The sequence below is a fragment of the Sinohyriopsis cumingii genome, chromosome 15 (genome assembly GCF_028554795.1).
Source record: "Sinohyriopsis cumingii isolate HCF-2022 chromosome 15, ASM2855479v2, whole genome shotgun sequence".
Taxonomy (NCBI): Eukaryota; Metazoa; Mollusca; class Bivalvia; order Unionida; family Unionidae; genus Sinohyriopsis; species Sinohyriopsis cumingii.
Genome location: NC_142975.1, coordinates 114,981,024 through 115,269,381, shown reverse-complemented (window position 1 = coordinate 115,269,381; position 288,358 = coordinate 114,981,024). Strand labels below are relative to the sequence as shown.

The 288,358-nt window shown below is 36.0% G+C and overlaps 1 protein-coding gene and 2 long non-coding RNA genes across 5 annotated transcripts; 2 read left to right on the top strand and 1 right to left on the bottom strand.

Annotated features, from left to right (window-relative positions):
- The first annotated feature begins 33,679 nt into the window (after positions 1–33,679).
- LOC149782534 (uncharacterized) lies at positions 33,680–36,146 on the top strand. Its single transcript, XR_016414378.1, has 2 exons — positions 33,680–34,167; positions 34,762–36,146. It is a non-coding gene; the product is annotated as an uncharacterized LOC149782534 (long non-coding RNA).
- Positions 36,147–48,429: 12,283 nt separating this feature from the next.
- On the top strand, positions 48,430–58,775 carry LOC149782533 (uncharacterized). Of its 3 annotated transcripts, none has more exons than XR_016414376.1 (4): positions 48,430–48,893; positions 56,153–56,298; positions 56,948–57,067; positions 57,672–58,775. It is a non-coding gene; the product is annotated as an uncharacterized LOC149782533 (long non-coding RNA). The 3 variants fall into 3 exon arrangements; XR_016414377.1 differs by lacking the exon at positions 48,430–48,893 and adding an exon at positions 48,930–49,885; XR_016414375.1 differs by lacking the exon at positions 48,430–48,893 and adding an exon at positions 49,903–54,855.
- Positions 58,776–137,293: 78,518 nt separating this feature from the next.
- LOC149782532 (short transient receptor potential channel 7-like) lies at positions 137,294–278,354 on the bottom strand. The gene is made up of 15 exons (XM_089935153.1): positions 278,193–278,354; positions 217,778–217,936; positions 204,781–205,272; positions 202,237–202,410; positions 201,313–201,477; positions 200,741–201,008; positions 196,187–196,326; positions 172,486–172,582; positions 171,781–171,932; positions 153,773–153,921; positions 142,113–142,311; positions 141,350–141,571; positions 140,239–140,376; positions 139,389–139,455; positions 137,294–138,811 (listed from the first exon to the last, which is right to left on the bottom strand). Exons 1-15 carry the CDS (start codon positions 278,352–278,354, stop codon positions 138,531–138,533), a joined length of 2,865 nt encoding a protein of 954 aa, XP_089791279.1. The 3' UTR covers positions 137,294–138,530.
- Between the last annotated feature and the right edge of the window lie 10,004 nt (positions 278,355–288,358).

Sequence of the window (288,358 nt, the reverse complement as noted above, 5' to 3'; positions counted from 1 at the left end):
TATGGAAGTTGTTGTCAGAGAATAATTAGGCCGCTTCTGGTCTTAATGATAATAAGAATACATTCAATTCATAAGAGTGCAACGATCTTGACCATAAAACTGATTAATTAATAAAATAGTCATGTTTTTTTTAAATAGAAAATAAGCTCTAGCAGAGAATATACACATTGGCAAAGCAGGAAAATAATCATTCATTGGATTAAGAGGACGATATGTGACTGTTACGTTTTATGGTTGCCACGAATGGGGAAGATTCAGTTCAAAGATTATTTCTTTGCCCTATATATAACGAACATTGAAGAAAAAAATCGGTTATCTTCTTCATAAAGATGATGAAATAAACCGGATGGACTGTTCCAAATGATATTAATAAAGTCGGGATTTTTTATTTAAAATATGGCAAATTAATATAGTTATTAAATCTAGTTCGATGATGCGCAGAGGTTTATGTGAAACCTTTCTTTTTAGGGATTTTTAAATAAGTGGTGTGAAGTACTTTGACGTAATTTTTATTTAGATTCTTCCACATGTTAATTGTTCATGAAATAAAGAAACTCCTAACTGAAATTGTTTTATTATCTAAACATATGAAAGTAACATGTTTAAACCGCCATGATTCTTATTCTCATGTTATGAAACAAGTACATTAGATGATTAAAGAGGTGATAATCCAAGTTTAATTTTATAGAAGTCGATTAATTTGCTATGATTTCAACATTCCGCCACGAACGGCACTACCAACTACATTCTTCATACATGACTGTGCGACAATACCTTTCTGATACTTGTTATAATACCCGCTTTACGAAATGGATACATTCCATCTAGTCGGATTCTTCTTGAAGTTTCACTTAACACAATTACCAACACTAATCTAATAAAGGATACATCATTTTTAGATAGTTCTTCTGTCATGATGTATTTTAAGCTTCTAGGATCATACAGGTTGCATTCTTGCCTTGGGAAATATATTAGTAATGTGTTTCCCATATTTTCCATCTGAATTAAATTCAAGGCAAATAGTATGACTTATTTGGTGTTCAGTGGTTAATTCAAGTGTAAGTCAGGAAACCACATTATTGTCTCTAGATTCTTGAACGTATAGAAGACTTTCGGTTTTTGATAGATTAATTTTTACACAATAACATTCCCTCCATCCTGATATTCTTTGAAGAGTACTATTTAGATTATTTTTGTGCTGTCTTGACTATCTATATGACTAACATTTTTATAAGAAACATTTCAGATGTATCATTGATCCGTGAGTGGAATAAATATGGGTCTGAACTGATCCCTTGGGTACATCAGCTTGAATGGTTGTCCAGTCAGATGTATATCATTCACGTCAAGTTCAGAAGACGTGTACTCTGAAATAACTGATATATGTTGCCAAAGGTCCAACAAATCATAAACTGTCATATTATGAAATATTTATCCGAATATACCTTGCTCCAGTGAAAAACAAATTAAATTAAGTTCAATTTTTGATGAGAAAGATAAAATCTTGTCTTGACAAAGATTTAAGAGGTCTAACTTTGACGATAGTTTAAAGCCAGCTGTGATGCCTGAGAAAAGCTTTCTTACGTATGTCCTCAACGCGCTGTTTATTTGTACTATGAATGAATTTACTTCTTTACCTAGAAAACTTGTCACAGCTGGGAGCATTTGTGAGGTCTTCTTTGGTCGCACTCTTTTCACCTACATCAATGATTTGTCAGACTACCTGAATCAAACACCACACTAGATACAAGTACATACAAGGTTATTGACTTTTAATAATATTTGTACCAGAGACAACATCGTGTGTCCTTTCGATAAAAAAAAAATCAGGATTTACAAAATTTTCATGAGAATGACAAAAACTGATCATTCTATAATACACGAATGTCAATCTGGCCTGTAAATACAAAGATGCATAAGGTGATGATTAATAAAAGCTATAAAAATACTTAAATGATTAGGTACCAATGTCGTTATGGACTGACTTAAATGATTAGGTGCCAATGTTGTTATGGATTGACTTAAATGATTAGGTACCAGTGATGTTATGGATTGACTTTGATAATTAGGTACCAATGTCGTTATGTATTCACTTAAATGATTAGGTGCCAATGTTGTTATGGATTGACTTAAATCATTAGGTACCAATGTCGTTATGTATTGACTTAAATGATTAGATGCCAATGTTGTTATGGATTGACTTAAATGATTAGGTACCAATGTCGTTATGGATTGACTTAAATGATTAGGTGCCAATGTCGTTATGGATTGACTTAAATGATTACGTACCAATGTCGTTATGGATTGACTTAAATGATTAGGTGCCAATGTTGTTATGGATTGAATTAAATGATTAGGTGCCAATGTTGTTATGGATTGACTTAAATGATTAGGCACCAATGTTGTTATGGATTGATTTAAATGATTAGGCATCAATGTTGTTATGGATTGACTTAAATGATTAGGTGTCAATGTTGTTATGGATTGAGAAATGTATGGAAAAGGACAATAACACGATGGGTTATCCGCTAATATATCCGTCCTGTACTACAGGTAAGGTAATATGTACAATTTTAAAACGCTGACAAATACTTTAATGCCACTCTTTTTAAAATGTACCTGTGATTAACGCACATGCCTACATTTCATAATGTAGATTTGATTTCAACATTATTAAAATATATACAGAAAGCCTACTCCAGAATTAAATGTGATGGGCTCGTATTATATTACATCATAATTTCCCTTCACCAAGATAATGACGATTAATTAAGCCTGGTTGGAAACCCTTCGGATACATGTATTTGTAAGTAATGGATAAGTACCTTCATAAGAGGAAGAAAACAAACATTTTAAAATTATTTATTATTTATAGATTACAAAATACGAGAAAGTTCTCCACGAAACATTTACCGCTATAAGATCAAACCTTTCATGCATTTACAACAATTCACTTCACCGAATGGAAATCTATTATTGAGCTGTACAAAAACTGAATGGAAATCTGTTACTGAGCTGTACAAAAACTGAATGGAAATTGTTACTGAGCTGTACAAAAATTGAATGGAAATCTGTTTATCAGCTGTACAAAAACTGAATAGAAATCTGTTACTGAGCTGTACAAAATCTGAATGGAAATCTGTTATTGAGCTGTACAAAAATTGAATGGAAATCTGTTACTGAGCTGTACAAAATCTGAATGGAAATCTGTTACTGAGCTGTACAAAAACTGAATGGAAATCTGTTACTGAGCTGTACAAAATCTGAATGGAAATCTGTTACTGAGCTCTACAAAAATTGAATGGAAATCTGTTACTGAGCTGTACAAAATCTGAATGGAAATCTGTTACTGAGCTGTACAAAATCTGAATGGAAATCTGTTACTGAGCTGTACAAAAACTGAATGGAAATCTGTTACTGAGCTGTACAAAAACTGAATGGAAATCTGTTACTGAGCTGTACAAAAACTGAATGGAAATATCTTTATCAGCTGTACAAAAACTGAATGTGATTGTTCAAACCAAATCTTGGTGATCTGATTAAACAATTTCTAACACAAATTGAAGAAACTATGACCTATAATAAACCGTATTGTCACAAAAACACTCTTGCAGATACAGGGTAGTATTTATACGTTTATCCATATGCATTTTCACAGCAGAGATAAAACAGATTCTAACTGTACATGCAACAATGCCGGAAACAGTATTTGCTGTTGTTGTTGTTGTTGTAGGGTTTAACGCCATTTTTCAGCACACGATAGGCTATACATGGCGGCCAGTATTAATGGTGGAGGAAGAACCCGGGAAAACCCCGGAAAGAACCACCGACCCACGAGAAGCTACTGGCAAGCTTTCTCAAATACCCACACTGGCTGAATCCGCGCAGACAGAGGTGAGATGGCAGTGATCCGTAACGGACAGCGCTTTAGTCCACTCGGCCACTCGGAGCCCCCAGTATTTGCTTATATCACTCCTCATGCCATGTTCTAAAAGTTTCACATGTAACAATTCTGATTTTGTAAAATGACTTGGACTTCTGTATCTTTAAAGATGTAATATGTGATTTTCATTTTAGGTATTTCTCATAATCATGTAAAATATTATCATTTCAGAAATACTTCGTAAAATTTTGTTCTGATTTTGCACACTTGATCATTTGCGTCTCGGTCTTATTTTTTACGGTAAAGTTTTAATTTACGATGTATGTTCAGCATTCCCCATCGTCGGTATAGGTGCATGTCAAACATTGGTTCGACTGGCTTTCAGAAGTATGATTTACAGCCTATAAACAACCAAAGCTTCTCCATTTTTTATACTGGATGAAATAAGGCTTCAATTAACTTATCACACAAGATATGTACAAAGTGCGTGTTGTGTTTACTTAGATAAAGCCCCTACTAGCACACTAGAATATATCATAAAATAGTGAGTTATTTTCATCGACAATCTTTCTTTTTTTTTCTGTTTCGTCGAGTCTGATCCGTTTTACGCATTGTTTCACAAACGTACATGTTATGGAAATCAAAGACTGTTACGCTTGCTTGCCAACATGTGGGTATCAAATAACTGACAGCATATGTGCTTTAAATAGCGATGAAGGATCAAAGCATCGAAATGTCAAAGATTTGGTTAAAAAAACACATGACTTAGTTAAATAATGTAATATATCTAAATAATCTGCCTCACGTTTGCACGTTTTGGGGTTCGTTGACGTCAACTGCAATTGGAACCTTAAAAACTTATTGAATGAACTTTAATTAACATGTCTATTTATTTCTTTTTCTTGACACCTCCGTGCTATAGTCATAATTCACACACGCACACACATGCACACACACACACACACACACACACACACACGCGCATACACACGTGCACACACGCTCTACCATGTATCACAATTTAAACGATCAAAATTTAAATTCTGAATCTCATTGGAAAAGATGAGGCTGTAGGGCAGCATGAATTTGTTGCCATTATATACGCACAGCTACAATATGCTGAATCATGGATTTATTTATTACATACATACAACATTATTCGAATCAGTTGAAGAAAGTGAATGATGACGGTCATATAAATGAACCACATGACGTCCGGTATAGACAGGACAGTAGTCAAAGTCGCACTTTATATTACAGACGATCTATTTCATGAACTACAATTATCAACGGACTAGATAGTGAGCCATCGTAGATTCGGTAGTAAATCTCAATATCGTAATACCCTACCTTTTTCGAACGTAGGCGAATCATCGTATGCTAAAAGAGGATTGAGCTGTTTGCAGTAGACACGATAACAGTGCGCTCTGTCAGATCTAGATCATGCTCAGGTCATGAACAAAAAAGAGAGTTAAACCAAACGTGCAGTAAAGCTACCTCGCCATTGTGCAAGAAATACATTCTTGAAAAACAGCGTCAACCGTCGACTCCTTAAAGCTAGCATACGCTATTAACACTAGAGAGATTTTAAAGATTCGTTTCGAAACGTGAGAAAATAAAAATAACATTAAAGAAGTTTAAGAACGTCATTTTCACAATTATTTTGGCAACAATATTATTCACTGAAACTTTTCGGTCAATGTCCAGTGCAATATTATGCGACATAAATGCAGGATGCTTTAACGAAATACCGTTATTGGGTCAGATTCTCCTTTCGGCTGCTGCCGGTGCATTTGTCCAGCAGAATATGCACTTCCAAGGTACCGATTTCGTCGGACAATAAGTCTTATTGCTCTGGTCAGCATGAAGAATAATATGGGAAATGTCGTCATCAAAATGTTTTAGGAAAGGTGACGGTTACGAAAATTAGGGAAATTGATGGGTAAGCAGAATTATCATATGTATATTTGAAACGCTATTCTCAACAGAAATAATAACAAGGATGCGTAAGTTTGGATTTGAAAAAGTTAATAAGCATAGATTTTTATATGGCTTGTTCTCTCCGTTAAATATACATTGTCATAATCGTTAAGTATTTTTCTATATTGCACTCCTTCATATTGCAAGACAAGGGCGTCGAAAAAGAGTATGGTGTATGAGGAACTACTTTGATTGTAAACTAACAATGTACGTTCTTCTAGAAGATGCTTTATCTTTTGATTTATTACATTCGTTTGTGAATAAACAAAACAAACTCTTTCGGCCATTTGAACAAGAGATGATAACATTAAAGATGTGGACGGGTTCATTGAGTCACAAATGAAACTTTTGAACAAGCAAAAGAATGAACGTGATAATCACAATATCAACAGGAAACGCAAGTCACCCAGTAATTCTAAATACCAATCTGGTTATTTAAAGTTATTTAGAAGAACTATTCATAATTTTTCGCAAATATAATGCTTCAGACTATGCTTAGTGTTCTCTAGGTACATGAAAATAGCACAGAAAACCATACTGAGCCCAAGAGCTATCACATATCAAAAAGAGACATACAATTTTACAAGTAAGACAAAACATTAAATTCGAGAGAAAATGCGACTGAAGATTTTGGTAGGAAATTAGGAGCCTCAGAGCCAACATGCCAAAACGACAAAAATTATTATTTCCGCTGACTAAAAGAACTGCCAAACAACAGCTGCTTTACAATGTTCCCCGTGGAACTGTTTTGATACAATGTTAGGCTAGGGATAGAAGACAAACTCTCTATGATATAGGTCATAGCTGGCATCCCTCAAACAGCGAGCATGCAAGTGACATAAACATGTCTTTCTTTTTAGTTGGAAATAAGAATGTTTAAAAACATACTTACATTTATGAATCTTGAATTTCCTCAAAATGTACTTTCTTAGATCTGCCAATCTGAATGACGAGACCCATATCATCGAAAACAAGAAACACACCAATAGTGTACTGTTATTTCGACTACAATTCCAACATAAATTACATTCTCTTTACTGCAATGAATTGATACAATAAATCCAGTCCATATTAAGCAGAAAAGCATAATTGAGTTGGATCAACAGAAAAATAAAATTCAGCCATTCCTGACCGAACGCAAAAGTTCTATAAATGCACATTCATTAAATATGACTCCTGACCGCTCCGGTGGCCTGGTGGTTAGAGCGTCAGCCTTGGATGCGGGTGGTCGTGGATTTGCTCCCCGGCTGAGTCATACCAAAGACTTAAAAAAATGATACTAACAGCTGCCTCGCTTGGCGCTCAGCATTATCGGACTGGTGTCAGGATAATGTGACTGGGTGGGACATCATGCTACATGTCTGCAGCATGATGCCCAAGTGTTAGACATCGCTATTAACTGTCAAACTGCAGACATCGTAGCGATATGACTGAAAAAGTGTTAAAGCTACGTTAAAAATCAAAATCTCTCACACACACACAAAACATGACTCTAAATTTTAATTTTAAGTAGACCAAAGTATTTTCTTAAAAACTTTTTTCAAGCGAGCGGTGAAGTTCAAGGGTCGCTGGGCGGTGCTATGTGCTCATTAATATTGTTACTGTGTATTAAAAAAATTTACGGTTTCAGCTTATATTTTGAAATACAACATAAATTCAGTTACCTAGTTTCTTGTAGTATTTTCCTTTATTGTTAAACGTCAGGTTGAAAAACGAAATGGTTATATAATATAAAGGTTACTGCATTTGTATGGGAAATATGAATTCGTTTTTTGGGGGGAATAACATTTCACTCCCAAGGCCGTGCAATAGTACTCAGAATATCTCGTTCACATTTTCCCTTACAAATGCAGTAACCCATAATTATCAAGCGAAATAGATAATAAGAGTCTGAAGTGTTTACAATCTTATCAAATTCCAACTGATAAGCAATGTGATGGAATGTGCGATATTATGAAATTAAAACATTACAGAAAAAAGTAACCAAAGTCGAATAAATGTTACATTTCTGCGATAAATGTCTTTAAAGATATGAAAGATGATAAATGTTAAACATATTACTTTATAAAACATCAAACTTTCATTTCAAAATATAAAACTCATCATTCATAGTTTCCTTGATTTATTTATTTTGCATTGTCTATTCATGTCTGTCAAAAATGAGCGAGGCCTTTTCAGCCGTAGACAGTTTTTTTTATATGTTAATTTACTATGAAAAGAATGCTAAAATATTCTCTTCCATAAGCTAAACATCGCCAAATTATACAGTTATTTAATCAATACCTTAGTGGATCATATAAGCGATTCTCACAAGTAAACTGAGAAACATGTATATCTGCCGTAGGAGAATGAACACTTGTGGATGAATCATATCTAGTAAAACATGGTTAGGCAACATAGTTTCGCGGAAAGCAAATCGATCGTTTCGTAATTCAAGCGGCACTAAGAGGGAAACTATGGTGACTATTAAGTTTATTCTACAGATTTATGAAAATGACTGTCACGTCTGCTCAGCTATAGTTCGTAAGTCGTGTATAAGTTAAGGTATTATTACAATCCGTGGTTTGATGTCTGAACATCGCCGCAGGCTAGAGTTAATCGCTTATGAAAGGTTACTGTGACAAAAGAGAAGATCCGGCATCATGAATCCGCACAGGCGTTAGATCGAGCGACTTCCCACCTATATGTTATAGCTTAGTTCTAAGATGAGATGAACCTGCGAGGGACAGGGGCGTTTTCTAAATCCATTCCCACGTGAACAGACAGCGAGAAGGACATTGTCCGCTAAGATTGTTGGATCGAATCAAAGCGACACCCAATCAGAATTGTGATACAAATTTCGTTCAGAATTATAACTTCTAACTAGCAAGCGACAATTTAGTCTCGCCTAGAAAGATTGCTGAGCAATATAAGGTTACTCCGATGAAGCGACTCGTAACTTGGCGCTAAAACTTAGAGAGGAGATTCTAAGGAAGGACAAAGCTTCATAAAGAAGCTTTTTAGGGGACGTAACTTCCGGTTCAGTTAAGTCCCGAGTCTTTAAGAGAGGAGACGGAAGTGAGACTAGCAGAGCAGTCGGAGTCGACGAGTCTAGTTGGTGGAAAGAGTCGAGGTGGACGAAGAAATGGAGTCGAGGAGGAGAAAGTGCAGCAGAAGGAGGAGTATAGAGAAGTCAAGGAGGAGAAGGAATATGAGAGAAGAATTCACAGATGAGTAGAATAAAAGGACAGGTGGAAAGCTATCTCACACTAATAATCAAAGGATGCAATAGACTATCACAGGGTCGAGAAAAAGGAGAGTACTTGGGAAATTTGAAGCACTTGACTATTGAATTGTTAATAAATTGTTATTCGTTGAATTTCACTTTTTTTGTATATTCAGTCATTTAACCGTCGACATTGCTCGGTGCTTTAATCTATCTTTCACTAATTTAACTTCCAACCGAAATCGAGCCTGGGTGGTACTTCTCTAATAATTTAAAAAGAATATGGGGAGCAACCACCCCAACCATACACACCTACCACAGTGGCCGCATAGCAGCCCGTCACGCCATAATGACACCTGATTTTATATCCTTAATAAGTATTTTCAACGTATTTATCATCAGAAACGTTATAATAATCATGCGTTTGGTTGCTATTATTCAAAATCAGCAAATTAGTTTTTTCCAAGGTGTTCATTTTGTTATTTTTTTAAATTTATTCTCGAATGTAAACTTTAATCCAGTTTTATCGCATACAGACATTCTCGATCAGCCTATGTGCAATATACAGCTACCGATACTGAAAGTTGTACCCTCTTCTGTGAGATTAACCAACCTAAGTTGAGGAAAGCAATATGAACTTTAGGAAATCTCAGAACTTTGCATAAGCATCTTAATCCCTATATGGGTTCAAAAAGACCAAGTCGACGTGTCACAAAACTATAAATAAAAATATGTGCAGCAACTTTCGTGAATCATGAGAACAATTACTGAACCTGACAAATATGATCTCTTGTGATCTTATCAAAGAAAGACTATGATCATTTTTCAGCATTCCGGCCACTCCATGTCTTGCCCCTTCTCGAAAAGAATTCATGATGTCAAATATGTTTTTCTCGCAAATTGGGAACAATTTAAATCCAACTTATTTCCCCATACATAACACGTTTTTAACACATCAACAACTTTAGCTATACAAGTTCGTTTCAGTATCCAGTTCTATCAATTTCTTTCACAGAAAATGTTAATGATTAAAATACTTAAATAGTTCCGTCGAACCAGGTTGTTCCTGAATCGCACTCTCTCTCTCTCTCTCTCTCTCTCTCTCTCTCTCTCTCTCTCTCTCTCACACACACACTTACAGACACAGACACACACACACACACACACACACACACACACACACACACACACAATCTAGGTCTAGTTAAACGTTAGAATTTACTGATGATTAACCATATTATTCTTTTGACTCACGAAGCTATTTTTGTAATTTTTTTTTTTTTTTTTTTTGTAACAGTATGAAATATACCCGGTATTGACATTTGAAGCGAAATAGTCTCTATATATTAAACGCTGTTGACATACATGTATCAATATACTATTTTTCCTTCTTGTATTTATACTTTTACCTCAACTTTTTTGTAATGATTTGGAAATTACCTTCATTATATATATATATATATATATATATATATATATATATATATATATATATATATATATATATATATATATATATATATATATATATATATATATATATATATATATATAATTTAAGCAAATACAGATGCAAATCTGAAGTAATATTGACTCGAATTTTATATTTAAAATTAATATTATAGTTTATATGTCATCATGTGTACGTACATAACATTTATCCAGCCAGAAATGGAACTTGCACAATTAGCTTCGCTGTTTTTTGCTGTCTTACATTATTTAATTTTAGGCCTGGAGTCAAGCTCAAGACTTTTTTCAGTCTAACGTAACATGACACTAGGTATAGATTTGCAAATTCATTTTTTTTAACTTCATGCGTCGATATTGGCGTTTTGATTGAAAGTCCTTGAACATTAGGTTCTTCTCTGTCTGTCTGTCTCTTTCTCTTACTCACTCTCCGTTCACTGCGTTGAATTTAGAAAAATACCCAATTGCGCCTATTTCTTTCATCATAAGTGACCATATCGCTTAAACGCCACCTCTGTTTTGGAAAACATTCTACTTTTTAAGCAATTGTGCAACCTCTGTGCTAAAAGAAATACTGGTAAATGTCCCAGTAGCACCTCACGAGTAGAGAAAGAAATACTGGTAAATGTCCCAGTAGCACCTCACGAGTAGAGAAAGTAATACTGGTAAATGTCCCAGTAGCACCTAAAGAGTAGAGAAAGTAATTGTTTAGACCAGATATTTTATGCATACTAATGTGCTATTGTTTTGCAGTCTCAGTTGAAATGTCAATGCACTTGAAACATATGGTCTTTTCAACTCTGTATTAAATGTTAGTACAAAATCGAAGCCATGTCTTTCACAAGTTCATTGGGTCGAACATCGCATTGGTTTAATGGCACAGATTGATGTTGCATATATTGTTGTTTTCATTTTGAAATCGTGGTACTCCTATCCAAATGATATTTGCAAACCTCAAATGTTTCCCATTAAAATGCAAGTGAAATAGTTCATCGTCTGCAGCATATACGTTTCGTATGTCCAATTCACTCACTTGAAATGTACATTTTCAACAAAGAAAGCTTCAAGAATATCCAGACTTTGATAAAACTATGCAAAACATTGTGTAATTGAAATTGATCTTAATCTGGGGCAGTTCTATTTCATCGACTAGCACAATTAAATCTCTCAGAGAAACTACAACAATACACTGAATCACTTGTATTGAGAGTCTGATGTTTCATCATTAGTATTCAACTTTATACAAGCTGATAATCATCGCTAGTTAGGTTTGAATGCCCAGATGTCATGTTCATATAGTAACATCTCTCATACAACTGTGTTATGTCAGTACGAGTTATAATAACATCTCTCATACAACTGTGTTATGTCAGTACGAGTTATAATAACATCTCTCATACAACTGTGTTATGTCAGTACGAGTTATAATAACATCTCTCATACAACTGTGTTATGTCAGTACGAGTTATAATAACATCTCTCATACAACTGTGTTATGTCAGTACGAGTTATAATAACATCTCTCATACAGCTGTGTTATGTCAGTACGAGTTATAATAACATCTCTCATACAACTGTGTTATGTCAGTACGAGTTATAATAACATCTCTCATACAACCGTGTTATGTCAGTACGAGTTATAATATTTCCACATATTGAAAAGAGAAAACGAATCTTAACCTAATTGTAAATTGTCTCGATTTGCAGATTTGTCCTAGACCCATATGTTGACACTGAGGAAAACAAACATTTTGAAAAATACTTTAAAGACGTTCTAACGTTTTCACATGGTCAGCTTCCTTGCACCTTACTTTGAAACAAGCTACATTAATTAGTTTAATAGCCTGTATTGTAGCAGCGATTCAGTAATTTAGTGTAAATATACGTCACAGCACCTTGCATCACTTTTGGTGACTCATTACAACAAACACTAAGTAATATTTTCTGTCACCTGTGTTTTGAGGTCTGCAAGAAAACCACATCATATAAATTAAACCTGGCCCCGTATTCACAAAACGCCTCCAATCCACACTTACACCCAAATTGGAGTTTTTAATCCATTTGCGTACACTTCACCATTCATGCTACACGCATTTCCGTTCTTAACCAACAGTTGTTTACAACAGATTCAAGCTGTGTGTAAGATATTTGAAACTAAAAACAAGCAGGTGAAGGGCTATTATAGAATGAAACCACACAAGCTTCCTAATATAAGATTATTGTGCGCCGAATTTAGAAGATATATAATCCGGTACATGACACATTCAACGTAACTGACAAATTTTCGAATGTTATATTATGCATTTTATTGGCATTTCTTATAATTTTATATTTGACCGACCCATAAGGAGCTATGACACACTGACCACTAGATTGAATAGCGGAAAATTGTGTGTGTGTGTGTGTGTGTGTGTGATTTGGATTTGTAACGTGCCGCTGACAATGTAGCATGCTGTCCCACCCAGTTACATTATAATGACAGCAGGCCGACCAGTCCTAACACTAACCTCGTAATGCTGAGCGCATAACGAGTCAGTTGTAAGTAACATTTTTATTAGTGTTTGGTATCACTCGGCCGCCGTTAGAACCAGGGACCTCGCACATCCAAGGCGGCCGCTCTAACCACCAGGCCAGGCCACCGGAGCGGTCGCAGAAAGTTAAATTAAATTGATAATATATGACAGCATTAAAAATAGTTGAAGTAAATCAAGCTACTTCGAATGATTAACTGTTGAAATTAAACTATTGCTGTTATACGCTCTCAACACTTCCCACAGTGCGCAAAAAAGTTCAAGAGCACTTTCGCACGAGTCAAGCACACCTATGCTAGTTAAATCTTTTTACTGCAATGAACGGAGCAGAAAGAAATGATATGATTGAAGCCTTGAAAAGTCAGCAAGCGATGTGCAACGTAGAAATATTCGATACCATCATTATGAGGACAACTTATTGAGAAAGCACCTTGAAATTCAATGTCATGTTTACTTACTTCCAGGCTTTGATGGCTGTGGTCATACATTACATATTTTCACCAGCATGCTGAAACGAAATTGCATACAAAACATGTAAAGAAGTATGAAAGACATATTCAAAGCAGGATAGAAACAAAAATGTTTGTTACAAATCGGGAGAAATACAATGTTGTCTACGATCCTATTGATTTAAGCAAATGATAACGGACCACATACTATGATACTTCAACACCACTGAAATGTTACTACAGAAAATCTGTGGTACTGCCAAGTTAGAAATGACAAAGGGATATAATTCTTATTATCATGCTTGTGTTTCCATGATTTGCATTCCTTCTTTAATTTCACCATACCTTTTTCTATTCTTTAAAAATATAAAACAAACCAATAAGAAAATTCAAAAGTTGAAAACCCCAACTAAACAGCATATGTAATGGTGTCTAGTTTGCTTTAAAAAAAACCCCGCAAAATGGCTTTTATATTTGAAAATATATTCAGCAAAAGCGCATGTATATGAATATGCACATACTGTTTGTAAATAATGCCAAAGAGCACTGCACGATAGATTTAATTTTAATCTAAAACATATGCTGAAGTTTGAAAACATCTGCTTGCCAGAATGACACTAGTGAAGAGCTGAGTTTGTGCCAAATGAATCCATTGTAAATATCGTTACACAAATGGTTATGGCTTGTGCTTTTGTGCGTTTAACGCCATCGTTCAGCACATGGCATCCAGTATATATGGTAGAGAGAAAGCCGCAGGAATTACCACTGACTGAATGGAAGCTACCGACAAGCTATCTCTCAAAACCAAGTTTGGTCAAGCTCTGACTTGACCCACGCGGACTGAGATGAGATGTCAGTGGTCTGTAAAGTCGATCGCCTTAGGTCATTTTTGACACCCTGGACCCATGACACAAGTGGTAAAAAGTAAAGAACGGCTAAATGATGCAAATGTTTTAGGGTAAGTCAGCCACAACGACGCTATTAAAGTGCTGGTCCCAGTGTATGATTTGTAGAAAAAAAGCCACGTGAAACTAGCAACACAAACAGCCGGTAGGAAAAAGACCTTCGATTTGGACTGTGACTTTTGTAGTAGTTTAGTGTTTCCTTCCAGTGGACTATCCCTTGAGTCTTATGAACTGATGTGGGCATTTTGCATACATGTATGGTAGTGAAAATAGTATAGTAAAATGGACATTACAAATTTATTGACTAAAACAAAGTGCTGTAATTTAGTTATATAACACAAAATTCAGTATCTATCAAGCTTAGTCTGTAATAGTGATGATTGGCCTTAGGGTTAGATTAATTAATAGTTCATTTCAAAACGGAGAAAAGGCTGAAAAACATACCTTTTCACTAGAATAAGATGCAAGAAGATAATAGGTCAAACATATGATATCACGGGTCGTTTTTTGAAGATTTTTCAAACCAACGTTGATCAGGAAATAGGCGAATGCGAGAGATGGTTGCTTATTAGGATTACATGTTTAACATTACCGTATTCAAACATCAGTTGATTAAAGGAATCTCCTATTGATTTATCCGAATGTTCTTTTTATATTAAACATTATAAAACTTTAAAGCGCGAAAATGAGTATGATACATGGTTTGAAAGCAACGAATCTATTCTAAATATACCGGGAACAAATGTATATAGACCATCAACACACATTATGTAGAGATATATACACTGGTTGAAAACATGCACTGATCAAAACATGAGAATATATCAACAGTTGAACTTGAATATGATATATCTGATAACGGGCATGAACTAGTTGAAAACATATAAATTACAGAAGTTAGATTGACAGAAAAAGAAATGGATAAACATGTTGACATGTTAATGATATTTAGGGTCACTGCCGCCTGTCGCAATCCACGCATATGGTGGATAATATGGGATGACAGCGGGCAGAGACGTATGTCAGTACCCTCAAGGGTCCAGTAGACGAAAAACAAAACCTGTATTCTTGCTACTGTACTTGCAATGGAAGAGTGTTGTACTCAGATAGGCAAGCCTATAGTAGAGATTAAAACGAACACTGTCAGCTAATTGATTTCGATCGATTGCCAGTTCTATACATGAAGATTTTATGTTTTGTTTTTTACTCGACTTTAATTTCGGTTATTGTCTATGATTTTCCATTACTGCCAGCAATCTTAAGCTCAGTCGCACTGATTGTTTTATCCTCGATTGCTACCGAGTACATATTTACCAATCGTAATGAGCCTGGTCTGTGCAGCTGCAATCAATTCAGAATAGACGCATACTCGATATTGCAGGCTCATCTAAGTTAATTTTCTCGCACCACAAAAGACACATGTTACTATCGACATAGCTCCGACAGAAATACTGCTTGGTGCACCTAGGACAGTTGATGTGGTCGTGATTCCAGTCACAGCAAGGCAAATAGTTGTTGCGTGAGCAAGACCACAAATAGCATCAATAACGAAATTGGCGCGTTTTTTAATACAATAAACATAAATTTATCGGTAATCTCATTTCGCAATTGTTGTTCTGCTTCTATTAATGTTTTACTTCGGGAAGACTGGGGGTCTGTTCTTATATTGCCGATACCATCGCGCATTTTGATTGTATAACAGACAGACCATGTCCGGTCTGATCACGCGCAGACGCAATGCACACGTACTTCCAACCCAATTTTTACTTTCACTGGCACAACTGTCATGCAATTATGATAAAACCCTTTCCCTCGCGAATACTTAAATCTCCGGAGATTGTGCATTCTGGTTGTTTGGTACCCTGCTCTTACAAAACCTTCCAGATTACACCAGAACCTTTGACATCTAACAATCATAACGGTTACCGAACAAAATGGTTCTCATTTAATAACAGTCAATATAGTTTTTGCCTCAGCGGAGTCAACTTTTGGCGTAAAATATTCGTTGATGAACGTGACTGGGGTAGATACATCGGTAAATGGCATTTCACAATTTTAGAAACAATCCCGGAGAGGTTTTACATTTCTTGCTAACGTTTGGGTGTTTGCCTTTGCGACGATTCCAATCTGGATTCGAGTTGGTTGTGGTACATCAGGGTGACTCCAAATGGCACTTTCTACTTGACATTCAACAACATTATGTAACACTTTGGTAACACTTCTCTGAAGTACATAATCATCGACAAGGAAATTGATATCAAGGTTAGCATCCGCTGCGACTTGGTCCAACACCCTACTGGTAAACTCCGCATCTTCATCACCGCGGTTTGAATCCATTGCTTATGGATAATGATAACATCTAATATTAAACATAAACACCAAAGACGGTCCAGTACCCGTCAGGATGAACTTTGATCGAAATGAATATAATCATCGCTAACTAACAATGCTGATAATGCAGCTGTGTACAAATCTAAATTATCACTCGTCTGCGTATCAATAAATGAGAGTATTGGTACAAAACTAAGTCCAGGATATTGCGTATCATTTATAAACATTCCTATTCGATCTATTCAAAAAGAGAACCTAAACCAAATCGTCCTTTTGTTAAGCTTTTATCTTCAGTTGCTTTTTCTCATTCTTTGACTGATATTTCCGCAATTGCGCTCCAAAAGGTTATTACGCGTGGTGGTGCAGGTCCTCTAGCGATTTGATTAATTATACAGTTTATTGTTGCAATATTGCCACTATCGACATAGTCTTTCACAAACGCATCCGACACACCGCTGTTACAGATTCCACAGTTGTCAGTGAACTCAGCCATATTCTTTACCACAAAGTCGCCTTCTAACTCGACAATAATATCTTGCGTCAGATGTTTTCAGATTGCCAATGCGATTTTTAAAAATCACAAGGTCACCTGGATCGACCCCAACAACCTTGCTGGCAAACTCATTCAAAATAAGCTTAGTGGCAAATCGGCTAAGATTTATATCAGCGCCATGACGTCGAGCTGAGTAACGTCCATAAATGTTAATAGGCATTATTGTCTAATATCACACGTACTTTAATGTAAAATCGGTAAGTGTTTTCTGAGTTGGTGAACGCTCCAGCGCACGGAACGCTTCATTGACAAGATGAGCGCAGATGGGACCATCCAACAGTGCTTTTAATGGCATAGTCGAATCAAACAACTGTAGTTTAACATACATGGATAAATAATTAACAACTTCGCCTGGCGGTGTAAGTCCATACGTGTAAAACTAGAAACTCTCTTTAAGTGTTAACACGTATGCGACCCAACGAGAGCCAGGGCCTGTTGATGAATCCAAACTGGTGATGACAGTTTCACGTGTGCGTTTCACCATCGATGCAACTTAATCTGGCATAAAACCCCACGAACATGTTTGATAGAATTTTACCATCGCGAGTATATCAAAACTGGTCAACGGACGCTTTTTACTTCCATCAACTGCGTTATCTTCTGCTACCGGGTAATCGAGGACCTCTGTCCGAGGATATTCCATGACTCGTAATCAAACATCTCTTCCATTTTTCTACGGATACTAACCGCCTTTCTCACAGTCATTCCTGCCCCAAACGCTTCAGCTTTTTCAGCCCTGGAGACGCTGCATCCAACATTGCTGGAATCGATGCAAGGAATGGAACGATTATACCGATCTTTTGCATTTGTGTCACCTCTGACTTTCATAATTTTAATGTCACTTAGGCCTTTCTTTGCTTTGCCGCATTAATTTGAACGAGCAGTGTTTGGGTCAACATGACTTGGAGAATTGCCGGAGAATGTTTCAGTGTGACCCCACACTTGATTTTTTTTGTGTATGTTATTTTCGAAAGTTAATTTTCTGCAAGGCCGATCCTGACTTCATGATGGGATATTGTTAATAAAATATGTAACACGTTCTCGTTCAAGTCTAATGATCGTATTTTGTTTAAAACTGTAAAGTCTGTCTACGCGTTCTTTTGTAAGTTCTAATGCGTAATTATCACTTTGTTTGTTGATATCTTACTTAATGTAAAATACAATACGATCGATGGAAACTAGTGAGTTGACAACAATGTAGCTTTGTTGCATCGTTTAATTTATTCATTCAATTTCAAATTATATTTGTGTTATGGTTCTGAAATGCCAAAATTGTATCAACACCATTATCTGAGTAATTGTGTTTTCTGTTCAACAGAAAGGTCTCCTGCTTTCATGAAGATATTGTTTGCGATGTGCACAGAATAGATAGTGTATCGAAACACGGGAGAGCATGGATTTGAATTAACCATGTGTATGGGTGACAGCACACGCCAAACATATCAACCAGCTTAAATGTAACTAGTTTATTCGTGCTGTCATAAACAGTCTGATCTTATTGTACTCAGAGATAGTTATATTCATATTCATCTGACAGATGGCATTTTGAAATTAAACGCTCTCTCATGTCCTGTTGCAACTAGTGTGATAAGACGGAATACATTTTGTAACTCTCCCACCCCAAAAATGAAAAACAACAGGTTGTAGAGATCTGCAGGTACTTGTATGCAAGGAGATTGCCCTTAGTTATTCATTCTTTGCAACTGAAACGTTTCCATTGAAAATAGAGGCATGGAAGTTGACATGAACCATCACAAAGCACGTCTATATATTCAGAGATTGCTTTGCACTCTAGTACTGACAGAGTTAAAACAGTCCTTGTTATCATTATTTCATGACTAATTTGACATGTAAGAGAGCAAATATACTTAAAGTCCTTGACAACATAAGCTCAATTTAACTCAACAGACGCATTCAAAGTTTAACATGCTCATATGGATCAACAATTTCATTCTCAATTTCATAAGCGGCTAATAATTTATCGTTTCAACAGTTATATATTGACTTATTCTTATTTGGACACACTGTAATAATCTCATGTGAATCTTCAAGGTAAGTTAGTATTTTGTTTTGAATTTATATGGAGCCAGGATGGACATAAGGTTTTTTTCTTTCTACATCATATATTCAAGCAAATTGGATGCATAAAACAAATCAGCCTCCCTTTCAATACTGTGAAGACATTTCATATTTTATCCCCTTCTAATAATGACATTGTCCTCACCAAAAGCAAACAATTCAAATTGTATTAAACATATAATTGCAGATTTTTGTATTAAATATACAGGAAAGAATACATTTAACCCCTTTATAAAAACTAACAATACCTATTCTTTTATTAAAAATGTTCAGCACCGGTTCTTCTTTTTTTGAGCGATATTATTCTGCCCGGCTACATTTTCTTCCAAGCTGGAGTTTCTGAGATGACAGTTGGTTTGCGCTTCTAAAACATAAACAATTTTTTAAAGCATAATCCTCTACACAAGATAGAAAATGGCTATCACTATACATAATGTACTCCTAATCATATCCAAGTTTATCCATATTTTCATTTTTCATGTAAATGGGTTGTTCGTATGGGAGTCATTGATGACTTTGAGTCTCTCTCTCTCTGTCTCTCTGTCTGTCTGTCTCTCTCTCTCTCTATCTCTCCATTCTGCCTGTTTTCAGCTGATCCATTGGAATTTGCACATGTGATAGTATTTAAGTGAAAATCAAATTAAATTTAACAAAGAATGATAAGCAAAAAAGTGAAATACAAAGAGAATATACCGCCGTTGCCAGAAACGTCTTTAAATGCACTACACTATGTGTAGGCAAGAATTTGTAAATCCATACTGAAAAATCGTACAATTTCCTTTGATGACTTAAGGCACATCTGCGTTTTTCCTTCTTAAATGTAACACATACCGTCATGTGATTGACATGAACTGTCGGTAATAGATACCCAGCTCATCATCGCTTTAAGGTAAGGCATTTAATGTAACAATGTATCGCTAAAGGCTTTATTTGAAGTCAAGCAATTTATAAAAATGTATTTATGGATTTCTTCTTTGTGTTTTATTTATTCCTTGCGATGACTAGCTTGATTTATTTATAGCTGTATGTATGTATGTATGGATGGATAGACGGATATATCGGCTAAAAGAACCAGGATGGTGAGGCTATTATCCGTAGTGTGGCAGTGTAGCCATTTCAACCGACAGTGTATCTGTTTCATGGTGGGAATTGTTAAATATAGACATATAATTCTGGAGAAGGATGAGGAATTTTGACGTAAATTCTCAACTCCTGCCTAATGACCATTACGTTGGGTATGTATACAAGGACACATGATTGTGAACCATACTTATTTTTCATTGTATCATATGTTTGTGTGAACTATACTTTTGTTCGTTGTATCATATCGTTGTGGGGACCATACTTATTTTATTTTGCATCATACCGTTCAATGAATCGATTTCATATTGATTCATTTGTATCGTATGATTCTGTAAATCATATTCTTTTCATCGCGCCTATTGTGGATGTGAGAACCATACTCATGTTTTTGTTATACCTATGTGAATCGGTAAGGTTCAGTATAGTAGTCGTAACTTATATGTAGTGGGCGGGTCTGTGAGTCAATTTGCGAATGTGTTGTAGTGGACCTTGTTTTTGTTTCATAAGCTTTCATACCATCACAGTGTGTTGCGTTATCATTCAATCCAAGCATTCATTCGGTTTCAGTCTAGTTGCAGTTAAGGCTTTCACCTCCACTCTTCCTAGAGATACCTTGCATTCGTATCGCTCAGAGTTTAATTGATGTCGTTCCCACTTTTACGTACGGCTTCTATAAGTAGCAAGTGAAGTCTAGCTTCTTCGATGCTTGGTTCGTACTTGTTAGGATTAGCCATCAAAGGAAGCACGAAACTGCTTTAATTCATTCTGCGCCGTACATCTGCTCCATTCAACATATAATTTTCTTTTAACCACATGTCCAAATCTAAAAGACTCATCTCTAAACTGCATCAGATTTCAATGCCACGGAAGCACTCACATGAGTATTTTTGGTTTCTTTTCCGTACTTCAAAAGATTTTGTAGGTAAGATTGGTAAGGCTAAGTGTCAGTTCTGCTGCTGACTGGTTCAAGTACAAATCCACGTATCTGAACAACTGTTCTTCTTTTTAATTCTTTTTTAAAATGTCTATGATGGCTGAGGTAGTTTTGACATCTCTGCCTACCTTGTCCTTGCTATGGCATAGTGGAGGAACTAGAAATGCGAAAATAATTTGCAGGTGTGTCGCGGCGAACCCAGAAGGTCTTATGCAATGAGCAGCAAAACATTTCAACATGCTTTCATGAAGGCTTCTTAGGTTTTTGTTGGTCATTTAGTATATTTTAAACACATTGTTTTCCTTGCGTCAGAACAGCATCATTGTAAGCATGCAATCGTCGAGTTACCATTGGGTTTCAAGATGGGTGATAAAAATTGATTTGACATGTCTCCTAAACCATGTCCTTGTTGTCGTTCTTGGTACCCTGGATCCTTGTTGTCGTTCTTGGTACCCTGGATCCTTGTTGTCGTTCTTGGTACCCTGGATCCTTGTTGTCGTTCTTGGTACCCTGGATACATTTGTTTTATAACTTACTTGAGAATCATCTTTTCAAACATGTAGTCTTGCAGTGACTTCTCCTTTCGAGAATAGAATATTTGCATCCAAAATCCCCTTTAATGCTAATGCTAAAACACTGTCAAAATAGGATTTATTGACAAGAAGATAATGATTATGTACCCATTCTCCATCATCACAATCAGCTATGTTGGAAGCAACTTTGAATTGACTCTCAGCAATGGAGTAACTGTGTTTAAAACGACTTTATATTTGACGACGTCGAAATATACAGACATCAAATTCAGTACTTAGTTCATATCGGTCAGGTTTCAAAATTATTATTAGAATCGATCATTCTTGTGAATTTTTTTTTATTAGAAATGATGATTCTTGTGAATTTTTTTTTTACTGCGGCGCTCTTGAAAACATAATATTCCGACAGTAGCTTCGTATTACGGTCGAAATAATACATTTTTAAACGGTGTGAAAAGTCATGGTACTGTATTTTTATATTCATCGAGTTTTGTCCAATCTTTTGCCAATCCGGTCGCTCAACATTGCTGAAATTTCTTTAACAATGTGTTGAGCATGAAAATAAAAGCCTGGGGGAATTCTCATGTAATAGAGTTCAGCTGGTGATACGCTTGTGCTAAATTAGTAAATAAAACCATCCTTTTGTCTTTGTCCAAGTACCCAAGTGTTCTTTTACTTATTCCCTGAATATTTCGACAAGGAAAGTGGTTTGACCTTCAACCGTAATCCTTAACTTGAGTTGAATGAATGATTTCTGCAAAAGAAACTTCCCAACGAGCTTCCTGTTCCTATTGAATGGACTCAGATAATTTGAAACAACATAAGGTGACTGTCAATAAGTGATGTTAAATAACATAAAACATTTATTCATAGTTAGATGGATCTAGTTAAAGGTTTTCCAAATGTTCCAGAAGAGGACAGCGCATAGCACCGCCAGAGATGTAAGGCATTGGCAGTGAATCTACCGTTGATATTACTGTGAACATTTGTTTTTGTCTTTGTTGTACATTCATACTGACAATCGCTGCTCTGATGGCACAACAAAGATTTAGCAGAAAAGGGCTATTGGTTTTAGTAAAAGAGTTCACAAAATCACACCCACAAGGAATTGTTTTTGTAGTTATTTAACTCTGATAAGTAAAGGAAGGTAGCTGCTGTGTTTAATAGCGGGAATCAAAGTGAATATCTTTTCCGATCCAACGTTCACTTATTCATGTCGACGTTGCCTTATGCATGTCGTTTGATCGGGAAAGACATCGTAAACGTCTTCTTCCATGGTCACTCGTTGTTTCTTTAAACACGTTTCCATTCATGTCTTCAAATTTATAGACAGGAGCGTCACGCACACGCACTTTCGACATGAAACAATTCTGTCGTACAGTTAGATAAATAAACATTTTTCAAAAGTGTTCTTGACGAACAATATACTAATTAATACCCTCTGTCTCTTTCTCTCTCTCTCTCTCTCTCTCTCTCTCAATATGTCTGCCTCTCTCTTTTACGTAATGTTCATTCACTGTCTCTCCTTACCTTTCAGTGCTAATCCCCCTCGCAAAATCTCACTTGTTCTCATCCTGAAATAGTACCACAACCACTACTACTTCTACTGCTATTACTACTACTACTACTAATAATAATAATAACAATATGACTTATTTTCTGTATCATTGTCTTGAGAAGATCATAAAGACGTGGATCTTCTGTTTCACACATACACGTAAACACACACAAACTTGACCTTTCTGTAGAATATATATATATATATATATATATATATATATATATATATATATATATATATATATATATATATATATATATATATATATGTGTGTGTGTGTGTGTGTGTGTGTGTGTGTGTGTGTGTGTGTGTATATATATGTGTGTGTGTGTGTGTGTGTGTGTGTGTGTGGTCTAAGGTTGACACTACCCGGGTGGGAGTGGGAGACAAGCGCCCCAATCCACCAAAAATGCCCCATACGGCTTGCGTCTCTGATTGCCTCTGTCAACTAAAATCCAGATCCTGGCCTTCGCGAGTGGCTTAGATTTGAAGTCCGGCAGACCACGTTTTCCACTAACAGGAGAAGGGGTGAAGGCGGGCCACTGACGCCTTAAAACCTGTTGCTTCGGGTAAATGGGACTCGTAAACCTTGCATGGTAGCTCCGATTCCAAACCTCTGCTGACTTGTGGCTATACCCACTCATGGGAAAGGCTAAGTGAGTAAACCCCGACAGAAAATCCGGAGATGGAGTCCCTAAGGCGGTATGACATTGACTTCAACGTCATTCCGGCAACTCCTGCGACGCCGTTGGTGCCAAGCTGTATCGGCATTCGTCGTTCCCTTGGGCACACCAGCTGCGTGGAGAGGGGGGATCTGCTGCATGGGCAACAGCTGATTCTCCATACCACCCTGCCCAGGCTTCATAGCTCCACTAGAGAGGACACTCCAGCGTCGTCGTACGGCGTCGGCACAACACGAGAAGTATCAGTTTACCGGTTCTAAGTCAAAGCTCGATTGGCGTAGAGCGTGGCGCCAGGGGTTACTTCTGATGGTGGGAGAGATCACCAGGTCTCACTGGACAGCTACCGCCCGCCTCAAGCTGGGCAGCCCCCAGTCAGTAAGGTGCTGCCCGCCATGGCCTGCCTGCTTCACTGGGTGCGTTGAGCTTAGAGAACTATCTCGACAAGTGGGCCACAAAACTCCGCTCCAGGAAAGACTAAAAGAAGAAATAAGAAGACTCCAACTCTTCGTTTTGCAACATGGAACATCAGGACTATGTGTCCTGGATTGACCGCTGTCCTACAGCAGATCGACGATACACGGAAGACTGCCGTCATTGACAGAGAACTCTCCCGACTGAACATCGACATTGCCTGCCTCCAGGAGACCCGACTGGCTGACAGCAGCACCATCAGGGAAGCCAATTACACCTTCTTTTGGCAGGGGAAGCCCTTGGATGAACCTAGGCAGCATGGTGTAGGCTTTGCCGTAAAGAACACGCTAATCGCCTTCATTGAACCTCCATCAACAGGTACTGAGAGAATCCTTGCCCTCCGGCTGTGAACATCCTTAGGCCAGGTCAACATCTTCAGCGTGTACGCCCCAACCCTCTGCTCCACCCACGAGGAGAAAGACAAGTTTTATGAGGCTCTGGATCAGGCAATATCCAGTATCCCCAACAATGAAAGCCTTTACTTACTAGGAGACTTCAATGCTAGAGTGAGAACTGACCATGAGGCCTGGTCCACCTGTCTCGGCTTTTACGGAAGGGTCAAGATCAACGAGAATGGTCAGCGACTGCTGCAGATGTGCTGCTCCCAAAGCCTATGTGTGACCAACACTTTCTTCAAATGCAAGGAGATCCACCAGATGTCGTGGAGACACCCACGTTCACGCCACTGGCACCAGCTAGACATCGTCATCACCAGGCGTGTAGAACTGGCCAGTGTTCTCCTCACCCGCAGCTACCACAGTGCCGATTGCGACACGGACCATTCCCTCGTGGCCAGCAAGGTGCGAATATTACCCAAGAAGCTGCACCACACCAAGAAGAAGGGTCACCCACGCATCAACACCTGCTGTGCAAGCAACCTAGAGAAAACACAGCAGTTCATCAGCAAACTGAAGGAAGCCCTCACCAAAGTGACACCTGATGACACCATTGACTCCAAGAGGTCCCATATCCGTGACTCTTTGTACAATTCAGCCATCACAGCTTACGGGAAGAGGGAGCGAAAGAATGTCGACTGGTATGAGGCAAACTGGGAGGAGATGGAGCCCGTGACTGAGGCAAAGAGGAAGGCCCTCCTGGCATACAAGGCTACACCTAGCCCCAGAACACTACAAGCCCTCAGGATTGCAAGGAACAACGCCAAGAAGACCGCCCGCCGATGCGCCAACACCTACTGGCTGAACCTTTGCAACAGTATACAGACAGCTGCCGACACCGGCTATACAAGAGGAATGTATGAGGGTATCAAAAAGGCGACAGGCTCCCCCAGCTACAAGACCACCTCCCTCAAGTCCAAGACGGGCGAAGTCATTACAGACCAGGGGAAACAACTGCAGCGATGGGTTGAGAACTATCTCGAGCTATATGCAACCCAAAACAATGCCACTGGAACTGCCCTGGACACCATTCCAGACCTGCCTGTCATGGAAGAGCTAAACACACAGCCCACCCTGGAAGAGCTTGGAAAAGCCATCGATTGCCTTGCCTGTGAGAAGGCTCCTGGAAGCGATGGCATTCCGTCTGAAGTCCTCAAGAGCGGAAAACCAGCACTGCTCCAGTCCCTACACATACTCCTCTGCCTTTGCTGGGAACAGGGATACATCCCACAGGACAATATCGTCACTTTGTACAAAAACAAAGGAGACCGTAGCGACTGCAACAACTATCGGGGCATCTCCCTCCTCAGCATCGTCGGAAAGGCTTTCGCCCGTGTTGCCTTGGCGCGCTTGCAGATCCTAGCCTCCCGCGTCTACTCAGAGTCCCAGTGTGGATTTCGAGCCGGCAGGTCAACTGTAGGCATGATCTTCTCACTACGTCAGCTGCAGGAGAAGTGTCGCGAGCAGCAGATGCCCCTCTACATTGCCTTCATAGACCTGACGAAGGCGTTTGACCTGGTTAGTCGGAGTGGACTCTTCAGACTCCTGCAGAAGATCGGCTGCCCCCCACGTCTGCTTGCTGTCATCATGTCGTTCCACGAAAACATGCACAGCACAGTGTGCTTCAATGGCGCAACATCTGAAGCATTCCCAGTCATCAGCGGAGTCAAACAAGGCTGTGTCCTTGCGCCGACGCTCTTTGCCATCTTCTTCTCCATGCTTCTCCAGTACGCATTCACAGACTACAGCGAGGGAGTGTACATCCATACCAGGGCTGACGGCAAGCTGTTCAACATCGCCCGTCTCCGTGCTAAGAATAAAGTCACAGAGGTACTCATCCGTGAATTGTTCTTCGCCGACGATGCAGCCTTAACATCACACACGGAAGATGGACTTCAGCAGCTGGTATGCCGCCTCTCCCATGTTTGTAAGGAATTTGGACTGACCATCAGTTTGAAGAAAACGAACGTCATGGCGCAGGACGCAGACTCCCCTCCCTCTGTCACCATCGATGGGTACAACTTGGAAGTTGTCGAGAACTTCACATACCTCGGGTCTAACATCTCCAGCTCACTCTCCATTGATTCTGAGGTAAACGGCAGGATTGCCAAGGCAGCAGCAGTGATGGCCAGACTTAACCAGAGGGTCTAGAACAACCCCAACCTCACAGAGAAGACCAAACTGCGTGTCTACCAAGCCTGCATGCTCAGCTCACTTCTCTACAGCAGAGAAACATGGACCACCTATGCAAGACAGGAGAGGAAACTCAACAGCTTCCACCTGAGATGTCTGCGGCGCATTCTGCACATCCAGTGGCAGGACAAATTACCCGACGCAGAGGTTCTAGAACGTTCCAACATGGACAGCATGTTCTCCATTCTCAGCGATAGGCGCCTTCGCTGGCTTGGCCATGTCAAGAGAATGGACCCAGGCCGCATTCCCAAGGACCTGTTATATGGGGAGTTAGCAGAAGGTGCACGACCAACTGGACGACCACATCTGCGCTACAAAGATGTCTGCAAGAAGGATATGAAGACGGCAAACATCAATGTCAACGACTGGGAGAGCTGTGCAAACAACCGTTCCAGCTGGCGTCTAGCTGTCAGGCAGGGAGTTCAAACGCAGAGGAAGAGAGAAGAATAAAACAAGCTGAAAAGAGAGCTAGAAAGAAGGATAAACAAAAGCTTACTTTGGAGCTACGCCATCGTCTCCCGTAGACGGACGGATGCCAAGAGAAGATATATATATATATGACGTAATGTTAATTCCCGTACATACCCATGTAGTTTTCAATTGAAAACGGTCAATAACTGTCCTTAATTTAACATTCCCTTACATACATATTGTGCCCCCACCTGCATTGTAAATTTATCGGCAATTTTAACCTAGGATTTCCCAAACACAAATATAATGGCGCACATTGAGGTCAGCTATAAAAATGTTGCCATGTAACCCAATTTTAGGTCAACCACTTATGTCAATGATACCATTCTGATGTTCATGTGAAACCTATGGACAATTTTAATATATCATTCTCCGTACCTACCCATAGTGCCCACTATATGCTAATCTATGATGTAATGTTAATTCCTGTACGTATCTCAATAGCCACATAAAATTACTAATATATACTAAACTAAAATATTAAAGTATATATTATTCCGACTCTATGATATTGAAATAAAGTGTAATAGAAAAGTGCAATAAGAAACAGGCTTTGTAAAATTTTACAAATAATGTATTTCCCTAGAATAAAATGAAAACATGAAAAAGGAACTTGCTTTCTAACGAATTAAATCCCAAATATTCCTAGAATTACAGACACAAGTATAAATACTTAAAATTCTATATAAACTTTAGCAGAAATCCAATTAAAGCAATGATGAAGTGTTGATGTACCTGTGTTGGTCCGTGTAGTGGTGATATGTCACCAATCTTTTGTTGGATCATAATAATAAAATCCAAGAATATATCCTTATTCAAAATTTCACTAGAAAGTCAAGTCTCAATTTCTAAGAATGTTAGTTTTGAGGAACACTTTGTACTTCCAGTTAATAACTCATTTGAATAAATAAAACTCCAGCCCAACTGAACTATTGGACACAATATAAATACAATTGATTCCAATCAGATCTTAAAGCACGCTTAAATCATTTCCAGAAAAATAAGATTATATAGTCCTCTACTTGATCTCAGGTCACAATTAGCCGTTTCTAAAAGAACATATTACCTACTGGAACAAACATTCCAGAAGGTTGCAAACGTTTGTCAGATAGGATAGTTATACTAAAGAATATGGTAAACACAATGTCCGTGAGTCAGGCAAAGATAATAATCCTAATAGTGAACACATACACACATAAAATATTTGATATGTACTTAGGGGACGTCCATTAATTATGTCAACAATTTGTAGGCAATTCCCCTCCCCCCTTGTCAACAATTGTCAAACTTTCAATGTCCCCCTAATAAAATTTTACCCCACCCCCCCACAAACTAACGATATTTTATACGGCTGGCTTTTATACTAAAAATAGAATTATGGAAATTAAAAGGTCTACAAATAAATTTTAATACATTTTTTTACTTGTTTAACAGATTTCAAATTGACTATAACACTTTGAATTCATGAAAAAATCGAGAGTTTGTATTCTAGCTTCTATCATCTTCCCATGGGGAAGCCAAATGTTCCTCAATTGTTATAATGGGCATAGTGGCTGATTCATTAATTTCTTGTGGAACCGATACACTCGACAAGTCAACATCATCTTCATCTAACCATTCTGCGCTTAACATCTCTCCATGAGCAATAATTGCATCAGCTCTCTCTGTCTTTTGGCAGCCATTCGTATTGGCCGAATTCTTTGCGGTTCAGGAGCATGTGGTAATTGCCTAGGTCCAAGATCGCGTTGTCGGTGCTGTTGAACATGCTTCTTCAACATGACTTGTGAAGCAACATAGAGGTGACAGATTTTGCAGATCCGTTCAAGCAACGACAACTGAATGGAAGGACAATATAGATCATATGGAAGAATTTTGAATGCCTTTGCCGATCGAGGTAGCATGTTATCAACTTTCAAAGACTGATTGAAGAAAAGAGATGGAAATCTGTGCAAGTCGCTCTCAGATGCATCTGGTGCTTTAAGGCCTGTCTACAGTCTACATTGAATAAAAACAAAATATGATGATGCAAGACTATGACTTCCTTGGCAAAAGTTCAACCGGTTTAGGATTAAACTGGTGAGCTGTTGACGGGCGAGCGAGTGTTTGCCATGCCAAACACCGACTAATTTCCTATTTTTTGATTTATTAAATTTAGTGTAAAAAATAACATTGTTGACGTCAATTTATCTTGAACTCCCCCCTCCCCCATGTCAACAATTGTCAAACTTCTTCAAACCCCCTCCCCCCATTTTGTTGACATAATTAATCGACGACCCCTTAGTTGTTTACAGAACAAAAAAGCAATGACTCAGGTCAAGTAGTAAATGGACTTGATTTTGAACGACGTCCATCCTTATCTCCAGGTAGAAGAGGGACAGTATTCAGTTAATTTGTACGAAAACCTACGCAAACAACTCATTTTGACAGATATTTACGTGGAAAGTGTTTAAATGAGATCTTCAATTTAAAAAATAATAAATTAAACGACTGAGGCGTAACAAAAATAAAAACGTTAAATCTAAAGACACAGACGTACACATCATTTTACATAAGCAAATTTGCGACATGGACCTGTCGTGGAGCATAGCGCGAGGAGTAAGTTAAATAGTTAAATAATTATTTATATTATTGTATTCTTACGATTTGGAGGAATTCTCGTTGTTTCCTTCAAATGTATAATGTTCGTAACTAAAGGAAGATGTACATGCATATCAGTTACAATGTATAGACACGTTCTGTTGTGTACAGGTTCTCTTGTTGAATAAAATAATGAAATATGTATCTAGAACAGTCCTAATATTGTCATAGAAAAACACATCCGTTCATGTTACGTCACCTAGCTCATTACAATGAACTTGTGCGGTAGCTTGAAGTTACTTTTCCTTCGTTGTCAAAGATGGAAAAGTTAAACATTCACATAGTGTTATAGATTGGTACAGCGTCCACAAGGGATGAGAGGATCCTTCTATTGTTTTTGATAGGTATGATATTCATCCAGGTTTGCTAGAAAGAACTGCATCCATTGGGCAAATTTTCGTTTTAATCAACAAGTTTGTACTTTTTTAATACATTTCAGAAGCATAATTATGTTCGGTAAGGCGAAGGGTATACCCTTTTATTTTTAGGAAAGGTACGAGTATGGTCATGTTTATGAAATTACTAACTTTCACGAAATATCTTGCGAATATATGATTGGGAAATTATTTCATAATACACATAGTAATTGGATGAATGCTACTCCAAATAACATAAAATTACATTATTATTATTATTATTATTATTATTATTATTTTCTCACGTCTTCTGTGTCTTTGTTTCCTCTCTTATCTCCATTTCGTTGTTTAATACATGCATTGTTTCCTATCTTACCTACATTTCATTGTTTGATAAATGCATTATTATATATCATATTTCATGTATAACGTTCGTATTATACTAATATGAAATTAAATTGAAATATTTACTTATATGTTTGTGAAACCTTTTGTGCCTTCTCCCAAAAGAATTTGAATTTAATTTCACGCTAGTTCTCGACTAAACGTATATTGCTGCATGGTAAAAATGATCAAGCTCACAAATTAACATGTGTTTAATACTATGTCTTGCTTAATGCATTCATGCGCTGTGAATGTGTATGCTGTTGTTCTTGTTGTTGTAGCGTTTAACGCCATTTTCAGCACAGGATGAGCATACATGGCGGCTAGTATAAATGGTGGAGGAAAAACCCATGAAAACCCCGGAAAAAAACCAGCGACCCACGAGAAGCTACTGGCAAGCTTTCTCACATACCCACATTGGCCAAAACCGAGACTCAAACCCACGCAGACAGAGGTGAGATGGCAATGATCCGTAACGGTGAGCGCTTTAGACCATTCAGGCACTCGGGGCTTGTATGTATACAGTGATGCATTAAACTTTGATTATATCAGATCGATTAGGTATCATTATTGTTTTGTTCTGAACACATGTATCAGATAAAGACTGCACATTCTAAATTTGATAAATGGAATCCAGGTTTTGTCCGCCTATTTTCAACTTAGAATACAACTAAGGTAATGTGTACAATTTATAAACGTTTCGTCAATCGTTTAGTGTCACTCAATTCAAACTAAAGCTGAGGCTTAAAATCTATCTTTATCTTTAAATATTTAAAGCCACATGCAATATGTCAACATGAATAAAATCATACAACTGGAGATCCTTCACCAGAATTAGAATAGACTCGTGTTCTGTTACATCATCTAGTACAAGCATATAATACAAACATATAATATCCATTTAACCAGGCAAAAGAACCATGGGTCAAAACCCTTTTCGGTACACCTTCAGGTGTAGAAAAGAGAAAAATGCATTACATTAAAGATATACAATTTAGAAGGAAAACAAATGAATCCCTGAAATTGACATGGGTATAAAATAAGCCATCTTGTAAGTTTTGACGGTTGAGCAAGTGGTTCACGAAAAGAAGAAAAAGATACAGGATTAAGTATGTCTGATATATGTAGAAAATCATATTACAGACTGGAAATTGGTTTCTAAAAAGAATGAAAGTTTACATCTGTCTAAACCAAGACATGACGAACTTATGTAGCCCTTTCTCTTACAAAAGGGGATTATTATCAACCTGTCATAAGAATCATGTTCTAATCCACTTGAACGTATTAAAAAACAAACTACTATAATATCTCTTCTTAGGCCAGTTTCATTTTCTGATCCTTGCATGTTCATGGATATGGAGGGAGTGTGGATATTTTAAAATGAATGGATACGTCTCTTGATACATTATTGAAGGTTGTTAATCTTTTCAGCATACATATCAATACTCTTATTGAGAAAGAAAACCGGCATACGTACAGTTAAAATGAAAGATTAACAGATCATTGCACGCGAAATATATCTCAGTCAAAATGTTTAAATGTTCTTGAGAAGTATGGTTTTGAGTCCGTAAAAAAAAATAAAGTTTTCATAAATGTCATTTTAATGAAACAAGGCTTTGATAAATTTGATGCAAAATTTACGAACAAAACGCCTGTAGAGTGTTCCTTCTTAATTCAGGTGCATGTGTTCTTCTATCATTAGCACACTAAAATCTTAAAAGACAATGAATATCCTTTGAACCATCTTCATTGACAGACTATTTTGTCCGTTTCGACAGATGAGCCTGCATGTTTATTAGTACATATATGAATGGACATACAATTATGTCAATTTGTATGCCAAATGTCCATATCAAGTATTATACAGTATTAACAGACGGAGAAGGGAAAACGTCTGAAAATACAGAACATTTAGTATAAAAAAATATGTATGCATTATTTCAATAATAGAACATTGTTACGTCGTTATGTTTTGTTTTGTTTAAGACTTGTTACAGTCATTAGTTTATTTTTGATCTCGACTACTATTTGAAATTTAAATAGTTGGTTAACTAACTTTCCTTGATGTTTCATCGCTTTTTTTCCTTCACATCTTTACTAGACTTTGTCCAGGAATGCTCACACACCGTCCCCAATATCTCGATATTAGTATGATCCTGATGTACAACAAGAATTACAATGGGGAACGATATATGGGGACGGGCGCTATCGATGCAGCATGTTATGTCGTACACTTAATTTACTTCATTAAAGATGCACATAATATAACAAGTGATGATTTGGGCAACGTTACAAAAACGGGTGAATAATTAACCAGAGTACTTCTAGTGCCGAGAGTGCTTGCTGTCACATACTTTATTAAAAACGATCTAAATCATGACCTGAATATTGAACGTAATAAATACTGAGATATCAATTCAATAATAACAATTTTGTAATACCACACCTTTGTGAGAACGTACGCCCGATTACACAACGGGATTGGCAGCAGTGAGTAGCTTTCGGAAATTGTCGTTTTGACACACCCAGTTTGCATCATTCGAATTACAACTATAGTCCTCTATATAAAAGCGCGCTCCGCCCCATCATGTTTAGAAAACAGTAGACGAATAGAATTGCTTGACTAAACTCGTAGTATCAGCAGAAAGTGATATCGAGAAATCAAGTGTCAACTCTTCACTGTTTAAAGCTATCGTTAAATATTACGAGAAGATAAACTTTAAAGATTCATTTTACAAAGGGGCAAAATATGAAGAACTTTAATCTGATCAAAACAATTATTTGGACAATTATTTTGTTGGTCATCTTATCCGATGAAAATGTGCTGCCAATGGCTAGAGTATTGTTATGCGACAGAAATGTACGATGCTTAAATGGAGGACGGCTACTAGTTCCTGATTCTCCTTTCGGTTACTGCCGGTGCGTTTGTCCCCCAGAATTTGTAGGTCCAAGGTGCCAGTTCTCTCGGACAAGAAGGCTTAAACGTTTGGTCAGCATAAAAAATAATATGGAAAATGTTATCAAAATCCTTAAGGAAAGATGATGGTAACGAAAATTGATGAAGTCAATGGCTTGGAAAATAGGTAAGCCCGACTATCATTACTTTATAAACTATGTACCTTTTGAAATGGTGTCATTCGCAAAAAATGATACACAAAATTATATTTGAAACAAATTTAACAGGAATATATTCTTAAGAAATCTAGATACGTATCTTCTTAATTATTACAATAAATATAACTTTGTATTGATAAATAATGTGTTAGAATGTGTGACATTAGAAATGAAACATTTTAAAGAAAATAAAAAAAAATGATATATTAATCGAAAAAATTTGGCTTGTGTCATAGACAGAGTGTGTTTTACATTACAAACATCGAGCGTCTTTTCAGTGCATCAAACTGATCATTAGTTGATTATTCATTATTATCGTTGGCAGGGTATACAATTTATAAGATAGGTGAATTCGTCCTGGAATAGCACATGACTATTCGTGTCATATAAAATTTACTCAGTTGGGCGATTAGAGTTAAATCTGTGATTATTATTAATATATTTCTCATCAGAGGAAATTGTGTGTTTAGCTGTTGTCCTGCTGCAACACAGTGGGATTATTCATATTATATACAAATTTGTTATTGTATATTCTCAACTTTCATCCATTTATTTTCACTTAGAAGACTTCGATGCATTTACGTACTCTAGGAAGACTTTCCAGATCGGCAAGCCATGCTGTCTTCTAACTGTGGGATAAACCAACATTATTTGAAGAAAGCAACATAACTTTTGGAAAGGTACTGACTTTGTTTAAGGAAATGACCCCACATGGATTCAAAACAACCAAAAATAATGTCTCAAGAGAGAAACAGATATGTGGAGAACATTTTTAGGGATCACGAGTGCAATTAGAGAAACCTGCGACAAAGATCTATCGAGACTTCATATCAGTAAACTGTTATTATATTTCCACATTCAAGTCACTACGAATTTTGCCTATTTATGTACTTTATACTTACCACAACATATTTCTATTCACACATAGGAACACTGTATATCCACTATAATTCCTTAATGTAACATTCTAAGAACACGAACACGTCTTGACCTTTTAATATTGTTTACTAACACTTTGACTTGACAGTCCCATTCTACAATTTATAATTGTTTTACTTGGTTAAATCCTCGTTGGGAATAAACATTTAAAATTAATGCACAATAATTCGAGGGAACAATGTCTCCGAACAACGTGGATTGATATTCACGTATGTCATGGGAATTCATGGCATTTATTCATTTTGCCATTTTAAATTGTTTCTTATTTTTATAATCGATCGTTAGCAATGAATGTTCGCTTGAATGTTCAAATTAATTGTGTTCATGCATAGAAAAGACTTAATGATTGAGATATTAGCAAATTATTCACCGAATAGGCTTTTTCAAGACTCGCTCTATCTCTTTCTTTTTCTATTTCTGTCAATTTATATGTAAGTCTTTTTCTTACCCACACACGCGCGCACACACACTCTGAAGGTAAATCTTATGAATAAAGTTCTAATTTCAGTGATCATTAAGGTGATTATTGGTTTGGACTCATGCAGCTGTGATAACTAACTTTAGGGATTTATAGTCTGTAGCTATATTCATTGCTTGGATTCATTTTATATAAAATATATATTGTTCTTATTCATATTTGCTGTCCACGTAACGTTTAGTTATAGATTTTATGCAACAGATGCATCGTTTCTGTGATATTATGATGTTACTTTCGCTGTGTTATAATCATTCAATATATTCAATGAAAACTATTTAATCTGAATGATGTCATTGCTTTCCATCATGTAACCTTTATTTTCATTTATTTATTAGACCATTTACACAAGTTAGCAATAGTTTCCGTTCTCGGACAAACTCTGATATTTTGCACACGGATCACATTAATGTATTAAATAGCATGTTTTATTTTTTACGTATATCTACATCAAAAGTATTTGCATGGTTTGAATAATGTCCATCTTGATATATCGTTGAAGCCAATAAAGATGCAAGTCTCAAGTAATATTGACTCGGTTTTAGTTGTTAATGGGAATTCTTTAGTTTATAAATGATTAGAAATCGTTTCTGAGAGCGCCTAATTACCAAATCCCCCCCCAAAAAAGAAACACACATAGTCAGTCTGTATGTGATTTTATCCGTCTGGCGTAGTAGGAGTGCAGGTCTGTGGAACATTTATTTATAACTTTATGGATTTTTTTTGTCGTTGTAATTGAAAGTCTAGTATTTGTCCATCCATCCTCTTGTCCTCTGTTTATTTGCATATTGCACTGAAGGTACCTAGTCACACATGTTTTTTATCCTGAGTTATCATTTTTATGATCAAATAAATACATAGTTTGCTAAACACTGCACTCATACACATTGTCATAGTTCTCAAAGCTGAAAGAATACTCGAAAACGTCGCATTATCGCATCAAAAGCAGAAAATGTTTTTGCGTGAGGTTGGAAGGGATCGTGTATTTATGTGGGATCAATTGTTAGCCTCGATTGAAACGTTTATATATTTTCTCTACAGAACTGAACCTATATAATGCCCACTATCATTGACTCAGACATCGCAGTATTGTGGGACATAGCAAACATGTTTATACAGGGAAAGGATACGTTCATTCTTTGTTTAAAGTTTGCAAAATCAATAATTTATTTCCATCTCTTATGTCTGCCGTTGAAACTTCCCATTAAAATGTAAAATAATCAGCAAGATATATCTTTCAGTCAAGGATATGAAGGATGTGCTCACTTGACCTCCAGAAGTCATCTAGAATTTCCACATTTAATGACACATGGCTGCAAAATAGAATTATTCCAAAAGTTATACAAATACTTGTAAAATAAGCTGCGTCTTAATTCCGGTATAACTCTATTTTTTTTTTACAAACATACTTCAATCTAGCAAAAATTTCTTACAATTGATTGAATCACTTTATGAAATTGTGTTTTATTATTTTTATCGATTTTGCCATGTGTATGCGTCAGTACTGAACGTTATGTGAGTTGAAAAACAAAGTTGATTATATTTGCAAGCCAAAATATCCACATCAAATAATTTACAAGCCTCGTGCTAATAACATTTTGCTACATGATATATTACTTTAAAATGTAGTACATTTAATAGAACCTTAATATATTTTCCTTTCAAACAGTTTGCAGATTTCTTCAGTGGCAAAAAAAAACAACAACACGTTTTGCAGAGCTTTGATGAATTTATTGCCTTTTGAGGTGGTCGACCGTCATAATTGCATGTAAGTATGGTACTATAAGTGAGCCAACCTCCCAATAAAAACATCCGCATCCATCGTATAATATACTGCTATGTACCAGTGACACAGTAGAGTAGTGTAATATATGTCTAGGCATGAACAAATTCTAATGGACCTAGACGCACTTTTGTCTGTATGGCACACTTTGGCAAAACTAGGTAATATTGTTTATCAACCATATTTTAAACTATCAAAAACAAGATAAAAAGACTTATATCCAAAGCTAGATATCAATACAACGCTGAAGTACAAAAGCGAGAATAATGCACACGTATCCTGGGAGCACATGTCAAATGGAATGAACACAGGACTACCAACAATCCCACTATCGAAAGACTGATATTGTAATACTGAAACACACTGTGGTACTGAAAATCACTAACGATTAATCCCCATTGTTGTTTATAAAAGAATCTTAAAAATTGTATTCATGCATAAAAACTATCCAGATAAAAATATGTCTTTAAGTATAATCATAGCGTGATCTATAACATTAAAACATTTGCAGCCATAAAGAGCTGATCATTCTCATGCATACTGCATTCTTAAAGATACGATGTTTCTCATGCACATTGCATCCTTAGAGATCTGGTCATTATCATGCATACTGCATCCTTAAAGATCTGATCTTTGTCATGCACACTGCATCCTTAAAGATCTGATCTTTCTCATGCACACTGCATCCTTAAATATCATTCTCATGCATACTGCATCCGTAAACATCTGACCATTTTCATGCATACTGCATCCTTAAAGATCTGATCATTCCCATGCATACTGCATCCTTAAAGATCTGATATTTCTCATGCATACTGCATCCTTAAACATCTGATCATTCTCGTGCATAGTGCATCCTTAAACATCTGACCATTTTGATGCATGCTGCATCCTTAAAGATCGGATCATTCTCATGCATACTGCATCCTTAGAGATCTAATCATTCTCATGCATACTGCATCCTTAGAGATCTGGTCATTCTCATGCATACTGCATCCTTAAAGATCTGACCATTCTCATGCATACTGCATCCTTAAATATCATTCTCATGCATACTGCATCCTTAAACATCTGACCATTTTCATGCATACTGCATCCTTAAAGATCTGATCATTCTCATGCATAATGCATCCTTCAAGATCTAATCATTTTCATGCATACTGCATACTTAAAGATCTGATCATTCTCATGCATGATCGTTCTCATGCATACTGCATCCTTAAACATCTGATCATTCTCATGCACACTGCATCCTTAAACATCTGGTCTTTCTCATGCTTACTGCATCCTTAAAGATCATTCTCATGCATACTGCATTCTTAAAGATCTGGTCATTATTATATGCTCATTTTTTCCCCGTTAACTTTACATTGTCAGAATCGTGTAGTATTACCCGATACTGAACCCGCGCGCCAATACAGGTATAGCATTCACGTGCATAAAGGAACTACTTTCTATTGTAAACAAACACTGGACGCAGACGCCAGCACTTTTGATTTGTAAACAAATCATGTACACTCGCGTAAGAGGCGCTTTACGTTGTGGTTGTTTAAATTTGTTTCTGAATGAACCAAAACAGATGTTTCGTGGACTGCCACATACCAGCTGCTTTGGCACATTCCGCGTTGATACAATGTTTCCGATTTAGGCTAGCTACAGTATACAACAGACGCAACAAATTGTCCTTACAAATAACATACAAGTGACAAGTCATATACTGTCTTCTCTAGCTGGTGGTAAGAATGGCCAAAAAAAAAATATATACTTACAGTTTTACATCCTGAATTTCCTCAAAATGTACTTTCTTAGTTCTGCAAATCCGAATTACATGAGCCATGTCATAGGTTCTCAATCTTGATTACACATTCGAAATTGTACTGTAACTTCGATGATAAGTGCAATTACATCCTCCTTACTGCACTCAAAATGAAATAAGCATTAAATTCCATAGCGTCTTTTTGATAATTGCAATTAAAAGACTTCATATTTTCCCCACATTATGAGTTCAAACATTCAATGACAGAAACAGAAACACATTTGCAGATGTCAACACGCTTCTCCTTAGCTTATTCAATCCAATGTATTTCATGTGGAATTGTCACATACAAATCCAGTCCATAACCATGAAATTTCGTAGAATCGAAAAAATACCAAAATCTATTCATTCCAGGTTGTTGCAACGCACATGCGTTCACAATATGACTCCGAATTTCAATTTTAACAAGATACACCATCTTCTTTTGAAAGTTATGCCGAGCGCGCGACTAAGTTCATTTTTATCTGGGCGGAAGCATGTGCTCAGTAATAATGTTGTTGTTGTGTAAAAATGAATATGAGCTTGTGTATTTAGTTTGGAATGCGGCATACATTGTTTCGTGTAGTGTATTTTGTTGATATAATAAAGCATTAGGTAGAAATAAAAAAAAGTTAGGATCTAATAAAAAGGTTACTGCATTTGTATGGGAAAATATGAACTTGTCGGATGGAATTACTGAACTCCCAAGGTCGTGAAGTATCTCCATTCGAAAAACTCGTTCATATTTTCCGATGTAAATGCAGTAACCTATAATTCTCATGCATACTGCATTCTTAACGATCTGGTCATTCTGGTGCATACTGCATCCTTAAAGGTCTGATATTATCATGCATAATGCAACTTTAAATATCTGATCGTTCTCATGCATACTGCATCCATAAGTATCATTCTCATGCATACTGCATCCGTAAAGACTGATCATTCTAATGCATACTGCATCCTTTAAGATCTGACCATTCTCATGCATACTGCATCCTTAAAGATCTGATCAATCTCATGCATAATGCATCCTTAAATATCTGACCATTCTCATGCATACTTCATACTTAAATATCCTTAAATATCATTCCCATGCACACTGCATCCTTAAAGATTTGATCATTCCCATGCATAATGCATCCTTAAAGATATGATTATCCTTATGCATACTGCATCCTTAGTGATCTGGCCATTCGCATGCAGACTGCTTCCATAAATATCTGATAATTCTCATGCATACTGCATCCTTAAGACACTGAACATTATAATGCATACTGCATCAGTAAATGTCTGGTCATTTTTATGCTTACTGCATCCTTAAATATCTGACCATTATCATCCATGCTGCTTCATTAAACATCTGATCATTTTCATGCATACTGCATCCTTAAAGATCTGGTCATTCGCATGCATACTGCATGCATAAATCTCTGATCATTCTCATGCATATTGCATCCTTAAAATTCTGAACATTTTAATCCATACTGCATCCTTAAATATCTGATCAATTTCATGCATACTGCACCCTTAGCGATATGATCATTCTCATGCATACTGCAACCTCAAAGATTTGATCATTCTCATGCATACTGCATCCTTAAAGATCTGGTCATTCTCATGCATAGTGCATCCTAAAATATCTGATCATTCTGATGCATACTGTATCTTTAAAGATCTGACCATTCCCATGTATCATTCTCATCAACACTGCATCCTTACAGATGTTGTCATTCTCATGCATACTGTATTCCTAAGGATCTGATCAATCTCATGCATATTGCATAATTAAACATCTGATCGTTCCCATGCATACTGCATCCTTTAATATCTAATCAATCTCATGCATACTGCATCCTTAAAGATCTAATCATTCTCATGCATACTGCATTTATAAATATATAATCATTCTCATGCATACTGCATCCTTAAAGATCTGGTCTTTCTCATGCATACTGCATCCTTAAAGATCTAATCATTCTCATGCATACTGCATCCTTAAAGATCTGGTCTTTCTCATGCATACTGCATCCTTAAAGATCTAATCATTCTCATGCATACTGCATCCTTAAAGATCTGATTCTTCTCATGCATACTGCATCCTTAAACATCTCATCATTTTCATGTATACTGCATCCTTAAATATCTAACCATTCTTAGGCATACTAATACCTTAAAGATCTGAGCATTCTCATGCATACAGCATCCTTAAAAACCTGATCAATTTCATGCATACTGCATCCTTAAATATCATTGTCATGCATAATGCATCCTTAAGTATCTGCTCATTGTCGTGCATACTGCATCCTTAAACATCTGACCATTCTCATGCATACTGCATCGTTAAATATCATTCTCATGAATACCGCATCCTTAAAGATCTTATCATTTTCATGAACCCATCATTCTTTAAGATCTGGTCATTCTCATGTATACTGCATCCTTAAATATCTGATCATTCCATGCATACAGCATACCTAGAGACCCGATCATTCTCATGCATACTGCATCCTTAAAGATCTGATCATTCCATTCATACAGCATACCTAGAGACCCGATCATTCTCATGCATACTGCATCCTAAAATATCTGATCATTCTTTGCATACTGCATCCTTAAATATCATTCTTATGCCTACGGCATCCTTAAAGGTCTGGTCATTCTCATGCATACTGCATCTGTAAACATCTGATCATTCTCATGAATACTGCAGCCTTTAATATCTGATCATTCTCATGTATAATGCATCCTTAAACATCTGACCATTTTCATGCATACTGCATCCTTAAAGTACTTGTCATTCTCATACATTCTACATCCTTAAATATTTGATCATCATCATGCTTACTGCATCCTTAAAGATCTGATCATTCCCATGCATACTCCATCCTTAAATATGTAATTATTCTCATGCATATTACATCTTTAAAGATCTGATCATTCACATGCATATCGCATCCTTAACTACCATTCTCATCAACACTGCATCCCTACAGATCTGGTTATTCTTATGCATAATGCGTCTGTAAAGATCTGGTCATTCTCTTGCATACTGCATCCTTAAAGATCTGATCATTATCAGGTATACTGCATCATTAATTATCTGATCGTTCTCTTGCATACTGCATCCTTAAAGATCTGATCATTTTCATGCATATTCCATCCTAAAATATCTAATCAATCTCATGCATACTGCATCCTTAAAGATCTGATCGTTCTCATGCATACTGCATCCTTAAATATCTGATCAATTTCATGCCTACTGCATCCTTAAATATCATTCCCATGCATACTGCATCCCTAAAGATCTGATCATTATCATGCATACTGAATCCTTACAGATCCGATCAATCTCATGCATACTACATCCTTAAATATAAGATCTATCTCATGTATACTGCATCTTTGACGATCTGGTCATTCCCATGCATTCTGCATCCTTAAAATACGATCGTTCTCATGATTACTACATCCTTCAACTTTTTATCATTCTCATGCATGCTGCATCCTTAAATATCTAATCATTATCATGCATAATGCATCATTAAAGATCTGATCATTTTCATGCATACTCCATCATTAAATATCTAATCATTCTCATGCATATTGCATCTTTAAAGATCTAATCATTCCCATGCATATCACATCCATAAATATCATTCTCATCAGCACTGCATCCTTACAGATCTGGTTATTCTCATGCATAATGCGTCCGTAAAGATCTGGTCATTCTCTTGTATACTGCATCCGTAAAGATCTGATCATACCCATGCATACTGCATCCTTAAATATCTGATCAGTCTCATGCATTCGTCATCTTTAAAGATCTGATCATTCTTATGCACACTGCATCCTTACAGATCTGGTAATTCTCATGCACAATGCATATTTAAAGATCTGGTCATTCTAATACATAATGCATCCTTAAATACCTGTTCAATCTCATGCATACTGCATCCTTAAATATCTGATCATTATCATGCTTTCTGCTTTCTTGAAGATCTGATTATTATCATGCATATTGCATCCTTAAAGATCTGATCGTTCTCATGCATATCGCATCTTAAAAGATCTGATCATTCGCATGCATAATGCATCCTTAGTGATCTGATCATTCTCATGCATACTGCAACGTTAAAGATCTGATCATTTTTATACATACTGCATCCTTAAAGATCTGGTCATTCTCATGTATAGTGCACTTTAAAGATTTGATCATTCTCATGCATACTGCATCCTTAGCGATCTGATCATTCTCATGCATTCTGCATCGATAGTGACCTGATCATTCTCATGCATACTGCAACCTTAAAGATCTGGTCATTGTCATGCATATTGTATCTTTAAAGATCTAATCATTCTCATGCATACTGCATCTTTAGTGATCTGATCATTCGCATGCATTCTGCGTCCATAGTGATCGAATCATTCTCATGCATACTGCAACCTTAAACGTCTGATCATTTTCATGCATATTCCATCCTTAAAGATCTTATCATTCTCATTCATACTGCAACATTACAGATCTGATCATTCGCATGCATACTAAATCCTTAGTGATCTGATCATTCTCATGCATACTGCAACCTTAAAGATCTGATCATTTTCATGCATACGGCATTCTTAAAGATCTCGTCGATCGCATGCATACTGCATGTATAAATATCTGATCATTATCATGCATATTGCATTTTTATAGATCTGATCATTCGCATGCATAATGCATCCTTGGAGATCTGATCATTCTCATGCATACTGCAACCTTAAAGATCTGATCATTTTAATGCATATTGCATCCTTAAAGATCTGGTCATTCTCATGCATACTGCATCCTTAGATATCTGATCATTCTCATGCATACTGCATCTTTAAAGATCTGACCATTTTCATGCATACTGTATCCTTAAATATCATTCTCATGCACACTGCATCCTTAAAGATCTGGTCATTCTCATGCATAATGCATCCTTAAATATCTGATCTTTCTCATGCATACTGCATCTTTAAAGATCTGACCATTCTCATGCCTACTGTATCCTTAAATATCATTTTCATGCACACTGCATCCTTAAAGGTCTGGTCATTCTCATGCATACTGCATCCTTAAATATCTGATCTTTCTCATGCATGCTGCATCCTTAAACATCTGTTCGTTCTCATGCATGCTGCATCCTTAAAGATCTGATCGTTCTGATGCATACTGCATCCTTAAATATCTGATCTATTTCATGCATGCTGCATCCTTAAACATCTGATCGTTCTCCTGCATACTGCATCCTTAAATATCTGATCTATTTCATGCATGCTGCATCCTTAAATATCTGATCGTTCTCATGCATACTGCATCCTTAAACAGCTGATCGTTTTCTTGTATACTGCATCCTTCAAGATCTGATCGTTCTCATGTATACTGCATCCTTAAACATCTGATCGTCCTCCTGCATACTGCATCCTTAAAGATCTGATCGTTCTCATGCATCCTGCATCCTTAAACAGCTGATCGTCCTCATGTATACTGCATCCTTAAAGATCTGATCGTTCTCATGCATACTGCATCCTTAGTGATCTGATCATTCTCCTGCATACTGCATCCTTAAATATCTGATCGTTCTCATGCATACTGCATTATTAAACAGCTGATCGTTGTCATGCATACTGCATCCTTAAAGATCTGATCGTTCTCATGTATACTGCATCCTTAAATATTCGATCGTTCTCATGAATACTGCATCCTTAAATATCTAACCATTCTCATGCATACTGATACCTTAAAGATCTGATCATTTTCATGCATACTTCATCCTTAAATATCATTCTCATGCATAATGCATCCTGAAAGATCTGATCACTCCATGTTGAAAGTCTTTGATATGGTACAGACGATACTGAGTATGATATATTCGAACAGAAAATGTTAATTATGCTCATATGTTGCTTATATCTGGTGGATTGAAAACATATCCAGAAGAAAGCACGTGTCTTTAAATATGAACATACCGTGTCCATAACGCGGTAAGCCTATTCGCATCCTTAAATATTTGATCATTCCATGTTGAACGTCTTTAATATGCTATCGACGATAAGAAGTATTAAATATTCGAACACAAACACCTTAAAGCTGTTTAAATGACAGCAAAAGAAAATTGTTATCATGTTCATGTGCTACTTATATCTGGTGGAATGAAAACTTTCAATTATTTTGGCATGAATCATTTATTAATATAGGTGTCATCATAAATAAACTGTGGACAGTATCCCTTGTGATAATGTTTAATAAGTTTTTCTTATAATCCTACTTGATCCCTATAATCCTACTAAGGTAAATGTGGTAAATAAGTGCATGTGTCTCCTAAACAGTTGCTTCTCATTTTGTCCTCTCATTAAAACAGGAGGACGAAAGTATTCGCACATATAACGGAAGGTGAAAATACCTCTTACTTTATCAAAAATGTTTCAAACTAGACCTTCTATTTTTATGAACCAAACTGTTGTGTTGGATATCTTTCCCTTCCAATCTAGCGTTTTTTGAAATGACAGAGTTAGTCTGTAGTTATAAACTATGAACTATATCCAGTTCAATTATAATCCTGGAGAAAAAGACTAGAAACTCTGTTACTAGTATAGATTGTGTGTCGCTATTAAAACGCATTAAAATTTCAAAAGCATATGACTCTGCTCAGTCATTACAGAGTATAGTTCTTGCATGAGGTATAATTTAAATAATATTAAACATCATTCACAGTGAGTGAGATATGTTCTAAATTGTTTCTGTATTTAAGTACATCCCTAATAAACTTAAATTACACTTTGCACCTAATGTAGACTGCTCCAAATATTCGCTGTGAGGCCTCTGACCCACCAAGATCTTAGCAAAGTGGCACTGGGTTTTGAAAGTCGGTCTAAATAAAGTCAATGTATATATAAAAATATTGTGTACAAACTACTGTGTTATATCACACAGGTAGCAAACAACAGGCCTGTGGCCTATATTACACCACGCTAGTCGTTATGGAGAACCATTATGTGACTAGTAACATAATTTATATCATAATCCTTATAAATATCATGATGATACTGGCGCCTTTCAAATACTTATAGGTTACTGTATTTGTATGGGAAAATATAAACGAATTTTTCTGCAAAACACTGGACGATCTTGCAGAGTGCAGTATTTTACAGAAAAAATGAGTTCATATTTTCCATACAAATGCGTAACCTTTTTATTACTTTCTCATATACTTTAACAACCTAATGCTTAACAATAAACTACATTACAAGAAACAGTGTAATCGATTTTATGCTTCATTCCAAAATAAATTCACGACCTTAGATTCATGAATAAATAAAAACAGAATTTATGCATACATAGCTCCGGCTTAGCGACCTTTTAAATTAGTCGCACGCTCTGCAGCAGGTTAAAAAAGAATTGTCGTTTTGATCCACTTAAAATTAAAATTTAGAATCATATCGTGAAAGAATGCGCATGGATTTTGTTTCTATGTTGCTCCAACTCAGTTATGCTTTTCTTATTATGAGAGGCTGGATTTTTGGGTCAATTCATTGAATGGATTTCAATTGGAAATATAGGCTACTCGAAATTCCAGTACAGCTTCCGTTTGTATCAAGTTTTGCAGGACGTGTCGGTAGGATTTGAAGAAATAAGAAATTACAATTTGAGGAAGTTCAAGATGCATAAATGTAAGTATATTTATGACCATTCTTATAACCAGATAAAGAAAACGTGCTTATGCCCTGTCACTTGCAAGTCGATGTTGGAGGGACAACAACTATGATCTGTATCATACAGTGTGTCATCTCTCGTTGGCCTAACATTGTATCAAAGTAGTTAAACGGAGGAACATTTAATAGCAGCTGTTGTGCGACACTCCATTTACCCAGAAGAAATAATACTTTTTTGTCGTCTTGGATTATAGGCTTTGAGACTCTTAGCTTCCTACCAAAAATCTTCAGCTGCATTTTTTTCTTCTTCTCGAATCTATTTTTTGACAGACTTGTAAAATGGTACGTATGTGATGGATATGCGATAGCCCTTGATCTCACTATGCTTTTCTATGCTATATTTTTAGACCCTAGAGAGTACTCGTCATAGTCCTAACCATTCTATTTGATATTAATATTCTCCTAAATAGCTGTTTCAATGATCAGAACGGTATTATCAATTTTTGTGTCTCTCACGTTTGTTGTGACATTGCGATTATCAGGTTCATTTGTTTGCTTGTTTGAAAGTTTCGTTTCTGACTCGGTTATCTCGTCCACATGGTTAGCATTATCATCTATACTTTTAATCGGACAAAACAAGTGATTTAGTTCCTTAACAAACAAATTTAATGAACCAAAACCTAAAACGTCTACTACACGAGTGTGCATGGCTTGCTTACAAAATAGTTCCTCATACTTCTTTAGGCGCACGTGTCGCGCACGTGCGTGCAATATGATGGTGTTCAGTATCGTAAAATAATTCACGATTCCGATAATGTTGTTGTTGTTGTTGTAGGGTTGAACGCCATTTTTCAGCACACGATATGCTATACATGACGGTCAGTATTAATGGTGGAGGAAGAACCCGGGAAAACCCCAGAAAGAACCACCGACCCACGAGAAGGTTCCGATAATGTAAAGTTCATGGAGACAAAAATGAGTATATAATAATAAAACATAACTTATTGAAGTTAGAATTAGATTAAATTTAACAATCAAAGACATTTTAAAAAATAACGAACCGCCGTTCAAAATGGAATATTTAACTAAATTGCAATAGGCGTATTTATAACTGAAAAGTCATGTTGAAAAATTGTATAGTTATTGTTAACAGTACGGTACGTGGATGCGTAAGGCACGTTCCCGTTTTCCGTCTGGTATTTTACAAGTATCCAATCACACAATGTGAGCTGCATGAGCAACATGTGTTGGATAATGATATCACGCTGTTTTTACAGTAATGCATTTAATTAAATATAAGTATGAACTTTCCTCCAAAGTAAGACAAAAACATAATCGCGGTAAGGATCAAATAGAGGATAGCGATATGTTTTCAGTAGATACACAGGAATGTTTCACGAGTGAAGTGAAAACAATTAATTATCACATGTGGCGTAGCTTTCTATCATATTGTTCAAAACAAAAACATTCGATTTGAATGAATGAATGAATAATAATAATAATAATAATAATAATAATAATAATAATAATAATAATAACAATGAGGACTTTGTATAGCCCTAATCTTTAGAAGCTCTAAGCGCTTTACAACGTTAGACAACACTTATAAGATTAAGAACATATAATGATATGATTACAAAAACAAACATCATTAAATTAAAAAACATAAAAAACATACTGAGAATATTTCAGGTAGGAAACATTATTAGGTCTTTAAGTTTGTTCTTGCAGTCGAAATAAGTGAGTTTTGAGAGCACTCTTGAATGGTATCACTGTATCTTTGTGTCTAAGTTCAGTGGGCAATTCATTCCACATTGCTGGGCCCTGGTATGCGAAAGAACGCTGTCCACATGACTTTGTTTTCATGGTGGGAATAATGAGTATACGATTGTCAGAAGAGGAGCGTAAGTATCTTGCTGGTGTATACACATGGGTGAGGTCGGAAAGGAATGTTGGACTAGAGTCCGTCAATGATGTTCTCCGTTCTTGCCAATGCGATCGACAGCGCCTTACAACTTGGATAAACGTAAGTTCCTAAAATTTAGAACAATTTTAATGTTTGACAAATGTATCGTTTTCGTTTCATTTGTCAAATTTTGTATTTTTTCAAATAATTGTTATTCTGGTACATAAAATGATGAGATTTGTATGTTACCACATTTATTGCACGGATTAATACCGTTGGTGTGGATTAAGTCTAATGTAGAATTATTATAGGTTGCATCTAACAAAATTCAACAGCGTAATATCATTATATAACAGATTTTAATGATTATAGGTTTACTTGTACATATTTTTATTTCCTTATTTTGTTTATTTATACATTCAAACGTGAATTTTCGTGTGGTTGTGGCAAGCTTGCATTCAAGTTAGTAGTAGACGTTGTATCAATTTTCGATTGGCATTTAATTTAAGTTGACAATCAATACTGATTAACGCCCGATTTATCTGACATTTTAAAATATGATTGTCATGCGAGTTTAAATTGCTAATTAAAAATGTTAATCAGGATGGGTTTTTTGTCTTAAAAATGTGTACCGTTTGTGATAGAGTATTACATATATACAATGATGAATGGGTGACACATATCAACGGGTCAGTCACTGACAACTTCCATGAGTCTTGTAGGTAATATTTCAAGTCTGCTTGCTGCTGTTTGTAGTTCGTTTTATGCATTTTTGATGGCATCTCAGTGATTGCATAAATGGGCAATAGCAGTTCTACAGTCGACACAACAGCCTGATTGAGAGAGACAGAGAGAGAGAGAGAGACAGAGAGAGAGAGAGAGAGAGAGAGTGTGTGTGTGTGATTTGGATTTTTAACGTAGCTTTATCAATTTTTCAGTCATATCTCTACGATGTTTGCAGTGTGACAGTTTATAGTGATGTCTAGCACTGGGGCATCATGCCGCCGACATGTAGCATGATGCCCCACCCAGCACCCAGTCACAGTATCCTGACACCAGGCCGACCAGTCCTAACACTAACCTCTTAATGCTGAGCCAAAAGCGAGGCAGCTGTTAGTACCATTTTTTAAAGTCTTTGGTATAACTCGGCCGGGGATCGAACCCACGACTTCCCGCATCCGAGGCGGACGCTCTAACCACTAGGCCAACGGAGCGGTGCGAGAGAGAGGTGGAGGAAAAGGGAGCAGGAGAAATAGAAAACGAAAAATGAAATAAGCTTAGATATGGAAATAAGGTTTGAATAGGCCAGATATATTTCCTAAATGGGAAAAAAAATAGTTCAAAAATTATACCGCTGCTGTGGGGATAAAAGTGGTATCGCCTCTACGGCTTTTTCATTTTTCTTCTACTGATATATTTTAATTATCTCACTATAAAATATATCATAAATTAGTATTATCGTTTTAGCGGTCATGATGTGATTGATTATAATGGATCGGTACTGGAGATGAGTTATATCTCTGTCTTGTCGATATTCTCAAAGAAAACAATCGTTATACATTCGGGTCTAATTATAAGTTGTGTATTGGGTTGATAAATATTTATGCATCAAGATGCTTAGATAATAAATGAAATTATTACTCTTTAATAAAATTAATCAATACATATAAAATCTATTTTTAAGTGCATATAACGGAATACATAGCTGACAAACTTAAAGGCAGGAGTGGGAAAGAAGACATGATAAAGAATAATACAATTATGTATACATAAACAATGTTAATAAAAGTATTAATAATCATTAATAATCATCTAAGTATTACAGTCCTTTGCTAAAATTGCTTATCTGAAGAGTCCAAATGAATTTTTGACATCCTATCTAAAGACATTTTTAGTATTATACATGCTGCCCAAACCAACCATGCCATTTTTCTTTGGTTGCTGTAGGAGAATCATCTCCTATGTGCATTTTACTGCTGAAAATGATGTCCATATTAAGAACAGCATTCGATTCATACAGAGGCAAATATCATAATTCTGAAACTGCGCATAGTCAAAGAGAGATGTTGTAGTATTAAAGAACAAACGGCAAACCATAGGCTCAAGACAGGCACAAAAAGATAAATTAGTACAAACAAATTATCTTAAGCAGATTAAAAGCAACAGAAATTAAACTTAAAAAAAGGAGCGAATACTGATGTATGTAGACAAATAAACAAATAATTGTCAGTGAGATTGGGCACAATATAAATACCACTGAGTTGAGTTGCTCTTAGTATTAATTCAATCTTCTGGTACCATTTATGTTCTGAAGAAATGAGATGGTGTGAATTCATTGTTTTGTGGGTATCCGTTTTGGTGTGAATTCATTGTTTTGTGGGTATCCGTTTTGGTGTGAATTCATTGTTTTGTGGGTATCCGCTTTGGTGGATTTTTGGAAACGAAATTGCATTTTCCACTGCATTTACATTCTTGGATCGTGGACGGAGTATGCATGTTTCCAAATATAAAGCACTGTTCATTAGCCTATTTTTTACTACGTTAAAAGGCAGAAAAATGAAAAACTCAAGTAATTTAATAAATGTAGTGGGACATCCAGAGATAATACTGGATAATCCATAATTTATTTCCTTATATTTGTTTGTAAGCAGGAGATATTGTTTAAAACTTTCATTAAATGTCAATTATTATGCAAATAACACAATCCGTCCGTGAGAACCATTTAGTAGCTAATAGAAACCGGACTGTGATGATTTAGAAAAGCTCTCTGATGTGTGGTCACGTGATGTTTATTTTCGGCATAAATAAACCTCTCCCTTGATTCAAACACTTGTCAATAACATAAAATATTAGATCGTACTATTTTTACCTACATCACGTATGAATAAGACTTCGTCTATCATACATTCAACTACACTATAAATACACCTGTCGATTTAATGGAATACGTCAGTATGAGTATCACGCTGGCCTGAAAATGCAGCAGCTGTGCACACTGATCCTTTATTGTAATATTGATCATATAAACTGATCAAGCCCCAAAGTCATCCTTTACAAGAAAATGTGTGAAAATGAAGAATGAAAAATAAAATTTGACAATCAAATCCAGAGTTTACTGCTTAATTATTCCACTTACGACAGAAGCAATGTGATGTGTACGGTTTTTAAACGATTCCTAAGTGCATTATTATCGCTCTGTTCAAAGTATAGCTGCGGTTTAAGCCCATACTGTTCCTGAAAATGTCATAAATCGTCAAGCTACATGTAAACATAATTACAACACTTCTATACAGAGAGATCTCGCCAGATATAAACGGATTTTGTTGTTGTTGTATTGCATCATCTAGCCCCACCATGTACAATCGTCTTCTAAGTACCAACAGGGATTAGTTAGAATCTGGTTGTAAACCCTTCTGGACAAAATTACTGTCATAAGTAGTGGCAACGTGCTTCAACGTAAGGAAAAATATAATATGTTCTAAAATCCCAGCACGTGTTGAACGTAAATCATATAATTCTCTAGATAAGTTGACTGCGAAAGAATAGATCAATATAAGACTAAAGGTTTCCTTCATTTGCAAGAATTCACATTAATGATTGGAATGTTGGACTTGGTGGTTTTTAACATCATTATTTAGCACTGTAAAGGCTAAACATGGCGGCCAGTATGTTTGATGGTACAATAATAATAATAATAGTATAGCACCTAATCTTTAGAAGATCTAAGCGTTTTACAACATTAGACAACACCTATATCATAAAAACATATATCATGATATGATTACAAAGACAAACACCATGAAATTAGAAAACATAAAAAACATGCTGAAAATATTTAAAGTAGGAAATATTATTAGGTCTTTAAGTTTGTTCTTGCAGTCGAAATAAGTGCATTTTAAGAGATCTCTTGAATGGGATCACTGTGTCTTTGTGTCTAAGTTCAGTGGGCAATTCATTCCACATTGCTGGGCCCTGGTATGCAAAAGAACGCTGTCCATGTGACTTTATTTTCATAGTGGGAATACTGAGTATACGATTGTCAAAAGAGGAGCATAAGTATCTTGCTGGTGTGTACACATGGGTGAGGTCGGATAGGTTTGTTGGACTGGAGTCCGTCAGTGAAACGTAGCACAGAGAACAAATTTTGTATTTGATTCTGGATCGAATGGATAGCCAGTGTAGGGTACAGAGCAGTGGGGAGGTGTGTTCTGGTCGTGGTACTCTAAGCATGATCCGAGCAGCTGTGTTTTGAACTTTTTGAAGTATCTGGGGTAGATATTGAGATGAACCAGACAGAATTGAGTTACAATAGTCCAGTCTTGAAAGTACTAATGAACACACAAGTGTTTTAGTGGCATGAACTGAAAGATATTTGCGAATGAAGCTGATGCGTCTCAGCTGAAGATATGCAGCCTTGCATATGTTCATGACATGTTGGTGCAATGTGAGAGTACTGTCCAGAGTAACACCTAGGTTTTGTACTAATTGTGTGAATTTAATATTGGTGTTGCTGATATTTATTGTTTGAGGTAAAGGATGTGAATGAGTAAGTATTTGTGTTGTGATCAGAATGGCCTCAGTTTTATCATCATTCATCTGCAGCTTGTTATATGTCATCCATGATTTCACATCAGAAATGCACCTCTATACACCTTGGATGATAGCATCAGCTTCAGTTGGGTGGCTAGATTTGTATATTTGGGTGTCATCAGCGTACAATTGGTGAGACACTGGATGATGATCTATGACACTTGAGTGCGGCTGAGTGTATAGAATGAATAGAACATGTGCGAACACCACAACATAGATTAACTGGGCTGGAGTGTATTCTATTTGCAGACACAATCTGTATCCTGTTGACCAAGTAGGACTTGAACCACAGTAAGGCTGTATCATGAATGCCAAATACATGCTGACGGTAAAGTAATATAGCATAGTATATTGTGTCAAATGCTGCAGACAAATCAAGGAGGGTGAGGACTGTAATCTTTCCTCTATCCAAAGCAGAGAGAATGTCATTAACTACTTTTAGAAGAGTAGTTTCAGTACTGTAGCAATGGCGATATGCAGATTGTACATTGCTAAAAAGACTGTTTGAACTGAGATGAGATACAAGCTTGGATAGAACAACCTTTTCTAAGATTTTTGATATGAATGGGAGATTAGAAACTGGGCGGTAGTTCTTTAAATCGTTATGGTCTAGTGTTGGTTTCTTCAGCAGAGAATTTACAATGGCAGTTTTGAAAAATGATGGGAATTCCCCGGGTGAGAGAGGTATTAATAACATCAGTTAGTGAAGGCAATACTCAAGCAACAGTGATGTTGGAATTGGATCAAGTTTACATGACTTTGGTGCACTCTTCATCAGGTTTGTACGTACGAAATCCTGAGAGACAGGTTCAAATGCTGCTAATGGTTGGCACTCAAATTCTGTATCCCAACTGTATGATGACAACGAATCAATTGAAATTGTGGTGTCAAGTTTATTTTCTAATGGTTTGTACAATGACCCGGAAGACCCGGGGAAGCTTTTAGTAATTTTGTGTTTTACGGCATTGCAGTGTTTTACGGCATTGCAACGCATGTAGGCTATTTATTTCTAAGGCGATTTGAATAAAGTGTTACCCTACTGGCAATGACTGGTCGAATTGTAGGATTCGAATTCGTACCTTTTCCTTCGCAAGACGAGTAGGCTAACACCTCAGAAAGAATCACCGACCCATGGGAAGAAACTGGCACGTGCTCTCATATACCCAAGCTGGTCATACGGAGACTCGATCCCACGAGGACAGCGATGAGTTTTGAGTGGTATGTAAAACCGAGCGATCTTGAGCACGACGTGTCCCTGCAATTGGGTTCTAAATTCTACAGAAAAGGAAACTGATTGAAAAACATCGTCACACTTTGGATGAAAACAAATATTGCTATAAAAGGAGGCATATCTTACGTACAAAACACCTACTACTCATATTCGTACCCACAAGCATTTTAACAGTATATGATGCAATCGTTTCGTATGACCTTGTCAAATTTGCCAGAGGAGAGAAAATATCTACTAAACAACCTCAAGAACGTGGAGACGGTAGGAATATTTAACATCAGCATGATATGTTTTCTTATTTCATGTATATATAGGCTATGTCCTTTATCAACCTACCGATTAGTGATTTACTTTTTGTTCAAAAATGATACCTTTATTGGCAACGTTGAAGTATTATAAACAGAGCTTATAATTCATGTATTATTATCCTCTCGTTTGATATTAAGTTCATCCGTTGTTGAAAAGTGTTATAATTATTTCAAATTGTAAGCCATGAATCTATTTAGTTAGTTATTTATTGGCGTGGCTTTAATAAAGCATGACTGTGAATCCATGAACATCTATGCTCAATGAGACGAGGCTTTGATGACATTGTTGCATAAATTATGTACGAAATTCTTTAAAAATAATTTCCAGCTTACTAGTACATTTGAATCTGGCATTGCACCTCTGCAAATGTATTGACAAATTTGTATTGAGGTGCGTTTGGTACTGTGTTAATTTTATTAGTGTGTGTGTATATTTTGAAGTGGGTCATGTGAAGAATCATTGTAATGTATAGCAACTTATTGCCCCAGTACTAATTTATTGGGTAACACACACACACACAAACACACACACACACACACACACACAAACACACACACACATCAGAAGAAACCACATGAGGACCGTAGCATCAACAGGAGCAGTAGCCTAACATAGTTCTCGAAGTCACTTATGATACTACAGACGATATATTTAATGAACTCTACCTTTTCAATTGATATTTACTGAACCAATACCAATTCAGTAGTAAAACTGAATATCATAATACTTCACGTTTTGAGGGGAACGGAGGCGGAACCGCGTATGCAACAGTGGGATTGACAACTATGAATTGTAGTAGGTCTTTAATCCGTATAATCTAGAAACACCCAGTTTGCGTCATTCAAATTTCAGATAGGGTCGCCTATATATATATATATATATAACAAGGCACTTCGCTAGTCAGATTTAGAACACACATAGTACACGAATAGCATACATTTGTGGGGTCTACCTAAAGCAAAGATCGTCTACCGTTGTGGGAGAAACATATTCGTGATAACCAGCTCATCCGCTAGTATCAGAAGATACACATGCAAGAATAGTTTCCGACTTGGAGCAAATATGAAAAACTTTAATAGACAAAATAGAGTCTTTTTTACAGTTATTTTGGTGACTCTCTTAGTCAGTGAAATAACTCTGTCAATGCCAAGTGCATTACTATGCGATAGAAATGCACGATGCTTAAACGGAGGACGGTTATTACTTCCAGATTCTCCTTTCGGTTACTGTCGGTGCATTTGTTCTTCAGAATTTGCAGGTCCAAGGTGCCAGTTTTCTCGGACAAGAAGGCTTAAACGTCTGGCCACTATGAACAATCATGTAGAAAATGTAATCAAAATTCTTCGGGGAAGGTGATAGTTATGAAAATTAAAGCATTCGAATATCGGAAAATAGGTAAGTCCCGTTATCATCAATATTTCAAATATTTTTCTTTTCAAGCTATATCCTTCAAATGATAAAAAAGACAAGCATAATGTTGGATAGGGAACAACTTAATAGTCATGTAAACATGCAGATTCTTTAGGGATCAATGTTTCAATGAAATCTAATTAGTATTATTTACTAAAGAAGGTGTTATAATGTGCAACATTATCTAATGATAGTTTGAATGGAAACAATACCTACGTTAAAACATGGTCATGTTCTTGTTAGAAATTATGAAAATATATGAGATAATATATACAAATACCACGCTTCCAAATATCAATGGAGCATTAGAGTGAATTAGTGTGAATATACATGGTTCATTTATTTAATTTATTTTTGCAATTTCGAAACTCTTGTGAAGGAAGTATATATGTTCTCGAATGGTACATGACAAGGTGTATGCCATTTCACAATGTGTTATATTTTGCCCATATAAATTTGCCCTGCCTATTTTTTTCACTAAATACACGAACTAACACCGAGTTTTGTTTAGGTTTTTAAGATATCGCTTAGTATGGAAAGAAGACAAAACACGATTTACCACACATGGACAGAGGGCCCAGTCATATTGCCTTTTAATTAATAACTTACCGGAACTTATATGTTATTCTCACAGGTCAGCTCAGGAACCCAAATATCCACTGTAGAACAAAAAGAAACGGAATAAAGTTAATGAATCCTTTATTGTCGAGGATGGAGAAACGACGAAGACATGGAAGAGAGCGAAACTCCATCGGTAAGCACAAGTTGGCATATCACTTTGAGTCAATTCTGTTAAATTCGCGAATACAATGAAGATATTCGTTTGATGCGTGGTTTGCTACTACAAATTACTGCAAACATATTTCATTAAATACAACATTTTAATTTCAGAAACTTCGCGATATTGAGGAAAACGTAGGAGGAGGAGGAAATTTTATTTCTGAGTGTTTCAATAATTGCAATATTGAGAAAGATACTTATAAGTTAAGGACAATAACAAATGAAACTTCAAGACAGCATATGTTAATGTGTACTTTGTTTTATTAATCTCTATTTATCCACATTTTTTATGCACATGCCATATGACTAAAAAGAATTGCTACAACAAAGATACTTTAACAGCTCGTATCTGATTACGGTTAAGCTGTTTTTATTCGATAGACTAAAGAAAATGACATGGATGATTTTATATATCTGAAAAAGTATTTAAGAGGCTTTTATCATTATCAGATTATTAAATGATTTAATTTCTTTCTTGTTTTGTGGCTCAGTAGTGATACGCATATATAATGTCTATAGCCTGTTTATTTTCATTGATTGTCCTATTTTTAAACTTATAATGATTTTTTTCCATGCAGAGGACTACGATGACCTATTGTTGAACTGAATCGAGTCTTCCGAATACCCAGGAGAAAAAAACATCTCTCGTTGAAGAATGCAATATCAACTTTGGGACGGGACCAACTAGCTTGAGAATCGTTCGAAATATGAAGGTTCAAGAAAACCCAAGTGTCTCTACGATATAATTAAATCTGAAGAATGACGTTCCTGGCTCAGGAGAATAATTCAATAATCTGACGACGAAAAAATGTTGAAATCTCATGGTAGCAAAACTGTGCTTATTCTTTCGCTTGCCCATTCTCGAAATAGTTTTGCACGCAAAAGACAAGGGATAATATTTACCATATTGTTCTCTATGTAACGTTTAAAATATGTGGACACATTTTCACCCTTGTAATGATGGTCACTAACACTAAATAGCCCCATTGTACAGTTTTTACAGTTCATGCTACTTGTATAACTCTAGTTTCCCTTGTGAGGAAGTAAGACATGTATATAATTATGAGGCAAAATGATATGGAGTAACAATATGGATTGATTTTCACAAACGAGCATATTTGTATCCCTTCATTACGCTGTCTGGGGGACTATTTTCTTGAATTACTTACTTTGTCACTTGAAAATCTTTCTTATTTATCGTATACAATGCTTAGTCATACAATATGGTTTATTTTTCTTAATTAGTCGGGTCCTCGCATATAATAAAAATAATTATTAATTATTAAGATATTATGAATTTTAAGCCATACTAATTCATGTTCACTATTTCTCTCTCTCTCTCTCTCTCTCTCTCTCTCTCTGTGTGCAGATGAATTCTTTCCTTGGAATCAGTTTACGCGACTAGTGTATCATTCATCTTTATTTTTACTCATCATGTGTTTTTTTTTTGTTAAAGGGTTTATTTATGTAACCAATGCAAAGTTTTTATTATATTATGTTGTTAACTTTGATGCGTTTTGTTTCCTTAGTGTATTTCCGTGCATTCATTACATATATTTTAAAAAGCATACTATTATAAACATCTTTCATGTTAAACACTGTATACATTCATATGATAAATACTATTTAGGTTGGTACACATTTCTACCTCAATATCGTTTGAATAAAGATGCAAATCTCAAGTAATACTGGCCTCATTTTATTTTTAGCGGTAATATTTTAGGGTTTTTCTTATTCAAGATCTAGTTTGAGAGTATATGATATACCAAACTAAAATATAATTGCATAGCAGCCTTTGAGATTGCGAATTTCTTGCTGATCTTGCCTAAGAGATGTGCAAACTTAATAATTATAATACTTTTAAGACTATGTAAGAGCTTAGAGTTTGTGTCAGCCAATCAGAAAGAGCGAACGTTTTTAAACATCGCATTTGATTGGTTGTTGCTAAAAATTTAATCTCAATCTCAGTCTTAGAGTGTAATGATCTCAAGTTCTGTTCGTTATATAATAAGCTTTATCAGCTGGATATAGAGGGCACGTTGTACTGTTTACATACGGTACATAAAGACATCAAAGTTGCGTCAAATAAGAAGCATACAAGTCAGAGATTCTTTAAATTGCAAACCCTTGTGTAACGTAGGTATGTACGTTTTTTCTTTTATTTTCGTTAGGTATTTATTTAGGTAGGAAATGGTTTGGATGTTATCACATTCAGTGAGTTCTGAGCCATACATGTACATGTCTGAAGAAACAACACCCTTCTTATTAAATACAGATAATAATTTATACGAGGCTGTCAGGCACATGTTCTTTCTTTGACTGGCATTTTACGCATTCATTCTTACGATGTATGAAAAGATAATCTTATCTTACAACAATATCAGCTTGACATTTCAAGAGTCCAGACAGGAAAATAGAAGTGGCGATACACTTTTGTGTTCCGATTGGTCCCGCTTAAGTTTTTGGCTGTCCCCAAAGTTATGTCACTGAACCGTCCTCCATGACATCCATCGGCCACTCGTTTTTTTGTTTGTTTGAGTGGTTATTTGTTGTTGTGGTTTTTTTTTCTTCTTTTTCTTCTTCTTGTTGTTGTCTGTCAAACATTCCTTATGTTACAGTTCTTTTAAAACGTACTCAGGCAGTTGCAACCAAATTTGTCATAGATTATTTTGGCATTCATGTCTGTCAAGTTTGTACAAATAATGCCTAGCTGCCACCAAACTTGGCCGCTATTATTTTCTTTTAAAACATGAAATTTAAAACACATCTTTTCCAAAACCATTAAACAAACTAACCAATGTGACAAATGGCATTCTGGCAATGAAAGCGTTAGATGTGTGCAAATGATGAACTACCTTACAAATTTTCGCCGTCTCTGCAAGTAATAAGACCTTAAAGAATGTGTTTCCCAAACAGTGTAGCCCAAGTAAAAAAAAAAAAAAAAAAAAAAAAAAAAAGAACAAGGAGTACTGATAATAGAGCTTATATAGGTTCTATAATCGCCGTGGGATGATGTGGAAATCAAAATTAAGTTTATATTGGCAGTTTGATATTTAAATGTTCCAGCATCAAGATTCTCTAAAGGTTTGTATAAATAGATCTACTGATTGTAACGGAGACAACATACAAAAATGCAATGATTTTTCGTGCACGAATGCTTGACCAGGTAAGAATAAATTTGACAGAACATTCCAGTGTCAAGACTCGTCAGATTGTTTACTCTATTCGTCATCAAGTACATTCACCACTTCTGAAGTGGAACTGGCTTGACATGTTCTTCTATATAATGTAGATACAGATTTTTGGTCTACGTGGTTTTTACACAACTGTTACAACCAATTTTCCCGTTGGTGCTGCCGTTACTACAACTGGCACTACTACTAATGCAACAACTACTACTATCACCACTACTACAACTACTACTTGACCAAATTCTACTTATTATTAAAATCTGTAAATTCTCTTTTTTCTTTCCTTCTTCCTTTCCTTCTTTCCTTCCTTGCCTCTTTCTTTCCTTCCTTGCTTCTTTCTTTCCTTCTTTCCTTCCTTCCTTTCAAATCTCCGATTACTTGAAATTACAGTTATATTACTTGAATTTTAAATCAATGCAAAATTGCTGTATCAGTATTATTTACATTTTGTTGTGTCATTTTCCTAATCTATGCGAGCAATGATAATCAGGTTATATCTAGAAACTACCAACACAAAAAGATTAGGCTTATTAGGGATGATTACATTTTATAACATGGAAGTCAACACAAAAAGATTAGGCATATTAGGGATCATTACATTTTATAACATGGAAGTTATTATGAATGTTTTGTTCGTGGCAAAAGCTTTAAACACGTGTCCTAATGCAACTTGTTTCTTTCATCGCTTCATTGCTTGTGTGGCATTTGAGTCAATGGGTCACATTTTAAATGAAATGGTGCTAATGCTATGTTTGTATACCGCTGTTGTTATGCCTCACTCATTTGACTTATTATAATATTCGTCAAGACGATTTGTTTGGCAACGACCCATACATTTTTGTTTACAAGCCCAAGCTATTTAAACACAGGTATAGCTGGAAAGGAATAGAACTTAGGGTTAAATCAAATAAACTGTGTAATCCAATACAAACTAGAAAGCAAAGTATAATATACCAACATGAGCTGTGCTTATTAAGCGTGCCAGCACAAAAAAAGTATATCTATCTAAGCAAGCATAAGCAATGAATGACGTCTGAAAGTTAAAAATGTGCAAGTAAGCACGGAGCGATCTCTTCAATAATACCGATCATACAGGTCATGAAGGCGTTCAGTACTGAATATTTCAATAATAGGCGTCATATTTTAAAATTTGATTACACATACATTTAGATGGAAATTGCTATTTTTATTTGGATCCCCAAACAAAACTATATTCTTTTGGAAACTTATTATTTACAGGCGCCGAGAAATACAAAAGGTCAAATCAATCTTAAACTACGTGTGATCCAGTACAAACCAGATTGAATGTCGAGCACAGTGATGTCACAATGAAAACAGCACGCGCTGAAAACGAACTAATACTACATTGTTATTTGTTATAATAGATTCGACGTCCTCTCTTTTGACCCAGCTTAGAACCTGGCCCCCATTTTAAAAACCCTTTAAAGGCAATAATTTTCGTTTGAAATTTTTTTGAATGACGAATGACATTTATGTTGCAGAGCATTAAACAATCAGGATTGAATCGAACTTTATTAAATTTACATATATTTTCATCAATCTTGAATCACAATCTGAGGTTCGAGTCTTCAGAAAATGTTAAAGTTTTTTTTGTTGTTGTAAAATATTGAAATATACACAGTACGTAAAAGGTTAAATATGTTGTTTGTGATGTTTAGAAACAAGCATGGCAATAAAAGAATGGTTTGGTTGAACCTGATTTTTTTAATAAAAGAAATGATACAAACAATGAATATATTTCAATCAGTGGAAACAACAGCTACTCCAGTCGAGAGGAGGAAGATTAGGAGAGTGGCGGTTGCGAAAGTCAAATGTAATGTAAAGAAATTTTGCTTTATTAGTTATAACAAGCCAATATTACAGTGATGTGCACAGTGATGATTTCAATGTGAATTTAAAATAGGTATAAAATATACTTATGTGTCATGTGAGTGGGAAAGGGTACTTTATGCTTTTCATGTTAGTTGATCTCGACTTCTATTTCGAAATATTAAATAAGTAAATAAAGTTCAAATTTACGATGGGACGCTAGGAAATATGACGATGAAATAAATAAAGAATCGAACTAATGAAAGTGATTTGACTTTAGTTAATGAGTTAGAAATCTCTACCCTGGTCAGTTTGTTGTCGATGCAGGCAGAAAGATTGCCGTCCACTTGTTTATAGCCCATCTATCCCCTCATTACACTGTCTGGGGCATATTTTCTATCCCCTCATTACACTGTCTGGGGCATATTTTCTTGATTTATTAACTTGTGACCAAACAAATTCATTAAAATTGAGACGTTCAGATACCTCAATGTTTGAAAATGATACGACCTGTTTATTTGTTTATTACATGTTTAGCGACGTTAAAGTTTGATTTTTGTTCTGGTCTCAGCATCCCTAATGATAAATTGTAACTTAATGCTTCCAAAGGGAGCTATCATGTTTGCATCGATAAGTCATTCGTTAAGGGTCGTTAATTGGCACATTGATTCAAATTCAGAGGATAAATATTCAAAATAATCGACATTTTTGTGTTAATTATAGTATGACGGAGCAGTTTTACATAAAATAAGTGACGCTGTTTCACAGTAATTTTCTCCTATTGTCGGTCTATACACAAAAATAACCGTATCGTCAATGGTTTGTTGCTTTCTACGCCTGATTGCAACTATTGTTTAAATCTTGGTTTTGATTGGACGTGAGATGGAGACGAGTTTTTGACATTCACCACGCCCATTGTAAAGCAAAATACTCTTAAGTGACGGGCTGATGCAATCTTCCGCAATCCGCAGTATGTTACGGTTTTTGTTTATTTATTTACATACCTTGTTTTATGTTTCGATTCACATCGATTTTGATCTTGACAGACACTTGCTTGTGTCGCGTTCCAGCGTCAAATGTAGATTTCAATCACGTGAATGCCGAAGTGAATGTCACTGAGTTCGGGAAACCCTTTGAATTCCAAATGTTTCTCGTACTCAAAATTAATAAGGACAATACAAAATTTGCTAGAGTATTATTTAACTCGGACACCGCATGCATATTTCAATAGTTGTATGCTAATACTTTCAAGATGAAAGGTACTGGCTAGAATCGTAGGTTGCCGCAATACCAGATCCATAACAAATATCATAAGAGGTAATCCGCAAAATCAGAAAATGCCGTCTTATCATGAATCTTGCGAAAGAAACTGGAGGAAGAATATACAGAACTGTTGCTGCTGATTATGCTGATAATGCCGACAGAGGCGTCACTCGGGTTGGTGTCACCCAGTGCGGTAGCTCATGGTGTCACCCCCATGGTCCTCCTTCCGTAACAAACCATATAGAATCCTTAGTAATAGTCATTTGGCGTCACCCGGTGCAGTCCGCACCCCCGCATCCCCCTAGCGACGCCACTGCTGTGCCTGCTAGTCATGTATTTAACTATGATCGGTTATCCGCTTATGAAATCCGACTAGACCGAGCCGTGTGTGCTCTGTAAAATTTGCAATTTTTCATTTTGGTGTCACCCCTCTGAGATGGTGTCACCCGGTGCGGTCCGCACCCCCCACACCCCCCTAGCTACGCCACTGAATGCCGACGATCTACTTATCTGCTATCCCTCAACATCTCCACTCAACAAATTTCAACTTAGAATGTTTCAAAGGATAGAATCAAGGAACCAAATTTTGATTGTACCAACTGTAAACCATGATTTTCCGATTGATTTAACATAAGACATTGCTTTGAAAATTTTTTATCTTGTTTGTTTCTGTTAAAGTTTCTCCACGAATAGCATCTTGTTTATTTTTGCATGATTTATAAATATATGGATAAGTTCTTGCAAAATAAGAAATTAACTCGTACTGTTATCAAGGTCTTGAGATCGTAAAGGTCAGAATTGTAATTACACTAGTCTAAAAAGTTTTAGAAGTCGTCTGCTTCAGAGATAACATGTGCTATTTGATATGGATTGGATGTGCTGAATTCAAATATGACAATTAAGACAAATGATTGGCTACTGTTTCCAAGATATTTAAGCTTTTACATTCTACGTCTATGTATATTGTGTAGATGGTACAGTTTTAATCATAAATTGTAAACTTTGGTCTCTTTGTGTGTTTATGGTTGCTTTACATGATAATATTTCACCTGTCCTGTTTATGTAGCACTTTAAAAACAGCAAAAGAATTATATAAATAAAATGTATTATGAAACAAAAGGCAAACATCTAGTATGCATATAATGCATATGTAAGCAAATAGTTTAGTCCCTATTCAGTGTTACTCGGCACTTCTTGGTTTGTTTCTTGTATTCATTAAATGGAGCATCTCTTGTCACTGTCTAGCAATTGTCTGCAAGCATTGATGGGCTCCATTTACCCTGAAAGTGTTTCTCCATTATTGCAATGTCCTGGTGAAGTAGCTCACCGTGCTCGTTGCTCACAACTCCGCAGTTCGGTGGAAAAAATCTAGATAAGAGTGCAAAAAAAGGTATCTTAAGTGACATGTTGCAAACAAGAGTTTTGCATGCCTTGAAGAGGTTTTGCACCAACTCCATGTAGTTGTCTGCCTTGTTGTTTCCGAGAAAATTTGTTGCCACTAACTGGAAGGCTTTCAATGCCGTCTTTTCCTTGCCAAGCGGTGCACGGTCAAAAGCATCATCTCCATGAAGTTCAAGAATCTGAGGACCAGCAAGGCCACCTTCCTCTATCTTAGCTTCACTTAACCTGGGAAAGTTTCCACGGATGTACTTGAAAGCTGTATGTGTTTTGTCCATGGCCTTGACAGTTTCGATCAGACCCAGCTTGATGGGCAAGGGTGGTAATAAAATCTTCCTTGATTCAACAAGTGGTGGATGCTGAAAACGCTTCCTCCCAGGCTCCAATGACTGTCGGAGTAGCCAATCTCTCTTGATGTAGTGCGAATCTCTTGCACGACTATCCCATTCGCAGAAGAAACAGCATTACTTTGCGTATCCAGTCTTCAGACCAAGCAAGAGAGCACGTACCTTCTAATCGCCACAAAGCTGCCACTGCTGTCATTCATAGTTTATGCACCTCCGAAATCGTTTTATGTTTCCATAGGCTTCCTTCATGTGAACTGCATGACCAACTGGAATTGGTGGCGAAACATTATTATTATTATTATTATTATTATTATTATTATTATTATTACTATTATTCAGCAAAATAGATTTAAGACTCGTCTTCGATGAATCCATGAAAAGTCTCGACTCATCTGGAACATGAACGATGTTGAGGGCTGCTATCACAAGATCACCTTCCATGAAGAAGAATGGGACAAGATCCTTTTGACGGTCACGGAACATTCAAACCCTAACATCACCTGCTAGGAGATTCCACTGATCTAGTCTGGAGCCCAACATCTCTGCATTACTCTGGGCAAGTTCCAAATCCTGACAAGGTCATTTAGTTCACCTTGTTTTATGATGTGTGTTTCAGAGAAGGATTATTTGAGAAAATATGGGTCATGTGACCTTGATGTTTCAGGACTAGAAGATTCATCCTCTTGCTCTTTCTCGTCTGACTCGAGTGAGAATGATTCTGATGCATCAGAAACCGGCATTCCTTCTCCGTGGACTATAGCGGATGGAATGTTTTAGATAATGCACAGTTCACGTTTTCTACTTTGACACGTTTCCCAACTGGAGGCACAATGCAGAAGTAACAATCGCTTGTATGATCTGTTGGCTCTCTCCAAATCATTGTCACTGCAAAAGGCATAGATTTGCTTCCCCTTTTCAACCACTGGTGAAGATTTGTTGCATAAGTATTGCAGCATATGCGTGGGGCCCACCTCTTTTCCTGATCTCCAATTTTGCAGCAAAAATAAAGGTGATTTTCTTTCTCTTAACCATAGTGGTTATACTGCGCTTTTGTAATGCAAACTTCACTTCACCACAATCATAGGAAAAGTTATCTGCATTGTTCACACAAGTACGGGTCATCCTTGCGCACTTTGGTTGAACAGAAATGTATCCCTTTGCAAAATCAAACACTGACATATAAAAGAGCTCGACACTGTATGATTTCTAGAGCTGATATAGGGCAATTTGTAATCGTAGTTGTGATAGCATCATCCATGACTTCTATAAATAACATGATTCATATTATATCACATCAAGTATGATGCAATACAGCGTCAGAATGCGTCATTCATTGTATTGACAAAAAAGCAAGTACTGTCCAAACCCAGTCACATTTATTCACAGATCCAGTCAAAGATGCATTTTAGTCATTTCTGGTTTAAATTGAGATCCCTTACCTTTTTAATTATCCTCCACCATTCCCAACTCAAGGGTCGTATATACTGACCCAGTATCATATCCTTAAAACAAGAGCCAATCAACAATATTAAGCATCATTTTCGTTCCCAGTGACCCAGAATTAGTAAAGTTTGACTACATTCATTTCGGAAGCATTTTGGCTGTAGACCAGTGCTATTTATGGGAGGGTATAACCTTTCTAAAGTTAGCCATGGTTCAATCTAAGGCAGAAACACTACTCTGCTTTGAAGACTTAACTAATAAAGTGCTGTAAAAATCAGGCTCACATTATCTGGCTTGATCATGAAATACAATAAAGCAGACTTTCTACAGTAGTCTGAGTGAATGGAGCAGCCTACAATAATATTGCTTCTGGTAACACTACAGACGATTAGACAGACTTACATATACAGACGATTAGAGAGACTTACTTATACATACTATTATACAGATTTGCGTATACAGACAATTAGAAAGGCTTACATATACAGAAGATTAGACCGACTTAGATATACAAAAGATTAGACAGACGTACATAGAAGATTAGCTAGACTTATATATACAGAAGATTAGACAGACGCACATAGAAGATTAGAAAGACTTACATATACAGACGATTAGAGAAGACTTTTATATACAGAAGATTAGACAGACTAAGACATACAGAAGATTAGACATAGATATACATAAGATTAGACAGACTAAGACATACAGAAGATTAGACAGACTTAGATATACATAAGATTAGACAGACTAAGACATACAGAAGATTAGACAGACTTAGATATACATAAGATTAGACAGACTAAGAAATACAGAAGATTAGACAGACTATGATATACAGAAGATTCGACAGACTAAGACATACAGAATATTAGACAGGCGTACATAGAAGATTAGACAGACTTGGATATGCGGATGATTACATAGACTTGGATATGCTAAAGATTAGATAGACTAAGACATGCATAAGATCAGACAGACTAAGACATACTGAAGATTAGAGAGACTTAGATATACAGAAGATTAGACAGACGTACAAAGAAGATTAGACAGACTTGAATATGCAGAAGATTAGACAGACGTACATAGAAGATCAGACAGACTTGGATATGCGGATGATTAGATAGACTTGGATATGCGGATGATTACACATATTAAGACATACAAAATATTAGACAAAGACATACAGAAGATTAGACAGACTAACACATACAGAAGATTAGACAGACTAAGAAATACAGAAGATCATACACACTAAGAAATACAGAAGATTAGACAGACATGGATATGCAGAAGATTAGACAGACTAAGACATACAGAAGATTAGACAGACTAAGACATACAGAAGATTAGACAGACTAAGACAAACAGAAGATTAGACAGACGTACATAGAAGATTAGACAGACTTGGATATGCGGATGATTAGATAGACTTTGATATTCTGAAGATTAGACAGACGTACAAAGAAGATTAGACATACTTGGATATGGAGAAGATTAAACACACGTACATAGAAGATTAGACAGACTTGGATATGCGGATGATTAGACAAACTTGGATATGCGGATGATTAGACAGACTAAGACATGCAAAATATTAGACTAAGACATACATAAGATTAGACAGACTAAGAAATACAGAAGATTATACAGACTAAGAAATACAGAAGATTAGACAGACGTACAAAGAAGATTAGGCAGACTTGGATATGCAGAAGATTAGACAGACTAAGACATACAGAAGATTAGACAGACTAAGACATACAGAAGATTAGAGAGACTTAGATATACAGAAGATTAAACAGACGTACATAGAAGATTAGACAGACTTGGATATGCAGAAGATTAGACAGACTTGGAAATGCTGAAAATTAGACAGACTTGGATATGCAGAAGATTAGACAGGCTTGGACATGCAGAAGATTAGACAGATTAAGATATGCAAATGATTGAACAGACGTACATAGAAGATTAGACAGACTTTGATATGCAGAAAATTAGACTTTTATAGAACATTATACAGACTTGGATATGCAGAAGATTAGACAGACTAAGACATGCAGAAGATTAGACAAAGACATACAGAAGATCAGACAGACTTAGATATGCAGAAGATTAGACAGACGTACATAGAAGATTAGACAGATTTGTATATGCAGAATATTAGACAGACAAAGATATGCAGAAGATTAGAGTCTAAGATATACAGAAGATTAGACAGACTTGGATATACAGAAGATTAGACAGACGTACAAAGAAATTAGACAGACTTGGATATGCAGAAGATTAGACAGACTGCGACATACTGAAGATTAGACAGACTTAGATATACAGAAGATTAGACAGACGTACAAAGAAGATTAGACAGACTTTGATATGCGGATGATTAGACAAAGACAAACAAAATATTAGACAGACTAAGACATACAGAATATTAGACAGACTAAGACATACAGAAGATTAGACAGACTAAGACATACAAAATATTAGGCAGACAAAGACATACAGAAGATTAGACAGACTAAGACATACAGAAGAGTAGACTGACTAAGAAATGCAGAAGATTATACAGACTAAGAAGTACAGAAGATTTGACAAAGACATACAGAAGATTAGACAGACTTAGATATGCAGAAGATTAGACAGACGTGCATAGAAGATTAGACAAACTTGGATATGCAGAAGATTAGACAAAGACATACAGAAGATTAGACAGACTAAGACATGCAGAAGATTAGACAAAGACATATTGAAGATTAGACAGACGTGCATAGAAGATTAGACAGACTTGTATATGCAGAAGATTAGACAGACTAAGATATACAGACGATTAGACAGACTTGTATATACAGAAGATTATACCTACGTACAAAGAAATTAGACAGACTTGGATATGCAGAAGAATAGACAGACTTGGATATGCAGAAGATTAGACAGACTACGACATGCTGAAGAATAGACAGACTACATACAGAAGATTAAACAGACTAAGACATACAGAAGATTAGACAGACTAAGACATACAGAAGAGGAGACAGACTAAGAAATGCAGAAGATTATACAGACTAAGAAATACAGAAGATTAGACAAGGACATACAGAAGATTAGACAGACTTAGATATGCAGAAGATTAGACAGACGTACATAGAAGATTAGACAGGCTTGGATATGCAGAAGATTAGACAGGCTTGGATATGCAGAAGATTAGACAGACTAAGACATACAGAAGATTAGACAGACTAAGACATGCAGAAGATTAGACAAAGACATATTGAAGATTAGACAGACGTACATAGAAGATTAGACAGACTTGTATATGCAGAAGATTAGACAGACTAAGATATGCAGAAGATTAGACAGACTAAGATATACCGACGATTAGACAGACTTGTATATACTGAAGATTAGACATACATACAAATAAATTAGACAGACTTGGATATGCAGAAGATTAGACAGATTAAGACATGCAGACGATTAGACGAACTAAGACATACAGAAGATTAGACAGACTTGGATCTGCAGAAGATTAGACAGACTAAGACATGCAGAAGATTAGACGAACTAAGACATACAGAAGATTAGACAGACTTGGATATGCAGAAGATTAGACAGACGTATATAGAAGATTAGACAGACTTAAATATGCAGAAGATTGGACAGACGTTTATATACAGAAGAAACATAATCTACATATCCACTAGAATCCACTGTAATAGCAAGTCAACATAATCTGAATGTCACCTAGAGCACACTCTAATTAAAAGACAACATAATTTAATTATCAACTATAACCCACTGTAATACAAAGACAACATATCCCAAATATCCACTGGAAGCCACTGTAATACCAAGTCAACATAATCAAATATCCCTAGAACCTACTGTAGTACAAAGACAATATAACCTAAATATCCACTAGAAACCACTGTAATACCAACTCAACATGATCGAAATATCCACTAAATCCCAATGTAATACAAAGACAACATAACCTAAATATCCACTGGAAGCCACTGTAATACCAAGTCAACATAATCGAAACATCTACTTGAACCAAATGTAATACAAAGACAACATAATCTAAATATTCACTAGAAACTACTGTAATACCAAGTCAAAATAATCGAAATATCCAAATGTATTCACTGTAATTCAAAGGCAACATAATTTAAATATCAACTATAACCCACTGTAATACAAAGACAACATAACCTAAATATCCAATGGAACTTACTGTAATACCAAGTCAACATAATCGAAATATCCACTAGAACCCACTGTAGTAGTACAAAGACAATATAACCTAAAAATCCACTGGAAGCCCCTGTAATACCATGTCATCATAATCGAAATATCCACTAGAACCCACTGTAATATAAAGACAACATAACCTACATATCCACTAGAACGCACTGCAATAACAAGTGAACATAATCGAAATATCCTCTAGAACCCCCTGTAGTACAAAGACAACATAACCTACATATCCACTAGAACCCACTGTAATAACCTAACATCCACTAGAACCTAATGTAATACAAAGACAACATAATCTAAATATCCACTAGAAACCACTGTAATACCAAGACAAGTAAATTAAATGTGCAATTAATATAATATTTACTGTAACAATCGACGCAATATGTACTCAAACATGGAACTGCTGAACTGAGTGAATCATGCAGTACACATATGTTTTATTAAGTTTCTTCTCGTAATCAAACTACAGATGAAGAAAAGTAAAGGAAACGTATAATACAAATGAAGAAAACACTGATCAAATATCATTAGGAAAAAGATGATTAATTGGATTCAAAGATGCTGAAATCGCTGCTGTACGAACGAAGGCTTTAACAAAACATCTAGGTAACACTCAAAACATCTAGGTAACACTCAAAACATCTAGGTAACACTCAAAACATCTTGGTAACACTATTGGAAGAAGACTAATAACGAAATTGATGATCTAATAAAACATATTAGAACCAACCAAGACAGAGGTAAAATATCAAGGTCAGAACTAATTGGAAATATAAAAACATCCGATAATATTAACAAATTAAACATAAAATTAAGAGAATTGCGAAAAGACTAACTCTATCATTCAAATACAAAAGATGTAATACTTTCCACTGTTATCAAAGCTACAGGCATTACAATGTCTCCTAGTGCCATGACTTGAGACAAGTGCTGGTGGACAATTTTATTTCAGCCATTCTTCTTGTCTGAAGTAATCGACTTGCGAAAACAGGAAAATGATTTTTTAACGCCATTTGCTAACTAAATTTATGCAATGTTTTGATCCCTTCCTGATAGTTCTCATTTCTGGTATAATCAAATCCCTGTTAGACCTACCATCGTATAATGCGGATCAGCTTTGACCATGATGTATCCGTATCCGAGCATGTAACGGAAAGATACAACTGATACAAACTATGTTACGGTGCATTAGATCTATCATTCTATTATTTTGTGCTAATAGCTTGCTTATAAAGTAAATGCATTTCCAAATCGGATATCATTTTTCTTACTTGAATGTAGATATAAAGCCTATATACAAATATTACTAATTTTGGTTCGAGTTGATCTGTCAAATGCCAACAAAACAGTTCACATACACATGCTGCCATCCACATCTGACAAAATCTCATGTTGCAGATTTCTCTGTATCTCTAAATAGAGTCATCACTGTGAAATCTCTAAGTTTAATCATCATTATTTTAAACTGGTTTGTGTGTGAGATAATCCCTTCGGTTTGGTAGATTGTTACCCTTTAAATATTTGTGTAATGTCTTTGTTAACTGGAGCGTTCAACTGAATATCAGAAGAAACTAATATTCTATAATTGTTATTATTCTTGTTTTAAATTTATAGTCTATTATTTAAATTCACAAATCTTGCACTCGGTATTTTAATCCCATTACGAAGCACACTTTGATCGGTCGTAAATATAGAATATACGTTACTGTGTTTAATTTTCTTCATGTTACTTTTATGGTGAAAAGTGCTGTAGTTTTATATTTTTGTTTCACGTAATATTGTAATTATTTGAAAACTTTACTAGATAGGTATGATTGCCTAGATGTTCTTCTCCATGTTTTCAGGCCATCAAAAGATCATGAATTTGTAGCGTTTCGAAGTACAGTGGTAGGGCATTATTTAGTGCTAGAAGCATAGTCACATTACGTTTTTGTCTTATTTTTAAAAAGTGCTAAAAGTAATGGTGATTGGCCGGTCAACACACAACTACTATTGGCATGATTGTTTTCTTGTTTCTCCTATTTTATCTTTTATTCTAGGTGCGAATATCAGGAAAAAATGACATGAAATGCTATGAAATTCATTAGTAGATTACAAATTCCATCATCAACATCTAGATTGATTTCCCTAAGGCATGTGTGTTGGAGGAGAACTTCCATTGTAGCAGATCGTCTGACACCAGACCAAACGTTAAACAGAAATGATCAACCCACTCTATAAACACTTTTGATAATAATTCAGATGGCAGGGCGGAGTGAGAAGTGTCAGCACTGAAAAAGAAATTAATGTTTTCTTAGGAATGAGCCTGGATGTGTTGAGATGCAACTTTCCTTTCAATATATATTCATCATCCATGAACTGCAGACACTATATATTAGATGAATGGTGACTCATGACAGATCTTATGAAGGCCTTATTACATTAATGACAAAAGTCAAATAGTGATATCGCTCGGCACTGCAACATTTCTCAGTTTTATGTAACCATTTTCTATGGCAAGCTGATTATTCTCCACGTCATTCTTATCAGCAGATTTCTTATTCTTAATCTTTTCAAAAATGACAATGCATTCAAATGTAAAGACATATCCTGAAGTGTAATGAAATATTACCACCCGCCGTTAAACTTGATAAGATGCATTGTAAGTATTAAATCATCGTGTTTTTACCTAACAACACAATATTATCTACTGTAAGAGATGTTACGCCTCGTCGTTTTAGTCTTGTACTCTTGCCGCATTAGATCGGAATACAAAATTGTTTTGCACTCATCAAAACATTCTAGGTACGGTCACCAATCAATTTCATACATAATACGATGGTACTTCGACAAATCCATGAGAGGGAAATCCAAAATTATGCAAGAGATGGATCAAGAGGGGATCAAAATCAAATGGACATTTTTGTAAATTTCAATAACAGTACTTTCCATATTGCACTGCTCCTCGCTGGAGAAAGTTTAATATCATTAAATTCAAATTATCACCCACCAAGTTAAATTGCATTTTTGCACATACCCAGGACAAGAGCGATCAAAGTATTGTTAAGTGTATTTAATTTGCATTGTGTACTTGACATCTGTCCATGATTGAAGATAAAAGTTTTGTGTGTACCTGATTTTTGTCATGTTTGTAAGTTATAAATATGTTATTTACTGAAACTAAGTTTACGGTCTAGCATTATATACAAACTTAAAATGTTCAGGAAGTGAATTTGTGACCCACATCCTCGCGTTTATTTTGTCTTAGATTTTTTTACAGGTTGTGGTAACAAAAGTATTGATTCCTATTCAAACACCGGTCTGAATCACTTTTACTTTTGTTCAGATATGATGTGAGATGAATAATTTATTTAAATTATTCATTGGAATTATAAAGTACTCAAAGACATTTTTTACGAAGATACTATTTTGGAATAATTGTGAATTCGATCGAACACATTGTGGATTAAATCATTTTGATACATCAAGACGATTGATACATTAAATTAAAATCATTCAAGACTATTGATATCTCGCACATTTAAAAAATTGGAATTCATTCGAAATATTATATACTCCTTGACTTGTAATACAAAATTTGGGATGATCTGGAATTCAATAAATAATTCTATAACTTCCTTTTAAATTTTCACTTTATATTCTACAGTGATAAATTACCTGTTGAATTTTACAAAACGTGTTGGTTTTCCTTCTTTCCTTTACATAGTGTTAGACCATAGGGTAGCAGCAGCACAAGCAGACACTGTAAGGAAAGTCTGTTATAGATTCATGGCGTGCTTAATACGCGCAACAAGCCAGTACACAGAAAAAGTTTACTGAATTTAATCTGTATCCATCCATCTTTCTTGTCTTATTATTTTTACACAACCACAGAACACCGAAACGTAGCAAGATTGTAATGCACCTGCATCATTGTTCACGTGACAAATATCGGTAATGACTTCAATACAATATGAAGGATTGATTCAGCAGGAATAATAATGATGTGTCACGCGTATGTTGATGGATGAATATGATTTTCATCAAGTTTGAAGGGCATGCGTTGATTTTGGGTTTTTAGAGGATCTCTTAATCTAGGGCCGCTCTGTATTAAGGTATGACAGCAAAAACTGTCATGATATTTGAAAGAGAAAAAAAAAATGAAGTAAGACTCGAGAAAATGTTGTTGGGGATTTTGTGCCAGTACTATTTGTTCTTTCTTCTTTTTCTTTTTTCTGATCACAACAAAAAGACTTTCTCATTCACATCCTTTACCTCAAACAATAAATATCAGCAACACCAACATTAAATTCACACAGTCAGTACGGAACCTAGGTGTTACTCTGGACAGTACTCTCACATTGCACCAGCATGTCATGAACATATGCAAGGCTGCATATCTTGAGCTGAGACGCATCAGCTCAGTTCGAAAATATCTTTCAGTTGATGCCACTAAAACACTTGTGTGTTCATTAGTACTTTCAAGACTGGACTATTTTAACTCAGTTATGTCTGGTTCATCTCAATATCTGCTCCAGAAACTTCAAAAAGTTAAAAACAGCTGCTCTGATCATACTTAGAGTACCACGATCAGAGCACACCTCCCCGCTGCTCTGTACCCTACACTGGCTATCCATTCGATCCATAATCAAATGCAAAATTTGTTCTCTGTGCTACATTTCACTGTCGGACTCTAGTCCAACATACCTATCTGACCTCACCCATGTGTACACACCAGCAAGATACTTAAGCTCCTCTTCTGACAGTCGTATACTCATTATTCCAAGTATAAAAACAAAGTCATATGCACAGCGTTCTTTTGCATACCAGGGCCCAGCAACGTGGAATGAATTGCCCACTGAACTTCGACACAAAGAAACAGTGATGACATTCAAGAGGGCTCTCAAAACTCACTTATTTCAACTGCAAGAACAAACTTAAAGACCTAATAATGTGTCCTACCTTAAATATTCTCAGCATGTTTTTTAATGTTTTCTAATTTCATGGTGTTTGTTTTTGTAATCATATCATTATATGTTTTTTATCTTACAGGTGTTATCTAATGCTGTAAAGCGCTTAGAGCTTCTAAAGATTAGGTACTATACAAAGTCCTCATTATTATTATTATTATTATCATTATATCAATTTGAATGTGCCCTATTAGAGTGGTTTTTCTCACATTGAAACATCTGTTTGGTCGTGTTTTCCAATGTGGAACAACGATGATATCTATCTTTATCTTTCATCACGTGACTGTTGCCTTTCGTCACATGACTTCATACTAGCATCATTGGACACTCAAACCTAGAAATACTCGCTGATGTTAAATGCTCTTTTGAACAGTTAAGATAAACATTAATTTCAACACATTTACATCCTAAAACATGATGACTTTCTACATGTATATAATTTGTATTGTGGTTTCGATTCGAAAAGAAACCCATTGTTAAAATTGTTTAATTGTTTCTTTAAGTCATTTCCTTTTATTTACGAAATTCAATTGCACATAAAATTTCAATAATGGCGTATATCGTTCAATTTCTGACGTTATGTATACATTGCTTGAACTGTCTCAACCACTGTTTCAATACTCATTAAACGCCATTTAAAGTCTACCTTAAATTCTTCTGTTTCACCATAATATTTTACGCTCTATCATTAGCTTTAACAATACTGAACTGGTGTTTTGCTATTTTAAATTTTGCGCAAGTATTAACACTATATCTTTGTAGCGTTTATCTTCGTTTCTCGTTCAGGGATGAAATAATAATCGGTACTGGATAAAAGAAAAACTGAAACATCGCTACCAGGATTCGGCTTTCGAGATTAGACAAAACTTTTCGTCTAACGCAAAATTCTGATCCATGGGTTGAGTTTACCTATCCTACACTGATGCGTATTAGTATTGTATCATTCACATACAAACACACAAGAAATGCGGATGTACTTATCACATGCGCTAGTCGTGCAAAATGCCATTAGGGACACGATGCTGATCAGCTTACATCGTCTGATAATGCATGTCGTAGACAAAAATCCACAGATTATAGTTTCTCATTGATATCGGTTGCATAAACCTCTTAAAACTGCATCACCTGTCAGTTGCTGTCAGGTAGTTAGCAAGGCTAACGAGATAACGAAATTCAATTCAAAAGCCAATTTGTCCATGACAGCTACTTTTTAATGATGATGATGATGTTGTTTTTGTTATTTTGAGTTAACCGCCTTTTCTCAGCGTAAGATAGACTATACGTGCCAGCCAGTGAGGAAGAACCGGGGAAATCCCAATTAAGAACCACCGACCCACCGGACGATCCCGGAAAGCTTAGTCACATACCCACATTGGCCGAGCCCGATATTCGAATCCGCGCGGATAGAGGTGAGATGGCAGAGATTCGTAAAGGCGAGCGCTCTAGATCACTCGGCCATCCAGGACTCTCGGTCTTTAAATAAGACCAGACGAGATATGTTGCCCATTTATCGTATATCTCAGACTTTTCCTTTATTATAATGTAGTTTACTGTTCACGATCTACGTGCTTTTATCTATATAAAAAATACTGGATTGTTACGGGATTGTATTTTGATAAAGATTATTCGTTTGTCATTAAAAAAGCGGAAAAAAGACAAAAGAAAATCTATAAGTTTGATGTAGAAATTCTTTAAAGGAAGATCACTCTCACAACCAGTTCATTTCTTAGTGATATCATGCACGGGTTACAATTGTATTTGATACATGTATGTTCCATAGCGTGCGGATAACATTCCAATAGTAACGTTTACATAGACGTGTCGAATCCTGACACCATGCAGGCCCGGCATGACTAGCATTAGAAAGCATTCCAAGATAAATTGGCAATATTTGCGAAACCATAACCGTATATTCTGACAACGATTATGATAGTTATATAATTCTCTTTGGAACAGTTAATCTCATCAAAATTACAATCTATAAAAGAAAAATCACATAATATTCTTATCACGAAAGTACAAGGAATACAACTTGTTTGCAGTACAAGTCACATGCAAGAGAGTTTAAAGAGAGGAAGAGAGACAGAGACAGAGAGAAAGAGGTGGGGGGAGGGAAAGAGAAGAGTTTAAACACGTTAATGCAACAAAACCGTACAGCATTAAGTTATGCATTTTTAGCAAAAACGTAACAGTTATGTTCGTCTCTGAACGAAATACACCTTAATACAGCATGAACCTTTTAATATCTTTGGCTTGATGCTATCAGCTGGATGGTGTTTTTTAGATAGGATAGTGAAATGCGGAGGAGTTTACGTGATACGGATGTAATGTTTACGCTTTAAAATTACTTTTCTGATTTATTTATGCATCAACATTTAATGTTCTAGTGTTATGTGTTTGCCTGATACAAAATGTTAAAATTACCCGAGACTTTCAGTAGCTTTGGAAAATGAATAAAATAGATGCAGGACAGAGAAAACTCACATACTGTCATTCGTGCGTGAGATATACTTTGTTCCCATAATTCAACTTAAAGTAATATACGCTAAATAGTGGATTGCTTTTAAATATCAAATTTCATCGATGTCCCCTGTGTAAAATTATTAAATCGTTATATTGTTTACATACATAACAAAAATGGATTGTCTAGATTGATTGAATATGTATTAGTTTTAGATTACTAGATGACTTATGGAAATATGACATTGCATATATGGTATCACGGTACCAATTGTTTTTCCATATACCTCAATGCTAATGTTTTGTGAAATAAATATACTTTCTGTCCTACTTGGGCATGCATGTCACACGCTGTCATATAGAACAATGCTAGATTGTCAATTTGACAATGACATAACCAGGTACTCCATTGCATTTAAGAGAGATAACTCTACTGGAACTAGACAGGGGTAAGAGTTATCTAGTCACAACAAGCACATTTTCAGTCATGTGTACCATATTTTAAAAAAATCATAAAAAATACAAAATATGATCTAAATAGAAATTAACACAAACTCACATGTTGCCAAGAGGCTCAACTTTTTTTTAAGCCAAACAGAAAGTACAAGTCTTACATAATGCACCAATCACAGCTAGTTTTGTTCTTTAATTCTGAATACAATGTTCCATACACCTTAAGCTCCGCCCACCTGGACTTGCGCAATTGGTACCGTTATACCTATAGCAAACCTTAATTTTTCCAATAATCTGTGAAATAGTTCGGGACTGTATAAGTAACAAATATACTTAGTCTCACTTGTGAAAAACAATTTGATGAGGTACTAACCTATGTCTTATGTGAATGTGTATAGAAATGTCATTGAGCTGTTTGAACTATTGTTTTCATACTTTTGCTTCACCATCAAAATCATCTTTTGAAATAAAATGAATTCTTTCAACTATGAGTTGTATCTTATTCATATCAGCAATTATTGAACTTCACATAGGTGATATGGGATAAATCACATTATATCATATTATGTAATAACTAGGTCAAAGGTCAATGTACCAAATAGTATGCACCTGTCCTACTTCAAAATGTACAATTCACCTAAAAGAAAGGAATTTATATTTGTTTGGTAGGTGCAGAACTTAACATCAGAGACAGGTGGACATGACCCAATCTTATTATAAAGTATAAGCTTTGACCACTTTACACTATCTACAGATACAAGAGGTCACTAACCACCAGTCCTCACACAAAGGTCCACCTACCCATCCTCTTTGTAACACAAATAGTAAGCTTTCCTCCTTTGTAATGTGAATAAAATTGTTTCAATAAGCCAGTCAGTCACCAAATATAGTAAATCGCAGCTTCTAAGTGGTTATGTTTGGATTGGGAGGTGAAATTAGGGGAATAAAATACAGAAAAATGCCAAATATAAACACTAAGTATAGCACATCAAATGGAGTTAAAAACAGGAGGAAAGTGTTTATCTAAAAGGGAGAGGTAGCTTATGATAAAGGAATTAAAGGTGGCAAAATCAGCAATGCGAAAAATTAGAAGTGAAAGTTTGATGACCTTACCTTGGACAAATATATGGGGCAGGGCCCAACAGGTCCAAGGACAGCCCAAAGGCAACTGTGCTATAACATCCCTTACAGGACCCAAATTTCAAGTGAAGTTGTGTTCATTTCCATCTAATATAAAAGGGTGAATAATTTAGATAATATAGATACATATAAAGTATATTTCTTCTACATAAGAATTTAATAATAATTGGCATAAGATAGAGAGAAACTTATTTCAGAGCCAAGCAGAACATACCTTATCAGTTTTTAAACTTGTAAACTTTACTGTGAGAAATTATCAAATTGCTTCTACTTACATTTGCATCAAGATTGAGGGCTAATATAATACTTCACAAATCTTCTCTTTATTTTCATAATCAGTCACTGAAAATGTGAGATTTTATTTCCTTGAAATGTTATGACTGTTGTAAGGGAGATAACTGAATGATATACATAAGGTGTGGTAACCTTGAATACATTATCCATGTAATATAGATGAGTTCATCAACAACCTGTATTAACTTCATTGCAATTAAATTATCTCAAAATACATTACTGACAAAGTGAGAACCTAACATTTAGACTCCTATGTTTAGTGGAGACCTCAAGAGTCATGTAATTTTAATTTCTAAGATGACGCAGCTCTTTCATATCACATAGTTCATATTTTCTACAATGCCAGCATGTAGAGTGCAGCCTTCCATAACCATGCAGATATCATCTCATGCCAATTTGGATTCTTGCGATGGGATTCAAAGTTTCAAGAACAGTGTGGATTTGAATGGAATGAATACGCACTGTGTGACTAAAATGGTTATCATTCTGTAATGTTGGACCAAACATGGAAATTCCACAGGAGCAGCTTGACAGAAAGAAATAGGATTAATTGAAAGTCAATAGTAGATTATAATTGGGCTTATACAAGTGCCAATGGGAAATGCTGACTTAAGGAAACTGGTCTTGTTTGTTGGTATTCACTGCTACTTCAACAAAAGGGAATGCAAGAGAACTGAACTAACTACATGAACAATTTCAAAGCAGGAGAGTGTAAAAAAAAAAGGGACAATTAGAGCAGGACAATTCAAATCAAAATGGGAAGGAATACCAAATCCTTAATAAATTACCTAAAAATTACTCATGCCAGAACATCCCACATGGTACAAGTGATCTATCTACAAGTGTACTTAGAGTGTTCTCTATCCTGGTTTATGGCATGCCTTACAAGAACAAGATAGTTGTTTATGTACACATGATTTTTCATCTTTTGCCGGTACAATAGCCAATATTTGACCAAAATCAACTATATTATGTTTACATAACTTATTTTGTTGCATGCATTCCAATCTAGGAGGTAACAGCACATACATAAAGGCATCAGGTAACACAAGTCTATATCTATCATAGCTATAGTTATCAAAAGTCCCCATCCAAAGCCATCTTGTGCTATTTTCTGAAGATTTCATACATTTTATTCTTAAAGAACTTTCAATATTTGACCAAAAGTGTTCAGCATACATTTGTTTTCCTACATCAAACTAGTATAGTTCATAAATGCCGCCCACATGCATGCGTTTCTATGGAAACACTGTGAGGCTATTCTTTCCTTTAGGTATCACGGTACCAATTGTTTTTCCATATACCTCAATGCTAATGTTTTGTGAAATAAATATACTTTCTGTCCTACTTGGGCATGCATGTCACACGCTGTCATATAGAACAATGCTAGATTGTCAATTTGACAATGACATAACCAGGTACTCCATTGCATTTAAGAGAGATAACTCTACTGGAACTAGACAGGGGTAAGAGTTATCTAGTCACAACAAGCACATTTTCAGTCATGTGTACCATATTTTAAAAAAATCATAAAAAATACAAAATATGATCTAGATAGAAATTAACACAAACTCACATGTTGCCAAGAGGCTCAACTTTTTTTTAAGCCAAACAGAAAGTACAAGTCTTACATAATGCACCAATCACAGCTAGTTTTGTTCTTTAATTCTGAATACAATGTTCCATACACCTTAAGCTCCGCCCACCTGGACTTGCGCAATTGGTACCGTTATACCATATGCCAGAATGATGATAGAATCTGACCAACGCTGTTCCTTATTGTCTGAAAAATAGCCTCTTGCAACAATACGACAATATGTTTGGCCACAGGTACCGCTAACAAAGAGGTGTCTGTTTACTAAAATAACATTTTGAAAACGATACATGAAATATAACCGCAATGTCTTTTTCTTCCCCTTTTGCGTTCAGTCGTTGTCATTATGCACGCGTGTAATGACAGTGCTTCATTAAAGAAACGTTCGTGTGGATATCTTCAATAACAATGAAATGAAGTTGCTTGTTTTTCTTTTGATTTTTGTGGGTGTTTTAATACATAAACATTTTCATCACCGCTTGTGGTGGCACAGCTACTGACCCTTACATTTTAAGTTTTTGGGATATGGTTTCCAAATGACTGTTCGGGGTGATGGGGTTAAGGTTCAATTAAAGTGCGCAGCAAATTGCCATTGAAAGCAATGCAAATAACTCATGATCTGTTTCCGATCTTGGCAAGTAAACATAACAAATGTATACACTTACCTTGCATAAATGTTAAAGTACATAAAAAAAAGAAACTCATAAACTGATTTGTTCATCAGACTCACGCCTACTCGAAACTTGACAACGCAACAGCCTTGCACCTCTGTGGCTCGGAATTCGTTCCCACGTTGATATTTTTTGCGTTCTCTTTTCCTACTACATCATGTACAAGTGGCATATAAGCATACTCCTAGGTCATTAGTATTTATATTTAAATTTATTTTAAAACTTTTACCAAAACATTTGATATAAAATATATATGTTTTACAAAAGCAAAACAAAACACGTGTTCATCGTTCGTCGATAGTGAAAATTATTGTATTACAATTTTTAGTTTCCCATATATTAAAGACTAGTTTAAGATGTCTAATCAGTAGGAATCCGCTACCGTGTCATTTTATGTTTGATTTGTTTGATAACACTAATTTATCGCTTAGTTAAATTGAAATTACCAGATAACCAAAAAAGCACGATAAAATTGAGTTTGAAAGTACCAAGGGTAACACGTTAAAGAAATATCATGGTGAATCGCAGCAGCTAAAAAGAAAATTTGATGAATCACGGCAGTATCAAGGAACATCCTGTTAAGGTCATAGATGAGATTCATAACGTTTAACTATAATCAGCAGCCATAACAAACAAGTCTTTAAAAAAATCAGTATGTATTGACCTTACATAATTGTAATGTTATCTGTTATCGTTATAACCATCACATCTTTGAACATAATCGAAAGATTTTCTTTAAAACCGAACCAGTATATACAATTTTGACGGTAAGTTAGGAATTGTATGAAATATTGTGGCGGTATTTGCGACTCCGTTTTTCTTGAGTTTCAGGTCGCGGAGGGTGGTGATGAGGATGGGCTTGGGGGCTCGAGTTCACATGGGGTGAGGGATTTCAAAACCATGATATTTGAATTCAACATCAGATATTATAGAGTACTGCATGCTGCAAAGAATATTCAGCAGCATGAACAAGTAACCTACAACATGAACACGTAATCTACAACATGAACAAGTAACCTCCAACATAAACACGTTTCATATAACATGAACACGTAACCTACAACATAAACACGTAACCTCCAACATGAAGACGTAATCTACAATATAAACACGTAGTCTACAACATAAACACGTAACTTACAACATGAACACGTATCATATAACATGAACACGTAACCTACAACATGAACAAGTAATCTACAACATAAACACGTAACCTACAACATAACACGTATCCTATAACATTAACACGTAACGTATAACATGAACACGTATCCTATAACATGAACACGTAATATACAGCATAAACAAGTAACCTACAACATGAACACGTATCCTATGAAACGAACACGTAACCTACAATATAACACGTATCCTATAATATGAACACGTAATCTACAACATAAACACGTAACCTACAACATGAACACGTATCCTAAAACAGGAACACGTGTCCTACAACATAACACGTATCATATAGCATGAGCACGTAACCTACAACATGAACACGTAACCTACAACAAGAACACATAACCTTCAACATGAACACGTATCCTATATAATGAACACGTATCATATAACATGAACACATATCCTATCACATGGACACGTAACCTACGACATAAAAACATTTACTTACTACATTAGCACGTAAGCAGAGAGGGTGAACAGACCATAGAATTCCGACAAAACAAATAAAACAAACAAATAAATCATCTCGTAGAAAGGTCAAGATTTTACAAATGAACTTTTCCTTGAGATGTTTTATTTCTGTAATGACCGATTGTACTAATAAAACCTCAGTTCGAAATAGTATCTGAAAAAATAAAGTACTCTACGTGTTTATTTATTTCTTGTTTATTTTTTTGACGACCAACGTTGGTAGGTACCCTCTCTGCTGCTCCCCCTGTTACCCAAATATTTTATCAATACCCACACGATATCTTGTTCTTGGATCATGTAAATTTATTGTTATAAATCCATGCGGGGTAGCTTGCGCTCGTGAGAAGAAATTTTTGAATTTAATTATATCCATGTCACCACCACACCAAGTTTGATGAATATTTCGCAACGTGTGTGTGTCTACGCCATTAAACACAACTAAAATGTTGCAGTTGTCTCTGATCACCTTCGGAATTTGTGTATATCGTTGAGTAACATAGATCACGTCTGTATTTTTGTGTCTACCTCGGGAAAATATTCTGGCTGGATTTGATTGTTTATCTAGCATCACATCGTCGTATACAACTAAATTATTAATAAATCCGTCTATGGAATCTACGGATGGTGCTTCATCAATATCGGTTATAAACTCTATAACATCATTATCTTCATCCAGTAATCGTGCGTTTTCATTGAAATCTTTAAGTACATGATAACATCGTTGATCATCAACGGATGGTGCTACTAAATACAACTTATCCCATTTCAACCATCTCATTATCAGATTAAGTAATAATTGCGTCTTACCCGATCCAGATGGTCCTATGATAATCATTCTGATGGAGTTCGGTAGCGCAGGATGATGCTTAACTGGCTCTCGCTGCCGAGTTGCTGAGAAATCAATTATATCCATATATGTTATAACATGAATCTATATTGTTTACGCTGTAAAGTTAAAACTCCAACCACTGATTTAGCCACAGTTACAACAAAAAATAAAAAAATAGCGTACGGTGGAAAATGTTCTATATGCGGTAGAAAGAAATTTTCGTTTTTACCTAATAAGCGCGGTGGTGATATTGCTAATTTGATGTCAAAGTTTCCAAGTGCTCCATGGGCTAAATATAGTGGGGAAAAACATCTACCAGGATATAATTATTGCGGTCCTGGTACCAGACTTGATATCAGGCTCGATGATCAAGATCAACCAAAACCAGGCGAGGAACCAATAAACGCTATTGATCGAGCTTGTCATGCTCATGATGTAGCTTATAAAAGTCAAAATCTACAAGATAGGCATATTGCAGATGTAAAATTAATTCATTCATTAAATTCTATAAAAAATAAAAATATTAGAGAATCATTAGCTAATTGGTTAGTAAGATCCTCGATGAAAGGTAAATTAGCGATTGGGGCTGGTAATTAATAATGGAATCAATTTATTATTCACCGAGAGGATACTGGAGAGGCAAAGCAACAATTGGTAAACTCGCTGATGCAGCGGCTGTTAAACATTCTACTGCTAAAACGTGGTTATCTAAACAAGCAATATGGCAAATTTATCTACCACGTCCTAAACAAATTCAGTACGCGTATTTCGATGTCAGTGTTCCTAATGAAGTTCATCAAGCTGATATTCTGTTTTTACCGCATGATACTGTGCGTGGAAAAACGTACAAGTACGCGCTAACCGTAGTTGATGTTGCAAGTAGATATAAAGAAGCAGAGCCGCTATCAGCGAAAACATCATCTGAAGTAGCCGATGCGTTTGAACGAATTTATCAACGAGGTGGTGGACCACGAGGTGGTCTACGATGGCCACAGCTACTACAGGTTGATCCTGGTAAGGAATTTCTTGGTCCAGTATCATCGCTGATGAAACAACATAATACCAAAATACGACGAGGTCATACTGCAATTCACCGTGATCAAGCAATTGTTGAGCGATTTAATCGAACACTTGCTGAACGGTTATTTGGATATCAATACGCGAGGGAATTTATTCAGGATAAAAGATCTCGCGAATGGGTGGCAAGATTACCAGGCGTGATAGCTGCATTAAATAATGAGATCACACGAACAACCAACATGAAACCCATTAGCGCGGTCACAAAAATAAATATACCAACACAACGAAAAGATGCTGGAAAACAAAAAATATTAGGTGATGTCACAGTCAGATATTTATATGAGCCTGGTGAACTTGAAGGTGGTAGCGCGAGAGCAACTGATCCTATTTGGAGTGTTACCACACACAAAATATCTACCGTGACAAGATCCACTGGAAGAAATGTAGGCGTTTCCAGACCCGCAATCTACAGATTAGATTCGGCCGCTCCTCAACGTGGATTTACACGTGAACAACTACAAATAATTTCCGCGGATACACAACTACCACCGCGATCACTCCGGTGATTTCGATCACTTAACTAGCACTAGTGCCAGCGCCAAGGGTGCCTGCACTCAAGGCGCTAGCGCCAGGGGTGCCTGCACCAGGACGTCGATTACACTCGAGACAGGTTAACATGGTATTTTCTCGTGTATGACCGCGACTATTATCTTTTCTATCTACGGTAAATTGTCTTGAATCATTACTCGAATACCGCCATAACATTATACAATTACAACTGGTGCAATGATTGTTCTGCTGCTGTTTTAACTCAATAATAAATTCAACATCAAGATCAAAGTCACGTTTATTTTTTTTTTGTCAGATTGTTTGTATCCGATTAATTTTTTTCTTATTATATCATCATCGATGATGTTAAATTTATCAACGATTTCAGGAATTATGATTCTACGTAATTGAGATATATTTCTGACCCTCGATACCGCTAAATAAACTAAATTTGACCACTCGATGCGATCGTCTACAATCCAGACTCGTGTATCAGAAATAGTTAATCCCTGAGACGAGTGGATTGTCATAGCGTATCCCAACACCCATGGAGATTTGTCAGCGTGTAATGCATCTTCGACTACACTGATATCAACGGCGACAATATCATTTAATACGAGATTCTGTTTCCTTGACTCTGTCAAGGGTCCTGGAATATCAACATTAATATTCTGTTTTCGTGTATCTGATGGTCTATAACACAACGGTACGGGTAGTTCTGAGTGTTTTTCTTTATGTAGTTGAAATAACTGTTGTTGTAAATCGTCTCTGATTATTTTTCTACTTGCTACGATCAAATCGTTGGGTCTCCATAAATTTAAAAAATCACTCATTGAGGTCTCTGAGGTCACTCCACGTATTATTTCACACTGAATTTTGTTTGATTGTAATCTGATTAATTTTTTAAACTCCTTCAAATTTGCATCAAGAGCTCTATGATCATCATCTATTTCTTCGTAATAATCAACGAAATTTTTTAACCAATCATGTGGAGATGGTCCAACAAAGGGCGGCGGTTGACCATGATCGCCACACATTATTATAGCGGTATTTTTCGTCAACAACCAATCAAGAAACATTTTTAATGTATCCAATGACACCGTACATATCTCATCCCAAATAATTATTTTAGGTATATATTTTTCTCCCATCCGTTCAGGAGTCCATGTATCTCCGCGCCACCGAAAGAAACTATGATACGTACACGATTGTACTTGCCGCTGTTTCATCTCTCGTGCAAGTCTATGTGTGGGTGTCAGCACGATTATATCTGAATTTCTAAAAACATTAATCGTTCGAGTTGTTTTGCCGCATCCACCAGGTCCATTGAGATATACTGTCTTATATCTGGTTATTGGATCACTCAATGATAGTGCTTTCGACATTTCTGATATTTTATTACCCTCACGATAAAAATCTCTCATTGGAACATCTGCTGATTCTGTATAATTGTGTAATAGTTCCTTTTTTATTCTCCACGAACCCCATCGTTCATCATTACTTGTAAATTTCATAACAGGTTCTAAATATTTACTTGAAATATAAAATGAGTCTGTTGCGACTCTGACTGCGGTCTCAGGAAATCTATTAATCATCGATAATAAATTTATAGAAACATAAGCCAACATGGAAGATCTTAGATGAGTATATTGCGGGGATACGTCATTTATGTAACTAACGATCGTACCTAATTTTGTTCCGTCGGATAAATAAACACTCTCTCGATTTACAAATATATTTTTCGCCGTTGTATCAGCGATTATAAAATCGTACTCGGCATCATCTAGAATTAATCGTGCGTGATGTCTTTTATAATCATATGCACCACCTTGAGTAAATTTTCCTATAATTTTTCTACCGAGATCTTTTGCGGTTTTGAGTTTATTAGGAATATCATCTTCGGAAACATCAGGATATTTTTCCTTAAACTCGCTAATAACTTCAGAATCTGACATGGGCAACCAAACTTTGGTCTGTGCATGATATGATATAATTGCCTCACTGACCACCAACGATGTCAGTATCATACAATCTAGCATATATCGCAACAAAACTATAGGTGCCCAACGTTTTTCACAAAAATGTCTGCCAAACCAAACATAACAAATCTTGTGAAGATTTTCGTTAAACTCGAATGATTCAATACAGGCGAATCCAGTCAGATCAAAATCAGGTAATGGTCCATTAATTGCCACTCGCGTCATCTCGTTTGTAGGGTGACCAAATCTTTCAAAGTACGTAGAACAATCTCCGTATCCCAGAAAACTTCCTGGATAACATGCAACCATATCAACCGAAATAACATCATTGTAATTGTATTTGGTATTCCATAATCCGCCATGTCCATATTCGACGCAACTTGCGCGTACGTCCTCGAGTAAATCAAATCGTGTTGGTTTCCATGAATTTCGTTCTCTGGCGAAATGAGCCGCAACAGATAGAACGGTAAAACAATTAGTTAGTAATTTGTCAGTATTTTCCGCGTGCTTGCACTGTAAAAACGTCGCAAGATTTTTCATCTCGTCATGGAGGGATTCTGTGCGATATATTTCACCGTTCGGTTTGACAAACTGATCAAATTCACCCTCCTCATTACTTTTAAATAACCATACCGATACAGGATCGGTTTTACTTATTTCGTTGATAAAATCAAACATACTATCTGCCCCAGAATTATCTGCACCAGAATTATCTGCCACAGAATTATCTGCCACAGAATTATCTGTGGGGTAAAATCTAACAGTTCGATCACGTGGAAATATTGTTACCGCGTTAGTCCATGCGTGCGCGTTATGATCGATAATATTTATTGGAGCTCCTTTCGATTTATATTTCGACTGATACAGTACTTCTCCCGTTATTGTCGCTACGGTTATTGGAAATTTTAATATTTTTCCTAACTCAGCAACATCTTTTATTGTAGCACCGGTATCCTTAACTGAATCAGCCCACGAGTTTATTTTTTCACGCCTTAAATCAGTTAATCCATTTCCACGCATCGCGTTTGTAAAGTGTTCTATTACTCGCTCGGCTACACAATTTAACCTTGAAAATTTCATCGGCGCTAGTTTATCAACGTTGGGTTTTTTATTTATCTCATAGATTCCATAAATAACCGCCGTTACAGGGTACGCTCGCTCATAATACGGTTTGTCAATACCCGTCAATAGACCCGGTCTGGAATTTTTACTTAATATGATAGTTTTATTATTACCAAGGACAGGATCATATTTGTCACGGATAATCCAACTACCTGTTTCTGTTAATACAATAAATTTTACTCTGAAGAAATATTTTTGATTGCCCTCGTATTCAGCGATGTAGTTAATGATAGTTGCCGCTCGCTTGTCGTTCATTGTAGCGTCCGTGACTTTGTCGACACTGACTTTGTCAGCTTTCTTGACTCCGTCAGTGCGTATAATCTTGAACGTTGACCATGTATGAGATGCACCATCCGTGTAAAATTCTTTCTTGGCGTCGTGAATTTTCGAGATCAAACTTTTATTTTTCGGATCAACCAGATCTCGCACTGGCAAGTCAGAAGATAATCTGTCAAGGTTGAATTTATATTTAACAGGCCTAGTTTGGGATAATCTCTCAAACTCGTTCATATAATTAAAACAAATATTTAAATAAAGAAAATTATATATATATATATATATATATATATATATATATATATATATATATATATATATATATATATATATATATATATATATATATATATATATATATACAATGTCCCAATGCAGATGGTTGATGATCGGCTCGGTAAATCGATGCAACAAATCCTGTAGAAAGGAATTTTGTTGGATACACTCACAAAACATACCACGAGGAAGTCTAGGACCAATACCATGTCTACGGTGTGGTATTGGAGTGCGAGGAAAGCCAGAATTATGTGGGAAGTGCGGCGGGAAACGGTTCAGAGAGCTTAAAAGATATTATGACAAAAAAAATAATAGCGGTGAAAACGCTATAAAATCCGTGAGGGATTATATATCAAGATTTCAGACAAACAATGATTTAAACGTATAATATTATTATAATGGAGCAAAATATATTTGTCCCACATCCTGTCATAACAAACTATGAATCAAATATTAATGGTATCATCAGACACTGCAAGTTGAAGAGACAAGTTGGTTATATTACTAATGTTGGTTATCTAATGTTCACATGCGGGGGGGAAAAGAAACATTATCTATGTCATAAATATACGTATGAATGTTTCTTCGGAGTGATCAAAGACGGTCTTGTTATTGATCATATTGACGGGGACACTCAAAACAATAATTTATCCAATTTACAAGCTATCTCTCACAGCGAGAATAATACACGTGGTAATACAGGAAGATGTAAGACAATCGGAAAGAGGGCGGTAATTTCCACAAACATAGAAACTGGCGAAAAAGTTATATCGCGTTCAATATCTTCTGCTGCGAAATATTTTGATATTCACCCGCAATCAGTACAAAGGGTGGCAGAAAATATAATAAGATCTGCTTTCTCGAAAAAATATAAACAGAAAATTATCTTTAAGTATCAATAACTATCATCACCACATTATTAACTATCATCACCACATTATTAACTATCATCACCACATTGAATTATTTTTTTAATTTATGTCACAGTAGGTCCTCCATACACTACTGAATTTTGATTATATAAAAGGGAGATTACTTTGTAATATATAGTTTTCTTCGTAGATTTTTGATTTTTTTATGATCGTAATTAGTCAGTTTAACTAATTACTCGTAGAAGTATTATTTATGTTTTTTAAATATTTCCCCATCATACAACATTACGAGAGATCATGATAATGTTATTGATCCGTAGGAAGCTGTGTGTGGAACAGAAACCGTTGTCATGGTAATCGACCTGCAGGTGTGTGTTCATGCCACTGTTATTATTGATTCTCAGTCTGCTTAGGAAAACCGCTGTTATAAATACAGAAACTGTTGTTATTGATTCTCAGTCTGCTTAGGAAAACCGCTGTTATAAATACAGAAACTATTATTTAGAAACTGTTATAAATACAGAATCTGTTATTATTCAGAAACCGCTGTTATAAATACAGAAACTGTTATTATTCAGAAACCGCTGTTATAAATACAGAAACTGTTATTATTCAGAAACCGCTGTTTAGTGTAAATATTGGTTCCTTAGCTATATAGCTAGCTATATAGCTAACTATATATTAACTTCCAAAACATATGTTCGTAACAAGGTTTGATAGCTCGATCAGTATGGTATTGGACTGTGACGCTCGCGGTCCAGGATCAAACCCCCATGGCTGACAATTTGTCGGTGGTGTACGCATAATTGCGATTTTTATAATAGTGGGGGGAACCGAAACCCCCCCCCCCTCAGCAAAATTCCCACCCACAACATTGACTTGTGGGTGATACATATTTTCGTATCACCCACTGGATTAATTATTGTGGGTGGGATTTTGCTGAGCGTACATGTTTGTACTGTCCTTAGTTAAGTTATATGTTTGTACTTTTCATAATCTGAGCTCGCTAATACACTCGATAGGGGCTCTTCATTCATTGTATATATCCATTTCATTGTATATATGTTATGTGTATATCCTCTAAACTTGGTAGATTGCGGTGGCAAGCTACGAGTTTAATGAGGATTGTGCTGTCCTTGTGCCGTCCTTAGTTAGTTATATGTTATGTGTATATCCTCTAAACTTGGTAGATTGCGGTGGCAAGCTACGAGTTTAATGAGGATTGTGCTGTCCTTAGTTAGTTATGTGTATATCCTCTAAACTTGGTAGATTGCGGTGGCAAGCTACGAGTTTAATGAGGATTGTGCTGTCCTTAGTTATATGTTATATGTATATCCTCTAAACTTGGTAGATTGCGGTGGCAAGCTACGAGTTTAATGAGGATTGTGCTGTCCTTGTGCCGTCCTTAGTTAGTTATATGTTATGTGTATATCCTCTAAACTTGGTAGATTGCGGTGGCAAGCTACGAGTTTAATGAGGATTGTGCTGTCCTTGTGCCGTCCTTAGTTAGTTATATGTTATGTGTATATCCTCTAAACTTGGTAGATTGCGGTGGCAAGCTACGAGTTTAATGAGGATAGTGCTGTCCTCCCTCTTGGGCCTCTAGACCGTTGTTTGGCGGGTTAGGGGCTCTCGTAGAGGGAATATTTGCCTAATGAACTTGGTAGATTGCGGTGGCAAGCTACGAGTTCTTGGTTGTGCTGTCCCTGAAACATCACGACGAACTCGCTAATACACTCGATAGGTGTTCTGGGATATTTTTTTTTTATTTTAAAGATTCATATATTATATAATGAACCATGAAAATATCAATGATGTAATTGTCGCTATTAAAAAATTGAAAAAAGATGGAATCAATATATCTGATGAACTTAATCCTGAAAAAATAGTTTCTGATTTTGAGATTTTACAAGAACGTAAAACCATGGGGACACACACACTATCATCTGAATACAGGCTCATGAAACGGATTCAATCGGCAATGTTTCAGTCGCTAGCTACCGTAGAAGATGATCATGTGAAGGAATTCGTTCCTCTTTCTACCGCCGTAGAAAGAATTAAATCGTTATTATCCCACGAGTATGAGGCAAAGAAAACGATTAGTACTCGCATAAGACTATTAAGAAAAATAATGTTAGATCGTGAAACGATCCAGAGTAACCTCGTTACTGGTGAAACGGTCCAGAGTAACCTCGTTACTGGTGATAATGAAAATGAAAGTTTTGGTAACTGGGGTCCATGTCAACGCTGACCACGTGTATTGGTAGTCAAAATCAAGAAAGTTCTAACCTTGTCAAATTGTTCCTAATAAATTTTATTTATTATAAATTTTATTTATTATAAATTTTATTTATTATAAATTTTATTTATTATAAATTAATTTTATTTATTAATAATATTATTTTACTGAGGATTTATTTTTTTTTTTACTAAAATCAAGAAAAATGCACGAATTACTTGATTCTGACGGGGTAGTTGGTAGTCAAAATCAAAGAAAAATGCACGAATTACTTGATTTCTGACGGGGTAGTTGGTAGTCAAAATCAGGAAAATTGAGCAATTTCGTTGTATTTTAGTAAAAAAAAAAAATCTCAGTAAAAATAATATTATTAATAAATAAAATTAATTTATAATAAATAAAATTTATAATAAATAAAATTTATTAGGAACAATTTGACAAGGTTAGAATTTCTTATTTCTGACGGGGTAGTTGGTAGTCAAAATCAAGTAATTCGTGCATTTTTATGTTTCTGACGGGGTAGTTGGTAGTCAAAATCAAGTAATTCGTGCATTTTTATGTTTCTGACGGGGTAGTTGGTAGTCAAAATCAAGTAATTTGTACAATTTCAGTAAAAATCGGGAAAATTAATAAATCCTATTTTTTTTGTGATAGAAATTTTAATTTTACTTTTATCGACCAGCTTTTTTAGTTGCCCGGGCCGATTAATTTGTACCAAACACAAATTTGTGCCAGTAATAATAAAATATTTTTTTATTTATTTTTTTAAGTTGATCGAATTTGATTCTGATCTCTGTTACAAATGTTCTTCTAACTGTTAAGAAATCCTCGCGTGTAAAAACCCTCCATTACATGAAGATCTACGACAAAAGTCCTTAGACAGAAATCCTTAGGACAGAAATCCTTAAGATTTCACATACAGATTTATTACAAGCTCTTCTTCACGTATGTCAATTAAGCGATTAAGGTGGTCTGTGAGTTTAAAATTGATTCGCGTTAACATATTATTGTGACACCGCAGATACACAGGATTAGTTGGTTCTTGCACGATTAAACTTCCAGGGGGAACTTGTGGTGTGAACGTGTACAGGATGTATCCTTGTTGAGCCTGATTTGATCTTCCGAGATCTATTTGATAGCTGCCATCGATTACGTCACAAACCAGATTGACCGCGACCGTCGGTGTTATATTAACGATCCCCGGGGATACGTGTCTTCCGCCGCCATGTGGATCATTATCATATCTGAGAACGGTTGGATATGGTGCTAGTTTTTTCCACGCATCGAGTATTTTAGGAAAAAACTCATCAATGACATCATTGACAGATTTTCTTAACTCGGTTACACTATACCCGGGAAATTTAAAATTTGGTACATCTGCTTCTGTTAATTTATATTTTTCTAACCATTTATATGCATCAAATTGTTTAAATGATTTTAAACTAACCATCGCTTGAACTATTCGGTTATTAAAATATTCCATGTCTGATATAAGCTGATTTAATATTTCCACACGCGTGATGATTTTTTCACGCGATGACGCTGATATGTCAAAAATATGTTCGTTAAAATATTGATTTAATTGATCTAGTTGTTTTTTACATTCTTGATTGATTTCCTGAAAATATTTCATAATATCACTCCGATTAAAACCCAAAACATGTCCTGTTTCCCCCTGATTTATAAAAGTCCATGCCTCAATATCATCGTGAAAGATAAAATGGCCAAGCATTGATTTACTTTTTAAAATACGTAGTTTTTCCCCGTATGATGGATTAATTTCATGATATGATTGCCTGTCCGTGACATAATCAGACTTTTTCGGTTCTAGTGGTCCATGATACACCGGGGGAATTTCAGGCCATCCTAGCACGGATCTGATTGAAGATTTATAAATATCAACTGCATAATCAGGCGAGTTTATTTCAATCGTCGAGGACAGGGTGGGTTCATGAACATTAATTGATATTTTTGATTCTTTTCCTGTTATTGATTTTATTCTACGCGCAAATTCCTCACTGATCTCTTCAATCTCGTAACTGCCAGTTGGTATTCCAACAACAACCCAGTCAGGTGTTCCATCGGGTTTGTTCTTGTTAGCAAATACGAGCGAATTATTTGCTGGTGTACCATTAAATGATTTTGATCTGATATTTGGCCAGCTGTAATATACTCGTAATTGTGCTAGTGCTATTTCTTTTACCGGAAATGCAGTGGGAAAATTAACACTAAATTCAGGATTAATTGAACTTACCGAGATCATCGTTATCTTTGGCGGAGTTGTGTTGGTCACGATCTGCTGGAGTAATTCTGTCATTATTGATACTTGTATCTTTAATACCTTCGTCGTATATTTTGGTTATCATTGAAAATTCGAAATCAGATATAATTCCATCACTGAGACTTGCTGATAACAACGAGGATAATTTCGAGTATGCTACCGTCGCTGTATGTAATTTTATTGTGTAATCGGATAATTTTTCGTTCGTACAAGTACATATTTTTTTTGTGATGATACCAAGCACACCTGCAATCGTTGTTGCTGCTGAAATACAGATAGTTACAGCTACTGGTGCCATCGTTGTCAACGCTGATAATATTACACCGGTTCCAGCAACAACAGCGGATACTGAATAAACAATCACATCAACGATAACCAATCGTCGTCGATATTTTTTTACTTTTACTGTATATTGATCGACTTGATCTTTTAGCGCAGCCTGCCATTCACGCGCTTGATTGTATCTGTATTGTGCACCGTCCATATATATTTTTATACAGTAACCAATTGAGGTGTTTCAGCTACAAATTCCAAACACCACCAGAAGGATGTTGCGGTTAATTTCTTATCAGCTGCTTCCAGAATAAATATTTCTTCGGTTCCGCTATTTAATACAACAGATACAACCCCGGAAAACCTGTCTGTGGAATGACGCCATGGAAACGTTGTAAATATTTCAAATTTTGCAGCACTGAACACGGACAGCCTGTACACGCCAGTGACTGTTGCGGTATATTTGATAGTATTATTTTGCTGCGACCATGTTGCAAATCCCGATGATGCCGTGCATACGATGTTTGTAATATGCCCGGGAGTTATTCCAGCTGGAATTTTAATCAAATTGGTTTTGCTGACAATCTCAGGAATTCCCGCTACGATGTTTTGCTGTTTTTGTTTGATCGTGTCTAGGTCAGTTTTGATATCAACGAGTTTCATGTCAATGGCGCGTGGAGTACCGAAGAATTTATCTACGGCATCATCGATTTTTTGAAAATTTCTTCGAAATCTTCCAAAAGCTCCTGCGTGAACGTCATACTCAGCCCGTAACGTGGATAATTTACCGTCTACGGTGCCATAGTTGACATCGACGTATTTTTTTGTTGCTGCGTCTTCGTCAGATGTTGGATCTTTTAAAACTACTATTTTGTTCCCGTTCATGCTAAGTTCACCTTTCATTGTGTCACCGGTGTTTCTCACGCGATTAGCAACACTTTTTGCAATTTCATCTCTGATGGTTTTAAGTGACATACTTGAATCTCTGATTCTACCACCGTCAGTAAACACGGGAATATTATCTGTAACTGCACCAAGTATTCGCCGGACTATATCATTCCATTTGATATTGCTAGTTTTTAGTTTACCATATCGATCTTGAAAAATAACAACCTCATCTGGGTCAACTCCAGCCAGGTTCATAATATCAGCGAGGTCATCTTTAGTCGCATACTTTGACAAATCAACGTCGGATTTTATTTTCTTACTAGTAGAAGATCTTCCGTAAATGTCAACCATTATAATAAGATCCGTTGTTTAAAATGCTTTACGCGCAACAAATCGGTTGCTTGTATAATCGTGCACGACTTTATGTGGCGGCCTGGATGATTTTGATATAGCGTCGAGTACATTAATTACTTCACGGCCGCATATTGGCGGATCTGTCATTGTTTGTGTGGGTAGCGTTGAATACCAAACTTTACAACCAGAGGTTGTTGCGTGGAGTGGTGCAACATACTTGATAAATTCAACAGGTGGAGCTAACCCGTACGAATCAAAATAAACAATTCCACGCGGATCAACCGCGTATGATACCCAATGAGTACCGGGTCCGGAACGTTTGTCAAGATTAATAATACCTGTTTCAAGTTTGTTTGGTTGTTTCGGTAATTGATCTCGCATAAAAACACCTCTAAAGGCGGATATTTTTAATTTTTTAGCAGCATCAAGTAAATCAAAATTTGATGCTGGAACGTCTAACGAAGTGACCCTGGAAGCCTTAGGCCTCTCCCCCAACGAGATCCCGGTAATCTTAGACCGCGTCCCTTTTTTTTTTGTTATATCGTCCACCAGTAACTTTTTCGAAATTTTTTTTACCCGCCGCTCCAGCAACACCTAACGCGGCCGCTTTTGCTACGGCTGGAGCAGCTGCAGCTAGTAATGCCGGAATGGCAGCGAGAAATGGGAATATACCACCCGTTTTAACCATGTCTTTGATGGCGCTCGGGGAGAGATGGAATTGAACTCCAGTTTTTGATTCTAGGGCTTTATTGAAATGTTTAATCTGATTATTTGTCAGCGATAATTTGTTTGGACCACCACCAATCTGATCTCGTTTTAGTGATATTTTAGTTCCGCATTTGTTGGCGGTTTTTGATTGAAGCTTTTTTACCTGACCAGGAGTCAGAGTAACATTAACATGACCATACGACATTTTTATATAAATAATATTTTTCTAAATAACACGATGAAATATTTTCCACCGGTGCATCAACGACCCTCATTCGACCACTGCCACCTTCAAGTAACATGGCCTTGTCGCTAAGTATGACCGCGATCGCTCTGTAAAAGGCACCACCAGCTGGTGGGCTAGTAACATGAGCTCGAAAGTGTATATCAACAACAGATTGTTTGGATAAATCAAGATGTTCTAGTGAAAAATAATAAATCGGGTACAATTTTTTAAAATCTAGTTGTGATATTTGCAAACCAGTATCTATATTTTGATCACGTCGCATGAATGACATTAAACGATGATATGCGCGCGCTACATGATTTTGTGCATAATTTAACAATATATCCTCGGATGGTTCTTGATGTCCATTTATCCGTAAGGATACTTCACTAACTCCAAGGTTATCAAATATCATATGTGATTGTTCTTGATCATTTATCCGGTTAATATTTTGCAATGCAATAAAAATATGTCGTGGTGCAGAAACACCCTGTTGTGATGCTATATGCCATGTAAATAAACCATTAATATTGCTTTGAGCAGCATCTGTGGTTACTGTTAACCATGATAGCAATGATTTACCTCCTTGATCCATAAAAGATAGTAATTTTTGTTCCTCAGTAATAGATGGAGTCATTACTGGCATCCACAATGAAAGTTTTGATATATTTACTTTACCAGCATCAGCAACACCAGCACCTCGCCAGATTGCATCATTATCATCACCTTTTCTTACGAGCACAATTGTGTGTTTAGCTCCAAAGATGACTTTTCTAACATTTCTGCAAAATCCAAAGATGTGAGATAATGGAATTGCACACGAAAAATTTCTATCATCTCCCGACAGCGCTGCTTGGCGTGTTGCAAATCCTAAGTTGAAAGTCGGGGTAATATCTTTTATGATTTCAAATTCAGCAGCTGGTCTAGCTTCACGATCGGGGTTGGCAGCTTCTGCCTGTGGATCAACAGCAGAAGCCCTCGGCGTGAGTACCTTGGTATACTGATTATGGTTAGCGTTGTCAGTAATATCCTTGGCAAACATCATTGTTGGACCAGCTGATCTTGTAAAGTCGTCAGAATATCTCGCCAGACCAATTATTGTTGTAGCAACATCAACATCCTTCTGAATTGATTCAATATTTTTTCCATCAATCATGTATGTGGCGCTATCAAACAGTGCCATAATTCCGTTGTTGACAAAACCAACACGCAAATTGGCACCATATGCCGTATCAGCTACAACATTCGTCACAAGTTTACCTTCTACTTCAATAAAGGTGGCGCTCACCAGATAATATGTACTTTTGAGAGAGTGACGTATGTAAGGTGAAGTAGTTCGCATTTAAAACATGCACAGTGGAGAGAATGTTTGCATACCTCTATGCTACATTAATGTAATGTGGATGATATTTCTTTTGGATATTGTACTTTTGGAAATTTTACATGATTTAAGCACACTGCTAACTAAAATGACTGCTCCCTTGTGTTAAAAAATCAGTCTGAATTAGTCTAAAGTACACTATACATAGCAGCTATTAAAATAGGGAAAATGAATTTTGCCAGACTAGACAATACCAGCTTCTGAAAGTGCAATGAATGAATTACCAAATATATAAAATGTAAAAAAAGTTATCGGCTCTTTTTTATACAATTGACCTCTGAAGTTCAGGAAGTGAAAATGACCAAGTAGAGCTAGCACTTTTTTTGAAAGGTGCACATTTGAAGTAAGGCCAAGCTGTATACTCTATAACCCATAGTACACCCATCAATCATACACCAAAATAAAGGGAATTAAAGGTTCTTTGCATTATACCTAAGATATACAAGGTCTTTTTTAAATAGCCAGTATAACCAGTGAGGAAAGCCGGGGACATTCTTTTTCTTTAAATTCCTAACCCTATGCAAAATGCGAAACTGTATAGCGCCACCTTAAAGAAAATAAAAAAATGTTTGCAATTATTTTTTTTTATTTTCATATAATTATGTATGATGTTCTGAATAAAATGGTACATTCATATTGCATTTAAGCATGAAAATAAGCTAATTATGATCATTTTTCTCTTGCTTACATAATTTGCCATGAGGTATGTTTGTGTGAGTAGTGACCTTAATTATGGGGAAATTAGAAGACTTAGAATATATAAATAGAGTCAACTTAAATTTAAAACTGTTGCAATAAGTGACAGAAATATATGGTGAAAATGTTTCTTTTCATTTATTTGCAATGAAATAAAAAAATAAATGATGAGAAAGTGAATTCGCTTCTTCCATATTAAACAATAGGCAAATATTTTACACTTTGACCTTTGACCTTTATGAAGCTGATGAGTTACCTCCCTTTTCTAATTGTAAAATTCATTGTTGATATCTCAGAAATAATTGTGGCTAGTTTCATGTTCCTATCATTCAGCATAACATTGGTTGCTATGTTTACAAAATGTAATGTGCATTCTTAAAATAGCTCACTTTTATCATGGGGGGGGGTAGGCTGGACTTGTTAGAGACTCTGACACTCATAAATACTGTTCTGTGGGGAAAAAGGCAGGAGAATTATTCATAAGGATTGTTTTGATGCTTGTGACTTAAATGTTTCAGCCATATAAACATAATTAAATCATAAAAAAATAATACCTACATCTTCTTTATGGTGGCGCTCACCAGATAATATGTACTTTTGAGAGAGTGACGTATGTAAGGTGAAGTAGTTCGCATTTAAAACATGCACAGTGGAGAGAATGTTTGCATACCTCTATGCTACATTAATGTAATGTGGATGATATTTCTTTTGGATATTGTACTTTTGGAAATTTTACATGATTTAAGCACACTGCTAACTAAAATGACTGCTCCCTTGTGTTAAAAAATCAGTCTGAATTAGTCTAAAGTACACTATACATAGCAGCTATTAAAATAGGGAAAATGAATTTTGCCAGACTAGACAATACCAGCTTCTGAAAGTGCAATGAATGAATTACCAAATATATAAAATGTAAAAAAAGTTATCGGCTCTTTTTTATACAATTGACCTCTGAAGTTCAGGAAGTGAAAATGACCAAGTAGAGCTAGCACTTTTTTGAAAGGTGCACATTTGAAGTAAGGCCAAGCTGTATACTCTATAACCCATAGTACACCCATCAATCATACACCAAAATAAAGGGAATTAAAGGTTCTTTGCATTATACCTAAGATATACAAGGTCTTTTTTAAATAGCCAGTATAACCAGTGAGGAAAGCCGGGGACATTCTTTTTCTTTAAATTCCTAACCCTATGCAAAATGCGAAACTGTATAGCGCCACCAAACGCTTCAGCGGGCAAGAAATATCTACTTGTATCATGAACCTGTAATTCGATTCTCCCCCGCTGATTTGGTAGTCTTGCGTCATAGGAATAAAATTGATAATCACGTACCGACTCGTACTTAAGGACAGGTGCCTCCATATCAAATGCTGGGTCTGATTCGCGCCTGAACATTTTTATTATAGTTACCATTTTTCCAAATGATGATCATCGTCGACGAAGACCACTTCCTGCTATTAAATATGCTGTTATATTTTTTTCCGCTTCTTCAGATATCGCCGCTAGTTTTTGATTTGCAGCCTGATTTATTATTTTACTTACGTCTGCGGGCATCACCTCAGTACTTGCCAGTTTCACCGGTGGTTGTTGTTTTCGTCGCAATAATCGTGCTAGTCTTTCTTTGATCGCCGAGAACGCCTTACCAGCAACATTGACAATTGCACCAGGAGCTTTATCACGAACAATATCAATAGCCTTCATCGATAATTGTTTTGCTACAGGTGCTACTTTTGGAGCTATCCTCGTGAATAATCCCCGAATGACATCACCAAGTCCATTTCCGTAAATAACACTATAGATTGGTAATCGTGAGTTTACCGCTCTAACCTGTGTGGGTTTACGATGATTATCATGCACAATCATCTTATTTTATTTACCATTTATCTAACAACTAGTCATCAACGAGCTCAAAAATAAGTTCTCGGTAAACGCCGATATCCATGATATCACCTTGAAATAGTCGCCGACAAATATCAGCTGCTTCATTGGTTATTTCTGGTGAATTATTTCCAGCTCGTTTTCCTCCTATGAGAACTTCTAACCGTGATACGTCATTGATGATATTATCAGGACATAAACCATGTCCTGTTTTAGGTTCATCTTGAGGTGTTTTAAATACTGGTGGTTGCATTACCGGAGTAAGTACTTCAGCGGTGGCCGGGGGTGAGTCACTTTCTCGAAATCCATGTGGTGAACCTGTCGGTGTAAATGTTACAACCGGTGCAGAAATTTTATGTAAAGGTGAAGAAATTTTCTTCGAGGAGTATGATTTAAGTGACTCTTTAGCCTTTTTAATTTCCGACCTCAACCTTTGCTGTGGCGAAGAAGATTGCTGTTGTTCTATTTGTTGCAGAGGTGGAGGAAGCTGATACTGGGAGAACTCTCCTTGTTCTGGTTGTTCCCGTCCCCCTCTAAGTCTATTTACTTCTTCATTAAGTCTTTCAAATTCTGGACCTCTAGCTTGGTTTTTATTGTAATATACGCGATATATCCATTTAATGAAATTATCATTACTTGTTTTTTCATGAAAGGGTTTTAAAAAATTAGATTTATTAGATATATTTTTTGATATCATCTCAGGTAATCTCTTTCTTTCAATATTTCTAATTTCCTCAACAACTCCTTCGTTAAATCTTGCAATTAATTTTAAGCTCTCTCCTCCTGATTTGGATTTAGATGCAAGTTTTTTTCTCACATCGGCGACTTCAGTACGAAGTTCTCCAATACCTTCAAGTATTTCCTCACCAACAGGTGGAGGTTGAGCTGCAGCTATGTCAGTTGGAAGGTCTCGTAAAATCTTCTTTGCCTGTTTAGTTCTTCTTGCTATTTTTTCTGATACCGGAAGAAGATCTTCTTTGATGACAGTTGCAACTTTCTCAGTAGCTGCAGTGACGGGCTTAAACAGTTTTTTAGTGTCCTCTTCATACTCAACTTTTGCTTCTTGCTGCGCTTGTAAATTTTTTCTAAATGAGTCTTTGACAGGAAGAAATTTTTTAATTGCTTCTAATCGTTCTCGAGCTGTTCTTGCAGTATGAGATTCTGGATGTATCATTTTATTATAACATAATAATTTAATTAATATCAGCAGAAGGGGGGCAGCAGAGAGGGTACCTACCAACGTTGGTCGTCAAAAAAATAAACAAGAAATAAATAAACACGTAGAGTACTTTATTTTTTCAGATACTATTTCAAACTGAGGTTTTATTAGTACAATCGTCCATTACAGAAATAAAACATCTCAAGGAAAAGTTCATTTGTAAAATCTTGACCTTTCTACGAGATGATTTATTTGTTTGTTTTATTTGTTTTGTCGGAATTCTATGGTCTGTTCACCCTCTCTGCTGCTACGTATCATATAACATGAACACGTAACATACAATATGAACACGTATCTTTACCCTGAACACGTAACCTACAACATGAACATGTAACCTATAATATTAACACATAACCTACAACATGAACATATATCCTATAACATGCACACGTAACCTACAACATGAACATGTAACCTACAACATGAACACGTATCATATGACATGAACACGTAATCTACGACATAAACGAGTTTCCCTTCACATGAACACTTAACCTACGACATAAACACGTAACCTACACCATGTACACGTTATCTCCTACATGAAAATGTAATCTACTACAACATGAACACTTAACCTACAACATGAACACGTAACAAGTTTACTCTAATTCATGGTTCTTTGATAATAAATTAATTAGGACTTTCTAATGACATTCCTCCTTTGTATCAAAAGTTTAATTTCGATAGAAATTGTGCAAAAGGTCAAGACCGCACACTGGTCCATTAATTTAATTCGACGGCACATCAAATCAAATTCTTGTTTACATTTCGAATGCTTAGCAAAGCTGAATTAACCAGACGACTGCCGACTTAGTTGGACAAGAAAGATGAAATGGTGATTGCTACGGCGTTCGTCAGGTCCCATTTAATGAATACCGTTATTGTTGACTGACTTGCTCAGCAGATCCAACTTAAGACTGAGCGTAACAGCGTCTTCTTTTGTCACAAAATAAAATGACAGCCGCACGTAAAACTAACATAGCGAGTATCAGAGATAGAGAGATTAACCCTTAAAGCCAACAACTCATGAATTTAAATCGTGCATGCATAGTCCACTCCGGCTATGTAAGACAGGAAGTGATAATTTGCAGGTATTTATATGGGCTGTGTAAAAGAACACTACACGGCAAATACGGTCTGACTCATTGTAATTTAGTGAGCAGCAGTAGAACTGTTCCGGCAATTTCAGTCGGCTGTCGGTGGTGTTAAATTTAATTTCCGGAAGGAATAAAGTGTATAACAGATGGTTGTAAACACAAATAGTTCTTCTTTTTTTTTTTTTCGCTTGGAAATTTAGTACATAGTGTGGTCATTATGGGAAGACTGACATTTAGATAAATTACTAAGTTCACTCGATTTAGTAAGATTATTGTACGTTTTTGACTTCTTGCATATGTAACAGAACATGGAATTTTCTAGCAGTGTTGTAGCTGATTGTTGAGAAATTTGGTACATATTTTGGACATGAACAGAAGATGCCATGTTGACGAGACATTTCACTGACAGTATCTTTGGGACCTCTGTTGTACGTTTGTATGTATATATATCTTATTAGGCTTGAGACTGCAAATAACAGCAAGCTACGTCCTGACAATTATTTAAACTATTGTCAAGATGACCTTGAACAAAACTTATCTTTTAGAAACAACTGATTGTATAATTTTATAACACCCATAAAATGTTATGGCATCAGTGAAGTAAGGTAAAACAAGTAATACTAATTAGCTAACACAGGTAAAAACAGATGCAAATGTATCGTCTGTCAACGTGCCTGTAGTGGATTATTTCGATGTGCTACTGTTGTTTCCTTGTTTAAGAGATTTATGCAGAATGATTGTTTCATTTGGATCGGATATATTTAAATTTAATGGTTTATCAATGATACCTTTTGAAATGTTTTATCCGTCCAGCTGAGGATACATCTTAGCGCGGCGTAGAGAACGTAACTCATACATTTCTATCACTCATGCAACTTTGTATAAATTGTGTATTTATTTATTTTAGCTTTAATATTTTTCCCAAGCAAAATACTATTATTATATGACAATTATACATGTACGACAAAAATGTATGGATGCTAATGCCTAACAAGTTTTATTTGATCTTGTTTTTAAATCGAAGCCATACTAGAAATTCTGATAACTAATAATTATGCCTAACTTTGCAAAAATAAAAGATTTTGTTATTTTGTTATTTGTCCTCTCATAGGAAAATGTCCTATTTTAAATTTGCCAGGCTATTCATTCAACTTCATCGATCGTCAGCAACGTGCTGCAACATTGACCTCAGTTTCGCCATCGGAAGACCAAATTTCATTAATAGGCCCTTGTGTTTATAGTTCAAGCCTTTGTTGAACATAACGATCTGAAACAACCTTGCAATCAGGCAGGAAAGTTTCAGAAAGTTTTAGAAATATTATAGAGAATATTTTCCGGTGAATCTGTTGCTGATGCTACTAGATCAGCCGCAGCAACAGTAACTAAATGGGCGGATCTCATCGTTAGGTAAAGAGACTATCTATCTACTGACCAATCTCTCTCAACTTGCACTATTGTTATAAGAGTTACTGCCCTTTTTGAATAAAATAAGGTTGAAATATATGAAAGTAATTTTTCACGGCATTTAGTATTATAGTTATTTATTGATTTCATTGATTCATGGTTGATATTATGCTTATCATATAAAGATATACGTATCGCTGTGCTTTCGTTACTATTGTAAGGGTTATTGACTTTAATGACTTGCAGCTATAATAATTAATAACTATAATACTAAATGCCGTGAAAAATCATTAAAATTGCACCATTATTTTAATGGAAACTCAATTCCGGCTGATCTGTACGTAAGACAGGGATGCGAATAAGACGAAGGGATATTTAAATGAGCACATTGCTTAACGTATATGTACTATCGAATTCACTATGTATGCTATTAAATTCGGATCAGTCAGCAATACATTTTATCACTCTTAATAATGGGTTGTAAAAAACTTAGGCAGTTTATTTGCCCCGCTCCCCGTCAAAAATAAATAAATAAATAAATATAAATGGGCGGAGACGTGTTCCTTTTCCGTCCATGATTGTAGAAATCGACCTAATTGTACACAGTCGTTTCAGAAAACTACAGTGTGAAACAATTGTATCATTATGTGTGATTCTTTCTTAAACATAACATTAATCCCAGCACAAGCTGTCATCCTCTCCACTTCTCCGAACACCTTTCCATGACATATCTACAAGAGGTAAAAATGCCGTCAGACGTCTGTTTCAGTACGCGCAGGTATAACATCCATGGTCAGGTATAACATCCTTGAGCAGGTATAACATCCATGAGCAGGTATAACATCCATGAGCAGGTATAATATCCATAAGCAGGTATAACATCCAAGAGCGTGTATAACATCCATGAGCAGATATAACATCCATGAGCAGGTATAACATCCAAGACCGTGTATAACATCAATGAGCAGGCATAAAATCCAAGAGCAGGTATAACATCCATGAGCAGGTATAACATCCAAGACCAGGTATAACATCTATGAGCAGGTATAACATTCATGAGCAGGTATAACATTCAATATCAGGTATAACATCCATGAGAAGGTATAACATCCAAGAGCAGGTATAACATCCATGAGCAGGTATAACATCCCTGAGCAGGTATAATATCCATGCGCAGGTATAATATCCAAGAGCAGGTATAACATCCATGAGCAGATATAACATCCATGAGCAGGTATAACATCAAAGAGCGTGTATAACATCCATGAGCAGGCATAACATCCAAGAGCAGGTATAACATCCATGATCAGGTATAATATCCAAGATCAGGTATAACATCCATGAGCATGTATAACATCCATGAGCAGGTATAACATCAAAGAGCGTGTATAACATCCATGAGCAGGCATAACATCCAAGAGCAGGTATAACATCCATGATCAGGCATAATATCCAAGATCAGGTATAACATCCATGAGCAGGTATAACATCCATGAACAGGTATAACATCCATGATCAGGTATAATATCCAAGATCAGGTATAACATCCATGATCAGGTATAATATCCAAGATCAGGTATAACATCCATGAGCAGGTATAACATCCATGATCAGGTATAACATCCATGATCAGGTATAACATCCAAGAGCAGGTATAACATCCATGAGCAGGTATAACATCCATGAGCAGGTATAACATCCATGCGCAGGTATAATATCCAAGAGCAGGTATAACATCCATGAGCAGGTATAACATCCATGAGCACGTATAACATCAAAGAGCGTGTATAACATCCATGAGCAGGCATAACATCCAAGAGCAGGTATAACATCCATGAGCAGGTATAACATCCATGATCAGGTATAATATCCAAGATCAGGTATAATATCCATGATCAGGTATAATATCCAAGATCAGGTATAACATCCATGAGCAGGTATAACATCCATGAGCAGGTATAACATCCATGATCAGGTATAACATCCATGAGCAGGTATAACATCCACGAGCAGGTATTACATCCATGAGCAGGTATAACGTCCATGAGCAGGTATAATATCCATGAGCAGAAGAAGATGATGAAAAGACCTACATTACTTTCATTGATAAAGTTGAAGTCACTTGATCAGGAGTAAAAGATGACCGATGCGATGACAATGATGAGGAAATATCTTGATCTTCATCGACGCTTAGATGATGAGTTTCAAACTGTATCGTAAGTTATGTGCTGCAGATGGTAGTCGTTGATATTTAGATAAGGGATCATCTTCATATTTATTGTTTGGAAAGATGCGAACGTCTGTATCTGTGTCTTATTTTGATTGTTTTCTTGTCTCTTGGTAGACTGAGATATCGAGCTAGATATATTCTGAAATTTATAACATCATTTGCACGCAATTCATACAAAAAATAATGTCGTTCATTTGTCTCGATATTACAATTTGGCGTCCGGCATTGATTGTTCGCCACTGACTTTACTACTTGAAGTAATTTTACTTGTGTACGCTATCATTTTAAGTCATGATGATGTCTGAAATTAAAGAAAAAGACCTTCTATGAGCATTCTCACTGTACTGTAAGCAATCTGGATCACTGTAATATAATACAAAGACTATATGGTACAAGCATGTTCACTCAGAGATTCGTGTAATTTGCACCCACCTGTTTGATACAGGTTCTTCATGGTCATTCTATAGTTTCTTGGTCAGATACCATCACATATATATGAAGTTTCTCTAGGAACAGTTAAGTACATCGATTTTTTAAGTAACTGAAATTCATAAAGTCATTGATATTCAACCTTAGTGCAAGGGGATAAAATCGTGATCAGATTGCACCCAGCAAGTCATGTTATAGGGGAGGTAAAACGTAATTCCTGAGAAACGAGTTTGAAAGATTATCTTCCCTTTGCATATTGTTAAGGCATTTCCTTACTTATATTTCAACAATCGGTAACATTTTTTAAAATAATAATAATAATAATAATAATAATAATAATAATAATTATTATTATTATTATTATTATTATTATTATTAGAACAACCAACATAGACCCTGATCTAAAGATTTATCATGCTACGGCAGATCAGGATCTTTGTTTATTGCAGTTTGACGTATAGTATAAGCTAGTAAAGATGGTAAAGCCCAAAGTCTGCTTAGAGAAGATAAAGTTATTGCTTCTTGAAAAGTTTTAGATTTTAATGTTTTAAGAAAACATGGAGTAACATTCAGACATTCGGATCAATTGTTTCCAGGGGATGGACGAAACATGATGGGTACATATCTGTTATGACAAATGCAATCATATTTTAAAAGGCGATATACTGCATCCAACTCACTTGTGCGCATGGAAATAAACAACAAAATAAAAAGACAGTCTTCAGATTTAATAAGCTTCTCTTTTTCTATGATTATAGTACATCGCAGAATTTCTCTCAGTTTTCCTTAAGGATAAAAGGGTTGGCACCTTGAAAAAAGAAAAACAAAATACTGTCACGTTTCCTTTTATAAATCAGATTTATTTTTAAAATAATTTTAAAGCCGATTTTGGTGAGTAAACTATTTTAAATTCCTAAATCAAACCAGGCTAATCACAATATTTTAAACAAACAATGCATCATAAAAATGAAACAGCTTGAAACTGCATGAATGTAGCTAAACACACACACACACACACACTCACTCTCTCTCTCTCTCTCTCTCTCTCTCTCTTGATGTTTAGAATGCGAGGCATGTGAGATCATAAGAAGGATGTCTGCAATGTGACAGTTTACAGTGATGTCTAGCACTGGGACATCATGCCGCAGAATGTAGCTTGATGTCCCACCCATTCACATTATCCTGACACCAGGCCGACCAGTGCTAACACTAACCTCTTAATGCTGAGCGCCAAGCGAGGCAGCTGTTTATACCATTTTTGTAAGTCTTTGGTATGTCTCGGTCGGGGATTGAACCCACGACCTTCCGCATCCAAGGCGGACGCTCAGCAGCAGGGAGGGCGAGCCCACCTAATATAATAGGTACCCTTTTGAGACACACCTCTTCACCGTAGGAAAAAATAAATAAAATCATAGATAAACCCACAGTCATTAACCAAATTGGGTCTCATCGAGAGATTCTCTTAAATGACCCCAATTTGGGTAATTTTACTTCGTTACCTTACTATTTTTTTGTTTTTTCTGTGTGAAATTTTATCTATGAGGATGAACACAACAAGGGTGGGCTCGCCCTCCCTGCTGCTGGTAATCACAATTATTTTTTGTATTTTTGGTAAAATTCTTTCTCAGTAAGCGGTTCTACGTTGTGTGATTTATAAATCCTATAATCGTTACGTCCGCAAGTAAAACAAAGTTGAATGTTCCCGTATACATTTTTTAGCGCATCCAACACAACGTCTAGGTTTTGGTAGGATTTTTCGTTTCGAAGATAAGTATTCAACCTCCGTGGGAGGGTTTTCATTTCTGGTATTTTCGTGATGTTCATGTCTGTGTTTGTAATAGTCCATTAAAGCACGATATTCGTTTCCTCCGCATCTAGTACAAATCTGATATTTTCCTCTGACTCCATTACCACATCCAACACAAGGACGAGGACCTGAACCGGGTTTCTTTAGCGTATAATTATGTTTTTTTACAGTATCGACCGCGACATTTTCAATTGCACTTGTTAATTGTCATTTGAAGCAGCCAATCACAATTGTTCATTATAGTATCCGTTTACTTAAATTATTTAACTGTTATTAGAGCCAAAGGAGGTCTTCAGTTAATGGTTATGGAGCAAAAAGCTACTTGTCTGTTTCCTGACGTTGTTTTAAAAACTCTTCGACGGTTGGTCGAGCTTAAGTTGCTTTCGTTCGAGATATTCCTTGGCTGTTGGATGATTTTCTTTTGCGATAAAATGCTTCGTAGATCTTTTTTTGTAATAAATCAATAACGATCTGTAGGCTCCGCATCTTCTGCAGATTTCAACATCACCTCGTAGTCCGCGATTGCAACCTAAACACGGTTTGGGACCTGATGATCCTTTTTTAATACTTTGTATATGGTTTGCACAATATTTCCCGTAACATCTTTTGTTGCAAAGTTCTGTAGATCCCGCTGGAAGCCACTTACAGTTGTTTGTTCCGATTTCGAATGGCATTATATAATACTATATTAAATTTTTTAATTAAATACTTAACTTGGCTATAGAGTTATATGATGAGTAAAAAAAATAACGAGACAAACCAGGGCGAAGATCTACTATATTCTTTAGGCAAAAATCTAGTTAAAAAATATACCGACGATGATTTCATTGACGACTTAGGACCAGGGCGATCTTACATTAAATCCCTTCCAGATAGTTTTTTTTGTACCACCGGAATCTTGGCACGGACTTCGCGAGTATTATTCGAGACAATTAGGTCCTGTTGTGCATGTTGCGAGTAAACAAGGCGCCATTGACCTGTTAATAATTTCTTCATGCAGGGAATTATAATTCAGCGATTTGGTGAGTTTAACGTGTTTGTGTCCGACGAGGATTTTAATCAAAACGCATTTCAGTTTCAAGGTGGTTGTTCGGTCACTGAAATTATTCCCCGAACCCGATTAAAATACCCGGTATTTGATCTCGATACAAAACCCGCCGTGGGTGTATCTGAAATTATAGATTATTTTTCGATGCTGTGTGACAGTCCAAACGTGTACATGTTTACGACTAATAGTGGTTATCACGTTCTTGTCAAATCCGACCCGGTGACGTTTGACGAGCATAAATCACTGTTGAAAAAAGCTGCTGAGGAAATACCAGAATACACCGTGGATACTCAAGCTGGTCTTTATTCGATTAAACTTCCTTTGACACGATCTTACAAACCCGGCCGAAACACGGAATACAAAACATTGATTTCAGGTCAGGCTAAAAAAACATCTAAACTGCTTGTTTGTCCAGTATCGATACAACCTAAATATGAGCGTGTTGAGGAAAAAACTATAAACAATCCTGTAACAGTGACTGATACTGATCTTCCGCTGGAGGAAATCTCAATCGCGCTGACTGGTCAACTTGGTCAGATCACTGGTATTGTTGGAACACACGATTGTATTGTGACGTTATCTAGAGCGCCAGGACATTTTTGCAACATTTGTCAGCGCAGACACGGTTATGATAGTTTCAATGATGTTGTTGCATCAGAATGCATCGACGCGTATGTGACTGCGTACCCGGATACGTTTATGATCGGTTGTTTTCGATGTCTAGGTAGTAAAATTTCAATTCCGCGGGATTCTAGTTTGACACCTAACCGGGAGTATCTCAAGTATTTAGCGAGATCGAAATTCTGTAAAATCTCGCACACGCGAAGAAACCCTGATTACAACTACACTGCAGCGCCAACATATAAATCCGGTCCGGGCTGTAAGATTATCTCTGACGGTGATTATATTGATGGATCAGATTGCGGTACGGGAAAATCAGAATCGGCTTGGAAATCGATCAAACCAGGCCAGTCTGTGTTGTATATCTCGTATCGAAAAACTTCGGATTGGAAGATCCAATCCGATTACAACATTGAATCCTACCTTGATATCACCGGAGGTATTGTTTTTAAACCAGGATGCAGCAAAAGAGTTATTGTACAAGTAGAATCACTTTATCGCGTCAAGGGAATTCCGGATGTTGTTGTCGTGGACAAGTGGCACGGGATTCGCAGACAAATCTTTTCTACGGTGGGCTATTCAAAATCACGCTGGATCAAGTTTGTTGGATTGGTTAGATCAACGTATCGAGCTATTGTTATAGATGCGGATGCCGACAACGATGATCTAATACTGTTCCGTGATATTCTCAAACGAGTCAGTATGAAATTTATTATTAACGATTACAAGATCGATCACGGTAACAAATTCACGGTGAAAAACTCTCATCGGGATAATTATGAGGACTTATTAAAATCCCTCTCAGCGGCAAATCGTGTTGCAGTGTTCACGCACAATAAAATACAAACAAAATACTCTGTCGAGGGTTTAGCTAAGCAACTTCAACACGCTGGATATGAAAATGGTACTATCACGCCAATCGAAAATGGTGATCGTAAGTATTATCTGTTGCCGTTGGATCTCATGATGACCTTTAAATACCAGCACGGTCGGATTATTCCGATCATCGGTGCGGATTCACCTGGTTTGACTTATTATTCACTGATTCCGATCGTGGTAGAATTTCGCAGGGAATTTCAACGCAGAATTACTAAATGGGGAAATATTTCTGATGCGGCAAATCATATCAGTTGTGCATTTAAGATATTTGATGATCTTCATCGGGAAAATTTCTACGCGAACGATAACAGCAGTGCGCGATGGTTAAAGATACTTATCGAATTCGGATATATCAATTGCGCTCACGACCTTCAGTCGGGATTTCTGACAGTCTCGGATTGATAATCTAAGATTTGTAAGTCCCAGAATAGCAATCTGAGAGAAACTGTCATAAACTTTAGTCTTAGGCTTCTATGAAGCTTCAGAATAACAATCTGAGAGAAAAAATGTGGAAAATATCAAATTAATTCTGATACTTTCCCCAAATTTTACCCTCAGATTGATAATCTAAAGCTTGTATTATTGTCATTGTAGGAACCTTCAGAATAACAATCTGAGACTAAAGTTTGGGGAAACTATCGTAATTGTAAATATTTATTAACAATTCTGATACTTTCCCCAAATTTTACCCTCGGATTGATAATCTAAAGCTTGTATTAATCATCTCGACTAAACCAATTATTGATGCTCCATATGTGAAATTTTAATAATTTGTTGTGATCGCTAATTCCTAATTGTGTTAGATCTACATCATTACCACCGTGAAATCCTTGATCGGGAATAAAAGTATTCAACCATTTCTCTTTGTTAATAAAATCCGACTTGGGCCATTTAGGATAATATAACGTGTAATCGCTTCGGTCGGTATGTTTGCTATCATTTGATTTTAACTCTGCACCGAATCCTTTATAGATTAATTTGATTTTTCGATGATACTCTTCACAGTTAGTTTTTTTGATTGTAATCTTGTTTCAGGAAAGATTTCACTGAAATGTTTCGTTAGCAGGTTATATTTTTTCATCTAATCAGGGTTTTGCATCATTGATTCGATGTTCACCACGAGCTCGTCACGGATTATTTTTATTGTTATGCTACCTAAATCATCCGGAACAATATCCGGTAGTTTTAACATTTCGAGGACATCTCTGACGATTTTTAGTGCTTGTTCGGGAGAAATGTTATCGGATCTAAACACTACCGCAGCTACAGCTTTACCGTTATTAAATTTATCTCCGGTAACTTGTTGAGATCGTGTCATCTGCGATGATTTTTTGTACAATCGTTCAATATCATCTTCGTCGAGTTTACTTACATCACATTGAAACACACTATTGAGATATTTTAGTTTTTTATAATACGGTTCTAGTTGCTCGGCCGGATCGTATTTGTAACACTGAGGAATTTCATCTCTGGGAAATTTATCAGGAAAAACTGTTTTGAGAAATTCCTTGAGAGATTCATCTTTGGAGATTTTATCTCCATCTGCGGAATTTTTTTTAGATTGTTTTACTCGATTACCGACGCTCGACCGCAAGAAATCATCGATGACAGGACTATCTTTCAAGGTTGGTTTTTTTGTTTGTTTGGACAGTCAAGTTGGATAATCATCTGGTGGTGTTTGAATTATCTCATAACCGGTATCCGCGAGAGATGAGATTAATCGTTGAGTAAACATCACACGTGAACTGTTTTCTTCGATGATGTTGCTGATGAACGCAAACCCGTAATCGGAATCGATCTCACCAACATTGGGAGCTCTAAACGGTAATACTTCCTTGGATAAATTTCTTTCATGATTTATTATCGCGGCTATTATTTCATCACGAGTCCGTGGAAGATCCTCGCGAAGATGCGACGATGCAGAATAACTGATCTCACTAACACATCTAAAACGGCGCAGCGCTTGTTTGGTTGCCTCAACAGATCCTAATTCAACCGAGAACACAAAAAGATGTTTGAAGCGCTCATCAACAATACTAACACCAGCCTCCAGAGTAAGGTTAAAGATCACAACATCAACATGGTCGTACGCGGTTTCGATATTTGAAAAATCATGAACTCGTTGTTGTGGATTCGTATCGGCGTGATAGTACCATTTTCATATCCAGCGTGTTGAAGTTGCTTAGCTAAACCCTCGACAGAGTATTTTGTTTGTATTTTATTGTGCGTGAACACTGCAACACGATTTGCCGCTGAGAGGGATTTTAATAAGTCCTCATAATTATCCCGATGAGAGTTTTTCACCGTGAATTTGTTACCGTGATCGATCTTGTAATCGTTAATAATAAATTTCATACTGACTCGTTTGAGAATATCACGGAACAGTATTAGATCATCGTTGTCGGCATCCGCATCAAGAACAATAGCTCGATACGTTGATCTAACCAATCCAACAAACTTGATCCAGCGTGATTTTGAATAGCCCACCGTAGAAAAGATTTGTCTGCGAATCCCGTGCCACTCGTCCACGACAACAACATCCGGAATTCCCTTGACGCGATAAAGTGATTCTACTTGTACAATAACTCTTTTGCTGCATCCTGGTTTAAAAACAATATCTCCGGTGATATCAAGGTAGGATTCAATGTTGTAATCGGATTGGATCTTCCAATCCGAAGTTTTTTGATACGAGATATACAACACAGATTGGCCTGGTTTGATCGATTTCCAAGCCGATTCTGATTTTCCCGTACCGCAATCTGATCCATCAATATAATCACCGTCAGAGATAATCTTACAGCCCGGACCGGATTTATATGTTGGCGCTGCAGTGTAGTTGTAATCAGGGTTTCTTCGCGTGTGCGTGATTTTACAGAATTTCGATCGCGCTAAATATCTGAGATACTCCCGGTTAGGCTCAGGTGTCAAACTAGAATCCCGCGGAATTGAAATTTTACTACCTAGACATCGAAAACAACCGATCATAAACGTATCCGGGTACGCAGTCACATACACGTCGATGCATTCTGATGCAACAACATCATTGAAACTATCATAACCGTGTCTGCGCTGACAAATGTTGCAAAAATGTCCTGGCGCTCTAGATAACGTCACAATACAATCGTGTGTTCCAACAATACCAGTGATCTGACCAAGTTGACCAGTCAGCGCGACTCAGATTTCCTCCAGCGGAAGATCAGTATCAGTCACTGTTACAGGATTGTTTATAGTTTTTTCCTCAACACGCGCATATTTAGGTTGTATCGATACTGGACAAACAAGCAGTTTAGATGTTTTTTTAGCCTGACCTGAAATCAGTGTTTTGTATTCCGTGTTTCGGCCGGGTTTGTAAGATCGTGTCAAAGGAAGTTTAATCGAATAAAGACCAGCTTGAGTATCCACGGTGTATTATGGTTTTTCCTCAGCAGCTTTTTTCAACAGTGATTTATGCTCGTCAAACGTCACCGGGTCGGATTTGACAAGAACGTGATAACCACTATTAGTCGTAAACATGTACACGTTTGGACTGTCGCACAGCATCGAAAAATAATCTATAATTTCAGATACACCCACGGCGGGTTTTGTATCGAGATCAAATACCGGGTATTTTAATCGGGTTCGGGGAATAATTTCAGTGACCGAACAACCACCTTGAAACTGAAATGCGTTTTGATTAAAATCCTCGTCGGACACAAACACATTAAACTCACCAAATCGCTGAATTATAATTCCCTGCATGAAGAAATTATTAACAGGTCAATGGCGCCTTGTTTGCTCGCAACATGCACAACAGGACCTAATTTTCTCGAATAATACTCGCGAAGTCCGTGCCAAGATTCCGGTGGTACAAAAAAAACTATCTGGAAGGGATTTAATGTAAGATCGCCCTGGTCCTAAGTCGTCAATGAAATCATCGTCGGTATATTTTTTAACTAGATTTTTGCCTAAAGAATATAATAGATCTTCGCCCTGGTTTGTCTCGTTATTTTTTTTACTCATCATATAACTCTATAGCCAAGTTAAGTATTTAATTAAAAAATTTAATATAGTATTATATAATGCCATTCGAAATCGGAACAAACAACTGTAAGTGGCTTCCAGCGGGATCCACAGAACTTTGCAACAAAAGATGTTACGGGAAATATTGTGCAAACCATATACAAAGTATTAAAAAAGGATCATCAGGTCCCAAACCGTGTTTAGGTTGCAAGCGCGGACTACGAGGTGATATTGAAATCTGCAGACGATGCGGAGGAAACGCCTACAGATCGTTATTGATTTATTACAAAAAAAGATCTACGAAGCATTTTATCGCAAAAGAAAATCATCCAACAGCCAAGGAATATCTCGAACGAAAGCAACTTAAGCTCGACCAACCGTCGAAGAGTTTTTAAAACAACGTCAGGAAACAGACAAGTAGCTTTTTGCTCCATAACCATTAACTGAAGACCTCCTTTGGCTCTAATAACAGTTAAATAATTTAAGTAAACGGATACTATAATGAACAATTGTGATTGGCTGCTTCAAGGGACAATTAACAAGTGCAATTGAAAATGTCGCGGTCGATACTGTAAAAAACATAATTATACGCTAAAGAAACCCGGTTCAGGTCCTCGTCCTTGTGTCGGATGTGGTAATGGAGTCAGAGGAAAATATCAGATTTGTACTAGATGCGGAGGAAACGAATATCGTGCTTTAATGGACTATTACAAACACAGACATGAACATCACGAAAATACCAGAAATGAAAACCCTGCCACGGAGGTTGAATACTTATCTTCGAAACGAAAAATCCTACCAAAACCTAGACGTTGTGTTGGATGCGCTAAAAAATGTATACGGGAACATTCAACTTTGTTTTACTTGCGGACGTAACGATTATAGGATTTATAAATCACACAACGTAGAACCGCTTACTGAGAAAGAATTTTACCAAAAATACAAAAAATAATTGTGATTACCAGCAGCAGGGAGGGCAAGCCCACCCTTGTTGTGGTCATCCTCATAGACAAAATTTCACACAGAAAAAACAAAAAAAATAGTAAGGTAACGAAGTAAAATTACCCAAATTGGGGTCATTTAAGAGAATCTCTCGATGAGACCCAATTTGGTTAATGACTGTGGGTTTATCTATGATTTTATTTATTTTTTCCTACCGTGAAGAGGTGTGTCTCAAAAGGGTACCTATTATATTAGGTGGGCTCGCCCTCCTTGCTGCTCGCTCTAACCACTACTGATCTATTACACATAAGGTGAAACACACTTGATAGTATACACTCTGGTGTTTCTGGGATTTTAGGTTTTTGAACTAATTGTGAAAATTAATGACAATTTTAGATAAATTTCAGACTCGTCGTTCATCTCAAGATAACAAACCACGCAGGAACATGAAAATACCATAACTTTATTGATCAATCAAGCTCCCAAAGAGAAAGAATTAAACAATAGAATTTTTGGCCGACGTTAACCCCTAAATGTGTGGAAGTTTGGTGATAGTTCTTTTGTTTCCTGATACAAAATACAGTTTGGTACCTTTTACGCTCTTGGATATTTCGAATGTACATGCAAATGTCATGGAACCCGATCTGTTGTTGTGCAATGCGCCTTCGCATCAGGGATTTAGTTGTTCTTTTGTAATCATAGGTCTTACGAAAAATGTAGACCATTACTCGCTGGCCTCTATGCGGTTGAATATTGAGCCTCCGCTGTCTGTGATTCGGCGAGAATTTAACATGTCATGTACGGTATAGTCGTGCTTCATTCGTTGTCAAAAATGTACGAGTCTCCCTATACCTCAATCTCTATGGTGGCGCTTTACAGTTTCGTATTTGCTTAGAGCATGTACAATATACACAAGCACAATATCCGAATACATTTCAGCCCGAGTGAATGAAAACAACATAGAGGTATGCCAACATTTTCTCCATGGTACATGTTGCAAATGCAAACAACATCACCTTCCATCTGTCAGTCTTTTAGAAGTTTATAATATCTGTAGAGCGTCCCCCATACAGGCCACATATGTATCACTATTGTATGATTTAATTTTTGTTGTATAGTTGAAACATTTAAATCTCAAGCATCAAAACAGTCTTTTTGAAAAACTGCAACGTTTTCAACAAAGAACAATATTCGTTTGTAGCAGAGTCACACACAAAGCTAGCATAACCACCACTGCCACCAAACACCCATCCCACCCCGTCCTATGATGAAAAGTGAGCTATTTAAAAAATGCACATTGCATATTCTCAGCATAGAAAACAATATTATGCTCAAAGACAGGAACATGAAACTCGCCACTGTTATTGATAGGATGTCACTAGTAAATTTTAGTTGATGGAACAGATCAGGTTCGGACCGTTCCGGTGGCCTAGTGGTTAGGGCGTCCGCCTCAGAAGAGGGAGGTCGGGGGTTCGATCCCCTGCACATTCAAACGAAAGACTTATAAAAATGGTACTAACAGCTGCCTCGCTAGATTAAGAAGTTAGTGTTACGACTGGTCGGTCTGGTGTCAGGATAATGTGACTGGGTTGGACATCATGTTACGTGTCTGCGACATGATGCCCCAGTGCTAGATATTACTATAAACTGTCACACTGAAGACATTGTAGCAATATGACTGAAGTTTCTTAAATCTACGTTAAAAATCCAAACACACACACACAGACAGACAGATCCGGTTCATGGAGGTCAGTGGTCAAATGGTTAATTGTTTGCGCATTCTTCTAACACCAGTATACGGAATAAGCGAATCTGCTTTGTCATTATTTATTTCTTAATTTTATTCAGCATCGTCATCATCATCATCATCATCATCATCAGTCCCGTAGTCTTGTAGTCTTGTAGACCGTTGGAGCACCTCACAAGACAGAACAGCCAGCTTCCTCCATTCCTCTCGATTTTCCGTCTTTCTCAGTGAGTCGCTCAATCTCAAGCTTGCCTACTCTATCTTCCCACCTCTTTCTTTGTCTGCCTCTCTTTCTTCTTCCTTATATAGTACCTTGCAGGAGTGTCTTGGCAAACCCTGATGACCGTGATCATTGCCCATACCACTGCAGTTTACTTTTTTCACTGTGATCATGACGTCATCGTGAGGTCTAATGGCTTGTCTTATCCTTTGTAGTATTTCTTCATTGGTGACGTGGTCTTTCATTTTCTCTGAGTCAGCTGTTATGGTCCATGATTCGCAAACGTAAAGAAATATGGAGATCACCAGTGAGAAAATCAATCTGGCCTTAGAACTGAGTGCACCGTTCTTGTTGTTCGAGATGGGCTTCAGTTTTGTCAGCGCTACTGTTGTCTACGCAATCCTGTCGAGTACTTCAGGCTTCGATTCTTTGTCTGTTACAGTAGCCCCCAAATACTTGAAGCTGTGGAATGTTTCTAGCTTTGTACCTTGGACCATGAAGTCAGTGCTGATGTACTTAGTATTGTTGGTCATCATTTTGGTCTTCTCCGCATTCATTTCCATAACATAGGTGGCAGAGGTTTTGTCGAAGCTCTCTATTAAGCTAATTATTGCTCATTTCCTGCTAGTTCGTCAATGTCGTCGGCAAAACGTAAGTTGGTGATTGTTCTGCCTCCTATGCTGAGAGTCCTTTCAAGCTTTTCAAGAGCGTCTACCATGATTCTCTTCAGAAAGATGTTGAATAGTGTAGGAGAGAGCCGACAGCCTTGTCTGACTCTGACTGTCTTTCTGAACCAGCATCTTATGCTGCCGTTGAAGTATACTGCACTGGTGGCCTTGTCATAGAGGTGCTCTATTACTGTGATGAGGTTAGCATTAATGTTGTGCAGTCTCATGGTCGCCCACAAGGCTGCATACCCTACCCTGTCAAAAGCCTTCCTCAAATCCAGGAAGACGTGTTACTGATTTTGCTGGTATTGGAGGTACTTCTCACACAATATCGTGAGGTTGAAGATATGCTCTGTTGTGATGCTCCCTGTTCTGAACCCTGCCTACTCCTCAGCAAGGATTTTTTTCAGCCTGTGGATTTAATCTGTTCAGCAGTATCCTTAACATGACTTTGCTTGGATGGCCTATAAGACTGATTGTACGGTGGTTTTGACACTGTTGAAAGTTGCCGTTCTTGAGGAGGGTGGTGAACAATGATTGGGTCCACGGAGATGGCCATACTCCTGTTTGCCAGATCCTTTTTGCAGATGTTTGTGAGGGCGCTAATCATTGCTTGTCCCCCAGCTTGGATCAGTTCTGCTGTGATGTTGTCCACTCGTGCTTGCATACTCTTTTTCAGCGATCTCACTGCGGCTTCTACCTCTTCACGTAGGATAGGGTGGTTGTCTTTGTTAGTTGCTTAAGGGACGTTCAGTACCTCTGGATGTATTGTGGCTCAGTGGTTGTAATGTTCTGCGCAGTACTCTGTCCATCTTTCCAGAATATCTTTGTCTTCTGTGAGGCAGTTTCAGGCTTTGTCCTGTAAGGAGGTAACCCGTCGTTGTTTTGTGTTTGTTAGAACTTGGACCAATTGATATGTTTTCCTGCTGTTTTTCCTTTTCAAGTTTCCCTCACTGTCTTTTGCTTATTCTTCTATCCAGTTCTCTTTTGCTTTATTTTCATGCTTTTCCTAATTTCCCGGTTGACTGCCTTGTACTGCCCTGCCCCTTATTTGTCTACTTCAGTTTCCTCCTCTTGTTCAGGTTCAGGACCTCAGCTGTGACTCAGGGCTTATTGACTGTGCGATGTCTACCTAGAATCTCGATGGCTGTTTCGGTCGTTGCTGTATTGAAGGTGGTGATCAACGTGTCCATGTTGGTATTTTCAGCATCGAAAATAGTGAGCGGTTCAAATTTCCCACCAATCAAGGCTTTTGCTACTTTGGGATCCATCAATTTCTCGAGATCAAATTTTATTCTTGTGTGGCTGTCTTTCTTGATCTTCTTTAGATGTAGCCTGAAGGTCATCATCACCAGATTCGTGGTCACTTCCTATGTCCGCTCAGGGAAAGCTTCTAGTCTTGGCAATGTTTACATTTGACTGTACGCGCCACTTCATCACGATGTAGTCGATCTGACTGTGATGGTCTACGCTTGGATTGTGCCATGTCCATCTTCTGGATACTTTGTGATGGCCAAAGGTGTTTGCCAGCATAAGGTCGTTGTAACTAGCGAATTCCAGGAGCATCAGTCCTCTTTCGTTTGTCTGTGCATTGCAGCAACGCACACATGTTCCTTTCCAGTTCATGCAAGCGTCATCGCCTATCTTGTAATTCCAATTGCTTTCCACAACCAGAATGTCTTTCTTCGGTGTTTTATTCACAACGTCTTGTAGCTGGTCGTAGAAGTCTTCCACATCCGCGTCATCATAGTCTGATATTGGGGCGTATGCATGTATTATGGTGATGATGAATGGAGTTGCCCTGAGGTGTATGGGGATGAGCCAGCTGGAGACTTGCCGACATCCCATGACATGCTGTCATTGTGTACAAGGAGCCCAACTCCCTGCTCGTCTTTGTCTTCTCTGTCACTTAAGTACAGTTTGTGGCCTTCCAAAGTAGTTGTTTCTCCAATGTTCTTTTATCGTATCTAACAGAGTCCTAGGATGTTTCAGTGATATCTGTTCATTTTATATGTAAGCTCCTCAAGCTTTCCTGTTGTTCTCAGTGTTATCAAATTCCAGGTGCCAATAATGATGTTGTTTCTGTCACGAATCTTGCTGCTCTGAGAACCAGTCATATACTTTCCACCTCCGCCCTGGTGCAAGACGGAAGGCGCGGCCCTTGTTAAACCGGGCGACAACCAAGCCGGTATGGGATGGGTAATAGTTGTCATTGTTTGTGTGGTGTGTCTATGGTAGCTGCTGCCTGGAGGAGCCCAATCCTCTCCAGGCCTGACCACAGCCTATTTCCTCCAAATTGGTGGCTCGCCTTGGTCACGAACACGTAGCCGTTGAATTGTTTGGCAGTCTTTCCGCTTGGCCGTTGACATCGTCTCGGAAGTTCTTCCGCCCAGTGATACCATGTTAACATCACACTATTTATCCATAGCTGGAAGACTCGTGGAGGGCGGGATCGTTTACCTTCCCGTGCAAGTCTAGATGACTTACCCATTACTTTTATTACAAGTACATAAAAATAATCATTTTCACTATGTATTTCCTCCGCTTCGTACATCAGTTTAAATTTCAGTTGATTTCATTACTGTGTTCTAGAACTTCTAATTGCCTCCACAGTGCAAGAGCAAAATAAGCCTAATTAACTTATTTCCATGCATAACATCAATGTTAGTGTACCATTTTGTTTAGAACATCATACATGATATGAAAATTTAAAATAAAACAAAATTGCAGATTTTCATGTTCATTTTAAGGTGGCGCTAAACAGTTTTGTAGTTTGCATTAGGTTATATTTTTAAAGAAAAGGAATTTGCCAGGTTTTCCTCACTGATTATATAGGCTATATGAAAAATCATGGGCCCTACTACAAATGTGCACTGATCCAAAACCTGCCTGCTCTGCATGGTCATTTTTGCATCTTGTATTTCACAATAAAATGGGAAAAAAGGACCAATAATCTTTCTACGTTTTATGAATTTGAAGATTCATTCATTGCACTTTCAGAAGCTGATATTGTCTTATCTGACAAAATTCGTTTTCCCTATTTTAATAGCTGCCAGAAATAATGTAATTTAGACTAATTCAGGCTGATTGTTTATGTATATGAAGCAGTCATTTTAGTTAGCCGTGTACTTAGATCATGTACAGTTTCCACAATATCGAAATAAATTTCAACCCTAGTGCATGAAAGAAATATAGAGATATGCAAATATTCTCACCACTGTGCATATTGCAACTGCGAATAACTTTACCTTACACCGTCACTCTCTTAGAAGTTCATATTATGTGTAGAGCGCCCCCTATATAAAAGTAAAACTTTAACATTGGAACAGCGTTAGCAATTACAGTAACCGTCTCGGTGATTTCATAGCTCAAACGTAAGTCTATGTAAGTCTTTAATCACTGTTTTGTATATGTATAAGTCATCTCATTTTCTAATTAGGGATTGTCTCCCCTTGGTAGGTTTTGATTATACAGGTATAGGTGAACGAGCATTTCTAAGACTATAAACTGATTGCGAGAAATAGTTTTCATGGGGGGGGGTCCAAATATTTTATTTTTTATGTTATGATTTGTTTTATTTAGCCGTAACTGAGTTCATATGTAACTTTTATAGGAAGCCCTTGGTAGCCTAATGGTCTACGACGCTCGCCTTTACAAAAATCGCTCTAAAAATTATGTTTAGATCAAAGGAAAATGTGTTTAGCACTTTTTCTTTCAATTGATAAATAAAAAATAAATAACTATCGTCGATATTATTCACAATTTTTTTTAAAAACTCATAAACATGTAAAAACAGTACTGTATAAATTATGACTAAATCTTGAAACAAGGACAACATATGGCCAAACTGATTCATCTTTTTTTTAAAATTTCACATAACATTCACCTTTAATAGAGTAATGTCGGTAAAGTAGTCACATAATATAAATATAGTTTTTCACAATGTGCAATAATAACCTAGCAACGTAATATAACATTATAGAAATATCATGGGGCCATGTTTATTCCATAAACAATTATTTGAAACGGGCACTCTTTGGATATGAAATTTATCATACAAAATTAATAATACAATATGCATATTGCTGATGTTGTCAACTCATGATATCTAACGTTATTCAACCTCATTAAAATGAAGCGTGCAATAAAGACTCTAATGCACAACCAAAAATACAGAGGAAATAATAACATAATATCTGAATCACTGTCTACCAAAAAGATTGCGAAGAATATGCTAGTAAAATAGTGGATATGACGCAATTTATACTCATTATCACGTTGTTTCAAAACGTGCAAATATAATATAGCAATATATTTGGAATGCATAGAATCTACATCATTATAGCAGATATCACTTTCATAAGAACACAAAAGATTACTAGAAAGAATGGTAATAATTTTTTCCAGGTCCTTTAGTTGCTGCGCAATGACTGTATAACCATGGCCCAGCGTCTTTCTCAAGACTTTGAAATCCTTTTCAGATAAATCCTACGAATACGATATTCAAATATTGGATCCTTAGTTATTTCCTGGTAGCTATATTCCTCGTAACTAGTTTTATTAAAAGCATGATCAAAATCTCTACCACCATTTGCCATTTTATATGGATTTAAATGGATCAAAAACAACTTGTAAAAGAATTGTGGTTCACAGAAAGTTCAAATAACTGAAGCATTATTTCTCTGAAATTGAAGAATGCGAGTGGAATATAAAAAATCTTAGAAAAGGTTTGCTATCCCAGCTTGTATCTCATCCGAATTCAAACAGTCTTTTTAGCAATGTACCATCTGCATATCGCCCTTGCCACTGTACTGAAACTACTCTTCTAAAAGTAGTTAACGACATTCTCTCTGCGTTGGATATCGGAAAGATTACAGTCCTCACCCTCCTTGATTTGTCTGCAGCATTTGACACAATAGACCATGATATATTGCTTCACCGTCTCCAGTATGTATTTGGCATTCATGATACAGCCTTACTGTGGTTCAAGTCCTACTTGGTCAACAGGACACAAATTTTATCAGCAAATGGAATACACTCCAGCCCAGTTGATCTATGTTGTGGTATTCCACAGGGGTCTGTTCTTGGACATGTTCTCTTCATTATATACACTCAGTCGCTCTCAAGTGTCATAGATCATTATCCAGTGTCTCACCAATTGTACGCTGACGACACTCAAATATACAAATCTAGCCACCCAACTGAAGTTGATGCTACCATCCAAGGTGTAGAGAGGTGCATTTCTGATGTGAAATCATGGATGACATGTAACAAGCTGCAGATGAATGATGACGAAATTGAGGCCATTCTGTTCACAACAAAAAGACTTTCTCATTCACATCCTTTACCTCAAACAATAAATATCAGCAACACCAATATTAAATTTACACAATCAGTACGAAACCTAGGTGTTACTCTGGACAGTACTCTCACATTGCACCAACATGTCATGAACATATGCAAGGCTGCATATCTTCAGCTGAGACGCATCAGCTCAGTTCGCAAATATCTTTCAGTTGATGCCACTAAAACACTTGTGTGTTTATTAGTACTTTCAAGACTGGACTATTGTAACTCAATTCTGTCTGGCTCATTTCAATATCTACTCCAGAAATTTCAAAACGTTCAAAACACAGGTACTCGGATCATGCTTAGAGTACCACGACCAGAGCACACCTCCCCGCTGCTCTGTACCCTACACTGGCTATCCATTCGATCCAGAATCAAACACAAAATTTGTTCTCTGTACTACGTTTCATTGACGGACTCCAGTCCAACATACCTATCCGACCTCACCCATGTGTACACACCAGCAAGATAATTACGCTCCTTTTCTGACAATCGTCTACTCATTATTCCCACTATGAAAACAAAGTCATATGGACAGCGTTCGTTTGCACACCAGGGTCCAGAATTGTGGAATAAATTGTCCACTAAACTTAGACACAAAGACACAGTGATCCCATTCAAGGGTGCTCTCAAAACTCATTTATTTCGACTGCAAGAACAAACTTAAATACCTAATAATGTTTCCTACCTTAAATATCCTCAGCGTGTTTTTTTAATGTTTTCTAATTTCATGATGTTTGTTTTTGTAATAATATCATTATGTTTTTTAATTTTATAGGTGTTGTCTAATGTTGTATAGCGCTTAGGGCTTCTAAAGATTAGGCACCATACAAAGTCCTCATTATTAATATTATTTATTATTATTATTATTATTATTATTATTATTATTATTATTATTATTATATAAAGAACATGTAAAGAGATAGAACGTAAACCCTTTACTGACAAGGAACTGGAACAAAATAACTGAAATGGATATCAAGATTAAATACGAGATCTTGATGAATGCGACATCAACAATGATAAACAAGCTATTGAAATGTGTTATCATCCTCATCTTTGAGGATTGAACTTCTACCCACTGAAGATTGTCACGAAATTAAATTATTTTATTTATTGAATACATGTACTTGGGTTTCGTTTCTTTTCGTGTACAACGATGCCCGAGGGTGATTTATGTATATTGTGTCGTATTTCAAAGAGTTCGGTTCATCCCATGAAATATACTACACGAAAAAAAAAGATAAACAATTGAGTAACGGATGCTCGTTTGCCACACTAGTAACAGTTGCCGTTATTTCTGGTACACACACACACACACACACACACATATATATATATATATGAATGAACAATAACAAAATGGGTGGAAACAATTACTGATATGTTTTATGTTGCAGCAAGCACCATGAATACAATTAAAAGAAAGCAAAACCTAGCTGTGACATCTCAAAGAAGAATTATTAAATGTCAGCCTTGGTTTGACACATAGTGCATAACCGGCGAAAGCAAAGCCTAAAATATCTAAGACAGTTCAGATTAAAAGGCACACGTGAATCACTTGAAGATTATAAATTGTACAGAAATTTGCACAAAAAAATCTCTTACAGAAGCAAGCAAAAGCAATGTCAATTAAAACAAAAAAAGTAACATTTCATCTACATTATATTCGAGAAATACACAACTTTTCTGGCGCCTTGTAAAGAACCTAAGTACTGGTATGCAATGTAGTATCACTTCTGCAACTTAGTACGACTGATTGAATACCAGTAGTGTCTCGAATGAATTTTAATCTTGAAATTGATGACATACCAATAGCCTTAAATATTATCGATGTGTAAATAAGCTTGATGTATCACAACGATATAAACCAAAGTGTGATTTTGTTATAAATATTCCCGAGTACTTTGTAACTCCAGTGAATAGTTTAAATAACTAAATCAACTCAAACTAAAACTGAAAATAATTCAAAGACTGAATCTGCTATGCAGATGTTAAAGTAGGAATGAGTAATTCTAAAATAAACAACTCTAATATAAAAAGTCCAAGTCACAACATAAGGGGTAGCATGAAGTCCATCGTATTGGAACTTTCCATCACACTGTAAACAATATTCTTTTCTGGAATCTTCAAGAGTCAGAATTAAGTCAGAATCAAACCAGATGAACACGTTTTTACTCATGTAGGCCAAACCAAAATCCTACCTCGAATTATTGACAAAGGTCAATCTCATATATATATATATATATATATATATATATATATATATATATATATATATATATATATATATATATATATATATATATATATATATATATATATATATATATATATATATATATAGGGGCCCCGAGTGGCCGAGTGGTCTAAAGCGCTCTCCGTTACGGATCACTGCCATCGCACCTCTGTCTGCGGCGGTTCGAGTCTAGGATTCAGCCAATGTGGGTATGTGAGAAAGCTTGCCAGTAGCTTCTCGTGGGTCGGTGGTTCTTACTGGGGTTTTCCCGGGTTCTTCCTCCACCATTAATACTGGCCGCCATGTATAGCCTATCGTGTGCTGAAAAATGGCGTTAAGCCCCAAAACAACAACAACAACTATATATATATATATCTTTATCTTAAATAAAGATATTTAAGTTGCTGATAGGTACACCAACAAACACAGATTTGATAATTTAACAGGATCATAACGTCATAACGTTGATTATTCCAGTTTCGTTAATTCGGATTTCAATTCATTAGTTGATAGCAAACGGAATCCTAATTGACGAAATAACAAACTACTGAAATAGTTCAAAATATGAGGATTAATGTCTATCGCATCATAGACAAAGTCAAAATACATTGCCGTACTAAAAAGCAATTGGAAGAAATCAAATTAATTTTTAATAAAGCCTAGATTTAAGCTTAAAAGCTGTCAATTCCACTTATATAAATGAGGGAGCAAATACTAGGTATCCAACACAACTAACATAAAACAATTTGAATGGAAAACATGAACGAAATTAAGAATGATTTGGTTGAAGAGATCGAACATGACAGTGGAGTTAGTAATAAATTCATGCAGCATATGCCCTTCATAAATGGCTAGACGTTTGCATGGCTGAGGATGTAGTTGGGGTGACTTGCACTGCTGCTGTACGAGTTGCAGGATTAGCAACATCACTTATTATCCTTCAGGTGTTTACCGGAGTTTGGTCCAAATTTAATGGAATTTTTCGCCGGAATCGTGCAATGAAGAGTTTGCTGGCACGAACATGTCGAACTATTTCTGATAAGAATGATAATAAATGATAAGGAGATCAATCATGAAAACTTTAATATGACAGTTTCCGCATGCGATTTGATACAAAGGAATAATAAATGATACAAGGTAACAATAAATGACAGCAGGGAAAATATTTCAAGATGATGAAACTCTTAACCACCACTTACAGAGGAGGGAAATAGATTAAACTAAAATGTATTATGGAATACTACAGGAAACCTCTTACAGAGGAGGGAAATAAATTAAAAGAAAAAAGTATTATAGAAGACTACAGAAAACAGGAATTCTAATCTATAATTACGCAGGGTATGACAAAAATGTACAAACTGGACATACATTTTTTATACCCTGCTGTATAAACTTATAATATACAAATGTTAAGTTATATTACAATCTAGTGATTCCCTGATAATGCAGGCATATAACCAATAAGTCAGTCTATTTCAAAACATGGATGGTAATCAACCCCTTTTTTCGTAGTTGATTGATACAATATTCCAAATGATCTGAAACACAATATATTACACCAGTGACAAGAATTAGTCAAGTACTATTTTAATTGCAAACGGTTTTACAGACACAATAACTTACTGGTTCACCGAACAACAAAAACGCATGAAATTTATTAAAGTGAATGCTTACAGTTTTGACACAGACCACCATTTCATCTGGCTTGACATGATAGAATCTGGACACAATAGTTCCTGTTCAGTACCCACGAATGTAGTCCCAATCTAATTTTAGAGCATTGTTTCCAGTCTCCTTTTGGTGGTGATACAAGAGATAGATGTAGGCATTCTTGGTATGGATTTAAAGGCATTCTTGGTATGGATTTAAAGGCAATTGTTTATTCTTTAGAAAATGAGCTTACGGTGTGGTTGCCTGTGTGTGTTTTGGCGACAGTGTACAGTGAATAATATGGTATTGGTGATGATCTGGAAGTGAAATCTGTGTTCTATTAGATACTGGATTGTTTACAGTCTAGCCTTTCAAACAAATGCCAGTGAACCTTTGACAGGAATTTCACCGTGAAATCATCTTTGAAGGTATTTCAGATTAACATATGATTTGTATTCATTGTCACACAGTGGAAAGTTCAGTACTGAGAAATAAATGTAGAGAATATATAGTAAAATTACTTGTGTTCTACGTTCATGATACGTAAACACGATAACATATCACTTTTCTGTATTTTTAAATAACCTAAAGTTCAGACGAGGTTTAATCATGCAGACAAAAAAGAAACTAACGTAGATTCTTACAAAGTGTGTGGGTGGAGGGTGGGGGTGGGACGTGTGTTGTTCAGGTGCATATTTAGAACAACAAATTAAATACTCCGTACACCTATTTAATGTAAAAGGATGAATTACATTTGGAGATTTAAGACGGTGAAATCGTTTTGAGCGTGTTAGATATAACATGACTATTGCAGTTAAGCAAAAAAATATAAATCCATGCGTGATTGTTGATTTGATATCATTAAAAAAACCCGAAGGAAACCGAAAGATGCAAGACAAAATACAAGTCAAAAAAATCTGATCCATCTCAGATTTGTTATGAGACTTGTTAGCTAAGCAATCACAGATTGAAATAATAGAGAATTTAACAGATGTTGCGAAAAGGGATAGCATAACAGAATCAGATGTTAACTTCAAAAACAGCTACTAAAACATTAAAAGAAACCAATTTCATAAAGGACGAAAATTGCTGTAGAAGACACTAATCAGGTAAAAAGATAATAAAAACAAGTTGACAAAAATCTTGGCCTGATACTCGGGGTATTTACATTTGTTGCTATTTTCTTTTAGAAATCAAATACAGTGATCAAACCATAAACTATATTTACATTTGGAAAGATATATGTGATGCTGGAACATAAATAAAACATCCAGTCATATATAACCATCATTAATTAATATTTAGCCAACTAGAACGATGGAAGGCTCCGGTGACCTAAGTGGTTAGATAGTTCGCCTTGTATGTGGGAGGTCGCAGGTTCGAATATCGGTCGAGTCATACGAAAGACTTATAAAATGGAACTAGTAGCTGCCTCTCTAGGTCCTCAACATGAAGATGTTAGTGTTAGGACTGGTCGGCCTGGTGTCAGGATAATGTGACTGGGTGGGACATCATGCTACATGTCTGTGGCATGATGCCCCAGTGCTCGACATCACTTTAAATTGTCACATTGCGCACATGGTAACGACGTGACTGAAAATGTATTATATCTACGTTAAAAATCAAGATCACACACACACACACACACACACACACACACACACAAAATGGAACGTTGTAAGAATGACTAAGTAGTGTTTCCTAGGATAGTGATATATATATATATATATATATATATATATATATATATATATATATATATATATATATATATATATATATATATATATATATATCTGCTTCGCGATTGTGCCAATGCAATGAATGCAAAGAGAGAAAGCGGCCAACCAAACCAAGTTAGCATTTACTTTTTGTTATGTATATTTAAATTACATTGTTTGTTAGTTATTGTTTTAATTATTTTTATTTCATTACATGCTTTTGCAATGTAACATTTTATGTTGGATTTGACTGAGTATATTTCTGCTTGACTTTGGTTTCAATTTTATTCTGTGTAAACAACTAATACATAGGTAAATTATTATATATGTGCATTGGTTTAAATCTTAATTATTATTAATAGAAGTAAATATGTTTAATTTCGTCTAGGTTTAGGTTTTGGAATTTCCTTAGTGTATTTTACATAATCCAGGTTATATTTTTATTTTGTAAATATAAGGATCATTATAAAAGGTTATTTTTTTATTAGGTAATGTGTTTTGTTTTTATAGAAAATGTTAATTGTAACCTGTTCATGTAGAGAACTATATAACCTTGTAACTGAGAGGATTGTTCCAGTCGTGCTTTAAGCATTATATGTTGTGTCCAGTATTTAATTTTTGAGCTGGAAACTTTATTTCTTCAAATTATTTATTTCAAGTGATTTTTTTCTTCTGGAAGCACAAAAGTGCTCTGATAAAATTCATGGACAAAGAGATTCACTGGAGTTTATAGTGAATGCAATCGTATAATTATATTAATGTGATTCAACAAAACAACTGTTGATACATGGACACTCTATAAGCTACCAAAGACACGTCATCTCCTTTAGTTTTGGGATTTATTCTGGACTTCGACTAAAAAATTTTCAGGACTTAAAATTATTGGGACTTGTGTCTGTAATTCTTGGATTATTTTGGGACTTAATTCACAATTCCTTAAGTACTTTTTTCTCATTTTCACTTTGTGTTCTTGGAAAATAAACTTTCTGTTTAATTTTTATATATCAAAGTTTGTTGCCTTTCACTCTTTTCTGTTACTTTTTTAAGAGCATAGACTCTTAATAACTGGAAGACATATGCGTGAATGATAGCACATAAATTAAAAGATTCTGTCATAAAGGATCTGTTTTGTTATGGTGTTTTCCTCCAAAGATAAATATTCCTTTGAGAGTGTTAAGGAATAGCAATATAGTACCCATATTTATGAGATAAAAGATAGTTAACAAGTTGAAACAAAAGGATAGAATTTTTTAATGAAGTTGAAATATCCGTTTGATTGCAAGATGTTTGCTCTCATCGGCGCACAATTTACCCGTCATTCTCGTGCGCAACTATTCCATATGTTTACCGAACACAGATTTTTTTACGACTTTGAAAACAAAATTCTTTTTATAGTCATGGGTTGGTTTTGATATCAGAGTGGTATTCAATTCAATGTAAAATTTAACCACAGTGAACTGATGATACGACTTCAAATTACGATAATGGATAAATTATCTATCGCTACTTTTTAAGGAGCACAATAATAAAGGTACTTAAAACTGTGTAACATTTTGTCCTATAAAAGTTTCTCTGTAATGTTAATGAATCACATTCTTGTTAAATAAGTGTTCTGGCTCAGACGGGTAGTCATTGAACTAATTGTATTGGTACCACTAATCAACTTCTAGATCTTCACCGACACTTTTATGAAACCAAGATATTATATTGCATTTTTGTTCGGTTCCCCGTCATTGTCAGGCATTAATGTGTACATGTCCCAAGGAAAACAATTTTTATTATCTGGTATATAAATGTATAATTAATGACAATGACGTGTCATATTCTCCAGAATCTCTTGTTATACTTCAGCAACGTACACAGTGTTTGTGAATTTGTTTTAGATGATCCATTGGCACTTTTAGTTCTCAGTGCTTCCATGAACACCATGTCTCAGTCTGTAATTCGAATTTTACTTTGGATATTTTTATTATAGTATCAGCATAGGCAAATTTTAGCACAGATATTTCTAAACTCTGAAAACTATGACCTGAACATTAACTGATCTTTCTAGACGTAGAAATAATGCAGTTCATCAAGAAATTGTAATTTTAAATCTTCCATTACATTTTTACATTCTTGTAACCATCGCATGTTATATCGAATCCTTATAGACTGAAATGCAATTTCTTGGTTGGTGGTAATTAAGTTTCCTTCAACTGTTTAAACTTGTGCCTAAAATAGGTGTGATCTCTTTTTTTTAAAATCTATCCTAGTTTCCGGTAGCGTTTAGTCGTTGTTGTTGGTCTTTTGTTTGTTTGTTGCAAGTTGTTCTAAATATCTTCTCTTAAGCCAAAAGCTATCAAGAAATATGTCATCACTATAACAAATTCCTTTACAAGTATATTGAGGTGGAAACGAAATGTACATTTCATCATGATATGATTTTTATAACATGTGGCATATAAATGTGATGCTCATAATTTAAATTATAGTCGTTTGTGCAGAACCTCTGTAATTACTACATAAACAACCATGATATATGTCATTGTTTAAAATTCCTTGTCACAAATATAACGTCTACTGGTGGAATTAAAATGCTTCCTGTCCTTTTTGTGAATATTGTTTAATTTTTGTTTTGCTCCTTTTACGTAGTTTCTATATGTTTGTGCAAATACTCTTAAATGATTGTATGTGTAGTCTCGTCCTCAGTATACAAGAGACTCGTAAATGATTGTATGTGTAGTCTCGTCCTCAGTATACAAGAGACTCGTAAATGATTGTATGTGTAGTCTCGTCCTCAGTATACAAGAGACTCGTAAATGATTGTATGTGCAGTCTCGTCCTCAGTATACAAGAGACTCGTAAATGATTGTATGTGCAGTCTCGTCCTCAGTATACAAGAGACTCGTAAATGATTGTATGTGCAGTCTCGTCCTCAGTATACAAGAGACTCGTAAATGATTGTATGTGCAGTCTCGTCCTCAGTATACAAGAGACTCGTAAATGATTGTATGTGCAGTCTCGTCCTCAGTATACAAGAGACTCGTAAATGATTGTATGTGTAGTCTCGTCCTCAGTATACAAGAGACTCGTAAATGATTGTATGTGCAGTCTCGTCCTCAGTATACAAGAGACTCGTAAATGATTGTATGTGTAGTCTCGTCCTCAGTATACAAGAGACTCGTAAATGATTGTATGTGCAGTCTCGTCCTCAGTATACAAGAGACTCGTAAATGATTGTATGTGTAGTCTCGTCCTCAGTATACAAGAGACTCGCAAATGATTGTATGTGTAGTCTCGTCCTCAGTATACAAGAGACTCGCAAATGATTGTATGTGTAGTCTCGTCCTCAGTATACAAGAGACTCGTGGTCTTTACTATAAGTCCATAGTCTTTCAATTTCTTTTATACTCACAACTATGTTGAATTCGTGTTAAAATTTATCAGTGTCGTCTTTTCGATTCGGACAGCTCCCGTGGCTTAGTGGTTAGAGCGTCCACCTCGGAAGCGGGAGGTCGTGGGTTTGAGTCATACCAAGACTTACAAAAATGGTACTAACAGGTTCTTCGCTTGGCGCTCAGCATTAAGAGGTTAGTGTTAGGACTGGTGGGCCTGGTGTCAGGATAATGTGACTGGGTGGTACGTCATGCTACATGTCTGCGGCATAATGACCCAGTGCTAGACATCACTAAAACTGTCACGCTGCAGACATCGCAGCAATTTGACTGGAAAATTCTTAAAACTACGTTAAAAATCTAAATCACACACAACCACACACACACACACACACACACACACACACACACACACTTCTCGAAGTATTTCATGTCAACAGTGTCTGCTTGAAAATGATCCTCTGCGTGAATGTCGAATCCATTTGTACTGAAACTTTTATATAGCTTATTTGTGCAAGCCATCTTGTTCATTAAAAATATTGCATTTTTATTATACTGTTGAATTTTGTTAGTACAACTGAGTGACGTGTGTCAGCCACCTGGCTTCCAAATACTGTCCTTACGTGTCATATATTTTAAAACTATTGTCGTACTTTATGAGCTGCATTGTTATCAAGTGTAATATATTTGACGAATCAGCATGTAGTTTACGTTTTTCTTAGCTAGTAACACCGATGTCTATATATGAAGGCAATGTTTAATTACTTACAAGGTTTGGTGGCATAACTGTGTCGTCTAGCATAGCAATTTTGCAAAATAACGTGAAAAAAGCACAAACCTAATCAGCTATGGTATCAAAAACGGTTTTATTTTTCTCTATTAAAATAGTGAAGAAATAGAGACAATCTTGTATAATAATGACATGGAAATATTCAGAGTTTTATTATACTCAGTAGACAAAGCAAAACATCCAGGAAATCATTACGTGTGATACTAGTATTATTTTCACATTCGATGCTGTTTATATTTTCTTCACACACACACACACACACACACACACACACACACTTATATTTTCTTAGCTGTCTTTATAATAAAGCTTCAAGACCTTTTTACTTTTTACAACGTCAAAACAAAAACAGAAATTACAGTTAGGTTTAATAGATATTTTTGAACTCTAATTTTTGAACTTCATGCAATAAATTATCATTTCTTTCAAAAAGCAATATTTTGATTTTAATAAATTCGTGTTTTATAAAATGATGAATAAACAGACGATGTAAGCTACAAATGTTAAAGTTCCAGTTTCATAAAGCTTATCTCTTTGGGTTTGCACCTCAAAATGGTTTGCCAATTGTTAAAGTTCCAGTTTCATAAAGCTTATCTCTTTGGGTTTGCACCTCAAGATGGTTTGCCAAATGTTAAAGTTCCAGTTTCATAAAGCTTATCTCTTTGGTTTTGCACCTCAAGATGGTTTGCCAAATGTTAAAGTTCCAGTTTCATAAAGCTTATCTCTTTGGGTTTGCACCTCAAGATGGTTTGCCAAATGTTGAATTTTCTTTTCATGCATTTATTTAGTTTAGTTAACAACGTTTCCACATTCATACCTGCCATAATTATATTCCTTAATATTTTAACTATTGTCTTTCAAGTTCCTAAGGAGCTTAAGAAAAACACTTTATCCGTTCTGTCATCTTGGAATGTCCGCAGCGAATCGGAGGATTATGGCATAATTTTGCGCATCGAACAGCACATGGTGGAACCCGATGATAAATTATTGGTGTCCACCTATGATGGAGGTGGAACATACACTACTAGAATAATTGGAATCGACCTTCAAGTCAGTCGGTCTTTAACTGCAAAATATCACATTCTATTCCCATCTATTTAATTTAAAGCATTGTTCAAATATGATACATACAAGTGTCATATAATTACTAATTTTGTTTGTGTCATTTTAAAAATGTAAACATCTAATCTGATCTATATTTACCCAGTCGCTTATAATAGTCTGTGACACCGTAATTGTACGAACGCGGGTGTAATACATTTCTGGATCTTTAATCTAGTAATTAATAATTTATATCACTTTTACCCTATTCTTTATTTTATTATTTTCATTGCATGCATAATTCCTCTACCTTATTTATATCTGAGATGTATGAATTCATTTTCTTTTGATTATCATTTTCTTTATTGATGTTCTCTTAGTTCTTTTGCACATGATACTGATGCACTCTTGTTCTGCAGTGTTTGTTAAATGATATACTCATTATCGTCCCGCAAAACGTATATTTATAACTATCATCATCAATGATTTTTAATATGGAATAGTATGTCACTGAATATCCACCATCACCCTTATGTTGACGCTGACCTCGCTGATACAGTGTTTCTCGTATTACCACATCATGAATTTTCTTCTTTTCCAGCACCTGTGACATTTTTAGAGTTTTCAAGTTATTGCCGGACTACATTTACTATAAAATAAAGGCTGAAGCAGCCGGAAAGGGTAGTTGTTGACAAAGTATAAAGTTTGGTGACGATTTATCAGTCGCCTTCTCTGTGCTTAAATACTTTGTATTTATCGACGACAACGCCGTAGTTTTGAAATTCGTTGGGCAGCAGCTGCATACATTGGGTGGCATGCGCTTAAGATTACATGTTAGTACATAATATGCGCTCAAGGTCCAAACAAAAAAATACGTACTTTTAATGTTAAAAATATTTTATTAACTTTAAAGAAATACATACCATTTATATTTGGAAATGTGGTACACTAACATGGAACGTAACATTTGTTGCAATAACAGGGTCACATTTTAATGATTTACAGCACATCGTGATGGTCCGCCAAACATATTAATCTACTGACGCAAACACTGGCAACACCAATGTTGTTTGAAGTATTTTATATCTACTGGGAAAAATGTCTCATAAAAACTGCTTCTCTAACGTTTAAACGAACTGTGCCCAAGATCAACAGTTCCTTGCCAGTAAACTGAGTCAAGCTAAAAGGTCCCTCTTTATTTTCAGTTGAAGGAACTCTAAAAATTACATGGTAACATCGAAGACACAGTTCTAGGTTTTTTATGGCAGCTTTCTGTAGATCATGGCAGTCAAACATAATTTGTCGCACTATTCTCAGATCTGACTTAAAAATGGAATAAATAACTTTGTGTCCGGTGAAGAATTGTGCCGCTCAGATACAAATCAACTGATAACATCTGAGGTTGTGATGGTATCGTATAGGTTCTGAACATAGTTTCTGGCTGAAACCGTATTATGACATGACGAATTAGCGTAACAAGCTAGTTGACCTTGTTTGCATTAGAATCACTGGTATTCTCACCCTTGAAACCTTTAACATTGTTATTTTTCAACCGTAAATTCTAAGAATAAAACATTTTGACATCAAACTTTAAATATCGATTGAACCATTTAATGGCTACCAGTGTTATTTCACTTCTTGTCGTATCTGCCGATGCATAATTTCTCTAAGTTACACTGTTTAACACTAAGATCTCTTATCTTATTCTTATGACCTGAAAAGAAAGAGCTAGGGGTCAGTAAAAATAATGATCAATCGCCAGTTTTCGGTAACCTTTTCACAACGTCAAAATACATAGATGATAAGATAGTTAATACTACACTGGTCCTGAGCAAACACAGATATATTATATATGATGTTGTTTCTTGATTGCTTGTTTATTCTTGGCTATTCCTCTACTGTTCATCATAACATGCAACATAGTTTAAAGCAATCAGCTCCAAATTATATTTATAAGCATGACTAAAATATTTTCACAATACCAGTGACTGTCAGGATGAAATATTTCATGTAAAGAATATTCGCATTCTGAGAATATGCTGATGCAAGACGTCCTCTTTTACACAAATCAGTTGTATAAACTGGGCGTTATTAACTCATTTTTGGATTATCAATTAGTTGTTTTAACCAGAAATGTTATCCTCACTTCAGATCAGATGGAACTGTTGGGCGCATTCTCTTTGTCCGATTCTTCAACTGTTTTCATGAACGCGTTTGATTCTTCTTCATACATAATCCTGTCATGACATGACCCTATAACGGGTTTCTTTGTACCCCCTTCTGAATACATGTCCTCGCGAATGGTCAAAACATGTTTCCCTATGCTGGCAATAGCTTCTTGCACAGCTTGATGGGCCTTTTCTCCATTGGACAAATGATTGAGCATCTCATACCGAAAACTAGAAATATCCTGTTTTATTTCCTCGAAATCGTCTGTAAAGTGAGAAAAAAAATGAAGAACAATATGTCAAACTGTATAAATTTGAATTATAGAAGTATTGGCCTGCAGTTGTTTCGTAAATATATTCCAAATTATTGAAATGTGTCAGCTGAGAGGGATTTGAGTGATAAATATAATGTTTTACAAAGATTTCCCCTTCCTACCAGTCAGACGGGTACTGAATTATATTCCTAGTTTCACATTCACACAGTCTGAAATGCACTGAATCACATTCCCTGTATAACACTGACGTATCAAACGGGGACTGAATTACATTCCTACTTTCCCAGTGACATGACCAGTTGACATGTACTGAATGGCAGCCAAAGTGTTACACTGACCAATCATATATATACTGAATTATGTTCCTGGTTTTACTTTCACGAAAAAGACATGTACTGAATTACATTCCTAAATTTACATTGACAGCTGAATGATAACACACATCTGATGAATCTTTTCAACCTATATTTTGATAAAGCTTTGGGTCGGTTGGATTTATATAACACAATTCGTCAGAATCCAATATAAAAAATGAAATTATTGTTGATCCTACATAAGTAAACTCACCTTCTGTGACTTCTTCTTCTCTTTGAATATCGAAGATATATCTTTGTATGATACGTTCCATTACTTTCTGAAAATATCAATAATGAATATCATACTGAGATTACAGAATTATTCAGTTGTGTTGTACGAAAATTTAAAGAAAAACTAACCAGTGTCAAGATCTCACCAGAAGATATATATAACAATGAAGAGATGTAATTTATATTTCCTTAGAAAAGAAAAAGAAAACATTCTAGTCCTTAACTTCAGTTTATACCCTTTTTGTACATTTACTAACACATATTTGTAAGACCTACCAAATGGAAACTTTTAGCGTGCTTCATTTATTGGTGGATTTGTTTGTTTCTTTGTTGTTGTCATTGTTTCGTAGCTTTTGCATGCAAACGAACAAGAGCATTGTTTGGTACTTTAAGTAATATTTGACCTATTGTCTCAATCATCTCTTAACGTAACGTATTCTAACGCACACGCTCACTAAGACGCACACAAACAAATACACGGAAAAACTAGTGTAACATATTTTCTCGCTAGAAATTCTCTTGTAGCCTTCCTTCTCAGACTGCTTTCGGGATCCTATTACCATGCACCAGTTTAATATTGCAGTTGTTTCGTTGTTTTTAGAAAAGGATAGTAGAAAGGGAGAAGTTGGAGAAAGAGAAGAAGACGAATTTCATTGTAATTATTATATTGATCTTCGTCCTTGTCTTCATCCTCATCCTCATTATCATAATAGGCTAAGTATCGTGATTATTAGCATGATGTCAACCTCCCATATGCTGATTTAAAAAAATCTAAATATGCATAAAACGTACGATATATAATCTCAAACGACACATGAATGTATGCTCACCGGATAAGTTTTATTCTCTTCAATATTTAATGTTTCAATATTTAATGATGTTTCATTGTCTCTGTTGGAAGGGGATTCGTCCACCAAGTTGGCTTCATATGCTTCCACCGCAGAAGCCCCATTTGTAGATCCGAAAGCCTGTAAATACCGAGTTGTCGATATTAAGAAGAAAGTACATAGGCGCTTCCATGACAGGACACTTATAGGAAAACATATATTGTCCTTGTATAAGAATTGCAGTCATACAGAGTTTCTATTAGTACTTGAGTTGCCCTATTCGGACTGAAATATGCATCCATCTTACAAAGGGTCTATATTACTGAGGGTACGGTTTAGGAAAGTTTCAAAGTTATTACCTCTTAAATGAATTATTGATAACATATTGAGACAAATTTGAACGGTTGCATAAGATCAGTATAAATTAGATGTGAGCGTGCAAAGATACTTATACTGATAACGGCTCAAGTTCAAAACGGTTTCCTGACGTTTATGGCTAATCAAGCTCTTCGTCATGGTAGGTAAGAACTTTAAACACAAAATCTACGAACCATTCTGGACTCTATATCGTACCGTACTTATATTTGAACCCGGGTCTGTCGGTAACCGTACCCATCGCCTTGCCAGTGCCAACCTTTCTACCCTCCCATCAAAGCGACTATCACGAAAAGAGGATGGAACCGAGTTGTAAATATAGGCGTTTGTGTGTATCAGGCACACTGTCATGTCGGCCCAGTCATCAAAACTGATCAAAATAAAATTCCTGTAGATTACACGGACAGAAATAAAGGCATTTAAAAGTGTATATCTATAATAATAAAATAAAATGCAGTCAAACATATATGTGGATGATGTTCCATTTCGATGATCTCTCATGACATTTATTGCTTGAATAACTTTTGAATAATATAAAATTAGGGTCTGCAGAGTTGGTGTACAAGGATAACCCGTTTCAAACTGAGACGTATAAGTGTTCTTTTATGTCTCTGTGTGGATCAAGCAAGACATATGAATGCATCCGACTTATTTAATTCTCATTAGAGAGTAAAGGCGACAGCGGTCGATCTGTTATATGGCGATAAGATCGCAGGAGTTACATGTTAGAAATACTCACATGTATTCCATTTTGATGAGCTCTGATTCTTTCCCTGTGCACAGCTTCATCTTCTATGCTGTCATCATTGGAGTCCTTGGTACAACATAGCTCCTTGAAAACCATTATTAATCCCCTCGGCGCCTCCAGTAAATTAAGTGGCACAGGTAGCGATGTACTTGAACCTATGTAATCCATGTACAGCTGGCTTCGGGAAAACTTCCACTCTCTGTCCGAATCTTCCTATAATATTTAGAAAATGTTGATCGTCCACTTTTTAAAAGTAGTTTTCGTTTTCTTCTGGAGATAATGACAAAATGTATACGAATTGTTTTTACACATGACTGTAACGCTTGTTGGAATATATGCAACCGTATAATATATAGAACACTGATGAAGGTATCAGCTGGTCTGACCTGTCATATTTTTAAACGAATACTCTTCGCATAGTTAGACTTGATTTGGAAAAATCATCTTTTTTATCTGCTGGTACATTTATCAATGTGTTCGCACGTTGTAATAACGCGTTATGACACAAACAGAAATAACGCAGAAAATACTCTCTACTTACGAAGTAATGGGCATTCAGTTACCATATCATCGTTGTAAATGATGGTACATGATGTATTCAGGATACAAGAGTGTGACTACACATCAAATTACTTTTATCTTTACAAAAATAATAAAACTAGACAAGAGTTGACTTTACTTCGTAAAAACTTTTTTGAGACGTAATGTTGTCCTAAAAATCCAACGTAACATCATCTTCAGAATAAATACGTACTGTTATCGCCTGAAATGACTGTGCCATCATGGCAATTAACATGTTGAGAAGGACGATAACCATGGCAATATTGTATGCTCCAAACAAATTGTATCCGATGTCCTCAGTCACGTGGTTGTTGTATCCTCCCAGTCGCACGATATCAGGTTCACCACGGCCAAACAAGGACCAAAACATGGTACGGAATGTCTCTATAAAGCTGAAACGGATGGAAATGTAGGCATTAGATAGTTGACAGTTAGCTCCTTTTGCAAATATCTAGGTGTAATATGTCTTGGATATACAAAAAGGTATCCTTTGTTAGCATTTAACAAAATAAATTTACCACAATCATGCAATTTTAATACTTAAAAGACGTTCAAATGTTATTGTGCTTCTAAGCAGGATTCTGACCATCAAAGGTGGGCTCCAATATTTCGTAAAAGGCCACCTTCGTCATAAATTAACATCTGAAAAACATCAATCATGACATACTGTAAAAACAGAATAACAAATCCAGCGAAATCAGTTATTTTTATATGCTCACCAGAATCACCATCGTCAATATCAAATTCATCTTTTAAAAGTATACAAACACACATACACACAGACACACACACACACACACACACACACAAAAGAAAGTCAGAATCAGATTAATGCGTTCCTAAACAGAACTAATTTCCGACGAAGGTGGACATTATAAAGGGATTGAATTATTTAGTTAATATATGATCTAGAAAAACAAAGCTTGACAAAGGTACAGATAGTATGACAAGGGAGGCAACTACTACTCTGAATTATAACATTGCGCATTTCGCTTCGATTGTCTACCTTTATTCATGTATGACTGATGGTGCTTTTCTAAAATCATCATCATCAACATTATTATTATTATTATTATTATTATTATTATTATTATTTATAGTAGTATTATTACTATTATCTATTCTTACAGGGTGACATAATTAGATACAAGCAAATTTACATTAAGACCATGCAATTAATATAAATATGCATGTAATTAGTCACCAGAAGTCTCTAAGATTTACATCTACTGCATAGAAGGACACAAGTGTAACAAAAGTTAATATACATAATACAAGATTACCATACTGTGATTACATACATATATTACAGGTAAAAATGGCATGCACTAATTAATAACATCAGTAATGTTCATTAAATATTTGCTGAAGTATAATTTCTGAAGAGATCAAACATCAGGTTCTTCTCCAAACTGTTTTATTGACTGCGGCATCTGTATAATATTTCTTACAATAATATATCCCAATAGTTGGCATATATCAATCAGTGTTTCACTTGACCATGTACTTCTTGCGCTTATGTATGTTGACTACACCTGTGATGAGTGTTAGTATGTATCTTGCTCACACGTTGTGATGAGTGTTATTCTGTATGTCCATTACCCGTTTCGGTAAAAGTCAGGTTGTTTAAGTACTGAGTAATGAAACCTATGTGCAAGTTAAAGACTTTCAGGTTGAATGAGAACAGTGTTTTGGTGACAGTCATGGTTTCCTATTTGTGCTAGGGCAACAGGAGTAAATAAAAGTGTATCGAGTACCAAATTTAGAAAGACGATAACGGGACAGCCAATGTGCAAATTGATGGCACAACAGTTGTACAGTCTGTGGTTCTTGGAAAGACATTTAGAATACCTTTTGACTTCCAGATACTAAGGGATCATTACCCATTATTGTCTTGTGTTCTTCCTAATAATATCAGATTAGCAACACCATTCAAAACAAGGTATGATGTGATAGAAGGTGAAAATCAAACACACAAACTTTAACAGATTTGAGTAAAGTACAATACTGTTACCTCTGAATCAACTGAATCACAATTGGACAATGACGAGTACAGAAATGGAAACGATTGCTAAATATGACTACATCGTGATGGAAATAATCATCGACATATAAAAAATACAACCTTAACCAAAATCATACCAAGTTATCTTATGATATTGTTCATACGGTGCTTTAAGACTGCGAGAAAAAATTATTCTGAAAAGATCTACTACTCAATAATATAAAACGAATCGTTGACTGTGGGTCTGTCTGCCACAGATTATTCACTGTTTCTAATTGAGGCAACTTTTCATTGAATCCATTCAATATAATTTCGAGGAACCGAAAGAAATTGAAAGAACTGTTAGTGTGAACAAAAATTTGTACACCTACAATCATTCCGTTTGGCTAGATTTGAGAGGTGCATACGATAAATATTACATTTAGTGATGTTAAAGTAAACCAAAGTATAAACATAAACAAAACTCAATATGCACACTAAATATATATTTCATATATGGTGCTTAGGTTAATATCTAACACAATTTGTGAAAATTAATTATGTTTTAGACACTAATACATCCAAAACGTGTCAAACCTACTAACATTGTATCCAGTAAAACTGATTGAGAAATTTCTTATCTCATCGTTATTATCTGTCCAAGTTTTATGAAGAACAAGGATTAAGAAAGAAAATCTTGATTTAAAGATGAACAGATGATTACGAAACATCATGAACATAAATTAACAAATGATTAAAATTACTGCTTGATATATACCCAGGAACCAATGCCTTTTTTTCCTAATTGGCGATTGGGGGAATTTAGTTCAAGTTAAAAAGAAGGAAACTAGCTTAAATATACAAGCTTTTGTTTCTACATTTTTAAATATATGCGAATGTAGTTGTGAAAAACTATCGTCACTGAAAATGATCCATAGGGTAAAGTATTTATGCTGTTAACCAAGAAATACTAATTTTATCATCTTAAAAATTCAATGTTATGTTGCATATTTTGACGCTAAATATCTCGCGACTGCAAAATCTGAATAAGTCCATCTTGTGATCATTTTCTCTAGGATTAAAAAGGCAGTGTCATTAAATCTCGAAATTTAGATTCTTTTAATCACGCATAGTTTTATTCCGGTGAAAACGTTTTAATCTTTTTCAGTCTTGAGCAAAGTTTTGACGTTGTCTTACAAGTTTGATCGTTGCAGCAGTTGTAATTCATCTTTGAAAAGTCCAGTAAATTTCTTATTCATGTGTGATATAATAAACATCCTGTCCTTTAGATAGTCACTAGTGCAAACTAGACATTTATTAGTCATGACGCTGAAAAATAAAAAGTTCACATATATACACGATGAATCCGTACCGGTCATACGTATTCACATTTTATTACCTTATCTGTTTGTCATCTTGTAGGAGTAAAATTCATATATCAGTATTGTTAATATTTCTATCACAAAGAAACAACCATATATTCGTTTGGTTAATCTGATTTGATTGTGTCAGACTAACACCAAGTCATAGTCAATAACTATTGTCCGTGCGAATGATATATATTTTTGCATTTCAAAAATGTATCTCATCAACACATATTTTAATAGTTTTCTTTTATTCGGATGTTCCATCTGTTTTCTGAATACGGTATTGTACACTAACTTAAGGAATTCATTCTCGAGAACAAAATACTTTTATGTCCGCAACTCGTATTCAGTTCAAAATATGGTTTAAGTGATAGATATTGGTCAAAGAGGAGATAACTATGTACATCATTTTCAGTATCATTCCCATGAGCATGCGAAACTTTGTATTGTGAAAGAGAGTTCCCATTATTTCTGAATGCTAAGACGCAGGGGCGGGGTGAACAAACCAGAATTTCAGACCGAAATAAAGCTTCCTACGGAGGGTAATATAATACAAGCATCAATAATGCTCAAGGTGGGAGGATAAATAGACCAGAATTTCAGACCGAAATAAATTTTCCTACGACGGGTGAGAAAATACAGGCGTCACTGATGCCTCTAACCGGATTATTATTTTTGTGTCAAATATATTTACCTGGGGAGCACCCACACCCACTGTGTGCGTGAATTAGCATAGCAAAGGGTGTATAAAAAAGTGACAGGTCTCTCAACCAAACATTTTATTGAAACCTACACGATATCGCGACCTACAATCTATATATTGATTACTGGCAATAATGAAAGTAAACATATTTCAAGACCGGTTATATCTATGAATGAAGAGACACGGGAAGAAATAGAATGTTCATCTTATATGCAGCTGCCAAATATTTTAATATATTCCCATCCTTGGTACAACATATCGCTGATAATGTAACCAGATCAGCATTTTCAAAGAAATACAAACAGCAAATAATATTTAAGTATCTCACTTCTGAAATAGAACAAGAGAATACGGAATAAAAAATATTGTTCTGTTTATGTTTAAGACACACAAAAAACCACTTTTGAATGGTGTAGTAGTTGTCATGCAGAATCATTCATGACAAAGGCGGATAAATATTTAAAGGATACGTAGAGCGATTAGAGAGTAACCTCGCTTGTATTTAAGATAATATTTGCTTAAATAATTTTTCTGGTTCTTTTCTTTTTCTTCTTCTTCTTCTTCTCCAACATCAGTATAACACGTCCCAAATAATCAAATCAGCATTAGAAACAACGAATAATATTTCAATATTGTACGACAGAAAATACTCATTTCGTTACGATAGAGTAATTCAACGTCCAATGACTTCATCATCGACAAAATCCCTGATAAAATCATGGGAAATATTAAAAAAGTGTGTTTTACAATAATGAAAGAATTATTTTTGCGATTGTTTTTTTAAAAAAAGGCATTATTCTTTCTGACTTTACCAGGTTTTTACTTCTGTCAGATTTTATCAAGGATAGTTATCGATGTTATTTGCACTCATGCGTAGCAGATACACTCGTATGACGATCTAGTAATTAATTTTCATGTATCTACACAATCATTCTGGATCATACATCTATGCTTGAGTGTTATCGTGTTGGGGGATGGAAAATCAACGAATTCATGGTCGCCAACAATCGTTGCTTCAATGATAATTATATTGATATACCTGAGGCTTGATGCAACCTAGTTTAGATGTATCGTTTCAATGATTATTTGTTTGGTTTATAGCATCGTTTTAATATTTTGCCACACTGGAAAATATTTTTTGTAGTTTGCTGCTCACTTGTTGGTGTTCAGACCTATGTTGAAAAATGGATTCAAATCAATTTCGTTGAAGATCGGATTGTTATTATCAAATATAACTATGAAGCTCTGTACCACCAGACGCATTGAATGTAGATACGTCATCAATGAATATATAAATATCCCTACTCACCCCCAACCTCCATGGATATTCTTTTCGATATTCTGGAAGTTTTAAAAATAGTTTCTCGGCTGAAAGATAACCACGGCCTTGAGGCTGTGGCCATCCTAACACAGTTCGGATCGACGTCTGATATATATATCGATGCCATAATCAAGCGAACTTATTTCTATTGCGGCTGATAATGTTGGTTCTTGAACCGTGAACGCAATTTTTGATTCTTTCACAACAATAGATTTGTTTTTGTGCTGGAATTCATCGTTAATTCGTTCAATCTGATAACTGCCCGTAGGTATACTCACAACTTGCCAACCGTGGGTTTCATCGGGTTTATATTTATACGCAAATACCAGTGAATTATTTTTTGCAACCCACCGAATGAATGACTTTGATCTAATATTTGACCAGCGATGACATACTTGTAATTGTGCTAGTGCTATTTCTTTAGCCGAAATCGCCGTATGAAAGCTAAAGTTGAACTCAGGAGTGGTTGAGATCTCTGATATCATCGTAGTTTTTGACTGCGTTGTATTAGCGACGATCTGTTGTAGTAATTCTTGTGACATTATTAGTTTTTAAACCGGAGGTCCAATATCATTTGTCGTAGGCAATGTCTGTGTCAAGGACGTAGATTATACCTTGTCTCCTTACATTGCCTTAATCTTAATCATTTCTGTGAATTCCTGACCTGATATTATTCCATGTTTGAGAACTGATGGTATCAACGAAGAACATTTGGCGAATGCGTATGTTGCCGTGTGCAACTTTATTGTATATTGATGTAATTTATCAGCCGCCCACGTGGATATTGTTTTGCGACGATTTTAGAATGATAGCGATTCCTGTTGCAAATGAAACAGCAATTCCTAGCACATGCTATCACGTATGACGCTGACAATGCGACAATGGCCGTCAATGTTCTAGCGATGACCGCAGCTGCAGAGTACACAATTATATCAGTAACAACGACACGTCTACTGTATTTTATTTATTGTATACTCATCGATATTTTTTCAGTTGGTATGCCACGAACATATATGATCGTATCTGTGATGTTGCACTGCAACATCGCGTTGAAAATCGATTGGGATGTTCATTAAACAAAATGCTAAATTTTAAGTAGGTGACAGGTAGGCAACGATTTCAAGACACCAACAGTACAACACGGGAGTGCCCTTTTCTTTGGGTTTCACCACAACTGTTTCCTTGTCGCTTTGATCCTGTACAACTAACGTAGATACAGAAGATCTGCCTGATGGAGTCAGAACTGGATAATGCAGTGAAATTGTGGTATATTGTAAATGTTGTAACGCCGATTACTGAGAACCTGTATATGCCGGTAACCTCAGCGCAATGTTTGATGGATCCAGACGTTATGTACTACACCATCAGTAATCTTTTTTTATTTCAGAAAGCTTAATGTCAATGACTGCTGCATTTCCAAAAATTTCATTAATGGTTCTATTTGTGTTTCTACGAAATTCCAGCATTAATTTTCATTAACGAATTCATCAGCGGTATGATGCTATTGTCGACCTATTTCTTCCTTATGGCGTTATCATTTGATTATGGTTATCCAAGACCGGTAATTTTATTATCAGCCATGTTGAGAGAACCAGTCATTGTATCACCGGCGAATAGTAAACGATCATCGGTCTCAGTTCTGATTGTGTTGTTGTTACTGTCTACGTATCTTTTTTTGCCACATCATCGTCTGATTTTGATCCTCTCACATTAATAATTGTATTCTACTAATGTTGAGATCGCCATACATATTATCTCCTCTTCTTCTGATGCGTCCAGTAATCTCTCCCATGAGTGTTAAAATTGATTCCTCCGGGTTTTTAATTTTACCGTTTTTAGTAAATACGGTTAAGTTTTCTTCGGTCGCATCTGGATCCCGCAGAATGATATATGTCAAAGGGATATTGCTCGTCTTTAATCGTTCTTGTTTATCCTGAAAAACAAGAACTTCATTTTGATCCACATTTTCCAGAATCAAAAGATTAGATAACTCATCCTTGAGCTTGTCAAGGGTTGCATATTTGGATAAGTCACCTTGAGGTTTTCCCTGAGTCTAACTCAGAGCAGATCCTCTGTAAATATCTAGCATTGCATATTTATAAGACCCGTTTAAAACATTGGACGACGTTGTATACTCATGAACGACTTTTTGAGGTGATGTCTGCACATTTGACACAGCGTCGAGTACATCAAATACTTCATGGCCACATATTGGCGGATCGGTTATTGTCTGTGTTGGTAATGTTGAATACCAGATTGGAGTGTTTTGAAACGGAGTGCTTTGCACTCTGCTAACATATTTTAAAACTTCGGTTGGTGGCGCCAACCCATACAAATCGAAATGAACAACTCCACGTAGGTCAGTCACGTATGCAACCCAATCAATACCTGGACCAGAACTGCCATCGAGAACATTGATACCGGTTTCAACACGGTTTGGTTTTGTTGGTAATTGATCATGCATGTAAACACATCTGAAGTTTTTGATGTTTAATTTATAGCATCATCAAGTAAATCAAAATTGGACATAGGAAGCATAAGTGAAGTGTCATGGGGAGTCCTAGATCTCGACCGTACCACGAATGGGGAGTTCATGACAGTCTTAGACCTTTCCCTTTGTTTGGAAAGCCTTGATTCCGTGACCTGTTGCTTCTTTAATCCCATCTTAGCAGCAGATCCAACAGCACCATGTGCACTGCTTTTGCATCAGCTGCGGATGTATCGGCTATCAACGCTGGTATCGCTACAAGAAGGGAAAACAGACCACCCGTCTTTAATAGCACACTCAGAAAGATCAAATCTAACGCCGGTCCTTCATTTTTTGGATTCATTAAAGTGCCTGAGTTGACGTTTTGTCAGTGATAGTTTATTTCGACCACATGCGATCTGTTCTGATTTTAGCAATATTTTTATTCCACAATTCCTTTTTAATACTGATTGTAGCTTTTTAATCTGACCAGGAGTGAGAATATAATATTATAATATCATGAGTGATTTAATTACATGTTTTCCACTGGGTCGTCAATAACTCTCATTCGTCCACCAACACCTTTAAGTAGCATTGTATTGTCTGAAGGTATAACAGCGATTGCTCGGTAATTAACTATAGCTTCTCTTTCCACACAAGCTCGAAAGTGTTTATCAACAACAGGTTGCCTAAATAAATCTATGTGTTTCAGAGAAAAGTAATAGATCGGATACAGCGTTGTAAAATCTAGTTGTGATATTTGCAGGTCAGAATCAACATTTTGATCACGTTCCATGAATGTCATCAAACGATGATATGCACGTGCAACATGATTATTTTCAAAGTTCAGTAGTATGTCCTCAGCTGCCTCTTGATGCCCGTTTGTCCTTAATGAAACTTCACAAACTCCAAGTTTGTCAAATATCATTGCGCTGTGTGTTTATGGGTTTACTCGTTCAGAATTTTGGAAAACAGCGAATATATGCCTCGGTGCAGAGAAACCATGTTGCCATGCTATCTGCCATGTGAATAAACCATTAATGTTACTTTGAACGCTATCTGTGGTCATCGTCAACCATGATAATGTTGATTTACCACCTGAATCAATAAAAGTGAGCAACGATTGTTCTTCGGTCAATGATGGTATCATTGCTGGCATCCACGATGAAAGTTTTGTCAGCATTACGTTGCCTGCATCACCGATAGGGCGCCTGATTGCATCATCGTCGGTATAATTTCTTTCAAGTACAAATGTGTGCTCAGCTAAATAAAAATAACCTTTCTGACATTTCTGCAAAATCCAAATATGTGTGCCAGTGGAATTGCACATAAAAATCTTCTGATTTCATCAGAGGTGTGAGCATTGTTTCTTGGTCGTCGTATACTGCCTGTTGTCAGTGTCTTTAGTAATCATCATTGGCGGAACAGATGTTCTTGAATAATCATCAGAATATCTTGCTAGACCCAATATCTTCCTGGAAACGTCAACGCCGTTCGTGCATATTTCAATGTTTCTTCTGTCATTCATGTATGGAGCACTATTGAATAACGCTATAACGCCATTAATGCGTTATATTCACTATCATCTGTTTTTAAAAGTTCACCTTCTACTTCAATAGAAGCATCAGCGGGTAAGAAATATCTACTTGTATCCTGAATTGTCAGTTCGATTCGTTCACAGTGTTTTGGCTCTCGTGCGTCATAAGAATAATATTGATAATCGTGCACATATTCATCCCTGAGAACTGGCGCATCCGTGTCAAATGCTGGATCAGATAGATGTTTAAACATTATTTATATTTGTTATCGTCTATCACGAAGACTATTTCCTGCCATTAGACTAGCAGCTATTTTTTATCACCGTGACCATTACAGGTCCACGTTGAGAATTATGGATGATCATTATGTGTGATCATCTTATTTTCTTGTCACGGATCTAATTGCATACCCACAATCACTGCTATAATCATCAACGAGTTCATCAAGGAGGGACCGATAAACATTAATGTCCATGATACCTCCTGTAAATAATCTCTGACAAATATTTGCTGCTTCACCCACACACACCTGCTGCTTGCTCAGAATAGTTATTGTGTTGGCTATGCACTACTGTTATCATTTTTCAATTTATTTTGCAAAGGAGATAAATTAGTTTTATTCTGGCATTATATGTCTCTGTAGTACGGCGGTATCTTTTTACCGGAGGTGTTGATATAATGCAGTCTCTAAGTGAACTTTTAAAATACAAGGAGTACCATTATTGTGAGGTACCATCTAATTTTGTGCTCATAATTTGTGCATCTAAACATTTTTACGGGAAAGTGTGGAGACAGAGCACAACCCTTATAAGTTATCAACGCCATGTTACATGATGCATGACCTTGACCTTTATTACTAACCATCATTTATTTGATTTCTTATTCGTGATCCACATAAATTCATTATCTAATTGTTATCATGTGACTTCTAGCCTTATTCCATTCTCTATCGTCAAAAATAACTCGCAGTCCATAAAATGTTCTGGTAGTACACCAGATATATTTAAAATTGTATCATTAGCCAGACGTCCTGTAATAGCGACATTTACTTTTACATGTGTAAATCATTAATTCTTTGAAGATAGTACCGTGCATAAGGGGCCCCGGGTGGACGAGTGGTCTAAAGCGCTCTCCGTTACGTATCACTGATCTAATTGTTATCATGTGACTTCTAGCCTTATTCCATTCTCTATCGTCAAAAATAACTCGCAGCCCATAAAATGTTTTGGTAGTACACCAGATATATTTAAAATTGTATCGTTAGCCAGACGTAATGTAAAAGCGACATTTACTTCTACATACGTAAATCCTTAATTCTTTGAAGATAGTACCTAGCATAAGGGGCCCCAGGTGGGCGAGTGGTCTAAAGCGCTCTCCGTTACGGATTACTGCACCTCACCTCTGTCTGCGTGAGTTCGAGTCTCGGAATCGGCAAATGTGGTTATGAGAGAAAGCTTGCCAGTAGCTTCTCGAGGGTCGGTGGTTCTTTCAGGGTCTTTCCAGGGTTCATCCTCCACCATTAATACTGGCCGCCATGTCTAGCCTATCGTGTGCTGAAAAATGGCGTTAAACCCTACAACAACAACAACAACAACCTAGCATAAATTAAAATTTTCGCGCAATAACTGTAAACCTCAGGTGGCAATGTGACATCACATAATGTAGATAGTTTCAGATATATCAGATATACCTACAATTGAATCATTAGTTGTGAAATAATAAAAATGAATTTGCTAAAGAAAACAATCCTACGTAAAGTCTTGAAATATACCGGATATTTTCTTTACCAAAACGTATGCTTAATTACAATAGCTATTTGACATGGGGATCGATTAGAAGACATGCAAGACTGCAGCCATGTTTAGATCACTTTGCTTCTTGCTAATTAAAATTTTAAAACGTATTGTGTGAAGTTTAGATATCGCGGTGGTAAAGCTATCGCTTTTCGCCACTTAGGTTCAGAGTTTTTTCCGAGTCCCTGCAAGTGCAAGGATTGATTGATTGATTCAATCATATATCAAGTGACTGGTATTTAAACGAGGCATAGACAGGTTACTATTAAATATTGGGACACTGGGGGTAATTTATCATGCCTAGAGATACACCAAAAATTCCTACCTGGTTTGGACAGACGAGATGATAAAAAAAAAAATTGGGTGTGGGTTGTTAACACTGAGCCACTAAACTCTTTAATCCGTCAAATCACTAATTTACATATAAACTAAAATGCAGTTGGTTTGTAGTATGTGCCATATTTATTTATTTGACGATACCATACAGAAGGGGTTATTACAAGAGTGTGTTAAGGCGATCCAACCCCATAATTGCAACTATACTAACTGATGTTTTAGTACCAGATGTGCTGAAACATCGCTTTCTGTTTATGCATGGTGTTAGAATTTTAGAACCAATTTTAGATTTGAAATAAATTTGTAAACATATGGTATAATTTTGATATCTCAGATTTACTTACTCTCCAAAACTATCAGCTGCTGGGAAAGTCAGGTTTCTGTCTTCCAGCTCGATGCTTGTTCTGATGTTGTAATACCAGTATAGGTTCTGTAAGCCGATCATGAAAGCCATGAATATCAGCATGAAGAGGGCCAGGAACTTGAGAATGTCCTGTAAAAGGGAACATTGAGAATGTCCTGTAAAAGGGAAGATTGAGGATGTCCTGTAAAAAGGAAGATTTATATGGAAGAACATTATTCTATTAAACGAACAGGCTTGTGCCTACATATCAAACCTAGCCGAAAACACTTTAAACCATACTTTACAAACTGCGGACGAAAATGGGAATGTTATTTCTTACCCATGCGACAGAGAAATTTTTCTGTTTTGTTAATATTATTTGTTCTATGTCAGATCTGTTGTCTCCGTCATTGTGACCACGCGCTAGGAAATACTTTTAAAAAGAAACCCTAGCAGCAGAGGGGGCGAACAGACCAAAACTATTTTCATGACAAACCCTTCCAGGAAACTATTCCTCGATAGAGGGCTTATTTCGACGAAATAAACCCTTCTATTCAGAATACAGGACAAAAAAAAAATGTCCCCGACGATGCTAGTATCGCTCGCGGGGTCATTATTGAAAAATCCATGGGTCGGGTCCAGCCCCCCGAGAAATGCTTCGACGCCAAGGAAACATTTTTATGTTAGCGGAATTAAATCATTGACAAATAAATAATGGCAAATATCGGAGAAGCACTTACTACTAGATTAGCTCGAGAACGTCTCGAAGCAATTCAGAAATTTCTTCCTGTCCGTGATAGTGTCAGACAAAAATTACAACTAAGACAGCAAGCGCGGGAAGTCTTTGCAGAATCCGCGGAGGAATTATTTAAACCCGTGACCAAAGCTACTGAGAAAGTTACAACTGTCATCAAAGAAGATCTTCTTCCGGTATCAAAACAAACTGCGACGCAGGCTGAAAAAATAGCAAGAAGAACTAAACAGACAAAGAAGATTTTACGAGATCTTCCAACTGATATCGCTGCGGCTCAACCTCCACCTGTCGGTGAAGAAATACTTGAAGGTACTGACGTCGCCGCCGGGAAAGAAAAACCAAAATCAGTAAAGGAAACCGCAGAATTGATTAAAAGATTTAAGGAAGATTTTATCGAAGACATTAAAAATACTAAAAGGGAAGAATTACCTAAAAAAGTATTACACGGTTTATATAATAAAACTAAAATTTTAACCCCCACCCATGAAAAAGCAGTTGATGCTAATATTATCAAATGGATATATCGAATATATACAAACAAAAAGCAAGCTAGAGATGATGATCCAGATTTTATAAATTTTCATGAAGATTTAACAACCCTTCATAAGATACTAGTAAAACAAGCAAAAGAAGAACAAGCAAAACAAAAACAAATAGAACAAAAACAACCCGCCGGGTATCAACTTCCTCCACCTCTGCAACAACAGCAACAACAGCAACCTTCTTCTCGGCAGCAGAAACAAACTCGGCAGCAGAAAAAACAACCTTCATCATCTCAGCCACAACTTCGGCCGCAATCTCCAGAGGGGGAATTTCACGACGCACCAGCCGCTACTGGTAGTGGTCTTGGTGGTCACATTATTTGTCCTGATAATATCATCAATGACGTATCACGGTTGGAAGTTCTCATCGGAGGAAGACGTGCCGGAAACAACTCTCCGGAAATTATAAATGAAGCCGCAGATATCTGTCAGAGACTATTTCAGCGTGGCATTATGGATATCGGCGTTTACCGGGGGCTCATTGATGAACTCGCGGATGGTTACTACAGCGACTAGTAAATTTAGTTAGAGAAACAATAATTAAATAAAATGATACTACACGATTCTTTTCGCAGACCAAGAAGTGTCAGAGTAGTAAACTCACGATTACCAGTATACGAGGTTGTTTACGGAGATGGAGTCGGTGATGTTATTAGGGATTTAGTCACAAGAATCGCTCCGAAAGCTGGACCGTTAGCAAAACAATTCGCGATGAAAGCCGCTGATGTTGTCAAGGATAAAGCCATTGGCACTGTTGGTAGTCTTGCCGGAAAAGCATTTCAATCAATCAAGGATCGACTAGCACAGCTAATACAAAAAAAAAACCCAGTCAAGAGGTTGGCGCCAGTAAAACTACCATCCACTGAAGTTATGCCGGCAAATGTTAGTAGCGTAGTAAATAAGGCCGTAAATCAGAAATTAGCTGAGATCGCAACAGCGGGAATTACCTCCAAAGCGTTGCAAGATAGTGTAACTGCTAATTTGATAGCTGGTAGTGGTTTCCGGTGATGATAACATTTTAATTAGACCATCACGAATAATAATAATGTTTGCACAAAAATCCAATGACGCGTTTGATATGTCCAAACCAGTACTTAAAGATGATTCTGTACGTGATTTTCAATATTATTCTTATGAAGCACGTAATCCTAACCAACGGGGGAGAATTGAACTACAGGTCCAGGATACAAGTAGATACTTCTTGCCCGCTGAGGCCTTCATCGAAGTTGAAGGTAGGTTTTTAAAGAATGATAACACTAACTACGGAATCGGCGACCGAGTTGGATTTGTTAACAACGGCATCATGGCGTTATTTAAATCCGCTATTTACATGATAGATGGAAAAGAAATTGAAACAATTCATGATAACGTCGACGTTGCCACAACAATTCTCGGGTTGGCGAGATACTCGGATGATTACACCAGATCAGCCGGACCATCAATGATGTTTGCAAAGGATGTAACCGACAGCCCCGAGAACAGGAATGTTATCACGGGTGATGTAAGAGCTGCAGGAGGAGCAGCAGATGCACCCGCAGTGTTATCAATGAACGAAAATTTTAATCTGGGTTTTGCAACACGTAGATCGATGTTAAGTGGAGATGAAGAGTTCTCAGGTGTGATTCCATTGTCTCACATCTTTGGATTTTGCAGAGATGTCCACAAGGTCATATTCGGTGCCAAACACACAGTTGTACTTGTGCGAAAACCTGATGATAATGACGCTATCTGGCGAGATGCTGCTGTTGCCCCTGGTCAGGTAATACTAACTAAACTGTGGTTGTGGATGCCAGTGTTGTCTCCGTCAATCACCGAAGAACAACGACTGTTGTCTTTTATGGACACGGGCGGTAAATCACTGCTATCCTGGAAAACAACAACCACGGACGTTATTCAGGGTGATCATGGCGGGTTGTTTACATGGCATATATCATCGCAACAAGGAGTATCAGCACCACGAAATATTTTCATTGCATTTCAACTCCGTGCTAGAATAGGTAGCCAGGAAAGAAATCCAATGGTATTTGATACACTTGGAGTTTCTGAAGTTTCGTTGAGAATAAATGGGCATCAGGAGCCATCTGAGGATATATTAATAGATTTCGAACATCATCGTGTCGCACGCGCGTATCATCGTCTGATGTCATTTATGGGGCGCGACCTTAATGTAGACACTGGCCTGCAAATATCACAGCGAGACTTTATGAGTTTATATCCGATTTATTACTTTTCGCTGGAACATCTTGATCTGGTTAAACAATCTGTTGTCGACCTACATTTCCGAGCTCGTGTAGGTGCTCCTGCTGGTGGTTACAGAGCGATTGCTGTCATACTCTCCGATAAAGCAATGCTGCTTGAAGGTGTTGGCGGACGAATGAGAGTCATTGACGCTCCAGTCGAGAATATGTAACCTAATTAAATTCAGTCTTTGAAATATAATGTCATACAGTCACGTTAATGTCACCTTGACTTCCGGTCAGACAAAGAAATTGCAATCGAAGAACGCAAGCGTGTGCGGGACATCAATAACGTTAAAACGAGATCAACTTGTTGGTGGTTCAAACAAGCTGTCGTTGACTAATACTCAGCTTAAACATTTTAATAAGGCGTTAACAGCAAAAACCGGTGTCCGACTTGATTTTTCTGCTGCAGCTATCAAAGATATGACCAAAACCGGTGGAATATTTCCGCTCATCCCAATACTAGCTGCTGCAATTCCAGGATTACTTGGCGCAGCGGCAAAAGCTGCAGCGTTAGGTGCAGTTGGAACCGCAGCTGGAATGGCACTAAAGAAAGCAACCGGAAATGGATACAAAAAAAAGGGACGCGGTCTAAGACTACCAGGAACTCCGGCATCATGGTACCCAAAACGGGTTTAAAAACGCTTCGTCAGTCTCCAATGTTGAAGCTTCCAGCGTCTAATTTTGATTTATTAGATGCTGTTAAAAAATTGCGTATAAAACATTTCAGAGGAGTATTTATGCGAGATCAATTACCGCAACAACCGAATAATCCAGAAACTGGCATTATCAATCTCGACAACAAAGACGGTCCTGGAACTCACTGGGTTGCTTACGCGATCGATCCACGTGGAATTATTTATTTTGATTCGTACGGTTTAGCACCGCCAGTTGAGTTTCTCAGGTATGTCCGCGGAGTGCCTCGCACTCTCAACAGCAGATTTTCTAAGAAATCCAAAGGATTTTCAATTCCAGTGTGGCAGTCGACGCTACCAACACAAACATTAGTTGATCCGCCCATTTGTGGGAACGAGGTTTTAAATGTTCTTGATGCAATCTCAAGAAATCCAGCAACGTCTCCGCATCGAGTAGTGCATGAATATACCGCATCGAGAAACGCTAGCGTTTCCAATGCTTAGCATTTCTGGAAGTCCAAAGGACTTCTCACGCATTTGAAAAACAGCAATAAGAATAATGGTGGATATTTACGGAAGACCTTTCACAAGAAAAGTCAAACCTGGCACGGATGTTGATCTCTCAAAATATGCGACCCGAGATGAAGTCGATAATCTTTTGAATATAGCTGGAGTTGACCCAGATGAAGTTGCTATTTTCCAAGACAAGCAAGGAAAACTAAGAACGAGCAACATTAAGTGGAATGATATAATTCGCAGAGTTCTTGGAGCTACCAAGGATAACTTCGTTGCATTTAGTGATGGCGGCCGGATCAAGGACTCGAATATATCAATCGCAAGCATCAAAGACAGTATTGATAAAGGTGTTGACAAGTGCGTGAAAAAAGCCGGCGACACAATGACCGGCGAACTCAGCATGAGCGGCAACAAAATAACCGTTCTAAAAAATCCGGAAGGTCTCGAAGATGCCGCAAATAAACAATACGTCGACACGCAGTACCAACACGTTGCTGGCCTAATCAGCGATAAAGTAACAAAAGCCGGCGACGTAATGACCGGAGAACTCAGCATGAGCGGCAACAAAATAACCGCGTTAGCGAATCCCGAATCCGACCAGGATGCGTCAAACAAACAATATGTGGACATCATCAACGGTAAACTAAATACGCTGCGGTCAGAGTATGATGTTCACGTGAGCGGGTTTAAAAGACTCCAAAGAAACTTCGCAAAAACTGATGAGGTCGTGGATAAGTTCTTTGGGACTCCTCCAGTCGTCGACACGAAACTTTCTGAAATCATACCAAATCTTACTAATAACGCCAACGATATCAACAAAATTAATACCCGGTTAGGTGTAGTCAGAACGGAAAAAAGTTTTTCAGATCAAGTTCAGATAATAGAAAATAACATTAACACGATCAAACAAACACAGCAGAATATCGTATCGGGTATTCCTGAGATCGTTAACAAAACCAGTCTGATTAAAGTTCCCACTGGAGTTACTCCCGGGCATATCACCAACATCGTATTCACGGTATCATCGGGATTCGCAACATGGTCACAACAAAATAGCACTATCAAATATACAGCAACAGTCACCGGTGTTTACAGGTTGTCTGTGTTTTCAGCCGCTAAATTTGAAATCTTCACAACATATCCTTGGAGATATTCCACCGATAGGTATTCGGGGGTTGTAACTATAATACTAAACAGCAACGCCGAGGAAACATTTATGCTTGTAGCCGACGACAAGGAATTAACATCAACATCTTACTGGTGGTGTTTGGAATTCGTCGCTGCAACGCCTCAATTGGTTACGTAATTGAAAATTACCAGTAATTTTAAATAATGTCAACGACGCCAGATGCTCAACAATATCGATATAATCAAGTCCGTGAGTGGCAATCTGAGTTAAAAACTGTCATCGACGCGACGTCCCAAAAAGTAAAAAAATACCGCAGACGCATAACAGTGTTAGACGTTATGGTTTATTCAGTATCTGCCGTTGTTGCATCCGCGGGAGTAATACTATCAGCGGTCACTCCGGTAACTGCAGCAGTCGCTGCCACGATCTGTGTTTGTACGACCACTACCGCGGCAGGAGTTTTCGGCATCATAGCAAAAAAAATATCCTCGTGTGCTAACACAAAATTACACGATTACACGACAAAATTAAATACAGCCACGACCGCATATCAGAAATTATCATCGCTGATATCATCATCGTTAGACGTGCAATCCAGCGACGCTACGTCGATATCAGATTCTGAATTTAAACTAATGTCAGATGCGTACAATGACTATTTGAAAACTAAACAAATAAATAATGTCACTGATGGCAACGCCACAGGAACTGCTTCAGCAAATAGTCACAAACACAACACCGGTAAGGACCACAATGATCTCAGTGTCCTCGACGACACCACAATTCGGTATTAATTTTCGAACTCCAATTCGTGTGAGTGAAATCGCGTTAGCAAAGCTCAGTGTGTATCACAGCTGGCCCAATATCAGGTCGGCATCATTTGGTGGTCTGCAGCCAAATAATTCATTTGTGTTCTCGTGGAAAACCCAAGTGGACTCGGCTGAACTTGAATGGGATACAATTACGCTACCCACTGGGAGTTATCAGATCGAAGAAATCAACGCGGAGATACAACGCCAAATAAAACGAATCACCGGCAAGGAAGCCAAAATATCTGTGACCGCGCACGAACCAACGCTGTCTGCGGTCATTGAAATCTCAACACCGGGATACGCCGTGGATATATACAATAGCTCAATCCGAACAGTATTAGGATGGCCACGAGAACGACCCGAGGTTGAACCGGGTCCACCAAAACCTGAAAAATCGGATTTCGAGACCACGAAGGAAGAACTACACGACCTCGTGTACGGCGAGCATTTATTATTTCCAGATCAATTACGATCAGGCCAAGCCCGGTTTTCAACATCAGATAGACACCCCTTGGATATAATATATGTAATTTTCGAAGACGGGAGATTCCGTGAATACCTTCCAGAAGACATAGAAGCTCATTTTTTTAATCCGATCAAACAAGCACATAAACAACAGCTAGACCTGTTGCGAGTATATTTTCAAGATTATATCTCTGATATAACAAAACCACGCACGAACATTATCACCACCATAGAAAAACTAAACAAACTCGCATCCGCGATGGAAATTATGAATCAAAAAGTAATTCAGAATCTACTGGATCACAAAGGCGATTATGGAACCCAAAAAAGATCGAATTTTGCATCCCGATTTGGTATTCCCGTGAAGGATATTTCAGATTTTAAACTTCCTGGATATAACGCGCACACGCTACGAAAATCAGTCCAGGATCTCATCGCGGAATCTTTCGAAGATATTTCCGACGCGTACGCGCGAACAAAACCGCAGCCGATTATTCTCAAGCACGACAACAGCACTACCGCGGACGGCAGACACATCTCCGTCGGGATCGTTTCGATCACAGATGTGGTCGCGGTCAATCTTGTATGTGACGTCATCGATGGCAGTTACAGCGCAGGCAGCGCTAGCGCTGCCCAACAGGGGTTTATCCTATATACGTTCACACCAAAAGACCCCCCTGGTTTTCTGATTGTGCAAGAACCAATCAATCCTGTCTATCTACGGTGCAATAATCCGTGATTGTCAACGATAAATTTCAAACTCGTCGACCAACGGGGGAATTTGTTGGACCTGCGTGGCGAGACTGTGAGTATAAACCTGTTGGTGAAATCCTGAATGGATTTTCGTCTTAGGACTTCTCTGTGGCGATGCTAGCATCGCTCATGCAAAGCATTTCTCACGCTAGCATCGCTCATGCAAAGCATTTCTCACGCTAGCATCGCTCATGCAAAGCATTTCTCTGGCGATGCTAGCATCGCTCACGCTAGCATTTTCACATTTAAAAAATTACAGTTGTGTATAATGCACGAGTATATCCATGTCCGAGTTGGCGTACATGACAAACAAATTCTCAACGCGGCAATCAGGACCGCATTTGGAAATGCAAGCATTTCTCACGCTGGCGTTTCTGGAAACTCAAAGAGTTTCTCGGGACAGTATTCGGAACTTGACACTGTCGCGAGAAATGCTTTGCATTTCCCCGTCGGAATAGTCGTTGACGAGTACGGCAACGAAGACTTCTTGTTGACACGGCCACAACAAGAACAGTTACAGAAGTATCACACGATCACAGTTTTTTGTGACCAAGAACACATCATGAACTATTCTCATTCGTGTATTGATGCTGAAACACTCAAGCAAATCCTGGAACTCAAAGAGTTCTGAGAAATCTAAGGACAATCTCAGAAATCAGAGATTTCCACGATTGCTCAGAAATGTTTCACATTTCCACAGTAGAATTTCAAAGACAAAAAAAAATAATACTTTTTATTTACCCTTGGAAACTCACAATGGGGGGATCAAAGCATTTCTGGAAACGCGAGCGTTTCTAAGTCTCTTGGACTTCCAACGCTAGCGTTTTTACGTTAGACTTGAGAAATGCTTTGCATTTCCTGAGAAGTCTCTTGGACTTCTGGAAACACTAGCGTGGATGAGAAGTCAGAGACTTCCAGAGAAGCCCCTTTGACTTCTGCGTCGGAATTCTTTATTTGACTTTTTAACAATCTCACTCGGGAGTTAATTAATTTTCGAGTCTCATACTCGTGTGATAGTGTAAGACGAATACTTTCAACTGCACGCGTCAACGGAATAAATTCAGATACCTGTTCGTGGGTAACTGTGGCAAGTGATCTATAAATGCAATTTTGCAGCATTTTAATGAACCTGTATCTCGCAGGAAGAGTATTCTTCTTCGTTGATAGCTCATTCAAGGATTCAAAATCTGACATAATTGTTTCAGCGTCTGTTAAAATATTAAAACCCCGCTGCTTCAATTTTTGAATTTCATCAATTACGATATTTATATTTTCGTAATTCATATATTATAACCATTTTTTTTATCTAACTGAGAAGTCCCTTGGACTTCCAGAGAAGTCATTGACTTCCATGGCAATCTCAGAAATCAGAGATTTCCATGATTGCTCAGAAATGTGAAACATTTCTCATGTGAAACATTTCTCATGTGAAACATTTCTCATGTGAAACATTTCTCATGTTTGCATTTCTGCGTCTTTGGAAACGCTAGCGTGGACTTCCAAGTTGTCGACGTAACAAAATGAGATTTTTTGTTTTAGTCGTTTTGAAAATGCTGTTTTGCGGATCCCAGCTGCGACATTCTGTACAGAAGGTGGACAAATATCGAAATACCTACTGGCGGCGTTTATTGATGGAAATACTATTTCGTCGCCGGTAGTTACGTTCATGGATTTGATAGCTCTTACAGTTTTTTTACCACGTCCTGTTTTACCCGACCGGCAGTTCTTACTCTGAGTGACCACGCGAAGATTATCTATAGAGTTATCAAGTATGTTACCATTAATGTGATCAACAACAAAACCTTTCTTGATCAGTCCATGATGACATTCATAGACGAAACGATGGCATAAATATCTTTTTCCACCCATGGCAGTAAATCGTGAATAACCACTATTATCAACTACACCAACTGGTCGTCTTCGCGTGCAGTGTCTTACTACTCCGTCGTGGTTTGCTTCATAATTGGGAATAGTTGGATGTGGAACAAATTCTTGTTCGGAAACAAATTCTTGTTCGGGGACGAATTCTTGATTCATTATATTATAAGCAAAATCATTTGTCTAATTCATAATTTGTCTGAAAACTTATTTATGTAATCACGCTCCGAGAGAGTGTTATCACAGTTTTTTTTATCATAATACCGTTTTAGTTCTCGATAGCGTTTTCCACCACACGCTGAACATAATTGCGTTTTTCCTCGTACTCCAATGCCGCATCTGATACACGGTATCGGTCCTAAACTACCGCCGCGGACCTGTTGAGCATGTTGTCCACAGTATTCGTGTCTGCATGGTTTGCTACACGGCGCTGATGAATTTAGTTTGATCCACTTGCATTGGTGCATATAATATATTTGTCTATTTAAATACTTGTCTTAATTATAATAATGAGTTTCTCAAGACTATCCAGAATAAAACCTGGAAATCTCCAATTTCCCCGAGGTCGATTTGATCTTGACCGATTAACCCCTGATCGACGACGACGAGAACTCGCAGCGGTAATTGGTGTTATCAAGAACGCCAAAGAAGAGTTTCGTCGTGATGGTGCCGCACATGTGTGGTCTTCGTATAAAATCATTTCTGAAAACGCCGACGTTTCTGAAAACACGATCATTGATGGTACCATCAACGATACAATCGCGCGTAACATAATTGGGTATCTCGATGATAAAAAATATTTCATTCAGATAAAATTTATCGTTGGCGTCGACGACACGGAAACAGGTGAAACAACATGGATTATCAGAGACAAACTAGACCCTGTTCTTGATGCCCGACGGGGAAAAACCGTCGTCGTAACCAAAGACTCAAACCCGGGAGTACTTGTTGGGATTGATACACCGTATTATGCCAGAGCGTATCCTGTGACCGCAGTCATTTATGGAATTTATCCGATGAAGAAACCACGCGTTGATAAACTCGCCCCGATGAAGATGTCGGAGTCGTTGACAGAGTCAACAGGGATAAAATCCCCAGAGAAGTCTCTGACTTCCAGGATGAATTGTGTAGCCGAGCGAATAATGGAACATTTTAAAAATGCCGCGCGAGGAAACGGCCTAACACCGCTAAGACAGACTAAAATAACAGCGTGGGCGGCACGAGTAGCGGATGAAGGAGCGTCAATAAATGATGTTGCCGAGCTCGAACGATTACTAAAATTTCCTATAACGGTTTCATCGTTGACCGGTGAGGTATTGTACAAGAGTAAATATGATTCCCGTGGAGCGCCAATAACTATTATCGATCATAACAGTCACGCCTGGACTGACTCGGTTAGGATATTTCCTCGAGACCGTGTTGTAAAGTATTATCCGGAATTGGAAAATGCTAGCGGGGGAACCACTAGTGGTTCTGGAAATGCTAGCATTTCTATGTTTGATTTTATTTATCAGATAAGTAAAACCGATCCCGTGTCTGTGTGGTTATTCAGAAGTAGCGAAGATGGAGAATATGATCAGTTTGTGAGACCCAGCGGGGAAATATACAGAACAATGGAGTTACAGCACGAAATGAAAAAACTCGCAGAGAAGTATGTGAGAAATGCTGGCATTTCCAGCACGAACACTGATACATTACTGACACAGTGTTTTACTGTCCCGGGTGTTGTCGCACATGTAGCCCGAGAACGAAATTCATGGAGACCAACCCCGAAGAGTTTTTTCGAGGATATTCAGCAGAGCTGTGTCGAATACGGACACGGTGGTTTGTGGAATACCCAGTATGATCACCGCGATATGATATCCGTCGACATGACGGCGTGTTATCCAGGAAGTTTCCTTGGGCGTGGAGAATGTAGTGAGTATTTTAAACGGTTTGGTCACATTACAAACTCGATGACAAGAGTAGCTGTTGACGGACCATTGCCTGATTTTGACCTGACCGGGGTTGCTTGTGTGTCGTCGTTTAAATTCGCTACGGGTTTACATCCTGTGTGTTATGCTTGGTTTGGCAGACATTTCGTTGAGAAGCGATGGGCCCCAATAGTGTTATTGCGATACATGCTTGACAGTCGAATACTGCTGTCGCTGACGGTCAGTGAAGCGATTATATGTTATTGTCGTCAAACCGAAGTTTGGTTGCCAACTCCGCAAGTCACCGTAGAAATTGAAAATTTCCGAGAATATCCAGAATCGTTTATCGACACTATCATCGAAAGAGCTCCCCGAACTGATGAAAGCACCGCAAAAGATCTAGGACGAAGAATAATAGGAAAATTTACTCAAGGTGGAGCGTATGATCATAAATTACATCATAGTCGATTAATCATGGACGAGGCCGAATTGGATCTTATTGTCGCTGATGCCGCCACGAATAATACGTTTTGTACCCGCGAAGATGTGTTTCTGTCAAACGGGGAAAAACTAGGGACTGTTGTTAGTTATATCGACGGAGAATCATCTCAGTACACACATTTGAGATCTTCGATGCTAGCTTATGTATCAATAAACCTATTGTCGATGATTAATAGGTTTCCCGTTGACGCAGTGAGAGTTGCAACGGATTCATTCTATATCGATAAAAAACACTTAGCGGCGTTAAATAAGGTTATACCGAATGATCCATCGTGGGGTTCATGGAGAATAAAAAATGAAATGTTGCATGGATATTGTGAATCGGCTGATGTTGAAATCGAGGATGAATATCGCGGCGCAGAAATATCTGGGAAATTTTCAATTTCTACGACAACTTCGCTGCCGCCGGTGCACGATCCTGTTGTGAGACACAAAACAGTTTATCTGAACGGTCCTGGTGGTTCCGGTAAGACAACTCGAGCGATAGAATTATTTAGAAACTCTGACATGATTGTGCTAACACCCACACATAGACTTGCCAGGGAGATGAGACAACGGGATGTTAACGCGTGTACGTATCACAGTTTTTTCAAATACAGCGGCGGCACGTGGACACCTACGCGAATGGGAACGAAGTATATCCCTGGAATAATCATCTGGGATGAGATAGACACTGTCCCGTTGGATACATTAAAACAGTTTCTGGATTGGCTGCTAAAGAAAAATACCGCAGTGGTGATGTGCGGCGATCATGGTCAACCACCGCCATTTACAGGTGAATCTCCACACACGTGGCTGAAAACTTTTGTAGATTATTATGAGGAAATAACTAATGATGTTAGATCACTCGATGAAACGCTGAAAGAGTTTAAGGCGTTGATCAGGCTACAACCTGATAAAGTCCAGTGTGAGATAATGCGTGAAATAATTCCACAGACGGAGCTGAGCGACTTTTGGGAAACGTGGAAACCAAGTGATCTTATAGTGGCAAGTAGAAAGATAGTCAGGGACACACTTCAGCAGCGGTTATTTCAGTTACATCAGAAGAAATTTCCAATGCTGGTAGTGCCATTGTGTTATAGACCAGCTGATACGCGATTGCAGAATACCGATGTTGATATACCTGGGAGATCGGAAAAACAGAATTTAGTATTAAATGATATTGTCACAGTTGATATTGATGTTGTTGAACAGGCACTAAAAATGAGCAAATCCCCGTGGACGCTAGGATACGCTATGACCATCCACAGTTCGCAGGGACTAACTATTTCAGATACAACAGTTTGGATTGTTGATGATCGCATCGAGTGGTCAAATTTAGTTTATTTAGCCGTGTCAAGAGTAAGAAGGATAGGTCAGTTACGAAGAATTGTATTAGATGATGTTATCAACGACAGCATCAACAGCTCAATCGCTGATGATACAATAAGAAAGAAATTAGCCGGTTACAAACAGAGCGACAAAAAAAATGGTAACGAGTTTGATCCAAGTTTGGATGTTGAATTTGTAATACAATTACAACAACAGCAGAATAATCACTGTGCGAGTTGTAATTGTTTATTGCTGTGGCAGTATTCGAAAAACGACCCAAGACAATTTACCGTAGATAGAATAGATAGCAGTCGCGGTCATACACGTGAAAATGTGATGTTGACCTGTCTTGAGTGTAACCGACGCAGAGGGTGCTGCCTACCGAAGTGCGGATCACTTTAGTGCGAATCACTTTAGTGATCGGGGTGGTAATTGTGTATCCGTGGGAATCACCTGAAGTTGCTCGCGTTTAAATCCGCGTTGAGGAGCAGTCGAATCTAATCTGTAGATGGGAGGTCTGCCGGTTGATCTGGTTATGCTGGATATCTTATGTGTAGTAACACTCCATGTGGGATCGGTTGCTCTTTTTTTTCCTCCTTCTAGTTCGCCTGGTTCGTATAAATACCTAACGGTGACATTACCCGCTAGCGTCGTTGGCTGCGTTGAAACATGTCCGTGAATCACTTTAGTGATCGGGGGTATATATTTTTTTGTGATTGCATTTATTGGCCTCATATTTGTTGTTCTGGTAATTTCATTATTCAGTGCGGCTATCACGTTTGGCAGTCTTGTAACCCATTCACGAGATCTCGTATCGTAAATGAATTCCCTCGCGTACTGGTATCCGAATAATCTCTCAGCGAGTGTTCTATTAAATCGCTCAACAATTGCCTGATCGTGATGAATTTCAGTATGTCCTCGTCGTATAACAACGTTATGCTGCTTTGTCAACGATGACACCGCGCCCTGAAATTCCTTGCCAGGATCAACTTGTAATAATCGTGGCCAGTTTAGAGGTCCTCGCTGATAAATTCGCGAAAACGCAGAGGCGACTTCGGACGCTGTTTTTTGTCATTAATGGTTCTGCTTCTTTGTATCTACTAGCAACATCAACTACTGTTAACGCGTATTTGTATATTTTTCTACGGACAGTATCATGAGGCAGAAATAGTATGTCAGCCTGATGAACTTCATTGGGGACACTAACATCAAAATGTGCAAAGTTGATTTGTCGAGGTGGTGGTAAGTAGATTTGCCATATTGCCTGTTTTGACAGCCATTTTTTGGCAACCTCGCGTGTTACTGATGCCGCGTTGGCGAGTTTATTAATTGCTGAGTTACCTCTCCAATATCCGATTGGGGAATAATAAATCGCTTGCATGGAAACACTAGCGTTGGAAGTCCTTGGACTTGTCTGCATCGTTATTAATTATCCAGCGCCTAATGCTAATTTAGATTTCATCGCTGATCTTACTAACCAATTAGCGAGTGACTCCCTAAATGATTTATTTTTTATGGCGCTTAGTGCATGAATTAATTTCACATCCGCGATATGCCTGTCTTGTAGATCTTTACTTCGATAAGCAATATCATGTATGTGACACGCTGCGTCGATAGCGTTTATCGGATACTCGCCGGGTTTGGGCTGATCGTTGCTGTCAAGCCTGATATCTAGTCGTGTTCCCGGACCGCAGTAATTGTATCCTGGGAGATGTTTTTCTCCGGGATACTTTCCCCAAGGGGTACCTGGAAGTCGTCCGAGGGCGGCTGCAATGTCACCACCTCGTTTTTTTTTTAAATTTAAATTTTTTTGTGCCACATCGCGTACACGTACCTGAAGTTGCTAGTCTGTTATTTTTTGTTGTAACCGTTGTTAGATCATTCGTAGGGGTTCGTGCCCGACACTTCACACAATATAGATCCATAATTATTATTCTTTGTATACAAATGGAAATTACAGACTTTTCTGCGACGCGGCGAAGGGAGCCAATCAAGCATAATTCGGTGTTGCCAAATTCTATCAGAATGATTATCATTGGACCGTCAGGATCGGGTAAAACGCAGTTGTTGCTGAACCTGATTATGAAGTGGATGAAGTGGGATAAGCTGTATTTGGTAGCACCATCTGTAGACGATCAGCGATGCTATAATGTTATAAAAGATTTTAATGAGAGTGCAAGCGCGCTGAGTGAAGACGGTGAGGAAGTAGCTGAATTTATCACTGATATCGAAGAAGCTCCCAGCGTTGAAGACCTCGACGGTGAAATAAATAACCTAGTAGTGTACGATGATGTGATGCTGGACAAGCAAAAAAATCCTGCAAGAATATTTTCCCGGGGTCGTCATAAAAACACTGATGTCATTTATGTTACTCAACGTTACACACAAATACCAAAAGTAATCAGGGATAACTGTAATCTTCTTGCGATATTCAATGGAGTTGATGTTCATACGCTGAGAAATATTCATCAAACCTGGTGTGGTGGCGATATGGATTTAAATAAATTTAAAAATTTCTTCAGTCATGCTCAAAGAAAACCTCACGGATTTGTAACAATAAATTTACACGACCCGCGGACACGATACCGTATTGGACTTGATACACTATTTGCAACATAAAAATGTTTTTCCTTGGAAACTCATTTCGTAGAGCAGCAGAGGGGCTGGACCCGACCCATGGATTTTTCAATAATGACCCCGCGAGCGATACTAGCATCGTCGGGGACATTTTTTTTTTGTCCTGTATTCTGAATAGAAGGGTTTATTTCGTCGAAATAAGCCCTCTATCGAGGAATAGTTTCCTGGAAGGGTTTGTCATGAAAATAGTTTTGGTCTGTTCGCCCCCTCTGCTGCTACCCTTGATATCTTCTGCTTTGCCTTACGGAAATGTTATAAAATCCAACAAGTACAACAACAACAGCTATATAACAAAAATAAGCAGTAACTTAAGGTCTCTCTAACTTTGATAACACCATACAAAACATTCACGCACACACACACACACACACACAAGTCGAGCTATCTAATACTCCAGACGCACAGGCAATACTCATTACTGGCCACGCAAAACCAAACTCTCTCCAGTGCAACTGCAAAGCCGACACAACCCGGAAATGAGTTATGTGAAACGGGTTTCTTCTAACTTTGTCGAACAACCACAACCCTCTCCAGTTGAACCAAAAATAATAATGCGATTGCAAATGTAAACTCCTGTTCTTACTAACCAGAGTGGTTCATTGATCAGTGAACAGGGTATTCCACAAATAGTCCCATGTAGCGTATCATTGCACTAGTGATAGCCAAAACTTACCATATTTCCAGAACAGAAAATGTATTTCCAAGAAAGTCATAAATTAGAAATTTCCTGATGTCACCCCGCACTTCGTTAGAACTGTACACAGTAGCCTTATTGTACTGCACATCATCGTACCGTTGTCTACCATAGAACGTTTTCCAAATTAAAACTAATGAAAGTTCAAATTTAACCGTATCAAAGATATTAATATCATTATCGTCAGTTTTATGTAATACACATCGATTAAATGTGATAATACAGTCAAAATATCATATGATTTTATGTTTCTATTTTCTCAAACATAGAATTTTGAGTACTTAGGGTCGACAGGTCACTTAATTGCCCTCATTAACATATTCGTCTAAATCAGCAGTACATGTATATTGAAACACAAACGCACGTGGCTCCAGACGCTTATTGCACGATACCTCCAACACATAGCAATTAGTTTTATTCCATTTCTAATCGCGGCATACATAGCTAGATTTTACTGAAACTATTATTCAGATTTTTATAAAAGTACAAATCCTGATGACCTTCATCTAGAGTGAGAAGCAGTATTTGATGAATAATGTGTTTTTTTTTAATCTGCTACATAAATAGCAAGGGCTCAGGGTTTTTGGGGAAAACTGGGTGAGAAAAATTATCTATGTTGGAGTTCGTACCAAGAAGAGGAAATCCCAGTTGCGGGGTTACATTACTTGTGTAACCACGAGGCTAAGATTAGTGCCGGATTAGGGTCTTCCAGGGCCCTAAGCACTGAAAATAGTATGGTGCCCCCACCCCCAACTCCACAACTAAATGTCAAATAAAACAAAACAAAAAACAGTAATAATATCTAAAAAGGTGGGAAAATACTAGTGTTGCTATCATTCCAAATCAAAATACTGGTACACGCAGATCGAAAAGGTCATATATAATTCATTCAATTTTATCCTCAACAATTAATTTGAATTTTTTTCTGGTTCCCCTGTTGAGCTGGTGCCCAAAGCACGTGTTTAGTGAGCTTAATGGGCAACCACGCCCTAGCTGGTTTGATGATATCTTAACTATGAAGGAAACCGAAGAACCTGGACAAACCATCAACCCTCGACGGGACTGTTGAACTAAGAGAAAAACACTGACTTTTGGTGGACAAGCACCTAACTTGAACATATCGAAACCTGTGATCTAAGTCAGTACCACAAATATGCAAGTCAATGGCTTATCATTACACTATCCAGAACCAAACCAAGTATCATTCACTGTCATTCCTTGCTTCGTACCTTTAACATCCTGCCGAGAGATATCTGTAGTGGTCCTAATGCTTCATTGGCTGGGAGGAGATACGATACTCTAGCGAAACTAAGGATGTTTCCAATGGCAAAAAGACCTTCTGATATGTTTATAGGGTCCCAGGGACTCCAGTAGAAACGATCTGAAAGTATATAGCTTGAATGAAAAACCATAACGATCTAGCCAAAAGTGTCAAACCTTTAAGATCTTTCATTCGGAAAACAGTTCAGTAATTATCTGAATATATTTATTAAAAAATTGAAGTGCTGAAAACACACCTGTTAGTTCTTTGACAGAATAAAGTACACATTTAGACGATGACCTAACTTTTTTTAATTCACTTTCCTCCATTAGATGAGCATGTACTAATTTCAAATCGTGGCATACTAGCAATGAAACATAGATTTATGTAATCCATTTAATTTCAAATTAACAAATTAACAAATGTTAAGTGTTCCTTAAATGCCACAGCAAGCTTCTTATTTATCACAGATAATATTATTGATATTATTTATGTGTATTTTATGGTACTGAATCGCCAGGTAAGTACGTCATGGCAATTGTATGCATTAACTGGCGGATACTTTCAGAAGAAAAGAAAATCAATTACAGAGAATAATGTAATTATACCCCCGCCAAAAAATTTATTAATAAAAACTAATGCTTAAATAGTTTTCTTTTGTAATAGTAATTACCTGCCGTCAGCCAGTACAGGTAGTATTTCGTTAACTCGGGATTTTCTAAAATTTGTTCTATTGAGTTTTTCTGCAAGTATTCGATGGCAATATCAACCTGTGAAAAAGAGAATAGTTGTCAATCGAAGGGAAATAAAGTAAACATTATCTTCAGCGGTGCACATCACATTGATGATGATGATGATGATGATGATGATGATGATTATTACAACTAACGACATCTACAAGCGAAAACAGTATTTGATCTTTATTTTGAAAATAGTATAGCATACCGACTAACAAATAAGACACAGGGATGAAAGTGTATGTTATAAATTGGAAAGTAAGCTTAACAGCAACCCAGGCAATATCTGCATCACTTCATTTTTGCCGTATACGTCTTCAAACACTATGAGGACTACTCTAACTTTACCATCATTGTGAAGACATCATTGTGAGGAATAATTACACACAATCAAAGACTACCATCAACCTGAGAACCACCGATCCTGTGGCCTAGTTTTTAGAGCGTCCGCCTCGGATGCGGGACGTCGTGGGTTCGATCCCCGGCTGAGTCATACCAAAGACTTACAAAAATGGTACTAACAGCTGCCTCGCTTATCGCTCGGCATTAGGATGTTAATGTTAAGACTGGTCGGCCTGGTGTCAGGATAATGTGACTGGGTGGTATATCGTGCTGCATGTCTGCGGCATGATGCCCCAGTGTTGGACATCACTATAAAAGTGTCACACAGTGGACATCGTAACGATATAACCGAAAAATTGTTAAAGCTAATCACACACACACACACACACACACACACACACACACACACACACACACCTGAGAACCTGAATATTTTTTTCTCTTATTGCGCCTGTCCTGCAAAAATATGAGAAGATATTTATTTAAAAGTTTAGGAACTACTTTATCTGCAATTAAAGCTATAGACAGACAAATACACGAGCTTAAATGTTCAAATCTTATTTATTTTAAATATACGTTTAAGTTATTTTGCCGAAAACAACACATCAGGCATTGTTTTGCAACTTTGTGATCTTTTTTACTGACACACTCAAAACTTACCATCCAGTTGGGAAATGAGAAATATCATTATAGCAAAACAACTTAAGAATATAAAACATATCTAAATAGTCAATTCATCTGTTAAAATAATAAATGAGATTTCTAAAAATTTAGATTGACACCAAAGCAACTCAAATGTCGTAACTTTTAGCCCGTGGCACATTCACTGAAACTGAAGTTGCCTTTAAACATTAGGCAGAATAAAACGGGAAGTTCAGGAAATTGTGTTACACTCATTTTTACAGTTAAAAGTTTTTTCCCTTTTTCTTTGTTTTAAAATCATATGCACATAATTCAATTTATCAAAAAGATGTGTGTAAATAGTGAATGAAGATAAAAATGTACGCGAGAATGAAAGGATTGGTTAGAATGCTGATATATGAATGTGTATATGCATGGATAAATATATTATGGTTTTGAAATAGGTAGAATTGAGAAAGAGAGTATAGAGAGAAAGGTGGAGTAGGTAAAATACATTGAACGGAAACATTAAATATTTTTCTTCGAAAGAGTTCATTTGCTTTTGGAAGTCTTGTTAAATTCACTTTTTACACCTAAATATGCTACCAGATCAATATGTACAGCAATGAAAGCTGGACTGTATTGAAAAAAAAAAATTCTCCCTTAAAACTAAATGATTTGAGAACACTGGCTTATCCATTTGCTTAACAATAATCATTTAGTCACCATGAATTCGGCGACATGCATTTAAACTCTCTCTGACGAGCTGAGTTTTGAGAAGGAGTTAATATTTGTTTACTTCCAAACAATAAATAATTATCAGTCTTCTGTAATTTTCATGTAAACGATCAGACAATAGATGATAAACACCGACTGGGTTGCTAGTGTTGAGTTTGATTGATTAGGCATTTAAAGAAATAGAAATTGCTATAATCATTATGGATAAGTGCTTTATTAAGCATGCTTGTAAATTTCATCTCACACGAGTTACAGCATTAACATGTACATGTATTACCAAATTACTTTCAAATGAGCGACAAGCATCAAAAAATAATCTTTGAGAAGCCGATTGTTCAGTCTGAAATCTTGACATATAATGCAGGCAGCAAACTTTCCATGCCTGCGTTAGGGCTTGAAACCCGCGTATCCCATGTATATATATGTGTGTGTGTGTGTGTGTGTGTGTTGTGTGTGTGTTATATAACACGAGATGTATACATTTTTCATTAAAACAAAAACAGGCTTGCTGAATATCATTATATCCTTTTAATGAATAATTAATACGAGTGGTTTATAATTGATACATCGTACATACTATACATATATTTTATTTATATCACATGCAAATACATGTATTTGCACTTTGAACGGAGATTGACTTCTAGCAACTGTGTATTGACTGAGTGAATGAACTACTCACATCCCTATAGAGTGTATCCGCTACAAAAAGTAGTATGTGCCTTTTGTTGCTATTTATAATCACCTTTGCAATTTGGTAAGTTGATTGTTTTCTTTTTGAGCTTCCACTTTTTATAGTGATTAAATCAACATAAGATACATGTTTGATTTAAATATAAAAGATGGTTATAATGAAAGAAGTAGAGCAATACAAGCACATGATTAGCTCAATCATTGACATGAATGCTCATCCATTCACGTACCAGCGCGTGGAAATTAGTGTGGAATAGAAACCAAGCAAAATGATGAACAAACAAGAGGTAATTAAAATATTTTAATATAATTACAGTTGATATAAATAATTATTATGTTTAATAACAGTACTACCGATCATAAACTCTCTCTCTCACCCTTTGGTCGGTTGGAATTAACTTTTACCGTCGTTCATACGTCCAGAGGCATTGTGGGATGACATAAACGAAAATCCTCATATACGCTCGTCATTTCATAGATTTTCGGCTGTATCATGCTACTATGATCGGGGTGGGGGTGGGGCTTTGGATATATTCATATTTAATTAATAATATTCGATTTTAGAACGTAATAGTAGGTTTAAGAAACAACAGCTAAACATTAAATAGATCACAGTATGGACCGCTCAGGTGGTCTAGTGGTTAAAGTTTCCGCGTCGGATGCTGGGGATTGCGGGTTCGAACCATAGCCGAGTCATACCAAAGACTTACAAAAATGGTACTGCTGCCTCGCTAGGCGCTCATCATTAAGAGGTTAGTGTTAGGACTGGTCGGCCTGGTGTCATTATAATATGATTGGAGGGTGACATCATGCTACATGTCTGCGGTATGGTGCCCCGGTGCAAGACATCACTATAAACTGCCACACTGCAAATATCGTAGAATATGACTGAAAAATTGCTAAAGCTATGTTAAAATTTCAGATCACACATACACACATCATGTGCACCATGTAACCGAGAAATTTACCGTATAATGTCGACAGGGTTTGCAACTTTAAATTTTTGATTAAATAAATATCAAGGCAAGTGCACACATACCCTTACAACGAGCCATATTCTTGTATGTTAACTGGTCAATGTTCAATTCCTAAGTTTTAATCCTGCCCAAAGTCTTTATCTCTCTCACTCCAGATTTCTGAGTCTTTTGTCCCTTATACATTAGAGGGGAGGGGAAACGGAAAGCAGAAAGGATTTCGATGAAACTGTGTACCATAATAAATTCATTTAGAAAACGGTGATTATTAATACTTTTTGTCGTTATTTTCATACATCACTAGTGATTAACAAGTGGACAGCAAACAGTTGCAAGAATGTTTATTTATGAGTATTATTGCGTCATGGGCGGATCACAATTTGATATGTCAACAGTATTGGTATATCAAATTGCTTTATACCAACAATATAAAAGCCATGTTATTTTTAACTGTAACTGACAAGTTAAAATATAAGTATATAGTACCTACTGCCAAAACTTGCTTCAAATATTCATGTTATGTCACGGATTACAAAATTGAAATTATGCATTCAATATTTGGGATCAACTGGTTACAGAAACTGTGGACCATTATGTAAAAGAAGATTACGTTATATGTAATCATACATAAAGGTGATGATATTGTACTTTGGGGAGATCGCAAATTATGAAAATAACAAAACATAAAGAATTACTAACTGTACCCGACCTCCCTTAATTTGTTTGCCTTTAATGCCTGAGACTAACATGAACTTCTTCTTGGCATCAGGCAAGTAGATTCTGAAAGCCCTAATAACAATAATACGAGTGTCTATGATATTCTGTATCAAACTGATGGTGACCCGTGCTAGTGACTGTTGACGAGATTTATAACTATTACAATTGTACGAGATGAGTGAGAAAGAGAGAGCATAAAATAAGATTCAGTTATTTTTTATTCCTACTTTTTGAACATCTGACATCATCAGTATTCAATTGTTTACGTGTAATATATTGCATTGAAACAGGTTCAGATCACATATCATAGCAAGCGCATGATCCCTCCTCCAAGAAGATCAAACTAATATGACCAAAGCAGCACTGTTGTGTCCATAAGAGACATCCGATCAGCGCCATTTTTGTTTAGAACAGACTAAACATCATATGTTTTTCTGTGAAGACCTGATGGCAATATGACTTTCTATAATGGGAGCAAAACGATTTTCAAGATGCCTACCATGGTGGCCTTCTTAACATCATATTTCCACCAATTTAATTTAGGACCAAGACTTTACAAAATGACAAACTCATATTGTGCGAATATCCACTCGGGAGTAGCGAGAACAATATTGTCAAGATGGATGCTGTGTCGGAAATGTTGAATGTTTGAGTGGCATCATTTTCATTTAGAATCAATTAGACTACGCGTGGTAAACTTTCATGGCAATCCTCGAAGTGGAGTCGTACCAGCAGATAATGCTTCTTTACATGTTGTGATCTTCATATTTTTGTACGATAAATCCAATGAGCCTAGTTCACTTAAAGTGATCGTGCATGTGTATATCTGAACAATTTCATAGGATTTTATTGCAAAATACCACCGTGGAAACAAGGCATTATCTGAGAAGAATACGACATGTGCTAGGTATTCCCCTCCTCATTGCTCTAAATTATGCACCAATAATATTTGGAGGAAAGGATGGGGGCGGAGTTCTGCACAGTTGTAAATTCCCATTCACTTTCTCCGCTCTCCTTGATCAAAGACATACTCTATTTCAGTTTTAAATACATTTTTAGACCAATGGTAGCAGGAGACCCCATATAGCCGTAAGCTTCAGATTCCTTTCACTGTTTTGCAATAAAAGTAAAACTGGTGGTGGTTTGTCCGTGTACATATTATACAGGTGGTACAATGCAAGGAATGTTTTCTCTTACTATAAATGTGGGAAGTAGCAAAAACTCTATATACCATCATCACCATCATCAGAAGACCGCTGGGGCACCGCACAAGACCTAACCAGCTTCCTCATTCCTTTCGATTTTCCGTCTTTCTCAGTGAGTCGCTCAGAGTCAGGCCTGTCCACTCTCGAATGTTACATTACCACCTCTTTCTTTGCCTGCCTCTCTTTCTTCTTTCTTGTTCAGTGCCTTGTAGGATTGTCTTGGCAAGTCCTGATGATCGTGAGACATGCCCATACCACTGCAGTTTCCGTTTTTTCACTATGATCAGGAGGTCATCGTGAGGCCCAATGGCTTGTCTTATCCTTTGCAATATTTCTTCATTGGTGAGTTGGTCTTTGTATGTGACTCGGAGGATCTTTCGGAAACATCTCATCTCTGTAGCCTGCATCCTTTTCTCCAAGTCCGCTGTTATGGTCCATGATTAGCAGGCATATATAAATATGGAGATCACCAGTGAGTGCATCAGTCTGACTTTTGAGCTGAGATGTTCTTGTCCTTCCAGATAGGATTCGGGTCTTTGCAGCGCTGATGTTGTCTGTGCAATCCTGGAGAGTATTTCAGGATTCGATCCATCATCTGTTACAGTTGCCCCTAAATCCTTGAAGCTGTAGACTGTTTCTAGCTTTGTGCCTCGGACTCTAATGTCAGTGCTGATGCCCTTGATGTTGTTGGTCATCATGTTGGTCTTCTCTGAACTAATTTCCATGTCATAGACTGCAGCGGTTTTGTCAAGGCTCTCTACTAAGCTAGCTAATGCTTGCTCATTTCCTGCTAGTCAATCAATGTCATCAGCAAAACATAAGCTGGTGATTGTTCTGCCTCCGATGCTGACTGTCCCTGTATGATTATCAAGCGCTACTGCCACGGTTCTCTCCAGAAAGATGTTGAATAGTGTGGGAGAGAGCAGACAGCCTTGTCTAACTCCGACTGTAGTTATGAACCAGTATCTTATGCTGCCGTTTAAGTATATTACACTGATTGCCTTGTCATAGAGGTGCTCTATTACTGTGATAAGGTTAGCATTAATGTTGTACAGTATCATGGTCGCCCACAAGGCTGCATACACTACCCTGTCAAATGCCGTTTTCAAATCCAGGAAGACGTGTTACTGATCTTGCTGGTATTGGAGATACTTCTCACACAATATGGTGTGGTTGAAGATCTGCTCTGTTGTGATGCGCCCTGCTCTGAACCCTGTCTGCTTCTCGGCAATGATCTTTTCAGCCTGTGGTTTTAGTCTGTTCAGCAGTATCCTTAACATGACTTTACTTGGATGGCTTATAAGACTAATTGTACGGTGGTTTTGACACTGTTGCACGTTGCCTTTCTTGGGGAGGGTGATGATCAGTGAATAGGTCCATGGCGATGGCCATACCCCTGTTTGCCATATCTTTCTGCAGATGTTTGTGAGGGCGCTAATCATTGCTTCTCCTCCAGCTTGGATTAGATCTGCTGGTATGTTGTCCACGCCTGCTGACTTACACTTTTCAGCGATCTCACTGCGGCTTCATCTTCTTCGCGTATGATAGGGTGGTTGTCGTTGTTAGTTGCTGGAGGGATATTCAGTACCTCTGGATCTATTGTGGCTCAGTGGTTGCAAAGTTCTGCCCAGTACTCTGTCCATCTATTCAGAATATCTTTTTCTTCTGTTAGGCAGTTTCCGGCTTTGTCCGGTAAGAAGGTAACCCGTCGTTGATTTGTGCTTGTTAGAACATGGACCGGTTGGTATGCTTTCCTTTTGTTGTTCCTTTTCAAGGTTTCCTCCATGTCTTTGGACATTTCTTCTATCCAGTTCTCTTTTGCTTTGTTCAAGCTTTTCTTGACTTCATGGCTGACTGCCTTGTACTGCTCTGTCCCTTTTGTATCGTCCTTTTTCTTCTCCAGTTACCTCCTCTTGTCACACGAGTTCAGAACCTCAGCTATGACCCAGGGTGTCTTTACTGGGCGATGTCTACCAAGGTCGCTGACATATAAAAGCGCAACTTTAAAAAACATGTCACAACGCTTGTGATATATATTTAATTTGTATTAGTTAGACTTTATCCATGATTATTTGTTATGTATATTTAAATTGTGATTGATATTGACCTTGGTCAGTAATTGAGTTGTGTGTGTGTGTGTGTGTGTGTGTGTGATTTTAATTTTTAACGTAGCTTTAACACTTTTTCAGTCATATCGCTACGATGTCTGCAGTGTGGAAGTTTATAGTAATGTCTACCACTGGGGCATCATGCCACAAACATGTAGCATGATGGCCCACCCCGTCCATTATCTTAGCACCAGACAGACAAGTCCTAACACTAACCTCATAATGTTGAAAGATTAGCAATGCAGCTGTTAGTACGATTTTTATAAGACTTTGATATAACTCGGCCGGGGATCTAACCCACGACATACGGCATCCAGTAATTGAGTTTAATGCCTACCTGACAAAAATCATATTGTTGTGTAACAATACAATACATAGCTAATATTTATCTATGATTTTAGATTATATATTAAAATCATTATTACTGGAGATAGACGTTGACTTGAGTTTAAATTTAGGACACTGGTGTTCCTCTTGGGAATTCCTAGTGTACCCGCTGCATTACATGTTCATAACTGAAGTTTTAGTAAGAGACCTGACGTTGTATAAAACTTAAAAATATTCTCAAAATAACCTTCAACCTGGTTCTGTTATTAAACTTTGGGTTTCTTTTACAATGGGAAACGTAAACAGAACTTCTTTATTGCATGTCTTAACATCAGTTTTTGCGGACTCTATCTAGATTGCTTTTCAGTTTTCAGGGGATTAATTTCTTGACATTATTCACTGGAATTTCAAGGTGCTCATTATTACTTCTTGGACTTAATCACTATTTTGGAATTGTACTGAATTGATTTTTTTAGACTTTTGGACTATATCATCCTGATACATGAACACTGTTGGCACATTAGCACATTCGAGGCTACTGACATATATCAAGTTCTATATTGGAATTTGTTTGGATCAATACACTACTGGAAATCATTTGAAGAAGAAAAGATGTGTGTGCGATTTGTATATTTATCGTAGCCTTAACAATTTTTTTAATCATATCGCAACGTTGTCTGCTGCGTGGCAGTATATAGTGATATCTAGCACTGGGGCATCATGCTGCTGTCCCACACAGACACACTATCCTAACACCAGGATAACCAGTTCCATACTAAACGCTTATCGCTGGGCACCTAGCGCGGAAGCTGTTAGTACCATTGTCATGTATTTGGTATGAATCGGCCGGGGTTCCAACCAGCTACTTTCCCCATCCGGGATGGATGCTCTAACCGCTAGGCCACCGGTGTGATCGATAGGCAAATGGAAATAAGAAAGAAGAGATGGAAATACAGAGAGAAAAATGGGGAAATGAAATTTAGATTAAAATATTAGAACTGAAAACTGAAAAACAACCTTTTCTCTTTACACACACAGTCCTGTTTTGATGCTATCAAAATAATAGTCTAGTACCAGCTGTTAGAAAAGAGGAAGTAGATCAATATAGCCATGAGAGATTTGAAATACATTTGAGCAAAATATACGTATTGGCAAAGCTTAAAAAGATCCAGACTTCACGGTCATTACGAGAAAGTGCTAATTATGATGTGGTTAAGGAATATATATTGAGGGGTTATGAGTTGGTACCTAATGTATATTAATCAATACAGGTTAGAAATTTCAAAATGGAAACTGGATAGACCCATAGAGCAACAAGACAGTGCATGCTATTTCTGATTGCTACCAATTGAAAAATAAATAACATAATAAAGACAAACTTTCCAAATGCTCTTTATTTTAAGAGGACAAGTTTACAGTCCTGTACTGAAAGCAATAAATTTGTTGGATCAAACAAATCAGTCTGATTTTATTATTGCAAATTATAAACCATTCATGTTGAGAGAATCCATTTAGGTCTAATCCCAAATATGACCATTGAATCATACTGTGTAATTTTCTTTCTATGTACAATGGCCTCTCCATTTCCCAACAAATAAGAGTAAGAACATATACAATTCCTGTGGTTATGTGGCATGTGGTTTTCATCTTTTCTCAGGCTAGTTGTTAGTCTGAATGATATTTATGTCAGACAGTACAAAATGTGTTACTTGGTACTGTATTCATAATACCCTATGGGTAGTCTCATTTCCCGAATTGACAAAGTCAGCCGAACATTGACCTCAAACAGGATTTAACTGGAATGACTTGACTCAAGCATTAGTGTATTTAATTAACATATAAATAGCACAGCAAATCTGTTTTGTTCTTGAGACAATGGATATCATAATTGAAACTAGAAGGAATTGTTGACACAGTGATATCTATTGATAATGGAACATAGCATTGCCTTTGTACAGGAGTATGATCACTATTGTCAACTAACTTAACAATACAATTGTCCACGAACCTCTCTCTCATATCAGGACATATTTTATTTGATCACAAGTTACAAGAAGAAAAGTGCAATGGAATATTCTGTCTTTGTCATGGTTAGTCATTTTTAATGCACTTATATGTAATCAAAATAAAACAACATAAATTACTAGTACATACTGTGTTAGCGCATTTACATCTGATGACCATGAATTTAATATAGAAATCATGTAGATATTTTTAAATCCTTCTCAATGTCGGGTGCTAATTTTTTAGTATGCTATCTCTTTCAAAAATGATAATTATTTTAAGCATTATTTTCCATACTTTTGGAGAAAAATATATATTTTTACATAACAAAAAATTACACGATGAACGATAACACGATTTGAATTTCATAATCCATATACATGCCGATTTGGAGTATAAGACAAAGCCCAGACTCTTTAATCCAAAAGTATCCACTTATACGCCAGCAAATATGTATCATCTGTTTCAATTTTGTTGGTAAATGTTCTAGTTTTTTTAAGCTATAACATAGCTTTAGATTTTGAATTTTTAATAGACTTTAATCTGGCTCCATGGACACCTTGCCATAATCCGTTCCTTCCTCTTTGCCTCTTCACATGATGCTTTTCTTGGTAATGAAGCAGTTCTTATAAATTGCCCCAGTTATCTTTCTAGAGCTGTGTTCTCCTCCTTAGACCATGGTATTCTAGTATTTTTCTTCTTTTTTGCTTTCTCCCTTGATTTGCAGTTTTTACCTAAAACAAAATATTCTCTTTTACTTTCAGATCTTACACTCGTCAAACACTGATACCATTTGAAACAGGAATTGTTCAACTGTTTACCATGTAATGGCTGTTCCATTCAAAAAATACATGGGACCTACGGAAAGCACTTTTAACGTTGTTATTCACCCAGAGATGCAAATTAGAATTTTCTTATGATTTTAATATGAATTATGTGAAATCTAAGTACTATGGCATAGATTTTTAAAACAATGCCTTCCTTGGGTACCATTTATGTTTAAACGGAACAGCTCTAATCAATGTAAAGAAACCAATACTGAAAATAGGAAACATTCAAATTAAGATCTTGAGTTCACAATTACAAATATATTATTGTGTTATGTATATTTTGGATTTAATTATATCTGATTTAATATATATTTATTTCAATTTAACTGTTTGTCAGCTTTTTAAAAAAAAAATATTTTTCATTACATGACATTGTAATGTAAATTTATTCACTTGAAATGATACTTTTTGCAGAAATAGTTTTACCTAGACATTTAGTTAATGAACACCAGGTGTTGATCTGAATCCTGACCTTGTTTCCAAATGTGTAGCTTCCACGTAAACAAGTTCTATTTTATGTTAAAATGATTATTTGTTGTCTAGGTCATGATGGGACTTCGTGTCTCAGATGTAAACAATTTTTTCTTCTTAGAGTAAAATGATTGGTTTTCGTCAGGGCCACACTGTGTATACGTGACCTTTAACAAGTACTTAAATTTATATAAGCTTCCAGAAGATGATCACGCGACCCTTTGTTTAAGTTTTAGGATACGATATAACCTCTGTTTTGGAGAGTTATTTTCAGTAGACGCTGGGCTGTTAAACTCAAAGTTGTATGTGGTGCTGTTCTAAGTTATTTCAAATTACTTGGATTGAAAGGCTATATTCTGTTATTTTTCTGGAATATACATGTGCTCATGTCAGAATCTTAATCAACGACAGTTCGTATAAGAAATTTATTTAAATTTCCAAAACCGAAGTGATAATTCTAGCTTATACAAGGAACTGTAGAATTCAACACTACATATTTCAGCATACGTCATCGTCTTCCATCTTGGATCCTTCGTCGGGATTTGAACTGTACATCAGTAGAACATTTTGCTATTAGGACTTCAAAATTTTTATTGGTGGATTATTCTTGGATTATTTTGGATTTGATTCTGTAAAACTGTAAGTTCATATTTTTTCCTTTTTACAAAACTTTTCCAGGGAAATAAATTATTGTATTTTTCAAAGCTTGTTCTTTTCACTCTTTCTTGTGTTACTGTTTATTCGAGCCTAAACACGTTACATAAGAATTGTAATACACTATTAATTTGTTTTCAAAGCAACAGCTACCAGTGAATATCATCTACAAACATAGTAAGTGCAAAATCTTTAACCCCGGCATCACGGCCATATAGTATAAGAGCTGTAGAAAGCAAAAGAGAGTAAACAAGTTTAATTGTTAACATCTCTAGGAACACATCAAATCAAAAATGGAATAATGTGCCATTAACTAAATATGATTTAGATATACTAGAAAAATGAGTTCTGAAATAAAATAATCTCAGTTTAATACTGTGGGATAAAGTTCACCAATATTTGTTAAACAATCTTAAAAGTACAGATGTTAGCATTAACAGTGATTTTTTTTATCTTCATGTGAAAATATTGTGGTTTGTAAAATATATTTCCGATGGCTCTCTAATGTTCTGAAATATAATTATTTTGATACAACAAAAGGGCCAAGCAATCTAGTATGATACATTTAAATAACATGTTATAATCATATGAATTCAACTTGTAGATATTACAAAGTGGACATCTTTATTACGTGAGTTCGTTTTCTAATACAGATTACCATGGGATCTTGCAATTTTTTGTTTGTGGTAACCATCAAGATAGGAATTCACAGCCTTAGTGTTTTTGTGATCACATCTGGTTGGTTTTAAAGCATTGCACATCAATTTATTTCAAGCGCTAAACTCCAGGGGCATCAAGTTTGATATATTACCTTCACAGCATTCTGATATCATGTAAATTTAATTTGCACTTTTTGTTAGTTGCTTTTTTATAATTTTGTATTTCATTACATGCTGTTGTAATGTAACATTGTTTGTTGGACTTGGCCTTGAGTTCATCTTCTGCTTGACCTTAATTGACATTTTTTAAATTTTATTTTGTAAACAAATAATACATAGCTAAAATATTCTCTATGTGTATGAGATTAATAGCATGATCATTATTAACAGAAATATGTTTGTTTGGGTCTGGTGTACGTTTTGAAATTCCATTAGTGTAATTCACATAGTCCAGGTTCTGCTTTTTAATGATAACTAACATTTTTATCTTGTAAACATAGGATTATTTTAGAAGGTTATTGTCCATTTGGTATTAGGCTTTGTTTTAGAAAGTGCTAATAGTGCCCTAATGTCATGTAGAGAACTATATAATCTTAAAACAGGATTTTACAGTCATGCTTTAAGATCTAGCACTTTCAAGTTGAATTATAAGTTGTGTTCCGTATTTGTTTTCGGGCTGGAATCTTTCTCTTTAAATTATTCAATTCAAGTGATTCTTTTCTCTGCAAATAAAAAAGTACTCTGATAAAATTCTTGGATAGAGACATTCACTTGAATATATAGTGAAATCAAACCTGGAATTATATTACTGTGATTCAACAAAAGACTGTTGGAACATTAACACCCTACAAGCTACTACAGACACATCAACACCCTCACCTTTGGATTGAACTTATTCAGGACTTTAAATTATTAGGACTTGTGTCTGTAATTCTAGGATTATTTTGGGATTTAAATCATAATACCATAGTTCATTTTAATTACATTTTCACTTTGCATTCTAGGGAAATAAATTATTTGTTGAATTTTACAAAGCTTATTGCTTTTATTTTTCTTCTGTTACTTATCTTAAGAGCATAGACTTGTAACAGAGCTCTTTCTTCTTCTTCTTCTCCCTCTTCTGAACCATCAACAGGAAGGTCTTCAGTAATGTCTGTAAGAATAAATATATCTTATATTAAATACAATGTAAGAACTGTATACTTGCAAATTGTTTTCATTATCACAAAAGTTATTACAAAGTAGGCAAACATGGTATGTGTATTATATCTTGCTATAATCTGACCTTTAAAATTGGGGCCTATCAAATATGTGAAAATGGTGAGCTATAATGTATATTTGCATATAGTGTTATCATCATATTTTGAGAAGATAAGAAAACTACATATCAGAAACATAAAACACATTAGACAGAAAATGTTTCGCTGTACATTACACTCTGTCTAGCTATGATGCATATCTGGGTTTCATATCAGCAAGAGGACATATTGATGGACAAAACAAAGCTGCAGAATAATCAGACTGACTTTGGATAGCACAATGACACCATCATCCTTCCAGCTGTTTCTAATAATAATGAGAAATATTGGATGGGAAGAACAAATCATTAATACGTAAAATGAGGTTATTAAAATCAAAGTGATTATATTTAAACCAATTAACTGGAATGCCATTTTTTAAAGCTGAATGTCATTTATACCTACACTTTGTGCTTTCCATCATTTCATTATTTGAAGGACCATTTATCAAGGCTAATGTTGATATCTTCCAAAGAGGCAGGATAATCAGTCTTTGGTTGTATCAACAACACATTCACGGTTTTACTATGCAACAGAAGTTAGAAACATTTTAAGAAACTGCTAATAGGGTACCAGTAAGTCATACCATGTAAGGCATTACCCCTGATATATACTGGTGGAGGGTCTATGTACTGCCTGAGCAATTAGTGATCTATAGCCTAACCTACTGGCAGTCAAAAACAAGAACAAGTTTTCAAGACTATCTATCATACTAGGAACCCATATTGCTAAAAATGATCAGGTCTGATTCTAAAATAATAGCATTAATGATACAACATTTACTAGGATGACATTATCCTTATATAAGTATGTACAGATAAAATCAGGTATTTTTTAAAATGTGTTGACCATCATTTCAGTAGATTTAAGAGTTATGGAAGCGGAGCTATGAACCTCTCAATGACAAAAATGTTATTTGCCATACAAAAATCCAATGCACTAATTATCCTATTTTGAAAGTTCTCATCAAGGTACTTAGTAACGTTTTCGATGAGGCAAACCAACCTCTGCCTAAAACAGTCAGCTACTAAACATGTGATGGCAATGTGACAGCCTGTGGACACGTACCTCAGTAACACTGTTCAGACTACTGTAATGAAATCTCGTGTTCTATGAGGAGCTGTTGTAACCGATTATTTTAGTTTGTTTTTTGTTGCTGTAATGTGCGCATATTTAAAAGAAACAAATACTGGTATGATACATTTCACAGCTGTATCAGCGTCCTTTTTCATTTGTTTTAGAAGCCCCGAATGGCCAAGGGCCTAAAGCACTCACCGTTCCTATCACTGCCGTCTCACCTCTGTCTGCGTGGGTTTGAGTCTCAGGCTCGGCTAACGTGGGTACATGAGATAGCTTGTCAGTAGCTTCTTGTGGGTCGGTGGCTCTTCCCCGGGATTTCCAGGGTACTTCCTCCATCAGTTTAACTGGCTGCCATGTATAACATATCTTGTGTTGAAAATGGCGTTAAAGCCAGTAACAACAACAACACTTGTAATGTATGAAAGTAATATGATCTTAAATCTGATGATAAAAGCAATTTTACTTTATGAGTAAATTTTCCATAATCCTTTAACAGAATCTTGATATTTAACTTGATCTGACCTATATGATTTGGTTCCTTTGAAGATAAAGGTAAGAATGATAAAATATTAAAATTAAAATCTTCTCCTGTAACTATGTCTTTTGTCTATGATTATCTGCACTTCTCGCGAAATTAGTTATGATGGATACATATGCACATTACCCATTATATTTTTATAAAAATGGGTCGTACACTAAAACTGATACCAGGCTATTTTTTATACTATCAAGTAAGCAACTGTATTATAATACCATCATGATTTACCATCAAATGTTTATAATTTTGCTTTCGAGACAAAATCTCTCCTCAATCAAAATGATAATAAATATAAGAAAACCTTTAGGAATGTTGAACTGAGTTTTTTGGTCTCATTGATTTGGTAAATATGAGTTTTCTATGTGCTATTTATATTACTCTAAAACACTGTTTTCTACTGGAGCATATATTACAACGGTGGCACGAGAAGTAACAGACTTGTGTGAAGGTGCGAAGTGCGACAAATCTTAACTCAGGTAGTTTAGAGGCCATATATGTATGGATGATGTCACCAAGATTTGTATATAGGAGCTATATATTTATGGTGAAACGTCACATAGCTCTGTGTACAGATAATATGTATTATGGCATAGGACAGTGACATCTTCTGATGTCCAATTTAAGCCTCCTACTAATCGTGTGCTAATAATAGCAGGGAGATAGCACATGTAATAGTCCATAGCTCTGTATAACTGTAACAGAACATCATTAAAACAAATATTACAACAGACTTAGTGGTGTAAGGGGTGCTCATGGAGGGGTAGTACCTATGGTGGGGTAGAAGCCGCACTCCCTTGGGGGTAGCTAGGGGGTAGCAAGTCCACCTCTGGCGCTCTGCTCTCACCTGTGGCTCCAGGAAGATGTAGCCTGCGCTGCGGCCACACCACGGGCAACGGCTTCGACTGGCTGAGCAAACTAGGTTGAAGGTAACCGACGGGTTTCAAACCCCCGGTTCGCCAGGGATTGTCACCCATTGTATGTGAAGACTGGGCCCGGCAGACTGCTCAGAGGAACCACTAGCTGGTCAATCGGCAGGAAGGCTGACCCAACAAAGCGATGTGGAGCGCTTAGAGCACAGCAAGACACGTAGAATGCCTTTGTCATCCATTGCATCAGTCTTCATTTCAGCCGTCCAGACTACGTCTTGCAACTGGTCAAAGTGGAGCCTGGACGAGAGTGTCAAGATGACGCAGCGCAACTCTTCCTCACTTTAATCCAACTCACGTGCATGTTATTTATGTCATCACCCGTGCCCAAGTCCTGCGGCGATGGGCGAGATGCGACGCGGCTGATGTATATGCACTGGCAGCCTTTATGCGGACCTGCACGCATGCGGCTTAGGCTATATGGTCGTCTTCCGTTTATCTGAAGCAGAAATGGATGTTGGCAGCCGTCTGAGCGACTAAGCAGACTTCTTCAGGATAGCGCTGCTTACCTCCATTGCCTGAGAAAGGGGATAGAAAAGGTGCCCTAAAAAAAGCCTGCTTCATCTACCCCGACCAGCTTACCACGACTGGAGGAAATCTCATTCTTCCGGTCGAAACACAAAGAAAACCCGAAAGGTTCCACTCACCAAGAGTGCGTGAAACATACGCACTCTATTGAATCGTGCAGAGGCTGACAGACCAGAGAGAAGAACTGTTCTGATTGCAAGAGAACATGCTCGCTACAAGATAGAGATAGCAGCCCTGAGTGAAACTCGCTTCGCCGACGAGGGTTCCCTTACTGAAGTTGAAGCTGGTTACATCTTTTTCATGGCACTGATGAAAGTCGTGAGTCTGGAGTTAGATTCGCTGTCAAGTCGACTTTGGCGAATAAGCTCTCCATCTTGTCAAAGGGAATTAATGACCAGCTTATAATGCTCAAGCAACCCTTACATGGAAAAAAGCAAGCCACACTGATTAGTGCTTATGCACCAACCATGACCTACTCGGAGGAAGCCAAAGACACGTTCTACCAGGATATGGAAGCTCTGATTGCTTCGGTACCAAAATCTGACAAGCTGATCATTCTTAGTTATTTAACGCCAGAGTTGACGCGGACCACATCTCGTGGAAGGGAGTTATTGGCTGACATGGAATTGCCAGCTGCAACAGTAATGGACATATTCTCTTGGAGATGTGGACAACATATGATCTCCTGATCACAAACACCATCTTCCGTCTGCCTAACTGTAATAAAACAATTTGGATGCACCCACGGTCTAAGCCATGGCATCAGTTTGACTACATCTTAGTCCGTATGAATGACAGGAAGGATGTCCGTGTGAATAAGGCCATGTGTGGTGCTGACTACACACAGATACAACTGACGTAGAGAAATGCTGGGCGGCCTTCAAACATCTGGTGTACTCTACTGCATCTGAAACCTTTGGAGTCACTGCGCGAAAACACCAAGACTGGTTTGACGAGAACTGTGAAGAAATACAGTTCCTGCTAGAGGAGAAACATCGTCTCCATCGTGCATACAACATCTACACAAGTCCGCTGAAAACAAAGATGCCTTCAGCAAAGTCCGCCAAGCTGTTCAGATGAAACTGCGCGAGATGCAGGACACATGGCTGAGCCGAACGGCTGATGATATCCAGTCGTTTGATGACAGATATGACATGAAGAATTTATATAGTGCTCTTCGTGATGTTTATGGCTCAGTAACATCAGGTACAGCCTCACTTTTAAGCTCCGATGACAGCACTGAGAATGAGAAGATACTGGATCGCTGGGAACACTTTGACGGTATCCTCAATAGATCTTCTTCCATCAACGATGAAGCGATCAACCGTCTTTCCCAGGTGGAGATCACCGATAGATTGGCTGACCCTCCAACAGTGCTGGAAAATCATAAGGCCATTGACCTCCTGTCTAATGGGAAAGCTTCAGGAGCAGACTCCATCCAGCTGAGATCCACAAGTCTGGTGGGTCTAAGCTAGTGGGAAGACTGACATAGATGTTCTGTGTGATGCAGAAGATGAAACGCATACCCTAGGAATTAAAAGATGCATCCATCATCCATATTTACACATTTAAAGGCAATCGCCTGTCCTGCGACAACCATGGTGGAATCTGTCTACTCTTCATCGCTGGCAAGGTCATCGCCAGGCTACTGCTGAACAGACTCACATAACACCTTGATCACGGCCTACTGACAGAAAGTCAGCGTGGCTTCAGAAAGTATAGATGAACCATCGACATGAACTTTGCTGCCAGGCAGATGCAAGAAACGTGTCTTGAACAAAATGTCCAGCTATACACCACCTTCGTGGACCTGACTAAAGCATTCGACACTGTCAGCCGGGAAGGCCTTTGGAAGATCATGCCCAAATTTTGAAGTCCAGAAGTCTTCATTGAAATGGTGAGGCAGTTTCAGTTTACCGTCTGGATGAAAAGTTGTTCAACCTGAGGAGGCTTCAAGCCAAAACCAAAGTCCAAGTTGAGAACATTCGCGACCAGCTATTTTCATATGACTATGCCTTCAACTCCAGCACGGAGGCAGGCATGCAGCAGAGCATGGGCCTTTTACCCACAGCGTGCACCAACTTCGGACTCAGTATCTCTACCAGCAAGACCGAGGTTCTGTATAGGCCAGCTCCAGTAGAAGATTACATGGAACCATCCATCACTGTCAATGGCCAAAAGCTCACAAATGTAGACAGGTTCACATACCTTGGCAGTACCGTCTCACAAGCAGTCCACACAGTGAGGTCAACACCAGGATTGCCAACGCCAGCATAGCTTTTGGCAGACTCCGCTCAAATGTCTGGGATTGAAGAGGCATCAAGCTTGCTAGTAAACTCAAAGTATGCGCTTACAATGTGTATAGCCGCCATATTAATAACTTGAACCACTTCCATATGAGTTCCCTTAGAAAACTACTGAAAATCAGATGGCAGGATAAGGTACCGAACACAGAGGTGCTCACTAAGGCCGGCATGACAAGCATCCACACCATGCTGTGCATGATACAACTCCGATGGGCTGGCCATGTTGTCCGCATGCCGTTAAACGCTTACCCAAGAAGGTTTTCTATGGCGAGCTACACCAAGAAAAGAGATCTCACGGTGGTCAACAAAGAGGTACAAGGACACCCTCAAGGCTTCGCTGAAGAACATAAGCATTGATCCTGACAGCTGGGAGAGTGTCGCTACTAACCGATCTGCTTAACGCAGTCAAGTCAATGCTGGTGGGGCAGCCTTTGAGCAGAAAAGACTGGTGGATGCAGCTGAAAAACGTGTTCTGCGCAAATCCAGGAACATCAGTTCTGCAACTCCAGGTCAGCAACCTGTACATCCATGCCCCCACTGCAACAGACTCTTCCGCGCCCGGATCGGACTGATCAGCCATATCCAGACCCACCCCAAGTAAATCAATGACATTAAATGGTCCTCATAGACACTGATGGACGAACATCATCAAAACATATTTATTTGACCAAGGAAACTGTTGTCAACACTGTACGTTGATGTAAGCAATATGGTGGCCGTAAATTATAGTTGCAGTCTCACATCTGACTCATAGCCAGTTGCTGCTGACTACCGTATCTATGTATGGGATAGTCCTAAGTAGAATAAAGTTCGTTAGGGCTTTTTGTAGACGTAAGGAAGTATAAAGAGCATTATGCAGAGTTGTCCAAATTTGAGATTTAATTTTCTGCAGTAATATACGTGTTGTTGTAAAAGTGCTCTTACATATCAAATGTTGACATGGCGTTCCCATTAAGTAACAACATCAATTTCCACTAAATCGAGCTTGAATTATAGTCTGAATATACCTCGACGTTTGTTTGTAATCCACCTTCCAATTTAAAAAGCAAAAGGCACAAATGAGATCAAAGATCAAAGATGCTCAGAACTTAATCAGTTCATTTATTGATTTATAATTTCAAACCTGATTATGCCCAGGGGTCCCTAATACAGTTATCATCTGCGCGTTTCACTTAAAACGAAGTTTACAGTTTTAAAGATGGCCATGCTTGTCAGTCATTCCCAGTTCCTGGACAATTCCATTTTCAATGAAGTGGTATATGCAGGACTACACATGCATGTACATAGAAGGAAAATACTATGTTGTCTGCTTCGGATATTTACAATGCCGAAGGAGGTAAGCAAGACAAATAATGACAAATACAAATTTGTATTTCCCGTGGATTTAACAAGCAGTGTAATTTCTATATTCATGAGTGGAAAGAGATATAAAACTAAACTCTCAGCATTATGGTAATTTAAGGAATTATCAGGCAGTTACCGAATATGATGAACTACATCACAATGCTGTCTGAGGAAAAGAGACTCACCCATAGTCTATGTAGTATGCCGCCGTGATAGTATTGAAAGACCGTTAAGCTTGAAAGGTGTTCATGATGCTAGTGCTATTGCCACTCCGGTCACAGTCAGGTTAGAAAGTTAGAAATTCAATGAATGAAATGACTAGGTTTTGTGCACTTTTTATCACATTAAAGATTTCTGTTATTGAAATTGGTGGCGATGTACAAACAAACGGGGAGCAATATCTATAAATACGATGACACAGTCACACTTGATTATAAAAGCATGGGGGGGGGGGTGGTGGTCAGAGGTAAAGTAAAGACTGAAGTGACTGGACAGTCAGAAGAGTAAAGATGGGAAAGGCAAAAATAAGTAAACGAGTGTCAGTGTACATTTTCATCCCTTCATACTCAGACCAATCCGGCGACCACAGCGGCAATGAGATAAGGGACCTCAACCGGCATAGCCCTGAGAATCACTAGGTCTTACTTGTAGCTGACTAGTTCATTAGAACTTGATTTTGGAACGTTCCTGTTCGTGAGATACCAAGTCAGTATTCAAACTATAGTAAGCAAGTGTGTTTATCAACGATTCTGTCATGTACAGAGTCTTATCTTCTGTTGGGGGATATATTGCATCATCAAGAGTGAGAACTGTACTAGCCTGAAAGGGACGAGGCCGATAAATCAGCCCTTCACCCGTGATGATATTGATTTTCGGGTGAGGGGCTGATATCACCTATTCATTAAAAGCTGCAATTATCCGCATCAAAATTTGACTGCACACATCGGTGTACATGTTATACACTTACCGGTATTTCTCGTGGTTGTGCAGCTACCGTCGGTTGAAGGGTTCTTTTGGTGACATGTAGATTATATTTCCTGAGCAAAGCATGATTGGTCACTTGTAAATCCACCTGGAATAGCACAATCATCTGTCCTGTGGCCATTTTGAATTTCGCAATTTATATGACTGTTACCAATTACCGGTATGTGTCTAACGTGTACGCGGGTTTGCTCTGGAATGATTTGCATTGCAGCAAAATTGCACATTTTATAGAACAGGTGACATCAGACCCACATCGTCCATCAGTATCAACACAAATTTATGGAGTTTATTTATCGGACTAGAAAGAGACCAACAATTTACTTTTCGAGGGTATTAGGTACTGGCACCGATGTATTCCATTGTCCTTTGCTTGCCTGTCTGACCTTTTTTTAAACTCTTTTTCTTTTCGTTCTCTTTTTGGAATAATAAACAAAACAATAAAAAGCACAAAATACTTCTTGTACTATAAAGTTCATCTTACTCTTCTTCTCTCTCAACAGTGTAGTTGTTGAAAAAGAAATGGACAAGAGAGAGAGAGAGAGAGAGAGAGAGAGAGAGAGAGAGAAGTGAGTGATCCACTTCTTCGTTAACCCACTCTTTTATGACATCATTGTGAACTGTTAGTGACATGGGAATATAATAATCAAGACCGTCGCACAGGGGCTCGTATCTTGCTTACAATTAAACTGTCAGTCATGATATTATTTTATACTATGTGTATGACTGATAATCATACGAGGCCCAGTGCATCAAGTTCATTGGTGGAACGGAACACAAGCAAGTTGTCACAGTTGATTAAGAATGAAAGAACGAAAAGCTGTTTTGAACAAATATAATTTTTTTTAAAAAAACTTTATAACGAATCTTTTTGTTTCTTACCAGTTTCATTGAGTACATCCTGCAATCTTCCAAGAGTTAGCTCACATATGCATTTGGTCTCGAAGCAATAAAATCCAGATACAAACAAAATCGCGCGCCGAATCACCGCACTATATCAGTCGCACCGGGCTTAAAATATCGCATTTATGCTGGCATCACCAGCTTACCATTACTATAAAACTATTATTTTAAAAATCACTAATAATAACAGTAATTATTTGTATAAATCGTATTTATATGTATATGAAATTTACTGTGACACTTCGCAGAAGCGATGTTCCCATTGGATCAGAAGGCACGCACCTTTTGATTGGCTAAGCGTTTGCACACCAGTCTATAACCCAAGGAAGGCTGCAAATTGAGTGTACTACAGAAACGGAGTGTAACTGTCTGTCAGAAATTACCGACTTTGTGAAGACTTTCACAATGACACGTAATTCATCTCTTATGATCATTCTCAACCATTTGCCGACAAAACATTTCGAGGACTGGTGTGTAAGTCTTCACAATGTAGTCCAGTCCTCAAGCTGTTGTTGTGCATTCAAACTCAGGTCTTCGCAAGTATACCAAAACACACACACACACACACACACACACACACACACACACAGACAGACAGACAGACAGACATGCATGCATGCATGCATACATACATACATACATACATACATACATATATATATATATATATATATATATATATATATATATATATATATATATATATATATATATATATATATATATATATATATATATATATATATATATATATCACAAAGTATTAGTGGGTATCGAAACCTTTCAGTTAAAATGTCCTTGAAGCTGACAAATCGTAAAATATTTGCAATTTATTATTTTTATATGTAGGGTACATGTCTAGACAGAGCTTAGTCATATACATGCAGTAGTTTCAATATGTTAATTATTATTTATGCATAACTGTCCATGCCTTCAATGTGCAGCTATAGCTCAATAATGTTCTTCTTTAGTATTATCATTGTACTGAAGTATAAACTTCAATGCCCTAATACGTTTTTTTTAGGTCAAATTTTATATATGCGTGACTATCATTTACGTCATTATTCCTTGCTTCTCGTTTCGACTTTTCTAGAAAAGAAAAACAGTTTTCGATATTTCAAAAAACAGTATCACTAAAAAAAATATCATTGTTTGCCATGAAAAGGACATCGATACTATAAAGGCCAAATTAAAGTCACAAGGGATCAAAGGCTAACAAGAGGAGATAGTCGCTGATCTATTGCTTCTATATGGAGTGGAGGGACTAAACAAAGGATTACCAAATATAACCAAAACATGTGGGTCTAAAACTACATCCCTATTAGCCTATTGGATAACCCGGCCCCGAAATCTAAATAACGAGGCTGTCTCTTCAATCCTTGAGACTTACTTTGAACATGACCAGAAATTTCAGTGTAAAGCTGGAGATGTAGACAAATAGAAGGCCAACGTCCATAATGTTGTAGTAGTCGCTGCAATGACTCTTCAAACCGTGCCGATAAAGCTGACAGCACTCTTGTACAATAAGGCCTGAACCAAAAATATTTAAACATTTATAATCAATTTCATATAGGAGTTCAGAAGAAGAAGAAAAATCTCTGAAACAGGTGAATACAATAGACAACAAACAGTTGTAACTTAAATACGTCTAGAATATATAAAATTTCCTGACTTGGTAAGGTTATAATGTCTTAATGCATTATTCATTACAAATATATACCATTATAAAATCAGAGAAGCTGAAAAATGTAAAGGTGCATTTCATGTTGACATAGCCATTTTAACTAATTAATTATGCACTTTGCAGTGCCTTACAATGTAAACCGGTAGTTTTAACACCGATATCGCCCACTTTGGCCTGTTTTAAATATTGGGATACCCGTGTGCTGTGGTAAAAAAAAAAACAAAAAAAAAACGATCCCGTTTCCACCTACTGACGCAGGAAGTTTTATTACCAGATCGACTTTCCCTAGGTTGTAAACATTATACTTGCATTTATATATAGTACACACTTTGGGGGCAACAACTCGCCTGTACATGAACTATTGATATCAAGGTCATTTCTCATTTTTCTAGATTAAATTGAACATTCCAACAAGATAACTTTGAGTGTATTTTTTATACGAAATTTTGAATAAATAAAGACAAATAGTTATATTAATATTTTTATTAAGTATAATGCACATTTATAAAAGATATAAAAAATAAATAAATGTGAAAACTTTTAAAATGTAAAAATAAAATCAATAATATATTATATCTTGATATATTATTTATAAATGTTCAATATCTCATTAGAATTCAATTTATATAATAAAAAAATGTGGTGTGCAATTTCGTTTTTAACCCATTGATATAGCTGATACTGGTATGGAACGTCTGCTAAATAAAACCTATTGGATTCACCGTCTTAATACGGTATATCCAAAAGGCCTAAAGGTCTAAATTCTAAAATACTACGACAGTCGTTATTTTCTATAAAAATTATGTCCCCTATTTACAATAATTTAAGAATATTTTTATATTATTCTAATTTACAGAAGAACTTAACTAGTGAAAGTATAAACTAATTACATACAAATAAGTTTACTAATTCTTTAAAAATCAAAGTGTATTTTTTTATTAATTCTCAGTTTATTATGATTAATTATTTATAAAATACTTGACTATAAGTATTATGCACACGATAATTTTTATTATATAGAGTTCTGGTGAAATATTGAACATTTGTCAATAATATAGGAAGAGATAACATGTTATTATTTTTTCATTTTGATTTTTTTTAATTTTCAGATTTTTTTTAAATTTATTTATTTGCTTTTTATATATTTTTTAAATGTGCATTATACATAATAAAACTTTATTTATTCATAAATTTTAGAGATAGTTATCAATAGAGATACGTGGTTCTTTAAAAGCGATTTGTATGCATTAAAATATCATTAATCTGTGTTATATATGCATATATCCATGTCAACTTTGGTCACACATTCTACGTGTTGGTGTTGGTGTTGTTGTTTTTATGATGTATTATGATACGAAATGCTACTGTAACTTCTTTTATAATATATTCCTATATTATTTTGTCTTTAATGAATTTGTCTAGCACTACGCTAAGAAAAACTTCACATAAAAAATATCGGCTTAATTAGAGAAATGTCATACCATGAATCTAATGTGAAGTTGAAAATACGTTTCGTAATGCAGTTACTGATTTTAAACACAGTATGTTACGCATAAAGCTTTCTGTCAAAGGAATATCGTTAATGAATATTTAAAATAAGCCTATAAACAAGTTCCTACCGGATCGTTTTAAAAACTTTTCAAGCTTTTCCTTAAACATTCTTAATTAAACTAATCTATTAAACCGCATGTTAAAAACCATGTTTAACACAATGAATATCAAGTAGAGAGTTTCAGGGTCATCGTGAAAAATATTTTTTGTTTTTTTAGTAAATTTAGTTGGACCATAAGCTGCTATATAAATATATTTTATTGCAACGATTCAGTGTTGAATAAAACTGAGATGGAGATTAAGACACTCTCTATGCTTCTAATATAGAACATGTTATCATTGGGCAGTGACATATAATTACTGCATTTGTATGGGAAAATATGAACGAGATTTTCGGATGGAATACTGCACGAACTTGGGAGTACAGTATATCAATCCGACAAAACGAGTTCATATTTTCCCATACAAATGCAGTAACCAAAGTAACTGAATGTATGCCGTATTCCAAACTAAATACACAAGCGCAGATTCATCATTACACAACAACAATATTATTACTGCGCACATAATTCCGCCCACATAAATTTGAACTTAGTCGCGCTCTCGACATAACTTTCGAAAGAAAATGACGTTTCTGTTAAAATTGAAATTTGGAGTCATATTTGGAGTCACAACAAGTTTTCCATTTGATCTGGAATTAATAGATTTGGGGGAGGGGGTTTCTGTCGATTCTACAAAATTTCGTGATTATGGACTGGGTTTATATGTGACAATTCCACATGAAGTACATCGGATTGAAGAAGCGATGGGGAAGCGTAATGACATTGCAAATGTGTTTCTGTTTCTGTCATTGAATGTTTCAAATCATAGTGTGGGGAAAATATGAAATTTTTCAATTGCAATTATCAAAAAGACACTATGGAATTTAATGCTTATTTCATTTTGAGTGTCGTAAGGTGGATGTAATTGCACTTATATTCGAAATTACAGTACAATTTCGAAATGTGCAATCAAGATTGAGAACCTATGACATGGCTCATGTATATCGGATTTGCAGAATAAACTACATTTTGAGGAAATTCAGGATGTAAAATTGTAAGTATATTTTTTTGCCATTCTTATCATCAGCTAAAGAAGACAGTAGATTCCTTGTCATTTGTATGTTATTTGCAAGGACCCTTTCTTGCGTATGTTGTCAAGCTAGCCTAAATCCCAAACAATGTATCAAAAAAGTTAACGCGGAATCTGCCAAAGAAGCTGGCATGTGGCAGTTGACGAAACATCTGCTTTACTTCATTCAGAAACAAATTTAGCATACAACGTTTTTGAAAAACTCAGCCAGCAGTTGCTCATAAGGCTATTTTAAATGTTCATTAATGTTAGTTCTTTCACATAATCTTTATGTAATATATATAATCTGCATAAACATAGTTATGTATACATCTTATGGTGACTTTAAGTATTCATAAAAATAAAAAATAAACTTGAAATACAGCACGTATTGAACATACAAGAGATTGTGTTTTGAATCAGAGTAACTTCATTATGAAACGTATTGTGTGTGTTTGCCTCAAATTTATGCCATGCCTTTCCTTTAATAAAGCAGGCATCTACTTGTAGTAGTCGTTAGTTAAGTAAGAGTAATACGTACATGTGTACGTTTTGATAAAATGTGCAGATCTACATGCTCAAACTTGCATTACGCTGTAGCTGTAAACAGTTAGGAACACATTTTAGAAAAAGGTACATAAACAAATTTTAGTTACTTTGCATTATCTCAACATTTCTCGTTGTCACCCCTCAGTTTAATTATGGATTGTCTGTGCACAGCAGGGTAAATAACCTAAGAAGCACCCCATCTTATTTCAATGTTAAATCGTCGGCAGCCCTTAGATTCCACTCTTTGCTCTAAGTAATATATTTTAACGGTCATGAATTTATCACATTTTTTTCTCCAAAGAATGTAACTTTTAATATTTTTATTCAATTTCTATTTCAGATTAACAAACAATGACATTATTTCCATAATTGCATACCTGAAAGTGCAAAGTATCACAACAACAATTTAAGTGATTGAAATGTGATATGTTAATTGGTCACGTTTGTGCATGGATTTGGATTTGATTTTTTTTGTAAATTGGCTTTAACAGTTTTTAGTCATATTACTAAGAGGTCTGCAATGTAGTTTATAGTTATGTCTTCTAGAACTGGACCATCAAGCAGCAGACATGTGGCACCATGTCCCACCCAGTCACACAATCCTGACACCAGACCGACCACTCCTAACAATAATCTCTTAATGCTGAGCGCCGAGAGAAGAAGCTGCCAGTACCATGTTTTATAAGTCTTTGATATGACTCGGCTGGGGTTCGAACCCGCGACCTCAAGCATCATAGGCGGACGCTATAATCGCTTCGGCCACCGGAGCAGTCGTTTGTGCGTGACGTCAACAACAACATTCAACAAAAACACAATCGACCATAGAGTTGCATTACCCTTAAGAAACAAAAAATTAAATGTAACATATGATCTCAACTTCCGGCACTCTCCTCATTAATCAAACAGATTCGGTTTTAAATTAACGACCAAGCATTCAAACAAAAATTATTCTTTTTAATTTCTGTCAAGCCTGGAGAGCACAATTTTCAGGCGTCAAAAGCTATTTCATTTCAGAAGTGTAATAAAAAGATGCAAGAAAAAAGTATATACCTAGTACCCAAATGGACATAAGAAGTGCAGTTGTTTCTGGAAAGATTTGTCTCAATGGGATGTCTTCGCCTTTGAGATTTTCTCCCGTGCTATTACGGAAGATGGAATACTTTTCGTACTCCTTCGGATACTTCTGGCTCAATCGGTCAGCATCGGAAACCTTGATTGATGACTCCACCGTAGAAACAACGATCATTACCAGGAAAGCGATGAAAGACAATGAGTTTAGAGCGAATTTCACGCAAGGGTAACTCACAACACGGATGTACTGTAAAGAAATGAAGAAAACGTGGTATAACTATAGCAACATACCTTGTAAAGGTTGGATTGTAAGATGTTAGAATATTTCTGTGTATACTGACTTTTTGGCAGATCAATCTGTCTGGACCTTTTATTAATTACTAAAGAATAGGTCTAGTAAATGGTGCATGGCAATCCCTCAAGAAGCCTTGTATAAATCTTGTGTATGGGTGGCGTTGCTGAATAGTTTAAGTCCAAAGTAACTCAGACTTTGCTTATTTCAACAGGGTTTATACTTCCATGTTTATTGTGTAATTATTATGTTGTCCTACCTTTGCGTTCGGCGCTATGACTTGACATATTGCAATGAAAGGGTAGACAAGAATGAAGATAAGTATCATCACAATCCTGCGAGCCCAGTTGGCCTTTTGAAACGGTTCCATCCCATAATACCAACTTCTAATAAGACGCTGTTGACAACTTGGGGAAGCCACAAACTGAATAATAATAATAATAATAATAATAATAATAATAATAATAATAATAATAATAATAAAATATTTTTAAAAATAATAATAATAATAATAATAATAATAATAATAAGTACTTGTAGTAGAAGCTGTAATAGTAGTAGTAGTAGTAGTAGTAGTAGTAGGAGTAGTAGTAACAGTAGCAGTAATAATAGTGGTAGTTGTAATGGTAGTAGTAGTATCAGTAGCATAGTAGTAGCAGCAGCAGTATTAATAGTAGAAGTTGTAGTGCTAGTAATTATAGTATTAGTAGGTGAAGTAGTTGTAATAGCAGTAGTAGTAATAGTAGTAGTAGTAGCAGCAGTAGTTTTAGTAGTATATAAGTAATAGTGATCAGCATCAGCAACAGCGGTAGCCACATAACTATCATTTGAATGATACTACACAAAATAAAATTGGAAAGATTAATGATAAGAACCTATGTATATGCTGAGAAAGTTTTCGATGCAACAATAATAATAATAATAATAATAATAATAATAACAATAACATTAATAACAATTTTACGTTCCCTTTTTTTAGCTTTGTTCCATGTAAATTTTTGTAGAAGAAACAAAAATGTTTGAAATAATCTGCGGTAAATAAAGTCAGACCATATAAAATTTCATTTACAAAAATTCTATCTCAAACAAAGTGAAACGGACTATACTAGCACATTTGAAAATTTATTATAAATTAAATATTTCTCTGTATACATTTTCAGTTACATGGAATGTCATTTCCTACCTTCTTTTCCTCGTACTTGAGAGCCAGTTTGAATCGTGCCAGTGGCTTGTATTTCTCTTTGTTGGAACTTCCGGTTTTGTTAAGAACCATTTCCAACTCCTCTTGTGTCCGAATACGATCTAAAAGCTTGACTACATACTCACTCAGATTGTCACACAGCTCTTGATATTCTCTCTGCAAAAGAAAATCAATAATAATAATAATAATAATAATATCAAAAACAGCAGCAATAACAACAACAACCACAGAATATAAAACCAGAATCTTCATCAACTTTTTCTAAGCTATTCCCAAGCTGTCACCCACATATCTCTAACTACACTTGCCCAACATTTAATCCCATTCCCGGGGGACAGATTTATATTCTAAATAGTTCTGGTTCAAATCTGCACGTTTAGTTCATCTAAAAGTCAGCAAAACACAACGAAGAACATGTTAACGGACATTTATCTTCAAGAATGGAATGCAAACCAAAGTTTATCTGGCAAGGACAATAGGTATAGGATTTTTTAAACAAAACTTTTGTTTCAAGATTGTTTAATTTCTTTACCCAAAAGCTTTTTCATTTTTTTACTTTAAATTTAGAATCTCAAACCACCTTTACTAGTTGAAACTGGTAGAAAATCGAATACTCAGAAGAACGAAAGATTGTGTACATTATGCAATGAAAATGATTTAGGTCATGAATTTATTTGCATATTTGACTGGGTTTTTTTTCAAGACTGAAATAAACTTCGACTTAAAAAAAGTTAGATAGAGCGCCAGTTATATTACTTTTTACCAATTGTGTTTATTTATAAGTTATTGAACTTTTAATGCAATGTAAATTTATAAGAGTGATCATTCATCATCATCATTTAAATTATTGACGTTTAAATAAGAGTGATCATTTGCAAATTCAATTAATATGGACTATATATGTATGTGTAAATTGAATTCTTCCTGTACAATTTATATCTCATGAAATGAAAATGTTTGTTAAACGAATTTTTTGGAATGGCAATGTACGTAATATCATATATTTGATTTGAGTGTATCGGTTTTATGTAAACAGTTAAATATCAAATACTAGACTAGTGTGATTCATATGCAAACTATGAATATTTTTGCATGATGTTCAAAGCTGTTATTATTAGCTCAACAATCCTGTAACGAAGGGAGATAATTGCATTGTTGGCATTAGGTATATGACGCTGGATCAACGCTCGACCACTATCTAACGGCCGACTTAATTGTTCTGTGTTCAATTCTGGGCCACGTTCTTTCATATTCATTATTTCCACCTATAATATTGACGCCCCTCGATACAAAATCTGTACAAGCCGTACGTGAAGTGGAATACTCGTTTAAACAGTTAAGTACGTGATCGTTTAGAAGCATCATTGGGATTCTCTCTCTCTCTCTCTCTCTCTCTCTCTCTCTCTCTCTCTGTATATTTACATGTATTTGAGAGTCATATTCGGCACAGAAATTACAAAACATTTTCATGGAAACCAGATAGCATGCTTCTAATCAACCATGGCATGGTTAATATGACCATGGACATAATAGTTTTATAATTAGATTTGATTTCTGTAATTAGAACATCAGACACATTGATTTATATAAAATGTCGTGTGACATCACACTAGAATCCAAACATCATCTTGATCATTATCCGTCTACTAGGCCAACGTTGGCCCAGTATATACAACTTGTCTCCAAAGTCGGCTCAGTTTGACTAAATGATGTCGGCCCATCGTCATTTTGTTCATTACGCCACTGTCTGGGCCATCATGTCGGACTAACGTTGGTTCGAATCATCATCGAATTGTTACGTTAGATCAAGGGTGGTTCAACAATACTCATCGTTGGATCGGCGTTGGTATGACATGATGGCTTCATGTAGGGCCACCAAGCAATATGGTCGAGGTTGGAGATTATTTTTGTATAACGTTGTAAAATGTGATAAAATATTACGCTATTGTTTATCATCTTTTAATTCACTTTCGTTCTCCTCATCTGTCACATTTGTAATCTAAGCGGAAAAAGATTTGTTGTATACAAGTCAACTTTTGCGAGGTCTAGTGAACAATGACATGTTAGGTCTCAAGGCTGTATTCATTGTTTGCGACATGAATACAGATGTTCTCACCGAAAAGCTTTCTTAGAACGGCAACGTCTGAACTGTCTTGAAGCTTGTTTCATTGACCATATTATTTGGTGGTACTTTGGATGAGATCTGTTATGTAATAAAGGTATTATATTTACATGTGTAAACAAGCGCAAAACTCCGGTACAAGATAGCATTGCTATGTCTTTTGTTTCCTAAATTTGCGATTATTAAAGAGCGTATCATTTTTGACATGATTAATTGATACTCCTGGTAACATCCTGTACATTCAACACAACTTGCAACATATCAGCTTCCATCTCGATCAACATCGATGATCTCTCTCTACTTTGAAATGAATGAGCGTTGATGCTTTTATAAGAGGAGTAAGAGAAACATGAAGAGGATGAGCACAGGAAGAATAATACAATAAAAATATTCACATATCTTACCATAAAATATTTCTCAAGCGATGACAGTTGCTTTAATTCTCTTCCTAGTTGAAATGCTGTAAGAATTGGATCTTTGCTGGACAAAGAAATATACGCCTCGCTTGCAAGTCCGCGGTAAGCATTTAACCTGTGCTTGGCGGATCGCAGTTCGTCGAACTTCATTTTGTTAACACAGTCCTGACACATACAATTGAATTTGTGCGGTTTAGCTATAGTTTCGCCTCGCATTAGCAAAAGCTGTACAATTTCATACTGATTTTTCTGAGAAGCAAGAATTAAAGGTGTGATGTCAGGGGAGAATTGAGATTCCTCGAATTGTGTCTTGAAAAAGTGCTCATCATCTCCTAAACGTCGCCTTTCTTTCCAAAGTTCAAGATAGCGTTTGTGCTTGAGAATACATTCGGCGATTTGGATATGGCCGGCACTGATGGCTTGTAGCACTGCCTCGTAAATGTGGCGACTACTCGATTTGTCCAAGAGTAACTCGACCACCTTAAATAAATGAATATAAAAAGAAAATATACTAAAGGGAGAATCAGTCTAGATGAAGAGTTGTATTGAAGGAAAAATTTAAAACTTTGGATGATTGTTATTGGTGAATAATGTGATGAAAGTTACAGTGGGTCACATTTCGTAATGATGAAATCAGAATGAGTCTAATGAAAAGTATAAAGCTAATTATTTAATTAGGATCATTGCTTTTAGTTTTAACCAGAATTAAACCATTTCATAGAACATTTAAAAACAGTTAATTACCGTGTCTGAAAAACTAACCGTGTGGCAGTATAACACCGATTACTTTCTTTTTAAAAAGAAATCGGTGCAGTAATTTATTCTTGATGGTTTAAAAGGGTGAGTCAATGCTGGTTGTATCAAAGTTTCTATGCAAAATGTATCCGATTTAACATTTTAATTATTCATTTTAAGAAACTAATAAGTTGTGGTTTATGGTGCAATAACACTTCAGTCTGTGCGAAAGGGATTAGGTACTCGTGACCATTCGAGGGATGCATTTCACACACACACACACACACACACACACACATTTATCAGAGTACAGAATAATCAAAAGACAAATATTCATACACAAGATTTATTTAGTTCTTCGCAGGAATTTTGAACTTTGTTCAGGAAATCCACTATCTTAGGTTTTTAATAAAATGATAACTGAGATCTGCTGAAGTACTTAAAAGAAATATTAACCATCTGAGCATATTAAATTGGGCACATAAGATCATGGCTGGCTTTTGACTGAGATGTATTATGCAGTTAATATATATATATATATATATATATATATATATATATATATATATATATATATATATATATATATATACCACGTACATTTAGAATAACATGGCTTTTAAAGTGTTGGTATAAAGCAATTTGATATACCAATAATATTGGTATATCAAATTGTAATCCTCCCATGGCATAATAATACGCATACATAAACAATTTTGCAACTTTGTGCTGTTGATTCTAGATCAATTATGCATTTCCACTCATAATCACTTGTGACGTATGAAAATAGCGATAAAAAATGTAGTAATAATCCCCATTTTTCTAAAGAAATTTAATATGGTTCACAGCTTCATCGCAATATTTTCTACTTTCTGTCCCCCCTCCCCTTGCATAAGAGACAAAATACATAGAAATCTGGAGTGAGAGAGAAAAAGAAAAATTGGGCAAGACGAAAACCTTGAAACTGAACTTACACCAAGTAAGCTACAAGAATGTGGTTCGTCAGAACGGTATGTGTACACCTTCCTTGGGATTTATCTACAGTATTTATATAATCAATGATACAAAGATGCGATAGCCTGTAGACAATATACGGTAAATTTCTTGGTTTCAAGGCACACATACTGTAATGTATTTAATACTTTATTGTTGTTGTCGTTGTCATATATATAAAATACGTGAGTTATTCCTAATACATAGTTACGGTATTATTAGTAGCACTGTGAGTATGGTATATTGAGCTATAATGCTCGAAGGAAACAAACAAAAAAATGTTATATTCGATTTTATTGAAACATAGACTAAAGGCATATACAGTAAAAAGCAAAGCTTATGAATGGACAGATGGATCAACAGAATGGGTGCGATTTGGTTTTTAGCGTATCGTTAATAAGGCTACGATGTATGCAGTATTGCAGTTTATACTGATGTCTAGTGTGATGTCCCACCCAGTCAGATTATCCTGACACCAACTCAGCCAGTCCTAACACTAACCTCTTAATACTGAGCGCCAAGCTATGTTAATAGAATTTGTATACGTCTTTGGTTTGACACGGCCAGTATTCAAACCCGCGATCTCCCGTATCCGAGGCGGACGCTTTAAACATTTAGGCCACCGGAGCGGTCAAGTCAGTAATCTCACACAATTTTAAAACATTGATGGATAAATAAAATTCGCTATGGAATTCAAAATAACGTGCCTAATATCTTGCTTAATATAAGTCCATAAAAATTGACTGGAATCAAATATCGCACAGTTGTCGGAGTGCAATAATTACAGTTTCTTTTGACCTTTTTGTTCTCGAGATGTATCTTATGATTTATATACCAGTCTGCATTACAGTGTTTCAGCATACTGAAGTTGCAGTTCATAATGTCCATGTCTTATCAAAGATATAAATAGAAAATATATGTTTATGGATTTAACCCTAACAAAACCAATCATATATTTATATTATTATTAGCCAATGCTACATATTGTGCGTTTCTTTATCTTCAAACAATGATTATATTCATTTTTGGCAAATATTTCTTCAGGGTTTATTTATTTATTTATTTATTTAATTTTTTTAATTTTATTTTTATTTTGTTTGTTTGTTTGTTTGTTTGTTCTTTTGTATTGTGGAGGTGGATGGATTAGTTCACACGGACATGTTACACGAAAGAAGAATACTAAATAAAGATGATGTACGTAATGTGTTCATGTCAGATCTAACGAATAGGTAGGTGGCCCTTGTATCTAAGTTATGGATATAAATAATAGGTAGGCGGCCCTTGTATCGAGGAAATGGATCAAAGGAATAGGTAGGCGGCCCTTGGCCTTGTATCTAGGTTATGGATCTAAGGAATAGGTAGGCGGCCCTTGGCCTTGTATCTAGGTTATGGATCTAAGGAATTGGTAGGCGGCCCTTGTATCTAGGTTATGGATCTAAGGAATAGGTAGGCTGCCCTTGTATCTAGGTTATGTATCTAAAGAATATATAGGCGGCCCCTGTACCTAAGTTATGGATATATGGATTAGGTAGGTGGAGATGGCATCTACACCTAGGGTATGAATATAAAGAATAGGTACGCGGCTTTTGTACCTAGGTGATGGATATATGAAGAGTGAAGCAACCTTTTTACCACCAAGGTTATTCTGAATAGGGCATTATTGTCTTTGCCGCATTTGTACTTGTTGTCATAAGCAATCTAAGTGATAACCAATGCTCTCTAACGAATGTTTTAATTCTGACAAGATGGTCAATCGTGAGTATGAGGCGTCTGAACCCATATTAATAGTTTTATACTAGTTAACTGGATTTAATACATCCATCACTTATTACTTATGTATTTGACAGTCTAACCTGTTAGAATTATGCGAATATTGCATGGACCGTACGGTCCTTTACCGTTTGAGGTTCCCTTTTCAACTTTGATTCTCGCCATGACTGTGTGAAGTCGCCATTGTCTCAAGTCGTATTGAAAAGGTTTAGTTGTGCATTAAGGGCCCTATCAAATTAGTGTTTCAAAAGTTAATATTTGCCACAATCAATATGATCTTGTAAGCTCTTTGAGAGCGAACCTTTACTTGAAATCTTCCGGAGTTAACATGATTGAAATTTAAAGGAACAAATTCTTTCATATATTTTAATTTGTTGAAGTTTCCAAAATTGTTCGGCTTTGTTAAAAACAATGTTCTTTCTAAAATATGTCTTGTAGGTTTATACAGCTGCTCTTAGCTTCGCAAATGATTTTCAGCACTATATTCCACGCACTTATGAAAGTGGAGTAAGTGTTCAATCTAGAGATTTAGGAACTGTATGTTCTCCTCTTGCGTCTCTAATGGTCCGAAGTGGTCGGTATATATGATAATATTAAGACTTTTATGTTGGTATATATCATAATATTAAGACTTTTCTTTGGTATCGATGTTAATATTAAGACTTTTCTGTTGGTATAGATGATAATATTAAGACTTTTCTGTCGGTATATATGTTAATATTAAGACTTTTCTGTCGGTATATATGATAATATTAAGACTTTTCTGTTGGTATAGATGATAATATTAAGACTTTTCTGTCGGTATATATGTTAATATTAAGACTTTTCTGTCGGTATATATGATAATATTAAGACTTTTCTGTCGGTATATATGATAATATTAAGACTTTTCTGTTGGTATATATGATAATATTAAGACTTTTCTGTTGGTATATATGATAATATTAAGACTTTTCTGTTGGTATATATGATAATATTAAGACTTTTCTGTTGGTATATATGATAATATTAAGACTTTTCTGTTGGTATATATGATAATATTAAGGCTTTTCTGTTGGTATATATGATAATATTAAGACTTTTCTGTTGGTATATATGATAATATTAAGACTTTTCTGTTGGTATATATGATAATATTAAGACTTTTCTTTGGTATCGATGTTAATATTAAGACTTTTCTGTTGGTATATATGATAATATTAAGACTTTTCTGTCGGTATATATGATAATATTAAGACTTTTCTGTTGGTATATATGATAATATTAAGACTTTTCTGTTGGTATATATGATAATATTAAGACTTTTCTGTTGGTATATATGATAATATTAAGACTTTTCTGTTGGTATATATGATAATATTAAGACTTTTCTGTTGGTATATATGATAATATCAAGACTTTTCTTTGGTATCGATGTTAATATTCAGACTTTTCTGTTGGTATAGATGATAATATTAAGACTTTTCTGTCAGTATATATAATAATATTAAGACTTTTCTGTTGGTATAGATGATAATATTAAGACTTTTCTGTCAGTATATATAATAATATTAAGACTTTTCTGTCAGTATATATAATAATATTAAGACTTTTCTGTCAGTATATATAATAATATTAAGACTTTTCTGTTGGTATATATAATAATATTAAGACTTTTCTGTCGGTATATATGATAATATTAAGACTTTCTGTCGGTATATATGATAATATTAAGACTTTTCTGTTGGTATAGATGATAATATTAAGACTTTTCTGTTGGTATATATGATAATATTAAGACTTTTCTGTTGGTATATATGATAATATTAAGACTTTTCTGTTGGTATAGATGATAATATTAAGACTTTTCTGTTGGTATAGATGATAATATTAAGACTTTTCTGTTGGTATAGATGATAATATTAAGACTTTTCTGTTGGTATAGATGATAATATTAAGACTTTTCTGTCGGTATATATGATAATATTAAGACTTTTCTGTCGGTATATATGATAATATTAAGACTTTTCTGTTGGTATAGATGATAATATTAAGACTTTTCTGTTGGTATAGATGATAATATTAAGACTTTTCTGTTGGTATATATGATAATATTAAGACTTTTCTGTTGGTATATATGATAATATTAAGACTTTTCTTTCGGTATATATGATAATATTAAGACTTTTCTGTTGGTATAGATGATAATATTAAGACTTTTCTGTTGGTATATATAATAATATTAAGACTTTTCTGTTGGTATATATGATAATATTAAGACTTTTCTGTCGGTATATATGATAATATTAAGACTTTTCTGTTGGTATAGATGATAATATTAAGACTTTTCTGTTGGGATAGATGATAATATTAAGACTTTCTGTTGGTATATATGATAATATTAAGACTTTTCTGTCGGTATATATGATAATATTAAGACTTTTCTGTTGGTATAGATGATAATATTAAGACTTTTCTGTTGGTATAGATGATAATATTAAGACTTTTCTGTTGGTATAGATGATAATATTAAGACTTTTCTGTTGGTATATATAATAATATTAAGACTTTTCTGTTGGTATATATGATAATATTAAGACTTTTCTGTCGGTATATATAATAATATTAAGACTTTTCTGTCGGTATATATGATAATATTAAGACTTTTCTGTTGGTATATATGATAATATTAAGACTTTTCTGTCGGTATATATGATAATATTAAGACTTTTCTGTTGGTATATATAATAATATTAAGACTTTTCTGTTGGTATATATGATAATATTAAGACTTTTCTGTCGGTATATATGATAATATTAAGACTTTTTCTGTTGGTATAGATGATAATATTAAGACTTTTCTGTTGGTATAGATGATAATATTAAGACTTTTCTGTTGGTATATATGATAATATTAAGACTTTTCTGTCGGTATATATGATAATATTAAGACTTTTCTGTTGGTATAGATGATAATATTAAGACTTTTCTGTTGGTATATATAATAATATTAAGACTTTTCTGTTGGTATATATGATAATATTAAGACTTTTCTGTCGGTATATATAATAATATTAAGACTTTTCTGTCGGTATATATGATAATATTAAGACTTTTCTGTCGGTATATATGATAATATTAAGACTTTTCTGTCGGTATATATGATAATATTAAGACTTTTCTGTTGGTATAGATGATAATATTAAGACTTTTCTGTTGGTATATATAATAATATTAAGACTTTTCTGTTGGTATATATGATAATATTAAGACTTTTCTGTCGGTATATATGATAATATTAAGACTTTTCTGTTGGTATAGATGATAATATTAAGACTTTTCTGTTGGTATAGATGATAATATTAAGACTTTTCTGTTGGTATATATGATAATATTAAGACTTTTCTGTCGGTATATATGATAATATTAAGACTTTTCTGTTGGTATAGATGATAATATTAAGACTTTTCTGTTGGTATATATAATAATATTAAGACTTTTCTGTTGGTATATATGATAATATTAAGACTTTTCTGTCGGTATATATGATAATATTAAGACTTTTCTGTTGGTATAGATGATAATATTAAGACTTTTCTGTTGGTATATATAATAATATTAAGACTTTTCTGTTGGTATATATGATAATATTAAGACTTTTCTGTCGGTATATATGATAATATTAAGACTTTTCTATTGGTATAGATGATAATATTAAGACTTTTCTGTTGGTATAGATGATAATATTAAGACTTTTCTGTCGGTATATATGATAATATTAAGACTTTTCTGTCGGTATATATGATAATATTAAGACTTTTCTGTTGGTATATATGATAATATTAAGACTTTTCTGTTGGTATATATGATAATATTAAGACTTTTCTGTTGGTATATATGATAATATTAAGACTTTTCTGTTGGTATATATGATAATATTAAGACTTTTCTGTTGGTATATATGATAATATCAAGACTTTTCTTTGGTATCGATGTTAATATTAAGACTTTTCTGTTGGTATAGATGATAATATTAAGACTTTTCTGTCAGTATATATAATAATATTAAGACTTTTCTGTTGGTATAGATGATAATATTAAGACTTTTCTGTCAGTATATATGATAATATTAAGACTTTTCTGTCAGTATATATAATAATATTAAGACTTTTCTGTTGGTATATATGATAATATTAAGACTTTTCTGTCAGTATATATAATAATATTAAGACTTTTCTGTTGGTATATATAATAATATTAAGACTTTTCTGTCGGTATATATGATAATATTAAGACTTTCTGTCGGTATATATGATAATATTAAGACTTTTCTGTTGGTATAGATGATAATATTAAGACTTTTCTGTTGGTATATATGATAATATTAAGACTTTTCTGTTGGTATATATGATAATATTAAGACTTTTCTGTTGGTATATATGATAATATTAAGACTTTTCTGTTGGTATAGATGATAATATTAAGACTTTTCTGTTGGTATAGATGATAATATTAAGACTTTTCTGTTGGTATAGATGATAATATTAAGACTTTTCTGTCGGTATATATGATAATATTAAGACTTTTCTGTCGGTATATATGATAATATTAAGACTTTTCTGTTGGTATATATGATAATATTAAGACTTTTCTGTTGGTATATATGATAATATTAAGACTTTTCTGTTGGTATATATGATAATATCAAGACTTTTCTTTGGTATCGATGTTAATATTAAGACTTTTCTGTTGGTATAGATGATAATATTAAGACTTTTCTGTCAGTATATATAATAATATTAAGACTTTTCTGTTGGTATAGATGATAATATTAAGACTTTTCTGTCAGTATATATGATAATATTAAGACTTTTCTGTCAGTATATATAATAATATTAAGACTTTTCTGTTGGTATATATGATAATATTAAGACTTTTCTGTTGGTATATATAATAATATTAAGACTTTTCTGTTGGTATATATAATAATATTAAGACTTTTCTGTCGGTATATATGATAATATTAAGACTTTCTGTCGGTATATATGATAATATTAAGACTTTTCTGTTAGTATAGATGATAATATTAAGACTTTTCTGTTGGTATATATGATAATATTAAGACTTTTCTGTTGGTATATATGATAATATTAAGACTTTTCTGTTGGTATATATGATAATATTAAGACTTTTCTGTTGGTATAGATGATAATATTAAGACTTTTCTGTTGGTATAGATGATAATATTAAGACTTTTCTGTTGGTATAGATGATAATATTAAGACTTTTCTGTCGGTATAGATGATAATATTAAGACTTTTCTGTCGGTATATATGATAATATTAAGACTTTTCTGTCGGTATATATGATAATATTAAGACTTTTCTGTCGGTATATATGATAATATTAAGACTTTTCTGTCGGTATATATGATAATATTAAGACTTTTCTGTCGGTATATATGATAATATTAAGACTTTTCTGTCGGTATATATGATAATATTAAGACTTTTCTGTCGGTATATATGATAATATTAAGACTTTTCTGTCGGTATATATGATAATATTAAGACTTTTCTGTCGGTATATATGATAATATTAAGACTTTTCTGTTGGTATATATGATAATATTAAGACTTTTCTGTTGGTATAGTGTCATGTAAATTTATAAGGACTTTTTCTTATTCCCTGATGACTTTTTCGCTAGATTCATGAAACCACGGTTTGGTTATCTGTACAAGAATCTCCCGAAGTTGTTAGAATTGTGTCCAAAACAACATACTGGAGTATGTAATTAAGTAAGAGTATCAGATCCGGTTCATTTTGAACGGGATCGTCTCTCACATGTGATTCGCATATGTTCTGAAACGTTTCCAAACATGCTTGTATTTCCATTTCGCGCTTGCTTCTTGGGAGTATTTCTTTCTAACCCTTGGGTTTGGGGAATATTACTCCTAAGTGTACTAGACTGTGATCACTTCCATAGAGGTCGTAATCATCTTCAGAAAAGAAGTAAAATTTAAAAAAAGGATGGATCACGTATGGTCAGGTCTAATGACGAGTACAATCGTGGTAGGAAGAAAGAATAAGACTAGTCAATACAAATGGAAAGATCGTGTTTTGAAAGAACGGCTTCTATTTCCTTTTCTTCAACGCAGATATCGTTAGAACCCCAAAGTGTATGGTGGCTCTTTAAGTCAAGAAATAGAAACAAGTGCTGACAACAGTCGAATGAGATCGTAAACGGATTCTGGAGTGGACCGATCCAGTGGCCTAAGTGGTTCCAGCGTCCGTCTCGGATACTGGAGGGGACGGGTTTGAACCCCGGCCGAGTCATGCCAAAGACTTATAACAAACGGTACTAGAAGCTGTCTCGCTTAACGCTGAGCGTTTTGTATTACCTGTACGATGATTTATTCAGCAAAGCATAAAAGAGGTTTGTATTGGCCGTGATGTAGTATTGATATTAGTCTGGCTATGAGGACTTCAGTTTTTATGATAATGGATACTCCTTCAGCAGTCATGTCAGTAATTCTTGAACAGTTGTTGTATGTTGTGGAATAGTTTAAATTAATTATATCGTTTTCTTTTAAAGGCACATGAATGCAGGTACAGGTTCTTTAATTAGAAGACACAATTCACCCGTATGCTCCTTTAGACCCTGACTTTTCCATTATATTATCCTGTCAGATATATTTACAAAACTGGTGGAAGTATGAGACTTTGTGTCTCTGGTGCGGTATCAAGAACACCAAATTGTTTTGAAGAGCTTCACAGGTCAAACCGAACGTCTTGTAGGTTCTTTTTAATATGTTCTTAAATAGGATTTGAGCAGGCATCGTCATTGAAACCGATGGTCTGTTGCTCTTTATGTGTACAGAACATAACCTGTTTTTGCTAGTAGTTTTCAGTGTTTTACTTGTCACTACTATATTGACCACTGGAGCTATCGGTGGGTCGCTCTCTTGTGGGTCGGATCAAAGTGATTTCTTGTTTGTAGTATTTAATTTTTTGCATGTGTTATAAGTATATGCTCTTTAAAAAGGTAATAATAAAGAGTGAAAGACAACAAGCTTTGAAAAATTTAACAAATCTATTTATTCTTCTAGAATATAAAGTGCAAATGAGATAAAACAACTAACGGCATTGCGAATAAAATTCCAACATAAACTAAGAATTACAGACAATAAGTCCTAGTAATTTAAAGTCCTGAATAAAATTCAGCAAAATTCTAGAACGAAATCCCACAACGGACGTCGATGACGTGCTTGTGGTAGTTATTAAAGTGTTGATGTGTCCACAGTCTTTTGTTGAATCATATATATAATTCCAGGTTTGAATATACTATAAATTCGAGCGAATGTCTTTATCCAAGAATTTTATCAGAGCACGTTTGGTAATTCCAGAGAAAATAATCACTTTCATTCAATAATTTAAACAAAATGAAACTCAGCACAACTAACTGGTCACAACATAATACAACTTGAAAGCGCTAGATGTTAAAGCACGAATGACAAAGACCTAAAAACTAAAAAGTTATATAGTTCTCTACTTGACCACAGGTCACAATTATCATTTTCTTTAAAAAGAAAAAACATTTCCTAATGGAAAAAAACCTTCTAGAATGATCTCGATGTTTACAAAACAGTAACCTGGATTACGTAGGAAACTCCAACTTTTTGACCCAAATTAACATATTTACCTCTTCTATTAATGCTAATTCTAACAGGAAGCTCATAAACAGAATAATGAAGCTATGTATTAGCTTTTTACATAATATGAAAGAAAGAAAAAGTCAATCAGGTCAAGCAGAAATTAACTCAGTTTTAAACAAGGTCATGTCTAGCATACAATGTTACATTACAATAGCATGTAATGAAATAATAATAAAAATTTAACAAGCAAACAATTAAATGAAATCTACATAACATTTGTCACACTCTCTCATTGATTACTTGATATATCTACTTCAAGGTTTTTGTGGCTGCTTCCACGGGTTTCGGAGGCGTCACAGCACTGTATGCGAGGTCTAGTGCTGTCGCCAGGAAATGTCTTTTCGAGTAGAGACATAATTTTCTACTCAAGTCGACGGCAATCTTTACATGGAGTTGTGGTTTCCACAGTTTCTTTTTTCTCAAAGCAACTCAGACGCTTCTCTTGTTTTGCCTTTTATTTCTTAAGGCAGATTATGTAGTAAGAGAACGGCCCTTAACAATCATCCATGAGAATATCTCTTTGCATGATGATATATCGTCTTGCATACTGGTTTTTCTTTCAGTCTTGTTTGGATCATCACATGTCTACCAGTTAAGGCACGGAAAGAGTCCAGAAATTAAGTTGTTTACTGCCTTTTATCGATGCAACCAATGTGGCGCAGTTTAAGGTCAACACGAATGTAGTGGTGGAAATCGAATGATCGTTTCCGCAAATGTTGATTAGTTTCACATGGGATAGATTCTGAGATCTTTGATTTTCTACTCAGACTTACAACAGTCATCAAAGTCACTAGATCTTATGACAGCTCTACATAAGTTCGGGGATTTATTCGTTAATACATTAATGGGTATCTTCACAGAACATACTGATTGAAGATTATCTGCTGCAACCTGCTTCTACACGTAACTGGTCTGAGAAAACGGCACCCAGTTCGTTTTCCAGTATATGATGCGAGCGGAGGAGTGGGTGCATCGAGCCTATTATGCATTCCAAATCACGGAAAGGGACAAAAACATTAATTGTTCCCAGATTTTCGTTAGTGATGCAAGTGATTGATATTTCAGGTATCGAAATTTCAGTGGTAGAATTCGCATCAATTACAAGTGAAACAGTATAAGACTGGGCATCACATTAACGGCTGCTATTAAAGACACACTACTTTTAAAATCATAGCGAGATAAAAATTTAATGGAAAAGATAAGGCCTAACAACAGTCACGATTTAAAACATTTTGGTGTGTTAATTATTTTTTCAATACTGTTATTGATTAACAATGTATCGAATCTAATTAATTCGTTTTGTTTAAGTCCATCGTCACTAGCTTTATTTTGAACACATGCTGAAATCTACGCATTTCTTCACTCATTGTTTAGGAATTGTATGCATCATTTACAATTTAAAACGTTGCGTTGCAGAAACAAAACAAATTTAAACTTAACATCTCCGTTGGATCTCTTTTAACTGATAATAATCACTTTGCATATTTAAGTAAATTAGCAATATTTAAGTTCGCTGACACATTAGCCCACACTGCAAATTTAAATTCCATATATTAATGATCGAACAATTGTTAGTATTTTTCTAGAAGTAGCGGCAACAACAGCAACAGGTGAAGAAGACAGAATGCTAGAGGCAAGAAGATGTAGACGATTATCATCGTAAATGTCATCATCATCACCATCATCAATATTAGCAGCATGATGAAGGATAAGAAAAGCAGGTAGGTAATGGGAAACTCGACAGCGAAAGAAAAAACAGTGAATCGATATACAAGAAAAAAAAATGATCTTACCTCAAGATGTTCATTTTTAACTGCTAGCCGCAAAGCTGTCCTCCCGAGTGCGTCACTACAGTCGATGTTAAGGTCTACATTTTCACTCAGAAGTCTTTTAACCGTGGGAATGTCACCAAACTCCGCCGCATGTAAAAATTCTTCTTCTACATCCACAATCTGTTCATTAGAATGAGAAAGAAAACTCTTCTTGAGTTCGAAGGACCTGGTAATCTTTGCTATTCCCATAAACCTTCCACGCTTTCGTTTAATCCGCGGCATGTGCAAACAAACAGACACTGTCCTTTCCAAAAATTATTCAACTAGATCGTGTCACTTTCCATTTACCCCACTATATGAAAATACTTGAAGCTGTTCATTCTGCAAACGTTCATCGACTTCAAACAGTGCTTCAGGAAGCACCTTTATGGACCAAAACACCGGATCAATAATATCATATTCTAGCGTTAGCTCGTTGTCTCCTATTCCCTACTAGTCATGACCCACTGTGTTTTAAATGTTAACTTATGTAATTGAAAATATTAGATTATAGCCGTACATTATACTTCAGTGGCTTTAACAAGTATACAGTCCAAGGCAATTATAACCTTTTTCCATCCATAAGTTGAATAAACGCTGCTATCACAGAGATACAGTGTGCCTAAGCTCCTCGGAAGGCAATCATCATTTACAACAGTTGAAAATAATATGGACATAATTCAATCCAGCAGTTAATTTCGTCTTAGTTCACGCATGGTGCTAAGAGATACTTCGTGCATGTGACTTCTCTCGGATATGATTACATACTGCTTGTGCCTGACGTCATTTTGATGGCAATTCTAACTTTTAACTACGTACTAAAACAAATAACAGTTTAATAACTTCTATTCTAAAGAGCTTGATCCAGTAAACCTCTGACGGTGCATACATTATTACAGATCCTGGCCCCATTGAATATCACCTACACAGAACTTCATACATATGTGTTCTAGATACATTTTGAGTGACTGTTTTAGAAAGTTTAGTTACGAACAGCGCATTACTAAACAGAAAACCAGGAGTTTTTTTTGTTGTCTTTTTCCAGTTGAAGTTTTCGTAGTATTTTCACTTCGCCTTATTGTAACGGGGGCACGTCTTCAAAAACGTATATTTAGGCGGGAGATGGACAACTGTCATATTGCTTTCGGGCACTCTGTAAGGCTGCCAATGAATGTAGGGTAATTGCAAACATACGATACATCCTACTACTGACCTAATATTAGTTACTTTTAAATATGTGATACATTCTAATATTGACAAAATATGGGGTCCTTATATACGTTTTAATATTGAACTAATATAGGGTGCTTTTAAGAAGATACGGATTGTGAGCGAAATATTTTACTACAGATTGTGTGATATTGTTGTCCTCAAAACTTACTGTTAATTAGAGACCAATTAAATATTCTTTCAAACATACGAATACTGGAGGTTAAATGTAGCACACCAGTTTCATAAATTGGACTCGGTCAATTTTTTTTTAAATACATCAGTATGCATGTACATACAATCAAGTAAAATAATATTTATGTGGACGATAGTTGGCATATATACAACTTTTGAAGTTATGATGGGTAGTTTATGGTTCACTAAAGAAAGGAAACTAAAATCAAACGTGGACACAAAACTACGGCTGAAACGCAAGCGGATGTGGACACCAAACTACGGCGGAAATTGAAGCGGATGTGGACACCAAACTACGGCGGAAATTCAAGAAAATGTGAACACAGAACTACTGCTACAATGCAAAAGGTGCTTAAGGCTAAGGCTGAAACAGTAGTTTTGTAACGTGTACGATTGTACAAGAATCGAACTGGATGCCATGCATTCAGTTCTTACTAAAAAGGAAAACATATATGGGTCAAGTTGCTTAAATTTTCTGTTGACAGATAACAATTAATTCCTGCATGATTCGCTTGTTAATGAAATGCCATGGATAAGAGAGTAACTTCAAACCTTTTAGCAAATTTGTCTAAATTCAGTTTTGTTGGATATTTCTTAATATGTGTTTATTCTTTTTATAGGAAAAACTGCGTTCTTGTACCTTAACTGCAGAAGGATAATGATGTTGCACGGGAAACTGAAAATAGTTTAGTGCCAGTTCAATAATTTTAAATTACTAAAGCACTATTTCGAAAGAACAATAACAATATTAAAATAACATGTCCAGCGTATTATTGAAAATAATGGAATTAATGTATGTATTGGACTGATGAGATGTGAGACTTCGTTTCAATTCAAGCACAGTCAACCCTTCCCGGTTTTGGCTTTCACCATTTTTTTAATTTTTTTTTTTTTTTTTGCTGTTGAAATGCATCAAACAAATAAACTGTTATAAAGCTTCATTTAGAGAACTATAATGCATATATACAAAACAAAAAATACTCTCAAAACGTCATAATAACCAGTTAACTAATATAACATTCATTAGAAAGACATATCAATTTATAATGAAATATGCATTAGATGGTAACATAGTTATGTCACATTTTCACGAAATGATAATTTACGGAATAAAATTATCTGCTTTAAACAATAAATATGTATTTTTCTGCATGTTTCTGCTCATTATTTTAAACATTTTCGGTGCATTAGTTCCATTTCAACTTTAATAACAAGAATGCTCGTTTTATTGAGTTTTAAAATCTAGCTTCATCGTAACGACATAACAAAAGGCACCAGTTTAGCAAAATTGTTCCTTTTTAATACTATATAAAAATTTGATCTGCACACCCAACAAATGTTACGCACATGCTGTTATTATCAAAGTGAGATTACATCATATAGAAATGGGACTATTTCGATAATACCTTAGACTGGTCCATAATTTTGTAATTTACTGAAAATAAACCATACCAAGGTTATCAGACTGATCCATATTTGTGTAATTTACTGAAAATAAACCATACCGAAGATCATGGTTGTAGGCTAGCATTATTCATTTACTACTTATATGATCTCGTACGTTTACTTTTCTTTTAGCTCACGGCCACCTAATTGGCTAATTGATTGACAATTTCAGGTTCAAATATTAAAACAGAACAATATTGTTGTAGAGAATTTATTTGTCCTCTACTCATTGACAGTGATACTTGTTGTAATCACGCCTCATTAGGTCCTTTACTTTGTATATCAGATAGAATATCAATAAAGGTTATTTTGGTGTTTTGCAAATCAATTCAAGGATTTAGGCTTCCAGCAATATTAGTAACTTTGAAATGGTGACTTTAACCGTACCATTCGGCAAAGTGACTGGGGGTTCTGTTGTAATTACATGTAAACACACTGGTAATTATCCCTTTCAAATTGAATGTAAACACCGTCATCATGTCATCCGGTTGACATCCGTTCTATTGATGCACAACTATCGATTGTGTCTATAAGCGTCGTATTAACTTTGACGAAAATTGTAGCGTTTGCTTTTCAAGTATCACGATAGGAAGCTATTATACAGATTGTACCTCTCCACCTCAGAAGCTTCGTATTACAAATTCGTTAGCGTGAGCAACACACGCCTTGTTAAAAGAAAAAAGTATATGCATGGAAGCTGGATTATGGAGCAGCCCAATTTAACGTTTTAGCTACATGTACATGACACATATATCTCTGCTTGAAGCAAGAGTGTAAGATAAGGCTTGGAGATGTTCAAACGGCCATTTTCTCCTCTGATTTCATTAATGATTTCGAGCATCAATTTAATGTCATGCAACCAGGTAATTAAACTGTATTCAGTTGAGTGCCTGCAGATTAAAGCCAGTTTTAGGCTTTTATTTAAAAATGTTTTAGATTCTATATTTGTTACAAAAATAAGATTTTCATCTTCATACGAAATCCTTAATTTTAAATAAAAGTGTCAATTACCCTGCAGATATTACGTTCTATGGACGGCCCCGTGGTCAACCGCTTGAACTAACGGAGACTTTTTGCAAATATATATTATGTTATGTATATTTAATCTGCATTGTGTGTTAGTGTTTCTAATTCATTATGCAGTGGACATTGTATTTTGGACCTGACTTTGTCCAAAATCAAGTTCATGTTCTTCTTGACTAGAGAAACTAATGTTTCTATTTTGGTAAAACAAATAATATATAGTTAATATTTTATAAGATTGTTGGTAAAATATTTGAATATTATCCTGGTGTAAGTAAAGGAAATTATATTTACCATGTTCTTTATTACAATTATAGTAACAGACGTTGTATAATTGTAGCGTTGATTGATCTGTAAATTATTATTTGTTTGTTGTCCTGCATCCTTACTTTTCTATTGTGAATTAGTTTTTATAAAGTCTTGATAACTTCAGAAATTATTAATTCTTGCTGTACGATCTTAATGCAGAACCATTGTGTATTGCTGTGTTCAGTATTTTTGGGGGGTTGGAACCATTTATTGACAGTATTATTCTCTGAAATTACAAAGTGTTCAATAATAGTCTTGGACAGACACATTAACTTGGAATTATAGTGAATTCAAACACGGATATATTGGAGTATACTTTTATGATTCATCAAAAGACTGTTGTTACATCATCACACTTCAGGCCTTTGATACATTAGTACATTCGAGACTACAAACACATCAACACTTTCAGTGTTTGATATTTTTGAAATGCCACTGCAATTTAATTAAAACTTTATTCATTAGGACTGGTGATAAATGTTTTGGATTATTTGGGATTTAGTTTGTAATACTGTAAGATTTTTATCTTTTTATTTTAGAGAAATCATTTATTTGTTGAATTTTATAAAACGTCCTGGTTTTCGCTTTTAACTGTTACTTTGTTTAAGACCACAGAGTTGTAATAATTAAAGATACCGTTCAGAGAAGTTCAATATGTTTAAAAGAAAAATGTAAAATTAAAGAAATATTGAAATTGCGTGACAATGATAGCGAAAGTAATTTAATGATTTAATGTGTGAAAATCTGGACTTCACTTTGATAAACTAAAACTTAATTTAACAGTGCTCAATATTATTGTCCTGTAACTCAGTTTAACGATCCGGTAAAGCGATATATCACACAAACAATTAAGGAGATTACATCTACTGCACAGGAAAAAACCGACAAACAGTCTTGACAGCTGCTCTTTAAAAGTTGTCGGTTATCACTTTGTTAACAGATGCAGAGCTCGGTGTGAAATACGTTTGTCGTTTGAATTATGATAGACTTAACATCATGAAAGGTAACTAAATGAACAAGAATAATGTTGCTCTGTTTGTGAAGGTATACACGCTATTTGGAAATTGTATGAAAATTTGATACAGTGGTTAGACCATTAAGTATCTCTTCTTTTTAGACTAGATATATCTTTTATGATTTCGGTACATTTTTAAAGTGTTCGAGCACCAAAACGAAACGATATATACTTCACCAGAACCAGCTACAATGGGATGATTTTTTTAATAACTACGAGATGAATTATAATGTTTTCTTAATCACTGGGAAACGTACCTTTTACCTGATATAGAAATGACGTATCTTCAAAGAATTTATTTGGTTGTACAAAAGGGCAGGAGGACACAGACTGCATAATCTAGAGGCCGAATATAGGCACTTCATTTACTATGTTGTCCTTGTCACTATCTATCTATTTTTAATGTACATTATTTGTTTTGAATAACACCAGAAAATGCGTTGTAGAGAAGCCATTGTATTTGTAAACGACTTTGGTCATAAATAAGACAAATAGTTAGAAGGACTCGTTTAACGGGTCACTAATGCCCTGTTGTTAACTAACATTTCTGCCAGCTTACAGGATGCAAAGAAGAAGGCAAACTAACCAGCAGCAGAGGGGGTGAACAGACCGAATTTTGGAGCGTCCAAAAACTGAAATAAAGCCTTCCTAAAAAAAAGGGATTAATAACCTTAAAAATCAAAATAACTAACTACGGAGGCTCTCTCAAAGAGATCCTTAAGTCCCTAGAGTCCCTAGGTTAGTAAACGTTATTTCTCCAACTAAAAACTTGTCGATGGCGAGTACATTACAAAAAAATGAACCATCTTGAGGTCCTGCCCACCTCTGCTGCTATTAATTTATCCAAATATTTTATCAAGTCCAATACGATATCTTGTTCTAGGATCGTACAAATGTATTGTTATAAATCCATGCGGAGTAGCTTGCGCTCGTGAAAAGAAGTTTTTAAATTTAATTATATCCATGTCACTGCTGCACCAGGTTTGATGAATATTTCTCATCGTGTGTGTAACAACTCCATTAAACACAACTAAAATATTACAGTTATCTCTGATCCCTTTTGGTGTTTGTGTGTATTGTTGAGTAACATAAATAACATCGCCGTTTTTATGTCTACCTCGAGAAAAAATCCTAGCTGGATTTGATTGTTTGTCCAGCATCACATCATCATATACACCTAAATTATTAATAAATCCGTCTATGGAATCTACTGATGGTGCTTCATCAATATCGGTTATAAACTCGATAACATCGTTATCTTTATCTATTCGCGCGTTTTCATTAAAATCCTTAAGTACATCATAACATCATTGATCATCAACTGACGGGGCTACCAAATACAATTTATCCCACTTTAACCATCTCATTATAAGATTAAGTAACAACTGCGTCTTTCCACTTCCAGATGGTCCTATTATTATCATTCTGACGGAATTCGGTAACGCAGGGTGGTGCTTGACAGGTTCTCGTTTTTTTGTCGCTGAGAAATCAATTATATCCATGCTGTATAAAATATCCATGGATTTATATTGTGTGAAGTGCAGGACGCGTACCCCGACTGATACACTAACAACTATTACCACAAAAAATAACAGATCAGCGGTTATTGGTAAGTGTACGCGGTGTGGTACGAAGAAATTTAAATTTATTCCCGGTGATAATTCAGATACAAAGTCAGCGTTAAAAAAAAGCAACGAGGAGGTGATATTGTAGCAAAATTAGGAAAATTACCGGGAACTCCGTGGGCTAAATACCCAGGAGAAAAACATCTACCAGGATATAATTTTATTGCGGTCCTGTTACTCGACTCGATATCAGGCTCGATAATCAGGATCAACCAAAACCAGGCGAGGAACCAATAAATGCTGTTGATAAAGCATGCCATACTCATGACGTTGCGTATAAAAGCAATGATCTACAACATAGGCATATTGCAGATGTGAAATTAATTCATGCGCTAAATTCTATAAAAATAAAAATATCAAAGAAAAATTAGCTAATTGGTCAGTAAGATCCGCGATGAAAGGTAAATTAGCGCTAGGGGCTGGTAATATATAAAATGGAATCGATTTATTATTCACCAAGAGGATACTGGAAAGGTAAAGCAGCAATTAGTAAACTCGCTGATGCAGCAGCGGTTAAACATCCTACTGCTAAAGCGTGGTTATCCAAACAAGCAATATGGCAAATTTATTTACCACCACCTAAGCAAATTTGATTTGCACATTTTGATGTTAGTGTTCCTAATGAAGTTCATCAAGCTGATATATTATTTCTACCACATGATACCGTTAAAATTGGTCGACGTCAAATAACATATAAATACGCGCTAACTGTTGTTGATGTTGCAAGTAGATACACAGATGCAGAACCGCTATCAACGAAAACAGCATCTGAGGTAGCTTCTGCGTTTGAACGAATTTATCAACGAGGTGGTTTACGATGGCCACAACTGCTACAGGTTGATCCTGGTAAGGAATTTCTTGGTCCAGTATCATCGTCGATGAAGCAACATAATGTCACTATCAGACGAGGACACACTGCAATTCATCGTGATCAGGAAATTGTTGAACGATTTAATCTAACACTTGCTGAGCGGTTATTTGGATATCAATACGCGAAGGAATTTATTCAGGATACGAGATCTCGTGAATGGGTTGCAAGATTACCAAGTGTGATAGCCGCGTTAAATAATGAAGTAACTCGAACGACCAACATGAAACCTATTAGAGCAGTCACAAAAAAGTATAACTACACAACGATGTGGTCTTTCAGCGCAACCAGTATTAGGAAATACTACTGTGAGGCATTTATATGAACCCGGTGAACTCGAAGGTGGTAAAAAAATGAGCGACTGATCCTATTTGGAGTGTTACCACACATAAGATATCCACCGTGACAAGATCCTCAGGTAGACCCGGAATCTACAGATTAGATTCAACTGCTCCTCAACGTGGATTTGTACGTGAACAATTACAAGTAATTCCCGAGGACACACAATTACCACCGCGATCGCTTAACTAGCTCCTCTACGTCGATTACACTCAAGACAGGTCAACATGATATTTTCGCGTGTATGACCGCGACTGTTATCTTTTCTATGTACGGCAAATTGTCTTGGATTATTACTCGAATATATCCATAACATCACACAATTACAACTTGCACAGTGATTATTCTGTTGTTGTTTCAGAGCGTTGATAAATTCAACATCAAGATCAAATTCTCTTCTTTTTTTATCGCTTTGTTTATAACCAGGTAATTTTTTTCTTATTATATCATTGTCAATATCATCACTAGTCACTGACTCGTCCAAGACAATTCGTCTCAACTGAGATATTTTTCTGACTCTAGACACTGCGAGATAAACTAAGTTTGACCACTCGATACGATCATCTATAATCCAAACAACTGTATAGGTAATAGTTAATCCCTGAGATTAAATATTTAATACTAAATTATGTTTCTCGGTCTGTCCTGGTATATCAAAGTCAATATTTTGCCGCCGAGTATCAGCTGGTCGATAACACAAAGGCACTGGCAGCGTCGGAAACTGTTCTCGTTGTAACTGAAACAACTCTCGTTGAAGTGTATCACGAACTATTTTTCTACTTGCAACTATCAGATCATTTGGTCGCCACGTTTTTAGAAAGTCGTTCATGGGTGTTTCTGGAATTATTCCACGCATTACTTCACACTGAATTTTATTCGGTTCTAGTCTGATTAATTTTTTAAATTCCTTTAATTCTCCATCAAGCGCTCTATGATCATCAGTTATTTCTTCATAGTAATCAACAAAGTTCTTTAGCCAATCATGTGGAGATAGTCCAACAAACGGTGGTGGTTGACCATGATCACCGCACATTATTACAGCAGTATTTCTTGTTAACAACCAGTCAAGAAATGTTTTTAATGTTTCTAACGGCACCATGCATATTTCATCCCATATTATAATCCTCGGAATATATTTTTCTCCCATCCTTAAAGATGTCCATGCATCACCCTTCCATCGGAAGAAGCTATGATAAGTACATGATTGTACTCCTCGTTGTTTCATCTCTCGCGCGAGTCTGTGTGTAGGTATCAGCACGATCATATCCGAGGTCTGAAATAGTTCGATCGCTCGAGTGGTTTTGCCAGAACCACCAGGTCCGTTTAGATAAACCTTTTTATTTCTGGTTATTGGATCGTATACCGATGGTGCAGAAGATATCTGATTATTTCTGCCTGATTTTATTAGGTAAATATCTTTAACCGCAACATCAGCGGATTCGGAATAATCGAGTATATATTCCTTTTTTATTCTCCACGAACCCCACGATGCACAAGTGCCCATGCTTAATTTTTCTAACAGTATTGAATATTTTTTACTTATATAAAACGAATCAGTAGCAACTCTGACAGCGAGTGTAGAAACTTTATTTATCATCGAGCTATTTCTCGACTTTTAAACGTATTTCTGTTCGTTGTATCAGCGATTATAAAATCTAACTCAGCATCATCCATAATCAGTCTTGTACAATGTCGTCTGTGATCATATGCTCCTCCTTGGGTAAACTTGCCGATTATTTTTCTACCAAGATCTTTTGTAATTTTATTTTCGTAATAGGTTATATCGGGATTTTCATCCGAATACTCCTTTTGTTGTGGTAAGCAAACTTCGGTTTGTTTCCGGTATGATATAATTGCTTCACTTACAATCAACCGTGTTAACATCGCACAATCGAGCATATACCGTAACAGTACTATTGGTGCCCACATTTTTTTCTGAAAAATGTTTTCCAAACCAGGTATAACAAATCGCATGGAGCTCTTTAGACATTTCAAATGACTCGATACAAGCAAATCCAGTTAGGTCAAAATCCGGTAATGGTCCATTTATCGATCCTCGTGCCATCTCGTGCGACGGATGACCGAATCGCTCAAAGTACACAGAACAATCTCTGTATCCAAGAAAACGTCCCGGATAACATGCAACCATATCAACTGAAATAACATCTTTATGATAATATTTAGTATTCCATAGTCCGCCGTGTCGGTATTCGACACAACCCAGTATTATGTCATTGAGAAAATCAGACCGAGTTGGCTTCCACGAATTTTTCTTTCTAGCAAAATGAGCCGCAACTGACGGAACAGTAAAACAGTTGCTCAATAGTTCGTCAGTGTCATCAATATATTGCAGTACAAGATTTTTCATTTTTTCGTGGAGAAGATCTGTTCGATAAGTAACACCATTTGGTCTTACAAACTGATCAAATTTATTCTTTTCTTCCATGCATGATTCGTCGCTAAAACTCTGAAATAACCATACTGACACAGGATCGATTTTACTTATTTCGTTAATAAAATCAAACATATCTCCATCAGAATTGTCTATGGGATAACATTTAACAGTTCGATCTCGTGGAAACACTGTTACTGCGTTAGTCCACGCGTGTGCGTTATGATCAATAATTTCGATCGAAGCTCCTTTTGATTTATATTTTGATTCATACAAAATCTCTTCTGTTATTGTCGCTACGGTTATTGGAAATTTTAATCTTTTTCCTAACTCAGCGACATCTTTGATAGACGCCCCGGTATCTTTAACCATCTCGCCCCACTCGTTTATTATTTTACGTCTTTTATCTGTTAAACCGTTTCCACGGGCCGCGTTTGTAAAATGTTCTGTTACTCGTTCAGCTACACAGTTTATTTTTGAAAATTTCATCGGCGCCAGTTTATCAACGCTGGGATTTTCATTTATCACATAGATTCCATAAATAACCGCGGTCACAGGATACGCTCGTTCATAATACGGTTTGTCAATACCGGTCAATAGACCTGGTTTGGAATCTCTACTTAGTATGACAGTTTTTTTATCACCGTGGACAGGATCATATTTATCACGGATAATCCAATTATCTGTTTCTGTCAACACGACAAATTTTATTCTAAAAAGATATTTGCGATTATCAAGATAGTTAATGATAATTGCTGCTCGTTTGTCATTCATCGTAGCGTCGATGATATCTTTGTCGCGTATAATCTTGAACGTTGACCAGACATGAGATGCACCATCTGCGTAAAATTCTTTCTTGGCGTCGTGAATTTTATTGATCAAACTTCTATTTTTCTTGTCAACTAGATGTTTTATTGGTAAATCAGGAGATATTCTGTCGAGATTAAATGTATCTGCGCTCCAAGGCTTGATTCGGGATAATCTATCGAATTCGTTCATATTATATTTCAAACAAGTATTTAAATTAAAATATTATGTATATAATGTCTCGATGCAAATGGCTCATGGTGGGTTCATTGACTCACTGCAATAAATCCTGTAAAAGGGAATTTTGCGGACAACACATGCAAAACGTTCACCGTGGAAGCTTAGGACCAATACCATGTCTGCGATGTGGTATTGGAGTACGAGGTAAAACAGAGTTGTGTGCGTGTTGTGGTGGTAAATAATATAGCGAACTTAAGAGATATTATGATTAAAAAAAATGATGTCAGTGACGGAGCTATAAAATCCGTGGAGGATTATCTAAGTTTTCAGACAAATTATGATTTAAACAAATAATATTATTATAATGAACCACGAGTTTATAAAGCATCCCATAATAACAAACTACGACTCAAATCGCGATTGTTTGATTAGAAAATGCAGGTTGAAGAGACCAGTTGGTACTGTTATTAATACCGGCTATCTAATGTTTGGTGCTGGGAAGAAAAGGTATTACTGTCATCGTTTCATATACGAGTGTCACAAGGGGTTGATCAAAGATGGTCTTGTGATCGATCACATCAACGGTGTGAAAACCGACAATAATTTATTAAAATCTTCAGGCTATTACACAAAGCGAGAACTCTGCACGGGGAAGTACTGGTAAATATGAAAAAACAGTTGCAAGGAGGGTAGTTAAATCCCTCAACGCAGAGACCGGTGAAGAGAATACGTTTCAATCAATGTATTCTGCTGGGAAATACTTTGATATTAACTCGCGTGTGGTAAACACGTCGCAGAAAATATAACCAAGCCCACTCTTTCCAAGAAATATAAGCAAAACATTATTTTCCAATATCATTAGAGAGATAAACTATCATCTTTTGCAAACAATTACCTCAAAATATATTTATTGACTATTTTTTATTTTTTTTGGTCAGAAATTCCCACTTTTATACTACTTATTTTTTGACTTATGCGAAATGGAGATTTCTTCTGTAATATAGCTTTCTTCGTAGATTTCTGACTTTCATGGTCGTAATTAGTCAATTAACCATCTACGTCGTAATTAATATCAATAATTATACCAAAGAAAGATATTTATGGTTTCTAACTTACAAAATAGAAAAATAAACGCATTTCCCATCGTACAATATAGCGAGCTATTTTGAAATCTGTTACGAGAAATCGAGGCAAAGCACGCTGTTTTAATGCAGATATTTACATTCTGTTCAGAAATACAGAAATATTTAAACCGATCTGCAGGTGGTAAAACGTTTGATGGTGCAGTGGTAGTATGTAAATATATTTTATCAAGGCAGAACACGCTGTTAGTGCAATATATTTACAATCTGTTACGAGAAATCAAGGCAGAACACGCTGCTCATTTACATATTTACAATATATTCAGAAACCGCTGTTTTATTATATCTATACAGAAATATTTACAATATATTCAGAAACCGCTGTTTTATTATATCTATACTGAAATATACAGAATCTATTCAGAAACCGATCTGTAGATATATAATAACTTCTGAAACGTATATTGTTAGATGGTTCGATAGCTCAGTTGATAACGTATCTGACCGTGATACTCACGGTCCCAGGATTGAATCCCATGACTGACAACTGTCGGTGGTTTACGCTTATTAGCGATTTTCATAATTAATTGGGGCCCCGCCAGCCCCTCTCCGCACAACAGAACCCCTCCAACCATGTCACTGGTGGTAGATACATGTTTTGTATCACCCACGGGCTGATTATTGGGGGGTGTTCTTTTCTGGCCCCATATATGTTTGTGCCGTTCTTAATTATTTCATTCATTGTATATATTTCGTGTCATTCATATATGTTTGTGCCGTCCTCAATATCGTCATTCATTCATTGTATATATTTCATGTACCTACTGAACTTGCTAAAACACTCGAATAGAGATTCAGGGAATCATCATTCATTGTATATATTTCATAAATGTTTGTGCCGTCATTCATTCATTGTATATATGTCATGTACCTACTGAACTTGCTAAAACACTCGATTGAGGTTCATGTGGGGATTATCATTCATCATACATGTTGTGCTGTCCTTGAAACATCCTCGTGAGCTGGCTAAAACACTCGATTAGGGGTTCACATGAGGATATATTTTTTTTATTTAAATAAATATATACCGTATAATAATGAACTACGAAAATATTAATGATGTAATTGTTGCTATTAAAAAATTGGAAAAAGATGGAATTAATATATGTGATGAACTAAATCCTGAAAAAATAATTTCTGGTTTTGAAATTTTACAAGAACGTAAGAACCAAGGAATACACACACTATCATCTGAATACAAGTTTATAAAACAGATTCAGGCGGTGATGTTTCAGTCGCTAGCTACTGTAGAAGAAGATCAAGTGAAAGAACTCGTCCCTCTCTCTGCCGCAGTAGAAAAAGTTAGATTTGAGTTATCCCACGAATACGAGGCAAAAAAATAATTAGTACTCGTATAAGACAATAAGAAAAATTATGTTAGATTGTGAAACGATCCAAAGTAACTTCGTTAGTGAAACGACCGAGCACGTGTAATATTTTATTTTATCAGAAACATTTTTATTTTATCATAGATCTTTGATCTTAATATTTTATTTTATCAGAAATATTTTATTTTATCAGAAATATTTTATTTTTTCTGAAATATTCTGAAATATTTTATTTTTTTCTGAAATATTCCAACATTTTTAGTCAAATTTGTTATTTTTTTTAGCTATTTTAGTCGATTCGTCGAGGAAAATTGATGAATTTTCCAATATCATTCGGGTCAAACCTCAAGCGGTTCTCTAATTGATTTATCGATAAATCGCCAAAAATCAGTAAAATTGGCTCAAAAAATGAGATTTTTCATGCGATTTTGTTAATTTTTCTGGTAATTTGCGAAAAAAATGAGGATTTTTAACGATTTATCGATAAATCAATTAGAGAACCGCTTGAGGTTTGCCCTGACGAAAAACTGTAATTTGAAGAATTTTCCTCGACGAATCGACTAAAATAGGTCAGAAAAAATAAAATATTTTTGATAAAATAAAACATTTCTGATAAAATAAATATTAAAATCAAAGATCTATGATAAAATAAAATGTTTCTGATCAAAGATCTATGATCAAAAATCATTACGATAAAAGTCTTTAAGACAGAAATCTTACGATAAAAGTCTTTAAGACGAAGATCTACGATAAAAGTCTTTAAGACGAAGATCTACGATAAAGGTCTTTAAGACGAAGATCTACGATCTTACACGTAGATTCACAATAAATTCCTCCTCACACAGATCTATTAATCGTCCTATGTGGTCTGTGAGTTTGAAATTTATTCGTGACAAATACTGATTATGTGTACGCAGATAAACAGGATTGGTTGGCTCTTGCACGATCAAATCCCCAGGGGGAACTTGTGGTGTGAACGTGCATAAGATGTATTCTTGTTGAGCCTGATTTGATTTTCCGAGATCTATTTGATAGCTGCCATCGATATCGTCACAAACAAGATTGACTGCGATCGTTGCTGTTATATGATTTCTGGTGAATTATGATTACCACCTCCTTGTGGGTCGTTATTATATCTAAGAATAGTTGCTGGTAGGGCTATTTTTCTCCACACAGCTAGTATTTCAGGAAAGTTTTTCGCGATAAGATCGTTGAGTGATCTTATTAATTCGCCGGTTTCAAATCCTGGAAGTGTACAATTTAATAAATCTGCTTCAGTTATTTTATAATGATCAATATATGCTTGTTTGATACTTTTTCTTCCTGAATCTATATAATTATTAGCATTTATTACTTCAATAATAGTCTGATTAGCGTATTTAAGATCTAATACAATTTGATTTAAATGTTGTATCGTTGCAATGATCTGATGTTTTAGATTGATATTGGGATACTCCAGGATATAGTTTTTAAATAAATGTGCTAATGTCGTTAATGTAGTTGTGTATTCGGTTTTAATTCTATCAGCTGATGATTTGAAATCTCTTCCATAAACAATATTATTTGAAGTTTTTATATCAAAATCAATGATAGAAAACGGTACCATAGGATATAATTTTCCATTACGAATAACACGAGTATCCCTACAAGTCCATGATACAAATTTCGGTATTCTGGAGTTATTATAAACTTGGCATCGTCAGTGAGAAATTCATTTAACTTCGGTTCTGGTGGTCCATGCTATTCTGGCACAATATCAGGCCAACCTAGTACGGATCTTATCGTGGACTGATAAATATCAACGGCATAATCAGGAGAATTTATTTCAACTGTAGAAGATAGCGTCGGCTCATGAACGTTAATCGATATTTTTGATTCTTTTACTGTTATTGATTTTATTATACGCGCAAATTCCTCATTGATTTGTTCGATCTCATAACTGCCAGTTGGTATTCCAGCAACGACCCACTCAGGTGTTCCATCTGGTTTGTTTTTATTAGCAAATACAAGTGAATTATTTGCTGGTGTACCATCAAATGATTTCGATCTGATGTTTGGCCAGCTGTAATATACTCGTAATTGTACTAACACGATTTCATTCGAGCGAATCGCAGTTGGAAAATTAACAATAAATTCGGGATTAGTCGAGCTTACCGAGCTCATCGTGGTCTTGTGCGGGGTTGTGTTTGTCACGATCTGCTGGCGTAGCTCCTGTGATGTCATTATTAATACTCGTACCTTTAAAAGCACTGTTATATATTTTAATCATTTCTGAAAATTCAAAATCAGAAATCATTCCATCACTGAGGCTTGCTGATAACAATGAAGATAACTTCGAATATGCGACCGTCGCTGTGTGTAATTGTATCATGTAATCGGATAATTTTTCATTCATGCAGGTGCATATTTTTTTTTGCGATGATATTGAGCACACCTGCAATAGTTGTTGCTGCTGAAATACAAATAGTTACGGCTACTGGTGCCATCATTGTCACCGCTGATAATATCACACCGGTTCCAGCACCAACAGCGGATACTGAATAAACGATCACGTCGACGATAACTAGTCCTCATCGATATTTCTTTACTTCTACCGTATATTGTTCGACTCGATCTTTCAACGTTGCCTGCCATTCACGTTCTCGAATTTTAATCAAACTGGTTTTATTAACGATCTCAGGAATCCCCGCTACGATGTTTTGCTGTGTTTGTTTGATCGTGTCAATGTTCGTCTTGATATCAACGAGTTTTACGTCAACGGTCAACGGATTACCAAAAAATTCCTCTGCGGTTTCATTAAATTTTCTAAAGTTTCTGCGAAGATTTGTGAATGCGTTTGTGTGAACGTCATACTCGGCCCGCAACGTGGATAATTTACCATCTACGGTGTTGTAGTCAACGTCAACGTATTTGTTTGTTGCTGCGTCATCGTCGAATGTTGGATCTCTTAAAACTACTATCTTATTCCCGTTCATGTTGAGTTCTTCCGTCATTGTGTCACCGGTATTTTTCACGCGATTAGCAACACTTGCTGTAATTTGATCTCTGATGGTTGTAAACGATACACTCGAATCCCTGCTTTTTCCGCTGCCAGTAAACACAGGGATATTATCCGTGACCGCACCGAGTACTCGTCGAATTATATCATTCCATTTGATATTGCTGGTTTTTAGTTTACCATGTCGATCCTGAAAAATAACAACCTCATCTGGGTCAACTCCAGCCAGGTTCATAATACCAGCGAGTTCATCTTTAGTCGCGTACTTCGACAGATCAATGTCATCGGACTTTTTCTTAACGCGGAAAGATCGTCTTCCGTAAATATCAACCATTATATAAGATCTAAGATCTAAGATCTGTTTAAAACAAAGCGGTTGCTTGTATAATCATGCACGATTTTATGTGGTGGTTTGGACGATTTTGATATAGCGTTAAGTACATTAATTACTTCACGGCCGCATATTGGCGGATCTGTCATTGTTTTTGTGGGTAGCGTTGAATACCAAACTTGCGCGTGAAGTGGTACAACATACTTGATAAACTCACGAGGTGGAGCTAACCCATATGAATCAAAATAAACGATTCCACGTGGATCAACCGCGTATGATACCCAATGGGTACCGGGTCCTGAATTTGAGTCAAGATTAATAATACCTGTTTCGAATTCATTCGGTTGTTTCGGTAATTGATCTCGCATAAAAACACCTCTAAAGGCAGATATTTTTAGTTGTTTAGCAGCATTAAGTAAATCAAAATTTGATGCTGGAACATCTAACGTGTTCCTGGAAGCCTCAGACCTCTTCCCCAACGAGATCCTGGCAATCTTAGGCCGCGCCCTTTTTTTGTATCCCTTTCCTGTTGCTTTCTTTAGAGCTATTCCAGCAGCTGTTCCAACAGCACCTAACGCGGCTGCTTTTGCTACGGCTGGAGCAGCAGCAGCTATTAATGCCGGAATGGCCGCTAGAAGTGGAAAAATACCACCTGTTTTAACTGAGTCCTTAATTGCACCCGCAGAGAGATTAAGTTTGACTCCTGTTTTTGATTGTTTTGCGCCGTTGAAATGTTTAAGTTGACGTTCTGATAATGATAGTTTATTTTGACCACCCGTGATCTGATCTCGCTTTAGTGATATTTTCATTCCGCAGTTTTTTGCTGAATTTGATTGAAGGTTTTTAATCTGACCAGGAGTCAGACTGACACTAACGTGATGATATGGCATTTTATGATAAAATTCGTGTTTTTAAATAACATGATTAAAGATTTTCCACTGGTGCATCAATGACTCTCATTCGACCACTACCACCTTCAAGTAACATTGCTTTATCACTGAGTATAACCGCGATTGCTCTATAATCAACAACACCTGTATTTAACGTTGCTTTAAGATGTATATCAACGACAGATTGTTTTGATAGATCAAGATGCTCTAGTGAAAAATAATAAATCGGATACAAAGTTCTGAAATCATGTTGTGATATTTGCAACCCAGTATCTACATTTTGATCACGTCCCATGAATGACATCAAACGATGATATACACGTCCTATATGATTTTGTTCATAATTTAGTTGTAAATTTTCTGTTGGTTCTTGTTGTCCGTTTATCCGTAAAGAAATATCTGTGATACCTAGTTTATCAAATATCATATGAGTACGTTCTTGACTATTTAAACGATCATGGTTCTGAAACGCAATAAAAATATGCCGTGGTGCAGAAACACCTTGTTGTGATGCTATGTGCCATGTAAACTGACCGTTAATATCAGTTTGTATACTACCTGTGCTTGTTGTTAACCATGACAACAAGGATTTACCACCTGTGTCCATGAAAGAAAGTAATCGCTGTTCTTCTGCGATCGTTGGAGTCATTACCGGCATCCACAATGAAAGTTTCGATATATTTACTTTACTAGCATCACCAGCAGGTCTCCACTGAGCATCGTTATCATCACCCTTTCTTGCAAAAACAACCGTGTGTCTAGCTCCAAAAATAACCTTTCTAACATTTCTACAAAATCCAAAAATATGCGATGGTGGAATTGTACATGAAAAACTTCTATTGGCTCCTAGCAACATATTTTTACGCGTTGAAAATCCCAAGTTGAAATTTAGGTTAGCACCATGAACCACTGGCCACACATCAGCATCATTGTTATCGGCATTGTTTCTTGGTCGTCTTATATTATACTGATCGCTTTCAGGGTGACCAGAATTATCTTTCACAAACATCATCGTGGGACCTGCTGATCTTGTATAATCATCAGAATATCTTGTTAATCCTATTATTGTTGTAGCAACGTCGACATCTTTCTGAATCGATTCGATATTTTTTCCATCAATCATATAAGTGGCGCTATCAAACAGTGCCATAATACCATTGTTGACAAAACCAACTTTTACTGCATCTGCGTAATTAGGATTAGTTTTTCTTACAATTGTACCTTCTACCTCAATAAAAGCCTCAGCGGGTAGAAAATATCTACTTGTGTCATGAACTTGTAGTTCATTTCTTCCACGTTGATCTGGTATTCGTGCGTCATAAGAATAAAACTGATAATCACGTACCGATTCATCTTTAATGACAAGAAGATTGTTGTTGTTCTATTTTTTGCAAAGGTGGAGGAAGTTGATATGAAGGTTCCTGTTGGAGAGTTGTTCTTGTTCTAGTTGTTTTATTCTCTCTCTATAAAGTCTTTTTACTTCTTTATCAAGATTTTTATATTCTGGATATTTGGCTTGTTTTTTTTTTTCGTTTCTATATACGCGATATATCCATTTAATAAGATTATCATCACTTGCTTTTTCATGACGGGGTTTTAAAATATCAGATTTATTAAATATACCAAATAATATTGTTTCGGGTAATTTTTCTATTTTAGTATTTCTAATATCTTTAATAAACCCTTTCGTTAAATTTTGCAACCAATTCTACGTTTTTTTCTACTGGTTTGGGTTCAGATGCAAATTCTTTTCTCACGTCGGCGACTTCAGTACGAAGTTTTCCAATACCCTTAAGTATTTCTTCATCGACGGATGGAGGCCGAGCCGCAGCTATATCAGTTGGAAGATCTCGTAAAATCTTCTTTGTCTGTTTAGTTCTCGCTGCTATTTTTTCAGTCTGCGCTGCAGTTTGTTCTAATACTGGAAAAATACCCTTTTTCCTCTTCTCATCATCCTCAATATCTCCCCATATAGTTTTTTCAGCAGCCGCTGCAGCTATTTCAGTAGCTGTAGTGACGGGTTTAAATAACCTTTTAGTCTCTTCTTCGTACTCAGCTTGTGATTGTTGCTGCGCTTGTAGGTTTTCTCTAAATGAATCTCTAACAGGAAGAAATTTTTTGATTGCTTCTAATCGTTCTCGTGCTATTATTGCAGTATGAGATTCCGGATGTACCATTTTATTATAACATAATGATTTAATTAATAGCAGCAGAGGGGGACGGGACCTCAAGGTGGTTCAGTTTTTGTAATGTACTCGCCATCGACAAGTGTTTAGTTGGAGAAATAACGTGGACTAACCTAGGGACTCTAGGGACTTGAGGATCTCTTTGAGAGAGCCTCCGTAGTTAGTTATTTTGATTTTTAAGGTTATTAATCCCATTTTTTAGGAAGGCTTTATTTCAGTTTTTGGACGCTGCAAAATTCGGTCTGTTCACCCCTCTGCTGCTTAACCCATCCAAGTTAGCATTCGGGGGTAACTATTGCAAAATATGTTTTTATATAGAACTAAAATACAATTCTATCCTATTCATAGTATCACCTTTATAATTTGCTTACCATATTGTAGTAAATGTCGTATATCAACTATTTTGCTAACTCCTTAGATTCTCTGAGACTAGGATATAGTTCTTAATTGGTGGTCAGTTAGTGTCATGAGACTTAAAATAAGCTTTGTACTTCTTCTGATAAATTACATTTCGCAAATATTTTGGTTCAATTTATGCAAAATACTTCACGGTTTGCGTGTAATTGTCATGACTGAGATTCACTGAAAATTGTTCTAACAATAATTGAACAAGCCGGCAGTTGTCTACAAGTCAAGCTTTTCTTCCTCACTCCTATTCCTGATTATCCTTGTGATATATATATATATATATATATATATATATATATATATATATATATATATATATATATATATATATATATATATATATATATATATATATATATATAATTATTGTATAACTTTTAGTTTGGAATTAATGTCACTTCAAGATCTGAATCGGTTTTAGCCACATCCAAATAAACAGGTGCGAATCATTACCAGACAAATTATGATAAAGAATGATATACATGGTTACTGTATATAATGAAGTCACACTTGTTATGTACATGACTTGTGTACTTAGTACTTAAATAATCGCTATCTCTTACCTTGTTGCATTGATGTTTTTCCTGTTTGCAAAATATGATAAAGAAGTGGAATTAAAATGTTTATCTTCCTTTATTGTACAGCGTTTTAGGTCGCATCTCTACCTAAACAACCTCTTTGATATTTTCAATAAATGTCCTCAGGTCATATCAGTGCATTTCGCTTTCTGATTAGTACACAGATGTGATTTGCAAACGTACTTCTGACGGTTAATTTATGGCTGTAGGTAAATTATAGTTTCAATATTTTTTTTAGAGGTTTCATAACATTTTCGACACAACAATATAGATCATTGCATCTGATGATAGTAAGTTTTTAATTTCACAGCAGGTTCATGTTCAGTTATTATGACTATTCAGTTATATATTTGGATGCATAAATGTTATTGCTTGCGTCAGTCTTGGCAAATACTTCGTTCCAAAATTATTATTATATTTCTTCGTTTAAATGAAATTAGCAATCTAAGTTTTCTGTCACTCGAACTTATTTTATAAATATGATTATGATTCCTTTAACATGCACATGTATATCAAATTCATTGTTGGTTTTTTTTTTCTCTTCAATTTATCAATGTAGTATATTTTGAATGGGCATGTATGAGGCCAATATTCATACTTGTAAAGGTTACATTTGGACGGTGTGCATGCATAATTTCTTCGTGGGTTTAGTATACGATAGCAATGATGAAACGTCAATTATTTGGAACGTTAAAATATGCATTAGTGTTCTTTGCCCATTTTGGCAATTTTATGGGTGACCTTACTCTCACTGACTGGTATCAACATACATGCAATGTGAAATAGTAAATTCAACCAAGCGTTCAGTTTGACTTATAACCTGCCAACATTTTTTGTGTGTAGCATTTCAAATAGTCAATCGGTTTCCGTATATATATTGTTACGTATATCTGATTTAATTCATATTTATTTTAATTTTATTGTTTGTTCGTCAGCTTAAACAAGTTATTTTTTATTGTACATGCCATTATTATAACATGTTTACGTGAGTTGGAAATTTTTTCAGAAAATCTGTTTCACCGAACTCTAATTGTAAACACCTAAGGCTGACCTGGATGCCGACCTTAATTCAAAATTAGTAATAGTCACATGAACAAGTTCATTTTTTTGTTTGTTTTATTGTTGGAATAACAAGGGTGAGATCGAGGCTGTGTCGCATAGGTGACCCTCGACTTGTAAATAGTTTTTAGTGAAGTAAACAACTTTCTGTAATTTATTCTCGAAGTAAAATTGCTGGTTTTTATCAAGATCGTACTGGGGCTACATGATTTTGTATAGGTAGATATAATCACGTGACCTCTATTTTGCAATTCAGGCATTTCTTAGTTTTGATAGTGATGCTTAGAGAGAGATCTCTCAGTCAGAGATTAAAACACTTGATTTCAAGTCGTTTCCTTCTGTTGTGTCAGTTTGTAGTTATTTTAATGTTTATTCGAATTATCTGGATTCAAAAGGATTAATTATTTTGTCCTGGAAATATATGTGTGCTCATACAGAATTAATGAACAAATACATTTCTCAAAAATTTTATTCGGATTTCCAACCGGAGTGTTATTTCTTATGTTTTTACAAGGAACTGTAGACAACACACGCTGTACAGGATACACATGTCATCGCCTTCCATCTTGGATTCTTCGTTGGTACTTGAACTTGAATTCATTAGAACATTTCATTATTAGGACTTCTAAAATTTTATTTGTGGATTATTCTTGCATTATTTTTGGACTTGATTCTTAAAACCGTAATTTCTTATTTTTTTATTTTTTTAGTATTTTTCCAGGGAAATAAATTATTTGTTATATTTTTCAGAGCTTGTTGTTTTCACTCTTTTTTTGTTACTGTTTATTCGAGCCTAACCACGTAACATAAGAAAAAAATTATATATATATATGTATATATGTATATATATATATATATATATATATATATATATATATATATATATATATATATATATATATATATATATATATATATATATATATATATATATATATGTGTGTGTGTGTGTGTGTGTGTGTGTGTGTGTGTTGTAGATACGAACATCTATGTCAATTGTATATTTTAACATGAATAAAGATTTTATGAAAAAGAAAAAAAGGAAATAAAAATGGTCCCTCACTCGTGGAAACCTGCTCCCGCTGTTGAAGGCGTTCCCGTGGGGATCCATTTTTAATGTGTTAGTGACTTTAAAACTTCTACCCGTTTAGAAAGGTAATTGGGCTTTCGTCTTTAGATTAGGGTTATAATTATCTTGTACCATTTAAACACTCACACATTAAATTGTGTGCATTAAGGCCCACTCAGTGATGACCGGACTATCTGACTTTGACACACTTTCATACTTAAAAGGCAATATAGCATTTGCATTAGTTATGACACTTTATAGAGGTACTGAATAATGTCAGTATCAACCATATTTATGGTATGCTGGCAGTTATGCTATTAATTTTATATGGTATTCGGAAGTTGAAATAAATTCATTTAATGTCAAAAAACTGCTACAAAATATATATAAATAGCACTCAAATCAGGTCTGCTGTTAGTATCTATATTTGTAAATTTTAAGTTGGTTTTGCCTCTGTGTGCCTTGTTAAAAATGGCCAGTGTTGGTTGTCACACATAAGATTAACTGCCAGGTTCCCCATCAAATAGGTAAATTGTGAAATCGTCTGCTACTAACATTATATGGAAGCATCTCTTTTGTATTCAAATTTGTATTCAAGATTCAAATTTCAAGATTCGAATTTGATTTAATAGTACACACACGCACACACATAGATACAAAGACATAACTATTCATGAGAGTTTCCTTCCTTTCAAGAACTTGACAACTTCATCTATGTGAGAGACATTCTAGGTGTTCAATCAACAGTATTAAAACCTTTAATTAAATATTTAATTATTTAAAAACGCTTATGTAGCTATGCAAGGCACGTGTATTGTGGGATTTGTGTGTAAGAACTTAGAAGAGTCGATCCTGATCACATTGATCAAAACACCTTCGTTACACTTTTGTTATATGAATTTTAAAATGTGGTTAAAACTGTCATTTGAACTATTGTTACGACTCTATGGTCACAAACTAATTACCAGATAAAAGCAAAACGATCAAGGTTTGTGAAACTTAGCAAACAATTTAATTATCAAAGTTACAGGTGAGTGGGTGTGGGTGTGTGTGGGTGTGTGATTATGGATTTTTAACGTAGCTTTAACAGTTTGTCAGTCATATCGCTGCGATGTCTGCAGTGTGGCAGTTTATAATGATGTCTAGCACTGGGGCATCATGTCGCAGACATGTAGCCCAATGCCCAACCCAGTCACATTATCCTGACATTAGGCCGACCAGACCTAACATTATCTTTTTAATGCTGAGTGCCTAACGAGGCAACTGTTAGTACCATTATTATAAGTCTTTGGTATGTCTCGACCGGGGTTCGTACCCGCGATCTCCCGCATCCGAGGCGGACGCTTCAAAGTTACAGATCCTATGTAATACTGAATTCTTAGGATACTCGGGTCACGTATGCAAGATTTAAGTAAAGCTATTTGGTAGAATTTACAGCCATGAATAAAATTAATTTTAAATAATAGATAAAATCATGTACGATGAGTTACAATAATATAGATATACATAATACTATGAAATGCTTTTTCATGTGTAAAAAATTAATTCATTAGTAATGTGTATTTTATTATTGTCATTTTTATATGAGTTTTACTCTTTATCTAGCAAATATTCAAAATCCCAGAGAGTTAATGAAAACGTAGATTGGCGCAATGAGTTTGGCAATGATAGTATTTACTTCGTCAAACAGTCGTGCGGTACTGTTTGAGAGTAAACCTATTCAGTTATGTTGCTGTGACTTTTTCATCACTTGGGCACACTCAGGGAAGTGTGTCCTTACATTTAAATTCTCGCAACTGTTCAGGTAGAAAATAATGAAAAGAAAATAAAACTATATTTTTTTTATAAAATAGCCAGATGAATATTAAATTACATATGCGGTGCTGTACTTTCTATCCTTGTGATCCAATGGTACGTTAAGATTACCAACCTCGAAATTACTGATAAAGCTGAAACAACAACTATCGGGGCAATCATGATCAAGGCCCAACTTTGCTGGTCAGGCCAGTTAGTGTGAAACTGTTGGTTTTGCTTCATTCGTTACCCTATGGCAGGCAACAACACAAACAAGGGCAGGCAAAGACACCAGAAACATCAGACAAAGACACAAACTACAGCAAACAACGGCAGACAAAGTACAGTCAACGGCAGACAAACAACAGCAGACAAACAAAGGCAGACAGAGACACAAGCAACAAAAGGCAAAGACACGAGCAACAGCAGACAAACAACGTTGTTTGTCTGCCATCACCATTTCATCCGCCTTCACCCGCATCTATGTCTGCTGTTATTTGTCTGCAGTTGTTTGTTTGCCGTGTCTTTCATTGCCACTATTTGCATTTTGCCTGTTGTTGCCAGTGTAGTGCTTTATGGCCTTGCCAGCCGTTGTTTGTTGCTTGTTTGTCGCTGCTAGTGTAATGCATTGTGTCTTTGCCTGCCGCTGATTTTGTCTTTTTCCGTTGTTGTTTGTTCTCTGCTGTTGTTTATCTGTCGATGTTGGTCTGGCATTGCTCGTATCTTTGCCTGCCGTTCCTTTGTCTTCGCCTGCTGTTGTTTGTCTGCCGTTGTTTGTGTCTTTGCCTGCCATCGTTTACTGCAATGTGTGTCTTTGCCTGCCGTTGTTCGTCTCTTTGAATGCCGTTAAAGTATATTTGCCTGCTGTTGCTCGTGCCGTTGTGTGTCTGCCATTTTTTATACCTTTGGCTGCTCTTGCCAGTGTATTGTCTTTCCAACAGTTGTTTATCTGCTGCTGTTTGTCTGTTGCTGCTTGTGTATTTGTCCGCCCTTGCTTGTGTTTTGTCTGTCGTTTCTCGTGTATTGCCGTTGAGTCTTTCCCCACCGTTGTTCCGCCTTTGCCTGCCGTTGCCAGTTTATTGCTTTGTGTCTTTGCCTGCCATTCTAGTCTTTTTCATTGTATCTTTGCCCGTCTTGTAATGATTTTGTTTGCCGCTGTTAGTGTAGTGCATTGTGCCTTTGCTTACCGTCGCTAGTGTTTTCTCTGCCGTTGTATGTGTATTGCTTTTTGTCTTTGTCCCCCATTACTCGTGTTTTGTTTGCCGCTTGTAGTGTTTTGCTTCGTGTCTTAGATTGCGGTTGCTCGCGTTTTGTTTGACGTTGCCAGTGTATTGCTTTGTGCGTTCATTTGCCGTTGCTCGTGATTTGTTTGATGTTGCCAATGTATTGCTCCGTGTCTTTGTACGCCATTGCTTCTACTCTGTTTGATGTTGCCAGTCTTCTGCATCGTGTTCTTGCTTGCCGTTGCTCGTGTTTTGTCTACCGTTGCTAGTGTGTTGCATCGTGTACTGTATTATGTATTTGCTTCCCTTTGCTAGTGCATTGATTTGTGTCTTTGTCTGTCGCTGGTAATGTCATTGCCTGCCCATGTTAGTTTGTTTCTTTGTGCACATTGTTTTTCGGATCTGGTTTGTGTTTTGGTTTTTGGTGTTTCTGGGGATCTGGAGTTTGTTTGGTTTTTGGTTTCCGAGATTTATTTTGTAGGTGGTGTTTAGTTTCTGTTTGTGGCAGGTGTTTGCTTTTCTAGTTTTGTATTTTTACGTGCAACCAATGCTTCCCAATATAATTAAGTACTAGACAAAAATGAAAAAACAAATACAATGCCATATGGATGGGTTTTAGAGATACTCATTTTGCTAAACATGGCATGCATTAAGGGATATAGGGCAGCGAATAATGCAAAATCGGCAGATTCACACAGCTGGCCATGTCATCAAACTGAGTGGCAATCGCTTGCCGAAACATTTCTTTGGGGAACCTGCACATGACAGAAGAAATAATGAACAACCACAATAGCGCTACAAATAAACCCTGAAAGAGAGCCTAAAGTGATGCGGCCTCAAACCATCTGAGCTAGAAAGACCAGCACAAGACAGAATCCGCCGGCATGCCCTTACCGACGAAATTTCAACTGCCTTGAAAATCAACGGAGCGTCGCCACAGGTCAGCGACCGCCCCAGTAACTACAATGGATTTCCAATGTCCCATCTGTCATGGATTAATACAAGTCAAGACTGGGCCACTGAGCCATCACCACAGATGGTTACACAGAGCAAGTCCTCGGATTCGTGTGCAGTTTTTGTATATTTATGAAATATGATAGATTTAGCATAATTGGAAGACTAATCGAAAGCCCAATTAGGAGGAGCACAAAATAAATTATTGGAATTAAACGTGGGAAATGCCGTTGACTATCAGATGTTACGGTTACAGCTGGATGAGATTAATCTGTGATTATGTTATTATCACATTAATACAGTTACAAGACAATAAATATTCTTTTCATGTTTTATTCTATGTAATAAAAAAATCTAATTTTTAGATATCCAATTTATAATTACCACTGTTTGTTTGACCATGGACATTTTAAACTTTTACATGTATTATAAATGTTTGCAAAAGCCCATCTGTTTTATATAATGTTAGTACAAAGGGAAAGTAATATATAAAGATTTGGTGTACCTGATCATCTGCAGTGACATGATTAATTGCTTTTTAATTTAGAACTATGTTGCTGTTAGTTTTCTTAAGTCAGATCAGCCGGTATGTCACTTCGATCGTTCGAATAGCAAACATGCATATAACCCCATTTAATCTTCTGCGCTAAACTAAAGGCTAGGAGCTCCAGTAGTAATTCAAGCATTAGAAATAGAGAAACTATCACTCAGAGTAATATTGGAAAAAGATAGTTTCGCATGACTTGCAATCTGAAGCAATTATTACACAAGCCACCTTGCATCACTCTGGTGTCACAGTAGCTAAAATTTCATACAAATATAAAAGAAACTGCACCGTCAAGCAAAGGACAAGATCGAGGAAACTGAACAAAATTGCACTGTTAATTAAAGAGAGTTTCTATGCCCAAGATGTTAGTCTTACCAAAGCTGTTAGAGTTGTTAAGATCTCAATTCAAAGCGTTTTATTCGTTGAACACTTATGCAGTTCTAAGTAATTACTATATTTAAAGAATTGAGCATTTTATTCGAAATTTGTTAACTGAGTTAAACTTATTTGTCTTAGAAACATATTAATGCCATGTCATGTGATGACTTAAAATGTTTATTTAACCTCAGTCAAGAAAATGTTTGCAAACGTAACATAGCAGGTGTTCATTATTTACTTGTTTCACGTTCTCATCCAGACGAAATGGGTAATACCAAAATCAATCACTGATTGTCGGTTATTTTGATAACTATCCATCAACCATAAAGTAGTGATCACCTTTCCTGAACGACTGCAATATAAGCATTATTCTCAATTTGTATATTCTTTATCAAATACACAGCTGACAATGATTTCATATATTCCTTGTAAATGGAAAAATAGTATATGGAAATACTTGCATTCTTCATTACCATAACTGTTTAAATAATCTCCCCTATACTAGTGAAATACAAAATGAAACATACATTGACACAATAGTTCAAGCCAAAAATGGCATTGCCTCATGCCATTCGAAAGGGAAAGACTAATATTGTTCTACTGTATCCTTTGTCTAACATCTGTATTTTAATTTCTGATACCGTACCTTTTCCAGATAATAACATAAATTGTTATGCCTTATAAGCAGCTTCTAAAGATAACATTTACGTGGCAGAATAGGTTTCCATTAGGACAACTTACATTTACTTACCAGAGAAGGATGAAAGTATTACGATAGATGATGAGTAAAGACAATGCACCTCTAATTTAGTGATTTGGATTTTTCTTGATGACACAGGAAATAAAATGGTATTATAGCAGTTCCGCTGTTTAAGGAGTTAGCTGGTCATTGTTTGATTTACTACCTCTGTCAGTTTAGAGTCGAAATTCTTTATAAATTTAACAATAGCTTAGCAGCGTTTGCTTGCAAGAAAAATGCACAACTTACTGGTATCGTATTTACTGTTTTGTCCTGAAGAAGAAAATGATTTCGGGGATAAATTATTCCTTATATTTTAGATCAATGAGCTTTCATAAACATGCAATCTTCTAAACTCATGTCTGAAAACATGAGTAGGCACTCCGGTTTACGCACAAGTTGCGTATTAATTATGGCAATCAATGTGTACCTGGATAAAACTGAAAGCGTAATTGGATCTATGCAGACGTTCACGATTACTAGATTAATAATTTGGCCGCTGGCAAGTTACAAAACTGAAAGACCTATAAAAGTAATATATCATACACACGTGTCTTTTTATTAGGTAGTGATAGATAACTACTTATCTAAACCACCCAACGTATATATCTGCCTACATACATGTATACACGATCGCTCCGGTGGCCTAGTGGTTAGAGCGTCCGCCTCGGATGCAGTAGGTCGCGGGTTTGAACACCTGCTGAATCATACCAAGGACTTATAAAAATGGTACTAAAAGCTACCTAGCTAAGAGCTCGGTATTAAGAGTTTAGTGTTAGGACAGGTTGGCCTGGTTTCAGAATAATGTGACCGGGTAGGACATGATGTGTTAGAAGTCCAAATCATACGCACGCATACATACATACATACATACATACATACATACATACATACATACATAAAACAGAGGGGCCTCGAGTGGCCGAGTGGTCTAAAGCGCTCACCGTTCCGGATCACTGCCACCTCACCTCTGTCTGTGTGGGTTCGAGTCCAAGGCTCGGCTAACGTGAGTACGTGGGAAAGCCTGCCAGTAGCTTCTCGTGGGTCGGTGGTTCTTCCCTGGGATTTCCAGGGTTCTTCCTCCACCAGTTACACTGGCCGCCATGTATAGCCTATCTTGTGCTGAAAAATGGCGTTAAACCCTAGAACAACAGCAACATACATACATACATAGTTCGAAATTATTCTCTCGAAAAATAAATGATTTCTTGCATATAATGTCATAGTGTTACCTAGTTTTCAACCATTTGGTCCCAATAATGTATTAAATGCATTGAAGATAGTTCTGAGAAGCAATTAAACGCAAAGAACGTGTTAGACCACTTATTGTATTCAAATGCTGTCGACTAGACTTCAACACACAATTGAATGACCGTTCACAAACCAATGACACAAAGATGCTCAATGTCTGCCAACAAAAACGCACGGATGCAACGAAACGGAAGTTGCGAATACAATAGGAATTTGCAAATACAACGGACGTTTCAATGGCGGAGTTTTTCATGGAAGCACAAAACAAAACGTTAATAACTGAATTATTTTAAATAGAAAACTGATAAGTTACTATAACGTTGGCTATAACTCTTATTAAAATAAAGGTTTGGGATTCTGACAGATTTTAACGAACGATTGAATGTATGATTTTCAAAATTATCAAAAATATTTCCATTATCAAGTAATGCAGTCATTCATAGCCACACCCTGTCGTGACAAATCACTACAGTGTTCGCTGCAGGAACTGTTCAACGGTAGATCTGGATTAATCTAGCTTTACAACCTGTCACGTCTTGAATGCAACGGTATCATAGTGCGATCTGAAACACTTACCCATGAAACTCATTAATAATTTGTGCTTTATATTATTCCAGTCTAACTCTGTCCATATTAGATTACATATTTATAAATTGTTTCTTCTGTCGGCGTTTGTTTTTTTATTTGGTTTTGTGTGTGTGTGTGTGTGTGTGTGTGTGTGTGTGTGTTTTGTGGGGTATTTTTGGCTTTTTGAAGCAACTTTGTACCGCTGTGAAATCAGGACAGGATTAGGAGGGGGAGGCACACGTGAAATACTCGTGATTGGTCAGGAACGGTAAAATTGTTTATTTGTTTGTTTGTTGAAGGGGTTGGGTGTGTTGTTGTTATTTAAACAATATTTGTATTTATTTATTTATTGATGTTTCAAGCGGTGGGATACGGCACATTAGCATATGACTGTTGTAAAGGAGTCAGAGTAAAGTGCCTGACCCAGGGACGCAATTCTGTAGCCTAAGACGGATGATCTGTTGGTGTGATTTCTAACCCACACCCTTCCAGTCAAGAGTCAAGCAAACAATGAGCAATTAAGACTCTTAAGAACAAGACGAAGCTTCATATTAAGAAGTTAATGTCAGGACTGGTCTGCCTGGTGTAAAGATAATGTGAAAAGGTGGGACATGATTACTACATGTCTGCTGCATGATGTCCTGTGTTAGACAAAAGTATGAACTGCCACACTGCAGGCATCGTAGCGATAAGACTGAAACATTGTTAAAGCTACGTTAAAAGTCCAAAATCATTTTCTCTCTCTCTCTCTCTCTCTCACACACACACACACACACACACACACACACACACTCACGACCGCCACCTCCCCCTTTCTCTTCGTTTACGCACTGTAAGTACAGTAAAACAGCAGCTGCCGATAGCTGTATCATATATTCTCTTCGTCTACGCACTGTAATTACACCAGGATCTACCTATGGCAGAAATACGAGTCCACATCATTACATCTTTGTCAGTCTTAATAATGAATACAAAGATAAATCAGTTGACAAATTGTCACGATTTTCACATTGACTTTTAATTACGGTTTTCATTTTACATCATCTCTAATTAAGGTTCTCTTTTCACATCATCTCCTTGACATATAAGTATGATAAGTGATGTCAAGTCGTACATTCAAATACTATACTTGCAATAATTATTTGGATGGAAAATGTATCCCACTTAGATGTAATTGAACAATGTGTCCACGCTTTATGACCTAGCCTATGTGGGCTGAAAAGTCGAACAAGATATATTGTGCTTAATTCTGTACAACAGTATGATAGTTTTAGGTTATTTAAACTTTATAAAAACTAATTAAATCGAGTTTGACTGCATTACATTGCAAAGTCTTAATAATTAATTAATAATTATTTTGCAATTGTCTTACAAAACTAAGAATAAATCAGGTTGAATAGTTCATTACTGCTTTAGCTGTACATGATTTGTCCGACGTGCATTCTCCAATTAAATAGTATTATATTTGACTGAAACAATCTTAAGCATTGTAAACGTAATGTAACGACGATAACAATAATGTTATTATGTATATCTATAATGTGTGCTTAACTTTTGTCTGTGATTGAAATTCATGGAGTTTATGCCTACCTGAATTTTGGCATAATTGTATGTAGTAAACAAGATATTTACTAAATTATGAGATCGAGTTCAGTTAGTTAAACTATATTTATTTTCAGCTGTAAAACTATTGAGCGTCGTAGTCCAGGTATGTATAGAGAGAGAGAGAGAGAGAGAGAGAGAGAGAGAGAGAGAGAGAGAGAGAGTTTTGGTAAATATTTATTCATTCCTGTTTCACGGCAGTCTTTGGGATTCTATATTAATAGTGTTGTAGTTGTATTCAGATGTAATTCTGGACGGATTATTATATTTAAATTATTACTATGTGCTCATCTACTTTTTGGACTAAAACACTACTGTGGAAATATTCAGAACACATTTAAAGATATTCTTGATTGTATCATATGGTACATCAGGACATTCGAAACTATTGAAATTGATTCAGAACATTCCATATTTTGGACTTCTGATAGGATATTAGGGATTGTGAGCGATTGAATTCACAATACTCGAACTTTCTATTAAATTTTGACATAGTAAGGTAGATAAATAAATTGTGTTGACTTTACTAAATTTGTTGGTTTCTCTTCTTTCTTTTGCCTAGTTTAATAGTACAGAGTCGCAACAATCTTACCAAAGGTAACCCTAACGTAACCAATGATAACCATAAAGAAACGAAATAACCAACTCAAAGGTTGCTGACAAGTTTTGATATCAATCCATTGTTGATATTATTAATTATTGACAGGATATGAATACAAGTAGTTTATTACTCTCATTTGTGACAGCATACATTATGTATTCCAGATAAGTTTGTCTGTTTCAAAGCATATACTATAGCTCTAAATCATTTTATATCACATTGCAAAATGGAGCATTGTACATTTTCTTATAAATGCTCTGATATAGGAATATTGGATTGATAAGGAACTTCTAGAAAATGTGTTCGAATTATAATTGATTAATAAGGAACTTCTACACAATGTGTTCGAATTATAATTGATAATCTGTAACTCCTGAAAAAGATATTCCATTACATTTATATATTATTGTGTAGCGACCATCTTAGGTTTTATGAAATAGCAATGTGTCACATTTGTGTTATGAGCGTAAATCAATTTTATTATGTTCTTCTATACTCAGTGATTGTTTGGTATCTTGTTACAATTGTAATTTATTGTAACGTATAGTTCGACAAACCATTTGCTCAGCATCGAAAATCATTGATTGATTCGACTTAATCACCAAAAAGTCCGATTACATGCAAGCAATGGGTGATTAAATTATTTTTCATATTATTCATTTTCTCCGATTCAAGATGATTTGTCAAATTAGTACCCCGCTTATTTGTAACAGAAAAAATGAATAATCTGTTTCGCAGACTAGCATCTGTGTCGGATACTGTGACTACATAATTGGGTTTTTAAGTAGACTTGAATCTGATAATGGCACGAAAAAGACTACACCTTGCTCTAGTTAGATCCTAATTAAGAACGAGTTAGCAAGCATTCCGTTTACAGTCACGATTTTCTGATTGATTTTGTATTTTTTGTCTGATCATTTCGTTTAATAAATATCAGGTAACACAAAGAACTTGCAAATACGATCAAGGATTTAAAAGATTTCTTCTTTTTGCTATTTTATATGCTTAAATATGTGTAGAAAATTTGTTGCTTACGGCTGAATCCAAACGTACTAAATAATTTGACTGAAACCTTAGCGCTCTATTTTATCTTTTCATCTGAGCTACCTTATTGTTGCAGAGAAGATATAATTTGTTAACCTCTATCAAGGTTATTCGGCAATAGGTTTCATTTCCTCGAGTTAAAGAAAACATATATTAAATATCTTTAGTTATTCAAATTCTGCAGACAATAACATATTTCTCAGAAAACATAAAATAATCAAAAATAGTTATTATATGACTACAGAACTTCATGCAAGATCCATTAAATTATATTTATAGAAACATACAAAAATTGTAACAACCCAATAAGATAGGATTCCTTGTGTTCATCATGCAGTAACTGTACGTTGGGGCGGGCGGGGGGGGGGGGGGGGTGTTTGCATGGTGTACTGGTTTCTTATAAACGTAAATGAAAGTTGGTTTGTCTTCAACATTTTATTGTTTCTAAATATGTAAAAATGTGTTTACTGGTAATATACTGCTCCTAAAAGTGAATGTTACTAAAGTTAGAGCATGAACACCTTTATCATCGCTAAGAATTGACTTAGAAGAAAAATACTTTAAACATAAGCTTCATTATTCTAAAATTGTTTTAGTGAAGTTTGGTATCGAAATGAATTATAAGAATTATTATATAATATTTCTTATCATGAGTGCAAGCCTATGCTGAGTGATAAATAATGAAACTGACGTTTGATTCAAACATCTAGACAAAATTCTGTCATCATAGTTTTAACATTAATGAGATTAAAATTGAGACCTCCAACATGGATACCGATACGAGGCCATACTAGAACAATCTTTCGATTTACCCATCAAATTAAGTTTTAAAATATTTCATTCGGAGTATATCGTTTCCAACAATAACTCATCCTAACAGGAAATGCAAAGTTTATTCCGAAACGTTAGTAAACATAATTCCACCGGGAATTTCAAGATCGGCAGAGTACGAACCTTTATCGGTGACTGTCTGGCGTTCTTATTATAAGCAGCTCTCGATATTTTAATCATGGTTTTACCCTGCAATAAAGACAATGCGCGACGATCATATATAAAGTGCGCAAACTCCATGTGGAATCCGATTTAATGAAAAGAGTTACTTGGCGTACGAAATTCAACCTTTCCTTCCAGGTGACATCGTACGCTGCCGCTTGTTGCGTAGTAACAACCCACTGAGGGCTCGACGATGCATCCAGCTGCGTGTTGTAAAAGCGAGCGAACAGAAACAGAAGCCGCGGTAACCTCTCGTTATCACTCCACGATCGTAGCTGAAGTTCTTACGTCCATGATAACGGCACTTCCCTCGGCACCAAATACAAAATATTCATGTTACTGTGCGTTAAAAAATAATCCCCACCAAAGTAAATCTGTAACAACATTGATAATAGTCCTCCGAAATCTTACTTATTAATTTTCACGGAATGAAATAGAGTAACACTTTAGAAACCTACATTCACACAATTAAGGACATCGCTTCTAATTAAAATGTATGTATCAAATGTGGCAAAGATGAATATGTGGGTTTTATTTCAGTCATTTGCATTATTTTTTCTTCAGAATGCACGCAATGACTAAACTAAACTATTTTCCACTGCTTCTTCTGTACTACTACAGATAATTTGTAAAGAGACTCCTGGAAATATTGGATAGGTACACTCTCAAGCAAGTTTGATCATTTGAAGTGTTACAGGTACATTAGCAAGCAAGTTTGATCATGTGAAATGTAACAGGTACATTGACAAGCAAGTCTGATCATTTGAAATGTAACAGGTACATTGACAAGTAGTTTGGTCATGTGAAATGTTATTTGTACATTAGCAAGCAGTTTGGTCATGTGAAATGTTATTTGTACATTAGCAAGCAGTTTGGTCATGTGAAATGTTATTTGTACATTAGCAAGTAGTTTGGTCATGTGAAATGTTATTTGTACATTAGCAAGCAATTTGGTCATGTGAAATGTTATTTGTACATTAGCAAGCAGTTTGGTCATGTGAAATGTTATTTGTACATTAGCAAGCAGTTTGGTCATGTGAAATGTTAAAATTACGTCGCTGATCAAGATTTATCATGTAAAATGTTACATTCAAACGCACATTGCATATGTTTGGATTGGTACATTGGCAAGCAAAACTGATCACGTGAAATGTTACAAATATATTGGCAAGGAAATTTGATCATGTAAAATATTACAGGACACAAGGTACTATGATACGGAAAAATGGGAACTAGCCTGGAAATGGGTGAACATAAAAGTTTAGTATATATGGGTTTGGCTGAATATGATTGGTTAATAATGTATGTTATGTTTTAGGAAAAATAATCTTTTGAGAGCTTATCCTAGTTGTAAGTGAAAAAAATAGAGACAATGTTTCGAACACATGCATGTCCAGAAAATGCCACGTTTCATATCCTTTTCTCCACACAGAAGCTGACATCCAGGGTTCATCTATACTGATAAATATAGGTTCGATCATGAGCACTCTAAAATTTAATGTTATTGAATTTTTAATACCATGGTGTTTGCATAGTGGAGTGTTTTGCAATTTGGTTTATATCGAAGCAATACATATATAAAATTAATACAATTTACCATTTATAGAGCAATTACAGTAAGCAATATGATACTTCCTAGTTGTGTTTTGAAACATAATGCTTCAAACATGATCACTTAGGTCTCTTCCACCATGCTTAATGGTGATGACCTCTCATGACCTTGCATCCCATTAATTTCTTTCAGTGAATGTTTTGAAGGTTAATATTTTGCATTTAAATGGACTTATGTGTACCTTACTTTAGTTTTAAATTATTTGTCTTCTGGGAGCAATTTTAGGTAATATTTGTCATTTAAATCTCTTTTTCTGTAATAATACATGTACATATAGATGGTCACCTTGACCTTTTACTCATTAATTACATAAAATGACAAGGTTGGTAACATATTTCAACATTAAATTGGAGAGCGATAAATGGTGATATTAAGAATGGAGACAGCTTTATTTTAGTATTTCTTTATGATGTTTTTAAATAAAGCTCAAATATATAAATGTTGCCTGAAATGCATCATTGGTCTTTAGGTGAACATGAACTTGCAATATAATTTAATATTCACTAATGTAATCTTTGACAATCACAACTATGCATATTGCTTACTTATGTATTGAATAATTATTCATAGGGCTGTCAAGAAAATCAAGGGTGGATATAGTACACACGGTACTAATAATTTTGAAAAATGGGAACCAGCCCGGAAATAGATGAACATAAAATAGAGTATATATGGGTTTGGCTGACCAGGATTGATTAATAATGTAAGTTTTTAGGAAAAATAATCTTTTGAGAGCTTATCCTAGTTGTTAATGAAAAAATAGAGACATTGTTTTATTGATGGAATTTCAGTCCTTTAATTGTCTTGAGTTTGGAACGCTCATTACTAAAATTAGCACCTGACAATATGGTGCGGAATTGAAAGCACACGTTTCAAACACATGCAAACACATGCATGTCCATAAAATGCCGGGCTCATATTCTTTCCTCTACACAGAAGCTGACATCCAAGTTTCACCTATACTGATAAATATAGGTTTGAGCAAAAAATTAAAGTTACTGAATTTTTAATACCATGGTGTTTGCATAGGTTTACTATGGGAACTGAATTAGTACCGTGAGTCCTACAGATACATTTGCAAGCAGTATGGACATGTGAAATGTTAAAATAATACACAAGCTGCGTGTCCTGATAAGTATATTATTGACAAGTAAGTTCGATCATGTGAAATGTTACAAGTATACTGGAAAGTAAGTTTGATCATGTAAAGTGTTACAAGCACATTGGTATAATGTAAAGTGTTACAAGCACATTGGTATCATGTGAAATGTTACAAGCACATTGGCATCATGTAAAGTGTTACAAGCACATTTGTATCATGTGAAATGTTACAAGCACATTGGTATCATGTAAAGTCTTACAAGCACATTGATATCATGTAAAGTCTTACAAGCACATCGGTATTGTGTAAAGTCTTACAAGCACATTGGTATTGTGTAAAGTCTTACAAGCACATCGGTATCATGTAAAGTCTTACAAGCACATCGGTATCATGTAAAGTCTTACAAGCACATCGGTATCATGTAAAGTCTTACAAGCACATTTGTATCATGTAAAGTGTTACAAGCACATCGGTATCATGTAAAGTGTTACAAGCACATTTGTATCATGTAAAGTGTTACAAGCACATCGGTATCATGTAAAGTGTTACAAACACATTGGTGTCATGTAAAGTGTTACAAGCACATTTGTATCATGCTAAATGTTACAAGCACATTGGTATCATGTGAAATGTTACAATGATACGCACATTCGGTTTGCTTGGATAGATACATTGGCAAACACATTTGAAGACGTGAAATGGAACAAGTATATTGGCAAGCAAGTTTGATCCTGTGATATGCTGCAATCGTACAGAATGCATATGTTTGGATAGGTACGTTGGCAGGCAGGTTTGATAGTGTTAAATGTTTCTAGTGCTTTGGCAAGCAAGTTTGATTATGTGAAATGTTGCAGTCGTTGTCATATTGCATAAGTCATTCCACCCAAGCGACAAAAAATCTAGCTGATTTGCTATAAGTTTAGTTTACTTTCCTTATCTGAGTCAGGTTGTCTCAGTTCAGTTGTTTTGGTCATTGTATCCTCGCGCTATGAACTACTTTTTCAAGGGAAGCAACCCATTCTGTCTACTGCTGTCTATGACCGGGTTCTTTTAAAGTCAAACAACATCCACAAAAGACAAAACTTCAACAGCAGCAACTGAGAAATAACAACAAAACCTTCACGCATAAAGCAACTTAGATACACACATCTTGCAAAACATTTTCAGAGCGACAGATACACATATAAAATCAAGGTATTTATTCGCTGATCATAAATGATTGTGTATCTTATGACTGACCAAATTTTGATACTTTTCTTCATAAAATTACCTCTAGCTATACAGTTTGTCCATGCTATTTTCAAACGGTATGACGGAAAGCTTTTATCGGTATCTGAGGTGACACAGACCGAAATACAGCTTGGTCTGTGTCCCTGATTTTACCAACCAAGAGAGGTCCTAAAATTGTAACATAAATAACAGAAGAAGAGAGGGAAATGAAACAACCCCAAAACTGCCGAGGCAATCAGTGATGCTGACATCAATAAATTGTTTAATTCCTCGCTGTTGGGCCCAAACATACCATCAAGTTTATTAAACACTTTAGCCTACGGTGAACAATACGTTGCAGTTGGTAGCACGAGGGAAGTGGTGAAGACCAGAGAAACATCAAATGGGCAAATATCCCTCTAAAGTAAAACTGTGAACTCGGCTGCGAATATTTGGAGTTGATCGAGAGACGGACGAAGACAAGGATAGCAGAGGACATTATAAACACAAGAAATGAAAATCAAAGGATGTACGCTAACCCTAATATTCCAGATAGGTGTCTTATAACTGTCTACAAATGTCACAAGAACAAAAGTCGCAGTGAATTTTGTGACCCTCACCATCCGTTCTACATAGCCCCTTCAATTCATGTGGATGTATTCTGGGCCAAATGAACAATGGTTTAACTCCCTCAATAATTACCACCGACTTAGTAGCAACTAGAAAATGTGCTATTTCAAAACTGGTTTCTTCAAACTTTGTCAAAGATCCCCGATCCGCCCCAGCTGAAACAAACATGAGTATGCAATGAATCACAAATGAAAAATCCTGTCCTTACCAATCAGAGAGGATAATTCATCCGTCCAAATGCTATTTCACAAGAGAAGATTTCCCTGTAACGTATCCTTGCGCTCGTAATAGCAATGCTTGTTTTATTTCTAGAACAGAAAATATAATTTTGCAACAAAATCATGATGTAGAAAGCCCGTCGTATGGTTTTCATCTGGATACTATGCTTGAAGAGTCTTTTTTTTACAATTAATATCATTAACAACACCAGTACTACACGGTCAGTTCCAGCTTTTCCAAAGAAGTGGAGAGTTATATATAACAGTGACACAGATATGTAATTATCCATGAACTGTCAATCCAACACGTATAAATTATACTACAATGTACTTTTCGCTCGATTTGTGTACCTGGTAATGTATCATAAACTACCGTAAAACTTTTGCAAAACAAGAACTGATGAAAGTTGAGGTTGTGCTTATACAAAATAATGACTTTTCATATAACATTCTTCAATTTAATGTGATAATACAACAATGCTATCAAATGTTTTATGTTGTTATTTCACTGATTTCTAGCTGGATTCTACTTAGATAATTGTTTGGAGTTTCATATTATTATAAGACCTAATAACCTGCATAAAAGATATGAGGAAATAATAGTACCTGATAAATATTGTATGAGATCTATATGCTAACTACATTGCAAAAGTAAATGTGTTTTTTAATTTTAATGGAATAAACTTGGGTGAGAGAAATAATATATGTCGGGATTTGTACTGACACGAGGAAAGCCACTGGTAAGACAAATAATGTAACCCCTCGACTGCAATTTACTTGTCTTCGTGCAAACCCCAACATAGATTCTATTAATCTATACAAATCATAAATTATGAATAAAAATTCTGTTTATATATAACTTCATTAAAATCATTATCTACATTTGTAGCATACATGCTAAGAATGGTTTTCCAAATATCAAATAAGCTAGAATGCAAAGTTTTGATATATTTATATGTCAGCCAATCAGCAGAGAGGAATGGCAAAGACAGCTATTAATTAATCCGTCCTAAATCACACAATTTCTTTGATAACCGAAACATATTAAAACTTGCATAGACAGCCTAATAGACAACCCAATAGACAGCCTAATCGATAACCTAATATCATGCAATATTTTTACACCGTACTCAATTTGTCAGATATACGTCTACTCCAAAACATAACAGTTTTAAATTTTCATATAAATTGCTCTTGGAAACCCTACCAACATATTTTCTTAAAATAAAACTTCTCTTGGAAAATCAATGTGTACATTTCCGATAACTTAATTGTTACCAAAACTTCAGACCCCACATGAATGCATCAATAACAAAAAAGCAATGTTTTATACGTTTACATTTTGAAACTTAAAGATAAATAAAATTTGCTTTTTCATTTCTGCAGGCTAAACAAATGTTCATTAGACTCTTCAACGAGTCTCTTTTTAACCGAATAGAATGAACCAATATATTTAAAACAAGCAACTCTAAATATAAAAACTAATCAACTTTTTCCCAATCAAGAACATTTCAGATTGACTTGATAATAAATAAAACTATTATTTTAAATATTGACTTTTACTCACCATGTTGTGCAGTACATACAGAATTCATTTAATGTTTACAGATCTTTTTCATTAACTGTAAGAAACAACATTACTGTCAGACTTGTTAGGAAACATAATGACCTTCATTCTGCCTTTAGAATTATAGCCAATCAAATCAATTTACCATTGATAACAAATTTTGCAACGATTATCATGAAGACAATAATGCCGTTGTTGTTCTAAATACTCTTCTCTCTCTCTCTCTCTCTCTCTCTCTCTCTGTTCCGTTAGATTAGACTGAACTACCACTGTCATACGTCTATACAGTCAAGCTGCATCAGTTTCTGTTATCATCACCTTGTCAAATAGATTACACAGTTCTGCTAATTTAAATTTTTTACTATAACAGTACTGTAACGAGATCTATCCACACGTGAGGATAGAAAATACATGCATCTTAACATTTATCAGGCATTCGAAAACAGAGAAATGAAAGTTATCATGATGGCGGTATTGTCCTCCTCATAAGTTTTATTAAAAGCTAAATGCGATATTACTAGGCCAGTACGACAAGGGATGTTATATTTTGAAAACAAAAATAAAGAGTCACTTGATTAATGATTTTATATTTTGGGGGTGGGGGTCACAACGCGTATAGGAATGAGAAAACATAAAAAGAAATTACTTGGATAACAAGACCCAATCATATTGCTTAGAAACAATTGTAACGTGCAAACAAGATCGTACTGTATTAATTTATAATTTAAACTATTTTCGCTAGCGCAAGGATATTTGTGATGAGGGGTAAATGGGTCTTGTTGGGCACTGGAAACGAAGCAATATCGACCATCGGTGGCCATCATAACCCAGTAATGGGGTCACGTGACTCGTTCAGCCAATGGAAGATAGTTTTAAGTTGTACGAATATAGTGCACGAATATATGGATCAGCTTTCCTTAGCGTCACTTGCAAAAGGATTCTTGGAAATAAGTGTAGTATATTTAGCGAGCATAATTTTTATATTTTTCTTCTTTTTTCCTTCCGATCCTTTTAATTGTTCCTGTTTCTTTGCACTATAAATCCTCATAATTGTAAGGACCATTTTCTTGCTCGCACTCTGGAAAGGAAAAGGTGAGTTGATTTTTCTTTTGTACATTACGATCGTCTAAATTTGGAAAGACAATGACAAAAGCACTTATTATGGGTCATTCCCTTTGTAAATGGTTTGATAGGTATTTGAGGTTCGGGACGGATCTTAGACTAGTTCCGTCTTTTAACGTAACGGAAGTTTGTAATGTAAACATGAAAGGTATCAGAGGGCGCACAATCGACAAGTTTCTGCGCGATGACATGAAATAAATGCACTTATGAAGCCCCGATATTGTAATTCTCCTGATTGCGGACAACGATGTAAACGCCGACACATCGCCAGAGGTAAATGCACATAAGATGGTCGCATTGGCTACGCTTTTATATAAGAAATATGATGTTAAACAGATCGTTCTGTGTCAGCTTATGCCTAGATTCCCGGCAACGTTACACCAAGCTGGGGTCGCGGGAATACTAAACCATAACAATGAAGCAGCCGATAAACCTATAAGGATATGTAGTCACTAAGCAAAGGAGGTCAATGATATTGTATGATCTGAAGTGTCTGCTTATCCTTATTTAACATTCTGGGATCATAATAGAAATTTGCCTTCGATTGGCCTCAGGTCAGGGAGAAATTTCGCTTAGATGGCATTCATTTGTCCCCGAAAGGACAGTGGCACCTTTATAAGTCATTTCGGTGAGCTCTTCTCAAAGCATGTTATAAAAATAAAGCATAAACATTCAACGATAACTAGGCTAGGCTAGCTCTTGTACTAATTCCGCTTTTGAATGTCATTTGTATCTGCCCACAAAGGGAGATACCAGGCCAGGTCCCGTACCTGTTCCTTTGTTTTTCGTAAACAGCCTTAATGTCTGCCATTGTGGAGGCACTGGGTTAGGTCCCGTACCTGATCATTTTGGGACCTGTTCCTGGCAAGCCACTCTGGTCTACATAATTCGGGGTTCCCCGTAATATTTTGGTGCCCCTCCCCCCCCCCCAACAACAACAACTTAAATGATCACATACCAAGGTATCCTTGTTCTTAATTATTAATTATTTCACAAGGGGCGTTTTATGAGTGGCTTCCCAAAACATCTTCCAGTGTCTTTAGTTATCTGCTCACTTTGGGAGATAACAGGTCAGGTCCCGTACCTGTCATATTTTTCTTTTGCACTTTTGTATCAGCCTGTTGGCCTGATAATGGGTCAGGTTGCATATATATACATATATCTATATATAAAGAAATTATATCGGGTAACCATACATGCATCGGTTTGCCAATGACAATTTGTTTGTGCATTTTCCATTAAATAATAAGATGCCTTGTGCATAGGACACATACAAGGTAGTCCATCATACCTGTTTCTTACTATTTACTATTATGTTCAATACATTATTTTTTCTAACTTTACCAGATCATGCCCCCCAAGCGCAAAGCATCAGCAGGGGTTAAACGGGCTGTAAAGAGGGTTCAGTTCACCAGTTCACGGATTAGGTAAGTTGATCACCAACAAACCAGCATGGAGCTGGAGCAACACGTGTAGATACAGTTGACCAAGCTACCGTTGACCGGATAACACGGCAGGTGGTACAGCAGATTACACCAGTGATCACCGCTCAAGTGGACAGAAAGTTGGACCACATCTTGGAGTTGCTGCATGGAACCACTCGTCCGCAACAAACTGCCATGTTGTCGCAGGAAACGGAGCAAGGGCCATCTGCCTCCTCCAGCGCCCAAACAGAAACCAATGTTGAACAGTCAGTCGGGGGAAGCATTGCACAGGCTACCTCACCCTTAACAGGACTCTCTCATACAGGTATATGTACTTCGAGTCAGTTCTTAACACCTATTACTACTTTAGATACACACAGACAATCCAACTTTGTAAGCACGTCAGTCGATATAGCTACCTCTATAACTGATAATATTAAGCAGCAGATTTGGGCTGAGACATACATAGATTTTCAAACTCCCATTTCAACATCAACGGACAATACATATAGATTACAGTTCAATATCACATCAAACACAACTGAACTGATCCTAGTCCCCATGGCCAAGAAGTCCCTGCTCTCAGTCAATCAGTGATTGACAGCATGGAACAGATTTGCTACAAAAATATGCAAGTCCCCCAGACTGAGCACAGTGCTATCTCACCACATGGAAATCGTCATGAAGTTGTCTGAGCGCAGGGCTCATTGGAGATACTACGATGAGCAGTTTCGTTGCATGTTAGAGAGGGGAGAGACAAAGTGGGGTTACACCCACCTTGAACTTCACATGCGATCTGTTCTTGACAGCATTGGTGACAGGACAGTTGGCTATGGCGGTGTACTAGGCGGCAAAGGGTTCTATGGCACATTGAATAAAGAATGGCGAGAGCTATGGTCCTTGACCATTCCATCACTCTAAGATTTAACACCTTCAAACATAGCCTTGGCCAGAAGTTCAGCTTAAAAATTAATAAAAACAATAATGCTGAAGTTTGTCCTGTCTCAAATCTTCAGCGCTACATCCAAAGGCGAGGTACGGGTCCAGGCCCAATATTTATGTATCTTTCAAACACACCTATAACAATGCACAACTCAAACTTGCTCTGCAGTTCTGCAGATTTGATCCAAAATGCTTCGAGAGTCATAGCTTTAGAATCTGAGCAACAACAACTGCGGATGCGCAGGGCTTGTCTGATAGTCAGATTCGTCAGTTAGGACGATGGAAATCGGATGCTTTCAAACGATATATTAGTTAGATGTTCTGAATGTCATTCCAACCTATAATTTATTTCGGTTTTCAATTAAGTAAGAACACAGAGGGATATCGGGGTTCTTAGTTGCACTTTTTAAAATCCACCTTCAAGTCCATTTTCCATCATAATGATAATCTGGTTAAATATCAGCATCACCATTTATCCCTCCATTACAGATATTGTATGTCATATTATTTTCATGTCACATAAATACTCGCGCAAACGCTACTTTCTATTTCAGGTCTAGTGGGTTCGCAGACCTGAACACACTGTATAATCTCATCAGAATTTCAAGTGGGTTCGCTGCGGATGAATATAACAGGAAAAGTACACACGAGGAACCTCGGCTGATCAATTACAACAACCACGAATCTCTGAATAACGTTAATTGGCGTATGTCAAGAACCATATAACTCTAACGTGGATATAACAACATTGATATTTGTTCACTATGTGCAATCTTCACAGTTGACACTTCTATCCTTCTCACTTGGGAGCCACAAATGTCGGTGAGCAGAATGATAAAGGCAGGGTTGATGCGGGCCACGGGCCATTTTGGGGCTGCATAGGCCCCGTGCAAAGTGGGTGACTTGCATGGTTCCTGTGTTATGGCTGTCTCAGCTCCCAAATGGATTTTTCTTTGTTTGATAGTTACGAATTTACATCCAAGTGTGAATTTAAACTAAGTAGTTTATCACATACTATGTTAAAGTAATTTTGTAAACAACCTTATGCATGTTAGATCATATGAACATATTATTATTTTCAATACAATTGTCACTTATGTGGCCTGCATCAACAAATCGTTTTCCAGTGTTATTCGTTAGGCTCAAATTCTTACTTTCCTCCTTACAGTTGTTATCCTCTCACACGCGCTTCATCACAAAACTATTTGCGCTAGCGCAAGGATAATTGTGATGAGGGGTGAATGGGTCTTGTTGGGCATTGGAAACAAAACCCAGGAATGGGGTCACGTGACTCGTTCAACCAATGGAAGATAGATATAAGGTTTGCGAACATATGGGTCAGCATCCGTAGCGTCACTTGCAAAATAATTCTTGGAGATACGGATAGTATATTTAGCGAGCATAATTTTTACATTTTCCACCACCAACACACCAATCGCCTTGGTGTATAGGTTCCTGTTGTAGTTTTTTTTTGTAAATAACTGTGGGCATGTTATATCATTTGAACATAATTTGTTTTAGCTTCGTATACATTTTTCAGCAGCAACATTGTTTGATGAAGGTGTTCACACCTGTACTATACAAATTATTCAAGTGTCGCATATCTTTCATGTCGTTGTATCCTTTGTTATGTGTATACATTTGAAAACATTTTTTTAAAAAGAAATATCATGGTTCTTTCGGTTACATGTACATTATGGCGGTCTCAGCTCCTAAATGGATTGTTTTTTGGTTTGATGTTTACAAAGTAGTTTATCACATACTATGTTAACGTAATTTTATAAATAACTTTATCCATGTTAGATCATATAAACATATTGTTATTTTCAATACAATTGTCACTTATGTGGCAAGCAGTACTGGTAAAGTCAGATTATGAAAGTAATTATGGAACATGATTTTCATTTCTTTTTATCTTAAGTGATTTTGCCGGACAGCAAAGTTCTCTGTTTGATCTGCACACTCTGGCGCTTAAGTTTGCATCTCACTGTGCGCATTATCAGTTGGACAGGCTTAAATTGTGTAAATAGAAAATCATAAAGGTCTAAGTGACGGATCGTTATTTATGCATGTTAATAGCCGTTGTGGCTAAAACCATGGTACTGATATGGTGTCTAGACCTTTTAAATAATTTGCTTGTCCTGGAAGTTCTAAACCGAAGTCTAGCAATAGAAAAGACTTTCAATGCATGCCGCCATGAAGTCCGGATTCGATAATGTAATTTGATATAAGAACTTCAAAGAACAGCCATTACCTGTCATCCTCAGTTTCCTTTAAATTCACGGTAGAACTTTCGAAAGAAAAGGAAAACCATTTTAGATATATTGTTGCTGTAAGACTCCGATATAAGACAATGATGAAAATAACGAAGTAGACATTTTAACTACGATGGAAATTTAAGGATTATCAGTTTCCTTACGGACGCTTTGGCTTTCACATTGCAGAATAAAAAAACAACCCAAAAGATACAATGCAAATTCATACTAGTTCTTTCATACAAATTTGTTGATAAGCATATATGTTACTTTGCATATACTATTAATCTTTCTTTCATATTGAATATTTTGGATCAATGTTTTCTTACTAAGTTTAATAGATGATTTCCTTTCAAATTGAATACTCTACCCACATAAGTACACTCTATCTCGATGACCATAGATGCTTCTATAAATCAATAGGAAACTCTTTACATAGAAAAAAAGGCCGGATGTTACCTGATTTGATGGAAATATGATCAGTCAGCTTTCTGTAAGCAATTACTAAGTTCAGGGTTTCTTCACAAAGAATATGTTTAACGTGGAAAATTAATGGTTTTAGATCACCACCTAGATATTTTATCAAAATGCCGACAATGTCGTTCACCCAAACACTTACACCCCATATGGGGAATTTGTACTGTACACCTTTTATTTCCTTGTTTCAGCAGTTTTGCTCATCTATATAATATTTGGTAATGAAAACGCCAGCCATGGCTTGTACTTTGTAAGCTTAGTATATTTATATATTAGTATGTTAATAGATTGGTATATTAATAGATTTATTATATTAATAGATTAGTATATTAATAGATTGGTATATTAATAGATTGGTATATTAATAGATTAGTATATTAATAAATTAGTATATTAATATATTAGTATACTGATTGATTATTATATTAATAGATTGGTATATTAATAGATTAGTATATTGATAGATTATTATATTAATAGATTGGTATATTAATAGTTTGGTATATTAACAGATTGGTATATTGATAGATTATTATATTAATAGATTGGTATATTAATAGTTTGTTATATTAATAGATTGGTATGTTAATAGATTGGTATATTAATAGATTGGTATATTAATAGTTTGGTATATTAATAGATTGGTATATTAATAGTTTGGTATATTAATAGATTGGTATATTAATAGGTTGGTATATTAATAGTTTGGTATATTAATAGATTGGTATATTAACAGATTGGTATATTGATAGATTATTATATTAATAGATTGGTATGTTAATAGATTGGTATATTAATAGATTGGTATATTAATAGTTTGGTATATTAATAGATTGGTATATTGATAGATTATTATATTAATAGATTGGTATATTAATAGTTTGGTATATTAATAGATTGATATGTTAATAGATTGTTATATTAATAGATTGGTATGTTAATAGATTGGTATATTAATAGATTGGTATATTAATAGATCAGGATATTAATAGAGTACACTGTTACAATACATCAGTTGTTTTAATAGCAAACTCCAGCACGTGAGACGCAAAACAGCGAATTTGGTACAAGTAATTAGAATCTAATTATTTAAAAATGTTGAATCAGATCACTAACATGATTCAAGATGAGACGATAAATAACACGCAAGTCAGGTTTCTTTAGCATGGCTTATATACACGAGCACTATGTACATTGTATTAATTCTCGTGCAACTTACATGGTGAAATATAAGAAAAGAAGACATGCAATTGTTCCTCTATGAATGTAAAGTACTTAAACAATCGCTCCCTTAAAACGGTATCTAATATTTATTTTGTTTAAATTGAAAACACCCTGTACAAAATGAGAGTTTAAGATTACAAAGGAAGCCATCTATTTGTACGGTCCTACAGTTTCAACACATAAACAATGGAAATATGGAAGCAGACTTATTTCATCGTCAACTGAAGTTTTGAAAACTGTCCATGTAAAAACTTTCAGCGAGTTAATTAAAACAATACTTGTATATTTCAAGAAAAGTATAGAACATGAAGAAAGAAAAATAACCGTAAAGAGAGAGAGAGAGAGAGAGAGAGAGAGAGAGAGAGAGAGAGAGAGAAGAGAGAGAAAGAAAGAGATTAGAAAACAAAATCGAGAATACGTCATTCTGTCAGGTGGTGCAGTTAATTTTTATCGTACGTTGTTTTTAAGTGTTTTTCTCTATTCGGTGTTAACAACATCTCGCATGTTTAACAGCGCTTTTAAGAAGAACACGAACTTTGTTGCCTATAACCATATATTTTGACCTGCAAAAAAGGGACTTATTTCCTGAAATGGTGAAGACAAAACTTCGATCATATGTGTCAGAATCTACATGAAAAGTGACCAATTGTAACGAAGACACTTAGGCTAATCATTATGTTTTCTTCTGTTTACTTTAATGTAAAATTTCTACATGAAAATAATGTTCACACTTACACAAATTCAGCTGTAAATGTTTTCTGTACAGAAAATAACACCGTTGTAGTTCAGCTTCAACACTGTTAATTAGCGATCAATGTGTAGTGCGGCTGACACTTAAGGAGCAAGGTAAGTCCGATATTAATCTGCCAGGTTTCTAAGTATGGGTAGGGTAGGTCAATTCGATAATTTCAGGAAATTATGTTTAGATATGACTAGACATTCACTGATTTTTCTTTTAGTATTAGACTGCGCATTCTGATACTCGTACATTTAGCAAACAAATAAAACTGACAATAATATTTATTTTTAAAAAAAAGAAACAAAAGAACTAGTATATCGAGTCATTTTTTTAAAACAATATGATGACAACTGTACTGTTTTCAGGTTACTAATGTATTCCCGTGGTTCTATTATTCATAATTTAGCTTCATTGGTGAAGAGTGATCGGAAATAGCGACAATACAACTTTCAATATTCCTCATTTACGCTTCCTCGAGAAAGCTAAATTTACGACAATATAAGTAGCGATATACGTCGGTAAACATCAATACAAACTATAGTAGTTATAATAAATAACAATGACGACAATTTTCAGCGTACAGTCCATAATATTATCGTATGTAAAATCAGTTCAATCAAAAAGCTATGACATGGCTATGGCGTTCAAGTATTACAAATAGATTGGACTTTACAGCCATACACTAGAGGTTCAATCTATCAGAAAGAGCTTTAATATTTTATGAACATTCTTTTACCGGACACAATTTGTCTCCTGAGCGTAAGTAAGGATTTCTTCTCTGCTTCGTATTTCTTGACAGCGCTCATTCGTAAGTAATTGACCTAACTTCAAGATTTCACCTTTACAGTTACCATACTAGCTGACATGCCCTTCATATTCTAACCTTCATGTTAAGTGTGTGTGCGTAACAAACAAAAAGCCTCAGCAATGATATGTGCATCTTGCGTAGGAAACGGTAAATAGTAACATAATGGCTCATCGTCACGATCTTTGCATAGATTTTTCATTTCGATTTATGTATGCATCTTCTAAAGCAAGGTGAATACGTTTATTTAAATTGAGTCAGTATCTCAAATTAAAAGCAACTAAAAATAAATTTGATCATCATATTTCTTTCTGTTATAATTGATCATACGACTTTTCCAGTTCTTGAACATATTTTTAATTCTACAGCTGACTATTTCTTACATAGTCTTCTACTCTAAAAGTGTTGACACAATTATATGTAATTATATCTCCGGTTCTGCGATTGCACGATGACGTAAAGAAATAATTTATTTCAGAAATGTGCCTCAAATTGTAGGTTTTTACCAATTGCAGCTCCAAAATAAACCTTAAACTCTTTCTAAACTTTCATTACACGCCAGTTTGATCTCACATGGTTAATCTGGTGTACACTACAAACATTTAAACCGCCATTCCATAGTTCACACGTAGAATGAAACTATTTACGTGTTTTCATTGCCATCAGCACATTGATATTTTCGGATGCACATAAACGAATATAGATCCCAACTGTTGTGAATATCAATATATATGCATACATAAATATATCTAGAACAAAGACTTGTGTAATAAATACAAAACTGAATTCGTGTTTTGTTTCGAGTTGAGGTAAATTTCACGTTTGAAATGACGTATGAACACCTCTAAACCTTGTACTTTGTCCTGCGAATTCGAAGATAACCATGACATCACTGATTTGGTTTCTGTGAGTACGTGAGTGGCACATCAGACCACGTTGTGTCCTAAACTGTGGCATACTGGACAGAATATGCCGCTTTGGGTTGCTTGATCAAACGAAGTCAAAGATTTACGTAGATCATTTTCCCGTCTTCAGTATAAGATATTCGCTATTCTGACATCCCTGTGATAATGGACTGTCCATTTCATCAACAGATTATAAATGCTTCGAATTTCTTCCCGTCTGAGAACCTCGCTGTCTATGAATCTGTCCTACCATCTTATATATATTAATCTCCCCAGGCATCCCATTTGATCTGTCCTACCATATTATATGCATTAGTCTCCCCAGGCAGCCCATTTGATCTGTCCTACCATCTTATATGCATTAGTCTCCCCAGGCAGCCCATTTGATATGTCCTACCATCTTATGTACATTAATCTCCCCAGGCATCCCATTTGATCTGTCTTACCATCGTATATACATTAGTCTCCCCAGGCAGCCCATTTGATATGTCCTACCATCTTCTATACATTCGTCTCCCCAGGCAGCCCATTTGATCTGTCCTACCATCTTATATACATTAGTCTCCCCAGGCAACCCATTTGATCTGTCTTACCATCGTATATACATTAGTCTCCCCAGGCAGCCCATTTGATATGTCCTACCATCTTCTATACATTCGTCTCCCCAGGCAGCCCATTTGATCTGTCCTACCATCTTATATACATTAGCCTCCCCAGCTCAGCGGAATCACCGTCCAGGTTTCGCGTGTACTGCAGGCGGGTCGGTAGCACGATCGACTTGTACAAGCTCAGTTTTGTTGGAAGACTAATGCTTCACCGCTCCCACACTAGTTTGGTAGTTCGAGCTTTGGTTTTATTATGGATTTCTCCCGAACCCATCCCCTAATTTTCCTAAAATCGCTATAATAATGTTAAAGTCTTCAAGAAAATGAAGTAGCATGTGAATATCACCATAAAATTTCATATATTCAAATATTCTTTTATCGACAAAACGTAATGGACACTTTAAACACGTTTGATAAAAATTTATGTTTATTTATTCCATACAGGTGAATATGTTTTTGTGAATAAATTGTCTTTCGGATCTGTATGGACACCTAGTTTTCATAAAAGGAGACATTCGGTTTGAAAACTCAAGCCATCCGATTTCATACCTGACATTTCAGTCTTTGGAATGTTTGCTCAAACTTGAACTACCTTTGTCATCTGGAACTTTAGGTTATTTTAGGAATCTCACAACATAACAATTTCTTTCCTATCCATACTGCCAAAAACTTTAAAGCCTATAGCCTTTGTGTCAAGAAAGAATCTACTTGTGTGTCATTTAAGATATGGAATTATAACAAGGTGGCCTTGTCATTTTACAAATTCTCCGATCCAATGCAAGGCTGAGTTGTACAACAGGCAACACAAGCGTTTAAAAACAATAACAGAAGAGGTTCCATGTTCGTGGTAACAGTAGAGTAAAGCATACTATGATTTCATTTCTAAATACAAAAATAGTGCTCCCAAGAAAAAATAAGTAAATTCAGATTTACATCAAAGGTATGAGATTTTAAATAATCTTCCCCAAATGGAAGTTGTGTCGAGGACAACTGCAGCAAGAAACAACAGCTGCAACGATGTATTACTTGAAAATAGTAAACTCAGGAAAAAAAACACTTCACAGGCTACTGGTTTGAAAACTAAAACTGCTGCACTTTGCACAGTTTTGCGCATGAAAATAAACAGTTGAGAAATTTTGTGAACGAGGAAAACAGGCAGCTGAAAATGATTTGACCAGAATAAAAGAGTACAAAAAACGAAGTTTGCAAACTCAGGGCAAGGAACAAACTTTTAACACAGAAAACAATGGTGCCCAGGGACTTACAAATCCAGCAAAATAAAATGTACGCTGTAAATGCCGAAATATAAAGATTAACAAGGGTCGCTTATGTTGCTTCAGGGAGCCTTGATGAGAGATTGAAAATAAAAAAGAAGTTGAGTCATGTACAAAAAAAGTTCTTAATAACACAAACAAGAAAGGTCAGAGACGCAATAGAAATATTTGTGAGCTGCATGAAAAATTGAAGCTGCAAGAAATAAGCTTGAAACTGACAAGAAATCAATTGAAATGTATTATACTGGAATTGATGGCAGTCTATAAAATTAACATAAACTCTCAGTTGACAGTGTCAGTCAAATATTAGGGGAAAGGAAGCAATTAGAGACAAAAAGGGAGGGAAGTAGAAGATAGAAGTAGGTCTTTGTATTACGATTTATTAATAAAAGGCGCATCTGCAAATACGGTGCAGTGTGTTGCAAAAGCAGTTTAGAAAATATGACACATTATGACACCTTCAACACGATACTGCCAAGTAGAATTACGGCCCAAAGAATGGTGTCAGCTACTGGAGGCATTAGTAAAAACTTAGAGCAGCATCCTAACTGAGCCGTGAAATGTCGAAATTGTGTCACCAGCTCCATGGAACAACCAAGCATCAAATTCACTCGGGTGCACGTGCTATTAAACTCTTACCAAATGATGATCCACATAATCCAAAATTATTTATGCTAACTGTTAGTCCAGTAGCTTCAGAAAGGCAGATGACACAGTTGAACAGCTGTGAGAACAGTTCACAGAATTCAATAACATTACTGATGAACTACTTGGATCATACACACACGCAACACACGCACACACACACACACACACACACACACACACTATATATATATATATATATATATATATATATATATATATATATATATATATATATATATATATATATATATATATATAGCCTATTCATTTGTAGGAATCAATGGCAGAATCTCAGACCGAGCTGCAAGGAGAGAAAAGTACCACGATTGATTCAGGAAAAGAAGGAGGCGTTGAAAGCAGAGAATGAAGATGCATCGGTTATGAAATCAATGTGATTGCTTTTACTTATGCAGTCAGCAAAGTAAACAAAATAGCCAGTGCTATGACTGATCGAAGTGCAAAGTATATGTATCTGTGTGAGAGAAACACCAATTGAAGAAGTATGGTTGGTGCAAAATAAAACACATTTATGAATGAAACAAGCTTCTCTTTTTAGCACATTATAAAATATCAAGGACCAGGAAATGAGCATATTTTTTTTGCAGTGAACAAGATATTACATCGGAACTGTTCATATTAATAGTACAGAACCGTTCTTTTATATTTCTGCAGGATGCGGTTCCAATACTTGCAGCACATAACAAGGCTCTAATGTTTCTCGAGGACATATAGGGTATTAAAGACATGTTCAACAAGGCTATTTAAACCACAATGTTCAAGCTGAGGAAATTGCCTCTAGCCTATTGTACTTGTACCTTTACGCTCCATTACTTCAGAAAGTAAATTCAGTGAAATCTCCTTTAGAGATGAATTAGTAGCATGCTTCAGCTGTTGAAACGTTAGGACAGTGCTGTAGACATCCATCTGGGCTTGTTGCTGGAAACGATCTGCTTTTGGAAGGAGCTATGGATCAACCCTATATGACAATCATCCACCACAGTGGGCGTAGTTCTGATCTGGTACTGGATATAATATAAGGTGTGTCTTTCCGATTCATTTAATTGTTCATAATTAAATAGTTGCATAAATGCCATTTATTTTCATGGTACGGAATGATTTGCATAAATAGCCAATCACCGCTATGCATTTTACAGTAAAAACTTAAATTTAAGGGACATCTTGTCAATTTTGAAAAAGAATATATTTTTTGTGTTGCCAAAATGCTGTTAGATGAAAATACAAGCTAACGGCAAGTCTTTCAATAAGTAAATTAGTATAGTTTTGTTCTTGTACAAGTTTCTATTTCGTTTTCAGTTATGACAAACGTTGGACAGGAAAAAATAAGAAGTCTTGATGGTGATACGTGTGCAGTACCCGCTCCTGTTATGGTGAAAACTGCCAGCACCATTGGAGATGCAATAAATGACAGGACTGAGAGCATGCTTGGAATAATAGATAGGAAATTCTTTCCAAGTCTTACATTTAACCTTTTCAGTTTGCTAGTCAAGTACAAATCTACTTCACTGAAACATGTCCACTTTTCTGCCAGTTATTCTTCTTTTCCTAATCTGTTCATGGCCGGCTGCTTGTATATGAGGTCTGAAGAGCTTTTGCGTATCTTTCTGATTTGTGCATACTTTTAAGCACAGAAGGACTTATTACTTTTGCAAGAAGCGCGAGAAGCGTGAAGCAAATTTATTGATGTGTTTTGGCGACCTGTGAGTATCTTCCTGCCTCAGTCAACATATTCGTTCTATTTTATCAAGGCGTCATGAGAACTTTGCTGGTCAGTGTTTATGTTTTGGAGAAATTCTTTCCAGCATCGTTTAGACTCTAGAGCATTAAAGTCTCTAGTGACAATAGGTTTCATGATAGTGTTACCTTACGAATCATTTATTTTAGCATATCTCCTAAACCATGTCTTCGTTGCCGAGCTACTCCTTCATACACGATATACATATTTTACAATTTACTGAAGAATTGTTTTCAAAAATGTAGTTTCACGGCGAACTTTCCTTTGGATAATACAATATTTTGTCCAAGACCTTCTTTTAGATTAATATTGCCAAATATGATTCGCTGACAGGACCATAATGACTTTTCAAATGGTCCGTAAGAAAGAACTGCTTATGATTGAAAGAGTTGTTGTTTCGACTGGCGTTGGCGATATTACATGTGCTGCTGTTACTGTCTGGATATGTAAGCGAAGGACTGGGCAGAATATAGCAAATAACAATGTTGAGTAAGATAGTGCACGCTTGTGCTATCTCCTTCTAGAAAACTTCATTTTTCAATGGATACTCGGATACACCACATAGATCTGACAGAAAAAGACAATTCAATTGTTGATAATTTTATAGCTATTGCAAAGACGAACTCTGAGAAAGCTGTGTATAAGATCATGGTGAACACTAATACTTTTTGTTATAGTTGATGACATGTGAAACATCAGTTCAAGAACTGAAACGGACTGGATATCAGGTCCAACGAACTTTCACTTCTTGGAGTCGACGTTTTCCCACTTTAAGTTGTTTTTGAGAACACTTTTGATATCGTGCACGTCGTCCTCGTTTTTAGGCACTCAAGATTCATTTGCCACTTCTCTTTTTCATATGTTTCAATTGATAGTTTTGTATTTATTTATGCTTATATGTTTCTTCAATGATGCCTCAGACGTTCAAAACAATCGAATCGCTTGAACAGAAAAGCATACTTATGTACTATCACACAATATAAATAATTATTATGAAGGTGTTAGATTTTTATTTCATTTGGCCATCATTTCTGTATCGTCTCTTTTTTAAGAGATATAGAGGTTGCTGAAAAAGGTTGTATATGAAAAGAACTTGAAACTTAAACCCTAAGTATGATTCTCGGTATAGTGTGTAAAGCACAATTATCCATTGCATCGTGAAATAGAGCTTGACATTATTTTCTCTAACACTCAATAAATGATGCATAATTTTCTTCCGCTGCAGTTTTTAAATGTCTATAGAACGTATGTTACTTTGATTTTACCGTTCCTCGAACAGAAAAGTATACTTTCTGTATTTCAATCTTTCGTTTGGCACAACAAAAAATTATATCCAAAGTCATATCACTACTTTTACGACTCTATGGTCATAAACTAAGTAACAGTAACAAGGAAGACAAAAACGTATTGTAAACTTAGCAAATAATTCAATTATCTAAGTTCTAAAATTAACATTTAGAAGGAAGTTATAACATTATGAACCTAATCCAAAATATGTTCTATCCAAATTTCCAAAGAGGGTTCCGAATGAATGAATTAATTCAAGATCCTGTATGTGATGAATGTACCGATATAACTGAATGTGTTGAAGAGCCAAGTCTTTAATGTGCTGAAGTGCCAACAATTCTGATGTGTCATACTGCCATAATCAATAATGTATTTAAATGAATTCACTATAATTCCAACATGGTTCTTTAGTCAATTGTCATATAAGCAATTTTTAATTCCAATAAATAATTTAAATAAATGATTCTCCTTGAATCATATTTAAACACAACATGAAATACATATCCAGACTGATACTAAAGCAAGACCAATGCTTGAAATAATAATAATAATAAAATTAAAGCAAGACCAATGCTTGAAATAATAATAATAATAATAATAATAATAATAATAATATTTTGTCACTTCGATCCTTATATCCATCGTATCGACTGTAAGTCTCAATCCATCCTTACGTAACATATTTCATAATATGTCTTAAAGTGAAATATTTCGCAGTCACTTTAATCTAATCAGACAATTACTCCAAATGTTAAACATGTTCATTATTAGCTGATTTTAATACTATCAAACAACTCATCTATAGCTATAACTAATACTGAAATCAAAATTAAAAATGAAAATGAAAATAAAGAAACAAAATGAAAATAAATATAATTTGAAACGAATTTTAAAATTGATCAAGATGAAAACAGAAAATAGATTAAATTTTTTAATTTGGAAATGAAATTTAAAATGATAGATCCAAACTGAAATTGAAAACCTTAATTTCAGAATGAAAATTAAAACTAAAAATTCCAAAACCAAAATTGTCAACGAAAATTGGAAAATTAGCATTGAAAATGAAATTGACAGGGAAACTTTAAAAGAATAAATTTAAAAATTAATTATGAAAACAATGAAAATGTCAACTGAAGAACTAATACTGGGAATAAAATAAAAATTATACATTCAAAATGAAAATCAAGAATAAAATTTGAAAAAATATAAAAATTGAAAACCCAAAGTTGCTAACTGCATATTGATCACTATACAGGGTATTGATGTTATAGTGTGGAGTGTTTGAGTGTAAATAACAGTGTGTTACTCGCTACACACCGCGTGCTGGATAGTGTATAAAGGGGTAAGGGTCACAACAAACGGCGTTTGATTGTTTTTTGTGAGGTAATGGATTTGAGATGACGGAGTATTGGTCACTACACATAGCATTTTGATGGTTTATATTGGGGTTTTGGATATCTTTATAACAGCAGTTTAGTTACTATACACCGTCTGCTGGGTTGTAGATGAGGGGTATTAGTCACTACATACGGTGTGTTGATTATATAATGTTGGACAGGAAATGAGTGGGATGCACATGACGTGTTGATTGTATTTGTCGGATGTTTGATAGTAGATGATGGCGTATTGGAGTGTTATATAACAGGCTTAGGTCACTACACATCGTGTTGACTGCATATTGTGTGAAGTTAAATAGTATCTAAAGGAGTGTTAGTCACTACATAGGACTTCCTGGATAGTAGACGACGGGGTACTGATAACTTCACACGGCGAGTTAACAGTATAGTGTGGGTGTTGGATAGTAAATGGCCCAGTTTTCGTGGCTTATATATCGCGTGTTGATGGCATATTGTGGGGTTTGAATAGTGACGAGGGATGTTGGTCACTACACAGAGAATGCTGATGGCATAGAGTAGGGTGTTGGATAGAAGAGAACACCTTTAACATTACCATTCTCGTTTGTATACCACTTTGGACCCTTGACTCCATAAACACTTTTGACACTTTAAAACACTATTGATCCAAGAAAATGACCCTATACTGCCATCCTAAACTTAGACGTATGGGCAATTTTATCACCAGATTTACCCTTGACTCCCAAGTAGTACAACCATGTAAACCTTATGTACATATTAATTTCCGTATGACGCACAAGTGTAACATACAGCTGAACTCGTGTTATTATAGTGACCCACCTGGTTATTAGTTCTCTTCCTCAGATCCAAACACGGATACAAGCTGTAAACTGATAGTTATGTGAAAGCCGATTGTTGAATTTAACAGAGTTTTAATTCATTATTGATATCTACTTTACAAAGAATCTGAATTAGTATTCCCGCTAGTGAACAATATCGAATAAAATACTTATATCTATGAGATGGAAAAACAAGACTCTAACATTCTGTGGCAGACATTGTGTGCCACAAAAACAAAACGTTTCAGCTAAACGAAATAGGCGTTCTGAGCCAATAATATTAAATGTTTTGATACGTGAAAACTATTTCACTTGACATATGAGGGAACTTCTAAATTTTGTGCACGGACACTCACATATATGTGCGTGTGTGTGTGCGTGTGTGTGTGTGTGTAAAACGTTAGACAGCAAATTCGTTTACTTCATTTAGTATTTTGGCCTTGGTCTTTTGGCGACAGTCTGGCTGCCAGTTAGTTTTCCTATAATTAAAAATCTATTATTTTGTTTACTTTTGATGGGACAAAAATGAGAGCCACCGTATTTCTGGTACGTGGATAATGGTCAATAAAACATACTTATTAAAAGAGTTCAGTTGTTTTGGTTCCAGCATACGATCATATGTTTAGGAAAAGATGATACGAGAAATACAATTTCTATTATATTTAACAATATGAAATATCAACGTAGCTTATGGAATATTTGCGGAACACAATACTCAATAAAAAATTGAAAATAACATCGATCCACAAAATTTGTTGTTTTTTTTTAAAAAGTACCTTGCATTGAAACAAAGTTTACAGTCCGCATGGAAGCTCTTTTGACAGAAACATTTTAAAATAATTCTTTCATCAAGAACACAGCGGACGAATGCATTCAAATTATAAACGCAGAACAACGATTTAGTAGAAGATGTAAACAATCAAATTCCGAATAGAACGTTTTGCAATGCACAAAAATATATGCCCACGAAACTGCGTTAACTGTCGCTATGTTGCAAATACTACAGTACATGGAAAAAATTTCCTCTAACTTTACCCATATTCAACATTTTTATAAATATACACGTCCATTGTTTGCGGTTAAGTAACTTGCAATTGTTGTTTTCAAAGTTTGCTGTTTCTGACCAATTGTAAAAGTCGCTATAATTTAATCCAGCAAAATGTTTCTCATATTCTGAATTCGGTGGATACGCATACTTTCAAACTGTAAATACCCTGCAAATAATGTCTAAATTACATAAAAGAATGATCAAGAACAAGTTATGCTGCAGATTATCTGATTTAAATAGTCCCAATCGTAAAATGAAACTACTCACCTGCGTCAGTCCCGCAGACGAATTAGACATAAGGCTCATCCGGCTGGACCCTCCCCGACGCCTCCAGAATCTCCCCTTCGTACTCTGCATGTTCTGAAATTTAATTTTGGACACATAATAAATAATTTGTGATGAAGAGTTTTGTTTCTCTATTGTTTTCATGCGATATTATCTTTAAAGACATGAAGTTCTTCATACGTTATTACATAACGTTTTTACATGGAATAAACATATGGAAACCATTTCGTCTGTATTCACGACTTAATTGGATGGATAAGTTTTCATCTTTAGTCCCTTGCATGACGCATAAGAAGGATTAAAGTTAAATTGATAATCTAATGATTTTATTATTCCAACGAGATGATGTGCTCTTCAGTAGTGCAGTACTGTATATCGCATCCAATCACGATTTATTATTTTTGTCACCAAGATGGATGCAGCTCCTTTTATGGGATAGGACAAAAATTGATGTCGATTATCAAGCTCGTGCCGGTCTCAATTTGACGATGCAAAATAAAGAAGACCTTTGTTTAGATGCTGTTATAGAGCAAGTTCTAAGAAAACACTTTCGAAACCAAGACTAATGCCTAGAGAGCGTGTCTTAGAAACGAATATGAGCAATATGCGTTACGGTTGAATTGTCAATGGATTTTTATAAAATGTAATTTTTATTGGTACAACGTAAATATTTATTCTCCATAAAATTAAACTGAGTTTTATTCTTAGTAAATCCTGCCTGTGATTCACAATTTAGACAAATATTAAGGTTCCCAGCTGTATAACACGCTAGGTAGGCAACACTTCAAACCGCACTTTATCATCAGTTATATTCATGCAATACGTGGATAATAACATAATAACATACATCATTATCATAAAATTGAACATGCTTTCCCTTTATGTGTAGACTGTTGATGTAAACCAAAATGCGAGAGGCCAAAAAAGGTCGGGAGGCAGGTGGCGTGATGTTTATTGAATTGACTAACCAGCTGTGAGAATTAAAGGCCTATGTAACTATCTTTGTCCTTTACGGACACAGGTGTGCGGCCAAAAATTGAATATATATGCACTAAGCATAACACCGCTACAGACTCAGACCTTATCTTACAGGTAAGAACAATACATTGTATTATAGTATAAAGTATCTATTAGGATCTCAATGCATTTACTTTTGTTTTAAGAACAAGATGGAAAGTGACAGTTTTGTCTTGCAAAATGCAGTTTTCTGTTTTGTTCTTTGTTCTGTTATTCTATAATATTAATTATGAATTATACTTATGGATTGTTTGAATTTACAGTGAATTATATGTATTGTAATTGTCTTAATTTACTATGAAATACGTATCGTAATTGTCTTAATTTACTATGAATTATGTATTGTAATTGCCTTAATTTACTATGAATTATGTATTGTAATTGTCTTAATTTACTATGAATTAGGTATTCTAATTGTCTGAATTTACTATGAATTATGTATTGTAACGGTAGCTTGAATTATTGTGATAATGACCTGTTACAACTTCTTGCTCAATAGTAGTTTATGTAGTAATGATATATCTTAGAAGACACAATATATGATATTTTGGTATTTAAGACCCAACATTTAATAAATTACACTGGTCAACAGTGAAATCATTACTGACTTGAAAAGGCCCTAATCTGTAGTATTTTGGTGTGCCGAACACGAATATAACCGTGAAAAATTTGTATTGGCTCTCGTTTTGAAGATATTCATATACCTCATTTTCTATGTTTCACTGTGTAAATTTCTCCAGTAGGACTGCAGCAACATCCGGAATAATGATGTAACATTGCATAATACCATCATGCTCACATCATCCACAGCTGATTGCACCATTTTCTGATGCAATGCAATACTAATGCCATGCGGCTGCTGAAGTAAGTTGACGTCAGCAGTGTACTATACATGTGTAGGCCTATTATACTAATGCCAGGCGGCTGCTGAAGCTGACGTAAGCAGTGTACTATATAAAGCCCAATCAGATAGGTTCAGCATTTAAAATATTTTAGACGTTGTGCGAGACAGTTCAAGCTACTGTTACATAAAACTTATTATTTTATCCATTTACGTACAATAAAGAACAGTAATGCCTCGAAAGTGTGTTAATACCGCGGACAATTTTTGCTATATTTGTGGGGAAGTGACATTTGCCAACCAGAAGAAAAGTATCAATTCTCAAGTGAAGAAGGCATATCATCTTTACTTCGGATGCAAGGTTGGTGACCAAGACAAGCCTTGGGCTCCGCATATATGCTGTGCTACATGTACAACACAGCTTTCACAGTGGTTGAATTGCAAAAGGTCACCAATGCCGTTTGCAGTCCCAGTGGTGTGGAGAGAGCCAAGCAACCACCTAAATGACTGTTACTTCTGCTTGGTTCCCCCTCTTTCCGGCGGAATAACGAAGCGAAAGAAGTCGAGAATAGTCTACCCAAACATTCCGTCTGCATTGAGACCAGTTCCACATGGTGAGGGACTTCCTATTCCAGAACCTCCAGCAGAATATTCTCTTGATTCATCTGACGAAGACAAAGGTGAGTCGACCTGTTCTTCTCCTGGTCCATCAGCATGCAGTGATCCAGATTTTCACTGTGGTGCATCATCAACCCCACACAGAATAACACAGGAAGAACTAAATGACCTGATTCGTGATTTGGACTTATCAAAGAACAAGGCAGAATTGCTAGGATCAAGACTCCAACAATGGAATCTTCTAGAAGAAGATGTCACAATTACTGCATATCGAAAGCGCCACCAGCAATTGGAGCCTTTCTTCAGAAAGGAAAGTAATCTGATATTCTGTTCCGATATTGAGGGCCTCATGAATGCTTTAAAAATCACTCATGACCCACAAGAATGGAGACTATTTGTGGACTCTTCGAAACTGAGTCTCAAGGCTGTGCTTTTGCACAATGGAAACATTCTTCCATCTATTCCAGTAGCGTATGCTGTCCACATGAAAGAGACATACGATAACTTAAGGCAGCTACTGAATTCCATTGAGTATAACAAGTACAGCTGGCACCTCTGTGGTGATTTGAAGGTAGTTGCCCTTTTAATGGGACTGCAGCAAGGATATACAAAATACATGTGTTTCTTATGCGAGTGGGATAGCCGAGCAAGGGAAATGCACTACATGAGGAAGGAATGGACTCACAGGCAGAATGTAGCCATTGGAGAGAAGAATATCCAACACCCAGCTCTGGTTGAGGCTCAGAAAATCTTGCTACCACCCCTTCACATCAAACTAGGTTTGATGAAGAACTTCGTGAAAGCCATTGACCGGACTTTGCCAGCATTCCGATACCTGCATGAACAATTCCCTCGACTCAGCGAAGCAAAGATTAAAGAGGGAGTTTTTGTGGGTCCTCAGATTCGAGAGCTTTTCAAAGATGACCGGTTCAACAACTTGCTGGAAGGTGACGCGAAACAAGCATGGAATGCTTTTCGCCTAGTTTCTACAAACTTCCTCGGAAATGTTAGGGCAGAAAACTATAAGGAACTAGTAGAAGACATGTTGATGAAGTATAAGAAACTTGGCTGCAATATGTCTCTAAAGATTCACTTCCTTCATTCCCATTTGGATTTCTTTCCTAGCAACTGTGGTATTGTTAGTGATGAACACGGCGAACGTTTTCATCAAGATATCGCAACAATGGAACAAAGATACCAGGGAAAATGGTCCACTACAATGCTGGCTGACTACTGCTGGACACTCCTCAGAGATGCTCCCGAACAGCTGTACAAGAGACAGGCGAAGAAATCTAAGATGTAGTCAATGACTTGATTTTTTATAGGTAGGCTATTACAGTTGACCTTTTACTATTGGAATGCATTTCGTTATGTAAACATTAATTTCTTGCAGATTACAAAATAACTAGAGCCAATTTTGCAATTTGACTGTCATATTCGTGTTCAGCACATAAAAATTGATAAGAATTGACTAATTTTATTTCAGTAACATGACTTTTGTAAAAATTTGTTGTCCAGTGTTATCCATACGACAAACTGATTTAGGTATTAGTCGGAAATATTGAATTCTTGCTATAGTTTAGTATATGTTGTCTGTCTGTTTTTATTTTTCATTTGATATTCATGTATCTACATCAAGCAGAAAAAGAAAGAGTTTATAATCATATGAAGTTGTTAGACTGTTAATAAAGAAAAATAAATGTATTATTTATGTGTAATTCTAATGTGTAATTCTAATCATTTTATGTGTTTTGTTTAAGCTCTGGCCTCTTCTTGCACTTCGAACCCAGTACCTATCTGTTCTCCAGCGATGTAATAACACCCTCATCGCCAGAGTGTCAATTCCTCAGAAGGAGGCCAGAATGCCTCCTGTATTTCTCTCTCTCTTTCGATCTGAGAGTGATTATCAATAAATACAATCCCTCAAGTAACAAGAACATAACAACAACAATAATTTTACATAAAACGTGGCGAATTGCATCACAATATCCATTATTTTTTGACGAAGCAAATACTTAGCGTTCCCAATATACCATACAAGGCAATATATTAGTAACTGTCATGATGATAATATAGATACGTGTCAAGTTCAATCCAGCTTGTATATGTGCTATGCTAAATACTTGCCAAGTTCAACTGTATGTGTGCTATGCTAAATACGTTCCATGTTCAGTCCAACATCTACGAGTGCTATATATAATACGTGCCAAGTTCAATCCAGCTTGTATATGTGCTATGCTAAATACTTGCCAAGTTCAACAAGTGCTATGCTAAATACGTGTCAAGATAAATCAACTTGTATATGAGTTATGCTAAATACGTGTCAAGTTCAATCCAACTTGTACATGAGCTATACTAAATACTTGCCAAGTTCAACAATTTCTATGCTAATTACGTGTCAAGATCAATCCAATTTATATGTGTGTTATGCTAAATACGTGCCAAGTTCAGTCCAACTTCTACGTGTGCTATATATAATATGTGACAAGTTCAATCCAACTTGATTATGTGATATGCTAAAAAATGACAGCTTCTGCGCAAGATTCTGATAAAATTAAGAATAGGGCTTAATTTCCATGTGAAAAATCATCTTTATACAAAGTCAAAATGCACTGTAGCAATTTTTATTATTATTATTATTATTGCTGCTGCTGCTGCTGTTTTGTTGTTTGCATTTTTGCTTTTATTTGTATTGAGAGTCTTTTTTGTTTCGGTTTTCATTTTCTCCTAAGTCATTTATTCGTATTTTTCGAGGGTGGGGGTTGGTTGGTACCTCTTACAATATCAACTGCTTTTTAAATACTGCAAGCACTTATGATGCTTTTTTAACAACTATTATGCATGTCATTAACCAGTTCTATGTCAATTTTATATTTGAAAAATGGCATGAGATGAAACTAAAGTCTAAAAGTGACACAAAAGTAGTCTGCACAGATGTTAAATATAGATATAAAATTTACTTTATGATTTTTATTGTTTATAAGTAACGGCCAATTTTATCAGTGACAGGCAAACTGAAGAAAATAAATATGATTTATGTGATTAATAAACACCTGAACTTTGTCAGGCTAGTTGTTTTCTTTTTCAACTCTAAATCATATATAATACCTTTCAGTCCTCTTTTGTTGTAAATAACCCTTTCCGTGCAGCTTGGTGCTCATTATGTTCAATGTTTTTTTTTATCGAATTCGTTATGCATAAACTATGCTTATCTTACCCGTTGATCAGATCTATATGTGCAAGTTCATATTCAAAATACGCTAAAGTTTGGAAGATAATATTTCAAGGATATTAAATTGCCGAAATGACACTGTAACAAGAAATGAACAGCTGCTGAACAGAGTGACAATGAAAGAGCTAACAAAATGGCAGACCTACAGGAATAAAAACTACCACTCTGGTGGCCTACGTGCATAGAGCGTCCGCCTCAGATGCGGGAGGTTCGAACCCGCAGCAGTCATACCAAACACTTATAAAAATGGTACTAGCAGGTGCCCTATTGTTAAGACTAGCCGGCCTGGATGGAACATGATGCTACATGTCTGATGCATGATACAGTAGTTCTAGACATCACTATAAACTGCCACACTGCAGGCATCGTAGTGAAATGACTCAAATTGTTAAAGCTACGTTAAATATCTAAAACTTACACACAGAAACATGCATGAGATCCCTAACCTAAGTTACCACCATGTAAATATTGAAAATATAAAGAGAACAAACAGACATACAAGAGTGGGTGTAAAATGTTCAGTAATCTACGCAGCCAGTCGATCAGAATATAACAGTGAGACAGATGCTTTGGAGACTGACATGGAGAAGGAAATGAAATCTTTGGATGGCTATATAGTACTCTGCAATCACAGTTAGAATATAGCGAGATTTTAATTAGGAAATGATAGAAAACTATCAACAAATAATACATAAAAATGATTTAGCGCACGAATTGTAAGCTTGAACAAAAAGATAAATGATACCACTAATATCATAGAGCTGCATACGTTCAATGATTTAACTGATATATCTAAATTCATAGTTGGAGATCAGTAACGAAATATGTATATGAACGCATGATACATGTTACAATTTACAATTTATCTGCTAATGACTTGAATGATACAATCGAACTTTTCAAAGATTTTATTTTCACTGAATTTTACAACGCATTTTATACTTGGATTAAACAATGAAAAAGAGATACAAAGGAGAGTGCTGATGGAGAAATGGGTTATAAGACTTGGTGTGGTACAAGGTAGTAATGACAAAATAGACCTTGAAAAAGAATCACTTGCATAACTAACTGAAGGATAACACTATTTTAACTGGATCGAAAGACTCAGATGAACCTCCTGGATGTAAAATAAAAACTGACATCAGTATCAAACGTTCTTGCTCATACATAGAATGCTTTCAGAAGCAAGCTGGTTATTATTCATCACTAAATAATTCCAATTTTTATAAATTGACTGCGTTTTCTATGCTTTGGTTGGATGTAAACGGTCACGTGATACTGATGTAGAATTTTTTACACATCGATAAATTATGCGGACTACTTTTGGTTCCCTGTGACCAGATCATTGGATGTGAAGTTTTTCTATATCAACGCCTTACACCCTTGCCACCCACCCACTCCTGTGATTTCTGATCAAAAAATGACAAGCCACAGCGTAAATATGACCATTAGAAGTTAAAACAATGTCATTGCACAGACCTTCCTATACTCCAACACTCACCCTTTTTGCCGAAGAAGGTATAGGGAAGGCTTTAGAAGCCAATCTTCGGACATTATTACATTTCACCTCCAGAACATGTTACAGCAGCGGTTATTAAAGGTCAGGGTCATATGTCAACCAAGAGATGACACTAAAAATGGACACGACTTTGCTTTTGAAAGATCGAAATGAGTAGAAAGTAACAACGACATTGCTATAACAACACGTGTCTTATGCAAGCTTAATTTTCAAAAAAAAAAAGGAATATTCCTAGTTTAACCGCAACAACCATTTTTTATATATCTTAAAATAATGATCCTAACAGTATATCTCTGGCATGACACATTATGACATTCTACCCCGTATCACTATATAAAGAATAGATGAATCATGGCTAGCGAAGTTAGGGCTATGTATTATATCGCAGTTAAGAGGCTAATGAAAGAAAACTTCGATGTACATACTAAATAATGTTTTGCTGGTTAAATCTGCTGATCTGTTGTTAGAAAGTAAGAAATTTGGAATTATAAGGATTAAATGATTATGGTTGGGTATTTATCGATGTGTAAATTTGACCTAATCACTCACAAAGTTTATATAAGTCATTCGTACTTTATTTACTTGTGAGTGATTAGGTAACATTTACACATCGATAAATACCCAACCATGATCATTTAAACCTATAAATACATACTACAATGGTTGCAGCAGGATCAATTATTGAGGGAAATATTGTCTGCAGTATAGCAGTTACATGTAGCAACTGCCTTTTCAAGTTATTTCATGCTAATGGAGCTGACACATACAGACGAATACAGAATGTAACATTGCCAAGCCGTGAAATAATTGCAAACAACATTAGAGGTCTGCCACTGGAATGTTTGACCAATGGACTGTGGTAACAAGATTTGTTAATTCAGAAGTGCACAACCTGAACGATGATTTTGATTTGCATACATATACCAACTGTGAGTAGTAAATGGGGGCACCCTAGCGTCAAGGGGAATTAGCATTACAAGACCCCTTGGGCAACTCTAGCGTCAAGGGAAAATTAACATGGAGAAAAATCGTGGGTCAGATTAGCGTCAAGGGAAATTAACATGGAGAAAAATCGTGGGTCACTCTAGCGACAAGGGGAATTTAACATGGAACTATAGTGTGGGTCTGTCTAGCGACAAGGGGAAATTAACATGGGAATAGAGTTTGGGTTTGTCTAGGGACAAGGGGAATTGAATATGGGATTTTTTTTTAAATTTAAATTTAAATTTAAATTTAAAAAAAGGGGTAGGCAATGGAAAGGCTATCTCTTTTCGAGAAATATGGCTGGCCCTGAAAAGGGCCTTTGGGTTTTCTTCTTCTTCTGCTTCTAATTTCTTCTTTTTCTCCACCAAGTTCTTATTTTATCTCCAACACTCTTTCTCTTCTTCTCTTTCTTTTTCTCCTGCTCTTCTTTCTTCTTCTCTTCCTCCTCTTATTTCTTCCTCTTCTCATTTTCTTCTTCTTTTTCAATCTTTTCGTTCCATTTGCTTATTCTTATTCTTTCCTCTTCATCCTCCTTCTCCTCCTTTATCTCTTTCATGACACCACTAATCTTGTCCTTTACCTTTTTTAAGTTATTAATTTCCATCTTTACACGATGGGGACTATAGGAATAATGGTCTTCAACCAGTCTTATTAACATCTGCTCCATCATTCCTATGTTGTCTAAAACGTCTTGTAATGTTTGTATTTTGTCCATTTGGTTAGAAGCCATCTTCTTTTTTTATTCTTTGCAGAATGGTTTGAACGACGAATACTATGGGTTCTTATACTTAAAGCGCGTACGTGAAGGAAAACATCCCCCTAAAACGTAAAATTGATCTTACCTAGATCATGACCAAACAACGCGCGAACGTGAAGGAAAACATCCCCCTACTTTTTCATTTAATATAATAAAACCCAAACTATACTTTCTCATTTCATATAATAAAAACCCAAACTATACTCTCCACATACGCTAAGAAACAATAAACAAAATCCATAATCTACTATCCACACAATCTTACGTGAGCGCTTACAAAACCCAAACTATACTCTTCACATACGCTAAGAACAATAAACAAATCCATAATCTACTATTCACACAATCGTACGTGAGCGGGTACAAACACAAACACAAACACACAAACACAAACACACAAACACAAACACACAAACACATACGCTAAGAACAATAAACTAATCCATAATCTACTATCCACACAATCGTACGTGAGCGCTTACAGAACCCTAACTATACTCTTCACTACGCTAAGAAACAATAAAGAAACCCATAATCTACTATTCCCACAAACATACCTGGGCTCTTACAAGCACCAACACACAAACACATACCCTCACAATATCTTAAAAAAGAGTTAGTGTTTATAATCACACTACTCTACCTACACACATTGGCAAATCGATCGTTATTTCTTTTCTAGAGTATTGGGTAGCCCTGAAAAGGGCTGTATTTTGTTTTTTTTTGGAACTTCATGGACACCTGGTTAATGGTGGCACCTTCCAGGCCTAGGGCCACATACACATCTTGTCCCCCAGTTACTTTTTACCTTTTTGGGGGAGAGAGCAGAGGCAGGATATGTCGCTTCAGAATCCCAATTTTCGCTCTCTGGGATTCTGAAATTTCTTCTTCTTCTCTCCTTTTCCTCCTCCTCCTCTTCTTTGTATCTTCTCTCCTCCTCTTTGTATCTTCTTTCCTCTTCTTCTTTATATCTTCTCTCCTCCTCTTCTTTGTTTCTTCTTTCCTCCTTCTCTCTTATCCTTCCCTCCTCCACAATGGCTTCCGCGGCCAGTTCATTTAATATGCGCCTGGCATATTCCAGATGCACATGAAGTTCCAACAGTTTCTCCAGTCTCGTGTTCATTTTTGGTGTTGATCAATCAACAAGGGTAGCTGGACTGCCGAACGAGTTTCAATTTAT

Bases quoted from the DNA above. Each gene is read 5' to 3' on its own strand.
- LOC149782532 (XM_089935153.1), bottom strand. From the start codon at position 278,354: ATGAAAACAATAGAGAAACAAAACTCTTCATCACAAATTATTTATTAT. The intron at 201,009-201,312 runs GTAGGACAACAT...ATTTCTTTACAG, and splicing joins TCATAGCGCCGAACGCAAAG to TACATCCGTGTTGTGAGTTA. The intron at 141,572-142,112 runs GTACGTATTTAT...TAAATATTATAG, and splicing joins AGTCATTTCAGGCGATAACA to GAAGATTCGGACAGAGAGTG.